This window comes from Phytophthora ramorum, assembly GCF_020800215.1.
Source record: "Phytophthora ramorum isolate Pr-102 chromosome Unknown Phyram_PR-102_s0001, whole genome shotgun sequence".
NCBI lineage: Eukaryota > Oomycota > Peronosporomycetes > Peronosporales > Peronosporaceae > Phytophthora > Phytophthora ramorum.
This window is the reverse complement of record NW_027150647.1, coordinates 1,153,887-1,423,574: the sequence shown is the minus strand read 5'-3', so window position 1 is coordinate 1,423,574 and position 269,688 is coordinate 1,153,887. Positions and strand designations below refer to the sequence as shown.

The window sequence follows — 269,688 nt, the reverse complement described above, 5'->3', positions numbered from 1 at the left end:
AACCCGCGCACGTAGCACTGCACCTCGCCCGCCGTCGTCTCTCGGTAGAGTGAGCAGATGGACCGGTTGCCGCGTTCCACGCCGTGCGACTCGGAGAAGCTCTGTAGTTGCGAGAACGCCACCGAGTGCGACAGGTGGAAGCCCACGCGCTCACCGCGTAGTGTGTGGGTCGTCCCTGTAGCCTCGACACAGACGTAGTCGTGCGGTTCCGAGTCGGCGTAGAGCGACCAGTTGATGCTCACGTGGCGGAACGGAGCGTCGACAGTCGGTCGCACGATCTCGTGCAGCACCTTGCGGTCGATCACCCCGTCGTTGGTGCAGTTGGACTTGATCTTCATGGCTTGCTCGGTGGGGGTCACGATAGCGTACATGACGTCGTCGAGGTTGCCTTGTACAGTTCCGAGCAGCAGGAGTGATGGTGTGGAGGGCATGGATTTGGATTGGGGACGCTCCTTGTAGACTCGGATGCTGTCTTTGCGTCGCAGTTCCTTCCAGGCTCTGGAATCGGCGTGGCCGTCTTTGGTCATGAGCACGGTGCTGCACTGCGCGATGTTGTGCTGCGTGAGCGTTTCCGTGAGGTCGACCAGCATGCTGCCTTCTTGGACGGAGATGTCCAATTGGGGGAGCAGCCCGGCGATGGCATTCAGAGATGGCATCTTGTGGGTCGGATGTCTTGGAGTGAGCAAATTGGATACTGCTGGGATAACGCGCAGCGGAGACTTGCTAAAGGTTCGTTAAACGACAAAACATGGCGCAAACTTGACACTGGGCGAGCGCAAAGAGCAGCACGAGATGCCAGCCGTGTGGGGCCAGTCGAGCAGGCTGAACACACAACTGACAGAGATGGACGTTGGCGCTCCGACTTATTCCGGTGCGGCCCGGTCTTGCAAAGGTGAGCGAGCGCAGCGCAGCCGCGTCATTTGCCCGCGGGGCTCGCGCCTGAGCCCAATCACGTCGGAGGAACGCGGTTGTTCATGCACGGCGCGCACCAATCCCCCTACGCAGGTTGTCCGTGTCCGCAGTACGTTTCGACGCCCTGAAAGGATGTAATGCGAGCCGGAGCTAACGCTACTGGGAGCTTTGTATCCTGTAGAATGCATGTGGACTGAGGGCGAAGCCGGACAATGCAGACTCACTAGTTGATCGTACTGCAACACCAACCGAAGAAGCCAACGCCCGTCAACACGCTCCATTTTGTGTAGCGCCGTCGGACCACTGCCTTGCAAACAGCTGAGCACTTCCTCATACATGTAACCTAGGAGTGCAACGTCAACACATCCTGTTAGCTCAAATCCATATCCAACTGCAGCGCCGTCGGATAGCGACGCCGTTTTGGGAATCAGTAAGAGCACTGCAAGTCCACCAAACGCTGGCCCGCCAGCGTGTTCATGCATCAATTGCGTAGTTAAGTCGTGCTGGAAGTGTAGGTGCATTAGACTGCTGTTGGGCCGTGGCACGAGCCCCGCATACGCGGTGAGCCTACGCTCCAAAATGCTGCAGTTCAGCTCAGCTCAGCAGGGCAAGACTGTTACAAGGGAGTCCACCGAGCTGGTCTAGAAGAAGCAAGTGCGCCGGACGTACATTTTTCGGATGGTTCCCTCCTAGCCATTCGTCTGCACAGCAGCAGCGGCTACGGGTGTCAACAATGACTTGGATTAGTTGATGCTGACAAGCAGGCACGCGCCTACGGTGCTTCCTGATAATCATGCCATCGAGAGCGATCGACGGGCTGTTTTTCATCATTTTGTGCTGCGTTTGGGCCGCGATCGATGCCTTGGAGCCTGTTGTGCAGTTGGGTGGACACATCTCGGGCGACATACAACGCAGACGAGGTGAATTCTCTCGAAGAAGTGGTAATGAATCGACATGTCGATTAGACCGAACTGTCCGCTGTTCGAGCAAGCTAGCCAATGCAACTGGTTTACACGTCCTTCATTGCAGTGTGTTGGTGTCGGTAATGCCTCTTGAGACGAGTCGCTGTCCTCGCGGATCCTTGGGCCTTGCTGGCCATGCAGCGTTCAAATCGCTACAGAGTCTCGACAAGCCGGAAAACGCGTGCTCTAAGCGAATCAAAACATGAATTTTAGTCCGCTTCAACCCCCCCTTTGGTCGCTAATCGATGGGTACGGCACGCGTTTTAGTGATTAATATCTGAAACAAGATTTACGAGCACAACGGTCTTTGCACTCATTAACGTACGTCGATCGGTGGTGGACAAAGCTCGTTTACGCCAACAGAAGCGTCAAATAGACAAAATGAACACAACGTCAATCTCCCATGGCATGTCGGCGGCGCTCAGAGCAAGCTTTCGCGCCCTTGGTACGCTCCTGTCCCACCGGGACTCGGGACACGATGAACACTGGTTTAAGGTCACTCGCTTGAACAGACTCCCCCCCCCCCCACTTTAAAAACACTCGCACTTCATTGTCTCTTTTGAGCTGAACGAGGGGCCCGCATTGGCCAAAATAACACGATCTTTTGGCTAGTAATCAAATAGTACCAATAGTACTCATCGACTTTTCCTAGTTCTATAGTAGCAGTAGGTTTGGTCTGGCAAAAATACTATTGTAGCAAATATGGAACCATACTATTAAAGTGATACTAGCTACTACCACAACTTACTATCAAACATGACTGTCTGCTGAGGTGATCGAGTTATCAGCGCAGCGTGGTCATGAGCGACTGGCTGATTTAGCGGGAATGGCTACAACGGACATGCCTTCAAATGGTGCTGCATACATGGTTTGAACAGTGGAGCGCAAAGCGGATGCACCGCCCACAGAAGATGACGGTTTGGTCCAGCTCGGACTTCTTGTACGGAAGGAGAGACGACACGGCCCGCGACGAAGCTAAGAACAGCTGCGTCGGCGAGGCGACGTACCGGACGGGTGGCAGACCGTCGTAGAGAGCCCAAGGAGGACTGTGAAGAGGCCAGAGAGGAGGCGCGCCCTCGGCGCTACGTGAGTGTTGTAGGATGAGGGGGGGGGGGGGGGGGTCGCGCTCAAGGAGTTGGGTGGCGAGGCGCCGCCACCCCTCTTTTGCTTTTCAGTCGTATATTTTCCCGGTATAAAACGCTACGGGAATTGTTAACAAAGGAAACTCTTTATTCTTGTTGTATTAGCGTTCCTACAGTGCCATCCTATAGCCAAGGCAAACCGTCTTCCGTCTACAGCTACCTCGATCCCATCTACTTTGGGAGGGTGCGCGACACTCGGCTAACTTTTGTGCTCATTTTCCTGTTGTCCACCAGTCAAGTGCCATCAAGCGAATCTCTGGTCCACGTTAGTATTAGTAAGTAGTTTAGTAATAGATATATAGTATTCCAGCTGACGACCTAGTTCAGTAGTAGCCTTGTTGGCATTAATACTAGTTCGTTTAGTAGTTTGAAAGAAAAATGTTCTGACGATTCTAGTCTCGTTAGATCAGCTATTTTCATCTGTCTTTTTTGTTGTTGTTGTTGTATTATACGGATTATTGTGCTACATGCTTTCGCAGAACTCTAATAACCATGCGCGACTGGCCATTCCTTCCTGTCACGTGCATCACCTCTTCACACTCCGTCGCCTCTCCTCCTTCTTATAGCCCTAGCTATTTTCATCTGTCAGCATGCGCTATCGATGCACATCGCGGATAACATGAACTAGTTTACCCCCGAGTTCGATACTGACCTCCTATCACCGATTGACCCCACACACCAGTAGCAAAACCGACAACCTGGCCCATCAATACGATGCTTATGACCAAGAACAGCCACGCCGATTCTGGAGCCAGGAAGGAACTGCAGCGCAATGATAAAAACCGAGAGTACATGGAAACCCGTACTGATGATCTAACGACAACTTTGTATAAATAAATGGCTCCATCGAGTATTGCACGCAGATCTACGGTCGTAGAATATTTTTCATAGTATCCTTTTCGTTTTTCAGTGAGGTACACTGCTATTTCAAAGAAGCTTCTAACGTTATTGTTGGTTCATATTGCTGCCCACAAAACATATTTCCCCACTTCACAAAAAACGGCTGTGCTAATTGGAAAAAGGTAGGCTTCCCCCACAGTTCATTCTCTTCTGACAAACTGGCACTCGGGTGTGACCATAGCGTTCTCGAACGCGCAAGAAACATCCTCTAGACTTCCTAACAGCTTGAGCATGGGACTCAACATGTCGGCCCGAGTCTGTAATCTCACCACTCGATCACTGGAATCGTCCCAGCCGAAAGTGAACCAGCCGCGCACCAGCAGCTTCTGCTCGAGCATCCTGGCAGCGAGGGGCGACCACACACCTCCTTGAGCTCCGCCATTTCCATCGCTGTTCAGGTGTGGGAATGCGTAGCGCAGGGTGCTGCTGGTGATAGTGACGGTAGTGCTTGTACTCGCAACGAGTGTATCTGGAGTTGGCGAGCTCATACCTTTCAGCTCCAGGTCGGCATCAGCAAAGTAGAGTGCAAACAGCTTCCAGTTCTCGATCTGCGCTGCCACACCGAACGACGAAGCACCAACCACGTCTGGCGCCAACATTCCGCGAAGGAAGTCTGTTGTCGTGGTTTGTAGCGATGTTGGAGTCGACAAAAAGTGATGCAAGTGACGGAAGTACTCAGCTGCAAGAACCCAACTCGTTGGCGTCGTCGGAAGGTGAAATGGGTCTTGGCCTCGTAATTCGAGCTCCTTAATCTCAGCATGGAGTGTCACGATTTCGTCTTGAATATCATTCTCGGTCTTCAGCTGTCTCTGCCTGTAGTTAGCCTGGCGTTCTCTGCGCCGAACCCTCTTCTTCAAGGCTTCCGTGACGATTGCAGCTTGGAGCTCAACACTGATCGGATACTTCGAAGTTTGAATACTTGAAATGATCCGCTTAGCTGCCTTCAGGTCCGATCGACGGACAGACTCACGCGTACGGCCCGTTGGCGAACTCGTTTGCTCCATCGAATTCATTACCGACGTCAACGCTGGATGGGATGGAGTTACGTTGTCACTTGCGTTTGAGCACTTCCCGGGAGCGGTTGTCGGAAGTCGAGCCTTGGATCTCATGTAGGGTGCTTGGCGGTATGTGTGGCGCTGTGCTTGTTGCTTGTAGAGTGGCATTTCTCCGACGTGTTCCTTCCTGCTGCGAACCGCCCAGGTACATTGAGCGACGCTGCCTATCACGTTGTCACTCAAGGTTGCGCTGTTGGGCGGGCTGAGCGCGTAAAAGTCCATGGGAGACTGGGCTGAGTTGTAACGGAGGTGATTGCGAAGTGACAAGAGTCAGATGATGTAGCAAAACGTTGCCGGTCTATTTGAGTTAGCGCCTGTCGTTATTGGCCAGGTTGTACCAGCTGCCTCGGTTTATGCGTGAGGGGGGGACTAGGAAAGCAGTAAACAACGAAGCACGTGGAATCCACGGCGGATACCTACAGTACATGCATTTAATTAGTAGTAAATCACAACACATGTAATTGTACAAGCGGCTGTCCTATGCTTCGCGAGCATTGATGACCAACATAGCACCCACGGATTTCCATGGCATACGATACTGGATTAGTCACTTCTCATGGTTAATGGTTGTAAGATGGCCTTCTATTTGATGTTTATGTTATTATGTTATTTCCAATAGAGGTCTTTTTCGGATTCGTCACTTCTGTATAACCAAGGGTGCAGCATTGTGTGTGGAGAGAAGTACGCGATGCCATATTGGGAGTTGCAGCGAGTGCCACAAAACTAGATATGGCTTCATTGGCAGACACAGACTAGAAGACGCAGCTCAGAGCAGCAAGAACATGTAGTTACCGTACCTGTTACCATCTCTAACGTCTCCACTCGTCGTTGGCCATGACCCAGACAGATAGCGCAGCGTGACTGTTGGTTTTGGCTACCCACCGCCTACCATCGAAAACAGATCATATCCACCCACTTCCCAACAAATGGCGGTGCTAATTGGAAAAAGGTAGGCTTCCCCCACAGTTCATTCTCTTCTGACAAACTGGCACTCGGGTGTGATCATAGCGTTCTCGAACGCGCAAGAAACATCCTCTAGACTTCCTAACAGCTTGAGCATGGGACTCAATACGTCGGCCCGAGTCTGTAATCTCACCACTCGATCACTGGAATCGTCCCAGCCGAAAGTGAACCAGCCGCGCACCAGCAGCTTCTGCTCGAGCATCCTGGCAGCGAGGGGCGACCACACACCTCCTTGAGCTCCGCCATTTCCATCGCTGTTCAGGTGTGGGAATGCGTAGCGCAGGGTGTTGCTGGTGATAGTGACGGTAGTGCTTGTACTCGCAACGAGTGTATCTGGAGTTGGCGAGCTCATACCTTTCAGCTCCAGGTCGGCATCAGCAAAGTAGAGTGCAAACAGCTTCCAGTTCTCGATCTGCGCTGCCACACCGAACGACGAAGCACCAACCACGTCTGGCGCCAACATTCCGCGAAGGAAGTCTGTTGTCGTGGTTTGTAGCGATGTTGGAGTCGACAAGAAGTGACGCAAGTGACGGAAGTACTCAGCTGCAAGAACCCAACTCGTTGGCGTCGTCGGAAGGTGAAATGGGTCTTGGCCTCGTAATTCGAGCTCCTTAATCTCAGCATGGAGAGTCACGATTTCGTCTTGAATGTCATTCTCGGTCTTCAGCTGCCTCTGCCTGTAGCTCGCCTGGTTCACACGACAGCGTTCTCGGTGGCGAATCCTCTTCTTCAAGGCTTCCGTGACGATTGCAGCTTGGAGCTCAACACTGATCGGATACTTCGAAGTTTGAATACTTGAAATGATCCGCTTAGCTGCCTTCAGGTCCGATCGACGGACAGACTCACGCGTACGGCCCGTTGGCGAACTCGTTTGCTCCATCGAATTCATTACCGACGTCAACGCTGGATGGGATGGAGTTACGTTGTCACTTGCGTTTGAGCACTTCCCGGGAGCGGTTGTCGGAAGTCGAGCCTTGGATCTCATGTAGGGTGCTTGGCGGTATGTGTGGCGCTGTGCTTGTTGCTTGTAGAGTGGCATTTCTCCGACGTGTTCCTTCCTGCTGCGAACCGCCCAGGTACATTGAGCGACGCTGCCTATCACGTTGTCACTCAAGGTTGCGCTGTTGGGCTGGCTGAGCGCGTAAAAGTCCATGGGAGACTGGGCTGAGTTGTAACGGAGGTGATTGCGAAATGACAAGAGTCAGATGATGTAGCAAAACGTTGCCGGTCTATTTGAGTTAGCGCCTGTCGTTATTGGCCAGGTTGTACCAGCTGCCTCGGTTTATGCGTGAGGGGGGGACTAGGAAAGCAGTAAACAACGAAGCACGTGGAATCCACGGCGGATACCTACAGTACATGCATTTAATTAGTAGTAAATCACAACACATGTAATTGTACAAGCGGCTGTCCTATGCTTCGCGAGCATTGATGACCAACATAGCACCCACGGATTTCCATGGCATACGATACTGGATTAGTCACTTCTCATGGTTAATGGTTGTAAGATGGCCTTCTATTTGATGTTTATGTTATTATGTTATTTCCAATAGAGGTCTTTTTCGGATTCGTCACTTCTGTATAACCAAGGGTGCAGCATTGTGTGTGGAGAGAAGTACGCGATGCCATATTGGGAGTTGCAGCGAGTGCCACAAAACTAGATATGGCTTCATTGGCAGACACAGACTAGAAGACGCAGCTCAGAGCAGCAAGAACATGTAGTTACCGTACCTGTTACCATCTCTAACGTCTCCACTCGTCGTTGGCCACGCCCCAGACAGATAGCGCAGCGTGACTGTTGGTTTTGGCTACCCACCGCCTACCATCGAAAACAGATTATATCCACCCACTTCCCAACAAATGGCTGTGCTAATTGGAAAAAGGTAGGCTTCCCCCACAGTTCATTCTCTTCTGACAAACTGGCACTCGGGTGTGATCATAGCGTTCTCGAACGCGCAAGAAACATCCTCTAGACTTCCTAACAGCTTGAGCATGGGACTCAATACGTCGGCCCGAGTCTGTAATCTCACCACTCGATCACTGGAATCGTCCCAGCCGAAAGTGAACCAGCCGCGCACCAGCAGCTTCTGCTCGAGCATCCTGGCAGCGAGGGGCGACCACACACCTCCTTGAGCTCCGCCATTTCCATCGCTGTTCAGGTGTGGGAATGCGTAGCGCAGGGTGCTGCTGGTGATAGTGACGGTAGTGCTTGTACTCGCAACGAGTGTATCTGGAGTTGGCGAGCTCATACCTTTCAGCTCCAGGTCGGCATCAGCAAAGTAGAGTGCAAACAGCTTCCAGTTCTCGATCTGCGCTGCCACACCGAACGACGAAGCACCAACCACGTCTGGCGCCAACATTCCGCGAAGGAAGTCTGTTGTCGTGGTTTGTAGCGATGTTGGAGTCGACAAGAAGTGACGCAAGTGACGGAAGTACTCAGCTGCAAGAACCCAACTCGTTGGCGTCGTCGGAAGGTGAAATGGGTCTTGGCCTCGTAATTCGAGCTCCTTAATCTCAGCATGGAGTGTCACGATTTCGTCTTGAATATCATTCTCGGTCTTCAGCTGTCTCTGCCTGTAGTTAGCCTGGCGTTCTCTGCGCCGAACCCTCTTCTTCAAGGCTTCCGTGACGATTGCAGCTTGGAGCTCAACACTGATCGGATACTTCGAAGTTTGAATACTTGAAATGATCCGCTTAGCTGCCTTCAGGTCCGATCGACGGACAGACTCACGCGTACGGCCCGTTGGCGAACTCGTTTGCTCCATCGAATTCATTACCGACGTCAACGCTGGATGGGATGGAGTTACGTTGTCACTTGCGTTTGAGCACTTCCCGGGAGCGGTTGTCGGAAGTCGAGCCTTGGATCTCATGTAGGGTGCTTGGCGGTATGTGTGGCGCTGTGCTTGTTGCTTGTAGAGTGGCATTTCTCCGACGTGTTCCTTCCTGCTGCGAACCGCCCAGGTACATTGAGCGACGCTGCCTATCACGTTGTCACTCAAGGTTGCGCTGTTGGGCTGGCTGAGCGCGTAAAAGTCCATGGGAGACTGGGCTGAGTTGTAACGGAGGTGATTGCGAAATGACAAGAGTCAGATGATGTAGCAAAACGTTGCCGGTCTATTTGAGTTAGCGCCTGTCGTTATTGGCCAGGTTGTACCAGCTGCCTCGGTTTATGCGTGAGGGGGGGACTAGGAAAGCAGTAAACAACGAAGCACGTGGAATCCACGGCGGATACCTACAGTACATGCATTTAATTAGTAGTAAATCACAACACATGTAATTGTACAAGCGGCTGTCCTATGCTTCGCGAGCATTGATGACCAACATAGCACCCACGGATTTCCATTGCATACGATACTGGATTAGTCACTTCTCATGGTTAATGGTTGTAAGATGGCCTTCTATTTGATGTTTATGTTATTATGTTATTTCCAATAGAGGTCTTTTTCGGATTCGTCACTTCTGTATAACCAAGGGTGCAGCATTGTGTGTGGAGAGAAGTACGCGATGCCATATTGGGAGTTGCAGCGAGTGCCACAAAGGGTGGTTTTGCACTCGGAGGTGGCAAAGGCTGTTTTTCAGAGGGCTGGAGGCAAAACTCTGGTCGGCTATCTAACAATCTCGCGGGATTCATCGTCACGTCGGCAAGATTGGGTGGTGGTCAGCGCCTCAGGTGCCCAAGCGGGTTGGCCCAACTCGCTCCCATTCTCAATTCTACTGACCGAAGAACGCACAGCAACTCAATTTTTCCGGCAAGTCTGGTATGCCGTCTCAAGTCTTTCTAATTAGGCCAGAAGATGCGTCCGACCAGGCTCAAGCAGCGCTAGACTATCCCGAGTATGCTGAACTGGTGGATGACACGGTCCCGGACAGGGTGCGAGTTCGTATTCTGCACACCTCATCTGCCGGAACCGCCAGTGACGATACCGCTGGTCGACCGGCTGAAGCATTTGTGTGGTTGGCTCGGCGGACGGCGGATCGCTGCAGAATGTGGGCAGGAGAACTCGAGCATGGTGCCCCAGGTCGCCTGCTGCGCCGTCCGGTGTTTGCTCTGGTCGATAACCAGACCCTGTACGGGCAGGTGGTGGCGTCCGAGGATCAGCACGTGGTGCTCCGCCACCACGGAGGACGTACTCGCATTGCAGCGACTCTAGTGGAAGAGTTGGCCCCGGTCATCGTCTTTCTCCTGTTTACGACCCCTCTCCTGCGACGTATCAACACCCCCGATCGTATTGCCGAAGCTCACGCTACAATTTTGGATCGGCTCTTAGGCACCCGAGACGTCACAGCGACACGTCAGGTCCGTCAGCTCCTCGACGGAATTGCCCCTGTGGCGACGCATCGGACCGAATCATCTGGTTGGATCCCCGTTTGGGCCACGACGTACATTGCAGCGTACGCCACGTGATTGACTTTGGGTATTACCGCGATGGCACTCAAACCAGCTCGGGTATCGTGTTGGGAGATTACTACTGGGACGGCCCGTCCGTGACAAACGTTCCGGGCGAGCCTCGTCTGCCGGTTTCTGCAGCGGCTGCAGACGACGGTGCACCGGAACCGGTGATTTCAAATGCTGGCGACACCTCTGATGGACGTTCGCCAGCGATTGCATCTCGTCTCATTGAGCCGACGGCGGCTTCAAGTAACCGGGAACCAGTGCCCCACGCCCGGTTTGTGGACTTCATGGATTCGCTGGAGAATCCGCACACAGGGCAGCCGCCGAACCCGACGGAGATAGAACATGGCGAACTTCTCCTGGACGCACCGGGGCCCCCGGTTTCTGGAAAGCGAACCCGGGGTGGTGACGAACCCAGCGACTCGATCGATGCCATGCGGGTTATGGCGGCGCTAGCTGACCACCCGGATCTCTTACAGATCTATGCGCGACAGTTCCAGTCGCGGGGTTCAGCTCGTCAGAGGCCCCGGTACAGCGGTGTGTCCGATCTGATCCCTGCCGTCGACTCAAGCGCCCCAGAACGCCACCACAGCTTTCGTCCCTCGGTCAGACAGCAGGAAGTCCATGATCTTATCTGCGCGGACGATCACAGAGGTAAGCCCCCCGCTGTATTTGTTGAATACTCGAGGTCTTCACGCTCCACCAAGTTCATCCCGCACCCGGCCATCCTCAGCCGGCTTTTCGACTTCTCTTTCGGAGTATGTGGTCTCTCCGTGCTTCACTTCCGGCGCTTTGATCTCTCGGCGCAGCTGGACTACGCTGGTTCAACCCAGCTCAGCGCGCGTAATTTCTCCGTGAAGGTAGAACTCCCTACCGTGCCTGCCGAGGCAAGCTATGCAGATCTGACGTCGGCTCTCGGTATTCTCGGTGTCTACTGTGATGAATTTTTGGACAGCCGCACCCGTCGCTTGGTGTCCGCGGCGAAGGCGTTTGCCGAAGAACTCGGCGATTTTGAGCCCTGGTCATTAGTTGAGGTCAAAACGCTCGCGTTTTGGTTCAGCAACGTATTCTCGGCGTACAGGCTGGCGTGCGAGCATGATATCGACCAACAAACCACCACCCGCGCCACCATTCGCGAGCGCCTGACACTACATGACGCGGAGCTCAGCGGATTACTCTTCAAGATGTCATGCAACCGAGCGCAAGGGCGGCCGACCGCGCTGCCCCGCGCTGAAGCTCATCGCCGCGAGCCTGCGACGGGACAGCCCACGGCGAGGCCAGGTCGAGTACCTTCCAAGGCGCAGACACGACGTCCAGTACCCACCGAAGTCGGCTTGGCAGCGCCTCGTCAAGGTGGTAAGCAGCTCTGCTTGCGCTTCATCTCCGCTCAAGGGTGCCCTTCCCAATCGCCCGACCGCTGTTCGCTTCCATTTCTGGGCCATTTCATCCCGACGACCCAGCTTGACCCTATCGTCAAGGCCCATGTGAACGAAAAGTTGGGGGGGGGGGGGGGGGGGGGGGGGGGGGCTGCGCTCCGATCTGTTGCATTTATGAAGAGCGGAACCAGCTAACGTCCCTGCGCGCTTAACGCTTGAGACTGCCTCGTTCGTCCGCTCCAAGCTGGAACAACAACTGCGCGTCGCTGAGCATGAAGTATTGCGGGGTCGTCAAGCTGCGTTTGTTGCTGCGGGTATAGTTCCGTTGGAGTCAGGTCCAACATGCGTCCAGGGCCCTCGGTACCAGCTCGATGCACCAATGCAGCGCGAGCTCTCTGAATTAGTCAACCGCAACAACCTCTCGCTGAAGGCCACTATTCGCTTATGGAGAGGTCAAACACCCGCCGACCCTCGACCGAATAAAGCTCTCTCTTTGGATCACTTGGACTGGCTATGTTCTGCAGACTCTCGTGCTAACCACTATTCGAGACGGCGTCAGGCATTCCTTTAAAGAATACGCTGGTAGTTCGAGTACCCGCCAGGCCAAAGCAAATCACAAGTCCGCGCAGTCGATGGAGAATGCGCTAATCCGGAGCATCCGCGAGGGTCAAGATAACGGGACTTACATGGTGGTGGACGAGACCACAGCACGGCGTTGGGAAGCTGTTCAGGTCAGCCCTTTTGGGTGTGTCCCGAAAAATGACGCAGATCCTCGATTTGAGGCCCGAGTTATCCACGATTTATCGCACCCTCACGGTCAGTCGGTGAACGATCAGTCAGATCCCAGTGATCTCCCTCCGCTATCGTTCGAGCCGATCAGCACCCTGGCCCGCCACATCGAAGCCATCAAGGCCAAGAACCCCCAGGCAACCGTGAAGATCAAACGTGGCGACGTCAAATCTGCCTTCCGCAATGTTTTTGGTCACGCCAGTGTGTGCGCCAAATTTGCGGGCCGGTTAGAGCGACACGATGCGGTAGTGATCGATCTCGCCCTACCGTTTGGCTGGACGGATTCTCTCGCCCACTACCAAACATTTGGAGGTGCCATCACCTTCCTCGTACGGCGTGAAAGCCCTGCCAGCATGTCCCGACAGGAAGGTGACCACGAATCATTCTTCTGCTATACGTGGGTGGACGACCACGTCCTAGTTGAAGAAGACAGGCAGAATCGTCTCGAGCTATGCGAGACTGCCCTTCGCCTTGCCATGCTTGCGGTGCTTGGCTCGCGTGCAATCAATGAAAAGAAATTCACGTCGTGGACAACGCAGGACCGGGCTCTCGGACTCGATTGGAATACAACTACGCGAACAGTTTCAATGCCGCCTGAGAAACTTGCCAAGGCGTTGCGGCGGGTGCGGCTGATGATCGCAACTGATCGGATTTCACGCACCAGCCTCAGCGAGTTGTTGGGGTCTCTCCGTCACGTCTGCGCCTGTATCCGACCAGCTCGACCGTTCTTCCAGCGGCTAGCCGCTTTACATCGGGGTTTCCCGTATCGAGGACATATCCCTCTCTCCCACGAGGCTCGAATTGATCTCTTGTGGTTCGAGCATATTTTGATGTACGGCCATCTTCAAGGTATTCCACTAAGTATGTTTGACGCCACCCCCGAGCCCGACGTCCATATCTACATGGACGCGAGCAATACGGGACTCTGTGTTCTGCACCCAGCTACACGCCAATTCCTTCGGGTCCAGTTCGATGATGAGGAACGTGAGAAGATAGCCGGTCAACAATTCTCAATCAACGTGCGTGAACAGCTATCGGCGGTCTTTGCGCTCCTATGCTGGGGAGCATCGTGGATACCCGACGGGCCGAACAAACTGACCCACGTCCGCTTCTGGATAGATAATAAGTCTGCCGTCTCATGGTGCAATTCGCTGCACAGCCGGGAACCTCTAGCTCAAGAGTTGAACCGGGTGATTGGAGCGGTCGAAGTTCGCTGGCGGATTCGTGTGTCCGCAGAGCATCTACCAGGTGCCTGTAACTACTTGGCTGATCTTGGGTCACGGGGATGGACTGGTGAGCGTGCAAAAGTGTGGCAGGAACTAACGACGTCGTGGAGCCAGGTACCGGTCCCGAAATCTGTCCGCAAGATTTACTCGAGATCCTTTTCTCCCTTCAGCGCCGGTCCCTCGCGGAGTCCTCGTTGCTCCAGTATCGTACCACATGGAATCAATGGCGCACGTTTTGCTCAAAACTCGGCATCTCCGCGTGGCTACCAGCCAACCAGCCCCAGCGACAATCCTTACTCCTGGCTCTCTTCGGCATTCACTGCTGGACCGGCGGACTTCCGGCCGGCAGGGTCTCTGCGGGTTCCGTTCGATCCAAGATTAGCCACGTGCGATGGTATCATCACGCCTACGCCAACTTTGACCCCCACCTCTCGCCTGGCCATAGCCTCGCGTTCAAAGGCATGCAACGGACTCACGGTCAGCCGCAGCAACGAGAACCTGTCACGTTTGCAATGCTCCAGTGGCTCCTCGAGCACCTCGACCCATGCAACGCCCAACACCGCGTCATTGGTGGGGCTGCGCTGTTGGGCTACTTCTTTTTACTGAGAAGTGCGGAGTATTTGGAAGTAAAAGGAGAGCGCCGAATCTACACTCTTCAAGTTCGAGATGTCATTGTGCGGGATCAAAATGGCACGGTGACGACTTCTGCGGGCCGAGCCAGAATCGTGGAAATTACTCTGAGAGGAAGCAAGAATGATCAGGTGGGTACTGGCGTAACAAGGCAACTGGAGAGATCAGGACACCCGACGGTATGTCCTGTCCGTGCTGCCCTGGTACTGCATCACCAAGCTGCAACAATGGGCTCGGCACACGACAGCCCCATCTGCCTCGTCTCTCCATCGAGCTTGCTGTCAGCAACTGGTATGGCCAAGGCGCTGCGCTGCGCAGCAAAAGCAACAGGAGCGGACCCATCCAAGTTCTCTTGTCATTCGTTGAGAAGTGGCGGAGCTACGGCGCTGCTGTCAGCCGGGTTGACAGTACGATTGTGATGCTTCACGGTCGATGGAAATCAGACGTCTTCCAACGTTACACACGTCACAATCAAGACACCGCGAGGCAACTTGCAACGCGAATGGCAAGCGGCCAACCAAGTCACGAAATCGACCGATGAGCAGCTGATTACTAGGGTTCACGTCCTATGGCCGTGATCAGCAGCTTTATCATTGCAAAAGTCGAATACATTCCTACTGGTTTGCCCCAATATCGCTGTTGACTCAATTGCATGCACTCACAAGATTGTTTAACGAGAGCTCGAGCTGAAAAGGGTGGTTTTGCACTCGGAGGTGGCAAAGGCTGTTTTTCGGAGGGCTGGAGGCAAAACTCTGGTCGGCTATCTAACAATCTCGCGGGATTCATCGTCACGTCGGCAAGATTGGGTGGTGGTCAGCGCCTCAGGTGCCCAAGCGGGTTGGCCCAACTCGCTACCATTCTCAATTCTACTGACCGAAGAACGCACAGCAACTCAACCCACCTCGCCTCACCCAGGGTTCACGCCCTATGGCCGTGATCAGCAGCTCTATCATTGCAAAAGTCGAATACATTCCTACTGGTTTGCCCCAATATCGCTGTTGACTCAATTGCATGCACTCACAAGATTGTTTAACGAGAGCTCGAACTAAAATACTAGATATGGCTTCATTGGCAGACACAGACTAGAAGACGCAGCTCAGAGCAGCAAGAACATGTAGTTACCGTGCCTGTTACCATCTCTAACGTCTCCACTCGTCGTTGGCCACGCCCCAGACAGATAGCGCAGCGTGACTGTTGGTTTTGGCTACCCACCGCCTACCATCGAAAACAGATCATATCCACCCACTTCACAACAAATGGCTGTGCTAATTGGAAAAATGTAGGCTTCCACAGTTCATTCTCTTCTGACAAACTGGCACTCGGGTGTGATCATAGCGTTCTCGAACGCGCAAGAAACATCCTCTAGACTTCCTAACAGCTTGAGCATGGGACTCAATACGTCGGCCCGAGTCTGTAATCTCACCACTCGATCACTGGAATCGTCCCAGCCGAAAGTGAACCAGCCGCGCACCAGCAGCTTCTGCTCGAGCATCCTGGCAGCGAGGGGCGACCACACACCTCCTTGAGCTCCGCCATTTCCATCGCTGTTCAGGTGTGGGAATGCGTAGCGCAGGGTGCTGCTGGTGATAGTGACGGTAGTGCTTGTACTCGCAACGAGTGTATCTGGAGTTGGCGAGCTCATACCTTTCAGCTCCAGGTCGGCATCAGCAAAGTAGAGTGCAAACAGCTTCCAGTTCTCGATCTGCGCTGCCACACCGAATGATGAAGCATTTGTTGTGGGTGTTGTTATTTCTCGAAGCATCCGTATTTGAGGACATCCCAGGATGCGATGGCGCAGTTCAGGTTTAGACCACGGTAATGCTAACTAGACGAGGGAGAAGGCAGAGCTCATTCGCCTTTTCACTTTACCTCGATAAAGTCGACCAACCAAGACCCCCCCCCCCCCCCCCCGACTCGATCGAGTCGGACGGTGAAGACATACAAGTGGTGCAACACATGCATCGCCCGATCGCTAAGCGACGACGAATTGAACGTCCTGACACGTCGTCTCAATCCGACTCCAATTCAAGTGACAGATTAAATACAAGGACATCAGAAACCGCGGGGTGGCATTTTACCCATCACCGACCGATAGGCACGCTCACAACACTGTAGTTTGACGACAACAGGCAGTGCTTTGTGGAGCATATTCCTTCGGATTCGGCGTCGACCTCTCTATCATGCAGTTCCGGCGCGCTGTGACTAAGGATGAGGTCATAACAACGGAAGGTGGCGTCAACATGTGGGACTTCTCGGCCAAGAACAGTCTATCTGCACCCCCCGGGGCCAGCAGTTTCGAAGATCTCATCGGCGCCCTTTCGTCCTTTCACAAGTTTGCCAAGTACTTCTACAACAAGAAGATCATGCGATTTATTGGTGCTGAGCGAGATTTCGTTATCGCTTACGCTGACAATGTTGCCCCGGACCCCGTAATGGCTTGCCTCCTTACCCACTGGATAAATTACAAACTCAGCAAGTTTCGCAGTAGATTGAATACAAAGGGCCTCCGTGCTGCCCTTCGCGTTCGGAAGGAACTCACACGCAACGACGAGCAATTGATTTCCCTAAAGGAATCTTCCCCGTCTTGGAAGACGTCAAATTCCAGCTCCAACGACCAGCGAGGTAGTGGAGCCGATAGTACCATGCGCAACCCCAGGCAACAGGAAACCCGTCGGCCGACCAAAACCAAAATCTCTGTGACTGTCATCTCCTCCCTTCCGAAAGGAGACGGCGGCCGTCAGCTTTGTATGAGGCATGTCTCGGCCGTTGGATGCAACAGAGACGACTATCAACGCGCGCATTTTTGAACTGACACAGTGGCCAACAAAACCAAAGAGGTAATCACCCGGCGCTGGAAAGGCTTATCTTTAGAATGCAAGGACTTATCAAGACATTTTCATGAGGTGGCGCTCGTTGTCGCACCAATGTTACTCCAACACGCGCAGCATGAGTAGGTTGAGCAACTACGACACGATCGGTTTATGCATACACTCGGGAAGACTTATCGTTTAAATGACACCGCGGTCAAGGATCATTGGACAGTGATAGCAGCACTGTCCAAGTTGACACCACCCCCAGTCGACGCCGTCCAAGTCGATGGCGTCGTCTACAATCGCGTTCGGCTATGGTTGTCGTAGGCGTCACATACGAATCTCTCCTTGTCCGACACAGTGCGAATCTCTCGCGGGCAAACAACTACTGATCCACGGCCAAACACATATTTATTTGAAGTGCAGCGCTCGGCACATCCAGATATCACCGGTACTATCACCGCATGGAACAGCATTGTACGCGATGGTGTAATTCCCCGTTGGCTACTGTCAAGCCGCAACGTCAAACATGTCGACCATCTAATCACCAAAATGCCGCCAAACATGCTCCTAGTATCCGCCAGCATTTACGGAAAGGTCAACTCGAGGGCCGGTACTTGATTGTGGAGACTCATCTTCTCAATCAATGGCCCGAAATATTTACCAGCCCGCTTGCTATCGTTGACAATTCCAGTGTTTCCCAACAAGACACACGTCTTATCAAGGACTATTCATTCCCGCCCAAGGCATCGGTGAACGATTACACAGATAGGTGTGATCATCCTCCTATCTTGTACAATTCACTTCGCGCCAGCGCACGGCGGATTTACGAACTCAAGCAGTTAAGTCACGCTGCACCCGTCCTGCTAATGCTGGGTCATGTGACTGGAGCATTTCACCACATCCCGATCCAAGCAGACTCAGTACACATGTTCACTCTACGAAGACGTTCTCGTCATCGATCTGTCGTGCGGCTTCGGCTGGTGCGGATTTCCAGCTACTACGCCGTAGTGGGAAAGATGGTTAACCACCTCTACGAGTTCGGAAACAGGTTGACCCGCCAATTTACATGCAACGTATGGTGCGATGATCACACGTGTGTCGGGATTGACAAATGTTTGCGGTGCTTTAATGCTAATCTTGCTCTGCGACAGGCCATGGCTACGGTCCTCGGTCCTTCGGCACAAATTCACAAAATGGTCGACGAAGATCAAAGCACTTCGTCTACTATGGGACACCGAGACCGGTCGCGTGTCAATACCAGCTGACAAGATTCTGAAAGCTCTCGATCGCACCAACCAACTAGTTGCGTTCCGAACAGCAGCAAAATCGACGCTGCCGAAGGCACTGGGAAGTCTCCGACATGTGGCAACGTGTGCACGTTCTGTTCGCGCGTTCCTTTAGAGATTGCAGGCCAACGCTAATGGATTGCCCTGTTTCGGATCAAGTGCACTCTCAGTCGAAGCATACGATGATCTGCTCCGGCTAGTTGCGGTCCTTCAACAGCCCAAGCGATTCAATTCCCGTAGTTCTCTTTGCAGATGTTTCAGAATCTGGTGGGCACGTCTTCATGGACGCAAGCGGTAAGGGCCTCTGTTGTTTGGAACCCTCCCGGCCGCGATTCATCCGACAGAAGTTCTCGAGCGAAGAAGCAAGGCGACTACCAATCAATGTGAGAGATCTTCGCAGTGCTGTGTTAGCTATACTGCACTAGGGGCCTCTATGGCAGAATCCGGCAAGAATGTCTCCACTACACGATCTGTTCATGTAGACAATACCACAGCCGTTACATGGGCAAATCGACGGTCCAACAAACACCCCACGGCACAGCTTTACTATGGTTTTTATCGCTGGCAGAATTCCAGTACAACCTCGTATGCTTAGCATCACACATTTCAGGGAAGCTGAATGTCATGGCGGATGCCGGCTCAACGGCATGGAGTAGCACCCATCAACTATCAACATTATGGACTAATTTATCAGCTTCATGGACACTGGATAGGGTCCAATCTCCGTTCTACAATCTATGTATCGTGTGGGCACATGCTGCGCCGCCACGCCATGGCGAGCTCTACCAATACCAAATATCGAGCGCACTGGCGTCAATAGTGCCGATTCACGTGAGAAATGGGCTGGACACGCTGGTTGACGCCAACAAACGCATCCCGCTGACTAGGAAATGTTGCCACTCTCTGCTGAACTCAAGGTGCTAACAAGGGCAACAAAGGGAATCAATATAGTACGATAATGCTGACGAGCGCTAGCATCAAATGGCTTCACCGATACTATCGCGATCTGCTGTTACCAACGGCTCCGAGGTTCACTCTCCTCCCCCAAGGCATCAAACGTCTATCTTTCCCTAGACAAAAGAAACAACCGATTATCACGCCATTTTTGTGCTTTCTCCGCCGCGACCTCGATTTTTCTCGGCCACGTCAGCGACTACTGTGGGGCAGCGTACTCATGTGACTTTCACTAATGGTACTGAGGAGACTCACGCGTTGGGAGTACAAACAATACATACCTAAAAGCGTCCTAAGCCTACGAATCTGTCCTACCCAATTTGTCCTAGCGTCGTCCTAATAACAGGGGACTCCGACATGAATGTATCTGTCCTAAAGCCTAATAAATGTTGGTTTCAACATGTGCCTTCAACATGGGACTGCCCAAAATTTCATATAACTGTTTAAGGAGGTAGTACCGCACAATCGACTATAACAAATATTCGTTTTAGAAGGTTCAATCCATGTAAATAGTTAGATAAACTATTTCAGTTATCGAATAATGAACGGAGAAGTGTATATAACAGATTTAATTCTATACTGTTGGACACGGGAATAAAGACCACAACGTTAGCGATAATAGATAAGCATAAGAAGTACGCCTCCCATTATCACAACGATCATGATCGTATGTAGGAGACCCTCGGACGTAACTCTGCGCTTTCTTACTTTTTATTTCGCAAAATGATCTACGACGGGTATTCCTTCCACGTCAAACGGACTGTAGTAGACCAAGATAACATCAAGAAACAGCACCTCGCTTGTTCCAACCATCTGCCCTTGTCGCCTCATCGTATCAGCGGGATCTCCAACAATCGTTACGAGCGAGCACACATGTGACAAACCTGCCAAGCTCGCTATCAATGCAGTCGAAGAGATGAAGCAGCTACTTGATGAAACAAGTCAGGCAGATCTCTCAATAGTGCCCGGGTAAGTATGGGATGACGTGTACGAGATTCTCCAGATCAAGTATCGAGATCAGTCTTGTGACATTCGCAGTCGCAAAAAGGGCATTCGCCACTTTCAATACGTCCACGAGGTGATGAATGGAGGCGATTTCATTCGCACCATGGAGACAGAGCCTCACTGCATATTGTCCAAAGTTGATGAGCGCTTTTTCCTGCTTTTCAACTCAACGTTCGTCGTAAAGAACGGGCTGCAGATGATTTGCGGATTCGATCATTCTAAATTGATCACGATTGTCAAGCACCCAGGCCTGGCTCTATTCATTGACGGACCTTCAAGATCTGCCCGAAGCCGTTTTATCAGGTTATCATAATCATGGTGTATGATGCCTCCATCCATGTTTATGTGCTATCGCTTTCGTGTTGGAAACATCTAAGAGCGAAGCTACGTGTGCAAAGCACTCTACCAGTTGCAAGCAGCAATCAACTTCAAGTTGAAGCCACGCACTGTCGCATGCGACTTTCAGTTCGCTCTGGTTAAAGCTGTCAAAAAGGCGTTTTCGACGGCAGCTGTGGTGGGTTGTCTCTTTCACTGGAAGCTGACCATTAGAAGGAAGCTCATTGATCTAAGTATTTCAAAGGAGGTGGTGTCTGCTGCAATGAGATGCGAGATAATTGACGTGTTGACCGTCATCCTAATCAACGACATAATGTCGATGGACATCCAGTACGTGCGTTCGAAGATCGATGAGAAAGATCCAAGAAGGCATTGACCATCTATTGGACCTATTTCGCACACACGTGGATGACATAGTACGACACTACCTGATGGAACGTGAACGACATGATGTTGAGTCCTGATGATATTAAAAATCGGACGAATAATCCAGTGGAGTGATACAACTTTCACTACCAAAAGTACTTCAAAACGGCCCATCCATATCCGTGCGTTTGGCTGCAGGTTACCAAAACCGAGGCTCTGCGCATAATGGAGATGGTGAAGCAAGTGCGTTTTTGCGTTCGCGACCCTCCTGCGCATTCTGACTGCAGCGAACGAACGATTCCTGATTACCGTCTGGCGTAGGGAATGTGTGTACTGATTACGTTTTTTTAGCTCTATTAAAAACACAATTCGTTTTATATGGATCTTTGTATTGATTGTTTTTTTTGCCCTATTCCTAATTTATCTGCATTTTTACTTCTAAAACGTCCTAACCTTCGTGTGTCGCACACAAAATAGTGCCTGATTATTAGGACAGATTCGTAGGCTTAGGACGCATTTAGGTACGCATTTTTCTATTTTCACGCGTGGCATTCGCCTACGGACTTCCCTGCTTCACTCGGGGCAGGGGGAGCGACTCATCGCGTCGTTTCCCACCCCCTTATTTCTTACGCTAACTTCTCGGCTTCGGCCAGGCGCGGTGTCTAGGACAAAAACACCTCATCGCAGCTCTCGAGTTCGCTCACTCGCTAAAATATCCCTATCTACTCGGCGGGTGTTGACAATCCGTGCATGTGCTAAGCGAGGTTCGCGCTGGCATCCGCTCATCCTTGCCCTAGTGTCCCTCATGGTATATGAAGCTGTCCTAACCAGGTCATAAAAACAGTGTATTTTACACCAAACATATGCAGCATGTTAGGACAATTCGTTAGGATTAGGACGCTTTCACGTACGCGCTGTATTCTCCCGTTTACCAACACTGCCAAAATGCCGCTTTCAGGGTAAGACGAACAGCTTTCTTTGTTTGCGAGAATTAGAGCATTGCAGAGCGGCTAATATAATTTACAGAGTGGTATCCCCCGGGGACAACCTGCTGGCCGAGTCAACTGCCAAAATCGCATGTCTCGAGCTTCCATTTGTCATTTGCTCTACTAAAGCGAATTGTTGCGATGACTCATTTCGTGTTCAGTATTGAATATTTGCCACATTACCTCCACCAGCTCTCCAGTTCGTAAACAATTTTATCCATTCATTGCCTGAGCTAGTCCAACTTTTGTAGGCGTAGTGAAAAATCGCTTTGAGGTGCTGACTAAGCGCGATCTTGTTCTAATGCTAAGCATACAACCAGCTTCGGAGAGAGCTCGCTGTACTGGGGAACCCGGTCGACTCGAACATCCGGTTACAGGTGTTTAGCACGCGTATTCCCAATTCATCGTGCGTGCGAGTTACCTGTGCAAGCTGGTACAGCAATCGACTTTTCACGTATCCAGAACTGTGTGCAATGGAAGCGTACGGGGCTACAGCATTGGGCTTCGCTCTGTGAGAGTTTCCCAGCAACACTGCAAGTACACTAGCAGTTCTGTACAGGTATCGCCAAAATGTTCAATTTCATCAAAGGAAATGAGGAGATCTTCTTGACGTTGTCATTTGTCATGCATTTGTCATAACTACTTGAATGCTTGCCTAACTTTTCCAGTGCTGTATTCACTTCGTCTGGTCATTTCCTCACTATACTCTTGGCAAACGACTCGTCGACGCCAAACTTCGCTTCGATTCCGAAACGTAGCATGACACGAATCCCAACGAGACCAGTTCCGCGATGATATCACCAGCATCATCCCCCTTCACATCCACTCTTTTTAGATCATGAACGTGCCAGTCAGGGCACTCCTTCCTCAGAGTGTTTAGCACAATATCATCAACGAATTGCCTCATAGTTACGTTCCCTACTTCTGACATTTGAATTCGTTCTCTTTTTGGCTAATTAAACTGTAAAGAATGATACGAAGTGGTGGTCCGTCAGGTCGTTTTTGATCTACTGATAAGTTTGAGCTATGGATTTGTGGTGAAGTGGATGTTGGAAATTTCGTGATGGACTAACGATGGGGTAGGATCGGACGGGACACGACGTACGATCGGAGGTTGATGAAGACCGACTTTGGAGGGATTAGATTGGACCTGAGGGGTAGGGGTATGGAGACCCGATGGGTACAGTGGCGCCATCAGTTATTGGTGTATACTGGTATGCGGTATGGTGCGATCATTTCGATATGCGATCGTGGTCACAACTGCGATCGCGATCCCGATCACAGATGACGATCGTGGCGTGCCATTTTGGTGATACACCCGCAATCATTCCGTAGGGAGGGTCCGTGGAAGGTACCTTGGGAGATGGGTGAAAGAATCCAGTAACGGGAGGGAGGATAGGAAACTGAGATCATTGTTTAATTTGTTAAGAAGAAGTTTTCCCTTGCAACACCAGTGGCGTTCGTTGATTCCAGGCTGGGAAGTATATTGGCCCTCCTGACGACTTCGGACTCCCCTCGTCGCGCACGGTAATTACACGGAAGCCCCTGGATCGCTTGGCCAGGTGCGTAACCACCTAATTCACCCCAGAAGACCCCGCCACAGGAGGCGGCAAGCACGTAAAAGAACACACCCAAGGACCCCCCCCCTCCCCACTCCGATCAATCCCCACAAGGCCCCGATCGGCAGACCACCGACGACCGCGTGAAGGATACCCGCGTGGCCGTCACCACCCATTCCCCGGAAGGAGCAGTCCAGCCCGTCTTGATCACCACCGACGCCTTCAGTGAACACCGGAAGAGCGTAACCCGCCCCGCCGTCTGGTACACAAGGTGAATACAAGGTTCCGATCACGCCTGATCAACGGAGTACCCCCTCCGATACGCCAGGGATCGCGACAGCAAATTTCGTGATCCCGCTTCGCCACCGTTGCAAATATTGCGGGTGAGGTGGTGTTCAAGCTACTTGTGTTCTCTACTCATGGTGATGTTTAGGATGACGCAAAAAATAGAAGTAAAAAACGTAACGAACTCAAACTCGTTTAGTATATCGTTTGTCAGTAAATCATTACTTGTAGAGAGTTACGATACTGTTTCACCGGCAGCAAAGGAAACAAATCTTGCAATGAAGGAAACGCTGATTCGGGTGGGACTTTTCGGTGCTACATGTAGAGTGGTTAATCCTAAGATGCAAGAAAGTCTCCACATTGAATTTCGAGACAGATTTTCTTGACAACGCGGGTGATGTACTGAACAGTATTTGTTATTTTGGTGGAACGTTCATGAAGCTTCTCAGTAGGATTAGCGTACTGTATCCGGTTCATTATTTTTATTGCCGCATTAAAAAACTGGTGGTACAACAAGTGATCAGCGTCGAAGACATTAATGAGTTGATTGCTCGCATTGCGTTGCTTTTGTCGATGGTTACGAGCATCGTCCAACTCGAAAGCACACAATCCAGAAACGCTCATGAGCTAATGAACAGATTTGGATTTGTTCTTGAAAGGTATGGGCGGGATAAAGCCACCGCTCTCGCCGTCAAGATGTTGTCCTCAACGTGATTCAGAGATTCAAAAAGATTTGAGGAGTGGCAGGCACGGTGGACTGTCTAGATGCTCGAATTCTCCCAATTAACGAGTTGGAGCTGGAGCCCACGGATGCCACATTGTGGTTCTTAGTCGCCCGTCGGGCTGCTGGGGTATTTGCTCGCAACAAATTTGAAGTTGATCTAATGATCCCTATATTTTGCTTGGTCAGAAGTATCAAAGATCCTCGTTTCAGTGATGGGTGACAAAGGCTTCCCCAGAACTGTTGTTGTGGTGAAGTGCCTTCCAGAAAATGCGATCGGAAATGAAATGCAGAGGTCACAGTCCCGAGACAATAACAGTTGGACGGATCTGGACTAAGATGGCGATGCTGTCGAGAAAGGGACCAGAAAGGACGAGGCGAGTGATGGGTCCCGCCATGGGTGCCAGATCCGGCGCATGATCCAGGCGCGCAGCTGTACCAAGATCAAGATCAAGATCTAAGTATACTGGAGGTATACCGCGGTTCATGGAACCATCGTTAAGGAAAGCGATGCCAGGTCAAAGGGGGCGATGTGCAGATTGAGGAAGTCGCCGAGATGGGGAAGCCTTGGGGACCGAAGCTGGTCAGATCGGGATCTGGCCCCACAGTAAAGTTCGCCCGGATCACGTTCTGGCTCGACAATAAGGCAGAGGCGGATCCCCGATCTTGATCTCGGGTTCCGCCTAATAGTGGATCATGGGATGGTGAGGTGTCGCAATCAGGTGATTACATCAAGGTACCCCGTACAGAGGACGACGGAAAGGATGGGGAGATGGTAGAAAAGAAGCATAGTCGGTCGTACACCGTGGATGAGTGGATGCAGGATAGGATCAAGGATGTGATAGGACTTAACCATAAATCAGAATCGAATTTGCCCTGAACTACAAGAGTGCTTCGCCTCCGCCAAGAAACGGGAATTACATTGACCCTACAAGGTGTTGACAAGACAAGGAGTAGCTGACCTAGTGGTTGTGTAAGTCTGGATAATATATTGGCCAGATCTTACCTACTCTAGTGATCTACTATCAACTGCAGATCCCAGATCCGACGGAGTTATTACTTGGCCCGAAGATCTCTCGATTTCTAAAAACCCCAGAGCCCCCGCTATAGGAAGCGGCAAGTAACGCAAAAGGAAGGAGACATCCACACCCCAAAGGCAACCCCGGCCCCGGATCAAGTCCAGGCCGCCAGATCAGAGCTTGATTGAATCGCTCTGGATCTGGATCCATAACCGGCAGCAGAGCGAAGACTTCCGCGCTGCTCCACCCCATCCCCGCGTCCCGCCAGGACGGTCAAGAAACACACAACTGCATCTCTTCGGGGCGCCGAGAGAGCAGATCCAGCCCACCAACGGGTACACAAGGTGAGAAGTTCAGCAGATCACGGACCCCCTCCGTTAGTTGGTATCTGGGCGCTGTTGGAAAGCCGGATCCAGTCTTAACCAGATTTTGACGGATCCCGCTACACCACATTGTTAAGAAGCTCCGAGGGCAAATGCATTCTTCCTGTGTAACAGGGGAAGCTTGCTTCTTGAAAGAAAATTGAAAAGTGAATTAGCCGTAGTTAACTGTCTGAGGTACTCTAGCTTACGCAACGCTGTTGTGGCCATCCGTTTCTGCATAATCTTGAAGGCCTCATTCTGGCAGTAAACAAAACAGTAAACATCCTTGACCAGAACGTGTTCATGAACACGTATGCCGCTGCTAGACCTAAACGGAGCCGGACTCCGTTACACCCTGCTTCTTTTTTTTATAACCAATTGAGTTGGAAGTCTACATCAGAAATTAATTAACATTTGTATGAGCCAGGACGTGACGCAAAACCCACCAAGCTGTGATCCTGGCCAGGTTTTCGCTTATGAGCAATCAAGAAAAGCGACAACATTCTACAGTACCGATAAACTCCGAGATATTTCGCTCCAACAAGACTGCGCATTAAAGTTCGATTTGCTCACGGCTTTTTGTCACGAGATTCTCATGAAGTCTCGTGAGGTATCGAGCACAGATGATGATCCGGTGCAAGCACATAGCTCAATAGACCTCAGCCAAAACGTGGGGTTTGACCAACGGCAGCAATTTCAACAATTATCGAGACAGTAGTGAACCCATGTAGCAGAGAGTATTGGTACGAACCTGAGTAGTGGAGCTCATTCCGGAATCTAAAGAAAAGGAATAAAGTCAACTCCTGCTCTGGCCAAACAGACGTGGGCCAACGTGTTTGGTGGCCTCGAGTTCTTTCTCGGACACCTTAACCACAATCTTCCGAGTGCTTTCAAGACGTGATCTCGGGCACCTCGACACACAAAACCAAGACTGCCTTTGCCTAAGTGCTACCGACTCCAATCTTCCAGCTCACTACCTGTGAGTTGGAAGATTGCGACACTTTCTGTTGAGCAGTGATGCATACGGAGAGGTTCAACACGGATCCCTGTGTAGTGACATTTTCAGACGACGTTCATGATGTTGTTGGGGGCGTGCCGACGACGGCACAATGGTAAACTCTGCATTGTAGCACCTCCGTTGCCAGGGTGTGGCGTGGAGGTTATCTCAATAATTGCTGTGAGGTAGAGTTGGAAATCATTTTGGCCGCCATTGTCGATGTTAGTCGCCAGTCAATTCTTGTGTAGCGCTCCACCGAATCAGAGCACCAACGCCCAAACAACTTGACCGCCAAATTGTCGATCCCTGCGTTGAATAGTGCCGTGGCACCTCCACTCCGGAAAGAATGAGAGCCGTACCGATGGAGATCGTCGCCTGTGTGTTTGGCCGCCACCTTGAGAATGTCCACGACGTCACTTACATGGTCTTGTCCACTCGACACAACGTGGTATTTTCCGCTACACCGAGCGACCGATCGAAAAGTGGTGCTGCACCAGATACTATGCAGCTCGAACAGGTCACCAATGTGCGACTGCAACCTTCTCCGAATTGAACAGACTTGCTGCCCCGGAAGGTTATCGTCACCGTATCGGCCATAGCTAAAGAAGTAGTAGGTTTGCCGTCGTATTTGTCGGAGAAGCAGACGTCGCCTCGTTGAATGGCGTAAGCTTGAACTTTTCTGCCATGAGCTAAATATTCCGATCGTCGGAGAAGAAAGTAGAAGCCCAGCACCGAAGCCCCCCCAAATGGCTCGGTGCTGGGTTGATTTAAAGTCGAGATCGATGTGCATTTGACGGAGAATCGCCGTGGTGACTGGAGCCTTTGGGTTTCTGGGCAGGTCAGATCTTCGCATTCTTGTGATCGCCAACTTGTGTCCGGGCAGCAATTCAACTCCATAGCCGAATGTTTTCCTATGATACCACGAGATATGAGAGATCTTGGAGACGACGGTCGAAGTAGAATTGCCTGCTTGCTGTCGACCCAGCCGAATTTCCAGCAGTATGTGGCAAACAGAGCGAGCCGGTAGGAGTGCTTCTGTGGCGTGACAGGCAACCATTTTGAAAAGTTGAGCCAGCGGCACCATAGACTCCACTGTGATCAAGTGTTAGTGTACTGGGCCGACGACGACTTTGCCAATGACTTGGATTGAAGCGACTCGCTAATCCCGTGTAGAGATTCCTGTAAGTTGTTGCTACTTCCGCCTGTTTCCATGAAGCCGCAAAATTAGTCCAGATGGATAAATGGGGTTCGGTCCATGCTCGCGAAGCTGCATCGGCCATCCAGGTTGCTGATCCAGGTAAATGATCGGCTGACACCCGAATGTTGAAGAAGACTTCAGCCAAACCGATCGTACGATTTATTTCTTGACTGAGCATACTGCCAGCCTGCAGTCGGTTTCACCAAGACACGACTGTACTATTGTCGCTCCAACATTTCACATGCACCATCTTCCCTCCGGTCTGTTCGAGCCAGGTCGGGCCCCACGTCCAGAGCGCAAGTGCGATGCAGAGCTGTTCTCTCACGTTGATTGAAAATTTGGATCCACCAGAATCGCCTTCGTGCATCATCAACAATTCTTCTTCATCAAATTTGACCTGATTGAAAGAGTCCGTGGCGGGATCTAACACCGCAAGACCTGTGTCGGACGCGTCCACGAAGAGTTCCACATCCACCGCTGGAAGCTCACCAAACAATTTCACCGAGAGCTGCGCCAAGCATCCATAGTCGAGAATATGCTTGAACCACTGCAAGCTCCGCGCGACAATTTGGTGCTGCCAAATCGCGGAACGGCCGTACACTGTGTCTGCAGCCGCTGGTAAAATAGTTTCGCTGCCCGTAGACATGTAGCAACGTGGGGGAGAGAGCCCAGCACTCTCTAAAATTCAGTTTTCGTTGCCTTGCCGCGTTTCAGCATCCTCATCACTCGATTCCTGGCCTTTTCGACTTTCTTGTTAGGAATAGAAACCGTTCGCCGTTCGGTTTTCCAGCGAAGGCCCTTCTTCACTAGATCTTCGATCCTCGCCACGATCGTGGCGACGGACTTATAGTAGACTCCGCCACAAATGCGCCGTTGAGAGAGCCTTCGCTCGGGAACGATAAATCGTGGATTGTGCAGACTTCGACGGCTGGATCTGTATCTTTCTTCTCCACAGCGCCGAGGGGACTACATATCCCGGTTGGCCATATCTCCAGAATGCTAGCATCGACCACTATGTATTGAACCCGCATCTTGACCTTCTCGAAGACTTCTAGTTACCGCTCGAATATACCGCCGACGAGAACCGTGATTTTTGGCAGGAGGTCTCTTTGGTGCAGGGCCATCTCTCCACAATGCTTTGATACGAATCTTTGCCATGTGTTCAATCCGGTGGGCGTGCACGTACCGGCAGTACTTGACGAAGCCGACGTGGATCAAGAGCCTTGTCCGGCCTGCTGTCGAGACTGTTTTCTCTCCTGAAAAACCAAGTAGCTTGTCCGATGGTCATGCTCCATTTACGAATGACCTCGTATAACGAGCTGCATCCACTCAAGTCAAGCTTGTACGCGTCTAACGATGAAGATGGTCCGCGTATGAAGCCTTCCTGGCGGTGAGCTTGTGAGAGTGTGCATTCGCCCCGCAGCAACTCTGTTTCCAGCGCCACTCGAATTACTTCTGCGGATGTAAGGGATAAGTTGATCAGCCGAGTACTCTGTCTGGAAACGAGAGTGCCCAACTTTTCTTTTGCGAGTTGTATATCTCGTCTTGCATCCGCTGATGTAGTTGATGCCCTTCGCATCGTTAGCTTGCCCTGTGTGTCGACCACAGAATGTTCGGAGAATAAACGCCCACCGCCTGCACAGCCGTCAATGGCCACTTCCCGTGCCAACGATGACTCGTTACACCGGACTGGCTTTTGGGGAGAGGCTCCCGGGGTACTTTTACTCGCGGTTACTGTCCGACAACCACCCGCATGGCCCACAGCTATCCCTACTCTCGATACCGATTTCTCGGCATACCGAACTGATCGCTGGGGAAAGGTTCCAGTGTCGGACGACTTGCTCACGCTCGGCTTGTTGTTGTAACCCTTGCCACCATCATCGTGGCCACAATCTTCGACGTAACCTAGTGGGGTCGAGGGCCAAAGATTCAGAGAATATTCTTGTTCAGGACGTCGAGGGTTAGGAGATGCCTCGTGTTTCGGGAGTCACACTTGATTGTACTTCTTCTTCAGCCCTCCAAAACGCTTTTTGAACTCTGATGCTACACAGTCGGGTAGCTGCTTAGGGACGAAATGAGCACGACCACTTGTGCACTTTGTCGTCATCACCAGTGTTGCACCCTTCATTGGATAGGAATCTCATGCCCAGCGACTGTGATTCACCGGTATCTGGGTCAGAACGCGAAGGCAGCCGCTGAATTACACGTGACGGATTGCGTCCAACGTTCTTTTTGCCTTCTCGTGTATTCGACGATCGGGTTGACTCGAGCGTGGCTGTGTGGTTGACTCCTTGCATTTCTGACTTCCTCTCCTGCTGTAGCCCTTCGAGTTGACGCTGAAGTTTCTCGTAGAGCAAGTCGCGCAGCAGTGAGTCGTCTATAGAACATCGCTTGCGCACCGTAGCGAGCGATGGAATTTCATCATTACCCGCAGACCGTACGTCTTCCAACACGTCATTTACCCAGTAAACCAATCCAGGTAGTTCACTTTTGCCCCACGCTGGTCGCATCAATTTACCTTCAACAAAGACTATTAGAGCCTCCACTAGATCGACCACGCTATGTGAGCAATATTCGCGGCAGAATACAAGTAGGACTCGCAAGGCTTGAACAACCTCGCTTACCTCACAAGCCAAGTCTGCAACCGCAAACTCCGCTGACGCTGACAGGTTGTTGAAATTTGAACCTCCTCCTGCAAACCAGGCGGCCCGACAATTGCGAGAGAGCTCTACGAAGTCCATCACCGACAATCCTCGCGAACCTAATTGGAAGTCGTAGAGATGAGTAAGAAACCCTGGAAGTGGCTTAAACTTCACGACCTTGGACCAAACAAGTTCTTGAATAAATTTAACAGGCTGCTTACCTTTGTGCTTGTCCGATGTTAGGCGCTCGTGAACCATCTGCTGGTCTGACCTCGGGATGAATGCGTACTTGGATTTGCACGCAGTCCTCCGCGGTGGCGAAGCCCGGTTGGGAAGGTCACCCTCAACTGTCGCTCCCGTCGTGTCCATTTGTCTGACACTCAGGAACCGATCCAACAGCGCAGGGTGGTTCCGTAATTTGTCTACAATGAGGCTGTCTGTGTCCACAGCAGTTTCTACCTCACGACGTGGACATTGGTGACGGGTGAGATTGTCAGATTCAGATCGCATGTCGTCATGCGATCTTTTGGTACCAGGAGCTGGATTTCTGGGTTCAACCTCGCGCTCCGATGATTCGTGGGGTACGTCGTCGTCGTCCACAAATGGATTAAACAACTCGTGAGCTTCGCCGGCTGCCTGGCTCCCGCCCCCGCCCCCGCCCCTCAGTCCGGTTCAGTGCCGCTGACCACCCGCCATCTGCAGTGTTGGTGGACGGCAAAACGTCTCGCCAATGCTCGCTGGTGCCGGCGTGACTCCCCCATCGACGTGATACGCGAAAGACACCGCATGCTGCAGTGAAAAAGTAGTTGGCTCGACTGTGCGGGGGTCTACCCAGTGACACTCCCGGTCCGGCTTTGGAAACTGGTCGGGACTCAGGAGACCGTTCAATATCTCGGCAACTTCCTTGGTAGCTTGGACGTGATCTGTTCCAAGCACTCGGCTTAAAATAGTATTGTGAAGAGCAACAATATCCTCCAGATCCCAATCGGACTCCTCAAATTGCGGCTACTCCAGCAGCAGAGCAAAACCAGAAGCGACCGGTACGACTTCGGCGATGGAGGTGGTGACACAGAGACTATCCGACTTTACCGACACAACCGCTCCATCGATCGCCGTAACTTGACCGTGAATTAATTCAGAAGCCACTTTGGCACACACCGGCCGGCGTAGTAACGACTCATTGTCACTCTTCCGGACCTCGAGTGCCGCGACCACGTGTCGGCCAGCGATATCCCGTGGCACACTACCTTCACTTCCTTGAAGGGAGCAATATGCTATCCTCTCTTGGCAGAATTGGACGACTCTTGCGTAGATTGGATACTCGAACTCTTGCTCGACGGCTTCGGGCATCAAGTGCAGATAGGAGTGCGCAGTGGGTCGGACCATGGTACCCGAGTGCAGGACCTTTGAGGTGGTTGAGGCGAGAAAGGTGTGGCGTGGAGGGTTAATCTCGAACAGGAAAGTTGAAAACTGACTACTTCGTTCGGACTGCTCCGTTGGTTTCACAACTTCCTTACATCGTCTCAAAACCTATTTTCCACGCATCCGTTGAGAATATCCCCATTACTGAGGATTGGATTCGTACGATGCCAATATTCTATCTAGTACCTCGGCTGTAGTGACCTACTTACGCGTATGGAGGTCATTAGCATTGGGGGCCATACAGAAGGCCTCCCTGTGTTAGGAAGTTCGGTGGTTCGAGCTGTCCGTGCTTTCTATAGCACTGGTCGTGCCATGCTTTGCCCAAGTCGTATTGAAGGACGTTGCGATGAGATTGACAGTTACAATGGCATGCAATTAGGCTCGCGACCTGTGCCATCAATATACGATTTCGTGCAACCAGCGGCTGCTGCGATACGCAGCATTATCTGACTTTTCATCGCAGGCTCTGATTCACGTGTTAACTTTTAGAAGTACATATAGTGATGAAGGCGATGACGAAATTTCCATGGTCGTATAGATGTAAATTGGTTTTCTTCGAGAATCAACCGTACATGTATGTAAATGGTAGTTATTATAATAGCATCTTCGAAAATATCCGTCCGGAGGATAGATTTGATATTATCAAAACATTCTTGATCAGCAGCACTGTATTCATTGACACGAAGTCGGATGTTTGGCAAATATATTCTGAGATTGCACATGAAAGCTTTGCCTTCAACAAATACCATGAGCTCTGCGGACTGTGTGGTGGGCCACCACTGGTGGCGTGTACGAAAGATTAGCACGCACGAAAAACCATTCTTCACGAATATACAGCATCAAGATAAGCACTTCCTCCGGTCGGGAATGATGACCTGTAAAGCAGATGGAAAGTCTGGAAAAGTCTGTTTGTTTCTGTGCCCCTTGCGGTGAGCTTTCTAACAGTCTTTTGAGCGCCTGAAAATGATGAAGATTTGGCCAACAGTTATGAAGAACGACCATGCCTGCCGAGACAAAAGAGAACCTAATTACAGTTGCGTCAACGCCCGCCGACTAAATGACCCCGCTGAGAGGATGCTGAAGCCTACGGAAAGGCCATTGTGGCAATCATTTCCTCCCGGAGGAAGTACACTCGCATTGAAAACACGTGGCTAATACATGTACAATACCTGTCATCCAACAGCTGTAAATTTTCACCGGGTGCTAAGCATATCAAATAACAAGCCATACAGTCCCAGAGAAGTTTCCATACAAAACCTTAGGACATGTACATGTAGAGTGCTGTCGTTGAATCGAGCAAATCCCTGTTGTCATAACGGTACATGTAGGTGATTGCGAAGCCAATCCAGTCGTTGAAGATGTGTAAAACGAACCAACACGACCACAATAAACTAACATCAGGTAATGGTAACTAAACATCAAACGTGCAGCACCTTGCTAGTTACCCCACAGCAAGTTGAGTTTCGCAACCACCACTTGTGAATTTCCACTACAGACCCCAAGCTCCACCTCGAAGACCAACGATGCTCGTCGGTGCCGCTCTCTCCTCTGCCATCGCCCTACTAGCGTTCGCCACACGTGCTGAAGCGCATGGCCACCTCAACCAGCCTCAACCGACTTTCCAAGATGGCGCGTCTACTGTGAATTGGGTTGTCCAGATTGACAACTACTGGGATATTGGCTCTGGTGGAGATCAAGTGGGCAAGTACAAGACGATGGCTGCCGAAAAGGGCGTGAGCGTCCGAGACGTCGTGCTGGACATGGTCGGAGCTGACAAGAAGTGCGGCTTCACGCGTACGGACGTGGACCCGCAGCCAGTGCCCACCAACGGCAAGGCTGTTTGGCTGGGTAATGATGGCGGAGGCTATACACACGTCGGTCCTTGTGAGCTGTACATCGACGACAAAATGGTTCTCCACAGCGACAACTGCCAGGGCGACTACCCGGGAGGACCGAACGATTCTGGTATCATGTCGGAGATGCCGGTGGACTACTCGTCTTGCAACGGAGACTGCACCTTCAGTATTTACTGGCTGGGCTTCCAGAACGCGCAGTGGCAAGCTTACAGTACGTCAATGTGTTTTTATTTCACGGTGATTGTTTTGGTGTTGATGGCTAATGCACGTGTATGCTACCTACTTCGCTTCGTATAGTCAACTGCGTGCCGCTGTCGGGAACTGGAGAAACGACACAGACGCAGGCGAGCGGGTCGCGGTCTGCGTCAGTCGAAGTCGGTTCGACTGGGAACCAAACTACCCCTTCTACGGCGACTCCAACACCAACTCCAGTTTACGTGTTTTAAACGTCAACAAAAGCGGGTTTGACAAATATCCTTTATGGATAATACTGTAGAGCTGCCAGCCATCGTGACCCATCATCTTCTAGCAAGAAGAATACATGCAAGTTGTTTCCAATCAAAAATCAAGTATTGACTGTTTTCTGGTGATGCAATGATTAAATTCTACAACTTGAATAATGATGAATTAATGGATGGACCTGAACGAGGGTCACGTTCGATCCTCCATTAATAATTTCATACAACGTGCTTGACGTGTGAGCAGTTCAACGGAGTTAGCAGCTTGTATGTTGGTCCCTTTGCCAGTGGATACGGTCGAGTCCCGACGTTGAAGAAGTAGTTTGGTTCCCAGTCAATGGCACTTACCCATTTACATAAGCGCATCACCAATTCAAAATCAATTACAATGGAAATGGTATTGTGAAATCAGTGCACTGAGAAATTCTACAAGAGGAATTTCCACTGGTTCTTGCTTTGTGGAATTGAACTGGTGCATCGTGTTTCATTCAAAAACGCCATAATCGTGGCAAATGTGGTGGAAACCTCGCAGTTTAAATTAACAAGCGAGAAAGTCTCCAATGGGTCGATCGTAGTTTCGAGTGATTGTGTCGCGTTCCTGCCAAGCACTGATCCGATACGTAAAGGAACAACGCTGCAAACATGTATTCAAATCAAATGCGTACTACATATCGATCAAGTGCTGTGAAAACTGACGCACTATGGACGTCAAGCACCCGAAAGCTCATCCTCATCTTTGACGTCCAAGCCTGGACACCACATTTGCCTTCGCGGCGATATTCTTCAATCTGTTCACTTTTTCATCACTGAACATGTCATGCGGAAAGATGATGTACGGCTTCCCGTTGCTTCTCGTGGGAACTTTCCCGTCGTAGATACGACGCGTTGTAAACTGGTTGAGATTCTTGAGTGCTTTCCACTCCTCCATGCTAAAGTAACCTGACAACGCGATATCCGTCAATAGCTTGCCTTTCTTCATTCGGAACATCCGCGCACGCCTTTTAACGGCGTGAAGAACATCGCCCATGGTCAGAACTTCATCGAGGAAGTAGAAGTCAAAATCGTACAGGACGGCGTGTTGCCGTACCACCGCATCCAAGAATTCAATGCACGAAGCCTTAGAGCCCAATCCCCTGTGCCGGCGCTGCCTCTTGATTGACGCTGGTTGTCGTTGTGTCGGGAGTTCCACCAAGACATGAATCTCCTTTCTCCGGGCTCGAAAGTCGGTCCAAGCAACTCATCGTCGCAGAGTCTCCACGACGGGTGAATTTCCTTCTACTGCTTGTCGACCATGGAATTCTTCACATTGTCGTTGACCTTCAGCCAGTTGCTTTCGTCGTCCTCGCCTTCCTTCTCCCGCGCCAGGGACATTGTCACGAGTCTTGGCAGATCTGTGTGTTTCTCGGTGCTCACGACGTCAGCAATATATGCATTTGTGATGGATGCAAGGATTGGTTTACTCGTCATCGCCATTATCACTACTACTGGAATCCGGATACGAAATATACTCGTCATTGGCATCGTCACTGCTACTGGAACCGGGACACGAAGGACTTGCGAGGCCATCTGGTCGCGTTCGTTGCGTGATCAGCGCTTGGGACGCAGAGAGGGATAATTCTTCGTCTGGCATCACTTTCGATAACTGGGCTACAAAGGCACAGCCGGCATATTTCAACTCTTTCGCACGACGGCGACATAGGTCGATTGCTACCAGCCCAGTAGGGTCCCACCTCGCCGACGTCAAGTCTGCCAGTCCTATCTCCACTCCTTTCGATACAACTGGATACGTGACGCCGCCGACCTGGATATGCCACGCGTGTCCGACGAAGCAAACACACAGCACTGTAGTGTTTCCCGGGTTGTAGCACCAACTTGTAACACACGACGATGCGGGAGCCACCCCGCACGGAACTAAGCCGAGTGTATTGAGCTAGTAGCTAGATGGAAGATTGAGAAGTGAGGTCCAGGTCTGATGGTAACCAGCCCTTCGCTCTGGTCTACTTCGGTCAGCTTGATCCAAGGGCGTCCCCATGGAGCTGACAGAGTAAGAGCCGGAATGTAGTGGACAGGGTCCTAGATGCAACATGCACTTCGACATACTAAGTTCCTCATGTAGACCGGGTCAGGCACTGAAAGCCAGACCGGTTTGAAATATCTAAAACATGGCGACCCATTGTCTGAGGCTGGCGGCCGTCAGACACATCTGGGTTAGCTGTGATGTCTGTGATCACATACTGGCGTAGCTCGTCCGCAGGCGTGGTGACACCAAGGTGAAATCCCTGGCATCCACTACAGCGCCCTCGAAGCTTGGTTTCACCACCACTGCATCACTTCCACGTCTCGCAGAGTCACCATCTCGATTTAATTATCGGATGGTGCTGGAGGTGAACTTGTGCCGCTACAGTTGGTGTGAAGGTCGCAACAGCGCTCGGTCACCGACGAATACCAGGTGCTCATTGGAGTAATCTGGCCATTGGGCAGTCAGACTTAATCACGCTGGACGCGGTTCTTGCGGCGTTTGCTGGACCGTTGAGATCGAAGCTGACGGCGGGCACACGGAGACGAAAGAGTAGGCGCTTGGTCCGTTGCTCTTTGAATCGTGGCGGCTTTAGTCATCGATCGAGTACGTCGACCTAGAGGCAGCTGAAAGTCGTGACCTTCGGCACTTTTGTGCTCCTGGCTGTCCTCATCCGGGGTTCGTCGCACTGAGAGCTGCTCGTGCGGAAGTAGGACTTCCGTGGCACGACCAACTGAGGCATCGCGCTGAGATACATCACTGGGGTGTTCTCCTGTAGCGCGATGTCGTCTCTTCCTGCTGCGCTGATGGCCCCGAGGCTCATGTTGCGCCGAAACAGGAGGCGTAGGTGTGGAATTTGCAGGCAGTTGCGGCTGTGGAGTGCTGTTCTCCATCCCGCTAATCTTCTGCCAATGTCCACGGAGCTGCTGGTCGTCAGCGAGTTCCACGTAGTTGTTCACCAACACTCGGATCTCCTTGGCTAGGGCTTGTAGGGGTTCGTACGAGTCTTCAATCGACTGTAGGCCCTTCCACTCTACCAGGATCTCGTAGTCGCTGATGTCCGGATTCCACCGGTGCTCCTTGAGCTCGTTGACGGCGAGTATGATACCCTGCGACGCCACATGCTCCAAGAGTTCGTCCGTTACGTTCAGGCTGCTGTCTGCGTAGAACTTGAGCCTGGATGCGTGCACATCGAGTTCATCTTCAGTCACGAGATGCTGCACTCGGAAAGAATGGGAGTCGGCACGGATCACTCGATAGGGACCAATCCAGGTCACTTGGAGTTTGTTTCCGTTCTTCTCGTCGACTCGGGAACGTAAGACAAAGTCACCCACTGCAAAATTTACGAGGTTCTCGCCTCGTTCTCGTTTCTTGTTTAGCAGTCGCTGTTTGAGGCGCTGGTCCTCGACCTTACAGTGCATCTCATGCAGACTGTTTCGGAGGTCGGTCAGGTAGCTGTCGATCTGCTGACTGGGTGGAACTTGCTGTAGCTCATTGCTGTTAGGCAAGTAAAATTCGGAGAGAGGCGTGGGGCACTGCAGACCAGTAAACAGTTCCACAGGTGCTCGATTGCCTAAGGAGGGCACGGCCGTATGATTCAGGTTGGACTGGATGATCGGCACCAGATATACCCAATCCTTGTAGCTGATCTTGTAGGACAAAATCATTGCTCTCACCACTTGTAGGATATCGCGATTCACTCGTTCAATCGACCCGTTCACCCACGGGCTGTACGCAGGCGTGAACGTTTGCTGGGTGCGTAGGCGGCGACTCAGCTCGGCGACCACTTCATTCTTGAAATGGGTGCCGTTGTCGGAGACCCATACTGGTGGGATTCCGAACCGGGAATGCCAGGCCAGTAAAGCTTCGACCACCACTGTGCTGTCGGCTGTGTCGGCCACAACCAGCTCGCAGTAATGGCTCACGTGGTCTTTCAAAACGAGAAGGTACTTGCTGTTTCCGTAGCTGTCGCCCATGTATAAGTAGTCGTAATGCAAAACACCATTGCGCGTGCTGCACTCAATTACTTCACTCCACGGTCTGGGGATAATTTCCCCCCCTCGAGAATGCAGATACAGCAGGCATCCTTTGACGAAGTTCGACACGATGGTGGAGATGTGTTCGATGGAGAAAAGTCGCTTGAGGTGGGCAATCATTGCATGCTGACCGCGGTGGCCTTGAGCACCACAATGCGCCACGACGCACAAGCGTTGGATCAGGTCCGTAGCCGCGGCGGGTACCCAAATCCGTTGGTTAAGTAAAAGTAGTCCGTCAGCAGTCCGATCAACAGGGGCCGGAGGCTGATGGCGAGATTGTTCGTCCGATAGTTCGTCGAGCGTCGGCCAAACGAAATGGTCGTCATCCAAAGGCCGCAACGCAGACACGGTTGGCAAAACTACCGCAGTTTGGCTGCGGAAAGTTTTCAATCGGTGAGAAAGTATGGTAGGTGTATGATTTCCTGCCCAACGAGAAATCATGTCGGCCCATACGTTGTCTGGTCCAGGAACGTGTTCGATCACGTAACGATAGTTCATCAGCTTCATGGCCCAACGGAGCAGCTTTCCCCGCACATGCTTCTTCACACTCTCATGAGGTGCGAAGACATGGATCAGGTTGCGGTGGTCACAGTACATTCGAAATGGCTGAGGCCGTAGGAGTAGGTAGTCGAGCTTATCACATGCGATGACAATTGGGAAAGCTTCTTTCTCAATGACGGTCCAGTTGAGTTGACTGCCTGAGAAAGTCCCGCTCATGCAGTTGAGAAGTCGGTGTTGCTGCTCGGTGGCGGGCTTCTTCGGATCGAAGTCCTTCACCTGGGTCACAATTATAGCCCAGCCCACATCGGACGCATCTGTAAATAGACACGTAGTGGCCTGGTCGTCAGGAAAATCGAGAGTGGCCGACGAGGCAATCATATCTTTGACTTGATCGAAAGCCGCACGTTCTTCCTGATCGAGCTCGATGTCGATCCCTGCTGCAGCCCGGCGAGTTCGCTTGGTGCTGGCCAGAGCGGCGTCGAGTTTTTTCTGCAGAGGAGCGACGTGGCGGGCATAGTCGACGACGGATTCGCGCATCCAGTTAACGGCACATACGAATTGTTGTAATTCACCTGCTGTATGGGGGTATGGCATTGACCGTAACGTGTTGATACGTTTTGGGTCATGTCGAACTCCTTGACCATCGATCACCCGACCGCACCATGTGACTTGGGTCTGGTACAAACTGGATTTCTTCACACTCAATTTGAGCCCAAATTCGTTGAGTAGCGAGAAAAGGTCAGCCAGCTTGGCGAGGTAAGTGTTGATGTCTTTCGCATATAGAAGCAGGTCGTCTATCCAGATCAGGAGGTGTTCGTAGAGAAGGCTAGCGAAACATGTCTCCATTGTTTTCTGGAAGTAGATTGCAGCATCGCTGCAACCTTGAGGTACACGGCGAGGAGTGAAAATCTTCTCGTCCGTCATGTACGAAAGGTATTCCTGACAAAGTTCAGCGAGTGGCAACTGCCAGAAACCCTTGAGAAAATCGAAAAGTCCAAAATGATTCATTCCACGTGCATGTTCCATGACCAACGATAATATCGGCATTACCGCAGCCATAACTTCAGTCCGCTCGTTGAGAGCACGATAATCCGTTGTTTGACGAAGGTCCATCAGGTCCGTCGACTTCTTTACCGGAAGGACGGGGCTCGACCAACGACTGTCAGGGTTCTCATAGACCAATCCTAATTCCACAAGACGAGTGTTAAATTCTCGGAGGAATTGGCGAATGTGCGGCGGATATTTGCGGGGCTTACACTTGGTTGGGCGAGCCCCATCCTGCAGACGCACTTCGAGTGGTGGAACTTTAGCTGGCGGGTCCGCTCGTAATTCCAGTCGCCACACATCATAGGCGTGAGCAATGGTGCGGAGTTGTTCGACCTTATCGGCAGGGAACCCATTCTCCACAGCACGGGCAATCAGGCATTCCACCGCAGTAAAAATGTCATCATCACTTGGTTGCGTGGCCGTCGACACCGGTGGGTCATCAGCTTCGAGTTCGATCGGGTCGCCACATGTTTCGTCGTCACCTCGATCAGCGAGTTGCTCGAGTTGTCGGTCCACGTCAATTCCAAGTGTCATTAGTAAGTCATTCCCTATAATAAACTCATCATCATCCACGTCAACAATCAAAACATCCACAGCGTTCATCGGTTCAACGGGTCCCGCTGCGGTGTGAATCAACAGGTGGAGTCTTGCCTTCTTGTCGGCAGTCACTTGCACGGAACCGAAAGTCTGGTTCCGTACAGGGATGTCAAGTTCTTCGGGTTGGACGCTTGGGTCCAAAGCTTGGAGCTGTTCCCAGTGAGAGCGGCCAATCACTGTGTGATCTGAGCCACTGTCAGCACAGTATGGGAGCTCCAAAGCTCCATTCAGCGTCACCAGACGTTCGGTGTCAGGTAGCAATTCGCCGAGTCGCTTAATACGGGCCTTTTTCGCGGCGAAGGCCTCTCGCATGCGTTCACGTAGCTCAGCTTTCTCTTTCTCCGTCGCCTTGGTGCATTCACGAAGCCAATGCATTTCCTTGCACTTGGGGCACGGACTGGGTGGTGGCCTACTCGAGATCGACTGCGGCCTATGATCAGCCTGTGCAGTCGGAGCACCGGTCTTGGACTTGTTCTCCGCCACCGTAGCCATCGCACGTTTGTTGGTCCAAGTCCGCTTCTTGTCCTTGGGCTTCGATGTCTTCTGGGTGTCGTTGTCACGTCCAGAAGTAGTGTCGCGCTTCCTGGTTCGTTGGAACTGGCGCTCATGTTCTTTCGCCTTGTCGACGATCAGCTCGAACAACAGCCTTGGATTGGATGCTGCCGGCTTGTGGGTGTAGCGTAGACATTGCTTCACCTCAGATTTCAAAGTCGCCGGATGGAGAGAGGCAGCTAGGCGCTTGCACTTCTCCCTGGTCCCGTCATTGCCCTCAAAACAGTTCATCAAGCCATTCTCGCGCATGATGATGCCGAAATGGTTGAAGTAGTCGAGAACGCGTGCATCGACATCGCTCTCCGTCATGTTCATCCGTAGTTGGCTTCTAAAGAGAGCCTTGATGTCGGGCAACGTGTCGTTCTTCACGTTTGAAATGATGTTGCTGATCTCGGCGATCAGCATGCCTTCAGTCACATCCACCGATGCCAGGTTGAGCCGAAGTTCGCAAAACGTGTCTAGCAGGTCGGGGTCAAATGACTCGATGATAGGCAGAACCACAGCCTCGTACACTTCGCCACTCACGCGGCAACGTGCGCGCAGCTTGGCCTCGTACTCGCGTCGCTCCTTTTTCCACAGTGTGAGCGCCTCGTGGGAGATGCTCTTGATCTCTGGCGGTACGATAGGCGTAAACAGTGGGGTCGAACCAGATGAAATCGCCATCGTGATTCGTTGAGCTCGGAGTTGGAGAGTTGTCTTCTAGTCGTAGTTGTCCTCTTGGCGCAGAGAGTTGGACTTGCACCGAAGAGTGGCAATTCTTCTACTAAAGAATTCTTTGTAGTGTTTCCCGGGTTGTAGCACCAACTTGTAACACACGACGATGCGGGAGCCACCCCGCACGGAACTAAGCCGAGTGTATTGAGCTAGTAGCTAGATGGAAGATTGAGAAGTGAGGTCCAGGTCTGATGGTAACCAGCCCTTCGCTCTGGTCTACTTCGGTCAGCTTGATCCAAGGGCGTCCCCATGGAGCTGACAGAGTAAGAGCCGGAATGTAGTGGACAGGGTCCTAGATGCAACATGCACTTCGACATACTAAGTTCCTCATGTAGACCGGGTCAGGCACTGAAAGCCAGACCGGTTTGAAATATCTAAAACATGGCGACCCATTGTCTGAGGCTGGCGGCCGTCAGACACATCTGGGTTAGCTGTGATGTCTGTGATCACATACTGGCGTAGCTCGTCCGCAGGCGTGGTGACACCAAGGTGAAATCCCTGGCATCCACTACAAGCACGAACGAACCGTCTGATGGGTAGGTAGCCGCTCCACTGCTCTCAGGTGCGTTTGAGGCCAGGTCCCTCGGCCCACACTCTTCAAAGACGTAAAACCGATCAGGATCACTACTGTGAGCTGTCTGCTCTTTGCCAAAAGACATGACGATTCGAATATTGGGGGGCATACAGAGGGTCTCCCTGTGTAAGGAAGCTCCCTGTCCGAAATATATATGTGCCCAATTTGCTTTCTGTAGCACTGGTCGTGCCATGCTTTGCCCAAGTCGTATTGGAGGACGTTGCGATGAGATTGACAGTTACAATGGCATGCAATTAGGCTCGCGACTTGTGCCTTCAATATACGATTTCGTGCAACCAGCGGCTGCTGCGATTCGCAGCATGATCTGACTTTTCGTCGCAGGCTCTGATTCACGTGTTAAATTTTAGTAGTACATATAGTGATGAAAGCGATGACGAAATTTCCATGATCGTATAGATGTAAATTGGTTTTCTTCGAGAATCAGCCGTACATGTATGTAAATGGTAGTTGTTATAATAGCATCTTCGAAAATATCCGTCCGGAGGATAGTTTTGATATTATCAAAACATTCTTGATCAGCAGCACTGCATTCATTGACACGAAGTCGGATGTTTGGCAAATATATTCTGAGATTGCACATGAAAGCTTTGCCTTCAACAAATACCATGAGCTCTGCGGACTGTGTGGTGGGCCACCGCTGGTGGCGTGTACGAAAGATTAGCACGCACGAAAAACCATTCTTCACGAATATACAGCATCAAGATAAGCACTTCCTCCGGTCGGGAATGATGACCTGTAAAGCAGATGGAAAGTCTGGAAAAGTCTGTTTGTTTCTGTGCCCCTTGCGTTGAGCTTTCTAACAGTCTTTTGAGCGCCTGAAAATGATGAAGATTTGGCCAACAGTTATGAAGAACGACCATGCCTGCCGAGACAAAAGAGAACCTAATTACAGTTGCGTCAACGCCCGCCGACTAAATGACCCCGTTGAGAGGATGCTGACGCCTATGGAAAGGCCATCGTGGCAATCATTTCCGCCCGGCGAAAGTACACTCGCATTGAAAGCACGTGGCTAATACATGTATTGTGCCTTTCTGCCAAAACGCCCTCCGTTTTAAGGTCCTACGTAGGAGGAGGGGTCTTACGAAAGCTCTCCTAACTGACCTGGTGGTAGCCACTAAAAATTGCCTTAACCCTAATTTGAAAAGCAGGACTGTTCATTACGTGCACACGCACTCCAACCGCTTGTGTGTCGTGGGTGTGGCGGCCTCCCACCCGCTCAGTGGTAAAATATGACCTAAAACAAATTGAAATTTAAGATTGCAGACTGGGTTACTGGCTTGTACACTCTTGCTTAGCCCGACGGAAGCCAAATTGTCGTCGACATTTCCTGTCGTCTTTAAAATCAGGTACCAACGGCGAAGACTTCGGGCGGAAACTCCTGGTACCTCAGTCACAACAGTAGTTTCAATGTTGTAAGTACTGTAAAACCATGCCGATCCAGCGGATATCGGTTGGGTAGCCCATAGACGCTTGGATAACGCTAGGAGAGACCTTACGTAGGACGAAATGGCCGGTGGATTGTGGCCAATCGGTCCTTAGTTTGTAAAAAGGTACTCTTTAGCTCAAATCGGAAGTCCTTCGTAAGACTTGCTTTTCCTACATTCATTGGATAATACTCATGAAACTACTGTGATTTGATTGGGTGAATATGTATTTTGTCTTGCCTCCTGTCATTATGGCAACTTGGCAAATCCTACCTATACACCTAACCCCTCTTGCTTAGGACCTACCTTTTGGGGTCAGATTGGCCAAAAGTCGAGAAAGGCACAATACAATGCCTGCCATCCAGCAGCTGTAAATTTTCACCGGGTGCTAAGCGTGTCAAACAGCAAGTCCCTGTGTGTTCAAGTGGTTATGGAAACAGTCCCATACAATTCTTCATACAAAAGCTTAGTAGACTGCTGTCGTTGAATCGAGCAAATTCCTGTTGTCATAACGGTACATGTAGGTGATTGCGAAGCCAATCCAGTCGTTGAAGATGTGTAAAACGAACCAACACGACCACAATAAACTAACATCAGGTAATGGTAACTAAACATCAAACGTGCAGCACCTTGCTAGTTACCCCACAGCAAGTTGAGTTTCGCAACCTCCACTTGTGAATTTCCACTACAGACCCCAAGCTCCACCTCGAAGACCAACGATGCTCGTCGGTGCCGCTCTCTCCTCTGCCATCGCCCTACTAGCGTTCGCCACACGTGCTGAAGCGCATGGCCACCTCAACCAGCCTCAACCGACTTTCCAAGATGGCGCGTCTACTGTGAATTGGGTTGTCCAGATTGACAACTACTGGGATATTGGCTCTGGTGGAGATCAAGTGGGCAAGTACAAGACGATGGCTGCCGAAAAGGGCGTGAGCGTCCGAGACGTCGTGCTGGACATGGTCGGAGCTGACAAGAAGTGCGGCTTCACGCGTACGGACGTGGACCCGCAGCCGGTGCCCACCAACGGCAAGGCTGTTTGGCTGGGTAATGATGGCGGAGGCTATACACACGTCGGTCCTTGTGAGCTGTACATCGACGACAAAATGGTTCTCCACAGCGACAACTGCCAGGGCGACTACCCGGGAGGACCGAACGATTCTGGTATCATGTCGGAGATGCCGGTGGACTACTCGTCTTGCAACGGAGACTGCACCTTCAGTATTTACTGGCTGGGCTTCCAGAACGCGCAGTGGCAAGCTTACAGTACGTCAATGTGTTTTTATTTCACGGTGATTGTTTTGGTGTTGATGGCTAATGCACGTGTATGCTACCTACTTCGCTTCGTATAGTCAACTGCGTGCCGCTGTCGGGAACTGGAGAAACGACACAGACGCAGGCGAGCGGGTCGCGGTCTGCGTCAGTCGAAGTCGGTTCGACTGGGAACCAAACTACCCCTTCTACGGCGACTCCAACACCAACTCCAGTTTACGTGTTTTAAACGTCAACAAAAGCGGGTTTGACAAATATCCTTTATGGATAATACTGTAGAGCTGCCAGCCATCGTGACCCGTCATCTTCTAGCAAGAAGAATCCATGCAAGTTGTTTTCAATCAAAAATCAAGTATTGACTGTTTTCTGGTGATGCAATGATTAAATTCTACAACTTGAATAATGATGAATTGATGGATGAACCTGAACGAGGGTCACGTTCGATCCTCCATTAATAATTTCATAGAACGTGCTTGACGTGTGAGCAGTTCAAAGGAGTTAGCAGCTTGTATGTTGGTCCCTTTGCCAGTGGATACGGTCGAGTCCCGACGTTGAAGAAGTAGTTTGGTTCCCAGTCAATGGCACTTACCCATTTACATAAGCGCATCACCAATTCAAAATCAATTACAATGGAAATGGTATTGTGAAATCAGTGCACTGAGAAATTCTACAAGAGGAATTTCCACTGGTTCTTGCTTTGTGGAATTGAACTGGTGCATCGTGTTTCATTCAAAAACGCCATAATCGTGGCAAATGTGGTGGAAACCTCGCAGTTTAAATTAACAAGCGAGAAAGTCTCCAATGGGTCGATCGTAGTTTCGAGTGATTGTGTCGCGTTCCTGCCAAGCACTGATCCGATACGTAAAGGAACAACGCTGCAAACATGTATTCAAATCAATTGCGTACTACATATCGATCAAACTCTGTGAAAACTGACGCACTATGGACGTCAAGCACCCGAAAGCTCATCCTCATCTTTGACGTCCAAGTCTGGACACCACATTTGCCTTCGCGGCGATATTCTTCAATCTGTTCACTTTTTCATCACTGAACATGTCATGCGGAAGGATGATGTACGGCTTCCCGTTGCTTCTCGTGGGAACGTTCCCGTCGTAGATACGACGCGTTGTAAACTGGTTGAGATTCTTGAGTGCTTTCAACTCCTCCATGCTAAAGTAACCTGACAACGTAATGTGGCTAGCCTTTCTTCATTCGGAACATCCGCGCACGCCTTTTAACGGCGTGAAGAACATCGCCCATGGTCGGGACTTCATCAAGGAAGTAGAAGTCAAAATCGTACAAGACGGCGTGTTGCCGTACCACCGCATCCAAGAATTCAATGCACGAAGCCTTAGAGCCCAATCCCCTGTGTCGGCGCTGCCTCTTGATTGACGCTGGTTGTCGTTGTGTCGGGAGTTCCACCAAGACATGAATCTCCTTTCTCCGGGCTCGAAAGTCGGTCCAAGCAACTCATCGTCGCAGAGTCTCCACGACGGGTGAATTTCCTTCTACTGCTTGTCGACCATGGAATTCTTCACATTGTCGTTGACCTTCAGCCAGTTGCTTTCGTCGTCCTCGCCTTCCTTCTCCCGCGCCAGGGACATTGTCACGAGTCTTGGCAGATCTGTGTGTTTCTCGGTGCTCACGACGTCAGCAATATATGTATTTGTGATGGATGCAAGGATTGGTTTACTCGTCATCGCCATTATCACTACTACTGGAATCCGGATACGAAATATACTCGTCATTGGCATCGTCACTGCTACTGGAACCGGGACACGAAGGACTTGCGAAGCCATCTGGTCGCGTTCGTTGCGTGATCAGCGCTTGGGACGCAGAGAGGGATAATTCTTCGTCTGGCATCACTTTCGATAACTGGGCTACAAAGGCACAGCCGGCATATTTCAGCTCTTTCGCACGACGGCGACATAGGTCGATTGCTACCAGCCCAGTAGGGTCCCACCTCGCCGACGTCAAGTCTGCCAGTCCTATCTCCACTCCTTTCGATACAACTGGATACGTGACGCCGCCGACCTGGATATAGAGAGAGGCAGGTTGATCTATTTAGTTGTTAGTACTTCTAGATGCCTGATTGATCCTTAGCCTGGTTAGCAACGCCGGTTCCTCATTCGAGTGCGGTGGTTGTACGGGGCTTGTCCTTCTTGTAGACTGCTCTCGTGGTGGTTCTTCAAAAGCTGCACAGCATAGAAGCAACCTGGTCCCTTCTAGTATCATGTCTGGGCGTCGGCGTTCCCGCTTAGCCAATGCTTTCACTTGTCGAAGCCCTGTTGCCCAGAATTCTTGTGTGCTCTGCTCCAGTTTGATCTCTTCGTGCTGAAAGATGACTCGGTTCCTCTGCATCCATAGCATGGTGATGCAGACGCTGCTCATGATGCGCCATAGCCGTTTCCATTGTGTGACTATCTCTTCTTCCGTGTCTGGATATTCTTTTCTGAGTCTCACCGCTGTCACTGCTGACATTGATGGTGCTTTCCTGTTGGCACAGTTTGCCATCACGAGCTCCAGCTGCTTCCCACTCCATTTTTCCTCCATCCAGTGTCCGATGAGTTTCTGCCAACAGGCTTGTGCCGCTGGGCAGCTCCAAAAGATATGCTCTATCGTTTCTTTGATTCCGTTGCAGCACTGTAGCTTTCTGCAACTGTTGTCTCTTGCGCGATCTTCGTGATAGAGGTTCAACTGCCTAGTAGCCACGCGATATCCTACCCACACTTGGTATGCTGTGAGCTCATGACTGTGCTGCCAGACTTGAGTTGGTGTCTGCTGCATCATTGCTTCCTGCCACTTGCTGTTCTGTACCGTTTGAGCAAGCCTCTCCAACTGTCCTTTTAGACTAGGTCCATCGCCACAGTACTTCTTGAAAGGTTGCTTCTTCAGTGCCTTGCAGACATGTTTGTTAGCGATCGAGTCTGGGACCTTCCATGGAAACCCATGTAGCAGCGGATGCGCATAGAATACAATGCTTCCTTCCTCGGCATGCCGGTGTAGATGTTGTATGTCCCGACAAGTTCGTTCATCATCCTCCTGGCCTTCGTCCACTTTCCAGTGTATCCCGTCTGGCTGTTGGACTAGCTCAATCTTGTGATGATCTCCGGTCGCGTGATTTGTACTGATCCCTACTGCATGTCCTGATGTAGTCGCTTCCCACTGGTAAATTGCCTCCAGTTTGGTGGGGTGCCGCATCTGAAGCTTGCTCTGAATAGCCAGTCCGTCGCCTATCTCCATCACCGGGGAGCTAAGCAAGATTGCTAGCCCCCATTTTCTCATCTTGTCTTGCCGATGCATCTTGCCTGCCATGGTCGGTATGTTCATCGTATATCTGTTGACTGCGGTTCGGCGCATTTGCAGCTCCTCTAGCCTACATGGTCGAATCCTGGTGAACTTGTTCCGCTTAAGCATATTACCAGTGGCGTCGCGAATCCAGGGGTTGCCTTCCCAGCTATAAGTTGGCCAGAAAGCTGCCTGTTCCTTGTCCTGCTGCCGCGGCTTCCACGTCTGCTGACTGGGCAGCTCAATAATCCACTCATCCTCTGTAGCCCAACTGACCGATCCTTTCTCTAAGCTTTTGAGCGTCTTCATCATAGACTCTGACGTCCCTTCATCCGCTGTTGGTGGAGCTATCCACTCCCCCAATAATTGATGTATCTTGCCTCCCGCTGACTTATTGCTGCTTCCTCTCTGCCCTCGTCTCGACAACCTAGGTGTCAGCCCTGTGAACTGTCCTGTGGTCTCTCCTCGCCATGTCCACGCCTTCCACGCCAGGAAATAGGTGTCTTTGCGTTGGATCAGCCATTGCATGCTTTGTTTTACTCTCTGCGTTTTGCACGCCACGTCCACCGATGCTAGGCCCACTCCTCCCGCTTGTTTGGGGGTGTATAACAGACCTGGGTTGACTTTATGTCTGGACGCGTCCGTCGTGATGGCATGGTGCCACAAGAATTGCTTTTGGATGTTACGCAACTGAATGCCTGCCCAGCGTGGCATGTTGAAGACCGTTGCTGTGAATAGTACTGCTGGCAGCATTATCACGTTGAGTATCTGCACTCTGTTCTCCAGGCTTGTCGCTAACTGCGCTGCTGTTGCTAGTCTTCGCTGGATGCTCCGTATTCTCGTCGCCCAATTGATGTCCGTGAGTGCTCCAGTTCCTACTGCGTGCCCCAAGTATCTGACTGTGTCGTTGTGCTGCAGCACTGGAATGCTTCGATACTCCACTTCTTTGACTGCTGTGTTGAGAAATATTACGTGGCTCTTGGTCGGTTGAACGTGTAAGCCAGATAACTTTCCAAATCTTTCAACCACCTCCATTACCCTCGGCAATTGATCCGCCTCGTTGAGGAAGACAGTTGAGTCATCAACAAAGGCTGAAAATACGTGCCGCTCTCCATTGCCTCCCGGGATTGGGATTCCCACTATCCGTTTGTCTTGCTGTATTGCGAGCGCCAATACTTCAGCCGCCAGAATGAATAGTAATGGCGCTAGCGGGCAACCTTGCCTAATTCCTGACTCCACTTCCTGTATCTGTGAGAGCTCACCATTCACCAGAAATCTCGCTGTCGTACCGTAATGCAATCTCCGTATCATATCTACAAACTCTTGCGAGAATCCAAACTTCAGGAGTGCTAAGAATAAAAATTCTCTTGCCACCGTGTCGTACGCCTTCCGAAAGTCCAGTAGGAGAATGACTTGACTGAGAGCTGCCGCGATGTCTGGTCGTTCAGTAGCAGTTGCCAGCATAGCTAACATCATCATGACCGTCTTCATCATTTGTCGCCCATGAACAAATCCTTGCTGAGAATCTCCAATAGGTGTCCCCATTACTTTTTGTGCTCTCCGTGCCAGCACCTTGGTAAACACTTTATACGCCGTTTGTAAGAGCGAGATGGGCCGAAAGTTCATGGCATCCGCTGAGTCTCCTTTTTTTCGAAGAGGTAGAATGACTGATTCCAGAAATGACGCCGGAGGTTCTCCACCTTTAATCAGTTCATTTCCGATGGTTACCATCGCTGGCATCAGGAGAGCTTGGTGATCCTTTATGAAGTCATTATTGAGCCCATCTCCCCCTGCCGCTTTGTGGCGATTGAGTGCTGCTATTGCGAGGATCACCTCCTCTGAATTGATTTCCTGCATCAGCATCTCGTTCTGTGCTGGTGAGAGCCGCCTGGCCTGGGGAATCCGAACAAACTTGTCAAACTCACGTTCCAGCGCTGCACCTTTGAAAGCATTGTGAATCTCCCCGAAAATTGGTTTCCACTCCGATGCAAAACAGTCCGCTATGGTCATCTCACGCCTGAATTGTTCTCCGTGGATCTGCTTTATTTCTGCGATCGATTGATCCTTTTCCCAATTGGATATCCTCTTGAAGTTCCACCTGAGCTGGTCTGTAGACCGTTCGAGCCTCTGTCCCATCCTAATTAAGTGCTCCTCCTGCACGTCTAATGCTGTGGCTTCCAGCAGCTCTTTTCTGGTGAATAGATGAGCTCGGTTTTGTGCGTTGAGTCGATGATGCGCTGCATACCGGCGCTTCGTTTCTCGCTTCTCTATTCGCACTATGCACTCAATGCAGAGCTTGGCTGTGGCATCCCACGTCTGCGCTGACACGTCCTTTCCGGCCTTCACGTCCGCTAACTCTGACTGCATCTCTGCCTGTAGTCTGTCAGGCTGTGTCGTTCGGATAGGGTATTGTACTACCCTCTTTCTGTGCCGGCTCAGTCTTACTGACCCAGGTTCGCAAAAGTGCATCCGCACTCGCTGATGATCTGATGTCGCCGCTGGTTCGGCGACTTCAATCCAGTGCACCATTCTCGTCCAGTTTTTCGGGATGTAGAACCTATCTATTCGACTGGCCGATTCAGGTCCCCAGTAGGTGTACGTTTCAAGCGGGCCAATCTCTTCCTCATCCTCATCTGCGGGTGCTGTTAAAATGAACGCATCTTCCAAATGCAGCTCTTCAGTCAGCTGCTTCAGAGCTGCACTCTCAGGTCTCCCGCTCCGCTGCCCTCCTAACCGATCTAGCGCTGGACTTTGGACACAATTAAAATCCCCTGCTAATATTACATCCCCTGCCGGCCACTCCATTCGAGTCATCCCTGCGAAAAGTTCCTCACGTGCCGGTCTGTCATTTGGAGCGTAGACATTGATCATGAGAAAGTTGGAGAACTGAAGACCCATGACTCTGTTTGTCCACTTTTCCGGTTTCCATGGGGTGGCGGGACCAATGCCATTGGGGTTTAGCAGAATCGCGACCCCTCCTCTTTTGGACGCATCCATACTCCAGTACGATAGTTCCTGATCAGGATGCTGATACTGCTTGCCCCACATTCTTCTCCACTCTGCTTGCACTTTGACTACTTCCTCCTTCGATCCAACATGTGTTTCCTGGATCATCCATGCGATCGGCCGCTCCTTCACCGGCGTCCGTCTCCATGCTGACATCCATCTGCCTCTACTTTCTTCCTTAAATCCCCGTACGTTTTGTATTTCAATTCGCCGTGACTTCTCTCGTATTCTTCTGTCCTGCTTTTTCGTCATTCTCGTCGCCCCTCCATTTAGCCGCACTTCCCGCCCGTAGGCGTCAGTGTCTGCCCCTACTGCCAGCGACAGTGGGGTCTCTCCACCCACGTTATTGACGTCCCTCAGTGTGATTGGTTCTTCCCTGCTCACCTTGCTCAAAGGCAGTGTTGAAGTAGGCTGCCACCGCTCTCCAATCCACTGTGTGCGGCAGCTTCCGGTACGCCTCACTGTATTCTGCCACCGTTTTCAATGCTAGCAGGTGCCTCGCGAGGCGCGTCTGTGCTCCGTTTTCACATTCCTGCTCCAGTCCCGTGAGTGCCTTTAGTTCCTTTTCATACAGGAGTGCACAAATGGTGTGTTGCGCGAACTGATACTTATTGCCCACATCACATAGTTCGAGGATCTCATCCTCTCCATAGTTACGGGTGCTCATTCTTTGCCAGTCATCGCTGTTATCAATAAGCGGGGGTAGATTACCTTGCGGTTGTCTCGTGAACTTTGCTTTCCACCCATCGAGCCATTTACGAGTTGGTAAGTCCAATGATGCACTTCTGAGCGCCACTAACCTGCCATACAAGCATTCTGTACGCCATACCGCAGTCCATGCTTCGAACACCTTGACACTGAGCTTCATCAATAACTCTTCTGGGTAAGTAAACCTTTGCACGATCCGAAGTAGCCAGATTGGTTCTTTCTGCGCCGTGTTAACCCACACTTCCATTGCACTGTTGGCGAGCGGGAAGGCGGTTTTCGCTGTGAGTGGCCAAATTGGGTTTAGTTTACGCCATAGTTCTGGCCATCTGGTACGGTCCTCCAGCCGCATCCCCTGTGACCTGTCATCCGCCATCTCCGACGGAGCACTTGTTGCTTTGACCACCTGTACGGCCCCCGATTGAGATCTCATGACCCGCCGAATCATCTCCCCTTCAATTGGCGTGAGTGTGTGCGATCGCTTGGGCTGATCCTGCTGGTTGATTTGATGGCTACGCTGTCTCCCAGTGAAATCGCTCACTGTTACTTGAGAGTCTGAGGGACTGCTATTCTGTGATGGCTCGTAGTCCGATTCAGTGTGTGACGCTACGACAACTTCTTGTTGTTGCGTTTGTTCTTTTTCTTCAGCCTCCATCCGCGCTACCTCTTGTTGCCATTGTCGTAGGACTTCCAGCGATATCTGATATCGTTGGAGTATCACCTTGACCTCTGCAGAGCTGTCATCTTGAAGATCCATCACCAATATCTGCTCCCGTTGCGGTTGACTTAGCTGCGATGCAGTATTTACTAGAAATGCTAATAGCTTCGCGTACCTCTGAGGCTCTGCTTGCTCTAGGATGAGATGGATTTCACGTTGCAGTTCATGCGGAATTGTAAGTCCCATCAACCGTTTGCGAAGTTCATCAATGTTTCCGTCCCAGCTTCCATGGTCCCATGGCTCTTGCGATCTGACTTGCTGCGACTCCTCCATAGCTCCATCCGTGTTAGGCTTAGACTGGTTGTCCGTTCCTTCTGCGTTCATGTTTACCTCCCTGGTAGTGTTGTTTTCTCGCTCTTGACTTGTCAATGGCGCTATTTCGTGCATTAAGGTGTGCACATACGCCGAATAATGCTCCCCCCAATAGCGAACCACAAGGGGCATGTCCTTGCCCGCAGCTTTCTCTGTCTGAACTTCCACCATCCATCTCCCCAGTAAGAGCGGTACTTGTATTCCCTTCTCGAAAACCTTCCGCCCTTTCGAGCCAGATCCTGGCTTGTACATGCAGCACTGCCATTGCTTCTTGTGGTCGACATCATATGCTACAACAAAGATCTTTCGTTGTAGAAAACTCGCTGCCAACGCCATGACCTCGCTGCTTCCCCAATTGTACCTCGGCACGAATACTTCTGGATCAGAGGACGAAGTCGCATATTCATGCAGATACCAGCGGAATTGTTTACTTGATTCGTGTGCATCCATTTCCTCCCATCCACGCTCGACATTGATCAATGTTGTCTTTCGTGTAAAATGGTTGAACTGATCCAGGAAGTTTAGCTGTCCAGACCACCCAACTCCTCTTTTGATGATGGCTGTAATATTCTCCAGCTTCCCAGGAAGTGCTGCAAGATCCAAGTCTGTTACTGCCTGTGCTAACGCCATGGCCATGCAGTTGCCAGACGCAGGGGTTACCACCGGCCGAAGTCCTAACCTACTTTCGAGATCCTTCGTCGTCATCACTTCTTCCAAGGGCTGGTTCGTTTGCGAGACAAGCCGTCCTCGGAATTGCTTGAGCTGAGTTATTTCCTTTGCCAGCGCAGTTCGCTCCCTCTGCTTGAGTGCAACCAGCTGCGGTGTCGGCGTCAACTGTTGAGGTTTCGCCGTCACCAAATGAAGTCTGGTCTTCTCTTCTTCCGTGATTCGTGATGGTCGTTCTGTCTCGCGTTCTTCTCCTGACGAAATCTCTATAGTTTCCGAAACCGGCGGTTTGTCGTCCGATTTTTCCTTCTGTTCTTCTTCTGCTTCATTGTCATCATCCAATTCCGCATAGCGCGATGGTTCCATGGAGAAACGCTGCCGCAGAGTGTCCACGTGGGCGTGCGTCTTTGTCCCATTTCTTTTCAACAATGCTACCCATGGCCTCTTGGGTTCCGGTGAAATTTGCTGCTCGGATTGCGCACTAGCATGATTCCGCGTCGAAGCCCCTTTCTCCGTAGCCTGCCTGAGGTGCCCGTCTACAAGCTGACTCGTCCCTTGCTGTTGGTCTGGTAGTACGGCTACATCCGCTTTGCGCGCTGCTGCTGCTTGTATCATGAGCCGCTTTTGCGCAGTGACTTGCATATCTGCGAAGCTTAACGCCGACCTGGATATGCCACGCGTGTCCGACGAAGCAAACACACAGCACGAACGAACCGTCTGATGGGTAGGTAGCCGCTCCACTGCTCTCAGGTGCGTTTGAGGCCAGGTCCCTCGGCCCACACTCTTCAAAGACGTAAAACCGATCAGGATCACTACTGTGAGCTGTCTGCTCTTTGCCAAAAGACATGACGATTCGAATTGTTTCGACGGGAGACTTTGTTTTCAGTGGATTCCCCTCAGTAAATACTGATGAAGAGTGCATTTGCACCAGATCGTCCTCGAAGGATTCACTGTGACGCTCTCTGGTGCCCTCAATCCGGACAAGTATCATTGACACCTCCGAGACGCAAAACATTGGTATTACCAGATCGACTTGATCGTGATCACGAGGAAACACGCCCGCGGCCCGTCGTCCTAGCAGATACCAGAGTGTGTCTTCCGTTGGCTCCCGAGAGAGGTGTATAAAGTGGGTGAATCCAAGTTTCCAGGCTGACCAGTGCGATCTCCACTGCTCGAAACTTGTCTTCAGCTCCTTGTCAGTGGTTGGGCTTTGCGTGGAACCCATGGGTGGGGCATCCACTCCTCCCAGAGCTTTCATGAACAGCCCAACGCTCACAAAAGCACCCGTGAAGATGCATTCGCTGTGTTTCTCCGCTCTCGACTCGACCACCTCACACGTATCCACTGCCAAAAGAAGCAGAATACACGCTGCCAACTCGTTTGAACTGACCACATCAAGCTCTCCTTGCGCTAGCAACCTCTTGAATTCAGGTAGGATAAACTCCGACAAGACAGTCGTCCTGGAATACCACAATCGGGTCGCACCCAAGGCAAGCACTGGCTCCGACGAATGCACGACCAATTGGCCATCTCGCTTTGGATGCAAGTAAGCAAGTGTCGCCATCAAGTGTGCGACAGCTCTAGGAGCTTGGGCAGCTGTGAAGCGGAAGCGAAGTCCCAGTCGACACAATAGCGACGAGACACCACCAAACATGGTAGACTCCTTGTAATTTTCCTTAGGACCCGGAACCAACCCGACCAACAACTTGTGTGCCGCCAAAATAATAGCACGATCTGTTGAATACGCGTCGCTCATAAAAATGCTAGCCCACAGTGGCCGCCCCATTAGTATCAGCGACTCAAAAGCTTGTACGGGATCACTCTGCGTCACAGCAAACTTGTACGCAGAGATTTCATCCATGCCCAGTTTGTCACAGTGACACTTCCAAAATGCGTTTATGTTGTGGGTGAGAACGAATGGCGGGAAGACGCACTTTTCCCATCCATCCGAGCCTGGAGATGTGAAGCCCGCAAGTTTCGGGTCTCTATCGGCCAGAACCGCAAATATCCCTCCCGACGGATGGTACTTGCGGATCCTCTCGTTGGCGTCAATGAGCGCTCGACGGAAAACGTTCGTATAGTCGGGTCCTCCAAAATCCAGCGTCAACACCCCACTAGCAGAGTCCAGAGCCAAAATCACTCATTTGCCAAGCTCAGCCGTCTCCTTCCCTTGCGTCGACGACTCAGCTTTCTCCACATTAAATCCGGTGAAATTGCCTTCAGTGTAGCGCAACTGCTCTTCCACGATTCTCGCCGCACTCGTATCTGTGAACAGATTAATCCACTCACCACCGACGCTGGACCAGTTTTCGTATGCGTGGCGATAAATGGCCTCCAATCGGAGACTCATCTTGTCCGAAGTAGACTGGAACAACCAGGCTGTGAGTTGGCTTGTGGCTGCCGGATAGCCCGAGGACCGATGGATGCGCGTACATAGGTACAAGACTCTCATTTGCAGCTCGTCTCGTGTTTGGGTTTCACGCGCAAGTTCGAAGAGCAATCGGCTTTTTCCGAAGCCAGAGCTCTGAAGAACAGCCGAGCACGGGACAATCTTGTAGTTACGGATTTTTTGGTAGGCAGTCCAGCATCGCTGCAAGTAGGCGACGAACTCATCGCAGCCATCTCCTATGTAATCGAGCTCCGTGAAGGAAACCTCAGCTGGGCTTCCAGTTCGTTGTCCCACATTGCGCTGATCGGTGCACCGAGAGGGAGTTCGCGAATGAGGTCGGCCAAAATGCCCAGATTCGTGTTCCTCGTTCAATTCCATCCACCAAGTCGTCTGTAGACAATACTTGACTTTTGAGTGGAATAAACTCACATCAATCTGCCAAATCCCCGTTTTTTTATTGGTATGTTACCAATTTCGCTTTGTATAGTCAACTGCGTGCCGCTATCGGGAACTGGAGAAACGACACAGACGCAGGCGACCACGCTAATAGGACGACAGCAGAGGTGAGAGCGATAACGATGAGCGTCGTTTGTCTTCGAGGTGGAGCTTGTGGGCCTGGAGTAGGAGTTTCACAAATGGAGGTTGTTAAAGTTTACATGCCATGGGGAATGCTGCACGTTCGACGCATTTTGATAGGAGACTGCTATTACTCCAGCAGTATTAGTGAACATGGCCTCTATTGGTTCCTTTTACACATCTTTCAAGCTGGGTTGGCATGGCAATGAAGCACGATTCCCGTAGTTGTTGCCCCTATTCACCCATTTGACTGTAGACAAATAATAAAAGAGTACCAATTGTGATTGTCTATTGGGATCTCACCACAAGCAAGTCTTCCACAGTCCTTGTACGAACACGGTCTGAAGCAGTATTGTTAGCAGAGCTAGCTCCTCGAACTAAGGTGAAACAGGCGCTCTGAGAACAGAAGACAGCGACCTCACTGTCTACCTCAGCACTGAGATCGTGTTTTAATTGATGAGCCTCACTAGGAACCCTTTAGTTCTTGCCAACTAAACACTCATGCGATTCGACCCACTCCACGATGAGAGTATTGCACTACTGGCGTGGGAGTTTGGAGCTCACACTTCCCAGCGGAGCAGCCGATCGGTTACTACCAGAACCTGGAAGTCGCGTGTCTGTGGAGTCAATGGCCTCTTTCTCTTCGCCATCGTCGACGGGACCACTAATCGGTTGGCCAACTTCACGGATCACCTCGATCTCCTTGCTGTGGCCTGGTGCGTGGGCAAGGACTCGAGATGCAATCTCCCTTGAACTCTTCGTCCGGCATCACTACCGATAGAGCAGCTTCGTTCTCCTCCTCCCCCCACGCCAGCTCCGCTTCATTGCGATGCTCCAAACCGCCATCAACACTTGCCATGGGGTCCCATCGAGACGTCAGCAGACCTGCCAATTGAGTGGCAACGCCTTCCTCTAGAAATGGGTACGTCACACAGCTCACTGAGTGGAAACACAACGCAAACGCGTCCTCAGACGTCGCGGTTGTCTTGGTATCAGCCGTTGACCCACTCACACCTGGCTGAACTCTCGCAATAGACAAACCGAAAGTGGGTCCTTGCTTCCTCTCGTACATTCATGTACATGCGAATAATCTCGGACCTGCCGTCTGATCTCACGACCGACAGCTTCTCCGTTGCAGACTCGCAGTCGCGTGGGGATCTGCTTGTCAATTGTATCAAAATCACCCCCACTTTAGCCTCCGAGTCAATGGGAGAATTCACCTTGGCTTCTGCAGTCGAGTCCTTCTTCTTAAAAGTCGGGATCAACAAATTCGCTCCTTTCTGGCTGCGAGGCAGCACTCCTGCAGCTCGACGTCCCAGCAAGACCCAAAGCGTTTCTTCGTTCGGTTCGCCCTCCAGCTGCACGAAGTGAGTGAACCCCATGTGCCAGCCTTCCCACTGCGATCGCCACTCGTTGAATGCCGTCTTCGTAGCTTCACTTGCGGCCGTCATTCCCTTGCACTTGATCGGCAGGTCAGCAACGCCCAACACGTCCATGAAGGTCTGCACAGGAATGAATTGGCCCACGAACTCGCACTCTGAAGGCTTCGTGTCCCCCACCACGCACTTGTCCATCGCGAGAAGCAGCAACAGTCGAGCGACCACTTGGCCCTTGTCGCCTATCTCCAGCGATTCGTCCAACAGCATTCGCTTCAGCTGAGGCAGGAGATACCTCGACAGCGCTGCGTCCACGGCATACCACACTCTCGTGGCGCCCAGCGTTAGCACTGGGTCCGACGCGTACGTGCTCAGACAGCCGTCTTTCTCGAAGTTCACGTACGCGAGAACGGCCATCAAGTCGACGACGGAGCGAGACGCCAGAGCCAAGCTGCAATGCGGACGCAGGCCCAGTCGACACAGCAGAGACGCAACACCGGACAGGGTGAGCTCGTTGTAGCTGCCTCTCACTACTGTGCATCCCAGCAACAGCTTCTGTGCTGCAAGGTTGATCACGTCGCCTCTTGTGGTTGGTCTTTCGACGCCGTTCTCTTCCATCGGCGAATTCAAGACACTCGACCACAGCGGACGACCCATTCGCGTCAACGCCTCCAACGCCGCACTCTCGCTTCCAGTCACCGCAGTCTTGTACGCAACAACCTGCGTTTTCACCTTTCCACCATCAATCGTGCCACCACCGCCAATACCATCGTCCTCATCGCCTACACCTTCTTTACCAACAGGCTGCTGGTAGACTCCCGTGCAGTGCTTCTGCCAGTGTACATCCACCGTTCGGCTGAGCACAAATGGTGGGAACGACGCCAGGTCAGGGTCCTGGAATGGGTTCGGCGGCTCCAGTCCCAGCTTCGTCGACACTGGTAGATTCACGTCTGCAATCGCTGGGTCAGCATCCAGGAGCACCCCACAAAGGCCTCCACTAGTGTGGAGATCGTCAGTCACCAACCCGAGAGCGTCCTGCAGCAGGTGGACATAATTGGTCTTGTCATAGCCCAAACCAAGCAGGCTCCTGGCTTCGTCGACGACTACAACCACGATTGGCTCATCGGCGTCCTTCTCTCTCGATAGACTGCGAGGTTTCTCAGTCTCCGATTCGTCCGTGAACTTCTGTAGCTTCTCCCTCACAGCCGCGTCAGCGTCAGAATCAGTAAAGAGGTTAGTCCAATCCCGCTGAACATCGTCCCAATGCGCTTCTGCATAGCGATAAATCGCCATCAGCCGAGCACAAATCTTCGTCCCGCGGTAGTCGTTCTTCACAAACAGCCAATCTCGCAGTTTCGGCGTTGCCTTCGGAAACCCCGTTGACTCTCGAGAGCGAGCGCAGATGTACAGAACTTTCATCCTGGAATCGCCCTGTTCCGCTCTGCGTGCCAGCTCGAATGGCATTCGACTCTTGCCCAAGCCGGAGGACTGCACGACTGCCACACACGGCGACTTGTACCGTCCCCCCGATCGTACATACTGCCGTTCGTGGCGGTCGTACAGTCCTCGGGGGTTGTACACATACCAGCAACTCCACAAGTACTTTTCAAAGTTGTCGCTCGCATCACCAACGTTTTCGGTCGCCATGAACGCAACCTCGAGCCGTTTGAGCTCTTCATCCGTCAGAGCGACTGGAGAACCACCGAAGCGAACGTTGACTTCATTTGCCACCAGATCTGCCACCTTTGAGGCAATATCGTGAGAAATGACTTTGCGATACAGTATGGAGATACAACCACCAAGAAAGTGGTTCAGCTGGTGGGAGATACTCCTGTAGTATGCCATATCCCTCGCGTCATTAAGTATCGCTTTTCGTTTCAGCGCTTTTGGATCGGCCACGAGCTTCTGTAAATGGGTAAATACAGAGCCATTCACCAGTTCTGCAATGTCATGCTCCACGTTGACCGTGGCCGAATCCTGTTGCAATACAACAAATATTTAGCGTTATCACGTGAAATAGTAGTAGCTTTGAGTACCAGCTGAAGATTGCATACCTGATTCGGGCTGTTAACAGCGCTCTCCATTGAGATATTGTCGGTCATAGGGCTGGTTTCGAAGTCTGGTTAACGTTGGACGTAGAATTTTCCTGTGCGAGCATGAATGGAAGCAGAACGCTTGGGCTCGTTCATTCAATCATCTCATCAATACCTTTCCATCAACCTGCAAGTCAAAAACTGTCAAGGTGTTCTGACAACGAGCGAGTATACCAGCAAAATCGTGGGCATCAACAGCAACGTTCGCTACACAATGAACTCGTCTAATTAGTAGTAATGCATCTTCGTTGATTGTCTAAAATCTACTCAAAACCTTGTACGCGTTACGTACCACTTGATCCCGTCCAATTCTCCTCAATACCACCCAGGAGCTCAGTCGGCACCACCTAAAACGCCCACTGCGAGGTGAGGAAAATCAGCGGCGTGAAGGAAACCCAGAAAAGCACGTCAAGGTATCCCCAGCCGGTGACGAGACCGCGCGCGCGTCGGGACATTGGTTGGTGTGGGGTGTTTCGGAAGAAGAGCAGCATCCAGACGGAAAACATGACCACGAATGCCAAGATCGGGTACATCACAAGAGGCGGCGGAGGTTGCGTGAACAGCACGCCGTTTGCAGAAAACTTGACCCACACCAAGATCTCAAACATCGCGATCGACAAGATCATCCACGCGTTCTGTCCTAGCCGCCAGCATTCAGGGTTCGAAATGAACTCGTAGTACTGTAGCCAAGAAACGTAGCATCATGTTAGCACCAAATACTATGAAATAAATACACGCTACACCCACCTCTGCCGCAGCGGGGATGCCAATGAGGAACACGAGCATCAGTCGGTACGAGTTGAAATTGCTCTCCTTAGGGATACTCAGCGTCGTGAGCATGAAAAAGGCGTTCAGCTCCGTGATGAGACACAGTAGCATAGCGAACACAATCTCTCCGAAGCGCTTGAAGCTCGAAAACACTTCCCAGTGGTACTGCTCCCAGCTGAAAGGTGTGAACTGGTTGAGCGCCAAGCGGAAGTAGCCCATCTTCTTACCGCGACGCCCCGACCAGTCGTACTCCTTGGACTCCAGCAACCACAGCGTCACGCGACCGAGGCACATGCCCAGCAAGTTCGCTCCCAGCAAGTCCAGCAACAGCGAGTCCCACCTGATAAAACAAATGTCAGGACCAGTTCCTGCAAAAAAAGAAAGCAAAATACTCAACGCACCAGCACTCTTGGAAGTCGGGGATGACGAATTGGAAGGCCAGTTCGAGGATCTCAAAGGCGATGCTGAGCACCCAGCAGAACCTCCAGTCTCGGAACATGCACATCTTACCCCACCAGCCCGTGACATGAGCCACGAACCAGATGCTCGTGACTCCTCTCGTGAGCGACTCGGTGTTGATCTCGCACTGCAGCTGCGCCGGCGCGAGTGTCTTGGGGCGACTGCCCACCTCGGGGAACAAAAACTGCATGGCCCTCATGGCGCCCTCCCGGTTCTGCACGAGCATGGCCGCCAGCAGCAGCAGATACACCACCGAGCAGCCGTGAACGACCCTCCAGACGCCTGGATGCGGGCGCATCATGAGCCCGTCCCGCGTCTGCAGGAAGCAGTAGACCAGGAACACCAGAATGGCCGCGAACAGCGCGTTACGCACGTTCTGCACTGTGCTCTGCGAGTCGTGCGTGAACGAGTAGTACGAGAATCCGGCGACCACAAGGAGCAGCACGAAGATCTGGCGCGGTTGCTCCGGGAAGAGCAAAAGCCCTTCCACCTCGCTTGCTCGGAACGTGTTGTAGGACCAACTGTCGGGGCGCGGACTGGAGCGCGGCGAGCTCGGGGACTTGCTCACGGGGCCGGAGATGGGCGAGTCTTGGTGCTGCGTGTCCAAGGCGGGCATGGCCGTGGTCTTGCGCTGCCGCAGGGAGCTCTTGGGGTCCTCCGTCGCCATGGGAGATTATGACACTTTGCCGAGTGTCCGTTAGTGAAGCATAGATGTGGTACGTCAGGTGCCACAGGATTGGATGAAATTACGGACGACCAATGAGATAAAGGAAGGGATGTGATTGGTGAACTGGATTACGGCAACTTCGAGGAAGGGCATGTTGAAGTGAACAAGGCGGCAAACGATTAATTACAGACGCAGGAGCTGCAACGACATATTACGATGAAGGGGCTGGCTCGTCCTTGATGAAGACTTGCTGGAGTCCGTTGGTGGTGCTGGCCTTGCTGGAGACTTCCTTGACGGGCGTGTCCTGGTTGGCTGCCTCATCCTTGATGGAGATGACCTCGTTTTTGATTGGGATGAGTTTCTTGCTTTTCTTGCTGGCGGTCTTCTTCTTGGACTTGCGCTTGCTCGAAGTGCCTCGCGGACTGCAAAGCGTCAGCAGATCGTATGCCGCTTGTAGTGATTCACCGTCGAGTCTAACCGGTTCGCTGTCGGAGTCGGAATCCTTGGACGGCGTCGACGGTTCGCTGCTGCTGCTGTACGCGTAGTGCTTGAGCTTCTTGGACAAGTTTAAATAAATGATAGGGAAGACCTTTTGCTTCTTGGCTCGGGGCGTTGACGACGGGGTTCGTCCCCTGGCAGGACTGGGGGGAGACGACACCGAGTCCTCGTCGTCTGCATCCCGCCTCTTGGCGACATTGCGTGTGGTCGACAGCGTGAGGAACGAAGGCTTCTCCATACGAGCCTCGTTCCACATGGCTTCAGTGAGTCTCTCGAGCTCTGTAATCCTGCACTCGGCCTCTTCGCAGTCCCATAGAGGTTTCTTGCGAAGCTTAAATTTCTTCTGGCCGTAGTTTTTCGGCACCGGTTTGCCGTCGATGGTTCCTGCACAGAGCTTCTTGGAGACTCGCATGGGGTCGCACTGCAGCTGTACCGCTAAGTAGCCTCTGAGACGGATACCTGTGTAGATAGGCAGGTATCCATCTTCAAAGGCTTCAATCAGGAGACCAGCCAACTTCTCCTCTGTGCTGGTCCACTGCCCTTTCCGCAGAAACTCGCTGCTGCCTTTGCGCTTCGTGGGAGTGGGGCCTATGAACGACGAGAGGTCGTCATCCATATCCAGTCTCTTCCTCTTGCTCGTCGAGAACCTAGGCGACGGGGTCTCCTTAAGCTGCATCGTGTCCTTATCGTGTTTTTTATCCTCTTTGGCCTTGGGAGTGCTGTATCCGTCGTTTTTGGAAGTTGTAGGTATCGCTGGAGACTGTAAAGTAGCTGAGGGAGAAGGAGCGATGGTGTTGGTCTTAATGGGGCTGGTTTCGGGCTCTGAGACGATCGTGACGGTCGAGTTTCCCTTTGGTTTTGACACTAGCGCTGCTTGTTGCTGTTTGCTTGGTGCTGGGCACTCGCTGAATGCCAGCGACTGCGCCTTGAAGTACAGATTGCTGAGTGCGGACGGCGCGTCCATGATGCACGGAGACGTCGACGTGGGGTGGGGGCACTGGGGACTTCAAGGAGGCGGGAGCTTTCGGCGCGAAGAAGGGGGAATGAAGTGGAACTTCGAACAGGAGCAGCACAGCACTCCCTGTGGGAATCGATGGTTTGCGCGACTACGGATTAATAGCGATTGGCCCGTGATACAACCTGTGGGAATTGATTTTTGACACTGCAACTTCTGCACCATCACTCTCGATCTCGACTTCACTCCTTCCTCAGATTAGAATGATTCAATGAAATGACTGCTGCATATCACTGTTCATAGGGATACATACATTTATTTGTTCAATTATGTTGTAGGATATCCCTTTGTAGATAGATGTGTATAACTATGTGGGGGACTCCCGCCCCTCGTACCTAAGCTGCGGTACCAGGTACCAGCCACCAATTTCAATCTGTACCAATCTGCTGCATACAAAGCGCCATATACAAATCTGCGCTAAAGTCGCCAACCTCATCGTCGTCTCTGCACTCCATGACGGACAAGGCTGTCGGCGCAGCGGGCTCCCCCACGTCGTCGTCTTCCTTTTCCACCCCCGTGATGCGCACATCTCCTTCCGACGTGCCTTCCGAAGATGTCGACGCGATCTCATCCCCCATTGCTTCGTGCGGCCAGCAGCAGACGCCGAAAACAACGGGTTCTCGCAAGCGCGTCTTCACCTTCCAGAAGAGATGGCTACACTCGCTGCCGATCGTCGAGCGCTCGCTGCCGGACGCGGAGATGGACGGCCGAGTTGTCAAGGCGGTGCGCACGACCAGTGGGGCCTCTGCAGCTGCTGCTGACAAACACAAGGACGTGATCGTGTGCATGCTGTGCGACGACCCGGCGTCCAAGCGCGAGTTGACCAAGGTCTGGAGTCGACTCAATTGCCGCCGCGGACGCATCGAGAACCATTTGATGAGTAAACACCCGGAGTTCATGCGGCTGCTCAAGCACAAGCGCGAGGCCGAAGGAGATTTGGCGGTGCAGATTTTCCTGCAGAACTTGCGTGAAGGCCGCTGCAATGCTCGTACCGAGATTAATAACGGGCTGTACAGTCAGTTGCAGACTCTTGGCAGTCGTTCCAGCCCGGCAGCTGACCACAGCGAGCTCCAGAAACGAGCGCTTGGCGACTATATCAATGTGCGCGACGACTTGGAAGGCGACAGGAAGCGTGCAAAGCTTGAGACCTCCCCCGTGAGCGCGAAGGATTCCGCATCGATGGCTGCGTCCGTGTACTCGGCTGGTGGCATGATGCTGCTGCGCAATGGAGCGCTCCCTCACGCTGTCCCAGATGCTGCTGATGGTGTCGACGGCTTGACTTCGAATGTCTTGTATCAAGATACTTTGGCCACGCAATGGCAATCAGTCTTTTTCAACAAATTGGTGCGTGCAAGCACGGGGGTGAAAGATAGCTGAGGTCTATCTAAGCGAAATGTTTGCTGCGGTTTGCCTGTAGGTGGTGATTACTGGTGGTGACAACAGGGCAATGGCGGCTGTGGCGACACAGCTGTGGCTCTCGGGAGCGAATGTGCTCTTAGCTTTCAAGTATGGGTTTACGTTGGCATGGAAAATGTTCGGCGTTTAACTGTTTTGACTCGTGTGTACCTTATGCAGGAGTATGTCCGCGCTGGACGAGTTCAACGCCACGCATATTGGGCGTTTTCCGGATCCGTCCGAGAGCGAGGACACGCCTCGTGGTGTCATGCTACCTGTGTTGGAGTCGTTCCGAACACAAAAAGATATCGCTGAGTGGTGCGGCTCAATTGCCTCCAAGTACCAACGTGTGGATTTCCTCATCAACTACGCGGGGTCCGAGGCGGTGGAAGCGACAGCATGTACAGACAAGCATCCTAGCGAAGACCCCGTGAAGAGCGATCCTATCGTCTCCAGCGCGTACGAGCTGTAGCGAGATGCATTGGTTGTGGTCGATACTATCCAAAGTTGCTAACTTTGTGTGCTCACTCTGTCTGTGTTCATTTTAGAGCCCTCATCGAAGCTCTCAGCGGATCGATGTCGTCGACCTGCTTCCCGGGCGCCGTCACGAGCGAAGAAGGCTGGTTGACGCCTAGCAACGGGACGATCGTGAACGTCGCACCTGCTCGGGACGATGCTGACATCGCGCCGCTGATCAAGTCGTTAGCTGCAAAGCTTCAGCCGCGTAACGTGCAAGTGAACTGCGTGCTGCTCCCGCCCCGACAGCCCGACGACGTTGAAGACACCCCAGACGACGTGGCAGCGTTGTCGCACTCGATCTTGTTTTTGCTATCGCCATCGAGCAGGCTACTATCGGGTAGCGTGCTGCGCCTGCATCCGGATAAGTCACCGGCAGCGTCAGCAGACCGGAGAGCGGACGCGCCAGCGTCCGAGGCGGTCATTAACTCCCATTCAATTTAAACGGAGCTTGCGTGTTGTGCTCTCCATCCATCAATTCCCTTGACGACTTCGTTCGTCAGCTCATACCGCCCGATCGCGTTGCCCGCCCGAAAGTCTCTCGGAAAGTTGCGCAGTGGTGGGTCCCACGGCCTCGTGCGTGCTAAGCAACGCGCTTGATTGTCAAGTTGACACGGTTGTACGCTTGCTGATCCCCCTGCCTTAAGTTGAGGATCTCAAGCAAAGTTGAAGCGCCTGATAATGACGATCACCACGTCGGCCAAATAGATCCCTCGAGCGTCAGCCGTTAAGCGATTGCGTACCGATTACCCGTGTACATCAGTTTACGTAACATTGGTGTAGGACCTGAGACATGACCGCGAAACGGCTGCACAAACAAAGAGCGCCGGACGATTGCTCAAATAACGTGTCTCCATCTCGCGCGACGCCACCTCCTGCTGCGTGCAGGCGCCATCTCGTGATCTACGCCACACTACCTCGTTCGTATATATATCGTGTATCTGTACATGCAACTCGTGTCTCCCATCGCGCTCTAGAACCCACACAACCGCCAATAACATGAAGGCGATACCGTCCGCTCTGCGTCGATCGACGCGTGCGCGCCCTGATGTCACCGGTAGCAACCGCCGTCACCTCCTGTCAGTTCCAGACCAACACCCGCCTCAGCAACAGGCCGATGCCGCCGTGACGCCTGGGGCCTCGGCGTTCGTGAATAACCACAGCCTAGTGTCGGCGTCAAGAAAACCGCTTGGACTGAACTACGGCAGCGTCCGTAAGAACTGGAGAGGATACATGGACAAGTTGGCGGCATTCCCAAAGCTGCAGCAAGTGGCGCTTGAAGCCGCGAGTTTCTTTACGAAGCCGGAGGAGCTGGAGTTTAACTTGCCAAGGAATTTCTGTGCCAAGTACACATTAGGGGAGAAGCTGGGAGAAGGAGCATTTGGAGAAGTCTATTGTGCGTTGCCAACACAGAAGGAGACGCGTGGAAGTGAGTTGCAGCTGGATTTGGCAGTGAAGGTCGTGCCGAAGGCTCGTGTCGTGAGCCGCAAGGACTACGCAGCGCTGAAACAGGAGGGGCGCATGATGGTGCTGCTTGGCGGGACGCTGAATGTCGTGCATTTCTTCGGTGCGTACGAGGACGATGCGAACGTCTACCTGGTGATGGAGCGCTGTGTGGGTGGAGATGCATCGGTGAGATTGTCGGGTGAAGAGGAGCTGGATCTCGTTGCGAATCCGAAACAGGAGGAGCGCGCGAAGATGTACATGAGGGACATTCTGCACGTGGTCTGGCAGTGTCATTTGCTGCGTATTTTACACAGAGATCTGAAGCTCGAGAACTTTTTGTTTGCTGATACCAAAGATGACAGCCCGCTCAAGCTGACAGATTTCGGTGGAGCAGCTTTCTTGGATGATGGCGAGTTCCTGCACGATGTCCACGGCACGCCGCTATATACGGCACCAGAGGTGCTCGAGCACAAGTACGCCTTCCCGTCGGACCTCTGGAGTTGTGGAGTGATCTTGTATCGTCTACTTAGTGGGCGCTTTCCATTCGAGTCTGGGGCGCTACTGGATGAACGCATTCAGCACGAAGAGGTCGACCTGGAGAGCCCACCATGGACTGGCATCTCGGACGAAGCCAAGGATCTGGTGCGTCAACTGCTGGAACGTGATGTGTCCAAGCGTCTCACAGCAGAGCAGGCTCTGAAGCACTCGTGGCTTGCTCCAAGTGCTCCACTTTCACCGAGTGCATCCACGACAGCCTCCGCCGCTGCTAAAGAGGCTACAAAGGGTATTGCAGGCCCTGCACTGAGCGGTACGCTTGTGCAAAGGTTACAACTCTATCGATCACTCAACAGTCTGCAGCATGCTGTGCTGAACGAGGTTACTCGACTACTGCCTCTCGAGTTGAAGCAAGATGTGATGGTGCTCTTTAGCGAAGTTTCTCGTGACGGCAGTGAAAATGTGGGGCTTGAAGAGTTCGCTGCGTACGTGGCAGCAGGCGGATATCGACTCACAAAAGGCGAGGCAAAGGGCTTCTTGCGCAATTTGGACTTGGACGGAGACGGTTTGCTGTCCCTCGACGAGTTCTGCGCTGCTTTAATCGACTGGCCGCAGCTCCAAAGTCAGCACCATGACGAATTCGCCAAGTGTGCTGCTGAAGTCTTTAACATGGTGGACCAGGGCCAGGACGGGTTGCTGAAGCTGGAGGACGTGGCGGAGCTGACTCCGTTCAAGGAGAGTGGAAAACACTTGGACTCGTTCCGAAACGACTTGGACCGCTGCTTCCAGTACACTGATCGCTCAGGGCGAGGCAGCATCGACAGAGAAGACTTCCAAAACATGCTGCGCCTCCCTGCAGGCGCTTACGCCGCGTTCCCCAGAAGACTGAGGCTGTAGCAGTATAATACACACGCTGTAGTATGCTAGAACACATGGACAATTGAGTTGTGTATTTTTTCGTTCATGACATAAATACATAGATCATTTTCTGTGTGTAAGGGGGCGTACTTCCAAATGGCTCGCCGTCTTGTGCTGTTTCTCCGTCTATCAGGACGTGTAACTTGGACATGTGGTTGAAGGAGGACATCTACACGACGATGCTTTGGCCGACTGCCACGTGTAGGCCTGCCTGCCGCACGGGGCGGTTCAGCAGCTGGTTGACGCGATCCAGCGCCACCTGCAGCCTCGAGACTTTGCGCTTCTTGGACGTGTTGTTCTCGGACGGGGCGCTGTAGAATGCTGGCGCTGAGGCCGTGGACTTGTCGCTGTCGCTGTCCTCTGCATTGTCCTTCTTGAGTTCCTGCATGTCCAAACTCGTGCTGCGTCGCAGGCTTACAGTTGAGAGCGTCGTGGACGCCAGCGACCGGTCGGCCGCGGAGGACGCGTTCGAGAGCTTCCGCTCAACCGGGAGCTCCTCCACGTCGACGTTGCCGAGCACCACGTCATCTGCGTTAACGAATACGAGACTCACGGGCTTGGGGGCCAGCAGCATGACCTTCTTGACGTCTTGCAGCGTGAGGCGGTTCACGGGGAAGCCCCCCACGAGCTTGAGCTCGCTGCCCACTTTGAGCGTCGTAGCCACCTGGGTATCGCGCGTCACGGTGCTCACGAGGATGGCGCCAGTGCGCTTGCGCTTGAGCGTGAAGCCGGGCGCGGTGCGGCCGCCCCACATGATCTCGACGGTGCGCGGCGCCGAGGCCAGTGGCAACGACGACTCGGAGGACGAAGAAGAGGACGACGAGGAATTGTGCAGCGTCCGTCGACTGCGTCGATTTTTGCTCTTGGTCCTGGACGGAGACGCGAGCGCGGACTCGAGCTCTGAGCTGCGTTGCGGGCGCTTGAGACTCATACCTGTGCGGACTAACTGGCGCTCGGCGACGGCGAAATGGATAATGACAGTCGGCGGGACTGCTCGAGCCTGGGAAGAGCAGGCTCAAGCGCACGACGGCGCAGACGGGCGGTTCTGGCTTTTCTATGGAAGTCAGACCGCCAAAACCCTGCGAGATCGGATGCACCTGCGAGAATAAGTAGATTCATACAGGGAAGATGGCGTTGTGGACATACAAAGACTACCTGCAATACTGAAACCCTATCCGCTGAGGCTGATTAGAACGAACCAGGAAACGGTGCGAACCGTTACACAGTACACAGTACACACAGTACTCGGCCACCTCGAAACAAATTCACTTCGCCGAAGTGCTGGGCACGCAAGGCCGATATGGAGCATGGCGACGCATGGCTTGCTGGTGGCGGTGGTGACTCGCTTCCCTCCCGCGGATCTTCGCAGTCTTTTCTCTGATTTGCGAGCTGCAAACGGTGGTGCATTGCACTTGCGACTTGGGCACGCGGGGCAAGATGTGTCGGCGCCGCCCAGGCCAGCCGCTGGCTGTAAGAACTTCAAGACGCACAGCAAAGAGTTGGCAGAAATACGCATGGGGCGATTTGCTCGGTGCTCTCGGCGGTGGGCTCTGCTCGGGTCCAAGTGGCTCTCGATGGTACCGAGTCGGCGCGATTGTTCTTGCTACGCGGCGGTAGTGCGAAAGCGTCGGCAATAGCCCACCGTTCGCTTGAACTATTTCTTGAAGTACCTCTTGGCCCGCCAAAGATCGCGATAGGCCGAGAGCTCTTGTGTAGGTCGCTATGATTTTTTCGCTGGTTGCGCCGATTTCGCTAATGGCTTTCGACACAAGTGCAGCAATTGTCTTCTGTGGATAGCTCCATAGCATAGCTGTACAAAGCATAGCTATACAGCCATTCGATCGCCGGCGATTGTCGATGTAAATCTACTGCTGGACAGTTCAGGGCCCACAGGCCACCAACGCCACTTGTTGCCGGGGAAGTGTCAGTACTCCGAGGCACCCGGACCCAATCCTCCGTGCGAGGCCATCCTTATTAATATGTGACGACGGCCGCCGACAGCTGAACTGAGGTGTCGCCGCGAATGGATTTTCCAATAGAAGCAGAAACGCGAGAACTTGTATACTAAACCAGCGCTTTACAATGAGCTCCTTGGCGTAATGCGGTCTTCGAGCCGAGCGCATCGAGGCAAGCAGTTTCCTTACCAAACTTTTGCGAATATCGAGCCCTACTGCAACCGACGCCGGAAAATTCATCCCCAGCGCCTCTGCCATCGGAATGGTAGACCATTCTGGAACGGGGCTGCTCTCCCAAGCCAGCACTGGTGGTGTGGCCCTAATTAAATCCATCGCGAATGTGATACCCACTTAATGGCAGCAGCATTTGTGGCTCGCGAGACCTCGCTGGTGCTTGGGTCACAACCATCTTGATTGAAACTGTGGTTCGCTTTAATGCTGTGTGTCGCCACATCAGCGCGCTAGTATTATCCAAGTACAGGGCGGCTACAACGAGCTCGATGGTGACACACATATTGGCTCGAGCTCTCCTAGATGCCCAGCCGCTGTCCATATGGCAGTGACTTTCTATGACGGTCGGTCAGCGATGTCTTGATTCCTAACTGTCTGAACGGACCAGCAAATCCAGCTCGGCGCTAGCTTTGGGGCAACACGTGACGCCGAATTGCTGGCGGCGTTGGCGTCTCAGTTTAACCAAACTACAGCAGCCCCCTGGTTAGTGAACCACGCGACCACGGGCTATGGTAACGCTACGTGGCGCTTGCTGAAGAGAGACACCCGGATTCCGGCGCTCAAAGGTTGAAGTTGCCTCGCACTTAGTGTGCTCTCTCACGGTAGTTGTACCGTTGCAGGGTCGGATGCCATACCGACACCATAGCGCCACTCCAAGCAATGCACTTCACGCTCCACAAATGAGCATGGATGGACGCGTGTTGGTAGCAAATACATACGAATACGCGTACGTCCATGTTCATTTGTCGCCTTCACGCCATAGTACCGTCAGGTAAATGCTGAGAGGCTTCTCGCCCTTTCGGTACAAACACCGGTATCATATTTTGTGTCCACCACACCAGACCACAGTTTTTCTTTGTGCCGGTCGACTCGCCGATTAGCCAGACCCCGTAACGAAGTCAAGCAGCGCGAGCCGCTTCCCCCGCCGTCCGCCGCGCTTCCCCTGGCCTCCCGTGAGCATGAGCGACATCCCCATCCAGCTGGGCCACTACCGTCTGGGCAAGACACTTGGCATCGGCTCCTTCGGCAAGGTCAAGCGTACGTATTGTTTTCCAACTTTCACCCCTATATAGGAGTTCACATGGACCTCACCCGACTGCGTATTAACAGTGGCCGAGCACGATATCACCGGCCACAAGGTCGCCATCAAGATCCTCAACCGCCACAAGATCCGCAGCCTCGACATGAGCGAGAAGGTGCGCCGCGAGATCACGCTGCTGCGCAAGATGCGCCACCCGCACATTATCCGGCTGTAGGTCCTTTGGATAAAAAGGAGCGCCAGATCGGATAATAACTGGGTTTTATCTGGGCTTATTAGGTACGAGGTCATCGACACGCCCACGGACATTTTCATGGTGCTCGAGTACATTGCGGGCGGAGAACTCTTCGACTACATTGTGTCCAAGGGCCGGGTAGGGAAGGAGGATTTTTGTATTTTGTGTGGTTTTGCTGATTTTTTTTTTTTTGTGGGGTTCTAGTTGGCTCCGGAGGAAGCTCGTCACTTTTTTCACCAGATCATCTCGGGGGTGGAATACTGCCACTTTCATCGCATTGTGCACCGAGACTTGAAGCCGGAGAACTTGCTGCTGGACGCTGACAACAACATCAAGATCGCAGACTTTGGGCTGTCCAACAGCATGGAGGACGGAGACTTTTTGCGCACGTCGTGTGGCTCTCCGAACTACGCTGCACCTGAGGTGATCTCTGGCAGTTTGTATGCTGGGCCCGAGGTGGACGTCTGGTCCTGTGGCGTTATTTTGTACGCGCTGCTGTGTGGCAGCCTGCCATTCGATGACGAGAGCATCCCCAACCTCTTCAAGAAGATCCGTGGTGGTATGTACTCGCTGCCCAGCCACCTGTCCGAGATGGCGCGCGACCTCATCCCGCGCATGCTCGTGGTGGACCCCATGAAGCGTATCACGATCCCGGAGATCAGGCAGCACCCGTGGTTCCAGATTGACCTGCCGCCGTACTTGCAGCATCCGCCGGAGATTGTAGAGAACGAGGTTCGCGAGAATTGTTGCAGGACTTGAGTTGTGGTATTCTGACAAGTGTGTTTTTTATTTCTTGTGCTGCAGACGTTCAAGATTGATGACGAGTGCCTGTCTCAGTGCTTGGCGTTGACTTACGCGGCAAATGTCGGACACGATCAGCTCGTAGGTCTCCTCATGAGGCGAGAGAGCCACCCGCTTCGCGTGGCATACGAGCTCATCCTTGATCACAAAAATGCCAAGATTCGCATTGATGGTACGTTACCAGTTGCTCATGAACCTGAGATTCTTCGTCGACATTGTCGTCGTGCATATCGAGTACTGTACCGTTGCTAACGATGTTTTGGTAGAACTGCGCGATGTGAGAACTGTGAATAACAAGCCCAAGACGTTCTCAACACCTGAGCCCAGCACACTGTTGCTTCCGGGGCGAGGACCTCTCCCGATGGCGGCATCACCCTTGATTACCCCCTCCTCCGCGCTATCGGACCCACGGAATTTCGGCGGACGAGGTGTAAACATTCCCGGACAGGTGCCGCGGATGTCAGTCTCGGGAGGCAACGGCATGGTTGGCTTTGATGACGGGCATGGCAATGGGGCACCTACACCCAAGCGGCGACGATGGTACCTAGGTATTCAGTCGAAGAAGGAACCGGCACACGTGATGTCGGAGGTGTACAAGGCGCTGTTCGTGCTTCACTTCGAATGGAAGGTGGTGGCGCCGTACCGTGTAAAGTGCAGGTGGCAATCTCCCACTGGAGATCCGAACAACCAGAATGGTGGCGCCATGATGAGTCCGGAGGACGCCAAGTTGCAGCAGCAGATGCAGCGCATTAAGATTGGTCTCCAGCTGTACAAGGTGCAGCAGCACATTTACCTACTGGACTTCCAGCGCCTGGACGGGAATGCCTTCACGTACATGAACCTCTGCGCCCGCATCATCACGGAGCTGAAGACGCTTTCGGGCATTCGACCGCTCGCTAGTGGCCACGACCCGCGCTTCGGCGGCGATGGCGGCGGCAACATGAACTCTGTGCATTTGCACCCGCACAACCCGCACGCCCAGGGAGCCCAGTAAGCTTGGAGTTTCCAGGGAGCGTACGGACATTCATGCGGGTGCTCGCGCCAGCGAGCTAGTAATACGTTGCCACCTTTTGGAGCGTTCGTTCTGCATGTTTGTAGCTGTCAGGAACGAAGGCGGAGCACATTAAAGACAAGTAAACAGTTCATATCACTACATGGTACCCCTACGCTTGGCATTCCGAGAGCGCTCGCGGCTCGATGTTAACAGCAAGTAAATCCCGACGCGCGCACTTGGCCTGGCGAAATAAACACTCGTTGCCGTACAACTGGCCGTTTGACGCACACACAGGACTGTAAGTTTGCGTGCACGTGGCTGGGCAGAGCGGCGCCACGTTCGAGTCTTCACAGGACCCCGTCCGAATCACTGTCAACGTCGTCTGCCTGCAGCGCTGCTCCCGGTTGAAATAGCATAGATTGCGCATGGTACCCGCTGTCGTACACACCGGGTCCAGGACGTCCGAGCAAATGGTGGCAGCCAAACAATTCTCGTTGGTGCTGGAGCTTGACGGCGCTGGTGGCGGGTTATACTCTGCATTGACGTCCTTTTCGCTTTTGCAAAGCCCGCGCGAGGCAACGTTAAGATTTGGATTCGCTGTAGTGCATCGCGCCTCCTTGAGAAAGCACGAGTTGGCATACGACACGCCATCCGAGCCGCAGACTGGAGAACTCACGAGCTGACAATTCAACTTGCACGCCGACGAAGTTATGGAGTTGTCCACGCTGACCATGGACGTTTGCCGAGGCTCACACACAGCTTCAGGCAAGCAGGGCTCGCTTATGCAGGGCGCGACACCGCGCAAAATGCACGCCTCCTTCTCATCATCGCACCGACCAGGAGCACACAACGGCGCGCAGTACTCGGCGTCCTTGTACACGAAGCACTGTCCAAAACTTCCACAGGCACGGCTGCATGTAGACGTCAAGATGGCTGCTGCAGCTGGGCACACCAAACGCAGCAGGATACACTCGAGAAGCAGGAGACAGCTCTTCATGGCGCCACCAAGATGGCTTGTCGACTGCGAACCGACGTGTGTGGATCCCAAAAGGGCGGCGACGGCTTTACTCCTCAGTGTTGGTGCTCTCGATATTTTGCTGACTTCCAGTTGGGATGGACAGCACGTTATTGGACGCACAGAGTTGTTTCAGCATCTCGAGCTGCTGGCGCTGCATTTCTTCCAACCGCTGGTTGGACTGCATGATGGCGTCGAGCTTCCGCACGTTTTCATCTTTTTCACTCTGTCGCCGCTCTGGCAAGATGGCGCCTCGACGAACACTGCTTGTCTTTTCTTCCGTCCTTTGTTTCTTCGCCATCGTAGCAGAATTTTCAGTTGTAGTCACAGCGGGATCAGAGCGCTTCAGTTGATCACCAAGCCTTTCAGAAGCTGGCATCAATTCTTGCTGTCCATCGGGCGACTGCGTGCTACTTGCCAGCTCGCCGTCCCCACTGAGCAATTCCTTCTTCTCCTCAGTGCCCAAACCTTCTTTTTCCTCGAGGCGTTCCTTGCCTGGTGCACGGCCCGACAGCACTGGATGTCTCTCCTTGAATCTGCGTAGCCAGCCTTCCTTCAGTCTATCTTCCCCACCCACTCCTCCATTCAGCGCTCGATACTTCTCGTTCGCTCTTGCGAGGATGTCGTGCTTAGTCACGCGCGTCCCTCGACTCTGCATGTCCAAAATCCACGCCACCAACTCTTGCTCCGGTTCCCCCTCCAGCAACGGCCTCGGTCCTCGTCTCCGATCTACTTCTCCTCGCTGGACACGCAGTACCCGACGGCGAATGGTGCGTTGATGCAGCAACGGGAAGCGTTGCGTGACCTCACTCATCGGCCTCCCGGCCAAGTACATCTCCACGGCCGCCTCCATGTGTTTCCTATTGTATTTTCTGGTCTTCACAAGCTCCGCAGCTTCTTCCACTTCTCCACCTTCATTTTCCTTTAGATCTACCTGGTTCACCACCTCGGGGCTCTTGAAACTTGCTTTTGCTTGGTCGTTCACCGCTGCATCCGGCAGCATGTCGTCACTTACTGGAATATTTAGTATTTCCTCGTTACTTGATGGGTTGCCTTTCTTGACATTTGTGAGACTTCCCGAGCGTAAGTTGAGCTCGGGATGCCGTGCCACGAAGCGATTGCACCAGCCCATTCCCACACTTTTGGCCTCTTCTTGGGTTTCTTCTTTACGCAACATTTCTTGGGCCTGCGTGATGACGTCGTCACGTGAGACTCGTAGGCCGGAGCTCTGCCGCGCTAAGGCCCACTGCGTCAGCTGCGTCTCCAGCTCCGCAGACAGCAGCGGCTTGGGCCCGCGGCGCCGCGCGGCGCTGTTAGAGGCGTCCATCGCAGAGGACTTGCGAGGCATTGTTAAATTAACTGCTATTGCGAATTTTGACTAGTTTTCGCGAAATTATAAATCGGTAGTAAAACATTGGCTCAAGTGGCAAAGTTCTCTTGATGTTTTTACGACAATACAAGTGGAGGATCTACGGTGTGAGCTGAAGAGCTCATCAGTATCCTTAAACGCAGCGGAGGAAGCATCATGACAATACTTAGAAGTTGTAGTTGGCCTTCTTGTTCTCAAGCACGCGGCGCAACATCCAGCCGTCTGTGTCGCGAACGTAGGCAGAGGTGAGCCCATCCATGAGGCAAGGCTTGAAGTTGGCAGGCTTGGGTTCCTGGTAGAAGTCTGGCAGTCCGAAGCCGTGGCCCATTTCGTGCGAGACGATCTCGAGCTCCTGGTCGTCGAGGTGCTCCAACATGTTGTCGAGGTTCACTTGCTGTCCCCAGTAAGTGCCCCAGCCACCACCAAGACCCTGCTTCGGCCAGAGAGAGATGTCGAAGGGCTCGCCCTTGCAGCCACTGGATTCCGACCAGCCGTCGGTGGCTCCGTCGTTGTAGGAACGGTAGCAGTTGGTGGGACACTGCGGCGAGCCATCCTTGTCGAGGTCGCCGGCGTAGATCGTCCCGAGCGAGTCATCGCTCCAACCCAAGAGCGACTTGTCCTTGGCGGCGAAACCCACGATGTTGACCTTGATCTCGTCGTAAGGCCAGCAGTTGTAGCCGATGAGCCAGTGGTTCCACGCAGCATACTGACGGGTGAGCATGTCTTGGAACTTGGAGGCGGTTTCCTTGGCCAGCTTTTGGTCACTATCCCAGCGAACGCAGTAGTTGATTGATCCCTTGTTAGCGACGAGGTGGTCCAGGATCCAGTTGTTGTACGACGTGACCTCCGCCTTCATGCGGTTCTCCCAAATCCACTCGAGGTCCTCCGGACTGAGGTACGTGTCGGGGTCGCCAACGACGCACTTGTCAGACCCCGACGTGATAGTTCCGAACGTAGCATGTTCCCTGCTGCCGGTACTGTTCGTCGATGCTTGGGCTGTCGTTGAGTCTACTTGCTCACCAGTTCCACTCGTAGTAGTTGCAGGTGGCGAAGAGATCTGCGATGAATCCTGCTGGTCTCCGATTCCGCTGGACGTCGTAGAGCCCACACTGCTCGACAAAGATGAAGTTGTGGTGGGCGTTGAGTTTTCGTATTCTCCAGAAGCCATCGACGTGGGGGTGTTCGACGAAGAGGCCATTGACGACGGTGGCTGATCGCTGTTTCCACTGGCGGTGGCTGTCGTCGTTGGGGTGATGCTCGAGGAGCCCGCTGTCGAAGTCGACATAGACGGCGTAGAGCTCGTCTGGGGGGGGTCTTCATTTTCAGCAGAAGCGGCCGTGCTAGACGAAGACGCCGGCGACGAAGGCTGCTCATCGGCCCCACTGGAAGTCGTAGGGGCTGTCGTCGTCGTGGGAGTGGAGTTGGAGGAGCCTGCCACTGAGGTCGCCACGGACAGCGTTTCCTCGTCCGATCCGCTGCACTCGAGACTCACTTCGCCACCCGGAGACCAGCCACCTTCGCTTGATCCACTGCAGTCCACAGTTAAACTTTGATCGTCGTACCCGCTTGACTCCCCACTTGAAGGCGTCCAAGCTGTAGAAGATGCCGTGGACGTCCAGCCTTGGCCTTCTGCTCCATTACCCTCCCCACTTGAAGGCGTCCAGCCGGAAGGAGAGTCCGTCGAAATCGGCTGTGACCAGCCTTGGCTGCCGCTTCCGCTGGTCTGACCGCTCGTCGGTGTCCACACTGATGGAGAGTCCGTCGTGGGGGACGCCCAGCCTTGACCGCTCCCACTCGACTGGCCGCTTCCTCCCGACCAAACCGTTGGCGTGTCCGTTGTCGTGGGCTGCGACCAGCCTCCACTTCCGCTTGAGGCAACGACAGGGGGATTCGTAGGCGCATTGTTCGAGGACGATGCCGTCCACTGCGTTGGAGAGTCAAAGTTCCCAAAGCCGTTCGCTCCACTAGCAGTGGTCGAGGCTGGCATCTCGCCACCAGGGGCGACAGTGCCTGCAGTCTGGGTAACGTCATTTTCACTGCCGAATTCGATGGCGGAGACCGTCGCCGCCAGTGTGGCGGTCAACAGCACTGCGGGCGCACGCGGAAATCGACTCGGAGACATCGCAGGCAAACGAACAATGAAAGACAACCGACCACGAAGGATTAATTAACATCAAAGTTTGTAACGCTCGGACAATCATCAACCTCAGTGATCACCATTCGAATGACCCCTGCTATTCGCGCTGTACAGTATTGGTCTCCTTTACGAGACCTCCTTGGGATGGGATTCACGGTCAAACCAGACTTTAAACCGATTTTAAATAATACTTTTTTTGCCAAACGGATGCAAAGCACAATACATGTAGGTAGGTAGTTGTACAAATGATTGATCCGACCAACGTATCACGAACATTGATGACCAGCATAGAAACCACGAATTTCCATTCCATACGGACCGTACCGGTACTGGAATGAAACTCCTTAATCTCTTCTCAGCAAATGTAAAGCGTCCTTCGCTGTTGTGCAGATACTAGTATAATAAATATGTCCTTTGTTGTGGGTACCCCTAGCGATAAATATCCCCCTCTTGCCGGCACTGCTCTTGAAATCGACATCGTTCCTTTGAGAGAAAATCTGTTGAAGTGGAACTCTTTTCGGACGTGCCAACGTAAACCGGAAGTTCCGATTACCATTTTTGGGGAGTCCACGTAAAAAACAACCGAAATGGACATCGAGGATCTACGTGCTCGCGCTGGATGCGAGCTGAAAGCCGTAGCGGCCGAAGACATCGTACACTGGATACGACCACAAGTACAGGCAACGTCTACTCACTACAAGTGTCTTAGAAGTTGTAGTGAGATTTGATGTGGATAACGGCATTGGGGTTGGCGTGGTCGCCGCTGTTTCCTGACGCCGTCGTCGCGTCCGAAACTCTCTGTGTCGCTGAAGAAGCCGGGTTGGATGACGAGGCCGTCGAAGTTGTCGTATTGGAGGAGGAAGCCGTCGACTGGGCCGTGTTCGAGGACGACGCTGTTGCTGACAAAGACTCCGTCGAGGTTTGCGCTCCCTGAGATCAGCCCTGATCAGCCGTTCCACTTGCGGCTGTCGAGGTCGCGGCGCCAGACGACGACTACGTGGATTTCGTCTCGGGTGCGTCTTCGTACTAGACGAAGGCTGAGTCTGCTCATCGGTTCCATCGTCATTGGGGTGATGTTCGAGGAGCCCACTGTTGAAGTCGTCACGGACGGCGTTTCCACGTCCGATCCACTGCGGTCCAGCGACGTTTCTCCTTGAGCTCAGAATCCGCTCGATTCACCGCTTATCATCGTCCAAGTCCCAGAAGACCGAGGGGGAGTCCAGCCTCTTTGCTGCGACGATCGTTGGTCTTCCACTCGCTGCTGCCCACACCGAAGGAGAATCCGTTGTTGCAGGCTGCGACCAACCTTGATAGCTCGAGCTATGACAGGAACACCGCTCACGGAAATGCTGTCTGAGTCCAATGGTTTTCAAAACCATCAGCCCCCGAAGCGGTGGTCGTCACGTTGCCAGGGGCTACAGTCCCAGCAGTTTGGAGATGTCAGGTCAATGGCAGACGACGTTATGACTAACGAGAAGCGTAGCAGGAGTGCGCAGAAATCGACTCGGTGACATCTTTCTCGAAGAACAGCAAATATGCAGCGCAATCGTCGACAATCGTGAATCGTGTTCTCGTTCTCAGTATTAGGATACGTACACACAGTGATGCAGCTCTCGTCTTGGCAATCTGGGGACTTTCGTTTCGTTTTTCATGAATTTATGTCCTACATCCGTGTACAAGGACGCAAGTTATTAATAGTTGAAGCACCGTCACGCATTATGCGATGACCGCCCCACCTGCTGTTGATACGTTAGCGATGTGCACGGACTGCAGTTAAAATGGTCAAAAAGGTGTTTAAACGTTATAAAATCGCCACTCCAACGGTTCACTGTACCAATCTTTCCTGCGACTGTAATATTTCTCCCATCGGTTCATAGGCAACCCGGAGCCGCCGCTACGGGAGTGGACGCAGGTCGATAACAAAGAAAGAGTAAGTCTAGAGTTGTATATGGCTGAATATGACAATCTATCCGACTTTACGTTGAGTTTGTATTGAGCATAAAGGCCAATAGAATCCAAGGTGAACAATTTAATCCAATCATTGTACAACAGAGTCAGTATTTTGGCCAATAGCATGACATATATCAGGCAAGTCCTGTAGACCAGCCATTCCGACGTGTTTGGTCGGAAACAGTCGTAAAATATGTGTATCACCTCTCAAAAGGCAAGTCAAACGCATATCACTCGCACATTTGCCATCGTCCGACTAGCAGGATGGGTTTAGAGGAGATAGCCCCTGGAAATACGAAGCGTGCCAAGCCAACTGTCGTGTCAGCATTCATGAGACTTTTGAAGTCTGAGGGTGTGACAGAGGAGTATATACGTGTGTGTATTTAGTGTGGCGAGAGTGGGAAGTTCATTGTGTCCGTAATAGACAAGTTTGGTATACATATTGCATTCATAGAGGGTAAGAAAGGCAAGCCAGTATCACGGAACACTTACTGCGTGCAAGATCTTATGCTTTAACTACTGTGGGCCGTCAACGACCCCACGCTCTGGAAGTCCAAGGCAATTGAAAGTGCATGTACAGCGTGCCGCAAAACCCTCGTAGACAAGCCAGCGAGCTTTGTCAATGACTTTCGGAAGTGTGTCATCTGGCCATTGTCATTAGTAGCGCTCAAAGAGTGCTTGGACTGGTATGGGAGTGGCGGCGTCAAGGGAACGATGAATATAGCGGAGTGGTTGGCACATCGCGAAGCGGTCATTGAAGAGGTGCGCAAAATGATTCTACCACTTCCTCCTGTTGCTGTAGCCACCAAAGAAAGAGAACGCTCCACTGTGGACGTTGGAGGGAGGCTCGTGACGAAAGAGCGGCTGATGGCAGGTGCATACGTGTAGGTAATTTAGACCGTGGCACTAATTGGTCCAGTTAAACCAACTCTGTAATACTCCACTGCCTTTCGTCCATCGTATCTTTTACATTTTGGATGTCCTCAACCCTACAAAATATCCCTGGATAGATCTATTCTATGTATTTGTCACTGTGCGTACGAAGAAATTTTCTTGTAACAGAAATTGTGCTCGAGTGCAGACATGCGATTCCTCTTTATCGCGGCGGGCACGCTCCTCTATCTCCAACTTCTTCACTTTAGCGTAGCTAGTATCCAGCAAGTCGTCGTCTTCGCCGTGGACGCGCTTGCACCCGATGGTGTTACGCAACTCAGTCAAGTCGATATCTCCAAGTCGGTTAGAGGCGCTGCTAAGCTTTGGGTAGCGCTGCGCTTCCACTTGGCCACGCGACTGACCGGTAAATGGTTTTCCAGATAGAACTGAAGGTTCAGTTGCATCATCCGTCAGCGTGGTTGCAGCAAGCTTTTGAAGCCGGCCAGTGCGGACCAGCCGCTACTTCGACCGCGTCCCCGTCGGTGATGGACGCGAGGTGCCCGAAAAAGCCACCAGCCATTCGCGGATTGTACCCCAGCCCAGCAGCCCGACAACTCACCGCCGCCCTCGCCTATCTCGGTGGCTGTTGATTCAGCGTCGAGGTCTCCCTGCAACTGATGCATCTCGTCGTGGGGTCCCAATACGGGTGTTGTTGGCACTTGCAGCAACGTCTCCATCTGGGTAGGGGTTGATGGAAGGTATGGATCTTGACACCGTGAAGCTTGACGGAGCGGAGGGAGGGCAGCACTCTGGGCGAGACCGGAGCGGAGACTGGAAACCACTTGAGGGGTAGAACGAAGATTCGAAAGTGATTGATTGAGGTCTTTAGCTCGCTAGCCTTCTCGCTACTCTAGACCTACTGGATACACACTACTTGATTCTTTACTGGATACTGAGTTACTTCAGCCAATGAGAGAGCGCCACGTCGAAGCCCATCTTGTACCTACAATCTTGTACCCACAGGTGGCGTAATCGGCGTGGGTTCGGATTGGACCGGTTCGGGTTAACCGGTTCACGGTCAACAACCGATACCAAACCGGTAACCCTCCATACCCTCAATAGGGGTCAAGGCGAAACCCCTCGCCACCGTCAAAATCGAGGCATAGGTCGAAAGGCTCTCCGTTCTCTTCTTTCTCCTCTTCGTCTGCTTCATCGTCAATTTCCACGACGTTGGCTTTCCCATCGACGGCGTGTTTCGGAAGTTTGGCCTCTTTGATGTGTGGTGGCACCACAGAGATGCCGGTGGGGTTGCTGGTCCTGTAGGTCATCTTGAATTACGCAGACTTTGCAGTCGCGTTCAACCACGCCGTGATCACGACAGTCCGTGGTGATTTCTTCGCCCTCGCGCACGTAGTACGTAGTGGCGACCACGATAGTCGTTCACCGGCCGTTTGCCACTTCACGGAAGCCGGCCACGGGTGCGCACGAGTGGTTTACGCATCTCATGAGGCTGCCCAAATGCTGCGCGTTGATAGCCACGCGGATAGAGTGATTGGGTGTCTCCAGCCTCTGCGTCATGACCGAGCGGTAGTCTTTGTTACGCGAGCGGTTCACGTGCGATACGCTCACATGTTCCAGCAAGAGGAGGCACAGGAGCTGTGAGAGGAGCTAGATAAAGTGTCGAAGATTTGACAGCACGTTCTGGGGATGACATGGCCCTTGTTTGGGTCTTAATGTGAGCAATTGCTACACCAGTGTTTAGCGGTTCCATGATCTTCGTCGCAAGGGTCTATATGCCAAAGGAACGATACGAGTAAACAGATAACACTTCCCAAGTCACATCATCCTCCACAGAGATGATTGCGTGCGCGGCAATCACCGCCAGGCTGTCTCCACGGGTCAAAGCATGATTACAGTTTTGTGGTGCGATGGAAATGTGGTGAATATGGTGACGAATGCAAACGTGTCAACCACCACTACCGTGACCCGTTTGATTTGGAAGGGAGAGTCAAGCTTTCTCAGCTCTTGTTTGTGTTGCGCAATACAACACGAGCCTGCAAGGGGTGGATAGACTCGATCAAATTCGAGGGCGGTTCTCTATTGCAGATGGACATTCCTAAGACCCTGACTTAAAACACTCCCCTTAGCGATTATAGATGTTGCAAGATCCAATGCATACCTGACGCGGCGGTAGGCAAAGTTCAATCCTACTCCAGGCGACCGCCATCGAGCGTTCGTCATCGATTTGGTGGTCAAGCTCATCAACGGTCAGTAGGCGGAAGCGCCCAGCGAAGGTCGTATACTGTACAGAAGAGGTGGTGACGCTGGAGGGAGGAGAGGTACAGCTGTTCACGTACGCCTAGCCATGCGACCTGAGTCGGATAGCAGATTGGCAGTGACTTGGTGTGCCTCCATGTCCAAACAGAAATACGCTGAGAAGAACAGGAAACGCTGACGCTGCATTATTTGCCGATGGGAGGGGCTGTACCCAACAGAGGTTACTAACTACTATGTGACACACGGTGTGTGTCTATGCCGAGTAGTGCACGTACAAGCTGCGAAGCCGCAGATATGTCCGCAAATTGAATTGACGTGCTACGAACCTCAAAACTTGTTTACAGACAAGGGCAATATCCGGTGACACTCTCAGCTTATCAAACTACGACAAAATGCTTCCGAAACTGGGACTCCAATCACTGCGAAGACATGTGCAGCTCGATAAATCCATCTGCAACGGTTATTTCTGCTTGACTTGGCGTCGGCGCCATGCTGCCGCTGTTGCTGGGCTTTGCAACTTGGGAGCCTTGCCGGCCACACAGCCTAGAGGAATTGCATGCTGTGTGAAGCTAAGGCTTTCTTATTGTATATATAAATTGGGTGAAGAGACAACTTCCAACTACATGACGCCTCTACTTCACGCACTAGCGACCAGTGAGTACAAAATATTTCCGAGCAGGGAGCACCGTGTCTGGGGCAAAAGCGAGGATCTGCTGCTATTACTCGTGCGTTCGGCATCACAGTGAGTTCCTGCGCGACGACCAGTGTAGCATCTTCCTCAAAGAGGAAGAGGTTTGCAAATATGATCGTTGCCTCGCATATGGAAGCCTGTGATGACAGGACAGCATCTCTCACGTCTGAGACCTTTAAACACAGCTTGCAAAGCTGAGGTAGCGCGCTCAATGCGCGCTTGGCCAAGTAAGCACATATCGGCACAGCGCTCGACTCCAACATAGATGCAGACGCTTGTCATAAGCGCGACTTGGGCGACAACATTGCCTTTCCTGCTCTAATTGAGGAACACGTCACGGGCACCAATAGTTCCTACAGCCTCCATGATGGTGAAGACACGGGGGGGGGGCTTCTGTATTGTCATGCCACCGACCTGCTGGCTGCCGTATATCTTCAGCACTGATTCTCCCAAAAAGGGAGGCCATTACTTCGGTTGGCGTGAGCAGGGAGTACGGATGTGGAGGACAGGAAATCAGAGCCTGATCTGACTTCGCAGATATTTGAAGAACAAGGGGGTGGGTCTGCTGCTCGCGTTCGACGCGCTGGTAATGGAGGGGGAACTCCTGGTACTGCTGGCGATAGGTGTCCCCGTGTGACACCGGAAAGGAAGCACGGCGGGAAGTCTATGATCTACCTCCCGTACGGTGCGCCTGAGGTTAGCTAGTCTCAAGCTGAGCTGCTGCACAGTCCGCTCCTTCTTAAATCGGCGTACCGCGTAGTTTCATGTAATGCGGGTTCCTTCACGCTCAAACTGAAATACAATATGCACGAGTGCTTTATCATCCCAGTCCTCGAAGAGCGCGCGTGCATGTTCAAACGATTGAAGAAGAGTGTATGAATCTGTTTTTGTATAGTGAAAACGACTGGAAGGAAGAGGGGCGGGGAGGAGGAGGAGGAGGGGGGTATGTATTCATCAGGGCTAGAACCAGCACGCGTGTGCCTAGTAGTTTTAAAAATAAAAATACATTTATTCCCAGCTAAGTCAAAGACGATCTAATATATTCAAAATTTGCTGCTGTGATTGAGTATTTAACAACCAATCAAGTCTGTGGGAAGCTGTGATAATGAACCGTCTTAGTTCAAGACATCTGCTGTTAGCACATTGGTATTTGTACGTGTGTACCTAGACACGAGCTCGTTGCACCTGCAGCAACCGTCACGCATTGCCGGATTTACCGTACGATGACCACCCTGCTGTTATTAGATAAGACCTGTATACACGGGGTGCGTACCGGTAGCTTCCTCAGGTCCTATGCAGACGAATTAATAATTCATAGCGTTGTGTTGTAAGCAGCTCAACAACATAAGCCAAGACTGAAAGCAGGTGGCATGAACTCACGCTGCATAGATCGTATCACTCACGTAGGCGTCACCCTTAGTGTGTAGTGCCCAGTAACTGCTCACTTTTAATTTGTCCAAGATGTCACCAAGTCTTCTTTCGACCATCTCTATCGCGCTCCTGGCCACCACCCTGGCTGCCTCGCCTTCTGCAGCATCAACGGCTGCAAACAGCACGGCGCACGCTACGTTCGGAACCATCACGTCGGGGTCTGACAAGTGCGTCGTTGGTGACCCCGACACGTACCTCAGTCCGGAGGACCTCGAGTGGATTTGGGAGAACCGCATGAAGGCGGAGGTCGCACCGTACAACAACTGGATCCTGGACCACCTCGTCGCTAACAAGGGATCAATCAACTACTGCGTTCGCTGGGATAGCGACCAGAAGCTGACCAAGGAAATCGCCTCCAAGCTCCAAGACATGCTCACCCGTCAGCATGCTGCGTGGAACCACTGGCTCATCGGCTACAACTGCTGGCCTTACGACGAGATCAAGGTCAACATCGTGGGTTTCGCCGCCAAGGACAAGTCGCTCTTGGGTTGGAGCGATGACTCGCTCGGGACGATCTACGCCGGCGACCTCGACAAGGATGGCTCGCCGCAGTGTCCCACCAACTGCTACCGTTCGTACGACGTCGGAGCCACCGACGGCTGGTCGGAATCCAGTGGCTGCAAGGGCGAGCCCTTCGATATCTCGCTCTGGCCGAAGCAGGGTCTTGGTGGTGGCTGGGGCACTTACTGGGGACAGCAAGTGAACCTCGACAACATGTTGGAGCACCTCGACGACCAGGAGCTCGAGATCGTCTCGCACGAAATGGGTCACGGCTTCGGACTGCCGGACTTCTACCAGGAACCCAAGCCTGCCAACTTCAAGCCTTGCCTCATGGATGGGCTCACCTCTGCCTACGTTCGCGACACAGACGGCTGGATGTTGCGCCGCGTGCTTGAGAACAAGAAGGCCAACTACAATTTCTAAGTGTTCGTTCGTTCGTGGAAGCTGAAAGTCGTTCACATGTAGATCCTCTAGATCCCCTGTCTGTCAAATAAAACACACTCGATGTTTATTCATTGCATTCTCAATCGTCAACACCACGCAAAGCTACTGCTGCTGACGCGGTAATTGTTCGAAGCGGATAGGTTCAGCTTAACTATGTAGCTGTTGTGCGCACAGCGTGTTGACTGGCAGTCTGTCGCATGGTGGTCACTTCGACGGTATCCAAAAAGGTTGTTCATGACTCATGCACCGTCTTCACCATCAAACATGTCAGCTCTGTGAGTCAACGCCAATACACTCGATACGCAAGCCCACCACGTACGTGGTCGCTTCCTGTCTCGCTGGAGTGGAGGCCATTTCCTCACTTTTCAAAATCCTTCCTGGAGCACAAGCGCCTTCCAAGCAAGCAGCAATCTCGCTCAAGCTCGACCGCCATGGCTTCCGCCAGCAACACCGTGACCACGCTCTTTTCACATGTGACCCTCGGCGGCACGAAGAATCCCGTGCAGCTCAAACACCGCGTGGTCATGGCGCCACTCACTCGAGTACGCTCCGGGGACTCGGGCGTGCCGACGGATTTGGTGCGGGAGTACTACTCGCAGCGAGCTACGGATGGGGGGCTGCTCATTACCGAGGCCACGAACATCAGCGCAACGGCTCGCGGATACTTCGGTGCTCCCGGACTCTTTCACGAGGAACAAGTCGAGGGCTGGAAAGCCGTAACCAAGGCCGTCCACGCCAAAGGGGGCAAGATCTTCGCTCAGCTATGGCACACGGGCCGCGTGAGTCACCCGCTCAACCAACCTGACGGTCAGTTGCCTGTGTCGTCGAGCGCCACCAGTATGGACAACGTTAAAAGCCATGCCGTGACACGTGAAGGTCGAAAAGACTACGTGACTCCGCGTGCGCTGGACATTTCGGAGATCCCAGGGATCATCGCCGACTACAAACAAGCGGCGGAGAATGCTCTCACCGCGGGCTTTGACGGTGTCGAGGTCCACGCAGCCAACGGATACCTACTGGAGCAATTCCTCTGCGATGGAGTGAACACGCGCTCGGACGCGTATGGCGGCAGCATCGAGAACCGCGCACGGGTCATTTTCGAAGTGGTGGAAGCGGTTCTTTCAAGCGTGCCGTCGAGCCAGGTGGGCATTCGGCTGTCTCCCTTCGGCGACACTTTCGGCTGCAAGGATTCGACGCCGCGCGAGACGTACGGCTACGTCGTGAAGAAGCTGAATGACTACGATCTGGCCTATATGCACGTGATCGAGCGCCGCGGTAGACACGCCGATGGCGTCGATGTTCCGACAGGAGGCGTGGCTCACCACTTCCGGAACACCTACAAGAATGTGCTAATTTCGGCCGCGGGGTACGATCGCGACGACGCAAAGCGAGTCGTCGAAGGCGGGGTGGCCGACCTCGTGGCTTTCGGCCGCTACTTCATTTCCAACCCGGACCTCGTGGAGCGACTGCGCGTGGGCGCAGTGCTGACTCCGTTTGACTCTGACACATTCTACGCGCAGCCGGACATGCCGGACGAGGCAGGATACACGGACTACCCGTTCTTGGGCGAGGAGGACAGTGGCATTCGCTCTGCCGGGTACGCCAGCAACCTGTAGGAAGAGGAGCGCTCGTGGTGTTAGGATTGAAGGACTGAAGCCATGCTCTTGAGACGGAGCAGGCAAACTTCAACATCAGAAACCGACGGCTACTGTTGTTGCAGTTGTTGCTGGTGTCGAGCTGCGTTCGACAACTGATCGTGCTTACACCGCCAAAGTGCAATGGTTCTCTTCTTAACAGGTTGCGTCACAGCAGGATGCAAGGATTAAGCGAATGAACGATAGTGATGCATTGCGATGGTGAACGAGTTCCTGGCCACAAAGTTGATACATGCAAACGGCAAAGACTCAAAGTTTTGCTGTTCTAGAGCGATAGACGATCGTCCCGGTGCGGCCGCCACGGGTTCACTTCCAGATGCTGCCATCTCGCGATTTGACTTTAATCACGGCCAGGAACGTGTGTGCGGCGCGCACACACGTTTCCTGTTAATCGCACTGTGTTCAAAGGGCAATTCTCTCCAAAGAGGCCACGCAGACACACCATGCCGGTCTCCAAGTCTTTCGTGCTGAACGCCGCATGCGTAGTTGCGTCCTGTGTCGCTGTAGCGAGCGCCGAACTGCCAACGGTTAAGCTCACGCACCCGTCGGGATCGAACGCCGAGGTGTTCCTCTTTGGAGCGCACGTCAAGTCGTTCCATGCGGCGCAGGACCCCACGCGCGATGTGATCTTCATGTCCAACCACTCGTACCTGGACGGCGTGAACCCGATCATGGGCGGCATTCCTGTTGTGTTCCCCAACTTCGGCAGCGCTACGGGCCTCCCTGGCCACGGCTTCGCGCGCGTCACGAACTGGACGCTTGCTGGTGTGACGGAGGCCGCCGACGCCGCTAGCTCTACTGTCGCTACGTTTACCATGGCGGCTAGCGACTCGACCCGCAAGATGTGGCCCGTTGAGTTCGAGCTCGAGTACGAGGTCAAGATCTCCGCGGAGACCCTCGAGACGGCGCTGCACGTACACAACACGAACGCGGACGAGATCGCGTTCCACGCGCTGCTGCACAACTACATCTACGTCGACGACGTGCGCAACGGCAACACGAACGTGACGGGTCTGGCCGGCCTCGAGTACCTCGACAAGGTGGCCAAGGAGAACAAGACCGAGAGCCGTCCGGAGCTCAGCATCGCGGCCGAGACCGACAGCGTGTACTACAACGCCCCGTCGCCCCTCGTCGTGTCCTCCAAGGGCGTAAACGCCGCCGACCGCGTCGTGACGATCGACAAGTCCGGCATCGTTGGCAACGGAGCACACCAGAAGACGGTCGCCACCGACGCCGTGATCTGGAACCCGTGGGTTGAGCGCTCCAAGACGTTCAAGGACTTTGGCGCCGAGGAGTACATCAACATGCTCGCCGTCGAGCCCGGCCGCGTCTCCGAGAAGCAGACGCTGCCCGCCGGCCAGACGTACACGCTCCACCAGACGATCACCGTCACGGAGAAGTAGCTTAAATGCCCTTACATGTAGATGCTTGGATTCTAAGTGATGACTCGATGTTGAAGTTGACCTACGCGTTGCCTCCGCCCAATCAGGGGCTGGATCGGTTAGAGGTGCACAACCCACCAGGTCATTTGGGAATTTGCCACGAAGAAGAACAGTGTCCGCCATGTCCCTGTTCTATAGCCTTCCGCTGCCTCTGCTCTTAGTGCTGTTGGTGGCCTCAGCCATCGGGGGCGAAATCTACAGCGCTGCTACGACGTCACTCGTCCCTGAACCGACAACTGACGAAGCCGACAGTGGTCCCATCGCGATGCTGCACGCCAAGCACGCACGGATGCTGGTCCACGAGAATGTGTGGGGCGTCATGGCCACCACGTCCGTCTCGTTCCTGGGCACAGCGTACGCCAACGTCGTGTCGTATAGTGGTGAGAAGGGGATATCCCACCGACGTCCCTAGAGAGATCTTCTCTGACTAGAGTTTCTATAGATGGGGTCGGCTTCGCGAAGGAAGATTCGACGGGCACCATGTTCTTCTACCTGTCCGTTGAGGACTTGACAGGTGACTGTAATGCTGTTGCTCGGTTGCTCAAGGCTTGTTGAGCTGAAAACTGTGGATATGTAGCGGTGGATTTAAAGGCGAAGGCCAACGCGACGATGGCGCTGTCGAAGGCGCAGGGAGGCCCCAATGCGTGCTTCATGGACCCAGAAGACCCGACGTGCTGGCGGCTCTCACTCACGGGTAAAGTCGTTCCGGTGGACAAAGGGCAGCGCAGCTACGCCGAGCGCGTGGTCTTTTCCAAGTACGACATGGATATCACCTAGAGTAGGAAGACGTTCGGCGCCAGCTCACGAGTGTGCTGTTGTATTACTGGTAGACACCCGCAGATGAAGCACTGGCCGAAGAACCACGGCTTTAGGCTGTACGTGCTGGAGATCGAGCAGTTGGTGTTTCTGGATTTCTATGGCGCCGCCAAACACATTGCGGTCAATGACTACTACAAGGTCAAGCTGTAGACCAGAGGGCATCAGCCCCAAAGACAGCTGCGCGACAGCAAGTTGCACACTAGTTGATTAGTATGAGTGTCGATTGGACATCTGTACTGCCTTTTAGCCACGCATAGTCACGCATGCTCGTTGTCGAGCGCTTCGGCTGTCCAGGGTTTCCCCGCAACATAAGCACAGGGAGCTGAAGCAATGAATGAAGCAATGCTCACATTTTCCATACGATGGATACTGCGGATTGGGTGACGGAAATGCTGTGCCCGGACAGATTGGAAATTTAACTGTATCAAACAGCAGGCCCCGATCCCATCTGCGACTCCGCGGATGTCAAGTTGACAGGTCAACCACAGCCTACAGTAATAGTCCGTTATTATAGTACAGTGTACATTCGGTACACCACCGATGAGTATGGATGTCACCAAACAGCCCATCATGGGATTGAGAGTTTTGAAAAAGCGACGAAGTAATTCACAAGGTCGTGTTGTTGGAGTGCTTGATAACAGATACCGTGCTGTAAACAGCATTTTGTTGGCCAACATGCTTCCATGCATCTGACTGTTGCGTGTCTTCCTGGTTCCGTGTGCCATACACGCTGCGCAAGTCAAGGTTCTGGAGACACGACTGCTAACAGCTAGCAGACAGGTGACATCGGAGAACCTGCCCGTGCCTACAGCCATCTCGCCTCAAAAGGGTTCCGCTACAATTCTTTACGCCGAACCCTGAGGACCACAGCCTGTGGTCGACGTGAGTCAGGAGCACAGACTCTGGTAGGTGATCACCGTTTCTACAACCTGGAAAGAGTTCCTCGCCACCAAGGCCTTCAACTTTTGCTGTACGAAGACACGGCGCTTCACCCTGCTGGTATCGTAGAATACATGTATTGTCAGGACACGAATCGCGTGCAATCGCGTTCAAACAGCAAGAGCGGTTCCTCATCGTATCCTGATACCCTTGACCGTTTGTAAAGGAGACCGCACAAAAATGGTCAGGACCCTGAACATGCTGGTGCTGTGGCAAGCCAAAGGGCTCGGTCTCTTCAGCTGAGAGTCGACTTCTCCTGCTCGACTACTCAGTCCTTCATTGTATATTCTTCCAAGATGGCACCAAGTCGATTCCAGCGCACCTCCGCAGTGCTCCTTGCAGCCACCTTGGCGGCCACGTCGTCCGCTGTCGAGTTTGGTGGCGAGAACGACGTCACGCAGTCTGCCGGAACGGTATCCCCCGGAGGAGAGACGCAGACCTCGACTGCTGCTTCTAGCTTCGGAAACACCGATCAGTGGACGCAGACGGCGTCTTCCTCGAACAATGTGCCTACGATGGCTCCTAGCGTCGCTTCAAGTGGGAGCCAGGGCTGGACGCAGCTCACGCCGGCGGACACTCCTTCTGTGTGGACGTCGTCAAGTGGCCAGGCCAGTGGAACCGGTGATCATTGGGGCACGTTGCTTGAGTGCAGCGGCTCGGACGATGCTTCAAAGCCCAACAACGACGTCAGTCTAGAGTGCAGCGGGTCGAGCGAGGAAACGCCGTCCGTGGCGACTTCAACGGCAGGCTCCTCAAACTTCACCCCCACGACGACCACAGCTCCTACGACTTCCAGTGGAATCGGTCAGACCCAGCCTCCGTCGACGGCGTCTTCATCCAACACGGCCTCCTCTGGCAAAAACGAAGACGCGGTCCAAATGAGCTCCACGCAGTCGTCGTTGGACGCCACGACCTCGACAGCCGCAAGCGGAACGGCTGATCAGGGATCGTCTCAGGCGACGCAGACCTCGACCGAGTCTTCGTCAACCACAGAGTCGTCCTCGAACACGGCCCAGTCGACGGCTTCCTCCTCCAACACCGCAACCTCGACGGCCTCGTCGTCCAACACGGCTTCTTCGGCAACGCAAGGAGGCTCGGACGCGACGCAGGGAGGCTCGGACGCGACACAGACGTCAGGAAACAGCACCAGCAGCGGCAACCACGCCACGTTCGGAACCGTGACGTCGAAGTCGGGCGAATGCGTCATTGGCAACCCGAACGCGTACGTCAGCACGGCGGACATCGACTGGATCTGGGAGAACCGTATCGGGCCTGACGCGCCGACGCGTGATGCGAACTGGAACGTCGCGGACAACAAGAACTGGATCATGGACCACATTGTGCACAACAAGGGGTCGCTCAACTACTGCGTCCGATGGGATAGCACGAAGAAGCTCTCGAAGACGGTGGCGTCCAAGTTCAAAGCCATGCTGGAGCGCCAGTATGCGGCGTGGAACGAGTGGCTCATCGGCTATGGCTGCTGGCCGTACGACGAGATCAAGGTGAACCTCGTCGGCTTCGCCGTGAAGGACGCGTCACTGTTGGACTGGACCGATGACTCACTCGGCACGATCACGGTCGGTGACCTCGACTCGGAAGGTGTGCCGCAGTGCGACCAGAGCTGCTACCGGTTCTACGACGTCGGTCTGCAGACTTGGACCGACACTAGCTCGTGCAAGGGTGAACCGTTCGACCTCTCGCTCTGGCCCAAGCAGGGTCTGGAGGGGGGCTTCGGCTACGACTGGGGCCAGGAGGTGAACCTAGAGAACATGCTCTCGACCGTGGACGAGGACCAACTTGTGATTGTCGCCCACGAGATCGGCCACGGCTTCGGCCTCCCCGACTTCTACGAGGACGCAGACAAGCCCAACGCCCAGTGGCCCAACTGCATCATGATGGCCGGTAGCTCCATGACCGTCACGCCCAGTGATGGCTGGATGCTTCGCCGCGTCCTGGAGCACATCAAGTCTCGCTACAACTTTTAAACGACACTTGTAGTGAGTAGACGCTGTCTGTTCCTGTGGTCGTATGGAGCGTGCGATGTCTTCGTCCGCTACGGCTTTCAGCTGGCATCCGGCACAAGTATGTAGATCCTCCGTGTAATGTGTTAAACCATTGATGTCCATTTCGTCGGAATATTGCTTTTCGGTTACTGTACCAACAAATATGGTAATCGACAATCCGGTTCACTCATCTTAAACAGATGTTTCCTCGAAGGATTCCATGAGTGATTGTTGTGCCCGACTGGATTTCATGTATGACTGTACACACTCGTATACATGTATACTTTGAAGTATGACCCGCCAAGCGAGCGAAGTTCCCGGTGGAATCGATCCCTGCGCGAAGGTTCGGTACGATCCCTCGCTTAGACATGTGATAGCGACTATAGTACTTGCTTATCCAAATAACAAGAAAATATACCCAAAAAATAGATCGGGTGCAGTAATATACTAATCCACTCGTGCAGCATCATATGGTGTCACGAGCCACAAGGGAGTGATCCCATCCAAGGAGGTTTCGTAAAGGAGACCTATACTGTACAGCGCGAATAGCAGGGATCATTCGAGTGGTTATCAATGCGATTGATGATTGTCCGTGCGTTCGTACGGCGAGTTACAAACGTCAAGGTTAATCCTACGTGCTTGTGGGTTGTCTCCCCCAAGCATTCATTGTTCGTTTGTCCGCGATGGCAACGAGTCGATTTCCGCGTGCGTCCGCTGTGCTGCTGACCGCCACACTGGCGGCGACGGTCTCCGCCATCGAATTCGGCAGTGAAAATGACGTTACCCAGACTGCAGGCACCGTCGCCCCTGGTGGAGAGATGCCAGCCTCGACCGCTGCTAGTGGAGCGAACGGCTTTGGGAACTTTGACTCTCCAACGCAGTGGACGGCATCGTCCTCGAACAATGCGCCTACGAACTCCCCTGTCGTTGCCTCAAGTGGAAGTGGAGGCTGGTCGCAGCCCACGACAACGGACACGCCAACGGTTTGGTCGGGAGGAAGCGGCCAGTCGAGTGGAAGCGGTCAAGGCTGGGCGTCCCCCACGACGGACTCTCCATCAGTGTGGGCACCGACGAGCGGTCAGGCCAGCGGAAGCGGCAACCAAGGCTGGTCACAGCCGATTTCGACGGACTCTCCTTCCGGCTGGACGCCTTCAAGTGGAGAGGGTAGTGGAGCAGGAGGCCAAGGCTGGACGTCCACGGCATCTTCTACAGCTTGGACGCCTTCAAGTGGGGAGGGTAGTGGAACAGGAGGCCAAGGCTGGACGTCCACGGCATCTTCTACAGCTTGGACGCCTTCAAGTGGGGAGTCAAGCGGGTACGACGATCAAAGTTTAACTGTGGACTGCAGTGGATCAAGCGAAGGTGGCTGGTCTCCGGGTGGCGAACTGAGTCTCGAATGCAGCGGCTCGGACGACGCGCAGACCCCGGATACTGGCCTGAGTCTCGAATGCAGCGGCTCAGACGATACTTCCAGCCCCGGGAACGACTTCAGTCTCGAGTGCAGTGGGTCGAGCGAGGAAACGCCGTCCGTGGCGACTTCAACGGCAGGCTCGTCCAACTTCACCCCCACGACGACCACAGCTCCTACGACTTCCAGTGGGGCCGATGAGCAGCCTTCGCCGACGGCGTCTTCGTCCAGCACGGCAGCTTCTGCTGAATATGGAGATACTCCCCAGACGAGCTCTACACAGTCGTCGTCGGACGCCACGACCTCGACAGCCGCAAGCGGAACGGCTGATCAGGGATCGTCTCAGGCGACGCAGACCTCGACCGAGTCTTCGTCAACCACAGAGTCGTCCTCGAACACGGCCCAGTCGACGGCTTCCTCCTCCAACACCGCAACCTCGACGGCCTCGTCGTCCAACACGGCTTCTTCGGCAACGCAAGGAGGCTCGGACGCGACGCAGGGAGGCTCGGACGCGACACAGACGTCAGGAAACAGCACCAGCAGCGGCAACCACGCCACGTTCGGAACCGTGACGTCGAAGTCGGGCGAATGCGTCATTGGCAACCCGAACGCGTACGTCAGCACGGCGGACATCGACTGGATCTGGGAGAACCGTATCGGGCCTGACGCGCCGACGCGTGATGCGAACTGGAACGTCGCGGACAACAAGAACTGGATCATGGACCACATTGTGCACAACAAGGGGTCGCTCAACTACTGCGTCCGATGGGATAGCACGAAGAAGCTCTCGAAGACGGTGGCGTCCAAGTTCAAAGCCATGCTGGAGCGCCAGTATGCGGCGTGGAACGAGTGGCTCATCGGCTATGGCTGCTGGCCGTACGACGAGATCAAGGTGAACCTCGTCGGCTTCGCCGTGAAGGACGCGTCACTGTTGGACTGGACCGATGACTCACTCGGCACGATCACGGTCGGTGACCTCGACTCGGAAGGTGTGCCGCAGTGCGACCAGAGCTGCTACCGGTTCTACGACGTCGGTCTGCAGACTTGGACCGACACTAGCTCGTGCAAGGGTGAACCGTTCGACCTCTCGCTCTGGCCCAAGCAGGGTCTGGAGGGGGGCTTCGGCTACGACTGGGGCCAGGAGGTGAACCTAGAGAACATGCTCTCGACCGTGGACGAGGACCAACTTGTGATTGTCGCCCACGAGATCGGCCACGGCTTCGGCCTCCCCGACTTCTACGAGGACGCAGACAAGCCCAACGCCCAGTGGCCCAGCTGCATCATGATGGCCGGCAGCTCCATGACCGTCACGCCCAGTGATGGCTGGATGCTTCGTCGCGTCCTGGAGCACATCAAGTCTCGCTACAACTTTTAAACGACACTTGTAGTGAGTAGACGCTGTCTGTTCCTGTGGTCGTATGGAGCGTGCGATGTCTTCGTCCGCTACGGCTTTCAGCTGGCATCCGGCACAAGTATGTAGATCCTCCGTGTAATGCGTTAAACCATTGATGTCCATGGAAATTTGCTGCTTCACCCTCACCAGTGGCATTGCTATTGAACCGGAAGTGATCTTGGAGACGCCTACAGTGCAGACTCCACCGTACCCTACGGTGCAGTAGCATGTACACATTTTCGCCATTCCATAGGTACACTCAGCCTGAGTCTCGATTCATACATGTTATTACTTCGCCAGATGCTGGTATCGCAAGGTCACGACGCGGCTTCAAGAAATGCCTTCCAGCAGATCCCAAGGAACGTCGTAAAGGAGACCACGGACATAATACACTGTACATGTAGGTTATTCCAAATGGTGGACACGTCGAAATACATCGTATGCAGCGTGAACGTATTAACCGGTGGATTAACTAAAGCATGTTGACGGGGTTACCTTCCTACCTACGTGTACATCGTGCTACTGGTAGGCGGTTGCCTGCTCCAAGCATTCATTGTTCGTTTGTCCGCGATGGCAACGAGTCGATTTCCGCGTGCGTCCGCTGTGCTGCTGACCGCCACACTGGCGGCGACGGCCTCTGCCGTCGAATTCGGCAGTGAAAATGACGTTACCCAGACTGCAGGCACCGTCGCCCCTGGTGGAGAGATGCCAGCCTCGACCGCTGCTAGTGGAGCGAACGGCTTTGGGAACTTTGACTCTCCAACGCAGTGGACGGCATCGTCCTCGAACAATGCGCCTACGAACTCCCCTGTCGTTGCCTCAAGTGGAAGTGGAGGCTGGTCGCAGCCCACGACAACGGACACGCCAACGGTTTGGTCGGGAGGAAGCGGTCAGTCGAGTGGAAGCGGTCAAGGCTGGGCGTCCCCCACGACGGACTCTCCATCAGTGTGGACACCGACGAGCGGTCAGACCAGCGGAAGCGGCAACCAAGGCTGGTCACAGCCGATTTCGACGGACTCTCCTTCCGGCTGGACGCCTTCAAGTGGGGAGGGTAATGGAGCAGAAGGCCAAGGCTGGACGTCCACGGCATCTTCTACAGCTTGGACGCCTTCAAGTGGGGAGTCAAGCGGGTACGACGATCAAAGTTTAACTGTGGACTGCAGTGGATCAAGCGAAGGTGGCTGGTCTCCGGGTGGCGAAGTGAGTCTCGAATGCAGCGGCTCAGACGATACTTCCAGCCCCGGCAACGACTTCAGTCTCGAGTGCAGCGGATCGGACGAGGAAACGCCGTCCGTGTCGACTTCAACGGCAGGCTCGTCCAACTTCACCCCCACGACGACCACAGCTCCTACGACTTCCAGCGGAATGGACGAGCAGGCCCCGCCCTCATCGGACACGGCTACCTCGGCAGCTTCCAGCGAGAATGAAAGCACGACCCCGACGGAGTCTTCATCGAACACTCCGACAATGGCCAGCGGACCCGGTGAGCAGGGAGGATCACAGGCGACGCAAACGACGTCTTCGTCGAACACGGCGCAGTCCACTGCTTCGTCCTCTGATACCGCGTCATCGGCAACGCAAGGAGGCTCGGACGCAACACAGGGGGGTTCGGATGCGACGCAGACATCTCCGAGCAGCGGTGAGCACGCCTCGTTTGGCGACGTCACGTCCAAGGCTGGTGAATGTGTCGTGGGCAACCCGGACAAGTACATCAGCACGGCAGATGTGGACTGGGTGTACGAGAACCGCATGGGCGAGAACGTCACGGGCAACCACAATTGGATCTTCGACCACATCGTGACCAACAAAGGCTCACTCAACTACTGTGTGCGCTGGGACAGCACGGAGAAGCTCTCGAAGACGGTGGCGTCCAAATTCCAGACCATGCTGGAACGCCAGTACGCGGTCTGGAACCGGTGGCTGATCGGGTATGGCTGCTGGCCATACAGCGAGATCAAGGTCAACATGGTTGGTTTTGCCGTCAAGGAGGCTTCGCTTCTGGATTGGACGGACGACTCGCTTGGTACGATCTATGCTGGAGACCTTGACGCCGAAGGAGTGCCGCGGTGTCCTCAAGCCTGCTACCGCTTCTTCGACAATGCTCCAAGTGTTAAGGCTTGGGCGGACACGAGCGCCTGCAAAGGTGAGCCCTTTGATCTGTCGCTATGGCCCAAGCAAGGCCTGGAAGGTGGGTTCGGCTCTGACTGGGGCCAGGAGATCAACCTCGAGAACATGCTGCAAACCATTGACCAGGAGGAGCTCACGATCGTCTCCCACGAAATCGGCCACGGATTTGGGCTTCAAGACTTTTACGAGGAGGCAGATAAGCCCAACAAGGACTTCCCTCCTGCCATCATGATGGCCGGTAGTTCGATGTCCGTCACGGATAGCGACGGCTGGATGCTGCGTCGCGCGTACGAGCACATCATGTCTCGCTACAACTTCAAGTAGACCGCCACGTACCCAGTTTTCCTGCTCGCAATCGGCACGAGCTCGTAGAGTCAAAGAATCATTTGGTGTTCATTCTTCGGAGAGCAGTTTGGACGATTTTGTTAACAATGTTACGTAAAAGTAGTAAAAATCTTGTCCAACTCATAAGGTCTCCGTTCTTTCATGAGCTGTTCAATCTACGAGTCCCCCTCCATCGTGAACTCGAACGACGACCCTGCGATGCTGCGTGTCTGCGATTCGAAGGCGCGGTTCATGGCTAGCTCAAAGTGAGCGTGTTTAATGCTCGTATCTCCATGACGCACGGCCAATAAAGCTGCTTCGTTAACAAGACTTGCTAGCTGCGCACCCGATCGCTGGCCCAGCTGACCGCACTCTTCAGCAACTACTGACAGGTCCACCTCGCTGTCAAGCCGCACGTTGCGGCAGTGCACCTCCAAAATCTCCTCCCGCCCTTTTGTATCGGGTAGACCCACGTAGACGTGGCGATCGAAGCGTCCAGGGCGACACAACGCCGGGTCCAGCACTTCCGGGCGATTCGTAGCAGCAATGACGATAACTCCATTGGCATTTCCCTCAAATCCATCCATCTCCGTCAGCAACTGGTTGAGCGTCTGCTCCCGCTCGTCATTTGAGTTAAAGCCACCGCGTGCCTTTGCCAATGCATCGATCTCGTCGATAAAAATGATGCACTGCGGGTACTGCGACGCCTGCGTGAAGAGGTCTCGCACGCGGGCAGCTCCTCGGCCCACAAGCATCTCCACAAAGTCCGAAGCGGAGCAAAACAAGAAGGCCACCCCGGCTTCCGAGGCCACAGCTCTAGCCAGCAGCGTCTTGCCCGTCCCCGAAGGTCCACACAGCAGCACTCCCTTCGGGACCTTGGCGCCGATGGCCTGGTACCTGGCCGGGTGCCTCAAGAAGTCCACGACCTCCTCGAGCTCCTTCCTGGCCACGTCGATCCCTGCCACGTCGTCGAACGAGATGCGCTGCATCTGCTGCTGCTTGCGCACCTTCTTGGTGCCGTCCTTGCCCACCGTCCCCGCGTCCGTGCCGAACATCCCGCGCATCATCTTGTACGTGAGTCCCAAGTACAGGAACGGCATGAGCGCCAGAGCGATTGGCACCAGTCTGCTGGACGCGGAGGGCGTGGCCGAGCCGAACTCCACCCCGGACTGCACTAAGGCGTCCAATATGTAGGTATTCTCGGTCCGCGGCGGCACCAGGACCCTGAGAACAAGCACATGATACACCACGGATTGTCAAAATGTATACCCAATGCTATCTCCTCTTGCAGAGCTCCAATCGGCCTCGAACCACCGTGGATCCATGCGGTTCTGCTTACTTGTACGTTTCCACACCGTCTTTGGCCTGCACGACGCAGTGGTCCCCGGCCATCAGCACTTTGCCGACGCGGCGGTCCCGCAGATCGCCCAGGAAGGAGCTGAACAGTCTCCAGGTCGGCGTCGCGGGCGTGCCAGCCGCCGTGAGTGCACGCAGCCGCGTCAGCATGGAAACTACGAACAGCCGCAGCTTCTGGGAGCCCTTGCCCACCAGCAGCAGCACGCAGAGCGCCGTGACGAGGCGCCGCGCACTCGGCACCCGCATGATCAAGTTAGAAAGTGATGCGTCAACTTAATAAATTACGGAAGGACTGTTAAAATTGGTACCAAATATGCAAAACCTATGGTAATTTCGAAACGGTGTTATGTCGAAAATTAGAAACCTGTTATTTCTGTGCGATGTCGTATCCGTTAACTTTGTGTACCACACTTCAAGCGGCATTCGCGAAGAAGCATTTGACTCGCGTTCGCTGGGTTCAGAATCCCCTGGTCTGGCGGCCAATCCAAGGTAGTTCACGACCTTGTCCTCGGCGTCGGCGTCTCAAGAATGTCAGGTCTCCTCCTCCACTGACGCGACGTTTCGTGCCCTGGCGGCTGGGCACGTGCCCTACATTACAGGTGGTGGTAGAAGAGTCGGCTGACAAACTTGCTCGACCGGTGCCACGACGCCATACCTGGGCTGTAAACTGACACCGATGCCGAAGACAAGGTCGTGCACTACATTGGACTGGCCGCCAGATCAGGAGGTTCGCTGGACATCTGCAACATGTTCATAACGAACGATCACATTGGGGAGCCTATTCTGAAGGCGCATGCAGAAGGCTGCATCACTCGCATGATCGTCGACGAGCAATGTGCGCTCCAAAAGAAAAACATGACTTGGTTACACAAGTTCAAAGACGCGGGGATCCCTGTCAAGACTGGACGCGTGCCCACCTTTATGATCCACAATAAGTGGACCGTCGTGAACGGTGAGTTCATTTTACAAGGCACGGGCAACTACAGCGCGGTTGCGTTCAATGGAGCCCGCCATGCAGAGTCATTTGAGACGCGCACGGCTTAGGCGCACCTTGATTCGACCAAGCGCGAGTTCGAGCTGCTCTGGGAAGAAGGACGGGTGCTTCAATGGGCCTCGAAGAATTCTGCTTGCTTCATGTACTTGGGGGACGACGAGGACGAAACGATGTACCCCCCCCCCCCCCCCCCCCCCCCAACGGACTCGTCCTCTCCCGGGGGGGAGGGGTACATCGTTTCTTCCTCGTCGTCCCCCAAGTACATGAAGCAGTCCGTTGTTCATGTGTAGGATGCGGTTGTATGTTTCTCGCTTTCGCTTGCACTAATAAAAAACGACAAAGCGCTCTTTGTTCCCCCCGCCGACCAATTTGGCAGGTATCCCGTCACCACGTGCACCACCATCGCCCCAGTCGCCGTAGCAGTAGAACGCACCGCGTTTCCCGCACCCCGCAAGCTGCTCCGGTATCCACAGGAGCTCTCCTGGCTCTACTTGCGACGATGTGCGGCGTCCAAGTGTACTCCAGGCTCTTTTGAGAGCGCAGACTTTGTTGCAAGACACTTTGAGACCTCATGGAGCCAGGTGAAACGCGGTCGCGCCTACACGGTAGTCACCTCGACGCTGTACACTCCAGTGGCGGGTGCTGCGCTACTGAACGTCGTGTGGCTCGCGATCGCGTGTGTCGAGCGGTGGGCAACGCCCTGTTCCTGTCGCTGTTTATCGGCAGTGGGACGCTCGCCAATGTGGTCTCCGTGACGTCCGAGGGTGAGCTGAGGGACGACCCAGTGTTCCCCAAGTCACAACTGCCTGTATCAACGACTCTCTTTCCTGCACAGAAGCATTGATCATTTTGGAACTTACCTAGATCCATCCTAACGATGTCAACCGCTCCGAAAACCGTGAATGCCTACGCTACCTTCGAGCCGTCCGGCAAAATTGTACCATTCGAGTACGAATCTCGCCCTCTTGGTGCCGACGAGGTCGAGGTCCAGATTTCTCACTGCGGTATCTGCGGATCGGACATCCATCACCTTGACAGTGGCTGGAAGCCCACGATGTATCAGTGCGTGTTCGGCCATGAAATCATTGGCGAAGTGGCTGTTGCTGGGGCCAACGTGAAGCATCTTGCTGTGGACGACCGTGTTGGTGTTGGCGCGCAAGTGTGGGCGTGCCTCAATACGGCCCCCAAGAGGCCTTGTGAGGAGTGTGCCGACGGTGAAAATGCAACCGCTCAGCGGTCGCGTACGACGCCAAGCACGAGAACGGATCGATGGCATACGGCGGGATGCCGGCTACGTACGAGTCGACAGCAATTTTGCTTTCAAGATCCCGGACAACATCCCATCCGCTTCAGCGGCGCCGTTGCTGTGCGCTGGTGTGACCGTCTACACGCCGTTGAAGCACAATGTCAAGCCTGGTGACCGTGCTGGAGTCATTGGTATCGGTGGACTGGGCCATGCCGTACAACACGTACCTGTCGCTTGTGAAGAAGCGCGGCACGTTCATCATGGTGGGCGTGCCCAACGACGAGAATCCATGTTCGACGCGCGCGACTAGGCTGCTGCTGTTGCTGCACTGTGGTGGTAGTGGCGCGTCGCTGTGCGTACTCAAGTGGTAGCTGCAGATTGCGTGGGGGTAGTCGCTAGCGCTCGTTCCGAGTTTCATCGGTGGGACTTTACAAAGTTGGTGTTTGCCTCGTCATGGCGTCTGCAGTTCGATGGAAAATGGTAAAGTTAACATAAAAACACTTGTCGAGCTATCCACTGAGCTAGCTGGTTGCGCCGTCATTGATTGCCATGGGTCGATGGAGGAAGTGGCAGCAAATGGAGGTGTCGGTAGGCCGCCATGAAGAGATATGCCTCGCTAGAGTGACAGTGAAGTGCAATCAATATTCCCTCTCTGGAATGACATTGACGATCTTTTATAGTCGCTGATGGTAGCCGTAGCGTTTGCCGACTTGGTGGCGCTTGTCCACTTGTCCCTGTCGCCATTTCTGCCGCCCCAAGACGCGTTGAGCCTGCTGCTGAGCTGCTCCGACGTCCTCAAACAAGACATTCGCGACTCCATCGCCACAAAAGCACTGTTGTTGTACTACAAACGGGATAGTGTCCACTTCGGGAAGAAATGTGCAGGAGATGTCCACCAGTTGATTCCAGCATACGTACGAGGAGCTCGTGGTCCCTGCGCGTGTAATTGGGACTCGATGATAGGTGCAGATGTCATCCCGTCGGACTTGCCGCTGCCCAAGATTCTTGACGCTCGCACTCACCTACTGGAGACGATGCTGTTGATGTACAAAGGCATTCGCCCGCACTGCTCCAAGGTGCTGCAGATGTTCCGTGGATTCATGTTCTCTACAGCTACAATGCAACCGGTTGTGTTTTCACTCGCTGAAGCACTCGAGAAGCAGCGCAGTGAACGCGGTGAAGTTGCAAGTGGAACTGACACGATTGACACAGACGACGTTGAGCAACTTGCACGACTCATGAACATTGCCCAGCCAGGATTTGGGTCGATATTTTTCAGCACGAACAATCAAGACGACGTGGTTGCTAATGTCGTGGAAGCTCATTTGAGAGGGATCGAGGTAGAGCAGGTCAGCGCTGCGGTTACGTGTCAGTTCTGTCAACAATATGAGCAGAGCTCGCTCTTTATCAGGGAGCCCGAAGCTCTGCCTGAAGAAAATGACGCCATGATGCAAGCTCACTGTTCGGCTGTTTATCAGCCTTTGAAGAAATTTATGCTGACGCATCTGAAGCACGTCCGCTACGTCCGAGCTGTTCCTGAATGGAGCCTCGAATCCAGCAGCGGTTTGAAGATCAACGGACTGTTTGCAGGGTTCACCCCGACGGGTGTGTTCTGCGGCGTGTACGTGACGAATATTGGGATTCCGCCGCGTTGGATCGAAGATCGTTTAGCTCCTGGTCATTTTACAGGAGAAGAAGAGCCGTGATCAAAACAGGCACGATTAAGTCGCAGTTTGTGATGCACCTCCACTGCATGTTGAAGAAAAATACGCTAAACCATTATGGCGATCGAAGTCGGACAAGGTTTTGTAGCATCGCATTTGGAGAGCTTGCGGCTTTCAAGATGGTAAGAGCGACGAAGTTTCACTGCTCGACAATTGGGCTCGTCAATAATACCGGGAATCTACGTGTCTGAGGGCCTCCAGTTGGCTACCAGGGACGCATGCCGTCGGTCCGTTCCTTGAGACCCGTACCTTTCGTATAACCTGGAGCTCGCGGCCAAAAGTCACGGTATCGCCACCGTGGCTCACGTCTCGTCGTTCTTGGGAAGCCTCGGTAACGAGAACGAAGCCAGCTTTGACGTGACTTGCATCTACGCCAGCTCCGAGGCTGCACTCAACATTCGGTCTGTGCGACATTGGTATACCCCCCTGAGACTCGGAGGTGAGGCGGGCATTCTGTAGATGAAGGACATGGATAAGTTCTAGTACGGCGTGGACGCACAATTCGTTGCCTTTTGATTGCAAAGATGAAGCTGCGGGGGGCATTTATCTTGAAGCACTCTACGTGCTCATTGCTTGTTAGGCGAGTAGAGGGTTGTTAGGAGTTTCCTCTTTGCAAACAACACCAAAAAGTGGTCGAAACGAATATAAAGCCGATGGAGATCAGTAAAATGTTGCCGAATTGTCTTGTGAGATTACGGAGGTCATCTTGGTGGATGAGAATCCATTGTGCAACATTCCTTGCCCAGAACACCTTTGCTCGATGAGTGCGATTGGGGATTCAAAAACCACTCCACCTGTTCTGACAAATATGATGAAGCACGAGATTCGGCTGATAACAATAGGAGCTTTGCACTGTATCGATAGTAATGAGAGGATACTGTGCCGGAGCAAGACAACTTCGTCTCTGCAATACTGCACATGAGCACTCGACGAGGAGGAAAACCACGACGGCAATTTTCAAGCTCAATATGTGACCTGTTCCTAAGCTCGTGCACATGTATTAGACCAAGAGTCTTTCTTGTAGGGCTGGATACTTGTCAGCCCGCCTTGCAAGATTGCGGCCATTGCCAGCCATGATGCGCTAGCGATTCCGTCGATGCATATGTGTTGCGAAATACAACAACTGTTTAACTGGCGTGCCTGTATTAATGCTTTGGTGGTCGTTCGTGTTGTAAGAGCATTGTTGATTAATTAGTTTTCGTTACCTTCAACGTGCGCCTTGGCCGGCGAAAAGCTGCGAGCAGAGAGCCGCTTTGATGAGTCAAACAAGGCGGACATGTACCGGCGGCGTCTGCATTGTGCATGCTTTCCAGTGCAGCACGCGCTTCCGCCACCACGTCTTCTCCCAGCTGTCGTGCATACACGCTATCCGCGGATCTTGCTCGCTGCAGTAAATAGAGGTGGCGACGTTACCGTTATCTCTCTAACACGGGAAATAACGTTATTTGGGTTAAGTTATCTTTTTAGCGTTACTTTAACACTGTATGACATTTGCAATAATATGAACATGCTGTAGCTATTTTTGTGTTTTTGGCATTGTAGACGCCATATTTTTGCAAATCCCGCTAAAGTCATTCTTGGCATCTTGTGCCACACTCTACGACTGATCTGAGCTTCTTTCTGGAGGTACGCTGTCGACTCTGTCTGGCGATTGATCTGCGTCCTGTGTCCGAGCCGGAGGTGGTCACTGGTTCCACAGCTGAAGACTAGTCATTGTGGACAACGAGACGACCGACCTAATACGGCATCTGCCACGCCGGGACGCTTGCCGCTACGCAGAAGGCGATCCCCAGTGCGCCGTGACGCCCACCGGCGTGACATCCCAAACCATGGACCTCAAGGCTCTGCTGACGGCGCCACCGTCTCGATCAACTCGTACGGCCGTCACTCGAGTGACTCGTATCGTGACCTGAACGCTGCTTATTTCCACATCGCCGCTGCGATCCTACTGGGCAGCCTGAATTCGATCTTCATCGTTGACGTCACGGCCAGTTCAGAGGTTTTAAGGTGTGCCGTGTTCCTGGAAGAGGATGCCCAGACGGCCTGGTACTTCCCGAAGACCAAGCTTGCCGCCGATACGTCGACCAGCATCGGTCGAGCTACACTGACGCGTCCATGCTGGCCTGCTTGGGTTCGTCGTCGGGCTAGGAGGCTGTCGGGTCGTCCTCTGCTTCAGATCGTTGTTCTCGTGAACCATTCCTTATCATCATAAAGTGGTTTTACGACGGAACTGGATACAGCGAGTATATCGCTTCTACGCGTCCTACTCCAATACATTTTCAATCAACACTACAAATTCTGATCTTTGACAGGGTGCTTTCGGGTTTCCCTTACTGTTATAATAATGTGATTCACGATGAGCAAAGGATACATCCAAGAATGTGAAAGACTATCAAGTTTATTAGGAAGTGAGCAAGTGAGTAAACTGCCGAATGAAAGCCGATGAAAACTATGCATGCACGTGAGCTGGGCTCAATGTAAAATGCAGAATTATGCCGAAACGTAGCCTAATGATACTCAATAAGGCTTGCCATCGCGGAAGTCGAGCTCAAGAAGGTTGATTCTCCGCCGTGAATACAATGTCGCGCAGTAAGAGCACTACGCCGCTTGGTGACCGTGTTTCCTGCTGCGGAAAATGCTCTCTCGGAAGGAATTGATGTCGCGATGCACCCAAGCCACTTCCGAGCTAATGAAGCGATATGCGGAAACGTCTTGGCATTGCCACGCCATCAGTCGAGTGACGACGGTTGCTCCTGTTCTTCCACTCGTTGTGCTGATAACGTCCGCAAGTAGTTCTAGAGCTCCCAGTCACACTCCTTGCCGAGCGACCTAGCGTCAGAAGCAGTTCTGCGTAATGTCAATCGTCTTCTATACATGACTCTCTGAAAGGTGGCCGGCTTGAACGCCTCTCTCCGTCGGTCGAGTCCGATCAGCGTGAATGCTTCCTCCGACCAGCCGTCCGCTGAATCAGCGTTGCTTATGGCAGTACCATACAGCTTATATGTGGTCTTTCCCATTTTTAATAATTCTGGTTCGGTGATTGGCTTGATCTTGGCCAATGAACAAGCCAGTGATTTGTGTGTTATTCTGAGCTAAACAACTAACTTGGACACATTTTAACTGTTAAAAATATAACGTTAATTAACGTTAAAAAAAGTAACGTCGCCACCCCTAGCAGTAAACCGCCAGTCTATCGCCGATAGTCCCTGCTGGCGATCGGACAACTCGTCGAGGGCTCCCACCCCTACATACCGTATACGTTTTCTCCCGATGGTAGATCCCATGATCGGCGTTTACGCTTTGTCACAGAACGGCTCCGCGCCGGCAATTGATGCTGTCTTGTACCGACAGGCTGCGGGGTTTCTTACTAACGTTAGCTCATTCGTAAATTCATCTCCTCAGGAGCAAGTTCGACTCGACACCTCCCCACCTTCGCCATGGTTAACGCCTTCATCTTCAAGACCGCCGCCCTAGTGTCCACTCTGCTGGCGTCGCTCGGTGCCGCCAACGCGGAACTGGAGACCGTCAAGCTCACGCACCCGTACGGCTCGAGCGCCGAGGTGTTCCTCTTCGGTGCCCACGTCAAGTCGTTCCGTGCCGCTATGGACCCGAAGCTTGACATTCTGTTCATGTCGAACGAGTCGTACATGGACGGTGTGAACCCGATCCGCGGCGGTATTCCTGTTGTGTTCCCGAACTTCGGCAGCGCTACGGGGTTCCCGAGCCACGGTTTCGCCCGCATCACGAACTGGACCCTGGCCAGCCACGAGGAAGCTGCTGACAAGAACAGCCCCAGCGTCGCCACGTTCACCATGGCTGCCAGCAACTCGACCCGCGAGATGTGGCCCGTCGAGTTCGAGCTGGAGTACGAGGTGAAGCTGTACGCCAACCAGCTGGAGACGGCTCTCCACGTGCACAACTCGAACGAGAAGTCGATCGAGTTCCACGCGCTGCTGCACAACTACCTGTGGGTGGACGACGCCCGCAACAAGGGCGTGCAGGTGTCCGGCCTGAAGGGCGTCGACTACTACGACAAGGTCGCCAAGGCCAACAAGACGGAGACCCGCGAGTACATTGACTTTGCCGCGCAGACCGACAACGTGTACAGCAACGCCCCGAACACGCTGGCTGCTGTTATCAAGGGCGTCAACGCCGTGGACCGCACCGTGACGGTCGAGAAGGCGGGCTTCATCAGCGGCTCGGCCAGCCAGAACAACGTCGAGACGGAGACCGACGCCGTCGTGTGGAACCCGTGGGCCGACCGCGCCAAGACCATGGACGACTTCGGTCCCGAGGAGTACAAGCACATGGTGGCTGTCGAGCCCGGTCGCGTGAGCGTTAAGCAGGCCCTCCCGGCCGGCCAGACGTACACGCTGCAGGAGACCATCTCGGTCACCACGCTGTAAGATGTGATGACAATCCAAGATGTAGTTGAGCTTAAATTTGATGGAAAAGAGAAGTAGCCGTGTTAGACCGTCGTGGTAGTGCCGAGATCACCACCACTACCATCGATATACAGACACACGAAAATGAAAACATAAACCCCAATTTTCCTATTGCTGAGTTTGAACTTTGCTGAACTCTACACAAATCTTACACAGTCGTCACATAAACTACACCCAGCCCATCCCTTTTTATCAGCCAATGAGAGCGCTTTATTCCACACTTGGCGTTTGTATTGCGCGCTGCAAATTTCGAGTCACTTTTGGGCCATCACTTGTCATGGCGGCGCTGCCCGTGGGGATGCAGCTCGTGAGCGCACTGGACGACGCCGCGCCGTCGCCCGCCTCCGACGACGTGCGGCGCGCGCTGCTGCTACCGCTGGAAAGCGCCGCGATGGACGTGGACATGGACATCGACGTGGACGTTTTCCGCCCTAGCGCCATGCTGGACGCCGACGGCGAGTTATTTTTTGGCTCGACCTTCCAACCTGGTAAGTAAAATACATATATATATATAAATTGGTACCTGCTCAAATAAGAAACTTGATTTTAACTTTACGTATTTTTCTTTAGCAGGTTTGGGCGAGGCCGGGGAAGATATCGAACAGTTGCTGCTATGCGGCTCCGAGGAGGCGGCGCTGCAGTCGCACCACCAGCACGACACGGCGCCTGGGCAGGGCTGTCAGTGCCGCAACTTTGCGATTCGAGCCAATCGCGTGCAGGCTCAGCAGGAGCGAGTGGCTGCAGCATTGGCGGCCAAGGACGAGAAGAGGGTGCTACGCCACACTTTTGGCAAGAGGTTGCAGGGCTTTGGCTTCGGAGAGGGGGCAGTGAGGGACCAGACGCAGCAGCAGGACGTGGACGAATGTTCTTTGGAGATGGACGTGAAGCAGGGTTTGGCAGCGGAGATAAAGCAGACGGCTTCCGAGCCTTTTGGGGAGATTAAGACGGAGGCGCCGGCCACACCGCAGCGCGTGTTGCATAAATCGCGTTCTGTAGAGGAAGACGAGATGTTTAGCAGTCCGTTGCATCGGAGTCAGTCCTTCTCGGCTGTGTCGAGTCCGTTGAGCACGAGTTTCGTGTCGCTGGAGAGTCTGATGGCCACGCCGCTGTCCATGACGTCGCGGACGACACACCCTGAGAAGCCTGCTATGATGCGCTCGCTGTCTCCGGCTGATGAGTTGGACAAGATGGCGGCGAGTGGCTCCAAGACTTCGATGCCGAAGATGAACATGCTCAGGGGGAACTTTCAGGTTTCGCCGGGCCATGATACGGTGCCGTTGGTGAAGCCCACGGCGATGCTGCCACCACCCTATTTCCGCGGAGCTCTCGACTCCCCCGAGAAGCGCCGCGCACACTCCAAGACTTTCAACTCGTTTGCTCAGTCGTTGTCGTTTTCATTTCCAAACGACTCGTTGACGGACAGGTGAAGAGGCAAAGTACACCCATGACCGGGGAAACATCAAGGTAGTCGAGACCATTCAGGAAAAGAGCTCTGAAGCGCAGGCAAGCAGCATTCCACGTCGCTGTTCACCAGATTCAAGACGAGAAACCTCGAGAAAAAGACGCAAACGCGCAGACCAACACGCGGGAAAACACCGCATTCAGTATTAGTAGGAACAATCAGCAAAAGGTACGAAAAACATGGGTGTATTGCAATAGGCACGTGAGAGAACCGAGTTTGCCACGCCCAAGACCTCGTTCTTTGCATCCGTAGGTTATTCTTGGTCGCTGCTAGAGACAACAACCGCCGGCGCAGTGGGTTTCGTCGGAACGTGTTTTGACCCTATGAGCTCCGAACAGGATGGATCGGCTCGTGTCGTAGGCACCACCAGCGTCTTCTTGCGGCCTCTTCGTTACATGTTCGATGTCGAGACGGACGTGACAGTGGAGAGCGAAGAGGAGTCTGCAGTTTTACCTTTTGACTCGGTGCACGTTCATATTCGTGCTGCTACACGACCCCCATTGATGGAGCGTGATCAACTCTTGCGTGGATTTTTGCGAGCCGAGACCCAAATCCATAGCAATGGGGGATCGAACTATCAGAGGATGCCTTCAATCGATATGGACAAGTACAAACTCGATAAGGATTCGAAAGAGGAGACCGACGAAGATGAATGTGGAGAAGGAGGAAGAGTGCTCAGTTCTCTACGAGGCACTTATGTGTGGCTCCTTGTCCGTCTGCAGCCTTTAGCAAAAGGCACAACCAAGCCGTTCTCACCCACTAGACCATATGCAGAAGATGAAAAGGGGGCATTACGGGTGCAGTACCAAATTTCTCCTTCGAGCGAGAGCTATTGCCTTCCTATCGATCACACCAACGTACGTGCTCACATATCGTTGATTAAGTTGCCACTACAGGGGTCTTACAAAATGTACTGCGTGGTGCAGGTTGTAAAACTTGTAGTGACAGATGAATTGATCACCCAAGTCGACGCGAAGATGCTGCAGTTTACCCTTCTATTCGTTCCGCATGTTGTACCCAAGTCCTCGGAGGCCAAGCCTGCCGAGACCAAGACTGCTGTCGCTGCAATCACGAGTGTCAATTATAATGACGCTGCATTAGCTGCCAGAGAAGCCACTGCGGCTGAGGAAGCTCGATGTCGACAACGAGCAGAAGCCGAACTAGCGGAAGCAAAGTTGGCCGCTCAAGCAAAAGACCGCGAGCGTTTGGATGCACAGCTCCAATCCAAACAGGATGCTCAGCGTGCACAGGAGCTTGAATTGGCCCGAACCGAACAAGCTTTCGCACGATCCTTGCTCGAGCGAGAGCTGGCGACTCGCGATCAGCAAAATCAGGAGCTGAAGCAAACGCGCAAACAACTGGAGGATCAGCTCCAAGTCTCAAACGAGAATGCCCAGCGCTTCCAGATCAACATCACGTCAACCGATCAAGCTCTTGAGGTATTCTTGCTGGGTTTTGTTATTTGATGGCCCCCAATTAATAAGCTGAAACAATTTGCTTTCTGAAGATGCTGAAACAGCGCGCCGCGAGCGATGCCAAAGAGCGCGAAGAGCTTCAGCGGCGACTACGCGTCCTGGAAGAGGAGAAACTAGCCTTACAGAATAAAAGTCGTGCATGCACGATTCAATAATTTATGCCGATATCGGGTCTGTTGAATCTTCACGCGGATGCCGAGTTGACAATGCCAACTACAGTACAGGAATTGCTCCAAGAGGTGGCTGCTACAAGGGTTGATTTCGACGACGGCGTTTTTTGCAGACCGCTTGCAGTCGGCAACGATGACACCTGTTGTTGCGCTTGAAGATACAGATTGTTCTCCGTTCGGTACGCAAAATCTGAACGAAGATTGTCATGTATAGGCTTTGTGAATTGGTTTGAATGGGTTACTGTTTTGTTGAGACGGAGTACAGGACTCGTGCAACACAAGCTCCGTACTAGGGCACAAATTGTTGATTGCAGATGTGTTCGATCACTACTTTGTGTGCGCGAAGTACAAAACACGCTAATCAACGGGTAGCAGGTTTCATACATGTAGGACATTTCCCTATTTGCGCGACAACCGGCAAGATGGCTGTCCTGCAACTGCTACTCGCCGTCTTGCTGCCTCCACTAGCATTGGCTTCACCACCCACCACTCAGAAATGACGTCTGCATCGACGAATCTTCACTGCCCGCCGTCTCAACGAAAACTCGGCCTTGACAAGCTCAACCAGCTCCAACGACAAGAAACACCTCCCGGTCTTCTTCTTCCACGAAATGACGGGCAACCGCGGGCACCCAGCCAATATCGAGGCCAACCTCACGGTGGAAGGACGCCCGTTTGTTGCACTCTCGTTCTGTGAGAACGAATGCTCCACCAAAGCACGGAGTCCTCAGACCATTGCCGCCGTTCGTGACGTTGTGGCCCGTGACGAGCGATTCGCCAACGGATACATCTTCATCGCTCACTCCCAAGGCGGCATGATCGCCCGTGCCGTCATCGAGCAGATGGACGAACCACAAAGTGCACACCTTCGTGAGCCTCGCGGGTGTGCAGAATGGCGTTTTCTACGGACCCCAGGACGACGACCGCGACACCGTCCAGGTTCTGACACCGGGCTTCGGCGCTGCCACTTTACCGCCCACGCTATTCGATTTCAGTTTCTACTCGGGAGAAGCGTCACGGGGCCAGATGCAGCACGACTGGACCCGTCGGTCCATGGACCGCGAGCTGCAAACCACTTACTCCATGGTCAACTTGGATCGAACTCATGTGCGCGACGTCTTCTTAGACACCAATTGGTGGTTGCCCATGGTCAGCAATGTCAACAAGTGCTGGTGGTTCGACTTCCGTTGCCACATGGAGAAGATCCCGCGCAAGAAACTTCCTCAAGCTGAAGGACGCGCACTTCTTCGCGTCAACGGTCGAGTTCAAGCAAGACACCTTGGTGAAAGGTTGTTCCGCTACTCTCCGGAAAACGTTCATCATGATTGTTGGATATTCGACTTCCAGTATCCAAGCGGCCAAGGCAAGTGCGAGTTCCGAGCTGTCTACGACAAATACGTGTACAAAGCGATCTCGTAGATACTAGCCCACAAGTTGCACTTTTGAACAAATGTAGCCATCTCACTACTATTTGGATACCTCTTGCATTATTATGAACTAGTGTCTGCTACTTCTCCTGAGCTTCTGCACTGGGTTTCTTCTTCCTGGTGATAGCTGTGAGCAGCGCGGGGTCCTGTTGCAGGACTCGGTACACGTGCAAGGCGTCACGTCCCTCCGTCAAGTGCGTCTGGATGCGCGCGGCATTGCGCTCGTGCTGTCTCAGTCGCAGCAGCTCCCGCGCGTTGTACTGCAGCTTGCGGCCCATGCTGCGCTCCGGGAACTCCCTCGCCACGCGCAGCACGTCTCGGTAGAGCGCCAGCACCTCGCGCCTCAGGCCAATACCCGCCATGTTCGGCTCTGCGTGCGTCGGATTGGCGGAAAAAGCGATATAAGCCGCTGGGATTGGTGCAAAGTGACTAGAGTGGGACGTTCGACTCATCACTTCTATCAAGAAGGGAGCTCTTCAACGGTCTCCACTATTGAACGCGACGTCTGAAGCTCAAGATGAAGATTGCTTGCCAGTTTATTGCGGTGTTCCTGGTTCTGCTGGGGTTTATGCGTCTGGAATGTCACGTTGAAGCTCGTCGCGCGGTGGGAATCTTCCGGGCGGACACGTTCCGCCTTGCAGAGAACGAAGATCTGTGAGTTTTTTTTAAGGATGTTGCATCATTTGTTGGTATAGTGCTAATGTATCGTGAGTTTGTGTAGCTACTGGAGTGCAAGTTCGGCGCAACATGCGCGTCAATTGGTGCACGACAATGTGTGGGCCACGCTGTCCACAATCTCGGTGCAGTTCAATGGGATCCCTTACGGCAGCACGGTGTCCTACAGCGGTAGGTGTCAGTTGGGTGGAGTGGGGTAGTGTGACGGGATATTGACACTTTTGGTTAGATGGTGTTGGGTACGCGAAGGAGGACTCTACGGGCAAGCTCTTCTTCTACCTCACGCCGATGGATGCCACGGGTACGGCTGGAAGACTGAGGAGGAGATGGAAAAGTGTACTGAATTGTATTTTGTGGCTGTGAAGGAGCGGATTTGAGTGTCAACTCGACTGCGTCGGTGGCGATCACGATGGCGCAGGGCGGTGAACGTGCTTGCAAGATGGACGCGGAAGACCCCACCTGCTGGAAACTCACACTGACCGGGAAGGTGGTGCCCGTGCCCGTCGATCAGCGCCACTACGCCGAAAAGGCGTTGTTTTCCAAGTACGTTATGCTTTCTTTGCTGCCGGTATCTTCATTTAGTAGCTCTGACAGTGTTCTAACTTGTGTTGTTGGGCTCCTCCTAGGCACCCGCAGATGGAGTACTGGCCGGAGAAGCATGGATTCCTTCCGTACGTGTTGGAAATTGAAAACGTCATTCTGCTCGACTTTTACGGCGGCGCCAAGCACGTTCCAGTCAAAGAGTACTACCAGATCAAACTCTGAAGGTCTGCAGTGCTCTAATCAAGCCACCGAAAATTGGTACTTGAGCTTGGGCATGGGTAATAGTAGCTATGCTGGACGCAAGCTCCAAATTTCAGCGTGTGTGTGGTGAAAAAAATATGAAACGAATTGAGTACGACGCCATTGCGAGTGTTTGTGAATGTCGTACGTATGGTTACCGTAGACAGTCTACGAAGAATATGCAGCAATAGCTGCAAGTGTAGTTTTACAATGCGCTCCTCCTCGCTCACGCATGACCCAGAGAAAACTACACTTGGATGAGCGCAAATTGAACAACAGAAGAAAACTAGATTTGCTGCTGCGCGTAGTAAAGCTCCGGTCCAAAGCCCTGAGGAGGCCGAGGCTGTTTCTGCTAGCACGGCGATGTTCGAATACGTTTTGTTACTCCTGAATTTGTAAACGTCCGCCAAGGCTGAAGTGCGACACTTGTGCTTATCTGTCACCAATTTACAACTGAAGACTGCTTGGTCCAATGCAGCCTTTGCACGTCGCTGCTGGCGACGAAGCGGCTGTCGTGGCGTACGGGTCCTGCAGCCACGTGCAAGGGGCAGGCAAGTACTGCCGGCCTACCTGGGACCTAGGGCTGTCAACGTTTAGCGCTAAACTGACACAAACTGAAACTAAACTGACAACGTTGTCAGTTTAGTTTTTGCACGCGAAAACTGACACAGACTGACACTAAACTATCCAATGCTTTGTTTCATACATTTCTGATCGTGCTTGTCTTTCCCTTCCGGCGGGAAGCTCCCGCCATCCCGACCCCAGCATTTTCAAGATGGAGGTCATGGAAGCGACCGTGCACGCTAGTGACGATGAAGATGTCATTGATGCACAGCCCCATGCGCGCCTGCCACAGAAAAGCTCTCAGTGCCCGCCTGCAGAAACGTAAGAGTTCTACGAAGAACCATCCATGCTGAGGCCACAGCAGGAACAAGGAGCATCGACGCCACTCTCGCAGATTGAGCAGCAGCAGCTTTCAAAGTCTCAGGCCACTCCGCCACGGTATTCCCAGCAGCAGCAGTATTCCGCGCTCCAGGGGCGGCAAATGAACAGCAGCTGCTTTCACCACAACAAGGGTATATCGTCAGGTAAGTGCGAAACAGCTGGTGATAGCTGAATAGTTTAGCGTCCGTTTGTGTCAGTTTAGGCTAAACTGACAACTGCACAAAACGTTTTCTGTCAGTTGTCAGTCTACGCAAAACGTTGACAGCTCTACTGGGACCAACGGAATGACTGCTGAAGTGCGTTTGCATGTTTAGTTGTTGTTGTCGATGACGTGAACAGCGTCAATGTCACATGATTTGCGATCTGAGCTTTTTAAAGCTAAAAATGGCCGTCATCGGGACTACGCAAGGCGGTTGGTTGTCTTCTAGAAGATTGAGCGATATCCGATGCATGACCTCATTCTTCGATTCACGCTCCAAGCAACAAGTCAATCTCCAAGTCGCCATGGTCTCTGCAATCGTCCCGAAGCTCTTCACGCCGCTCAAGCTGGGAGGCAAGAAGAACCCCATCGAGCTCGCGCACCGCATCACCATGGCCCCACTGACGCGTCTGCGTACGGGCGAGAGTGGTGTCCCCACCGCACTCGTGGCCGAATACTACGCGCAGCGTGCAACGGACGGCGGTCTCCTCATCGCCGAGGCCACCAACATCAGCGCCACCGCTCGCGGATACTTTGGAGCTCCTGGTGTCTTCACCCAAGAGCAGGTGGACGGGTGGAAGCTCGCGACCAGCGCCGTGCACGCCAAGGGCGGCAAGTTCGTTCTGCAGCTCTGGCACACGGGACGCGTGAGCCATCCACTTAACCAACCCAACGGAGAACTGCCCGTGTCGTCGAGCGCGACCAGCGTGGACGGTATCCGCAGCCACGCGGTGACGCGCGAGGGCCGCAGAGACCACGTGACCCCACGCGCTGTGGACATTGAGGAGATCCCGAGCATTGTCGCGGACTACAAACGCGCTGCAGAGAACGCCATCGCCGCGGGCTTTGACGGCGTCGAGATCCACGCTGCCAACGGGTACTTCCTAGAGCAGTTCTTATGTGACGGCGTGAACAAGCGTACGGATAAGTATGGAGGCAGCATTGAAAACCGTGCACGTCTCATCTTTGAGGTGGTGGAGGCCGTCTTGTCGAGTCTCCCGTCGAGTCAGGTGGGGATCCGGTTGTCTCCGTTCGGGGACACGTTCGACTGCAAGGACTCGACGCCACGTGAGACGTACGGCTACGTCGTGGACAAGTTGAACGACTATGATCTGGCCTATGTGCATGTGATTGAGCGTCGCGGTATGCACGCGGCCAACGTTCAGGTGCCGGAGGTCGGGGTCGCTCGCCACTTCCGTGACGCGTACAAAGGCGTGTTGATCTCTGCGGCGGGCTACGACCGCGAAGACGCTGTTAAGACGGTTGAGGAAGGCGCGGCGGACCTCATCGCCTTCGGAGGCGACTTCATCGCCACTCCGGATCTCGTGGAGAGGCTGCGGATCGGCGCGGAGCTCAACACGCCAAACATGAAGACGTTTTACCCGCAGCCAGATGTGCCGCTCGAGGCCGGCTACACGGACTACCCGTTTCTGGCGCAGAAGGAGTAAATGACAGCGTAGGGACATGTATACTCGATGATATTAGCTTTACTTTACCAAAGCACCTTGTACACGTACTCGTCGTAAAGAGGATGGAACTCACACAGGCCTTCAGTGTGAAACGTTGGGAAATCGTACAGCCAGCAGCAGTGGGGGACGCCCGGCGCCGTATAGCGGAACAGGGCCCCGCGCTCGTCCAGTGTGCGCAACCCGTACGTGTCCTCCTTGTACTCGACGGTATCACGCATCTCCACTATCGTCAGGCTTTCAAACGTGGACTCGATCTCTTCCAAGGAGTCAACTTCGCTGTAGTGTCCAAGTAAACTTCCTTGCCACGGAGAAGCCACTCCATCCTCAGGCGAAGCGAAGAAGTGGACTTCTTTCAGCTTGAGAAAATTGGTTTTGCGGCGGATCTTCTCCATGTGGCAGTGGAAATCAAACCATGCGCACGCGTTCACGTTGTTGATCATCGGCAGGAACTCGTTCGTCGCCAGCCACACGTCGCGCACTGGAGTTCGCCCCAAGTTCGTGATGGAGTACGCAGCTTGAAGCTTGGGATCCATCGATCGGCGGGCCAGGTCGGCCTGCATTTGTCCCCGATATCCCTCAGCCGAGTAACCCGTGAAGTCAAACAGACTCTGAGGCAGTACAGCAGCACCGAAACCCGCGCCCAAGTCGTGGATCGAGTTGCGATCGGCCTCCTGCGGGCCGTAGAAAATGCCGTTCACTCCTCCCGCTAGACTCACGAACGTGTGGACCTTGTGGCCGTCCATTTCTTCAATCACTGCACGAGCCATCATAGCTCCTTGAGAGTGACCGATGAAGATGTATCCGCCCGCAAAGCGCTCGTCGTTCGCCACCACCTCCCGCACCGCTGCAATGGCCATCGGCACTTGCATATTCATCGCTGTCAATGAGCACTCCCTCTCACAAAAAGCCAAAGGGACGAAGACACGCCCCTCCGCCGTCAGATTGGCCTGGTAGTTGAAGCCTTCCGTGCTGTTGCCCGTGAGTCCGTGGAAGAAGAAGACCGGGAGGTTCTTCTTCTCGCTCCAAGTGGCTGATCCGGCCATGGGCGTGCTGCCATCCAGGTTGCTGGCCACGGACAGGATCGATGGTTCATCGAGGCAAACGTCATTCCCCTTCGGAGGAACGGTCGTGACGGGCGAGGCCGATGCCTGCATATGCGCTGCCAGCGGGAGCAGGGACGCCACAAGAAGGCTGAGCACTCGCATGTTATTATCTAGTCGACTTGAGCTTGACGCGGAGACTTTGCAAGTGAATCAGGTACTGACAGGCTGTCAGAGGGCCGTTACAAAAACCCAAGCAGAAACTGAAGTTCAAGGACGATCACGACATTGCTCGACTAACGATCCGACGGGCTCGGTGAGTGAGAGTGGTGTAAAGTAGAGAATGCATTGCAATGCTGTGATAGTGCTAAAAGGTCTACGAGATTCCTCCGCAGGCTGTCGAATCCGATTGATGTGTCTTTATTGGGGCCTCACCATGGTTGGTGGCGCGAATTCACTGTCGCCAACGTGAGAGCCGTCCTTTGGGAACAGAGACCCACTGCCTTCGTTCAGCAGGAGTTTGCCGCTCGGTTCGGTGCCAGCCTCGTGCTCATGCTCACGCTTGGTAGAAGGAGGATTGCCATCACTCCCTGCGTGTGAGAAACGACCGTTGAAGCTTCCACTTCCGTACTGTGATTTGGTAGCCTCCTTGTGACCCCCCTGCGGCTTACCACCCTTTGGATCACCGCCATGCACAGCAGAGGGAGGTTGCTCGTCCGCTCTTGTGCTCACTGGAGGACGCTGGTTTTCATCAGGCTTTCCCAATGGCTTGCCACGACGGTCACCGTGTTTTGGTGGCATACGTTCGCCGTCAAAAGAGCCTGGTGGAGGGGGAAGCATGAGAGCTTCATTGTCGTAAGGGAACTCGTGTCCTTCCTCACCCACGTCTGTCGGAGGAGGAAAACGTCCTTCAGTACTCCCACTACCATTCCACGAGTCAACGCCACTGCTGTGGGGTAGCATTCCTCCATCCGGGCGATGGACGTCATGCTTTCCATTACTGGGTGGGGGAGGGCTTTGCTTGTTAGGCTTGCCATTTCCAAAGTCCTTGGGGTCCTTCTGGAATGGACCGCGATCCGGAATCGAGGGCATTTCAGCCTTGCCAGCATCCGAAATGTGGTCGTCAAAGCTTCCACTACCACGCCCACGTCTTGGATCTGCGTCGCTTCCACCGAAAGGCATGTTCGTGTTTCCTGTTGCTGGAGGCGGATGACGGTGCCCACTGCGGAGCTTGCCACCGCGCTTGCGATCCTTTGGTGGTGGGGACAACTCGCGATCATAGTCGTGGGGGGGAGGCACATCGGTGTCGCTGTCTGAAGGACTTAGACCCATACTATTGCTGCCCGATCTTCCATCGCGCAAGAATTGCGAGTGTGGACTCAACGGGGACCCCGGGTCGGACGAGCCTTCGACGAGAACTGCAGCTGCAGCCACCGCAGCGGCGATGGTGATCGTGAGCTTGACCATGGAGCTGAAAGGGAAGGTAGTCTAGGTTCTTGGTTTGCTTGTAGTGTGGTGCTGCTTGTCGCGCAACTTGCAGAATGAGAAAGCAAGAAGCGCTAAATCCACGGTAACATGGGCATTGCCCTGTGGCAGTTGAGGTGCGTTGACCAGAGCAGGGCGAAGGAATGCAACGACTCGCACGGTTTCGAACGGCGGAAACACGTCCATAGGCAGCATAAGGGAGCCAGGACGAAGGCGGCGTGCTGGTTTGACTCGTGTTTGGGCATGGGAAGTGCGGAGGTTTGTCCACCGAGTTGGAAGTGGTGTCCTACGACCCTAGCTTATAATAGCGAGCGAAAGAGAACCCGAGAGATAGTTGACGGCAGTGAGAGACTTGCTATCGTGCCGAGAGAGAACGCGTTGTCGGTGGAAGTACAACAGGCGTCTAAGGGACATACACCCGACTGCACCGCTTACCAGCTGCTGAAGTGACGATCGCTGTCTGCTTGGGGTTTCGTACACCGAAACGCCTTCTCTCAAAAGTGGCAGGTCCTTTCGTTTAGTAGCGCTCAAAGTGAACATCAGCTATCTGCGGTCGGCGCTGCTCTCCAAAACTTGCCACGCTACACGTCATCTCGCTGTCACCACTACTTCATTGGAGGCAACAGCAGCGTCTAGATTTTCGTCGCCGTTGAGTGTCCGGTCGGATCTCTACAGCGCCTGTGAAAGCCTGTGTACGCGGTTTACAAGCAGGTCAATTCCAAGCTGGGTGTCGTCGTCCACATCGCCCTCGCTCTCCGCTCCCACTTCGTCCTCAATTAAGACAAGAGACAACGTTCAGTGAGTTAGCTTCAGAGATAAAGTCACAACGGGTGATTCACACGCGGCGTTGGTCTATCGGGGCCGTCGCAAGCATCTCCGCAGTGGCTTCTGGTTTCTTGTTTCTCTGGCCGTCGTCCTGGCATTTCGTCACCAGCGTCCGAGGAAACGATAGGGCTCCTGCGTCTCACCTTGGCAGCGAAAACGAACGGTTCGCGATGCCAAGGCAAGCCGGCTCTCATGTAGGCACACCGAAAGCCACCAGCATATCCACCAGCGTATCCAGCGCTGGATGAAATCCTGGATGGGGCAAGGCCGCTTGACGTTTCCACACAGACTGGACCAGAGCAGTTGCACAGCACCGGACACTGGACTTTGCCCGTCTCAGAGACCCACAGACGTCCGACAACTGCACCGACCCAGGGCGATGGCACCCAGCCGAACCCTGGAATGGATAACATCAGCGAAAGTCGCGAGTGTCGGGGCTCTGTCCGTTACCGCCCGTCCTGCCGCGCCAGGCATGGCGCCATCGCATTCGTCCCATGTTTGTTGACTCGGCGATCGGCCGCCAAATCCCTGCGGGAGAAGCTGCAGCTGGGCTGAGCAGGTCGTTGCAACCCACGACTTGATGCTCTGGGCCGTGCGGGTCGAATCGGATCGCTGCGGATAACAGCTACCAGAGCACGGATATCGCAGACTCCCGAGATATCGTGTCAAATACAGTCAAACACCGACAAGTAACGCGGCAGATGCCGCCAGAGTGGAGCCATTTGGCCATCGGATTAGCAGCCCATGCTCACCAGGATTTTCGGCCAAAAAGCAGCCATCATGCCGAATTTTCTCACTTTCCGGCATTTCGGCCAATGGCCGGGCGGAAAGTAGACCAATCCTGAAGTTTTAGATGGAACGGCGACAAGTCCAACGCTGAACGGGCAGCGCTGCGCAATTGCAAGCGGACGTCCGACTAGCGGCTATCGCCGGCGAAGCTGACGCCGCTATCTGCGCCTTTGGAGCGCAAGCACAGATGGCGGTCTCAGCAGGGCGGAAAAACCGCTGTGTGTGGCTTGTCTCGTTCTGCCGCGGCTCCCATTGGCCAAAAATGAGTCAGCCCGTCTCTTGCCGCGCGCGCTGAATATTTACGGGGGCCGTTTCCATACTAGAATCAAGTCAAGTCGCTGGGCCCCCTATCCGGCCGTTCTCCCTCTATCGCACGCACTGCGGCCTTCGTCAGTTCGGGAAAACCCCCAGCAGAGCGAAGGAAAGAAGGAAGACTGCAGTTAGGAGTCGACCCCCTGTCGCTTCTCGACCCCGCGCTTCATCGCCGGACAGGTGCCCCAGTCGCGAAAGCCGAAAACAAGAAGAGGGACCCGAAAATAAGCACATGGCGCAGCGCGGACCTTCCGGCCACGGCGAGATGGACCGCCGCCGGCGCGCGAGCTCCAACTACTTCGAGCTGGACGCGGACCGGCGCCGCAACAAGTCGGAGCGCAAGGAGCGCTTCAGCTCGCGGCTCAACACGATGGACGTGACGAGCGCCAAGGGCGACGACGAGGCGGCCATCGACTACTGCTGCGAGTTCCTCAAGGCCAAGTTCGGGTTCCAGGAGGGCTCTGTAAGCAATCAGCGCGAGCACGTGCTGCTGCTGCTGGCCAACGGCAAGGCGCGGTGTCTGCCCAGTGACGCGCCCGACGAGCACCTCGTGCGCTTGGCCAATAAGCTCTTCAGCAACTACCGGGCGTGGTGCAAGTTTATCCACACGCAGCCGGCCACGTACACTGGGGACGGCATCCCGCAGGCCTCGGGCAGCGACAAGTTACACATGGACGTGATGCTCTACTTTCTGATATGGGGCGAGGCCGCCAACGTGCGACACATGCCCGAGTGCGTGTGCTACCTCTTCCACCAGATGCTGACCATGGTGAACGCCGACCCGCAGGGCCGCGAGCGGCAACCGGAAGGCTGGTACCTGGCGCAGGTCGTGCGCCCCATCTGGCGCGAGGCCAGCAACATGAAGCGCCGCAACGCGCTGGGGAAACCCCTGGAGCACGTCAAGATCCGCAACTACGACGACATCAACGAGTACTTCTGGAAGCAGCACTGCCTCAGCATCCCCGTGGCGCAGGTGGGCCAGGAGCTGACGCAGAACCACGGCAAGACGTTCTACGAACACCGAAGCCTGTTCACCATGGTGCTGAATTACTACCGCATCTTCCAGTTCAACATGATGTTCATGGTGCTGCTGACGGTGCTGGCCTTCGCCGTCACCATCTCGCCCGATGGCGGCAAGAGCGGCTGGGTCCAGTTCGGCCGCATTGGAGACGTCGTGGAGCCCTACTCAACCAGAGACTTGAAGGTCGCAGTCGTGGCCATCCCCTTCAGCTTGAGTCTCATGGCCTTTCTCAAGTGTGTGATGGAGGTGTGTCACGGGTGGCACCTGCTGACGTCCAAGGAGTCATCGGCGTCGAGCTCGCGCTCGTTCTCGTACGGGTCGGCGCTGGCCACGCGGATCATCTGGAACGGCGGCTTCGCGGTGCTTTTTGGGGTCATGATTTATGTGCCGCTGAACCAGGATAAGGACACGACGTTGCTGGATAATTTGTACCCGTTGTGCGGCGCCTACATTCTTCCTGGGTTGCTGGTGCTGCTGACGCAGGCCTTTGCACCTCAGTTGATTAGCGGCACTTTTGCGGCGAAATTCGTCCGCGAAGGAGAGAGCTGCTATGTCGGACAGGACATGACGCCCCCGTTCTCGTACCAGATCAAGTATATTATCTTCTGGATCATCCTGTGGATCGTGGAGGCGATCACGTCGTACTTTATTCTGGTCCGGCCGTTGATCTTACCGACGCTGAGCATCTACGACATGACGCTGGACTACCAGAACTCGCTGGTGTCGTTCCACAATATCGGCATTATTATCGCCTTGTGGCTGCCCGTGGTGTTCATTTTCAACTACGCCACGCAGATTTACTTTACGATCTTCCAGGCGCTGCTTGGAGGCTTCCAGGGCATTCTGATGAAGACTGGCGAGATCCGAGGCGCCAAGGAGATGACCAAGGCGTTCCGCGTCGCGCCGCAGCTGTTCGACCAGAAGGTCGTGACGTTGCTCGCCCGCTCGAGCGACGCGACTGCTAGCGGCTCGGACTCGACCCGAGCGAGCGCCCTGGCGGCTGCGTACGAGTCGCAGATGATGCTGCGCTTCGTGGTGGTGTGGAATGAGATCGTCAACTCGTTCCGCGAGGGCGACCTTCTGGACGACAAGGAGGCTGCGATTCTGCAGTACGACATCCGCAGCACTGGCGAGGTGTTTGAGCCTGTTTTCCTGTCGGCGGGCAAGCTGACGGAGGCGATGGGACTAGCGATCAAGATGGCCAAGGACGGCAAGGGCGAGTCCCAGCTGCGCGTGACGCTCGTGGAGAACGACTGCCTCTCGGCCATCCGCTCGTTCTTTACGGCCAGCATGTACGTCATTAGCGCCCTGTTCGGCAACGACGACGCTGATGTGATTGACGGCTTCCGCCAGCTCGAGGAAGTTGCCGCGGCTGGAGGGTTCCTCAAGTCCTTCAACGTGCGGGAGCTCGCGAGTCTGCGCGTGGCTGCGGTGGACCTCCTTGAGGAGATTTTGGACCTGCCGGACCCGGACGTGCAGTCGCAGCACATCCCGAACGCGCGCGTGCACTCGATGGGTGTGATTCGCAACTTCGTGGCCAAGATGGAAGCGTTCCTGAACGGTGTGCAGTCGTTCTGTGTGGACCCTGCTCTGCAGCGCAAGTTCGCCAACTCGAAGTTCTGCTCGAGTGCCAACGGGTACATGTATGCCTCGCGCGGACTCGTGAACCTGTTCTGCAGTGACACGGCTATGGGCGCTGCTACGCGTGCTTGCCTGCTGCTGTCGCTGGACCGCTCGGAGGCCATGCCACGCACGACGGAGGCTCAGCGTCGTCTTGGTTTCTTCATGAAGTCGCTGGTGATGGACATCCCCCAGCTGCGTTCCATCAAGGAGATGCGCAGTTTCTCGGTCGTGACTCCGTTCTACGCCGAAACGGTGCTGTTCTCGCTCAAGGACCTGAACGACCCGCTTGTGAACCACCCGATCTTCCAGAAGGTGGAGGAGGACGGCAAGAACCTGACGATTCTGAAGTACCTGACGAAGATCCACCAGGAAGAATGGGACAACTTCTTGGAGCGAGTTGACGTGAGCTCCGCCGAGGAGGCTCAGAAGAACCACCCCGAGGAGATCCGTCTGTGGGCGTCGTACCGTGGCCAGACTCTGGCGCGTACGGTGCAGGGCATGATGATGTACGAGGATGCGATTAAGATTCTGCACTGGCTGGAGATCGGCTCGAGCCCTGGCAAGTCGGCGGAGCAGAAGCAGAACCAGCTGCAGGATATGGTGCGTCTGAAATTCTCGTACATTTGTGCGTGTCAGGTGTACGGTAAGCACCGCATGGAAGGGAAGACGCAGGCTGCCGATATCGACTACCTGCTGCGCGAGTACCCGAACCTGCGTGTGGCCTACGTGGACACTGTGGACCACGAGGACGGCGAGAAGTCGTTCGATACGGTGCTGATCAAGAGTGAGTCCGATGAGATCGTGGAAGTGTACCGCTACTCGCTGCCTGGTGACCCGATCCTGGGCGAGGGTAAGCCGGAGAACCAGAACAACGCTGTCCCGTTCACGCGCGGCGAGTTCGTGCAGACGATTGATATGAACCAGCAGCACTACTTCGAGGAGTGTCTGAAAATGCCGCAGCTTCTGTGTACCGCGGACCTGCACCCGTCCAAGAAGCCGGTGTCGATCATTGGCATGCGTGAGCACATTTTCACGGGTAACGCCAGCTCGCTTGCCAAGTTCAAGACGTGGCAGGAGCTGGTGTTCGTGACGCTATCGCAGCGTGTGCTGGCTGACCCTCTGTACGTGCGTATGCACTACGGCCACCCGGATGTTTTCGACAAGGTGTTGGCTATTACGCGCGGTGGAGTGTCCAAGTCCAGTAAGGGTATCAACCTGTCGGAAGATGTGTTCGCTGGGTTCAACACGACGCTGCGTGGCGGAGTCGTGACCCACGTGGAGTTCATGCAGTGTGGCAAGGGGCGCGATGTGGCTCTCTCCCAGATTTCCATGTTCGAGGGTAAGCTGGCCAACGGTGCCGGCGAAACTTCGCTTGCGCGTGAGGCCCACCGCATGGGCCAGTTCATGGACTTCTTCCGCCTCAACTCGATGTACTACTCGCACACGGGTTTCTACTACGCGACGTGGATGACGATTGTCACGACGTTCGTGTACATGTACTGCAAGGTCTACATCGCTCTTTCGGGCGTGCAGACGCAGATTGTGTACAACATGAACACTACGGAAGTGATCATGGCCAACTCGTACAACTACGGCTTCGACGACCGTGTGTACAGCGACATGGACTCGGTGTACAACACGCAGTACTACATCCAGGCCGGTCTGTTCCTGTCGCTGCCGCTGATTTGTGTGTACTTCGCTGAAATGGGTCTGCGCCGCGGACTGGTGCAGTTTTTGGAGATGGTGTTCACCGCTGGTCCGGCGTTCTTCATCTTCCAGCTGGGTACGACTATGCACTTCTTTGACAACAACTTGCTCCACGGTGAGGCTCAGTACAAGGCTACGGGCCGTGGGTTCAAGATTACGCGTGAGACCTTTGTGCTGCTGTACAAGGCGTACGCCCCGAGTCACTACCGCAAGGCTATGGAGCTCGTTGGCTTGTGCTTGGTCTACTTGGCGTTCGGCAAGTTCGACATTTGTGACACGTCTGTCGCTGGCGAAACGAACTCGTTCGCCTTCGACTACTGTGAGACGTCGCAGAGCTTCGGCGTGCAGACGTTTGCCATTTGGGTTATCGCGGTGGTGTGGCTGGTGTCCCCGTACATTTTCAACACGGACGGACTCGACTGGGAGAAGACCAAGGCTGATGTGACTGCGTGGGCCAAGTGGATGTACGCCCCCGAGGACTACCAGGACGTGGACTCTGTCATGGTCGGCGGTTGGATCGGCTGGTGGAAGGGGGAGCTCAAGCTGTACCACAACACGAGGCCGATTGCTCGATTCACAGTCATTCTGCGTGAATGCCGTCACTTCCTGCTCATGTGGTACGTGGTGGCACTCGAGTGGGAGCTCATCTCGGTGGGCTTGGTGTTTGCTGCGTCCGTGATCACCGTCTTGGCCATGGGTCTCTTTGGCGCTGCTGGCAGCTGCTTCCGCGGCGTGAACACGTCGATTCGTGCGATCACGTATCTGTTCGTGGTGGTGCTCGCGCTCATCGTGTTCTTCGTCCTCACGATTGCTATCTTCGACGTCAGCTTCACCAGGACGATCTCACTGTTCTTCGGCTACCTGGCGGCCCTGTACGGCATCAACGAGATGGCGCGTATGTACAGTTTCGCCAACTCGTCGATCGCTACCGTGGGCATGTTCCAGCAGTTGGCGTTCTTCTTCGACTTCATCTTCTCGGTGACTATGATCATTCCGCTTCTCGTCATGTCGGCCATCCCGTTCCTGAACATCATCCAGACGCGTATGATGTACAACAAGGGCTTCTCGGAGGTCGTGTCTGCGTCGTCGCAGTACGCGTTCTCGCTGGCGGCCTTCATGGGCGTGCTTGGCGGCATGGGCTGCGGCTGGCTGTTCCACCTCTTCACGACACTGGAGAGCACGGCTGGTTTCTTGAGTTACGTAACGACCTACGATCTGCTGGACGGCAACGTCGGTGACGGCTCGGTCACGTACGCGTTCTACTTTGCCTGCATGGTTGGCGTGTTCGTGGCTGGCTTCATCAACTACTTCATTGGCCGTCGCCTGTCAATCGTCTTCGGCGGGCTGCTTACTGTGGTCGGCATGCTTGGCGTGAGCGCGGTGCAGTCGGGTGGCGAAGGCTTCCTGATGCCTGGCATTTGCTTGCTCGGCGGCTCTGTGGGCGTGCTGCTGCCTACTTTGGCTGTGTACATCTACGAGATCTCCACTCGCGACATGCGTGGCAAGGCTCTGCTGCTTCTGGGCAGTGGCTTCATTCTTGGCATCTTGTTCGCGGCTTGGTTCTCTTCGTCTTCGAACGAGGTGGGCTGGGTGTGGCAGGTGTTCATTGCGACCATTATTCTGTCGATCATGACCCCGGCGGTGTACATCTTCCCGGAAAGCCCGTACTGGGTGTACATGCGCGAGGGCATGGAGTCTTGCGAGCGCTGCCTGGCCGTGCTGCGTCGTAAGGAGGGGGTGTCTGAGGAGCTGCGCATGATCCGCGACGAAGAGGCCGGCAGCGACGACGCGAGTGCCAACAGCGGAACCTCGTTCCTCAAGTTCATGATGGGCCTGTTCCTGATGCTGGTCTCCAGTATCTTCCTGGGCTGCGTCAACATGTACCTGTCGGACGCGTTCCGCAGCATTGAAGACGCGACGTACATGTTCGTGAACTGCATGGCGCTTCAGTTCCTGGGTGCGCTCTTCTCGTTCTTCTTCATGGACCGCATTGACCACAAGCGCATCATGTTCTGCACGCTGCTGCCGATCGCCGCGCTGGTGTTCGTCCTGGGCCTGAACGCCAAGTCGGAGTTTGTGACGGGCGACAACGAGTACTTGATGCTGCAGATCGTGGGCCTGCTCCTGTACTTCTTCGCGGGTCTGGGGCTCACTTCAGTCCCCTGGGTGTCGTGCGTCGGTCTGTTCACCACTAAGCAGCGCGCGGTGTACGTGACCGTCTACTTCATGGTGTTCTTCCTGTTGCCTGTGTGCGCCACCTACATCCGTTCCAACGAGTCGATGAGCGGCAACGAGTACTTGTACCTGTTCGCGCTGGCTGGCTGCTGCGTGGTGGCGACGGGTCTGTTGTTCACGGTGGGCACCCTCAAGAACGGCATGGTGTGCACCAAGGGCGAGATGGAGGCCGAGCGCGCACGTCTGCGCCGCATCCGGGCGTCTCGGCGCAGCGCGCGCACACCAGGCAGCGCGCGCTCAAGGAACTTCAGCCGCTCGCGTGCCAAGTCGCACTCGAACTATCAGATGTACGAGTCGCCTGCTGGCAGCGCGCCGTAGACGGTGCCGCGCAGAGGCTTGGCGAGGTGACGGATTGTACTCTATCCGAGTAGTAGTGCGCCCACCACAGGCAGGCGCGTCTTGTTTTACCTGCAGCATCTTGCTCTTTACATATTGATAATACGAAAGTTTTTCATACCCTTTTGCTTCTCGTACGGAAGTCCATCGTCGCTCCAGAGTAGAGAGGAAGAGAAGTTCCGATGTGCCGTCGTTCGGACGTCCTGCTCGTCTTGTTGTCCTCCAAGTCGCCAACGTTCAACTCGCTTTCCGGCCTCAACATCAACTCGACGTCAGCTCTTTCACTGCACAACTCGTCCAAAACTTACATCGCTTCATTTGCACTCGCTTATCCGTGCTTGCCGCAGTGGCGTGAGCTACGTATCCTAGTTAAATTATGAAGTACTCTCTACAACATACCCGCCGACCAAAACATCCAACTTCCCACCCGCACGAAGCCGGAAGTCTACTCGCCACCGTTCGGTCGAGCCACAAAGTCTTCTGGGCCTGGTTTGCGTCTGGAAAAAGCCCCATCACTTCCAGCCGGTGATCTGGGGCCTCACTATTTCCTGCTTCTTGACCGAACGCGAAAAGTTGTCACGAATCTGCAAAATCATCCGCAAATTTCTGTCTTCAGCGCTGAGTTTTGCACTTGGTCTCGATTTTCCCTGACAGTCTGGAGACGAGAACTTCAATCTGAATTGGCGAGTTCTGTACGTCGGAGCTCCTCACGGACTCGACCCGCATCCGTCTCGATCTCGATCGAATCCTCGTTGCAAGCATCCGGGATAATCTCCGGCGGCTGGCCGCAAAAGTGCACCCTTTTCGGCTCGCCCTGCTGTTCGTCCGTCGGATCATCCAGATAAACGCTAAGATCCGCTGTGCTGCCGCTTTGGTCGGATGATCCGGACGCCTGCGAGTTCCCTGATTGGCCGCGCGACCGCTTCCTGACTGGCCCAAAACCCGCCAATCCCAGCAACTGGAGGCCGTCGCCGCTTCCTCTTCGGTCGCACTCCAACATGAGCGCGTCCTGGTCTGAATGCACCTGAGGCTCCAGTTGCAGCTCCGGAGCCTGCGAAACTGGAGCCATGGGGAACATTGGCGGCATACTGCGACGCGTGGGCGACAGCTCCAATCGGTGCGAAATTTGCGAGTTGAGCATGGTATTCTGCTGCAATTGCAGCTCTTCGCGCGGGAGGTTCACTCGGTTGCGCAAAATCTGCGCAATTTGTTCGCGCGAATCGAACGACTGCAAAACAGTGCAAACACAACACTTTAGACAAAGAAATTTGCGCTGCCAAAACTGCAAACACGTACTTTGAACGTGTACGAGCGCGACGAAACCCCGAAGGTCAGCACGGCGCCGTGCACCACGAGCGTCGGCTGCAAAGCGGTTAGCCGCAACCCGTCCACGAAAGTCCCGTGGGCCGATCCCAGGTCCACCAAGTACGTGGCGCCCTTCTCGTGGTGCACGATCGTTGCATGAAGCCTTGAGATGGAGCAGTGGCTTAGCACGATGTCACACACAGCGGCGTTCCTACCAACGAGGTAGAAGGCCTTCTGGTCCACAGTATGCTGCGCAAAACAATACACTCACATTAGCAAAGCATTAGCGCAAATTTGCACTGCAAAACGCACCGTTGCAATTAGCACGTGCTCCTTGTACACGTCCAGCAGCGAAATTGCGCGTGGGGGTTTGTGCAGACACCTATGAAGCAAGTGCAAAACGAGTTAGCGGACCAAATTTGCGGGGGAGAGAGAAGGAGGAAGTTGCGCACCACGTCGGCGGGGGGAACGGCACCGTGGGCGGCGCGATGGGCGCCAGGAACTTGGGCTGCGCCACGAATGTGTCCAGGTGGAGCCGCGGCAGCTGCAGGGCCTGCTCCATGATGGTCGCTCTTTTGCGCGAAAGTGGCAGTGGCTTGCGAACGAAAGTCGAAGTCTGCGTGCTGTCGTTGCGCAATTGCAACTGCAGCGCACGACACTCCGAGTCGCGCGCAACAAGCGGACGAGCTGAAGAAGTGCTCGGGACGACCGGACGCAACTGCGAAAGAGAGGCCAACGACGTGACGCAATTGGTCCGGACGCTTCGAGCCAGACCAAAGTCCCCGCATGCCGAATGATAGGTCGCAAAAGCGAGCGACTTGCTATGTAGAGCTGAGGAGAGAACACATGCTTCCCGACAGGTTTTCGTCGCGTCGTGGCGTTTCAGCCAATCCGAGACGTTATTGCGTCGCAACGTCCGTCGATTGGCCCAAACGTTTCACTTGAGTTAATAGGCGACAGTGGATCTACAGCGAGGAGCTCCGGTCGAGGATGGAAGAGTACGTTGCGCTGCAACTCGTCGCAATGTCGCGACTGTGCCAATGTAGTTGACCGATTCGGTGCCTGCTTTTCGCGGTTGAAGGACGCACGCCGACCGCCAGCGGCAGGACGAGCAGGTCAAGGCCCGGATCAGTGAGCGCCTCGTGCAAAGCGGTGAGAAGGAGCGACTGAAGGAGCTTCTGCGGCTCAAGCTGGTCGAGTGCGGCTGGCGCGACGAGATGAAGTTGCACTGCAAAGGTTCTTAGCAGTAGCAGCTACTAGGGAACAGATTGCACAGGTTGACTGGTTGCTGTGCAGAGGTGATCCGGAATAAGGGCATCGACCAAGTGACCGTGGAGGACCTGGTCGAGGAGATCACCCCCAAAGGAAGAGGTAGGCGGCTGGTCGACTGGTAGAGGTATCTTGTGTTTGGATACTGAACGGAGCATGCGAGCTGTGGTCAATAGCGACGGTGCCTGAGGACGTCAAGAACGACCTGCTGGAGAAGATCAAAGCTTTTATTGAAGAAGAGGCCCAGGTGAAATGAAGAGCGACAGCTGAAGCCATAGGCCCACGCACGAACGAAATTCACAGACGCCAGCTAGCGACCTAACACCTACAGCAGGCAGGAAAATCCACCATGAGATTCGTTCGCAGCTTGTTATTTTTCTTCTTCTTGCGAGCATTTGTCAATATTCGACTTCCGCCTCCTCATTGGCCGAAAGTGCGCCCCTTTGTGCGGCCAGCGTCCCGCCACTCACTCAAGCACAAGACCCTCGGACGCATCATGGTGGTGAGACTGCGCCTCGCCCGCTGGGGACGTAAGGACCTGCCCTTCTACCGCATCGTGGCCGCGGACGCGCGCGCCCCGCGCGACGGCAAGCACCTCGAGATCGTACGTGTTGCAATTTCCACTTTTTGCGCAAATTAATGTCAGCTAACCTTTTGCGCAACTTTTTCACCAGCTCGGCACGTTCAACCCGATCGCCGCCAGCGACGGCGTCAAGGAGCTGCGCGTCAACAACCAGCGCGTGCGCTACTGGATGTCGGTGGGCGCACAGCCCTCGGACCGCGTGGCGCACCTGCTGGGTCTGGCCAACGTGCTGCCCCTGCCGCCCACGCGCCAATACACCAAGAAGTGCGTGCCCAAGAAGGACCGCGAATAGAGCAGAGCAGAGATGATTCAACACTTTCGCACAAAAACTCCTTTGCGCTTTTGCGCTGTCGCGCAAAACGAGACTTGCATGAAAAAGGCAACTTGTATTTGCTAATGCAACTGCAAATTTGCAGTCTACTTCTTGGGCATTCGCGCACGGGGCGCAGGACCCCGCGCGGAGCCGCCGCCCTTGAGCATGTTGCCGCCTTTGCGCACCTGCTGGTTGAACGTGGCGTTCTGCTCCTCGAGCCAGCGTCGCACCTCCTTCTGCTTCTCCTCCTTGGCCGCGAGTCGCGCCTCCTCCTCCTGCTGCTTCTCGCGGTGGATGAACTCGGCGTCGCGCCGCAATTCGCGCGCCGCACCCTTGCGCGCGCGCTTGACTTGGCGCTGCAACTGCTTGAGCTGCGCCGTGTCCTTGGGCAGCGTCTTGTCCTTGCGCACCGTGTAGTTCTCGTCGAAGTGCGGCGCAAAAGTCGGCAGCGTCGTTGGCGCAAAACTTTGCAGGCGCAACGGCCGCCGCGCCGTCCAGCAGCACTCGAGCCGGGTGTGCAACTTTGCGATGATCACGTTCACGTGCGAAATCGTGACGTTATCCAGCTGACGCACCAACGCGTGCAACAGCAGGTAGAGCGGGTAGAACAGCTCGTCGAACGACGGTAGGGCGGCGTACTGGGTCGACGCAGCCTCCAGTAGAACCAACAGCCCTCCAAGCACCTGAGCTCCACTGCACGACGAACTACCTGCCAGTTGCAGACGCGGTAGAGCGAGCACCTTCTCATGGCCGTTGGTTGCTACCCACTCCAGTAGCTCACGACGCAGCCAGTGGACCGACGACTTGTCCTTTGATTCGTCACCCGACGTCACGAAGGCGCGCAGAAGACGCGTGAGGAAGCTCACGACCTCCGGCATGAAGCGCTGCTTCGAGCGCGTCATGTCGAGTGACAGCGACGCGGCGAACAGCGCCTGGGCAGCCTCCTGCGGAGAGTCCACTGCGCCACGAGCCAAGCTCTCTCCTAGCAGCGTCTCCATGGGAGACACGACGTTGTGCCGCAAGTCGGAGGTGGGGAAAATGGACGTCAACGCCTTGAACAGCAGCAGCTCCGGCAGCGTCGGCCACGCGGACGTCGACGCGCGCTTGTGCAGCCGCTTGAAGAGCTGCGCCAGCAGCTCACGCGCCACGATCCCCGCAGTGTCGCCCATCTGCTGAGCCAGCGTGTACATGCTCGTTGTGAGCGAGTCGAGCTGCAGCAAAGCGAATACAAGTCAGCATTAGAAGCCACGCCAATGGGAGGAGGTTGAGGGGACACGTACGTCTTGCTTGTGGGCCGCGTAGCGCGCTGCGAAGACGAGGAACTGGCGCACCAACACCGCGAAGAAGCGCTTCATCAGCTTCTGGTTCTCCGCGCTCAGGCGCGGGTTGTAGTACGCCACGAGGCGCTCCAAGATGAGGCCACGCTTCTCGGGCGAGTTGCGCGCGTGCTTCTTGAAGAGCGCTCCCAGCTCCTCCGGGGACTCGGGGCACTCGAACACAAACGGCAGCTCGGCGGCCGCATCCTCAGCATCCTGCAATTTCTTCTGCTTCTCGGCGTCTTCATCGTCAGCGTCTTCCTCCTCCTCCTTCTCCTCTTCCTTCTCCTTGGCCTCATCTTCATCGTCCGAGTCCGCCTCCGAGTCCGCTTCCGAGTCTTCCTCGTCGTCGCTGTCCTCCTGCTCTTCGTCTTCATCTCCAACGTCGACATCCGCCTCGGCTTCTTCCTCTGCATCTTCCGCGAACCGGGAGTCAACCGCGTAGCCGTCCGTCAGGTCGTCGTCCGTGGGGGGCATGATGATGAGCTTGGGCGCTTTGTCCTTCTTGGCTTTCTTCTTGCCCTTCCTGCCCTTGCGCTTTCCGTCATCGTCACTGTCACTGTCCTCGTCCGCGCCGTGCATGCGGGCCACGCGCTTCTTCTCCAGCTCAGCAAGACGGTCGTGCTCTTTGGCCGCCGCCTCCTCGGGCGACATGCGGCGCTCCGTGGCCTTGGCCTTGGCCTCAAAGGCGAACTCGCGCGTGAGCTTGTCGAAGTCGTCCATGGGCTGCTTGGGCAGCACTTCCTTGCCGTTCGCGCGCGTCGGGCGGAAGTCGAGCAGGCCGAGCAGGTCCGCGAAGCCCTCGTCCAGCTTGTCCGTGGCGTCCTCCTGCGACGACTTGTTCTTCTGGCGCTCGGCCTTGTACAGCTTGGCCTTCATCATGACCTCCTGCATCACTTCCTTGTGCGTCTTCCTCTTGCCCTCTTCGTCCTTCTCGGGCGCGGCAGCGTCTCCCTTGCCGCCTCCGAAGTGGAGTTTGTCCACAATGTCCCTGTCCATCTTCCTGCCTTCCTCCGAGTCGTCCTCTTCGTCCAGCGGGCCGTCCACATTGAGCCTATCATAGTCGTCGTCCGTGATCTTGGAGCCTTGGTGCGTCAGGAAGAGCGCGTCGTCGTCGCCTTCCTGCTCTGAGTCCGAGTCGTGCAGCGCAAAGGCCGACGCGTTGCGCAGCTTGCGCTTGCGCTCCGTCTGGAAGCGCGCCATCATCTTGTCCTCCATGGACAGGGTCGGGTCCTGCTCGCCGAGCCGCTTGTCCTTGAACACGTTGCTCTTGTTGCGCGCGCGGAACTCGGCGCCGAGCGTTTTGCGGCGCTTGCGTTCGGCCTCGGCGCGCGCGGCCGCCACGTTGCGCCCCGCGCCCTTGACACGCCGTCCGATCACCGCGTGCTTCTGCTTGGCCGCATTGCCGCGGACGTCGAACGGATTGGCACCGCGCGCGCTGCTGGCGTGCACGAAGCCGTGCTTCTGCTTTTTGGTGGAGGAGACCTTCTTCGCGCCGCCCCTTTTGAAGACCATGGCAGGAGAATTGACGTGTGAAATGGGGTGCGATGCAGAGCGCAGATGAAGGCGCAGACGATGGGACTGTTGGCGTGTGCTGGAGAGACCTACAGGCAGCAGGAGCGAGCGACGTAGGTGCAGGTCGAAGCTGCTGAAATAGTGCTGGCCAACCACCAGTCAAACGTTGTTTCGATCACGATTTGCAGAAATGTTTTTACGGTTTTACGTATATATGGGTTAATAAGGCTATAAAAACATATTTAAAAAGTGGCGCTACAATGTATTTTACTGGCAAACAAGCATTGAAGTATATCCCAAGGTATTTTAGCGAGATCGCCTTACCTCTAGCGGCGACTTCAGCCACGCTTTGTGTCCTGCGCTATCAACTGTTGTGACGTCACAGGTATTTATCGTGCAGGGCGTCTGCTGGATCAACCTCCAAAACCAAAGGGAAAACTCAGGGAGTTAACTGCTCAACTGACCCAGCAATTTGCAACCAAGTATCTTTGATATCGGCCCCAAGGGCGTCCTATAAGGACAGGTCAGACTTCCCGAGGATCCCTTGGTGAAGTTTTTGAGTAAGGCCCCTCGATGCAACAGACGCGACTTCACTGTCGCATCCACGGACTTGTAACTCGTGAGTTCTGGTCTACGATAGATATCTTCGTCGTTGTTGTTAAAAATGACAATTTGTTTTCAGGTAGCGATTCCACAGCATTGTCAAAGGCTCCCAATCCTCTGTGCTTGTAGACTGTACTGTGATGCAAATACAATGTATTTCACGGGAATCGAATGGCATTCTCAAAGGCATAGTGTGGAATGTCCCCTCGGCATGCCTGTATGTAGCGCAGCAATGTCGACAGAATGGCATGAAGGGCATCCACGATGTCGTCTCCAAGTGTTGATAACAACGAGAGCGATGGAGCGAAGATAAAGGGAATAGTAGTGAATTCGCAGACGTATTTTATCACGTAGTCTATGCTAGAGTAGTCTTGTAGTCTTGGTAGTCTGTACTTCTGTATCGTCATGGCAAAAAATCTAGTTGATACTCGCTCAGGCGGCGGTGGACGAGTGGAGTTCGTGCTCCAGCTCGCGCAGGAACAGGGCGAGGTAGTCTTGGTCCACTCGCCGCATGGTGAGTTTCTGCTGCAGGGACACGTAGCCAGCGAGCTTGAGCAGCTTGATAATGCTGGGGGTGGCCTTGAGCATCTTCGAGTAGCGAATGTCGTCGTGCTGCAGCGTGCGGAACTTGGAGCGCACGCCCTCGCGGTGCAGCGAGCGGAGCACCTTGAAGATGGAAGTCAGTTTGCGCGCGCGCTCCGTGTCGGACGGGCACTCGCAGCGGCAGCTGGCGAGGCAGGCACGGATCTCGCGCACAGCTTCCTCCACTTGGTGGGCCGTTGGGATGCGATCGGGGGCGTCATCGCTCCACGACGGCTTCCCGTAGTCCTGCAGTGGCTCACCCGACGAAGCTCCACCCATCTGGCCCGACTGGAACGGCAGCGACGAGCTGCGAGGACGGACAAGACCCGCCATCAGCTCTCGGAGCTCGTCGCGCTCGTCCCTCCCGACAGCAGGCGCAGGAGGCAACGGCGAAGTTGGGGATGCCGCGGGGTCAATGGAGGGCGACGTTCCTTTCCGCTTCTTCAGGAGAGCGCCCAGGTCCTCCTCCACAAAGAACGCATCAGGACCCTGGTACTTCTTGAACTGGGGCTCGCGGAAATCATCGCTGCTGAGCAGTGACAGGTCGTCCGATGAGTCGTCGTAGCTCTCCTCGTCAGAGGACGAAGCGTAGTCGTCGTCGTATCTGGTGCCGCCTGTGGTTCCCAGACCCTGCAAGTAGGACCCCTCGCTAGGCGTGACAGAAGGTCGATTCGGTCCTGGTGTTCGTCGGTGTTGGTTCTTCTGGGTACTCCCGTGGCTGTCGTTCAGACCGCCATTTGAAGAGCCGGCCTTCGACGTCGTAGGTTTGCTCACTGAGGGCCCAACCTTGTGATTCGAGGGGACCAGTTTCTTGCCAGAAGCAAGAGGCGGAGATGCCGGAGGTGGAGGAGGAGGACTGATGGGAGCCTTTGCAGGCAGTGGAGGGGACGCAGATCTCAACATGGACTTCCGTGAGCCGCCACTAGTCCTCACGGGGGTCTCACTGGACGCCATGACGCCCCGAAGCTCCAACACAAGGTCTTGAGTCGTCAAGCGGCTCCCTCCCATGGCGTCAGAAGGTAGTGACATTGCTCGAGGACCGGACGAGACAGAAGACGCTGCGTCGGCGTTAGTCTCCTCACGCGTCCCAAAAATCTCGAAGACGCTTTCAATTTCAACCTGCGCCGAGCGCTCCTGCACGGCATCGAGGCGCCGCGACCTCGCTTCCGGCTCGGGCTCGTCGCTGTCGATAACCGACAGCTTCCGTTGCGCGTCCTCTAGACTGCGCTGCAGGTCGCGGATTTTCTTCTCCAGTTCATGGATTTCGGTCGCGCGGCGCACGGAAGTGGGGAACTTGTGCGTTTCCTCTTCCTGTTCAGACTCGTCGTGCTCCGGCTCATACGTGGCCATGAGTTTCTCGTAATTCGACGCAGAGTACGGGTCGGGGCTTTGCGCCAAACTGTCGTCGCTGTCATAAATCGTCGGGTAACTCGCCACCGAATTTTCGTCATTTTCGCGCAAAAGCTCCGGGCCGGTATCCGAAAACGTCGAGAGGAAGGCCTGCCCGGCTTGGCTCGTGGCTCGTGCAGCTGCGAACGTGATTCGCGCCACTGAGATGAACTGGTCCGGCGTCATGTCGTCCTGCTCGCTGTGCAGCGAGTTCTGACTGCGGTCGCTTGGTCCGGAATAATACATGGCAGGTGCCGCATTGGTCGTATTTGCCAGTGCAGCGTCAAAATTTGAGACTGAACTCTCCAGTGCTTCGCGAATACTCGTGATTTCGCTGTACATATCGTTAAATTCCTCCTCGCCACTGTCATTTTCTGCATAGGCAGCCTCGGACATAGTGAGGTTGATGGTCTCCCTAACCTCGCGAATGTGAGTCACCACATCTGTGAGCGCCTGCAACTTGTCCTGATTGCGCAAATTCGGGCTTTTGCACTTTTGCGCAACAGGTTTGAGCTCGGTGTCGGATGACTCCAAAACATCCATTGCCAAATCGCTCTGGCGCCGGTCGCGGTCGCGCGATTCGCGCATGTGGAAGACCATGTCTTCGTACGAATTGTGCTGCGGACTGCGCAAGCCGCGAATGTACGACTCCGTGTCATTGGACGACGACACGGGCTCATCTCCTGTTGCGCTGAGCGCCGAAAGCTGCTGCCGCGCACCCGCGCTCGTCATGCACGCGGAGCACACGCGCAAACGCGAAATGTCGAAAATCGGCTCCTCCAATTCGCGCAGCAGCGCGCAACTCGAGCACACCACCTCTCCGCATGTTCGGCAGTGGTGTTTGCGGCGGAAGTAAAAGCCGCGCAAACAAACCGCGCAGGCTTTGCGGTCCGAGTTGGGCACCCATTGCCACTGCTCCACGAAGCGCAAGCTGCTCACCCTCTGCCGCGCCACAAGACCCGGAATTTGCGCAACTGCGCAAACCGTCTGCTTCATGAGCTCTTCTAGCACGTTTCGCACAATAGGGTTTAGGTCGCCGTCGATTTGGCAAATGGATGTCACGCGAAACGTGTTCGGTTGGTGCGTTTGCGACACAATGAGCCCCATGCGCGACAAATACCCGCGCGCAACGCCGAAATTCTCGAGCGTGGGCACTTCGCGGTCCCGGGAGATGGACTCTTGCACGCAAAAGGCCACGACATTGGACCCGGGGTGGGGTTTCTTCTTGCCGGCGTACTCCAAGTAGCAAAAATCCAGGATTTTTTGCTCTTCGCCGTGGCGCGGGCGTTGTGTCTTAAACGCGTGCCATTTAATGGCGCGATACGAAGATTTCGCGCGACTGTGCGACGTTTCGCTGCCTGTTGCAGCGCTGGAAGTGGGGAACGTGAAGAGCGTGCGGCCGTCCACGAACGCGTCGCCGTGCATGTAGCGCAGCGTTTTGCGCAAATCCTTGGTTTTGACTTTTGCGATGGCGCGCAAAATCTCGTCCACGCGCGTGTCCGAGAGTTGCACGCTGGCCTTGAGCAGCGTAGATGCGTGCGCCGCCTTGTTGGCCGGCTGGAAGTCGAGGAAGTTGGCGCGCTGGCACGTGACGCCGCTCTTGGGCTCGAGGCGCAGCCGCCGCGAGCTGGAGGACGAGGCATTGGTCCATTTGTACGCGCAGTCGGCGTCCTCGATGATTCGCACGAGCTGCGCAACGCGCTCCTTGCCCAGGCGCTTGTAGTACTTGACCTCCTCTCGGCTTAGCGCGATTTGCGGGAAAAAGCCGTCGTGCAAGGGGAACTCGAGCATCTTGAAGCGCGAATCGCGCGAATGGTTAGGTGTGTGTGCAGCTGGCGGCGGAGAGGTTGAGGGCAGTCGAATGGCGAAATGGCGCGAATTCGGATTATCTTCTCGCGCCGGATGGAGGAATCGCAGAGTGACTCGACCGGCTCGAGCTTTGGCGCCAAGAGCGGCTTCTGGTGAGGAGCCTCCGTCGTGCAGTTGTGGCGCCGTGGAAGGCGGCCGATTGGTCGAAAAGCGTCCAGAAAGGGCGTAACCGCTTGGCGAGCAGCAACCAAGGCTGCGACATGGATACACTTGCCTTTTTGCCGCTGTTGCTGATGGAGAGGGCGAATGCAAATGCTGCTCGTCCGTGCTGCTACACTGGTGGTATAGCGCAAATGCATGTATACTAGTTGCGTCCAGCTTGTATCGCTCGTCTTTAGGTGGCGAGAGCGTTTCCAGGACGGTTGGGGACTGGAGGGGTGCGGTACGACCGTCACGATGGACGATGGCGACTGCCGTTCGGAACGCCAAGATACGCTTACGCGAGGAGCGGTGATGGCTCATGTGGCTGGTAGATATTGCCATACTATAGTCAGGGCGCCACGTAGCGCATGGGGGTTCTGCCTTTCCGAGCCCATTGCAAAACGGTTCGGTGTTTGGGAGCGACATACACCTGTTTCCCAGTTGAAGCGGACGGGCTCCGATAAGCAAGCACGGACTCAGAACGGTGCGCTAAGTTGCAGGTTTGCGGCGGGACCAGCACGCAATTGCACACGAAGGGGCATGTGCGTCATGAAGTCAGGGGCGCGGATTGCCGAAGCTAGGGTACGAGAGTGAAGTCGGACATTCGGTAGTGACTCAACCATTTGTCTGCTACTACTGCGTAGTACATCGTAATCTGTGATGGTCATCTTCTTGCTCAAATTGCTGCTAAACCATGCCGAAGAGTTCCGTCTTCGCCTCACTGCTGCCATTGGTTGGGCTGGGCTAGACTTTGCCAGTGTCGTCGTGCAGCATTCCATTACTCCTCCATCCCAGCTCCGTAAACGCACCCATGAGTTGCTGCTGCAGCTTTCTCTTTCGCCATCACCCTCAACTACCACACAACAGCAAATTCCTTCTTGGTCTTGTATGCCGACAAGGTGGCTAAAACCGTGGCGACGGCAGCGGGCACAGAACAGCGCCTAGTTCGTGAACCAACAACGAATTGACGTCGAAGCAGGCTAAGGGATACAAATAATAATCAATAAACTTACACAGTAGTACTTCTATGTATTATCGAGCAGTGTCAAATTGCAATTGAAGTAGTACTGCGAAGTAGTATTTATTATTGAGCGTTGCCAAGTTGCATTCTTCATTATTGCACTCCGCTGAGAGAATTCACTGTATGTAGGCGACCTGCTTTTCACTTGAATCAACATCAGCGACACCTTCGCCTCCACCGCCTTATCATCTGTCTCCATCTCCGACTCGCCCACGGACTTTTTCCAAAATATCGGGATCAACAGATCGGCTCCGTTCTGGTTGCGGGGGAAAATACCCGCTGCCCGACGCCCCAGCAAATACCACAACGTATCCTCGTTCGGCTCAAATCGCAACTGCACAAAATGAGTAAACCCCATTTCCCAACCACCCCACCGCGATCGCCATTCCGTAAAAGCTGGCTTTCCGTCATCTGCACAGCTTGCTATAGATGGAAACCCCATCACCTCCAAGCTCATTCAAGAATGCCGCAACAGACACAAATTGGCCCGTGAACGTGCGCTCAGAGAAGGGTTTGTCCTCCATCGCGCACTTGTCCATCGCGAGAAGCAGCACAATACGAGCGACTATCTCACCGACCCCGCCTGTGTCCAGCGCTTCATCCAAAATCAATTTCTTCAACTGGGGCAGAATATACGTCGGCAAGGCAGCGTCCAGCGCATACCACACATTCATTGCCCCTAAAGCTAGCACCGGGTCCGACGCGTAGCTGCTCAGGTAGCCCTCTTTCTCGTAATTCACATATGCGAGAATCGCCGTGAAGTCTGCGACGGCCCGAGATGCCAATGTCGACGTCGAATACGGACGCACACCCAGACGACAAAGCATGGACGCAACACCAAACATAGTATTCTTGTTGTGCGTGTCCGCCCCTGGAGATTGCCCCAGCAGCAGTTTATTTGCTGCGAGACTGATTACTTTTCGGTCAGACTTCTGTGGGGCTAAGTCGGTGAAAGTGTTCCACCACATCGGACGACCCATGCGCTTCAACGCGTCCCAGGCCTTGCTCGCCACCCCGGTTACAAGTGACTTGTACACGGCTACCTCAGCTCTCATTTTATTCTGCTTTTGTTCGCCCTGCTTCACTTCCTTGCAGTACTCCCGCCAATTTACGTTCATGGTGTGAGTCAGCACAAAAGGTGGGAACGATTTTGCCCTCGAAATTCCGAGAAGGCGGGTCTAATGAGAACGGTGGTGTCAGATCCGAGATCTTTGGCGTGCTGATAGATACAAACTCAAAGATGCCCCCTTCCGTGCTTTGATCATTTGCTGAAGAAAGAGCCTGACGCAGTATCCGGAAGTTGTTGATACTGCTTTTCCCCTCAGCAAGGAGCGTCCTCGCTTCGTCAACCACCACCACCACCATTTCCCCGTCTGGATTCTTCATGGCTCCCGATTTTTCGCTTTTGGCGGCACCTCTGCCTTTATCAAATGTGTGAATACAGCTGCGGGGTCTGTGAACAGCTCGATCCACTCATTCTCCCAATTCATTTCTGCGTAACGATGTATCATTATCAAACGAGAAGCCATATCGCTTGCAGTCGTGGCCCCAGTCGGAAACAGCCAGTCCCGAGGGTTGGTGTCATCTCAGGATACCCCGTGGACTTGTGCAAGCGGACACACGTATACAGAACTTTCATGTTGTTGATGGGGCGTGAGGCATCTTTGGTTGCCTTGCACGCGAGCTCGAATAGCATCCGGCTCTTGCCGAAGCCGGAGCTCTGCACGATTGCCACGTACAGTGCCTTGTACCTCTCAGAATTATACTCACCCCAGCACCGCCACAGATACTCCTCGAACATGACTAGCGCATCGCCGACGTACGCGGTCCTCGTGAATGTTTTTTCAAGCCGTTCAAGTAAGCCCGCTGGCAAAACCACAACATTCGTCTTCTCACCATATTTCCCCTTTGTCTTGTTCGACACACTCTCCGCCACGTCTTCGACAACTTTCACCCATGACTCCTCGGACACGGAGCATTTCTTGCCTAATCCCAAATCCAAGACCGGAATGAAGATTGGCGACAGAGGCAACGGGGGAGTTGCTGTCAGCAACGGTATCGAACTCGACGTACTGGCAGAGGTTGCTGTACGCGGCCAATTAAACAACCATTCCGCGGGGCAGCTAAGAAATCTTAAGTGCTCGACTAACGAAAGGACCGTAGGAATTTTACCAACAAACGAACAGATTTTGAAACGCTAGACCTCTATCCTCATGACGGCAGCGTTACTGGTGTCTATGACTTGGCCACCTCCGCACCAAAGCGTGTCCGGCTGTCTATCGGCTTCGGTTGCCAATCAACACACCTTCCAAACAGCACAACACCAGCTAAAAGTCAAATTTCTCGGTGGGTGGAGCACCGGTGGACTGGCCGCTCGAGCAGCGGCTGCGAAGTGGGGCCTTGGCCAGTCCCTCCATGAGCTCGCGCAGCTCTCCGCTCTCGTCGCGGGCCCTTGCTCGTCGATTGGCACTAGAGGCTGCTACAGGTGGCAATGCCGCACTCCGCGCTTGTCCTTGCTCTTCGTCCGAGGAGGACAAGTCGTGGGTACCGGTACCAGCATCTGCGTCGTCGAGGCCTTCACCTTGACCCGAGGTGTCGTTGGTATCTGCATCGACCAGTTCCGAAGGACGACGGTCAAGACTGCGTCGCTGAACGCGCTGGAACCGATCCTCGGGGTCATACACGTAGATCGTTGTACCTTGCACGGGGGTCGGAGCAGCACCCGTCGCACTAGGTCTCGCCGAGCTGAGTGGCGGGAGCAAAGGAGGGGCTACTGGCGGCGGCGGTGGCGGTGCTCTCCTGGATGACGCAGAGGAAGGAAACGGCATCGACGGTGCGCTGTTGGACGGTGTCTCTGGCGGGGACGGAGACGGTGCGATGCTGCTTGCACCGGACCGTCGGCGTGGAGGCGCATGCGTCAGCTCGCTCGAATTCATGACGCCACGGAGACTTGCCACAAGGTCAGGCGGGGCGCGAGACGGCTCCGAAAGCCGAGAACCAGGTGCGTTCGACGAGGAAATCACTGGATCCGCGGCAATAGCCACGTGCTTCTCCTTTGGGGGCTGTGGGGAAGGCCCCCGAGGCTGCTTCAGCGCAGGCACTGGAGCAGATGATTGTCTTCGGTGGAAGGTAGGCCGCTGTTCCGGCTCCGGTTCGCCATCCGTGTTTTCATCTATAACCGATGGTGCATCAAAAGGGACTGGCACCATAGGGGCTGCTACAGCAGGAGTCGGGCCGCTGCTCGTGGCCTCAGATCCACGCTGTGAAGCCTCAAGACGCTCGTGAAGGCGCCCAATTTTCTGCGCAAGTCGCTCGATCCCGCGGTTCTTACTCACGCTCACAACTGGTGTCGGTGTAGATCCCGACATGGGTGCGGGTTCCGGCTCAGCTTGTTCTACTGGTTCGTCAGCCTTGACAGGCGTCACTGCTGCTGAAGAAGGACGACCAGCGTGCAAGCTTGCGGTAGGCTCCGATTGACGGACCCACTGCATGGCTTCCTCGAGAGCACGCGCTTCCTCGACGGCGCTTTCCTCTTCTGGAGTCGGTGACGGCAGTGGTTCACCAGCATCTTGGTGGCCCAGTGACTGCACGGATGTTGATAATAAGGACGAACGTGACGAGAGAAACTCTACACTCTCGCTGTGGTGTTCACTACCCGCGCCTTCACTGTAACTGAAGGCCAACTCACTGTCTAGCCGGCCTGAGCTCGTTTCTGACGGATGCACGGGGTCATTGTGGCCAATAGATTCGAGAACCGCGTCAAAGTCGGAACTGGACACGTCCAGCGTCTCACGGATACTCATGATACGGTCATAAATCTCATCGTATCGCTCTGCTCCAGCGTCCGGGTCTCCGTGGCCGCTCTCAAGCAGCATGCTGTGGCGTTCTTCCTCCTCCTCAGCTTCCGAAATAGCCATGTTGAGCGTGTCGCGAATTTGCCGAACGTGTTCAACGAGCTTATCTAGAGCCTCTTTTTTTGATTGGGAAGACACGGAGGTTGCCGACAGCTCTGAATGGCGCAATACGCTTGAGCGTCGCTCGTGCCTCGCCGACTCGGACGCTGCTCGCGGGTGGTGGTCGCTACCGTAGCCACCATAATCCAATTCGTTGCTTTGAGCACTATTCCGACTGGACAGGGGGCGATGCTGTTGCCGGAACGGTGGGAGCGGTGAGCGCGCGGGGGTCGCCTGCGATGACGACCCTTTGAAGGATTCTTCTATGCCTCCTCTCCGCAGTCCGCGGTGCTTGGGATACCGCAGCCCACTGACGTAGGTCTCTGTGCCAACGTTCGTCGTCGTGGTCGTCGTCTCGAGCATTCCGTCCTCGCTCTCAGTCTCCCCCGACCTGAAACTGCTCTGGCGTTGACTGCCCGCTTGTGCCATACACACTGAGCACACGCGCATACTGTGCGTGTGTTCATCTAGCGGCTCGTCCAGCTCGCGCAGTGGGGCGCAATTCGAGCAGACCACCTCTCCACACGTGGCACAGTGGTGCTTCCGATGGAAGTAGAAGCCCCGCAGACAAACTGCACACGCCTTGCGCTCCTTCGTGGACACCCAGTCCCACTCGTCCAGATACTGCAACCTGCCCATCCGCTGGCGCTCCAGCAGCCCCTTGACACGGTGCACGGACGCCACAAAGTCCAGCATGATCTCCTCCATCGTCAGCCTCACTGCAGCCGGCACCAAGGCTCCGTCCACCTGTGCCACTGCCGTGATCTTTAGAATGTTGGACTGGTGCGTCTTGGTCACGAGGATGCCCGTGCGCACAAACTGTCCGCGCAGAATGTCGTACCTCTCAAGCGTTGGCACCTCTCGGTCCCTGGCAATAGACTCCTGTACACAGAAGCCCACGACGCTGCTCGCCGCCGCGTGTGGCTTCCTCTTGCCGGCGTACTCCAAGTAGCAAAAGTCGAGGCTCTTCTGGCCTTCTCGACGTCGCGCCTTGAGCAGCGCCCACTTGATGGCTCGGTACGAATAGCTGGGCGTCTTGTGCTCCGCCGCCGTGGGGAACGTCAGCAGCGTCTGCGTGTCCACGAACTCGTCGGCGTGCAAGTAGCTCATTGCGCGTCTGGCGTCGCGCGTCTTGACCTTGGCCACGGCCTGCAGAATTTCCTCTGGCTGCACGTCCACAATGTGGACGCTGCACTTGAAGAGCGTGGACGGCTGTTGTGTGGCCGGCTGCTTGGAGGCTGGCTGGATGTCCAGGAATTGCGCCTTTTGCACGGCTCGACCGTTGCGCGCCTTGACGTCCGTCCAGCGGTAGACGCAGTCGGCGTCCTCCATGATGCGCACGAGCTGCGCCACGCGCTCCTTGCCGAAGCGCCGGTAGTGCATGAGCTCCTCCACGGTCAGCACCATCTGCGGGAAGAAGCCCGAGTACAGCGGGAACGGCAGCTCCGACGCCATGACGAGACCTCGCTTGGTCTCCGCTTGGAGAATTTCAGACTGAATGACTGCGAAGTGACGCTTTTTGACGGATCCACGATACGGAATACCCTGTCAATACCGATTAATCGATTTTTCAAATGGAATTGCTCCTACAGAGTTGCGAGCTTGAGTGTCCTGTACAGGTAGCAAAAATTCGTTGAATAGAAGAAGGAGGTGCTGAGATTGAAGGCGATTTCGAGGCGTCGAGATATCGAAGTGGCTTCGGAGCTTGCATTAACAGTGGCGCATGACGTTCAACACCACACCTGCAATATGGTATATCCTGAAGAAGAAGATATAGATACCCAGAGTGGAAACACGAAAATTCGGCCGTTATATTACTGACTCTTGTGGGGCACTTCAACAACGGTGTGGGAAGAGTAGTTGGCTGCCACTCGTTTGCCGAGTTATTGGCGACTTGGGACTGGCAGGTGTATGTCGCTTGCTGCACTGCTGTGACGAAAGGCTGGAGCTTTGGCAGAGAGAGCTGCTGGTCTGGCGGTGACCGATTCTGGAAGAACGCCGCCTGCATAGAGCCATCAGTGCGGACAGAATCTTCGAGCAGCGTTCTGAAACGGGGTGCTCGAAAGTGTCTGATTGATAGTGGTGGCGACTTTGCTATGGTTGTGGTGGCGGGGCGCCTTGTGCGGTCTGACTCGACCTTTGCATTGAGTTGGTGCATTTTTCCCGCTTACAACTTGAACAGAAGTTTGCTTTTCACTTCTCAGTATGATATTATTGAGAAGCGTACCATGACCACCACCACGAGTATCTTATCCGATGGGTGCCTAAGAAACGGCTTGGGGCTCTTCTGTCCCCAGTTACTCAAGTCACGTCGACGAGCAGTGCGAGAATGAATGGCGCGAAAGGATTCATGAGATTTTTCGTATTCGGGTTTTATTTTTATATGATTTTCTCTGGAACACGAAGATCCAGGTACCTGGTAGTGGCAACATTGGGTGCAAATCTGCATCACAAACTGAACAGTTTGGGTTCTGCTGCGTGTATGACATGGCGTTAGCATTGTACTCACGACCTGAGCGCTCCAGCATAATAGCGTTTGCAGCATAAAGATTTTAGACGGAATGGTTGTGCACACTTTCGAGCACCTTTGCTTAATCTACGTCGTTTTTAAGTAGAGCTGATCGCAAGAAATGGTGGGCACAAGAAAATAATGGACAGTACCAACGGGTCAACGCGCCAACACACGAGGGCAACCAAGCAAGATTAAATTATCGGCAGGACTCCAACACGTAGGCAGATATGATTCAAAACAAAACCGCCCAGCTATTTAGGTCTAGACCACTAATGTCAATACAACTGTAGCTCTGCATGGGGAAGTTCATGCCAAAACCATGTAAAGAAGCTCGCGAGGTAGGTCATTCTCTAAGCTCCATTAGGACTTCAATGAACTGTAAATCGACTACGCAGCTCGGCTGCAGAGGATTCGTAGCATGGCGATTGTGCTAGAAAGAGTCTTCGAGTAGCATTCTGAAACGGGATACTATTTACCTGTTGAAGGCGCTGTGCTATGGTTGCTGGACAGAGCGTATTTTGCTTCGTTTGCGTTGGTGTTTAGCTTTTAATGAGCAGCGTTGCGATGTGGTATTTCTATTTTGCAGCTCTCTCTATCGCTGGTAATGAACATGCTCTCGCTTTTGCTGTGGATCCAATGTTACAGACTGGCACCGACGGCGGCGCGGCACTCTGGACAGCTTGGGTTGTGACGTAGCCACGACATGATGCAGTTCTCATGGTAGATGTGAGCGCACGGCAACTTGACCGAGAAGTTGGTACTGCCAGCGTCGCCATCGGGTGATGACACTTCATCACTGATGCTGCCATCGCTCCCACTATTGTTATTATCCCGGTCGCTTTCAAAGCCCTTCGTGTCATCCGAGACCAATAGCTCGAGGCAAATACTGCACGAGTGCTCGGAGTACGTGGGCAGTACGTCCTCGAGACTGAGGATGGCATTGGCGTACGTACAATTGGCGTCCAGCACGTTTTCGGGGAGTGACAGGAACTCGCGCATCAGCAGGTAGATGCACAGCACCTCACGGCCCAGTGGAGCTGGCAGATACGGCTCCACCACAAGCGCCGGAACGATTACTTCCAGGGCCCTCCAGCAGTCTAGCAGAAACCCTTCAAGTTCCACTTTACTAGTGTTCATGGTGTTGGCGTCTGCTTGGATGGAAAAGGCCGCGTACTGCAGATGCTCGTACCGCTGGAACACTTCCATGAGGATTCGTAAGAACACGTCAAAAGGTTTCCATTCGACAACGTCCTGGTCTTGTTGTTGCTGTTGGATACCTGTCGGTACGAGGTGCTGAACCACGATCGGATGGTGCAGGATGGCGTTCACCTGCTTGTAAAATCCACAAAGCTTGGTCTGACTCATGGCAATGACCCACGCCGATTGTGTCGTGTGTCCGTTGCTCGATGTCGTCGAGCCGTTCGCCGTTCCCGACGCGCAGGTGCTTGTGATTGCCAACGAGAGCGACACCCGGTACACGACCGACATGCCCACGCAGAGCAGACGCGCTTGCACCAAGAAGCTGAAGCTGGACGGCTGGAACTCCTCACTCATTTTGCGCAGTCGCCGCTGAATGGGGCCGCTGTCGGCGTTAATGGCGGTATTGTGCACCAGTTTGACGCGTTTGGTCTCGCGTTCCCCGTCCATGACTTGCTTTGTCATTGCAACGTTGTGCTCGCGAAAAGGTAGAATGCAGAATGACGACGAAAAGCGAGTTTGGAGTTGAGTTTGCGTGGCGTTGAGCAGCGCTGAACCGAACCCGGACTTTGTCGGCCGGGAGTTTGCGCGATGGTACACTCCATGGAAGAGTGGAAACTTCCTCCGCTCGCGCCAAGGGCTCCGACTTGCTTGAGGACTGCCAACACTAGGCACAGCGACTCTTCTGCTGCCGACTACAACAAGCAAGATACGCGTATGCTGCAGAGCAAGCCGAAACGCTGAGAATATTCGAGCTCGTCGCATGAACGGATGATTTGAGCTGAGGTGCCCAGGCCGAGCTGGATGGTTGGGGACACGCAAGCGGGACAGCCTTCCCTGTTGGGTGGTAAACACTACTATTACCATGGAGCATTCGCGTGCTGTGCTCTCTTTGCCGACTGAAAACCCGAGGACAAGCGTTCTGGTTGACTCTCGTTGCACCATGCACTCACACCATGTTCAACACGTTCATTTTCCAGCGAATGACAAAACGACGTCTTTCACTGTAGTTTTTGCCTCCAGCGATTGGAGGCCAGTCTAGCATTTTCTGCAAGCGAACTCAGAGTATGATAACTCGACAGACGCCGGACGTGCGTAATGGATTCGATGAGCGCCACGTAGCGCTCGTTCCTCAGATCAGGGCTTTCCGCTTTGGCGAATGTCCCGCGACCACCAAACGAATATGTCGCGTTGCAGTAGGCACCGTTTCAAAACGTAGGTGCACTTCGTCTCCAGGTTTGGATCGCGTTCCAGCTGGGGCCTCAACTGGCCGGGCATTTTCATGCAGCGGAGGTTACTCTCCGACTAGCGGGCGTTGGCATGAATGGTGCGTGTTCAGCCTTGCCGCAAGACAGCACTTGATTCAATATGCCACGTCACACAGTAATGCTTGGTATGTATGGCCGATTTCGCTAGGCTAGATTCGTTTTCTGGATACGGCGAGCTATATCTGGTCGCCAATAATTTTCGCACTAAAATTCTCTTCCGTCTAGAACTTTTCGGTTGTGTGCAACTCGCTGCGCGTACACCGTGCTTGGATGGTCGCCGAGGTGCTAACATGTCTCGTTCCTGCCGTCTTGCTCACATACTGGTGTCTGCTGAAAAGAAAACGTGTCGCTATTACCAGGTGTTTAGTTACCTACTTCGAAGTACTATTATACGTAGTATTATAGTAGTAACCATGAAGAAAATCAATGACTAGGCATTTTCAACGCGTATCGGAGGTCGTTATCGGCGAAGCAGCTGAAGAAGTTTTCGAAGCAGCCTTGAAATGAGCGAACCGCACACAGGCCACTCGGATTCACCTCGTAATACATGATCTCCGCGGTTGCTTAGCCATCAACCCCTCACGGAAGAAGATCATCACCGCGTGCACGTTTGCGGGAAGACTGTTAAGCTAGCGGACACCCGGCAGCACGACCGATGCTCCCTGAGGGCAATGCGTGTCTTCTGAACGGTCTAACGCGTCGCGTGCTATGTAGTCCATTGGATTCCAAAGCGACTCAGCCAGGCCATTCAGCTGCTTAGCCACCGACGCTGATCCCGGCGAATGAGTCGATATCCCACTGAATGACGGCCAATTTTCCACTGATCGAATGCAAAACGTAAATGATGGCAGCGCCGTTGCATCCTGGTTTGTTTCCATTTCCGAGTTTGACCTGTTGCCATTTGACGGAGTACCTTGGTTACCATTTCCGTCCGATTCCCGAGCCTGTACTAATTCTGCTGTTGGATTGCATTTCAGCATGGCGGTGCTTGTATCTAGCTTCGGACTGTGTGCAGGAGATTTGGGGTTGGCTTTTCGTTTCTTGGTTGGTGGCTGCAAGTCGCTCGTTTGGCCGTCGTCCTGCCAGCGATCTTTAGAGTCCTCAGCCTGGGCATCCAGCCGCTGGCCTTGTCGTCTGGTGCTTCCCTGTAGATTTGTCTTCTTCAGTTCCTCTTCCTCCTCCACTTTGACTCTCCACGTGTCATTTGCATACGAGCAAACGAAGTGGCTGATGTCAAATTCCCTCTCGCAGACTGAGGTGGCCACGGATCATGTCGGCTGGAGACCTGCTTCTCAGCGTATTTCCGTTCGAAAACACAAACTTCGGGTTCAGTTCTTCCCCTGCTGACTTGTAATGCTGATGATACTTGCGGCTCGACCGCCTTCACGGTCTTCACCCCCGCTTTAGGCGCTGAGGACTGAGGCTCAGCGGACGCGAGAAATGTAGGGATCACCAGGTCAGCTCCTTCGTGGTTGCGTGGCAACACACCAGCTGCTCGTCGTGCAAGCAACAACCACAGGGCGTCCTCCGTAGGCTCCTTTTCCAACTGAGTAAACTGGCAAAAGCCCATTTTCTATGGTGTCCACTTCTCTTTCCACTTTTGAAAAGCTGGCACGCTCTCCGGTGCTTTGGGGGCCTTAGTTTTCATCACAGTCGGGTTGGTACTGACCAGAAATTTCAGGAAACTCGGCACAGCCACGAATTGACCCGTGATTTGAAAAGTACGTCGAAGTATTGTACATCTTCATAGTCGCGTGTTTATCTTCACTCTCCACTACCACCGCTGAGCCCGTCACCATTATTCTGGTAGTTCACGTACAACAGAATTGCCATGAAGTCCGCCACAACCCGAGATGCCAGTGCTGACGAAGGATACGGGTGCATCCCAAGTCGACACAAGATTGACGCGACACCGTACAGTGTGTCCTCGCAATAGCTAGGTCTGTCATATCGACCTCCTTTCACTAGCAGCTTGTCCGCTGCAAGATCCAACACAGCCTCAATTGCATTGAGGCGGGATCTTTTAGCTGGGACAACACTGTCGTAACCCCCAGTGCTGCACGAAAAGTGCTGGCCCACACTGGACGACCCATCACAACAACGAGTGTTCTACAACTTTTGCTCATTTCCCCTACACTTGTATCGGCCTGGCTGTCTGTGAACAGCCAAGCCCATTCCTCACCAACCGTACCCCAGTTGCGTTTTGCGTACCAATACATCGCCACTAAGTTTTCAGTCATCTTTGTTACGGTTCGCTGTGGAGGAAATAGCCAGTGCTCAAGTTTTGTGGTTTGGCGAGGGAAGGTGGACGATGATTCTTCGCGCATGCACATGTACAAAACACGCATCTCTAAATTGTCTCCATGCGTCTTGCTCGTATTCAGTGCCAGCTTATGGAGCATTCGGCTCTCCCCAAAGCCAGAATTCTGCACAACCGCTGTATATAGCGCCACGTAGGACTTCGGAGTTGCTTTGTACGCCTTCCAGCACTCCTCCACGTGCTCGACAAACAACTTATCAGCCCCTCCACGATAATCCAGCCGGGTGAACGCGCCCAGAAACTGCTGCCTCAATTTTCCTTTCGCCTACACTGCATTTTCAACTGGTAACCCCTCCATTTCCTCTTTCACACCAAAGTTCTCCTTGGTCTTAGTCGCCACACTCTCTGACACGTTTCGGGTGACGACGACAGACACGGAGCATTTTCGGTACAATGCTTTGATAGCGACTTCAAGACACGAACTGAGATTGGCGAGCCGCTCGTCCCTGTGAAGTTTGGCTCCAGCCTCATTCAACACACCCTTAAACTTCGTCGGGGCTTTAACGTCCGTCTGTGGGTCGCCACTCTTCGTCGTCAACTGCTCGAAGACCCCCCCCCCCCGGTTCAGGAAGTCGGCGATCCCCTTCGGCGTGACCTGCGTTGGCTCAAACCGAGACATTGTTTCTTCTAGAGCAGATCGACGTTTCGCTCAACTTCAAAGCACATCGTTGCTCACGGTTTACCGAAATGAAGAGGCCTCGGTTGCCAGCTTGTTTCCACATCCACCATCTCAGAGATTCCTCCTCTGTCCCCTCCGTACTCAATCTTGGCAATCAAACTTGAAGAAACCCCATAACTTTCCGGCTTCAAGACGTATTTGGGTGGCAATCTCCGTTCAAACGGCGGTAAAACAAACGCAGTAAACCACAACGCGTCTTGCTTTCCAAGTATCCGACCTAGCGCATGACGCACTGACGCTACCGAAACCGAAGGTCGTATCCAGCCCCCTTCCCGCTGCATGAACTCAATGGTACTCTGCTCCGTGAGCACCAAGTAAACGTGCCACCCCCAATACCCACAAACCACGACGCCCACGACACTCGTCGCCATGAACGAGAACAGCACTTTAAACCGATCCAGCACGACGTGATCGCGCCCCGCAGCTTCGTCATCCTCACTGCTCGTAGTGAACGTTGCGACGAACAGCCCAGCGGACAACGCGGCCACGTAGAGGCAGCTCACCCAGATGTACATCAACAAAAGCCAGAAGTGTCCTGCACCACAAACGCATTAATAACGTAGCAAATAGGCTCATATCCTCTGAACGTACTGTAGTTGTAGTACCCGACGCAGTTGTTGATCCACGGGCAGTGGTGGTCCATCTCGTAGACGCATCGTCGACACTCGCGACAGTGGTGCGCCCTGTGAGGCTTGACCGCCTCGCACAACCGGCAGATTCGCAGGTCTCTGCAGTGGACCAGATGCTCAGGCTCCACGAAGCCAGGGTCACTCCAGATGGCCAGCGAGTACTGCAGCAGCAGCTCCGAGGCCAAAAAGATGCTTGAAATCCAATGCACCGGACTGTTCGTCGGCAGGAATTTGGTAAAGTGCACGAAAGCGATGCCCGCAATGAGTCCATAGCCCACGGCCACGAATAGCGGTCCCACCACAGCCAAGTGCCGCATAACGTCTGAAGAGAGATAGCTCGTCCAGGTGTATGTCGCCAAGTCGCATGTGGTATCAGCTTCCAGAGGGGACGCATAGGTCCCGCCCACCGCTCCCGACTAAATGCGATCCATAAACAGTGACCAACGCTCTCCTATTAATTCTCGCAGGCGCGAACAAGTCAGTCCCTCATGTTTTGCTGGCCGGAGCGCTCTATTCGGGTGTCTTTTAGCAGTCGAGCATGCGGTCTCGCAGGTCCGCTTCCCGCCCACCCAAGGCGCTGGCCCCCCACTGATAAAGAGCGCGCCAGCCAGTCTTCTTGCGCTGCGTACCTGCGCCCTCCGCCCCGGGACGCGCTCGGAAAAGCTCGAGAAAGGGGAACAAGACGCCATCAATCAGACACACACAAGCAAAGGTGCGTTACGATGGATGGAAGCCGAGACGAGAGTGTTGGTACCTCCGCATTTGGTTCCGCATTTCCCGATTCCTCTGGTGGTGGAGAGGACCTCGTCCTAACGGAGACATTCCGTTCTTGTTTGCTGACTGGTGATTGGGTGAAAAAGCAGGTGGATGACGATGGAGAAGGACAGCAGCAGCTTCGAGTCGTCGACGCTCTTCCACTACTTCGCGCCCATGAAGTACAGCGAGGACGACGCGTCGTCGCCCACGGGCAGCGCCGACAAGAAGGTGGCGAGCGAAGCGGACGCCGGAGCGAATAACGCGCCGCCGTCCAACCAAGTCAGCCACGAGGACGCCGGAGAGGAGACGATCGCCATTAAAGTGCGCAAGACGCAGAGGGACATGCGCTCCTCTAGCCGCCGCAAAAACAGCATCGAGATGTTCTTGTCGCAGTCGCCAAGTCAGGCGCTGGGCGGGGACTTCCTGAAGCTGAGTCTGGACGACCGCCAGATGAGTCTGCAAGCCAACGAGCGCCCCGCCAATGGCGTTGCAAGCGCGTCCAGTGCGGCGGGGAGCGGCGGCGCGTACGCGTCGGGCCAGTTCCAGCTCAACGCGGTGCCAGAGTCGCCCAACGAGTACGCGCGCTATCGCCACCAACAGCCGGCGTCGGCCACGCCGCAGCAGGAACGCTACCGATCTGGTGGACGGGAGGCTCCGCAGCATCTGCCGACGTCGCTGTCGCTCACTCGTTCGAGCACGGTGCCAGGCACGAGCACTGCGCCTGCTGGCTCGTACAGCGGAGCGTACACGCTGAGCCCGCGCATGTCGTCGGAAGATTCCTGGTCGGGCAGCCAAGAGGGGGACAATAACGCCATGTACCAAGAGCAAATGCACGACTACTACGGGAACAACCAAATGCCGGCTTCGTATGCCCTCGAGCAGCAACAGTATCGTCAGCAGCAGCAGCAGCAGCAGCAGTACCGCTCGCCGCAGACTGCTAACGGGTCGTACGGCTACGGTGGAACGCCGTCTCGATCGCAGATGAATTCAGGCCAGTGGAACCCGATGGTTGTGGGGCCGCACCCTCCTGCTGCCATGTACGACGTTGGTGGAAACAACATGTACATGAACCCGCGCTCGAGTCCGATGAGGCACCCGCACGCTCAGATGGGGTATGCTTCCCAGCAGCAGGCTCAGATGGGAATGCGTGGCGGAGGCCACTCGAATAGCCGCTCGTCGAGCCGCAACATGTACTCGCGAATGACGCCGCCTCTTCCGGAGTCATCCCCCCCGCACTCACCTCGGAAGGGCATGGGAATGGGCGGAGGCATGCAGATGGGAATGAAGCAGTGCAAGTTTTTCCTGCAAGGACACTGTCGAATGGGTAGCAAGTGCAAGTTTGTTCACCAGGCGGGAGCCCCAACTCCGGAGCACATGGGCGGCGGTCACAGCTCAAACCGCCAGAACTCTTCGATGATGTACCAGCAAAGCCGGATGATGATGTCGCCTCCCCCGTCGCACATGATGCAGCAGCAGCGCCATCAGATGAGCGGCGATGACATGGGGCACCAGCTCAATGGAGCGTTTGGAGGACGGCAGCAGTCTCGGATGAGTTACCGCTCGGAAAGCTCTGGCGTTAGTGGCATGGGCTTGGGCTCGATGAATGGCGGCAGTATGAGCTCGCCGATGATGGGCGGCTCTGCTAACGACCCGTCGAGCTTGAGTGCCGCACTGAGCGTGGAAGATATCCAGAACCGTGTGTTCGCGATGTCGAAGGATCAGAATGGCTGTCGGCTGCTGCAGGAACAACTTGACTACGAGGACCGTGCCGACCTGTGCGAGGTGATCTACCAGGAGTCGCTGGAGCACCTGGCTGAGATGATGGTTGACCCGTTCGGCAACTATCTATTCCAGAAGTTGTTGGAACGTGTGAACGAGAAGCAGCGCCTTGTGATCATTCGTCGCGTTAGCTCAAACCTTGTGGCTGCTGCTCTTAACCTGCACGGTACACGATCTGTGCAAAAGGTGGTGGAGGTGTGCGCTACGTCTGCCGACGTTATTGAAGAAGACTACGATGAGGAGGACGGTGACGACTATGGCTATGCGAATGATCGTGAGGATCGCCCAGAAGGTGGAGAACGTCGCCGCACGACGAGTCTGCCGGACATTATTGTGGAGGCGCTCAAGGACGACGCCGTGCGTCTGTGTATTGACTCGAACGGCAATCACGTGATCCAGCGTGCACTGCAGTTTATGAAGCCCGAGTACAACCAGTTTGTGTTTGACGCTGTGTGTAAGGAGTGCACGACTGTTGGAACTCACCGCCACGGATGCTGCGTCCTGCAACGTTGCTTGGACGCGGCCAACAAGGCGCAAAAGGCGGAGGTGATTGAGCAGGTGGAGCGCCAAGCGATGAAGCTGATGCAGGACCCGTACGGCAACTACGTGGTGCAGTATGTGCTTGACTCGTGTACGGCTGAGGAGGCCTTCGGTGTCATTATGAAGCCGCTGGGCCACATCTACGAGCTTTCGGTGCAAAAGTTTAGCTCGAATGTGATTGAGAAATGCCTCGAGAAGGCCCCCGAGCGTGTGCGCCAAAAGTACATTTCTGAGATCACGAGTTGCCCGAAGATGAACAAGATGCTGCAGGACCAGTTCGCCAACTACGTGGTGCAGCGTGCGCTGTGCGTTTGTGCTGAGGAGCAGTGCCTGCTGCTCGTGAAGGCTATTCGCCCGCACTTGGCTGCGATGAAGAACACGTCGGGCGGTCGTCGCATCACCGCGCGTATCCTCAAGCGCTTCCCGAATATGGACATTAGCATGGACATGGGCATGTCGCCGAGCGCTGACAACCTGTTCGACAACGGTGCCAGCGGAATGATGATGGGCCACTTGCCATCGTCTTCTATGGGCGGTGGCTACATGCACCAGCAGCAACTGCACCCGAACCAGATGTACGGAATGCAGGGCGGTCACATGGGTGCTTCGCACCACTTCCAGGGAGGCGGCCGTGGCAACCGCATGCCGCAGATGCATGGAAATGACGGCAGCATGATGATGCTGAACGATGTGGGCGGCATGGGCATGAACGCCACGAGTCGTGCGTAAGGGAGAGCCCAACCAGCCAGCGAGGTGGTGGGCAAAAAGTATGAACCAGCAGTTAGGGAAAGAGCGTGTGGTGTATGAACGACGAAGCAAGGAAGACCCGGTACCGCTGGAGACGCGGAGCAGGTGTGAAGTGTGGAGTGTTGGATAAACCTGCCACCAGCGAGGGGGGCGTGTGGGGTATGACGACGACAGGGCGAGGAGGCCGCCAAGCAGTGACAAGAAGCAGGAAAAGGAGGATCCAAAAGTTTTGCGCGTTTGTAGATAAGACAGATACAAAAAGAGGATAATGCATGTTTAGGACTTGTATCAAAGCAAAGAACAAGGACGATGAAGAGCCCCGCAAAAGCGGCGATGGTGAGCGGCGCCAGAGTGGCGGAGTGGATGTGTGAAGGCGAGACGCGACAGTATGCTGTATCAATAAGCCGCCACTCCGCTGCCAAGGTGAAGACGAGGACCGCGGCGAAGATGGAAGCTGGAAGCTGTTTGGCGTGCCGCTCACACATCCATCCAGCCTCGTGCTCTGGCTGCGACACAAAGGCAATAGGGAAAAATGACCATAAGACAATGAACGAAGCTTTTGAAGGAAGAGCAACGCGTCTATCAATTCGGTTGACTTCATTAGAACTTGTAGCGGTGGATGGACTCCAGGTGCCGCACGGAACGCGGGCTTTTCGGGCGGGTGTCATCGAGGCGACCCGATTTGCACGCGTAGATCATCAGCACGAGGCTCAGCAGCGCCTTGAACGCTGCAAGGCAGAGGAAGAACGCCACAGTCACTAGCATTCCCATGGACGACGTCAGCTCAATCGGAGCATCGACCAAGGCCTTCGATACCATGCGCAGCACGACACAAGCCAAAGGCAGCGACATCAGACCCAATCGCTTGGACACGTGGTGCGTGTGGTCCAAAATCGTGTCTTCGCTCTTCCAGCCTGTCAGGTCGCGGCACAGGATCGTGATGAACTTGGAATACATCGTCGGTGGGATCTGATTAAACTTGGTGATGAACGCGTGCTTGAGCCAGTCGATCAGCATCTCGGCCACCCAAACCATCGACTGCGCGAACGCAACAAAAAATGCAGTTACAACGTCAGCACATCATCTGAGTGAGAGAAGAACAATTCGTACCGTTCCCCAGGCAACATCCCCTGCGGACGATTGCAGTAAGATGAGTGAGATGATTGTAAGAAGCTTGAAGCGCTCGACAATATCGCTGCAACTGATCTGGAAGAGGTTCTGCTCCTCAAACTTCTTGAACACCGAGCTCTTCAGCTCAGCGAAATTGTTGGAAATCAACAGTGTGAGTAGCGACGTGTTGCTCGAGTTGACAGCCACGTTGAGAGTCACGACTTGAGTGAAAAGTAGCAGAGAGTGGAGCACCACGTAGATGATGGCAACAGCAAAGTCCAGGAACATGCGCGTGACACGACGTGGCTGATACTTGGCCGTGTAGTAGAGCGAGTCCAGCACATCTTGTCCGAGCGATGAAAACAATCGATCGAAGATCTCGATCATGGTGAACAACACGTACAGTTTGATCATCGCCTGACCTCGAATCGCGTGGTACACCCTCGACATGTCCACATACCACAGCACCGTCGTCCCCACTGCCATAATGACAGCCACCATCAAGTCATAAAAGTGAGTCCTCCGGAACACTCTGGTATGGAAACCCGACGTCACAGCACAGCCGCACGCGAACAGAATCCGCAGCGGCAAGTACGTGAACGCGTACAGAAAACTATCGAGCGCGAGCAGCACTCCAAACAGGAACAGCTGCTCGGTATTTAACGGCACAGCAAAGAAGTTCTGCACCCGTTCCTGGTGCATACCATCGGTAGGTTTAATGTCGTGAACGCCAAAAATCTCCTTGTAGAAGAAGTCCGAGAGTCGGAATGGGTGAGGCGCCGGAGGTTTAGTAGCACCTCCCAACCTGGGGGAAGGTGCCTTGGGTTCTGTATCTGCGCCTCTAGCTGTCAAAGGGTACGGGGAACTCCTGGCTAGAGGCGCCACGGGCGAGAAATTCGACGGCGAATAAGTGGCCGAGAAGTCTGTCTGCACATGGAGATTTGGCTTGAGACGTCCGTTCTGCGTCGGCGAAGGCTTCGCTACTTGGTCTACTGGGAAACCATCTCTCTGGACATTGTTTAGAGCAATTGGGGAGCCTATAAGTACGCTGGGGGGCTCTGGAATCGACTTTTTCTGCTTAACGGAGCTGCTCGGGACGCCTGCGTGCTTGTGCGCTTTCCGGCGAATAACGCGCTTGCGATGGAATAAAGTTGCAGAGACATCTAGATGAGATGCTTGCCTTGGATGATCGGTGGTGGAGAACGCCGGGGGATTGGCAGGGAGCTCCATGGAGGGCGGCGAAGGCGTTGGAGCGCAAGCCGACGCCATGGTGACAAATGGGTTGTGATGTCATAACGTATATTGTGTTTTTTAACTCCTGTTAACTGTAGCCATTTCCTAGTTGAAGTGGTGTGTCGCTTCGTGTGCACAACGATAACGGACGGTGAAGTTGGAGCCTATGGTGTCGTGGATGAAGTCGTCTCCATTGGACCCTCGGGTGCTGGCGAATGTGGTTCGATCGTATGAGGGGGACACGCTGCAGGTGGTGGAGTGCGATGTGCCGGTGTACCATGGGAAGGGGCGACTGGAATTCAAGACGGGCTTCACGTACGTAGGGGACTTCGTTCATGGACGTATGCATGGCCCAGGACGCATCGAGTGGCATGATAGCGGTGTGGTGTATGAGGGAGAATTCACACACAATGAGATCACGGGACGAGGGACGTACTGGTGGCCGAACGGCAGCTCGTACGTCGGAGATGTCAAGAACGGTAAGCGACATGGTCGTGGCGTGTTCGTGACTGGGGACCGCGGAGTTCTGCTGCAGCAGTCAAACAGTGAAGAAGCTCATGAGCAGGAGGCAGGCGAAACAGGAGGAGAAACGCCAAAGCCATTACTGTTTGCCTACCGCTCCACTACTGATAACCCAAATGTCATGGAGCACGATGCAGAAGAAGATGGAGCCGTCCATGATGACAACAAAGGGGATGTCGGGTTGGATACTGGTCTTGTACTGGCTCAGAGTAATGCTCGCTATGATGGGGAGTGGGAGAATGGACTTCCACACGGGTATGGCGAGCTGGTGTTCGACGCTGCGCGCAACATTCGCTACGAGGGGCAATTTGTAGGGGGCAAGCGCGAGGGCAATGGACACATGCACTACGCGGATGGCAGTGTCTACACAGGAGACTGGCAAGCTGACGTCAAGTGTGGACGAGGTGTGATGACGTGGATGGCTCCACCAGGCGTGGACGAGCTCTCGAATCCTGAGGATGCCATGCCGCTGGAGAGATACGACGGCGAGTGGGTAAACGACTGCCAGCATGGTTTTGGGCGACATGTTTGGCTAGTGAGTCCACTCAGCTCGTTATCGACGGTGTCTCCCACTAGAATGAGATCGTCCATCTCTAGTCCGCACGACAAGAACTGGTACGAAGGGGAGTTCCACGAAGGGCTTCGCCATGGACGTGGTGTTTTCTTCTATGCCAACGGCGCGAGGTATGAAGGCGAGTGGAAGGCCAACGTCAAAGACGGTTATGGGCTCTTCTTCTACGAGGACGGTCGCGTATTCGTAGGACAGTTCCGCCAGGATCGCAGCCTCGAAGGTTCCTACGCAACTGCAGCGACTGCAGGACTTCATGCACCTGCTTCGCCCGCGCCTTTTGTGGCACCGACAGCCCCAACAGCCCCAGCGACAGCATTGTCACCTTCCCAGTCACCTTCGTCGTCTTCGAGTGTCGCGGGTATCGCTCTGTTTGTCAACGATCTGCTACCGATAGTGGACGCCCCAAAGCGTGAAAACGCTCGGAAGGCTGTGGAGCACGCAGCGCTGCGCATTAATACTGAGTTGCGCTCGCTTTATCGCGGGTGCATTAAGGAGTCTCGGCGGGCTTCAGCCTCTGCTGCCAATGATCCAGATGATACCGGGACATTGCTCGAGGTCTTCGAGTGTCAGCAACTACTCTCTCAATGCGGCTTTTACTTTCCTAGTGGACGGCTCGAGAGTTTGATGCAGGACGTCCGAAGAGCTCAGCGAGCAAGTGCTTTGGCCTGCGCAGCGTCGATGAACATGGCCGAGCATTTCCTGGATGACCTGCCGCATGAACATCGTTCCAGACACCCGATAGATCCAACTCGGCTTGAAGTCGTACCTTGGGACGAATTGCTGCTCTTCCGAGAATTTGTTGAGCTGCTTGTTCGCATTGCACATTCGTGGGTGATGACAGCAGAGGCCGAAGGTGTGATCGATCTCGCTACAAGTAGCGACAGCACGGCGTTCCTAGCGGACGTTTTCTCCGACCTGTACGATCAAATGATGCGCGAGCGTCAAGAAACATTGAGCCAGAGCCCGCCGACATGGTTAGCGCTTCTGCGCGCCGAGTTGATGGGGAAGAAGCTGCACAGCATCTTTACAAAACACCACGACCGCCTTCAAGACTTGTACTGCAGCTGCGCAGCGCCTTCAGTTCTTCGCCAGCACGAAGACGTATCAGAGCACGAGCATGGAGAGCAGGAACCCCAATTGCCGTTGAATACGCACGTAGAAGAGGTATCCATTCGATCGGTGCTTGTCATGCTCCGGAACGATGCTTCCCCGGAAGCGCCTATCTTCACTGCGGACTTTCAAATCCGCGATGCGCTGTCAGCGCTAAACCGAGCTTTCACATCCTCTTCCCCACCGCTCAAGCCCGGCTTACTCCGCAGTATCGTTGGATCCAACTCGAGCGAAAGCAACGACGATGGCGAACCAGACGCTTTCTTTGTGGGCACGACACTGGTGTTCTCGGAGTTCTTGGATGCTGTTGCCGTCGTGCTCTTCACGAAGCAGCACCTGGCGCTAGAGTCTTCAAAGAAGGAGACTAAACAATTGACACCTCAAGATCTGCCTCTGCACGTGCTAGTGGACAAATTCATGCAGTCAGTGAGGTTGGAAACTCATCCATCAGTATGAACATTCCAAAATAATCCACGACACGGAGTCTCTAACGCGAATGTACCCACTCCTCTATGTCACGTAGTCTAGTACACACTCCCGACGGGGCCCATTATCTGGGCGTACCGAGACGGCAAACTAACCACTTGGTCGTCATCGAACGTAGCTTCAAACACCTGGTCATCGTACGCATAGCGCACATAGCTGCAGCATAGCAAAAACAACGTAAGACATTAGTCAGCTGCAACGGAGTGCAGACCCAGAAACATAAAAAAAATACTTACAGCAACGGCTTAACGGCGGAGCTTGATGATGATCGAGCGTCGGCAATGGTTTGGTCTTCACCAATGCACGGATTGTAAAATCCGAGGAGGCCAGCCTTCGATGACGAAGTCAGCGCAAGTTCTCCGTCCTGGATGTCATAGTGTGAACACAACTAAGTTAGAAAAACCCTCCTCGATATTGCAACACCTCCAGACTTCCGTACCTTGACAAAGAACTGAAGAGGAATCGTAACATCGACCCACTTCTGCTCCAGCAACTCGGCGTCTGCTTCCTGCTGAATGGCACTGTCAGCGCTGCCAGATTCGGTATCGTTGCTATCCTCGCGATTCAAGTCCCGCTCTCGCATTGCCCGCAACGCTACACCCAGGTCATCTTCTCGGGACTCACGCGAGTCGGGACTCGTCGGGTTGTTGCCGTATCGACCCAGCAAAATCACCAATCCCTTTGCATCTTCCCGCTGCTGCTCCTGCTCCATCTTCTCCTTTGCGCAACGCAGCATCAGCTTTTGTTGCTCCAGTGCGCCCTGTCGAGCCGCAGCAAGATACTGCACACGCACGTCATGTCGGTGCTCCAACTCCAGACGTCGCTGGCGCTCTTGTGCAGGCCTCACGAGCTGCGTAACGACGGCAGCTACCACGAACGGCGAAGTGGCGGCACAGAACGTAGAGAAAGCCGATTGTGCGGAGAACGGCGACAGGAAAATGGGCATTACGAAGCGTACGCTGCCACGAGTGAAACCCAGACGCAGAGTAACACCTGCGCGTGCCAACAAGACACCCAGACCCAACCGGGTCCGGTTGGAAATTTCTCGACTAGCTCCCGCAACGAACGACAAGCCCGTGGCAAGACTGGCACGCAGCGACAGTTTAGCCGTCGTGGCCATCAGAACGCGGCGGAACTGGAACGACACGTTGGGGCCTCCGCCATTCACGGCGACGGCTGCCGTGGCGTTGTACGTTGCAGTATCCTGGCTCAGCGACCCGGAAAGACCGTCCCGCGTGCTCCACATCATGGCGCCGTGAAGCTGCGGCGTCAGCAACTGGTTGGCGCCCAGCGAGATGTCCAGGCCGTTGTCATCGACCTCCGGGATGAGCATGAAGACCGTGTGGGGCGACACCGGCTGGCTGATCTGGCAGTGCAGCTTCGGCGCCCAGCCCATCTCACTCGTAAGCGTGAACGACGGCACGCTCGGGTCGAACGACGTGTGCGCCAACTGCGCCGTGAAGCTGCCCATGCCCAGCCCCATCTTGTCGTACATGTAGCCTCCCAGTGTCAGCGTCGTACTGCGCGAGAGCGGGAACGCTGTCCGCTGGTGAATCGTCATCTCCGTGCGGTCCACGAACCTCGCGCCACTGTGGAACAAGCTGCGCAACCCCTGCATGGGCGCCTGCACCAAGTCGGACGCGTCCACGTGCATGGACATCTCACTATAGGACGAGAACTGCGCCTCCAGATTCTGCTGGTTCATGCGGCGCATGATCTGCTCCACGCAGCGCTGCACCTCGTCTGACGTCTTGAGGTGCGCCCCCACAACCTGCTGCCGCGCAGCTCCATCCTGTTCCAGCGCGTGCACTCCCTATAGAAAAGTACCAGCCTCAGTCATAAGTGCACTCTTGGTTCATTTAGACGGGTCGTACCTTCTCGCCGTAGACGTCGTACACGCGGCGCTTCACCGGATCGAAGAGCACCTTGTAGGCTCGGTCCAGCACCGCGTACTGCGCGTTGGCGGCCGCCACGAGCGCCGCGTTGCCGTGGCGCCGCGGGTGGCGGTCCGGGTGGAACTCGCGCGAGAGCGACAAGAAGCGGCTGCGGATATCGTCGTTCGACGCGTCGCGCGGGACGCCCAGCAGCGCGTAGTAGTCGCGCTCGAACTGGCGCCAGTACGCGGCGTCCTCCTTCCGAGCCTCCGCCATTGGTAAATGAAAAGGTCAAGTTTGGTGTATACACGGTGTATAATACACCAAACAAAAATCCCACAGCTCGACATGGGACGAAGTCGGGCAAGAGCGACGCGCGCCAAACGGAGACTTCAAGGCCGTCTGGAAGAGCCGGGCGGTCTTGTCCGTGGTCCAGAGATTGAATACGCGAGCTTCAGGCATCGATGGACATTTCCAACATGTCCATCACGATCGATCGGATCGGCGAGGCCATTTTGGAGACGCTCGCGAAAGGTTGCACGATCCGCATGTTAGTCGACGAAAAGAGTGCACAGCAGAAGAAGAACCGGATGTGGGTCGCACGTTTAAGGACGCGGGGATCCCTGTCAAGACTGGACGCGTGGCCACTATCGATCCACAACAAACTGGACGATCGTGTTTTGTTTTGCAACGGTACGGGCAATTACAGCGCGCAACATTCTCGCTACACAGCATGGAATCATTTAAAACTCATCCGGACCGGGCACACTGATTTGAACTTTCGTACAACCGCAATGCTAACTTTTACAAGAGCAATTCAGGGACTTCTTAAGACGTTTAAGATGTGATTTCCCTACGTAAGAAATTTCCTAGAGTAGACGAAAGCTGCGAGTAGACCGCAACAACATCACTACTACCACTGCGCGAAACGCGGGTTCTCTCGAGTGGCCAGCGTGAATATCCCACACAACTGGTTCTCAGGCTGCGAATCGCAGCAATAGTGAGTGCACTTGTTCGCAAGGATTTCGAGTAGTATGATGGGACTTAAATACGCATCGTTCTTGGTATACTACGTAGTACTACTGAAATGTTTTTCAAATGTGCAGTATTTTCCTCACAGAGATAGTATTTGATCGTTTTGCAGTGAGAGGATTAATATTCTACCGCACACGAACATATATTCTTTGGCAACGTCGCAATGGACAGCAAACACGCACATGTACGCCACCCGCAGGTCGGCACTAAGAGCTCCAGTGTGCACGTGGTAACTGTGTCTCGGTTTGTGCAAACGCAGGTCGCGCCGATGGACATCGCCGAGTTCGTGAACCGGGAGGTCATCGAGGGCTCTAAAGATCGCCAGCAGCACGACGGCCAAACAAACGATCACCCAAGAAACGAAAAGCCAGCCCCAAATCTCCTGCATCCAGGAGCGAGATACAAGCATCGACATGCTGACGTGCAATCCAACAGCAGCATTAGTACAGGCCCGGGAGTCGGACGGAAATGGTAACCAAGGTACTCCGTCAAATGGCAACAGATCAAACTCGGAAATGGAAACGGATCAGGATGCAACGGCGCTGCCATCATTTACGTTTTGCATTCGATCGGTGGAAAATTGGCCGTCATTCAGTGGGATATTGACCCATTCGCCGGTGTCGGCGTCGGTGGCTAAGCAGCTGAATGACCTGGCTGAGTCGCTTTGGAATCCAATGGACTACATAGCACGCGACGTGGTAGACCGTTCAGAAGACACGCATTGCCCTCAGGGAACATCGGTTGTCCTGCCGGTAGAAGAGGCTCAAATTGCCGCACGTCTGGGGGATGACAAGCTCTGACAGTGCTAGTAACAAGCAGAAAATGCATCATCTCCGACGGATGGGCCTACTCGAAGCGAGCGCAATGAGAAGCTTGCATACCTAGCAAAGTCAATGGCAGTAGTGGACGCCTCCACTTTGAGGCAGCGCGAAAGCAGCAAGTTGGGCAAGAAGATGGATGCAATTAGCAGCAATCGTAGTATACATGTAATAGCCGCTGAAGTACAATTTGAAATCGAACATACTTCAACTTGTCACTATCCCTCTTCCACTCCCCCTCCGCAGTGACCACTTCTCGTCGATCCATTCACGAAAAACATCCAACCCAGCAAGTCACCGCAGTCACCATGAGCGTACGTAGCGACCCCCTTCCAGCTCCCAGCAGCCTCCACCACATGCATCGCCCCCCTTACCTAGATTCTACATCGTCTTCTCTCTCGAAGAAGATGTCTGTCGCCTCCAACCGCGCAGAATTCGCGTGCTAATTGAGCTCTTTGCGTGTGTAGGAACCGACGGCCGCGCAGCCACAAATGTCCATGGAGCAGATGCAGCAGCAACAGATGAAGCAGCAGTGAGTGATGGCTTCCCCTTGGTGCCGCAGGTTGTTGTTGCACCGGCTGAAACGAAGTGTGTGTCGCTGTCCAGGGAACAGGAGCAGATGCGCCAGTCCATGATGCAGCAGGTTATGCTGCCTGACGCCCGCGAGCGCCGTACGTGCCATTGAGAGAGCAGCTTTGAGAGCGGATAGGGGGAAGCTGACGGTGGCTGGTGCTGTTCAGTGGCCAGAATAGCGATCGTCAAGCCCGAGAAGGCGCGCGCCATCGAGGAGATGGTGATCCAGATGGCGCAGCGCGGCCAACTCGCGGCCAAGATCGACGAGGACAAGCTCATCGACCTGCTGAGCCAGGTGGGCGTCACGGAGGAGAAGCAACGCACGAAAGTCACGGTACGAAGGCTGGGTGGGTCGTCATTGGGGGACACCTGGACTCACTTTTTCTTGGTGCAGATGAAGCGGCGGACGTATTTCAGTGACGAGGAGGACGACGACGATGATGACGACTTTTAAGCTTGATCGATGCAGTCGGCAGCTTCGTAGCTGATGCGCGAGTCAAGTGGCTGAGGGTTGCAACGTGTGACTTTCAAGGGCTAGCTGCAGAGATGAGGACGGCGTCCATTCCCCGTGCATATTAGTTGGTTCACTTGAAACGTAGGCTTGTCTTCCTCTTCCAGTCTCAATTGGCAACTTTTCTTACTTTCTGCTAGCTGGGGAAGCTTCGACAGTGATAGCGTGCATTGCGTGGAGCTTTATTTATTATTCAGACTAGCTAACTGCGAGTCCAGCGATGTAAAGGCAGCAAAAGTGGGCGGGCGGTGAGGGAGCTGTTGCAACAGCTCAAGTGCTTATAGATGCGCCCTTGTCGTTTATGCGGTGGTCTTGGTGTCCTTGAGGCCGACCGTGTCGATATAAGCGACAATGATGGTGGTGTCGTCGATGACCTGCTCTTCCTTCATCCAGCGGCGGTTGGCCTCCATAATAAGCAGATCCACGGCAAGCTTCGGGTCCTGTTGGCCCATGGCAATCTCCATGCACTCCTCGTTGGACATGAATTCCCAGAGACCATCCGTGGCGACAATGAGGCATCGGTCGTGTTCGTCCAGCCACCGAGTGGAGAACTCGGGCTCCGACAGCACGCCAGCAGTGTGAGCAACCGCATCGCCCAGCGAGCGCGACATGGCGAGACCAGGGACGTCCATGTGGCCAAGCCAGACACGCGGGGGCCCATCGATGCCGTCGTCGTACTCGACAGCGAACACACGGCCGCCACTAGAGATAATGCGGGCCTTCTCGTCGGGTCGGTCAGGCTTGTGGTCGATGGACAGCTCTTGGCTGCCGAGCGTCTCCGGGCCCGACGGGCTCAGCAGCTTCACGAAGCCGCGAGTAATGCGCGAGTCGCCGACGTTGCCAACCACGACGAGGTTGTCTCGCACGACCGTCACGACGGCTGTGGTTCCACTGAACTCGGTGTCGATGCTGGGGTCACGCAGCACCGCCTGCTCCACCGACCGCAGCGTGTCTGCAATGGCCGTGCGCAAGCTCTCGGCGTCCTGCTGGAGATCCCCTGAGCGCTCAAACTTGGCGTGGGCCAGAAGGTCCGCCGCGAAGCGCTCGCGGATGGCGCCCGACACTCCGTCGCCAGCCTCTCCGTGTCCGTCAAACACGCACAGCAGCAGCGTCTGCGTGTTGTTGTCGTACTTGATCACCATGGCGTCCTGGTTCTTCTTGCGCGGGTTGTACGGCGCGTAGCCCTTCTTGGACAGGCCCGCGAAGGCCACCACTGCGCAGGTCCCGTCGGCCAGCGCCTGCGCGCTGCTGTCCACATCTTCGATCGTGGCCGCCGCCATGCCGTCCACGAGCTTATTGTCGCTCACGACCGAGAGCCGACGCCGTTGCAGCCCGAGCGAGTGGTCGCCTCCCGTCTGCGCGGCCGGGAGCTTGCCCGGCGTCTTGATGGAGATGCCCTTGGGCGACGCCACATTGGGCGCCGCAGCCTCCTGCTGGCGGAGCTTGGCGATCGATCCAGTCTTCTGAATGGGTCGGGCGGCCATGGCGGAAGATGTTCAGAGAGACGAGGGCCGGACTGGGACGCTGCAAATGCCAGAGTGACCTCGACGTTGCCTGGCCGGCACGTCCTTTCAAGTAATTATAGCCGAGGCAAAAACAGCGCGAGGTGAACCGGCGTGAAGCAAATGGGGCCAGTGACCAGAAAGGATCGACAGGCCTATCACGAGCGGTCGATGAGCGTGCGAGGCTAAGAAAAGCTTCAGCCAGGGACAGAGGCAGCTAGCTGAGCGGATAAGCCACGAGAGCTTGGCACAGTATCGGCGGACGCTTCCTGTGGGGGGCGAGACACGGATCCGGTGTTGCAGACTCAAGATACCAACTGCAACCTCAATGTAGCCATGTGACGTGCAAAAAACGTAGCTTGACGCGTTAATCGCTATCGCTATCGTCCTCCGAGGACGACGAGAGGCTGAGCGAGATGGTGTTCGGAGCCTCTTCGTCGCTGTCGCTGGAGTCGCTGGAGCTGTCGCTCTCGGCGGTGCCCTCGTCCGCCTTGTCGCCCTCGTCCAGCTTGCGCTTCTTGCGCAGACTCTCCACGTCGTCCACGACCTCGTCGTCGTACAAAGGCGCGCGTTTCTCGGGCAGCTTGAACTTCTTGCGCAGGATCTCCATCGCGTCTGGAGGCAGCGGGTCGCCCGTTTTCCATGACTCGGGCAGTGTGATGCCGTGCTCCGTGAAGAAGCTCCGGCCCATGTAGTGCAGCAGCGCGTCGAGCGGCAAGTCCACGGGGTCCCCTGGCTTCCATCCAGGTGGCATCTGCTTGCGGATCTGCGCGTCGCTCGCACCCAACCCAATCGGAATGTTGAGCTTCTCGATAGCGTCGCTGCCCTCGCCTTCCTGCTTGACCCGCGCCGCAGTGGACGTGTACTTCTCCGGGCCCTGCGTCACGATCTCCGCGACGATGCCACGGCTGAGCACACCCGCTCGCATCATGTGCTCCTGCGGCGCTGGCGGCATAAAGCCAAACATCGGGAGCTACATGTATACAACAACCCGACAGAAAAGCGCATGAGCAAGGTCAACCCCCCTCGCCACCTTCAAAACTCCACGAAAACGTACGCCAGGCTGCCACTCTTTCGGTGCCGACGTCGTGCCGGCAATGCGGTGTGCATATGCAACGATATCGCGAGGGTCCAGCACCACTAGAACCACAAAAACCACCGTTAATCCACTGCTAAAACAACAAGAAGAAAGCCAAGTGGCACCTTTGGACTGGTGCTTGGCGTTCTGTAGCACCACTCGGTGCTTCCTCAGCACGTTCGCAATGTCCTCCTGGGACCTTCTCAGCTGTGCCGCGTACTGCACGACCTTGTGCTTCTTGCTCTCGATCTCCGCCTCCACGCGCAGCAATTCCTTCTGCGCCAGCTGATGCCTGGCCACTAAAACAACGACGTGAGTCTCTAAATCGTCTCCTCTGCTGCCTAGTTCCTCGCCAACTCACGCTTCTTCACGGCCAACAGCAGCTCACGGTCCTTCTCCAGCACCTTGTGGAACGTCTCGTTCACTGTGCGCAGCCTCGTGGCCGTGATCGTGGACGGCGGGCTGCAGGTTTAAGCATCATTTGAAGCGTCCAGAACGTGAGAATTACGCCGTAAAAACGTGTGCAAACGGTAGTTGGATACATACAGAGACGCCGTGTTGAGCGACTCCAGCAGCTTGGTCACCAGGAAGCGGTGCTCGTGCAGCGCCACCTCCACCTCCTCGCGGATGCTCCCGCCCATGTGCGGCATTTTTGGCTCCTGACTTGGTGCTACAAATTAACCTTAACCGTTATTGAACACATTTCAGTTACATTTGTATTACAATCGTATCCATCACTTCCACTTCGGACAAGAGCTCGGCATGACGCAGCGAGTGGGCGGCGGCCTGGCGCAGCTGCTAGTGCTGGGCGTGTTCTTCCACGCGCTGTACGTGCTCAGCATCTTCGACATCTACTTCACGTCCCCCGTGGTGCATCACATCGAGAGCGTGGGCTACACGGACGCGCCGCCGGCCAAGCGTGTGGTGGTGTTCGTGGCCGACGGTTGTCGAGCAGACAAGTTCTTCGAGGCCGAGCGCGTGTCGTTCCTGCGCGACGTGATGCAGAAACGCGGAAGCTGGGGCGTCTCACACACGCGCGTACCCACGGAGAGCCGCCCAGGCCACGTGGCGCTCTTCGCCGGCATGTATGAGGACGTGAGCGCCGTCACCAAGGGCTGGGCGGACAACCCCGTGGACTTTGACTCGGTGTTCAACCAGAGCAGCCGTGCCTTCCTGTTCGGCAGCCCCGACATCGTGCCCATGTTCGCTCGGCATGTGCCACAAGCACTTGAAGAGCACTACTCGCATGCCGAAGAAGACTTTGCCAAGGGAGACGCGTCCGAACTGGACGTTTGGGTGTTTCGACGTCTGCAGAAGCTGCTCAATGAAGCGACGGAAGGCAGCGATCGGTTCGAGCAGTTGCACGCGGAAGGGGTCGTGGTGTTCTGTCATTATTTGGGCATTGACTCCAATGGCCATGCGCATCGCCCCAACTCGAAAGACTATCTGAACAATATTGCGCTGGTGGACGAACTGGTGGACAAGACGCACAGGATGGTGGAGGACTTTTATGGCTACGATGGACGCACGGCGTACGTGTTCACTGCGGATCACGGGATGGGGCTGAAAGGAGCGCACGGGGACGGAGACCCGGCGAACACACGGACGCCGCTGGTTGTCTGGGGGGCAGGTGTCCAGGGCCCTATGAAAGCGGAGGAGAATGGGAACTTTGAGATTGATCTGCCGACGCAGTCTCGAGCGCAGGTTCGAGCTCAGCTGCAGGCACAGGAGGAACAAGAGCGAGCGGCAGTGGGCGAATGGGGCGCGCTGGGCAACTTGGTGCGGAGGGACGTGATGCAGGCTGATGTGGCACCACTCATCAGTGCGCTGCTGGGACTGCCGTACCCGAGAAACTCTGTCGGAGTGCTGCCGTTTTCGTACTTGGCCAAGGGAGCCTACCGGGCTAATGCTGTGCGCTCGAACGCACAGCAATTGTACTTGCATGCACTGCGAAAGGAGCAGGAGAAGCGGTCGAGGACATTGCTACGCTTTGTGCCGTACGGACCGTTCCGCGACCGTGTGCCTGAGCTCTCGAAACTGCTTGCTGAAGCATACGATGCCAGTATCCAGAGCGGCAACGACTCGGAGGCCTACGAGCGTGTGGAGGAGCTGAGCCAGGAACTGATTGAGATCTGTTTGGCGACTCTGGAATACTTTCAGAGGTACGACTGGTTTTTCCTGCTTAGCGTCGTCGTGCTGGGCTACGTGGGGTGGATGCTTGTGGTGGGGGTGGCCTACTTACACCCGCGAGACTTCAGTTTAAAGTGGTTGCTTGGAGTGGGTGGCAAACAGCTTGACATCAAGCTGAGCATTGTGCTGTTTGCATCTTTTGTATACCTGGCTCTTGAAGGTTCGCCAACTACGTACTACCTGTACGTGCTGTTCCCCCTTCTGTTTGGGGTTTTCACGTGGAACCATGCTGATCTAATTCAGCAAGCCTGGGCGTCAGGTGTGAGTGAGAGCAAATCGAAGACCAGCTGGAAACGATGGGCAGAGTGCGCTCTCATTTTGCTATGTCTAGAGCTGGTGGTGTTTGGGTACGAGCGCCGCGAGATCTTTGGTGTGCTCTTTTCATTGCTTGCACTGTGGCCATATGTGGGAACTTCCGCAGATGAAGGTGACGGTCAAGAATGTGGATGCGGCTGGACTGGAGGCTTCCCATCACCGAGTCGCTGCTGGACAATTAGCTGTTTACTCATTTCAGTCTTCCCATATTTGCCAAGTGAGTACGGCGAGCACACCGCGTTGGTGAATATTGGCAGTCTCCTGACAGTTTTCTTTACCGGTGCCGTGCTGACCGCCTTCGGGTCTAGCTGGACGAACTCGTTGTTTATCTTGAATGCCTCGCCGTTGGTGCTCTCGCTACTCACGCTACATGCCACAATGCAGTATCTGGATGGTGAACGAAGCAAGCCGCCATTATCGCTCACAGTAGCTAACTGGCTGTTGTCTGGAGTTCCCATCGTGGTGTTGCTTGCGAGATTGCAACAGACCAAGAGCATTATATCTCAAGGGCTGGAAATTGGCGGCAATCGTCAGCGATTGCTGCAAGCCGAAGTCGGGCGATATGTGAGACGACTCATTCAGGTGATGCTTGCATTCGCACCTTCATTTATTCTTTTGAGTATCGCCTACGAGGTGCTGTTCTACGTGGTGCTCTGTGGGGTTCTCGTGAGCTGGCTGCTATTGGAGGCTCAAGCTTCCTTAGCTTCTTCGTCTTCAATGTGGCGCGAAGTTCAGCGCGCGTTTGTGTTCTTGCTTCTGGTCAACATCGCGTTCTTTGGTACGGGCAACGTGGCGAGCATGAGCAGCTTTGAGATCTCGTCTACCTACCGCTTCGTCACGGTTTTCGCGCCCTTCACTATGGGAGCGCTGTTGGTGGGCAAGATCCTCATTCCGTTCATGGTGGTGGCCTGCACCTTCCATCTGATTTTACTTCTCCCCTCAGCTACATCGCCAACAGATGCGCGGAAAGCACGACTGCCTGCCACGCGCTACTTCCTCCTGGTGGTGGCAATGTCGGACGTGCTGGCGCTGCATTTCCTCTTCATGGTCAAAAACGAAGGCAGCTGGAAGGAGATCGGAAACTCCATCTCGATGTTTGGTATCGTGAACGCCCAGATTGTATTCATTCCACTACTTTTCCTGTTAGCGCGTGCCTTCGTCCGCGACCTGACACCTGCTTCCGACATGGCTAGCCATGACAAGAAGCGCCAGTAGCTTGGAAGAACCTAGATGATAGATCAACGATGTGGGGAACGGAGAATTAAGCTCACTTCTCATTTAGCTTATGCATCGATGCTACATGTATCAGTGTTTGTCAACTACGTGGCACTGTTCAACACGGCATCACCGGGGACTGCAACTTGCGTCAAGAGGTCCGTAGTGATCTTGGTAACTTACCAATGGTGAGAACACCACATGCTAACCATCCGGAATTCACAATAATTCAAAGCCATTCCTCGATGTGCGTCTAAATCATATTTAGACTCGCATCTTGCCTTATTTTCGAGAATGTAGTCCATTTCAACGATCATCCAATGCATCCAAACTACTATTGTATTACTGTTTAAGCCACCAGCTTACGCAAAGAGTGCGTGCAGAGCTGCCTGCTGAGGTGCAGGAAGGGAGGCCCAGGCCTGACCCATAATCGGTTCGGGGACTGTGGCTCGGAGGCCAGCCAGCGTTGCAGCGAGCTCTTGCCGCAGTGCCAAGGCCTCTTTTTCGCCAACTGCCTTGCTCGTCTTGCGCAAAAACTTTTCTTCTGCCACTGCGGCCAGAACCGCCACTACCTTTGCCAGGTGCCGGTAGTCCGGCGCGCCCAGCACAAGCGGATGCCGGTCGTTCACGTATCTGCACAAACGGCGCGAGACGGCCACCGACTCCTCTAGGTCTCCACGCAGCGGCAGCAGCTCCAGCCACTGCGGGAATAGCGTCGCGGCGTCCACGGCGCCTGCCTGGAACTCGCAAAACTTGCCCAGCGCCGCCACGGCGTTGTCCGTCGCGTTGCGCTGCTCCAAGCTGTGCGCGCGAGGGTGCGCCACCACGTTGTGCAGCAGCTGCAGGCTCTGCTCCGCATGAGGCGCAAACGTCTCCCCTCCTTGCGAGGCGCACACGCCCAGGCCGAACGCCGCGGCCTGCACGAGTCCGGGCTCGCCCACCTCGCGCAAGGCGCTCTGCAACACAGGCAGGAACACGTCCAGCCGCTGCAGCGCAGGCCTCCCGCAGTGCTCCAGCACGTCATCCACGACAAACAGAGCGAGCCGTCGGTCCTCCACAAGGCATCCAGGTGCGGCCAACGCGGCCACCTTCTCCCACAGCAGCGTCATAAAGACCGGGAAAAAGGCCCCGCCGTGCGTCTTCGCTAGCGTGCCAATGCACTCGGCAAGCACAAACTGCAGCTCCTGCTCGGCCGCCTGGCTCTCACTAGACTGAGAGGCATCTTCCTCGTCCTCGTCCTCCTCGCCGGCCTCCATATCATCGCTGCCGCCTCCACCTCTTCGCATCGCACGGCGCTGGAAGCTGTCGCCCAGCACCACGAGCAATCCGTGCACCAGTTCACGCAGCTGGGCCTCGTTCAGCTCCAGCGTGGGGTGCAGAGCTCGCGCGTCGCTCAGGCAGCTCGTCATGCTTTGCATGATGCTTACAACCAAATCCACCTCGGGCTCAGACGTCAGCGCATTCACCAAGCGACCGAGCGCAAAGTCGACCATCTGCTTGATAGCAGCCTCGCCGTGGTCCTTGGAGCCCGGAGCCGCAGTTGAAATAGCGACGCACTTGACGAGCGCAGGCATCGCACGGATAGCGGACGCACGAATGTCCGAATGCACCGACTCGGTCAGCAGCGGGGCCAGTACCTGCGTCACCTGCTCCGCGTAGGGAAAGAATGCGTCCTCCAGGTCCGTCACCATACCAGCCAAAAGCTGGCAGGCCGTCGCCTTCTCCTCAAGGATGGACGTGCGGATACTTAGGCACTTGTCATTAACCTGTGCGAGCTGGATGTCCTCGCTGTCTGTGGAGCCACCGCTTTCATCATCGTCGTCATCACTGGAAAGCGTACTGGGATCCACTTCGAACTCAGCCTGCTGTGTGGCAGCCTCGAGGAGCGTAGGCATCACGAGCGGCAAATACGGCGCGAAATCTTGGCCGAGACACGTGCAACAACGAGCCCACGCCTGCAGCAGATACGTGCGGATCAACTCGTTCCCCACGATAGACGGAGTCGCCTGCATCTCCGCCATCACCTTAAGGATGACAGGAGCGTCCTGCGAAAACACTTCCTTACCTACAGCCTGGCCAATGAGGCTGAGGCACTCGAGCGTGATACCACCAAGCGTAAAAGAGCTGGGGGCATTAGACTGCGGCTTAAGCACTGCCGGCGATACAACCGCAGCACGCATACTCTCCTGAAGACAAGCCATCAGAATCTGCTGCAGAGGTGGCATAACAGCAGCGTAATAATTGCTGAAAGATGCGCCGGCCACCGTCGCCACAGAAGAAATAGCAGTAATAGCCTGCTCTTGGACAACGCGCGTGGCGATGAAAGCCTGCGTAGGCGTCTGATTCGCGTCTGGGACCATCGACTGCCCGTGCTGCAGTAACGCGAATAGCTGGTGGAGCATCTTTTCCAGGTACGGCGAGAGCAGCTCAGACGGGCACATGTCAATAAACTGGCGCAGAGCTGTAGCAGAGTGCGCCTGGAGGCGCGGCTTGCTGAAGTCTTCCAGGTAGTGAGCCAGCACAGTCAGAGCCTGGGCGTGGTAGGCCTCTTGGAACTGCGGAGCCTGGTCCACAGACAGCTGGCCGATGACATCAACCGCCGTGCAACACACACGCGGATGAGGGTCATTGGCCTGAGCCAGCAAGTGGCGCACAATCGCATCGAGATTGTCGTTATCGAGAACATCGAGAATCTGGCACAGACCCACCAAGGCGGCATGACGGCTCACCCAGTTGTCGGAACGGGCTGCATACTCCTGAATCAATGCAAAGCACGTAGGCAGCGACCGCTTTGCGCCCAGCGCGCCCACCAACCTCTCCAGGGCTTCCGAGCCCACGTCAAAGTTAGAAATCTCCTGATCAATACCTTGGCCGCCAGCTGACTGCTCATCCTCGCAGTTCCCAACGTCCCATGTGTCCAGGTCCTGCAGCTCCAGCATCATCTTGAACGCCACAGGGTACACGGTCTCCACAAACATATTCTTTGGCAGGCGCCGACACCTCGACGGCGCTTGCTCTGCCAAGGACACCAGGAACTCCATGGCCAGTTGTCTACATCCATCAGGCATCTCATTTTCGTCGTTCTCATCCCGCGGGGCGTCCGCGATCTGCACCATCGTCTCGACGAACTCGCGCAGACACGGCTTAAAGAAGGCCGCGTGGGGCTCGGCCACTTCAATCAGCACTTCCAGTGCCTCCATCACTTCGTCAAACTGGCGCGTCACCAGCAGCGAGTGCAGTGCAGCCAGCACTAGTGGCACAGCACTGGCCAGCAGTTCCGGCCGGGGTACTTGGTCCAGTGTGTCCAAGTTCAGCAGCAGCATGCCCAGCGCGCGCAGGCCATTAAGGGCTACGCGTCCCTCTCTGTCGGCCAGGCCCTTGGCCATGGTCTGCAGCACCGTGACGTCCAATGTCGAGTTCTCGGACGTCTCGGCGCCCACATCGTGCGTCATCTGAGTGGCCAGGAAGATGGCCACCATCTCCAGCACGCGGAGCGAGGCTTCGCGCAGCGTGGCCATGGGCGCGTTGCTCCACTGCAGCAGCGTGGGCAGTAGGCCGTCCCACTGGCCATCTTCCAGGATGCTGCTGGCCAGCTCGCCCACCGTGTCGCACACCTTGCGGCGGATACCGCGGTTCTTCTCGCCAGCCTCGAGCACAGCCAGCAGCTCGCTCTTGACGGTGGCTCGGGCCGCATCTGTAGCGCGCGGCCACAGCGACACCGCGTCGCGCAGCAGCACGCGGCGCAGCAGCACGGCTGCCAGCGCGCGCACGTCGTCCGGGCTGCCCGAGTGCACCACGCGCACCAGGCCAAGCAGCAGCTCGTCGCTGCAGGCGGCCTGCTTGAGCGCGGCGAACTGCGCCTCGGCCGCGTTGCGGGCCGTGTTGTCCACGGCCAGCAGGCTCCAGAGCAGCGCGTCCCACGAGCCCGACGCCTCCATACTTCAATACAATACGTAAAATGCAAGAATGCCAGAGCCATCAGATGAGCGGCCGACGGCCATTGGCTATAAATCAGCGGAGACCAGTGGAAATGACGTCGGGATCCCCACACACGTCACAGGAAAAAAACTGTAGCCATCCCGACTGATGATACGTGGAATGTACTTTGTTTGAATCTGTACTACAGATCTGTAGAGGTAGAGGAGCAATGCCTCAATTACCATTTGATGTGGTGGCGCCTAGAGTTGGTGCAGCTGGAACTCGCTGCTTCTCCAGAAGCGGGGCGGGCGAATCGCGCGACATTCCTCGAGCTTCTTGGACGAGATGGAATCGATGGCGAAGGAAAGCCATCTCCAACTCGCCGCGCAGCATTTCAGCCGGGTAGTCTTCGTGGACCGTAGCCCACGTACCTACCAGTGCCATGAAAATCCGTGAATCTAGGAAGTCTGGGACTACGACACTCCGCATATGGTCGTGGCACTCGTTTTCGACTTCATCAAACGTCGTTCGGCACGCCGCCTCTAGTTGCGCCTCTACACGCTTTCGCAGTGACGGAGCCAGCGGAATCGGCGATCGGGGATTGTTTGGATTGAGGTATTTGTCGTAGATCTTCTTGGCCGAGCGCAGCACAATCTGGTAGCTCGGCAGCCTTCGGTAATGCTCAATTTCCTCCCAGAGCATGAGATTCTCCGAGCAATGCTGGAAATCCAAGAATTTGCGGAATGCCTGCATGCACCCCGGGTAAGTTAGAAACACGTCCAAGTGGCAAAGCTCCAGTTTGCCGGCCTTCGCAGCTTGGTCCACCGTGGCAAGGTGGGCGTCCGCAGGTGTTGCCTTGCTATTCCGACGCAGCTCCTTATAGTAATTTGACTTGACGAAGCGCGGCAGCGAGTCTTGCAGCATGCCGTGCCGTACGCGGTTTGCAATCTTCTTGAACATGTCCACGCTCGGGTTTGAAAGGCGCACATAAATCTCATCCCGCATGGTTGTGCTCATATCGACCTGTAGCCGCGCACTAGGCATCATGTACTTGCGATAGATCTTCTTGGCTGAGTGTTGCAGGAATTCGATGCCGGGCAGCAGCTTGAAGTCTTCGACTTCTTCACAAAACGCAAGCAGGGATTCCACGCCTCGTCGAGTCATGAACATCTTGAAGTACTTTTTGGCAAATGGATCACCGAGCAGCAAACTCAGAAGCTGGTGCGGACTGAGGTTATGTTCCTCCTCCAACTTTTGAATGGACTTGCTTCCCGGTATTCCTCGAATCGATTCAGGAAATGAAATTTGAATGAGCTTCTCAACGGGGTAATGCATAGCGGTGTCAATAAGCTGGAATTCTGCCAACGCGTCCAGCTTTTGATGGATTGCCTCGCTCTCTTCAAATCGATTCCCACGCCGCATAAGCTGCTTCGTGTCAGGCTTGACCTCTTTTGAGTGATCCAGGTACTCCTGCGAACGGCAGAATCCTGGCCAGAGTTCGTCGCTAATGCGAGTGAAGACATCGACTTGTACTTCGTAGAAAAGCTTGGGCACGAGTGCACCCTTGTTGTCCACGACCTCATGAATCTCGTTCAAAGCTCCGTTGTCTCCCAAGCCCGTGATAAAGTTTCTTGACGTTGGCGAGCAGTACCGATCATAGATTTTTCGTGTCTTGTTCACAACGAACGAAAGGTTAGGCAAGCGCTTGCAGTCTTCAACTTCCAGGTAGAAAAGCAGGTTCTCCAACGCGAGAGCTTCCATGCAAAACGTCTTGAGAAACCGCAGCTTAGCAGGGTGAGATAGAATGCCCACGAGAGAGTAGTCTTCTGCTTCCTCCGTGCCTTCAGTGATGTTGGCCGCGACAGTACCTGTAGCCGACGCAGCTTCTAGAGTTGGTGGGCCGTTGTTTGTGGTGCCAGCACTCGACGATGACCCACCGTGAGGGACAATCGGAGCACAGAAATCCTGCATTTTTCTGAACAACTTGTTATCTCGGAAGCGCGGGTACACGGATTTCTCGAGTGCCACAAAACAAACTTGTTGTGCGGCAGAATAAATGCCTGCAGAGATGTTGTCTCCTTCTAACGCGTGTTGGATATCTTGCAGCATTTGCATGGTAACACACACTGGCGAAGGTGCATCTGGGGAGAGGAACTTGTCGTAAATCTTACGAAGGCGGCGGTGCGTGTACGAGTGGGACGGCAGATGCTGTAGCTCGTCGATCTCGACCCAGAATCGCAGCATGTCGACTCCGTTGGGCACCTTGTTGACTTCTGAGTACTTGAGTATCATCTTGAGCGTGGCCGGATCGGTCAATACGTCTGTCGTGAACACAGGTGCAAGGTTTTGAACTAAATCAAGTGCAGCACGGGAAGAACCGACAGCTCGACCGAAGCCTTTCTCACCCATAGCTGAAAGAATACCACTTGCAGTCTTGTCGTCCACGTGGGCATTCGCGTAATGAGCAGCGTCCTGCAAAGTGTCATGGTGAGCGTCTTCATCGGACAAAGCCTTGGGGGGGAGGATAGTCGCCTCAACCGGCTCCTCTTTGTTGGCAGCGAAGGTAGTCACAGCGGCCAATGTCGCTGCGTCTAACAGTGAACTGGAGCGTGCATGCGGGTTTGCTGCCTCCAACTAAAATCATAAAAGCAATCACAGCGGTAAGTATGAGTTCAAACTCCCGGCAGATGCACCATGCATACTTCACGGTGAGTCTCGTCCGTGCTTTCCACTTGGGACTCGCCATTCATAGGATGCGCTTCAGGTGTTGGATTTACTGCCTCCGGTGCTGGTTTCGGAGGTGACTGGGCGAGACGTTGAGCCACAATATTCCGTAGACTGCAGAATATCTGCTCCTCCGAGTCTCCAGCAGCTATCCGACGGTCATACTCGTCTTTTGTCTGACAAGAAGGCACAAATGTTAGTACCGAGTTGCACTGCAGTCCCCGTTCAAAACAAACCTCTCTGAAGATCACCGACGTGCCCGGGTCGTCCACGGACGCTGCTGCCCCCATAGCAAACTGGTGGCAATCCGATACCGATCGCTCCAGACAGTCTCCAAAGCACCGATTCCTGCCCACAGAGCCAACGTGTCGTGCTTGTCGTCGAGCGCTTTGCTGCGAAAAAGTGCAAGCTTGGGCCAGGTGCTCAAGCCGAGGCTGAAACACTCGAGACCGGCTAATTGCGTCGCGACAAGACTGGGAATGTACCAGGCAACCGCTATTGATAGGGGGGGCCCAACCACCGTAGAACCGCCCGCTATAAATGGTGGCACCTATAAATTCTCTAACACCAATTCCTGTTTTTAGTTTACCTAGTTAGATCTCTTCGCGCTTGGAGAACGTGGTGCAAAGCAGAACGAGCCATTGTGACTGTCTCGTCCTCTTCTGGTACTTCTCAGAAAATTGTTCTTATCAGTTGAGGCCGTATCGTTTGGCGTAGGCCGTCACGTAGTCGCCATAAAGCAGCCTGTTTGGAGACTTCGCTGCTGCCTTATCCACGTGCCACAGAAAGTAGACTTCTGTGGGGTCTCTTTTTGCCACAAGCCAACGATTGGACTGCTCCTTCTGCAATGCTGTGGCCGCGGCCTTCGTACTTGGGACCTTCTCCGCCGCTATGAGTACCCTGGACAGATTGGACTCGCCGTAGACCTTCGTCAGCGTTGCAAGCAGATCCACTTTCGAGTTGGGCACCACCTTGTTGAAGTAGGTGATGTAGTTCGTCCAAACCGTGTAAAGCGGGCTTTCAAGCAACTTTAGCTTTGTGTTCGGAAGGTTGAGCAGCCTGAAAACCCCCAATGGAGACTTTGCAGCGAAATACCATTCCCGCAACAGCTCCGCCTCCAATCGCCTAGCGAGGTCCGACGTACTCGAAAACTTGCCTGCTGCCAGAATCATGTTTGTCAGAATGTCGTCTTTGTAGTAGTTCCTCATCGTCCCCATCGTGGTGAACTCTGTCCCCGGGTTAATCTTGCGGAAATCTGCAGTGTACTTCGCCCAAGCGCCGAATAAAGGGTTGCTCAAAAGCGTATCGCCTGCTCTGTGAAGCTTTAGCATTACGAAAATGTCGGCCGGGTTTTGGTTCGCGCGCAACCAAAACCGTGTCTGTTCGTATTGCAATCGCAGCGCAAGACTGTTTGTACTCGGGACCTTCTTCGCCGCGATCATCATCTGCACCAGAGTTGGTTCGTTGTAGCGAGTAGACAAGGCTGAGAGCAAAGTCGTCTTTCTCTCCGGCTTCGCCATGTTGAATTCGTCCATGTACTTCACCCACGCGTTCAGCTGGGGCTGGGCAAAGAGCCTAGTCCCCTCCTTGTTAAGCTTCAATAGCACGAAAATGTCGTCCGGAACTTTTCCAGCCGCCAACCAGTGCTGGATCTGCTCTGCTTGCACTTGCTTGGCAATGGCCGCAGATGTTGGGACCTTCTTGGCTGCTTCAACCATCGTGGCCACGGCTTCGTCTCCGAATCGAGCAGTGAGTGTAGCGATTATACTCATTTTCTCTGCGGGGTTCTCCTTGTTGAAAAGCTTGATGTAACTGACCCACGCATTCAATAGTGAGCCAGTCAATAGGTCATCAGCGGCGTTGCCAAGCGTTAGCAGTCTGAAGGTGTCTTCAGTGATTTTGTCCTTCTTGAGCCAGCCTTCGAGCATGTCCATCTTAAATCTGGGGTCCACCGTGTTGAATAACTGGATGTAGTTCTTCCAAACAGTGAAAAGTGGACTTTCAGACGCCTTTAGGCCAGCCTTGTGAAGATTAAGCAGCCTGAGAATGTCCGTTGGAGACTTCATCGAGTTAAACCATTCTCGGAGCAGCTCCGTTTCCAATCGTTTTGCAGTGTCGGAAGTACTCGATGTCTTGCGCACCGTAGCAATCATTTTGGCCAGAACGTCGTCGGCGTAGTACTTCTTCAATATCGCGATTGAAGTGAGTTGTGTTCCTGGGTTCACCGTGTTGAATTCGTCCATGTACTTCACCCACGTGGTCAGCTGAGGCTGGTAAAAAAGCCTTGTCCCCTCATTCTTAAGCTTCAACAGTGCGAAGACGTCGGTAGGCGTCTTTCCAGTCACCAGCCACTGCTGAATCTGCTCTGCTTGCACTTGCTTGGCAATGATCGCAGTTTTCGGGACCTTCTTGGCTGCTTCCACCATCGTGGCCACGGCTTCGTCTCCGAATCGAGCCGTAAGTGTCGCGACCATACTCATTTTCTCTCCGGGGTTTTCCTTGTTGAAAAGCTTGATGTAACTGACCCACGCGTTCAATAGTGAGCCAGTCAGTAGGTCATCAGCGGCTTTGCCAAGTGTCAGCAGTCCAGCGATGTCGTCAGTGATCATGCCCTTCTTGAGCCAACCCTGGACCAGCTCAATGCTGGGACCACTGATCCCCCTCTCCTCGTTATTCACGGACTGGTGAATCCTCAAGAGCCTTGTGGTGGAGTAGCTATTCACTCCTGAGGGTGACAAAACCTGAGTGCTCGGTACGACCATGTAGGATTCCGCTGCGGTCGAGACACCATCGAAATATACCAGGGCGGCGGCAGCCAGCAGCATGGTGCAAGGGTGACGCATGGCTGCACTCGGTAACCTTTATTCGAGCTTGAGCTGCAACCGTGGGAGAGTGAATGGCGAGCTGACGCCGAGACTACCCCATGTACAGGTACGGTTTGCCTCTTTCTGAATGTCACGATATGTAGGATAAAATACTTGATGGGGAAACGGTACTGTACAAACAAACAAACAAACAAACAAACAGTGGTGCTCCGCAATAATCATCATTTATCAATAATAGTAATCTTCAAGTTGATAATACATGTTAAAAGGGATTAGAGCCTCATGTATTAATAATTATAATCCTTTCTCGGAGCTTAGGCACTTAGCTTTCATAGATTTGACGTTGTGTGGACATACGCTGGCTGGTCGTCGCATTTGTGAAATTTCCTTCCCGCTTCAGTGGCAGCTTTATCTATCGAGCGGCAGTGCTGTGGAGGTCTTTCAGAGCCGTCGACTTGAATTGTGAACGCTGTGCGCGCGACCCCTTGGTTATTAAATGCTCACTCGGTCCAGGTCACTAATACATGTACTACTTACTAACTGCAGACCTGCCTTTAACCCCCCATTCCCCGATGCCAGAGGGTACAACAGATCAAATCCAGAGGCGATACGTCGGCATGTAATGAGCTTTCGTGTTTCACAAAGTGTAAACCACTACATGCAGCGAGGGGAGCTGGCCTTGCTCTCGAGGAATTCTTGCCGTCGTGTATTGATCAAATCAAAAGCGAGAGCTGCTGCCCAGTTCAGACATGGTCTGTCCGTGCAGCTCTCTCAAGGCTAACCGAAAGCTCTGCACTACCTGTCATATTGTACACCACCGACGCAATTGCAACATGTACGCACTTCAACATTGTTCTCGTGAGCCCAGCATTCGCAGAAGGTGTTCTCGAAGGTGTTGTTGGGTACTCTCCTAGACTTCCCTGGCAGCGCTTCACTGGTCCAGCCAGCTCTCACTTTTCATTTCGCTCCGTCAAGCGCACTCGTCCAGTCTCCAAGCTCCAGCGTCACGCAAGCGCCGTCCTCCGCGGAGGCGACGATGAAGAGGAGGAATAAGAAGATCGCTGAAGGAGTCCTGACAGTGCGTTGTTCGTTGCTGAAGAGCTACCCGCCACATCTAAGAATGCTATCCTTGGCGGACCTCCCAGCGCGGACGTAAGGCTCGAGGAGAATGCTACGTCGACTCGAGAGCTGCTCAACGGATGTCACGTCACGCGACCTGCATGACGAGACGTAAGCAGAAACGTTTTCTTCTGTCGCCGTGCGTCTATTTGGAGGTGGGGAGGGTTGATAGCCGCCTCAGGCATTAGCCCTTTCGGACTCTGTAGGCTACGTACCTAGAGGACGCCCTCGGGGAATAATGGGTTTCCGCTCCTGTGCGCTCGTCTCCCTTTGGGTGTTGCCCCGTGGCCATCAAGTGGCAGCGAAGTCGTTGGTTGAGCACTAACACAAGCTTCAGCTGCTCCCATTTAGTTTGCTTACCTACACCACTTATGAATTTCCTCAAGGTTCATCGTGCAGTATTCATAAATGAGTTGCATCTTAACCCAGTGCATACGCCCTGATGTATTCAACATAGAGTAACCTGTTCGGGGAATTCACTGCTGCTTTCTCTACGCGCAGAAGCTCATAGACATCCAAAGGGTTTCTTTCAGCCGCCAGCCAAAGTTTGAGCTGCTCCTTCAGTAATTTCGTGGCGATATCCTTCGTACTTGGGACCTTCTCCGCTGCTATTAGTACCCTGGACAGCTTTTTCTCGCCGAGCTCCTTCGTCAGCATTGTAAGCAGATTTACCTTGAATTCAGGGTCTACCTTGTTGAAAAAGGCGATGTAGTTCGTCCAAATAGTGTAAAGTGGGTTTGCAAACAACTTCAACCCCGTTGTCTGAAGGTTGAGCATCTTGAAAACGTACATCGGGGGCTTTACGGCCATATACCATTCCCGCAACAGCTCCGTTTCCAATCGTGTAGCAAGGCTCGCTGTTTGCGGGTAGGTGCTCGCCATTCCATCTACAAGCACCTTCGCCAAATTATAGTCATCGTAGTACTTCCTCAATGTCGCAATCGTTGTCAGCTTCGTTCCGTAGTGAATCTTGCGGAAATCGTCCGTGTACTTCACCCAAGCACTGAACAACGGACTGTTCAAAAGCGTCAGACCAACTTCGTCCAGTCCTAGCAGTTTGAAGACATCAAGTGGCTCCTTCCTCTCTGTCAGCCAAAGCTTCGTCTGCTCCGCTTGAACTCGCGTCGCGATACCTTTCGTGCTCGGGACCTTCTCCGCCGCGATAAGCATCTGCACCAGAGTTGCCTCCTCATCCTTGTAGCGTTTCTTGAGTGCTGAGAACAAGGTCGTCTTACTCTCCGGGTTCGCCATGTTGAAATCGTCCATGTATTTGGCCCACGTGACCACTTGAGGCTGCGCAAAGAGGCCAGCGCCCGCCTCGTCGAGCTTCAGTAGCGCGAACACTTTGTCCGGCGTTTCCCCAGCCACAAGCCACCGCTGGACCAGCTCAGTCTGCACTCGCTTGGCGAAACCCGCCGTTGTCGGCACCTTCTTCGCCGCTTCAATCATCTTGGCCAGAGCTTCGTCTCCGTAATGGGCCGTGAGTGTCGCGATCAAACTTGCCTTATTGGTAGGGTTCTTGCTGTTGAAGCGCTTCATGTAGCTGATCCAAGCGTTCAACTGCGGACTGCCGAGAATATCGTCGGCTGCATTGTCAAGTGCTAACAACTTGAAGACGCCATCGGTGGACGTCCCTTTCTGGAGCAAGTCGTCGAGTTTATCGGCCTTGGGGATGCTGACCCCCCTCTCCTCGTCATGTTTGTTGTTCGCGGCCTTGTGAATCCACAAGCGCCTTTTGGTAGGATTATCCTGCCAGCCATCTATGAGAGAACGAGTGGGGGCTTGGGTGTCTGGCGTGGCCATGTTTGCTTCTGTGGGTGTCGAGGCAGCATCACTGTTTTCAAGGAGTACGGCGACAGCCAGGAGAATGACACAGGTGAGGCGCATGTTGGCACTTGGTGGACGTTTGCGAACTGGGCCATCGACAGTTGATGACGAAGTGGTGCCTAGACCACGACTTCGATGAAGCGAATTGTGGGAGCCTGTGAAAACGATGCTCTGCGTCGGTGGGATAAATGAGTTGATGGGAAGAGGTACAAGCGATGTTCTACTATAATAACAACGTGCCCAGCAATCGACAGCCATCCGTGTACTGTACCGCCAACAAAAATAGATCATGCGCTGAAAGGCAATTTCTGTTGAATACATATGCACCTTTGTCAGTGTTGCCAATATTAAGGAGAGTGCTTTTAAGCTTGAACAGCACATTGGTTTGCTCGACAATATTCCATGGGTATACTCAGGCCTCTTACAAGTAGGCATTCTGCCTGAAATGCCAAGTTTAGGCTCGGGGTCGAACGTCAAATCGACACCTCAAACAGCACACAATGGAAATCCGACTGAACGGCAAATTAGGCAGATGGATTAATGTTGTTTTAGTATGAACGGATTTTGCACGATTGTGAAGCCTAACTGACAGCTCGATTTTACTAATGCGAAATGACTGCGCTGGCGAGAGGAACTACGCAAAATAACTGCCTCGCTTGAAGCTGGCCCTCCAGTGCATACTTGCTCAATGAGCCTCGGTGGGAGCTTTTCACCCCTTTGAGGGTACTGAAATCACCTTCAACAGTGTGTGTGCCGGGAGGAATCGAAACCAAGCCGAGCACCGCGTTGGAAAACCTGACAGCAAGGCGAAGACGCTTGACAAACTGGATGCCCAGGTGGTACAGGCCGCTGATACCCCCGATGCCGACGCGATCGCCGAGCTTGATGTCCAACTCCTTGAACGGCGTGCACGGTGGTGCCGGCGCACAACAGCGGTGCGACCACGTCCGACAAAATGTTATCAGGGATCTTGAAGGTGTACATATGCATGACGCGGATGCAGTCGGCGTAGCCTCCGTACGCGATGGTGCCGTCCGTATTGCAGTACCTGGGGTTATATGTGCCCACACGGTGGAGGCAGTAGATGTCCGTGCCATTAGTGTACTCCTTGCAGGGATCGTCCTGGAACTAATTGAGGAACACCCACGTCGATGGCCACGCGATCGCCCACCTTTAGTTCCTTGCCCTGCTCGCCGGCCATCGTCGTCTCGCCGACAATCTCCTGACCCATCACTCACAGATACATGGGATACCCACAGCCACGCTTTCGATAGATGAAGCCATGCTTCCCAAAACTTACAACATTATAAAGCACCGTTAATATCGTTAGTTCAATCGAAACACAAAGATATGTCCAGTTGTGCGCACCTCACCGCGTCGTGGAACATTATGCCCAAGAAGCGGGTATACGAGCGAAACTCCGCGCACACATTCTGCGAGGCGACCACGCATTCGTCGCTCGTCTTCTGCGGTTTTGAGTAGCTCCAGTATCGCCCGATGCATGTATTAATACTTCTTTTTAACAAGGCACCTTTGAAATCACCAATTAGGTGTTTGGTACTTTCTTGTAGCACAATGCCTAGTTGTAAGAGGCCTGGGTATACTGCTACAGTCGTCGGACAGCTGAACACGTTGTCTATCTTTTTGGTGGAGACGTTTACCCGTTCACTGGATGGGGAGAAGCTCCGTATACATGCACACGTACCAACGCTGAGCATCATGTTCCGCAGGCACACCTAGGAAATAGCGCGAAGGATTTTGCGGTGCCTACCGGCCACGCAGCTCAAGCGGTAAGCCTCGAGCTTTTTCGGAGTGCAGTTGCGGGAGTTCCATGATTCAGGTTGTTGTACTGTAGTACAAACTGCTACTACGTGTACTATAGTACTATAAAATACCAATAATGTATATATTAATAGTTTTTTTAGCATAGGGTTGAAGCCCTCAAATGGACGCTATCAGAGCTTATTCCTAGCTGGGGCTCTGCTAAGACGGTAGAAAGCTGCACTATAGCTCTTGTACAGTAGCATGCTCAAATCATCCGCCGCTGCCCCCTCCGCACCGAGCCAATAGAAGACCTCTACTGGGTCTTCCTTTGCTGATAGCCAACGGCGGAGTCGGGCACTCTGTAGGTCCGAAGCAAGCCTCTTGGTGCGCGGAACATTCCACGCCGCAACGAGGAGCTTTGACAGCTCTCGCTTATCGTAGACATTCGCCAATTCCGTTAGCAGTGTTACATCCTTCTTGGGGTTCAGATCGCTAAAGTAGACCATGAACCGAGCCCAAGTGTTGAAAAGTGGACTTGTCAGCAGCTTATCCCCCGTCTGGGCAAGCCTCAGCAGCTTAAAGACATGTTCTGGAGCAAATTTCCTGATGTACCACTCCCGCACGAACTCCGTTTCCAATCGTGTCGACATGTCCAATGTACTCGAAGACTTGCCAGCCGCAACAATCATATTTGCAAGAACATCATCTCTGTAGTACTTCCTCAATGTCGCAATCGTTGTCAGCTTCGTTCCGTAGTGAATCTTGCGGAAATCGTCCGTGTACTTCACCCAAGCACTGAACAACGGACTGTTCAAAAGCGTCAGACCAACTTCGTCCAGTCCTAGCAGTTTGAAGACATCAAGTGGCTCCTTTCCCTCTGTCAGCCAAAGCTTCGTCTGCTCCGCTTGAACTCGCGTCGCGATACCTTTCGTGCTCGGGACCTTCTCCGCCGCGATAAGCATCTGCACCAGAGTTGCCTCCTCATCCTTGTAGCGTTTCTTGAGTGCTGAGAACAAGGTCGTCTTACTCTCCGGGTTCGCCATGTTGAAATCGTCCATGTATTTGGCCCACGTGACCACTTGAGGCTGCGCAAAGAGGCCAGCGCCCGCCTCGTCGAGCTTCAGTAGCGCGAACACTTTGTCCGGCGTTTCCCCAGCCACAAGCCACCGCTGGACCAGCTCAGTCTGCACTCGCTTGGCGAAACCCGCCGTTGTCGGCACCTTCTTCGCCGCTTCAATCATCTTGGCCAGAGCTTCGTCTCCGTAATGGGCCGTGAGTGTCGCGATCAAACTTGCCTTATTGGTAGGGTTCTTGCTGTTGAAGCGCTTCATGTAGCTGATCCAAGCGTTCAACTGCGGACTGCCGAGAATATCGTCGGCTGCATTGTCAAGTGCTAACAACTTGAAGACGCCATCGGTGGACGTCCCTTTCTGGAGCAAGTCGTCGAGTTTATCGGCCTTGGGGATGCTGACCCCCCTCTCCTCGTCATGTTTGTTGTTCGCGGCCTTGTGAATCCACAAGCGCCTTTTGGTAGGATTATCCTGCCAGCCATCTATGAGAGAACGAGTGGGGGCTTGGGTGTCTGGCGTGGCCATGTTTGCTTCTGTGGGTGTCGAGGCAGCATCACTGTTTTCAAGGAGTACGGCGACAGCCAGGAGAATGACACAGGTGAGGCGCATGTTGGCACTTGGTGGACGTTTGCGAACTGGGCCATCGACAGTTGATGACGAAGTGGTGCCTAGACCACGACTTCGATGAAGCGAATTGTGGGAGCCTGTGAAAACGATGCTCTGCGTCGGTGGGATAAATGAGTTGATGGGAAGAGGTACAAGCGATGTTCTACTATAATAACAACGTGCCCAGCAATCGACAGCCATCCGTGTACTGTACCGCCAACAAAAATAGATCATGCGCTGAAAGGCAATTTCTGTTGAATACATATGCACCTTTGTCAGTGTTGCCAATATTAAGGAGAGTGCTTTTAAGCTTGAACAGCACATTGGTTTGCTCGACAATATTCCATGGGTATACTCAGGCCTCTTACAAGTAGGCATTCTGCCTGAAATGCCAAGTTTAGGCTCGGGGTCGAACGTCAAATCGACACCTCAAACAGCACACAATGGAAATCCGACTGAACGGCAAATTAGGCAGATGGATTAATGTTGTTTTAGTATGAACGGATTTTGCACGATTGTGAAGCCTAACTGACAGCTCGATTTTACTAATGCGAAATGACTGCGCTGGCGAGAGGAACTACGCAAAATAACTGCCTCGCTTGAAGCTGGCCCTCCAGTGCATACTTGCTCAATGAGCCTCGGTGGGAGCTTTTCACCCCTTTGAGGGTACAGAAATCACCTTCAACAGTGTGTGTGCCGGGAGGAATCGAAACCAAGCCGAGCACCGCGTTGGAAAACCTGACAGCAAGGCGAAGACGCTTGACAAACTGGATGCCCAGGTGGTACAGGCCGCTGATACCCCCGATGCCGACGCGATCGCCGAGCTTGATGTCCAACTCCTTGAACGGCGTGCACGGTGGTGCCGGCGCACAACAGCGGTGCGACCACGTCCGACAAAATGTTATCAGGGATCTTGAAGGTGTACATATGCATGACGCGGATGCAGTCGGCGTAGCCTCCGTACGCGATGGTGCCGTCCGTATTGCAGTACCTGGGGTTATATGTGCCCACACGGTGGAGGCAGTAGATGTCCGTGCCATTAGTGTACTCCTTGCAGGGATCGTCCTGGAACTAATTGAGGAACACCCACGTCGATGGCCACGCGATCGCCCACCTTTAGTTCCTTGCCCTGCTCGCCGGCCATCGTCGTCTCGCCGACAATCTCCTGACCCATCACTCACAGATACATGGGATACCCACAGCCACGCTTTCGATAGATGAAGCCATGCTTCCCAAAACTTACAACATTATAAAGCACCGTTAATATCGTTAGTTCAATCGAAACACAAAGATATGTCCAGTTGTGCGCACCTCACCGCGTCGTGGAACATTATGCCCAAGAAGCGGGTATACGAGCGAAACTCCGCGCACACATTCTGCGAGGCGACCACGCATTCGTCGCTCGTCTTCTGCGGTTTTGAGTAGCTCCAGTATCGCCCGATGCATGTATTAATACTTCTTTTTAACAAGGCACCTTTGAAATCACCAATTAGGTGTTTGGTACTTTCTTGTAGCACAATGCCTAGTTGTAAGAGGCCTGGGTATACTGCTACAGTCGTCGGACAGCTGAACACGTTGTCTATCTTTTTGGTGGAGACGTTTACCCGTTCACTGGATGGGGAGAAGCTCCGTATACATGCACACGTACCAACGCTGAGCATCATGTTCCGCAGGCACACCTAGGAAATAGCGCGAAGGATTTTGCGGTGCCTACCGGCCACGCAGCTCAAGCGGTAAGCCTCGAGCTTTTTCGGAGTGCAGTTGCGGGAGTTCCATGATTCAGGTTGTTGTACTGTAGTACAAACTGCTACTACGTGTACTATAGTACTATAAAATACCAATAATGTATATATTAATAGTTTTTTTAGCATAGGGTTGAAGCCCTCAAATGGACGCTATCAGAGCTTATTCCTAGCTGGGGCTCTGCTAAGACGGTAGAAAGCTGCACTATAGCTCTTGTACAGTAGCATGCTCAAATCATCCGCCGCTGCCCCCTCCGCACCGAGCCAATAGAAGACCTCTACTGGGTCTTCCTTTGCTGATAGCCAACGGCGGAGTCGGGCACTCTGTAGGTCCGAAGCAAGCCTCTTGGTGCGCGGAACATTCCACGCCGCAACGAGGAGCTTTGACAGCTCTCGCTTATCGTAGACATTCGCCAATTCCGTTAGCAGTGTTACATCCTTCTTGGGGTTCAGATCGCTAAAGTAGACCATGAACCGAGCCCAAGTGTTGAAAAGTGGACTTGTCAGCAGCTTATCCCCCGTCTGGGCAAGCCTCAGCAGCTTAAAGACATGTTCTGGAGCAAATTTCCTGATGTACCACTCCCGCACGAACTCCGTTTCCAATCGTGTCGACATGTCCAATGTACTCGAAGACTTGCCAGCCGCAACAATCATATTTGCAAGAACATCATCTCTGTAGTACTTCCTCAATGTCGCAATCGTTGTCAGCTTCGTTCCGTAGTGAATCTTGCGGAAATCGTCCGTGTACTTCACCCAAGCACTGAACAACGGACTGTTCAAAAGCGTCAGACCAACTTCGTCCAGTCCTAGCAGTTTGAAGACATCAAGTGGCTCCTTCCTCTCTGTCAGCCAAAGCTTCGTCTGCTCCGCTTGAACTCGCGTCGCGATACCTTTCGTGCTCGGGACCTTCTCCGCCGCGATAAGCATCTGCACCAGAGTTGCCTCCTCATCCTTGTAGCGTTTCTTGAGTGCTGAGAACAAGGTCGTCTTACTCTCCGGGTTCGCCATGTTGAAATCGTCCATGTATTTGGCCCACGTGACCACTTGAGGCTGCGCAAAGAGGCCAGCGCCCGCCTCGTCGAGCTTCAGTAGCGCGAACACTTTGTCCGGCGTTTCCCCAGCCACAAGCCACCGCTGGACCAGCTCAGTCTGCACTCGCTTGGCGAAACCCGCCGTTGTCGGCACCTTCTTCGCCGCTTCAATCATCTTGGCCAGAGCTTCGTCTCCGTAATGGGCCGTGAGTGTCGCGATCAAACTTGCCTTATTGGTAGGGTTCTTGCTGTTGAAGCGCTTCATGTAGCTGATCCAAGCGTTCAACTGCGGACTGCCGAGAATATCGTCGGCTGCATTGTCAAGTGCTAACAACTTGAAGACGCCATCGGTGGACGTCCCTTTCTGGAGCAAGTCGTCGAGTTTATCGGCCTTGGGGATGCTGACCCCCCTCTCCTCGTCATGTTTGTTGTTCGCGGCCTTGTGAATCCACAAGCGCCTTTTGGTAGGATTATCCTGCCAGCCATCTATGAGAGAACGAGTGGGGGCTTGGGTGTCTGGCGTGGCCATGTTTGCTTCTGTGGGTGTCGAGGCAGCATCACTGTTTTCAAGGAGTACGGCGACAGCCAGGAGAATGACACAGGTGAGGCGCATACAGGCGCCTGACGCCGTTGGAGCGCTGTGGGGTGGGAAACAAACAAGGAACTGATCCTATCGTAGAAATCGGTTTACGAACGTCACAGTCAGCTGCTGGGCCTGGTATCACTGGATGGTGATGCTACCGTATGTAAACGTCGACTGCACTGCACAAGTATTCTTTTTAAATTAAAATTAATAACGCTTACTCAGAAAAAACTTGGCAATCGGGTCTGCAATCATTACTCAGAGAGTGAAGACTCCAGCGGGCAGGTTAACAAAGCTTTCGTCGGCAATGTTACCAAATTGTGAGAGTATTTCCTAGCCAAAATGCCCAACAAACTGACAAACCTCTCGGTAGTGATATACCGTTTTTATTCCTGTATAAGGGTATTCCCATCGCTGAGTTTGTGCATGAGTTAAAGCTTGACCGGGACTCTCAAGTATGAAAATCTCAATGAATTTCCACTTACTCAAGTATTAAAAACTCAATAACTCTCCACTTACTCAGCAGCGAAAGATTCCCTCAGCCTGTTGGCTGCAACAATTTTGAGCGAGCAAACGCTCCAAACATGTCCAGCCAGACTGAGGTGCGAAGGTTCACATGCAGCATCATGCCGGAGGAGGTGCTGTCAACCATCTCCAACATCTGACTGCTGACCAGCGTTGACGCTATCCACTACATACCATTATTAATAAGTAGAGCGTGCACATATTTGGCTGAGTGCAATACCTCTTATAGCGGGGGGGGGGGGGGGGGGGGGGGTTCGTTAGTCATTGCTAACTATAGCCTCTTGTATCGCTTGGAGGGTCGAAGCCCGAGATCGCTGGGGGCATTTAAAGCCCGGGAAATATTTGTCTAGGCCGGGTGATTCGGCATGGCACGCATGGAAGCACGAGGGTCACCAAGTCCTCTCACCGCGGTGGAGAACAGGTACACAGGAGGGCCACTAAGTCCTCTGTGCTTTGGTGCTTGAACGGAAACGCGAGGCTGTCTGTGCCTTGGCAGCGATATCTTGAGCGCGAAGGGTCGTCGCGCCTTGGTGTTGATCTTGAAAACGCGCAGGGGTCACCAGGCCAAACACGCCTAGGCTGATTCTTGTGTGGCAAACGCCAGGCAGGTAGCCGACACCGCGCCCGGCGCACAGAGCTCTCCCTGAACTTGTGCCCCTTGGCGCTAATTGCGAATCTTATAGCCTGGAGACAGGCTGCAATAATATGTACCTGGGCAATTATTGTCCAGAAACGACCAGCAGAATGATTTTGACGAAGTCGCTGTAATCACTCCAAGAAGTGGGTTTCGCCTCGCAGATCGTGACCTACACTTTTTTGCTGGTGCCGCTGCATGTAGCCCAAGCAGTGCTTGAAGCACCACGTCGGTCACTTGAGCCACCAGAGAGAGAGAGAGAGAGAGAGAGAGAGAGCGCCACGATGATCTTGAAGTTGACATGGCTACAATCTTTTCAATCGAAACTGAAGCAGTCGTGGCGTCGTAAAATGGGGGAAAAGACGGATCTCGGTCTTCTTCTCGCCTTGCACCACATCGGCCCGCACTCCAACTGCAATGCCAACAGCAAAGCGTTTGCTTACCTTACCGCCACGGCTTGGATCCGTACGATCCAACGACCCCGCGCAAACCGATGCGCGCCACACCATCCTCACTCTACGCTAAACTGCAACACACGGTTCTCCTTTTCTTTCCCTCTGCGAGTCAGGTCAGGCCCAGTTCAGCTTTGCGTCGCCACAGGACAAGACTGGCACAGGACAAGACTGGCACAGGACGAGCAGGACCCAAGACAGCACAAAAGCGCTTTTAGTCCTCCGCCAGAACCTAAAAAGTCGACACAAACACGGTAGCCCTCCTCCAAGTTGCGCGTTGCGTGCGTCGTGCAGATTACGCGCCCAAATACGAGACAGTGAGTCATGATGTACTCGCCGGAGCTGTCGATGGCGCTGGCCCACCGCCAGCGCCGTCGAGCCAGCACGAGCGCCCGGAAGCGCTCGCTCACGGACGGAGCCCCCCACGGGGTCAGCAGCGGCCCCAGCGCCAGCGGCTCCGGTCGACAGAGCATCTCCCGCAAGAGCAGCGGCTTCGACAATGAGTTCGTGGAGGAGCCGCAGCTACCCCCGGCCGTCAAGTACCTGGAGCAGGTGGCGCTCGAGCTGTCGGTGACCAAGAAGCACGCAGACGTGCGGTACGTCATGACGGTGCGGCACAGCGAGCTCAACGCGGCGTGGCGGCTCGCGCGGTCCTTCGACGAGTACCGCAAGCTGCAGCAGCGGCTGCTCAAGCGGCTGCAGCACGGTCACTTCTGCGACGCCGACTGTCCGTGGCTCTACGGCTTCCTCAAGAGCTACTTCCCCAAGAAGCTTGTGTTCACCTTCTCGAGCGCGCGCGTCGTGGAACAGCGCAAGCAGACGCTCGAGCGGTTCTTCGCGGCCCTGTACGGCTTCCTCACGGACCGCAAGAACTTCTGCTGCTCGGTCGTCATGACGGTCTTCGCGGACGAGCTGGTCGAGTTCATCTACGGAGACGCGCTGAAGCAGTACGGACTCGAGAACCCGGTGAAGTCGACGCAGCTCGAGCCTGAAGAGAGGATGGCGCTGCTGAGAATGAGCGGCGGGTACAGCTCCAAGTGGGACGACCCGGCGACGCCGCACAAGCTGGAGCTTATTGAACAGGAGCCGGCGCCGCAGTATAGCAGACATTCTTCGCTCACCAACTCGTTCAGGAGCTCCATGACGGACGACGACATCGTCAACGACCTCAATAGCGGTAACTGCGGGATCTGCGGCTCGTCGCTGTGTGGCGTTGCGTACGGTAGCTCGACGTCGTCGACGCTTACGCCTTCGAGCTCGTCGGAGGAAGACAGCAACCGCTCGGTGAACAGTTCGGCCTCCAGTACAGGAGCTGCCGGACTACCGCTTTCTCGAAGCAGCAGCCACAACGACAGCGCCGTATTCACTCCTCCCTGGCTGGGAACCCGCAAAACTTCCGGCAATTCAGGCAGTGCCAACAGCTTTGGCGGCGCTAGACGCAGCAGCAGCAGTGCGAGCCGCCGACGAGCTTCGACGTACTACTTATCGACGCTGACCTGCGGCCACCAGTTCCACGACGAGTGCATCGTGCCTAAACTGAACGAGTCACTCCATTGCCCGACCTGTGGACGTCTCCAAACCAACGACTAAGTCGTATGCCAAGTATGAGCCACGTAAATCGGGACAACGGGTGACGGAGCCAGCGACCATGTCCATAGCCGTATATTAGACCCCGTTAGCAATGCGTACAGATCTTTTGCCCTCTCGGTGTTCATTTCGGGGTGCGAGGCTTTCGAGCTCACTTCCTGCGGTGCAGGTACCACGTAGCGTCGCCCCAAGCTTCCTGCGTGACTGTGAGCTGCCTCAGCTCGACGAAGTTTTGCGTGTCCGGCAGCTTGTGGGTAGCCGTGATGACGATAGCGCCAGCCTTGCAGCACTGCGCGAGTTTCCTCGCCAACGCGTACATCAATCGCTCCCCAAAGCACGTCGAGTTGAGGAACACGAGGTCGATGTTCGCCGGCCAGTCCACAGCCAAGGCGTCTCCCTGTGTGAATGAAATCCGCGTTCGTTTCTTCTGCAGCGACAGGGAAAAGTTTGGCTTGATGATACTTTCCCATCGTTGCAGCACTTCGTGGGAGATGGCGTGGAGCCCTTCGAGCACCTCGATGCCGTAGCAAGCGTCGAAGTCGTGCAAAAGTGCTGCGGCGAAGACGGCTTTACCGCTGCCAGACCCAATGTCCAGGAAGACGCCTCCGGGCTTGATCAACACGTGGTGCCAACGCTTTAGCACGTCGACCACCACTTTGAACGGCACGAAGGCAATCTCCCCGTACACGAGGCTCATGGAGATAAACTCTCGCTCGCGACGTTCCTCTCGAGAAGTTTTCTTGGCAACTTGAAGTGGGTGCTCTTGGTACAGCGTCTCGAAGATCTGAGTCAGGGAGGCCATCGTCTCCTCTGACAATGCCGACACTACGACCGAAGGACTCGACGGCGCCGATGGGCCGTCATCGTCTTCGAAGTCGCTATCACTTCGCTCTTCGACACGGTCTTCAGGCGCCAAATGGTGCGTGTCGCTCTTCTCTGAAATACTCAAGTCGATATCGCTGACGTCCTGCATCGGAGCTGTTTGCAATGCTGGAAGATCCAAACTGCGACGCTTGACGAGAGTCGACAGCAGTGAACGGCCCGGGCAACGCGCGACAAGACAAGGCTGAAGGCAGGTGGGTTGACTCTCAACTTGTCACCATTGCCGTGGCTGATCGAGCACAAGCAGAGGGTCTATCCTTACGGGATGTGAAAACCTTCGTGGGGTGACGTGGTCCGTTTCAATGGTGAAAGCACAGCTTTATTTTTGCGTCGTGTCGATACTTGTTGGGGCCCCGTCGTAGGTTTCAGAGGTTCCACTGAGGGATGCAGCCTACTCGAACGCTACACCTGGCCGGAAGTATTATCGCACTAAATGGAGAGTCGAGGCTCGCTCCGTCAACTGCACCAGCAGCTCGGGGACTTCTCCTTGCCTGCATCCACAAGAACGACCAGCGGAGGAGGCAATAAAACTCATGGTCTGAGCTGGCATCTACCGGACAAGCGTGCTCCTCCGCCGTTACCGTCACTTCCACCGTGGGCAACAAGCTCGAACCAGTCAATGGTACACCGAGCTAACAGTCGTGAGGAGAGCGTAGACTACGATCAAGGAACGCTGCAAAGTGTACCCCCACCGGGAGGCTGGAGAAAACCTCGCTCGTACTTCATGGCGATGAAGCAACTTCCCCCCAAGTTGGTCGATGCCGACCAGCACCAACGATACCAAGAGAACGATGACCCTACGCAGGAACCTCTGCAACGCGAGATGGAAAACCAGCAATTGGAACCCGAGCTTGCATCGCCTAGAAACCCCAATCCGAGTCAAAACGCTAGCGTGAAGAAGGCCGCAAGCCTACAATTGGAGATTAGCGCTTCAATTGATACTGCACAGAAGGCAAGCTTGCACGAAGAAGACGATGACCCGACAAGCAGTGGAAGCGGTAGTGAAACGAACCAGCAAGAAGAGCGGTCTCCTCTTCACCGATCTCCACTTCGTGGTCAATTCTTTCGGCCGTGGAAGAAGGGCTCAAAGATGCAAGGTGGCCATGACGATGACAGTATTAGCTCTGGGGGTTGGTCGCCACCAGCATCGAACAAGTGGAAGGAGCGTGCGATCATGGACCCATTTGCTAAGCGACGAGCAAGAGTTACGAGTGTCCAGCCCCCGCCTAAGGTCCAATCCCCTCCGGACCCTCCTCCGCGTGAGTTAACCAGGGCTCAGTCACCTCCAGATCGTGTGAGGAGTCCTCCTACACCTGCTGCCTCAACATCACCACGAATGAAAGCTCCCGAGCACCCTCAGTTGAACCCTTTACGTTTGTCGTCAGCAGATATAAGACGAGCTGCTGCACGTCACCACCCCGTGACGCCTGTATCAACCCCAAGTTCTCCACCGCCTCTTCCTTTGCATTCTGCTCGAGGGAGGATATCTCGAGACACATCTCGCGAAAGTTTGGGTCATTCTGGAGGCTTACAAAACGATCCGGAACCTGCTGGGCTTGCTGCGCTTCGTCGTGTGCGGCATGCGAAGGAGACTGGGTCAGCGCATAATGGTAAAAAGCACCCGAAGCGGTCGACGGTTGACGCATTGAACGATATTAAGCGCAAACGAGAAGCCCGTCGTGCGCTTCAAGCCGAAGAAAAGCGTCGCGTGCAAAAGGAGCTGCGTGAGCATGGCGATGACGCAGGTTACAAGTTCCGGCGTCTGATTCAACAGTACCGGGACGCTCTTCCGCTCAACCAGCAGCAACAGCAGCCTCAGCAATTGCCTCCACTCTCTTTGAGTTCATCGATTCGGCCACCACCAACTCCAACGATACTGGTGAATGCTGCAGACGCGCCGAGGCTCTCGGTATTTATTCGCAAGCGTCCTTTAGCCAAGAAAGAACTCAAAGCAAAGGGGTATGACATCATCTCTTGCCTGTTTGCCTCGGAAGATCAAGACAGCAAGAGCGACGAGAACTCGTTATTCCGCCGCGAACTGGTATGCCACGAGCCGAAGCTCCGCGTAGACTGTTCCGAGACTCTGGAGAACCACGAGTTCCGTTTTGACGGCGTTTTCGACGAGTGGCAGGAGAATAGCAAGGTCTACGATGCCACCGTGGGGCCCATGGTGCCGTATTTGGTCTCCGAAGCCACAGCTACGGGCGACACAACCAGTCTCACCGTATTTGCGTACGGTCAAACTGGTTCAGGCAAGACGTACACGATGAAGTCCATTTATCGCCAAGCTGCGCTGGATCTGTTTCAGCAGCTTGATGAGATGAGGGAGTCTGCAAGTCGTCGCAGTCTGCGAATAACAGTGGGCGTGAGCTTCTACGAGATCTACATGAACAGCGTGAACGACCTGCTCAACGGACGGTCGCGCGTGCAGCTTATGGAGGACGGGGACGGCGCCGTACAGCTGCCTGGTCTCAAGGAGTTGCCTGCTAGTAGCGCCGATGAGCTGCTTGAACTCGTCCAGCTTGGAGAACAAGCGCGAGCAACCAGTGCCAACGCTGTGCATGACGATTCATCTCGTTCGCACGCGTTGCTGCGGGTCACATTGTATGCTGAAGGCAAGACCAACGGGCCTGCGTTGGCAAGGCTCTCCATGGTTGATCTCGCAGGCAGCGAGCGCGCAAGCGATACCCAGAGCGACAAAAAGAGCACGCGGATGGAAGGCGCAGAGATCAACAAAAGTCTACTGGCCCTCAAGGAATGCATTCGTGCACTGGATCGTGGTGCAACGCATATTCCGTTCCGACAAAGCAAGCTCACGCAGCTTCTCCGTGATAGCTTCCTCTCGCAGAACTCGAAGACCATCATGATCGCTACAGTCTCGCCTTGTTCAGATAGCTGCAACCACACACTCAACACGCTGCGGTACGCTGATCGCCTCAAGGAAATTGGTGCAGCTAGTTAAATTGACAATTTGGTAACTTGTAGTCTTCGTAAATGTCACCAAAAAAACTTAAAACAGTTCATCAGCCACCAAAATAGTTCTTGATATTCTGGTCCTTTTCGGCTTGCTCGCCGGCGTCCATGCTTCAATGCCTTCACCATCAGCACTAGGCAATGCAGGAAACACCGGCAACACCAACAAGTCGACCGCTCGAGGAGCACGACTGAATCCCCTTCCATCCATTCCAGTGCAATGTTTGACTCCAATCGAAGGCAAATTATCCACGGTTAGATTTTAGACTGCGCCTATGGCCAGGAGTGCCTTAACTTACCATTATTCTGCTTGGATGTGTCAGGATGCCGATTTGTCTGCTCGAAATGTGACGCATCGACTACCCGAAGCGTTTGAGGAGATCGTTGGTAAGTCCACGCAGATCTTGAAGAAAAAGGTATCTGCTCAAGCCAGCTACAGTGCACTCGGTGGCTGGAATTTATCAGCAGACGCGCAGGTGGGAGGCGGGGGCTCCGTTTCCAGCGCACAGCATTCCATGTCCACGCAGTACAATCGAGGGTATGCGCTGTATCGATTGCAGCAGTACGCACAAGCGGCCGAGGACTTTTTGGCGTGTTCCCGTAGTGATCCGGACCGAGCGGCTCCAGCATTTTACAATCGAGGTTGCGCCTTGTACAAACTGGGTAGACACGCTGAAGCCGTCCGGGCCTTGACGAAAGCACTGAAGTTAGACTCGAAAAACCCTCTCTTTGTTGAAAGTCGGGCGCGAGTACTCAAGGAAATGGGCAAGTTTGAAGAAGCCATTCACGACTACACCTGGCTCGACACCCTACGCCACCACCCAACAGCTTCGTTGTCCAACGACCCGAGTCAATCAATGCTGCTGGAGGTTGTGTGCACCCCGCAACAATCCACAAATCTCAATACAACTTCGTCAGCGGCTTCCTTGGCATATGAAGCCCAAGAGAGCAGTGCCAAGGCTTGGCTCGAGGAATTTCTCAAACAGGACCCAGGAAGAACGCGCAGCACTCCGGATGTGATCGAGGCAGCACGATTAGCTCGTTGCTGGAACTTCTTCCGGGGTATGCGAGTCGCGATGATCGAACGATGCATGCGTGACGCCACGTACTACCGTTTTGAAAGTGACCTGGTCGTCGTAGAGCAAGGCAAGGCCTCGGCGAGTTTTCATGTGGTACTGGATGCCGTGGCATCGCTAGTGAAGGCCGTCACGTTTCAGGGATCGAGTTCGCGCGAGCTTAGCACGCTTTACCAAGGCGATACCATTGGCCTTGAGCCGTCGAGTGCTACAAACGTTGATGGTCAGCTGGTTATACTTCGGCACCGAGCACAACGGCAGCTCATGCTGCGTTCTCGGACTGGGTCAACGACTTCTCCACTCCTCGCTTCGATTCGATCTCTGGGAGGATTTCAAGCGAACAGCTTCAATGCAGTCGGAGCTGTCGCTCGAGCTGCTCGAGGCACGCTTCGTCCAAAAGAAACAGCAACGTTCTCGTGCTTGGGCGAAGTCAGCTGCATGCTGCTGGACGTGGACGTGTACTTGAACATTTTGCGCGAGGATGAAGAACGCTTGCTGGAAGAGCGACTGCAATTCCTGCACCGTTGCCACGCTTTCGGCACTTGCTCCGACAAAACGCTGGCAGCTCTAGCCGCCGTGTCTGGATCGAAGTTGGTCGACCCGGACAAGGACGCGCTGAAAACGGGTGAGGTGGTCAAGCAGCTCTACGTCATCAAGAAGGGCGTCTGCCACGTGATGAAGACCATCACCGTCCCACATTCATCGCACGCAAAGTCTCATCGGGCTTCGGCACTTGCATCAAGTAAACTCACGGGCAGCAAGTCGGAAGACGCGCTCACGTCTCAGTCCGCTGATGGCTCCTGGGTGCTGGATAACGGCTGGATGCTCACGAACCCTCGTCTCGTCAGCAACGCGCAGGCCTTAGCTGCTGCGAGGCTGCAGCATTCGGAAGAAGTGACGGTGGCGGTTCTAGCCAGCGGCCAGCTCTTCGGCGAGTTGAGTGTGCTCCAACCCGGTCAGCATTCTCCAGTCACCGTGCGGACACAAACCCTCGTGGAACTGCTGGTGTTCGAGGAGGAAGACTTGAGCCAACTCCGCGTGCAGTACATGAGCGGCACCATGAACGCGTTGCAGGAGTCGTTGCTGTTCCACAACCCGCCGCAGCAGAAGCTCGCCCAGTTGCGCTGCGATTTGACACTTTGGAGTCGCGAGAAGCGCAGCGTTCTCGAAGAGCTCTTCCCTCCAGGGTCTCCAGTGACAAAGTCCCCGCCCAAGAAGACGGTAAAGACAAAAAAACCAGTCAAACCAGAGCTGCCAGCTACAGCATCAACCCCAGCGCTGTCGACACCCGAGACGGTGCAACGACCTCTTACGTCCCCCACAAACAGGAAACGCAGTGCACAGAAGGCTGAAGTGAAAAATACTCGACGGAGCATGATTTATTGACAATAGTTTTGGATGGCTTTCTCTCAGTGATTGCAAGTTGACAACATGGTTGTTCAGGTCTCAAAGATTAATATCAGTTGATCATTGAGAAAGCCTTTGCTGGCTACACATGTATTCCTACTGCTTCGTTTGTGATTTGGTTCCCAGTCAACAAGAAAATCGTCCACAGTATCGGCCCGAGCACCGCGCTCCCGAAAGAGCTCGATGACCCCCCAGGCCTAATTAACGGATCTCAAACTTTAATTAATCATAGGGAAACACGTGGGGCAAAACATCCACTTGACAACTCGAAGAACTTTGCTGCTGCTTGGCCAATGGCGAACTGAGCTCTTCATCAAATGGCTCGAATTTTGGCTGGAGCAGCGATGTCGAACTTCTTACGCTTTCTTACGGGTCTTTTTACGTAAAATATGTGCGAGATTATGCCACCGATATTCATGTAATATTTGTATTGCAGGGAATATGCCACCGAATATCCATGTTTGATTTGTGTGCCGCCTGGATCATCGGAATGTTGTCTAAATATCAAATGCCTCCTACAAACGTCAAGTGATCGACAAATTCGCTAAATATCGACAAACGAGCGGCTCGCATGAGCCGCAGCCCCCACGTTTGTGAGACCTCAGGACGACACACAGCACCTCCTTCAGCACCATGATCTCCACCATCGCCAAGGGCTTCGCTGCACAGGCCAAGCGCTCCATGAGCACCGTCCGCTACGCGGAGTTCGGCCACCCGCTCAGCGTCCTCAAGTAGGTTCTGGTCGTCGCATAATTGCAGCTACAAGCGACTCTAACGGTCTTTCTGATGGTGCAGGACGGAGGCCGACGACAAGGAGGCGGCGCCCGCCAAGGGCCAGGTGGCGCTCAAGTTCCTGGCCGCGCCTATCAACGTGGCCGACCTGTCGCAGATTCAGGGAGCCTACGCGCTCAAGCCCAAGTTCCCGGCAGTGGCCGGCAACGAGGGCGTGGCCGTCGTCACGGCCGTGGGCGCTGGCGTCACCAACATCAAGGTGAACGACCGCGTGATCCCCACGGCCCCGGGCTTCGGTGCGTGCTGCACGCAGTGAATTGCCGACCTTTAAAGTTACTAAAGGGTGGTGGATATTGTTGTTTTTCTTTTGCAGGCACGTGGCGTAGCAAGGCGGTGGCCGACAGCGCCGACGTGATGAAGATTTCGGAAAAGATCAAGGTTGAGGACGCGGCCACACTGGCCGTGAACCCGGCCACGGCCTACCGCATGCTGGCCGACTTCACGACGCTCAGCAAGGGCGACGTGGTGATCCAGAACGGTGCCAACAGCGCCGTGGGCCAGGCCGTGATTCAGCTGGCCGCTCTGCGCGGTATCAAGACCATCAACATCATCCGCGACGACGGCGACTACGACGATACCTTGGAGCACCTCAAGAGCCTCGGCGCCACTATCGTGTGCACGGCTGACTACGTGGGCTCGGCCAAGTTCAAGGAGCTGATCTCGGACCTGCCGGCACCCAAGCTCTCCCTCAACTGCGTGGGCGGCAGGACGAGCCTCGAGATGGCCAAGGTGCTCGCTAAGAAGGGCGTGCAGGTCACGTACGGCGGCATGGGTAAGGAACCCGTGGCCGTGGGCACGGGCGCACTTGTCTTCCATGACATTACGCTCAAGGGCTTCTGGCTCAGCCAGTGGGTCCAGGACTCGACGGTCGAGGAGCGTGCCGCCATGCTGACGGAGCTCGCGGGTCTCGTAGAGGCCGGCAAGCTGCGCACCTGGATTCAGACATATAAGTTCGCGGACTTCGACGACGCCCTGCTCGCCGCCGTCAACCGCACGACGAAGCGCAAGATCGTCATGCTCATGGAGTAAATCGAGCACCGCTAGTTGCTTGTTTGGTGTCGTACGTCGGGGACAGGAAAGTTAGCTGGAAGCGACTGCGGACATAAAGAGAGGAAGACGCACGAGGGAAGCCCACAATCAAAACAATGAATGGCAGACCTGAACACGAGAAAACCAATGCGGGAAATGGATAAATGTGCAGTCCGTTTTAACGTCCGCTGCTGTCAAAAGCCGACACATACACTACTTGCATCGCCTCCATCTAATTTCTATCCTGTCTACTGGTAGAGCAGCGTGAAATGGTCATCCGACGTGGCCGAGCCTGCTTTCTCCTTGGCCAGCAGCCGCGGCAGATCATGTTGCACTTCCTGCGCGTCCACCATCACCTTGTCCTTCGTGAAGAGCTGCAGTGCTCGACTCAGCGCGTCGACGGCCTCGTACATTCCAACCAAGTCTCGGCCGGGCTTGTACCCCTTGGCCAGCAGCAGGTGAGTGTGTGGCCACTGCTCCACCTTGATCAAGTGCAGCAGCGCGGCCAGCCACGGATCTTTAACCTCCCAGGCCGGGTCAGCCACGACCAGTTTGGCCACATCCACTTGCTCGTCGGCCGCTGAGTCTCCGTTCAGGCCACTGTAGAATACGTTGAGGCCGCCGTCCTTAGCGTACGGTAAATGCAGGGCCGCCACGATCGTGAGCGTCTGGACGTTGGCCCGACTGATAGCGGAGACCAGCGCGTCGGCCACCTCCCAGCGCTGTGTGACCGTCAGCTCGGCCGTGTTCACAGTAATCAGCGCCGCCTGTCCGTCCGGATAGCGGTGAATCTGCACGAAGCGGCCACATTCGGCCGAAAGCAGAGTATCAACTGTGGCCTGGGGCTCTGGAGCCGCTCGGACGCCGTCGATTTTCGCGAAGTGCAGTGCATCTGAGCGGGAAAAAAGGGTATGAGTGGAAAGAGGAGGGAGGGGTCGACACGATGCAGTTGGAGAGAGGGGGGAACGCACGCTTGCCGGCGCGGGAGAAGTCGTCGAAGGCCAGGAACACGCGGCCAGAGAGGAGATGATCGGCCATCGTGACCGAAAACGAGTTTTGATTTGCGTCGTACTTTACTGGGGGAGAGCAGTTGAAGTGCCAGTCGAGTGAGTTCTTCACTGTGCTTTCAATGGTCGGACGAATCTTCTTCCAGTGACGCAACGAGTGGATCAAAAACTGGCAATGCCAACGGTGGCGATGATATCAACACAATACACAACTTCAAACTCGACAGGCAGCGAGTCGAGCGAATCGAAATTGAGCATCGTGAATATTGGGAGGGGCTGTCCTGAATTCCAGATCGCGCTCGACGGCACAGCATCTGGAAGCACCACCCTGCTCCGATCGTTCATGCTCATGAAAGACATCGGGTATGCCTACGTGGAGCTCCACTTAGTAGAATTTGGCTGCCCGCCCGCCCGAAGTCTATGTGAAGGATGGCATGCTAAACCTCTCTTCAAACTATCCCAGTCGACGGAGTTATGACGGCGTTATGACGGGCCCAGTTCTTTTGCATCGAGTTTTACCGCAATGAAGGAACCCGTACCACCAGAGACGTCGATCTCACTGTGGAGACCTTTTATGCCACGAAACTTGTCCACGCAAGCGAAATATTGGACTATGTTTTGCTCATGCTACCGTCCAATGGAGCACAGCTCGCCCAGACTTGCGGCTATTGAGATTGAAAACGCGCGCTGGTGTAGTGGGCGAGCAAGTGTATATCCCTCGGCGCCCGCTCGGAAACAGCAAGCGATTGTAGACGACTACCCTAGCAACGCTGCGTTGATAAGTCTCAGTTCCAGCTCATGTGGAACAACAGATTACTCCTACAACGGTGACACACAAAGTGGACCCCCCAGCTCTCCTGTTTTTCGTACTCGGACCACGAGTTGTGGCACTGCATCACTGCGGCAATATGTGTGCTGGTATCAACTTTTGACGGTATTGAAGATGGTTCGAGCCCGACAGCCAATGCCCGTCATGCTCGCCCGGTGTTACCTCGAACATCTTGTTTGAAGCTAATCACTTTAGCCTCTGGCTTTGTTAGCAATGCTAACTTACCACCGACAAGGTAGATTTCACACTGAAATACCGGCTTTTGACTTGTTTTCTGTCAATCGTAGGTAATGACGACGTGCAAAAGGAATGTTTGACTTGGCATTTCGTTACGGTAATTCATTGTACGCACTATAATCTAACTAACTAATCAAGTTCTCCCACTGGAACAACAGTAGATAGAAACCGCCTCGATCAAGACGAGTCCGAAGACGTCATAGAGAAGTCGCTGCCAGAGCGATACAAGGCTTGCCTCTTCGGAATCATCGTTTGGTTCCGAGCAACTTGCAACGCACTCACGTCGAGCGCGTCCTTGATGCAGACCGGGCAGAACGTGACCTTGCGCTTCTCGTACTTGAGATCGGGCTCCATAAAGGTCAGCAGTTTGCGCACACGACACGATCGACACACAGCATTGAAGCACAGCTTGCACGATCCACGAGTCGTGCTGAGCTTGCCGATTCGACTGTTGCTAACCGGAACTGAGCAACTCACGCACTTGTCGTCGTTGCGCTTGGTTCCCATCTGCTTCTTCTGGGCGTTGCGGTGCTGCATGATCCACGCCAGCTTCTTCATTTCGCCGCAATGCGCGTAGTCCGTGCATGACAAGAGCATCGAGGCAACCGGGTGCAACAGCAGCGACTTGAGCACTGGGCCACCCGGGTCGCACGCCCCAGTCGCGTACATCCCAACCGCGAGGTCTCGGTCCTGACGGAAGAATGCACACAGGTGGCAGTTGCCACGGACGAGGCTAGGCAATTCAGGGGCTTGCGGTAGTGCAATCGAGTGCTGAATGTGGTAACCAATCTGCTCTCCGTCCTTCATCCGAAGAATGCCCGTGGCCTCCATGTAGACGAAATCGCGGTTCTTGACCAGGTTCGTCGAGCGTAGCGGCAAATCGAGCTGCATCCACTTGAGCACGATCGACTGCAGCGGGTCCTCGGCTGTCGGCTTGACGATGGTATCCAGCACCGAGGCACTGCTAATGTCATCGATGTAGGACGCCTTCAGCCGCATGAGCTCCAGCGTGGGGCTAATCACGCCGAACATGACGTCCTCCAATTTGCCGGGGATGGAGCCCTCGCAGAGAACGATCGGCATGTTGGACGCTTCCTGTTCCGCGCCTCGAGCCACCTTTGCGGACTGCCGGTCGCTTTTTTCCTTGGTATCCCTCTCCGAGTACAGACGCACATCGTCCTTGGTCTTGAAGAGTTTCCATCGGCTCGAGTCCACCTGACGGTTTTCGTTGGCGGTGTAGTCTCGGTAGCGCGGAAGGTGTTCGTCGATGAAGGTCGTCACGAGAGACTGGAGCTCCGCCTTGTCGGCCACCGACAATTCCAAGTTGGGGAAGAGGTTTGGGACGAACCGGTCTTTCGCCATCGCTAATCGAGTTGAGTTGAGCTCCGACTGCAAATGTGAAAGTGAACTATGAAAAGGGTAGTCGAACTGTTTGGTCAGGCCACGGCCACACAAGCGCCAGGTCAGGCTTCCGCCAATCCAATGCTCTAAGTGCGTACAAGTGCAGTCGCAGGCTCGGGATTGTGCTTGGATTTGAGATCGCAGGCTGCAAGCATCTGTACGATGCAAACCATCACCGTCGGAAGGCGTAGGAAATACAATGATTTCGTGATTGATGAGTCCACAAGGGCCTCCACACAGCGCTGACTCGCTCTTTCAACGCAGGTCCCCCATTTACAACTGTACTTGGTGGTTCTGGTTCCCCGTACGATGCCAGTACAAGTCGCGCGTTGGCTGTTGCGTCGAGATTTTCGGTCTGTTGTTTCTGCTGATTCTTGTCCAAGATCGAGCTGGCTTTCAGTGCATCGCGCTTGAGCTGGTGGCGTGCGAGCTCGAGATGGTGAAAAACGATGCAGTGGTTTCTCCGGATTGGGAAATGCCAGCTCTCTGGCGCCGCAGATTGCTTACATCTTTGCGCAGATTAGTCAGTGGTAAACACGGTATTGTACACTTGCGTCGCAGCAAGCTGAAGGCTATCTATATTCCAGCGTGTGGCTCTAAATCGCCGGTAGACGACACAGTCACGTCAATGAAAGTTTGACTCTGATCTCTGCTGTTTAGTGTCCAAGCAGCTGAAATATGGAAATCCTGGATTTTTTAACATCTCAATCCCGTGTTGAGCGGCGTTGCATTGCGCACTGACACCGACGTACGGCGTTTACGCGGCAAACTATAATAGTGCGTACACAGGGTGCATGTAGGCCGCGTCGTTTCGAGCCGTCAATAGGAGCTGCGCAACGCCAACAATCCCGATCTGGTAAAGGTTCGACTAGTTACAGAGCTGTCAGTGTCAGTTTTCTGGGAGGCGGGTATTTTTACAGGACTCCATGAGTCTCGCTCGGGGATGTGTTGCTTTGAGCATTACTCCATTCGAAGATCTTTTGCATTTCTCGAAATGCTGTTCTGGTCAATGTACCAAGACTTCAAAGCAAGTTCAATTCTGTTACTGTACTCGTTCCAGAGGAATCGCAAAGATCAACACCATCGCCATGCTATCATGTTTGTTGTACAGCATACACAATTCTCAACTGTGAAGCAAGATCGACCTTCCTCTGAACTCCCACATTTGAGTATGTTGATCTGTTATTTTGCTTCCTTTTGCAGTTAGAATATGTTTGGTATCGAATCTGTCTGATGGAAGCACAACCGGTGTTGCAGGTTTTCCAAGAAGCCCCAAGACATCAAATAGTTGTTTGTGTTTTGCGTGGGTGCTTATGCGTGCCAGGTGTCTGGAATATAATGATATCGCGTCTACAGACTTGCAGTTCTTTGGTGCTGATGATGAACCTCATTGTCGCTTGCCAAATGACGATTCGGAATGTCCCACCTCGTGAAAGCATCGAGTGTAGGTGTGTTTCAATCAACCAGCCTCGAAGGGAAGAATACCGTCGGATGCGAGAAAGTCGCGTTTATCGAGACGCTTGTAGCTTTTGCTGGGATGCCAGTACGAAGCAGTCGGTATCAAAACGTGACAGTGAAGCAGGCTGTTCTCGCACAGGCGGTCATTATTTAATAACCCCAAGTCGAGCTGCGAATTCAGTTCACGAGTGGCAAGCACAATGAAGCAAGATAAACATACTTCGAAGGGGGTCATCCCAGGTTCAACTCAGTTGCAACTGCTTCCACTTAGCACCTTCAAATTCATATTGAGTTTATTACCGTAACATCTTCACTTTGGGGGCGCAGCACATAGCCGCTTGAAATCCCAATGACGTATTTGTCTGCAATTCATAACCTTGTTCCTCCCTCGCAAATCCAAGTTGGATAGTAAATAATTGACGACTTCGTAAGACGTCAGGGCAGGAGATTCAGGTAGCGCTTGGAGTCTAATGATCCCCACTCATCGTCGCGGTCGGAGCTCGATGGTGAGCTTACTCCCGTCGAGCCACTGCTCCATGGCGTCGGTTCATACAGCCTGGTGTCCGTATGCTCCCCGCACGCGACAACGCGCGAGCTCGTTCGTGCTGCTTCGTCCAGACAGTAGGTGCAAAACCACAGCTTCTTGGGGACTAAACCACCAACTCGAGACACGAACCCCAGCTCGATCTTCAACCTGCACTTTGTGCACAGTCCGCGTTTGCAGAGAGAGCAAGCTCCGATCCCGTTGGCAAATATCCCGGGCCGTTGTCCACACCCGATACACTTGGGGTCTCCGCGGATGAACGTGGAGTTGGGGCCCGTGTCGCGAGTCCTCAATAACCACGCAAGCTTCTTCAGACGAGCGCAGTGGACCTGTTTCCTAGAAGAAATGAGCGCCGTTGCACAGTACTTCGTGGCAATAGCTCGAGAGATGTGCCCTCCCGAATTCACCGACGCTCGTGCAAAAACGTCAACCAGGCTGTGGTTGCGCTGCCTGTACAGCGCGCAAACCGACATGGTCCCGCGAACATTGTCGCCAACCTTGGGCGTCTGCGGGAAATGCACCGAGTGGAGGAGATGGTAGCCGACCAATTCGCCGTCGCTCAATTTAGTGAAACCCGTCGCCTCCATGTAAACGAAGTCGCGTTTGTGCATGATGGAGCGAATGATGGGGGGCTGGTAGCCTTCGACCCACTTGACAGTGAGGGACTGGAACGGGGCGGTCGCTGAAGGACTTTCAATCGTCGCCAGCACAGCTCCGTTGGCCAGTTGATCTCCTGCGTAGAAGTACTTGAGGCGCATCGCATCGACCGTCAGGGCCATGAGGCCGTACATGGCGTCGTCCAGCGAGCCTTCCATGTGGCCCACCGCTAGAAGTGCGGGCAGGTCGGCCATATCGGGAGGCTCCTGTTGGTTGACGAAGCCTGGGTCGTCAACGGGGTTTGACCCTTTAGCTCCCGCTTGCTCCGAGAAGACCTTCACATTGTCGCGCTGCAGAGTGAGTTTCCAGCGCTTGTTGTCGATGTGCTCGTGGTCTTCATGCAGGTATCGCTCGTAGCTCTCGACCTGGTGCTGAACGAAAACGTGAACGAGCTCCTTCAAGTACGCGGCGTCTCCATGTGACAACGAGAGCGGGCGGAAGGGACTCGCCCCACTTGCCATCGTGATGACCGACCCGCGCTCGATCCGTCCGAAGCTGGTGTGTGTCGAACGAACGCGGATAGCTGGCGAGTGTGTTGCTCCATGCACCGCAGCCGTGTCACCATTTTCCATGGAGATTGGGAGCAGCAATGCCCGCGCGGAATCATGGTCTCACCAGCAGATCCCGTGGAGACTGCGCGGTTCCCGTCGGGAACCTCGAGTCGGTTCAAGCTTGAGGCAAACGCCTTGATCCTTTGCTCGAAAGCAACTGGGCCCCAACGCCGCTGCTCTGCTTGTCATGCGTACACCGTACATGGATATCCACCTTCATGCGTGCTCTCCTAGCCTTGCAGGACGCGCATATCGCAGCGGGTGATCTTGAAGTCCTCACTTTTACTCAGACGGAGGGACCAATACAGCTCACAACGTCACGGAGTGACTTGTTTACCGATGGTTCCCGTCTTGCCAGTATCCCAACGTAACATCCATTTCAAAGAATTTTAGGTGGCTACGCTTCAAAGCGCCTTGCAAAGTTTCACGAGCTCAAGGCGCTTGGACGAAGCTGTACGACGTTCGGGTCGGACGCAGTTAATCCCTCGAGGTGTGCGGTCAGACGGTGCCGGCGGGTTGGGCGGCGCTCTTCGATGACTCCGAATTCTTCGCAAGCAAGAGCACGGGCGTCCAGATTCATGGCGGCGGCGGCGCAGGGCTGGCAGAAGCGCATCTTGTGCTTGGCCAAGCCACCAGTCCACGAAATAAAGCGCAGCGATTTCTTGACCTTACAGGCAGGACACATCGGCCGCGAACAGAGCGCACACGAGTCGCTTCTGCTCAGTAGAGAAGTGCTCTCACCGCAGGTGGAGCAGACGCCGCGCAATTGTCGGCTACCGGAGCTTGAACTGCTGCTGCTGCATGTACTGGTCGTTGAAGTGGAGCGCGCTCGGCCAGACACCGTCCACGCGAGCTTCTTCGCGAGCGCACAGTCCACCAGGTTCTGCGCGGATATCAGCGCCGTGGCGCCGTACTTGACAGCAATCGCCGGCGCAACATGACCGCCGGGGTTCGCTGTCGTCTTGGTGAACACCTCCACCACGCCGTCACTCTGCTGCTTGTAGAACGCGCACACCGCCATGTGCGCCCTTATATTCCCGTTCATCGCTTTCGCACCTGGGAACGTTACCGAGTGCATGACATGATAGCCCACTCGCTCACCGCCTGCGAGCTCTATGCTCCCCGTAGCCTCCATGAACACAAAGTCTCGGTTCTTGACAATCGGCCGGAAGATGTACGGGTGGTCACCTTCGAACCACTTGAGCGTATGCGAGCGAAACGGGTCGATCGGCGTCGGCCTCTCTAGCGTCGCTAGCACTGCACAACCTGCGAACTTGTCGCCTACGTACGAGGACTTCAGGCGCATGGAGTCCGCGGTCGGGTTCAAGACCCCATACATGACGTCGTTCAGCGAGCCTTTGATCGATCCGACGAGCAGCAGTGTCGGCATCTCGGCCAATGCGGCGCGCACCTCTGTGTCTCTGCCGGACGTGAACAAGTTCCGTCTTGACCCTCGTTCGCCTGCACTGCTGTTCTTCCTCCGCAGCGTCGGCTGTTGGGAAAAGACCTGCAAGTTGTCGCGCTGCGTGTTCAACTTCCATTGTGTCGGATCCAGGCGTCGCTCGTCTTGATGAACGAACGTCTCGTACTCGAGTGCGTGCTCATGAACCAACAGCCTCACGAGTTCCTGCAGCCACATCGTATCATTGCACGACAAATGCAGCGGCCCAAACGGACTGGATGGTGTCGCCATGGTCGCAGATGCAGGAGTCGAGATCGCGACGACGGAAGTTGAGAAATGGAGACATCAACTCACGCCCCGATACACGAATGCAAAGGATGTGAGAGCGTTCGTCTGCTTTGGGTCCATTTCCGCGGTGAATCCTAGCGCACCGCGTGCTTTCACGCATCGGCCAACTGTGTCCGATTTTCGCACGTGATCAGCCAGCGGATGAGCACGTCCTGAAGAAGGACTTCTTTAGTCCCTGGACAACGGTGCACTGCAGCAATACCAAGCGCTTGGCATCGTGGTGAGCTGGTACATGTAGTGATCCCACAGCTGGGATGCCAGGATACTGCATGTTGCTCGCGCTGCCGATCTTCCACCAGGGTTCACTTCAACAAGGAAGCCGATCTACTGCCTTCAAGTAAAGCGGAATGCATCTGCTTCTGCCTTGGAGTCACCTTCTGCGAAAACTCCATTCTGATCGGCCATGGCGGCTCAGCTTGGTACACATGTATCTGCTCGTGCATGTATCCATCTGAGTCTCGGTGCGACACGAACTGGTCCCGACCACGTTTCGGTGAAGCAAGGAGCACCCACGAACAAGTTTTTATCAGGCATATCCTACTATAATACTCGCCCCCGTCGCCATAATGCTCTTTGTGTCAAAGGCTTACGACGTGTTGGTGCGTTTTGTATTTTGTGCATGTCGATGCGTCTCTTTCAATCAACACACAAAACGGCTCAAGTCTTAAAGCGGAGCTTATCCAAAGCAGCTATGAGGCAGGATAAGACGCCTTGAAGCAAAAGGTAACGGATCACGAGCCACTCGCGCTGGAGGCTTGCAGTGACTTCAATTCCGAATGCAGGAAGGCTTGCAGCATGCAGGCAACGGTCATTTGGAGGGTTTGAAAATAGTCGAGAGGTGCTTCGTGCTTCGTCCTCGCCACCACGTCTATCTTGTCCCTCCTATTGATAGGGGGATGAACACGACGTGCCAGTGACTTTGATGCTCGAATTAAAGCTTCAATGGTGGTGCCCTAGATCATGCAGCTGGCCAACCGAGATTAAGCTGACGCTGATGGTCGCCAACAAAACCCGCCGCGCACAATCGGCCACCAAGTCACTTGTCAAAACCCCGCGCCTCCACCAAGCAGCCGACAACAACAACCGACTGAAGGATGCACGACGTGATAGTGGCGACAACGCACCATCGCCTGGAGACTGAACCTTCAAGCGATGGTAGTGAACGCCGTCATCGTGCGCTGGGTCTTACGGGCTTGATCGCGGTGCTGCTGATGGCGACCATTACTGTCAGCCCACTGGGTGAAGACAGCAATCTGCGCAGTGCAACCTTCACGACCATGCAAACGGACGACTTGGCAGGTTCTACAACAAATGGAGTGTACATTGACGACTCGGGGGCGATCACAGCTTCCAACACGACGAGTGAGTCCAGGCTGCGCACCGTGAACATTGGCATGGGCTGCCCCGAGTTCCAGATTGCATTCGACAGCGCAACCCCCGGAAGCCCCACGCCATTTCGCTCCTTCACACTAACGAAGGGTACCGGATATGCCCATGTCGCTTTGCACCTGAGCAAGCTCTGGATGCCTCGTGGTGTCTCGGTAGTTCTGCGCGCAGTGGAAGGCTTTGATACTCCCGACCGCACGCTGAACCTCTCTACGAGCTACCCGAGCGGTCGGGTGTATGACAACGTCCTTGCATCGCCCGTCCTCTCGAAGGAGTTCCGCCTCGAATTCTACCGCGACCAAGGAAGTCTCAACACCACTACAGCCGACCCCGACCTCATCGCAGACACATTCAGCGTGACAGACTCGGACTTGAAATGCTTCGGCTTCGTCGTAGACTCGTACTACTACGTCCTCCTGGACAACGACAACCCGATTGTTGCCACCGACGAGTCCATCTGTGCCGCTGACAACACGAAAGAAGCCATTTGCTACTACGCCGACGAGACTACTCGCACCGCGTACTTGGCTGCCCGGTCGGTTGCTCGACTGCTCATCCCGAAAGGTTCCGGTGCGTCAGCAGGGTGCACGGGCTGGTTACTGGGAAACCAAGGGCACATCATGACCAATTACCACTGCGTGTCCACGGACGACGAGGCAAGCGCCACCACGGTCGAGTTCATGGCGGAAGCGAGCGCGTGCAGTGATAGTGTTTCGTGCGAATCGTGGGGGGCTTGCCCGGGCAACACTGTGTCAGTGAGTGTCGAGCTCGTGCACGCGGACGAGGAGCTGGACTACGCACTGCTGAAGCTGCCGTCGGATGGAGAACAGATCGCTGGAACGTACGGATATCTGCGCTTGAAGACTCGCGCCGGCGTGGTGGGCGAGCAGGTTTACATTCCTCAGCACCCGCTGTATGAGGGCAAGCGAATGGCGGTAGTGGACGACTACGCGAATAACGTGGCGTTGACAAGTCTGACCGCCAGCTCCTGTGGCGCGATGGGATACTCGTACAGCGGAGATACACAGAGCGGGTCTTCGGGGTCGCCAGTGCTCTCCTTCTCCGATCATGGAGTCGTGGCGCTGCACCACTGCGGCGAAATGTGCGCAAACACGGGCATTCCGGCGATGAACATTATTGCCGACTTGAAGGCAAACGGCATCGACATATCCGAGTTCGACGCTGTTGACGATGGATCGAACCCCACGGCCAACGCGGATCGCTTCCCGGCGTACACTCCGCCCGCACCCGAGGCTGTGCTTCCTCTGACGTCGCGCTTGACCTTCGACGGCGCCATTATCCTCGCTTCGGGCTACGTCAGCATCGACACTGTGATGTTCACGCTTAACAGTGACAGTGACGTGTCCTTCGACGTGCTCTCTGTTGAGATCGCGGATAACGACACCTTTTACGACCTGAACGGTGACTGCCGCGCTTCATACCTCGATTCCATGATCTTCCTGTTCCCTCAAGGAGACTCGAGCCCTGTCTTCACCGTTGACGACAGTCCCACGGATGTAGGCACCATCGATGGGTCTGTAAGCTACCGAGACCCATACAAGCACACCTTCCTCAAGCAGGGCTCGTACAAACTTGTCATTGCTCCGACTGGCGCAAGTGAGGATGATGCCCTCGCCGGCAAAACCAAGGCCGACTACCCCCCAGAGCTCTATACATGCCGCACCCGCGGCTCGTACGGATCCTACAGGCTACAGATCTCAAGCACCATCGGCATCGACCCGTTCGCCTTTACGAGTCTGCCAGCCGTAGTAGCCATCAATCCGGCATTGTGTCAGAAGACAGCCGACGCGATCTGCTCGAGCTGAGCACGAGGGGCACAAGACACGCAAAGTCATTTAGATATCTCAATTACCAGTCCACCAGAATTTATGAGGACATGCAATTCAAGTACGGAAACAATAGATATTACCTTACTTGCGCCAGGATCTGCTCTTCACATGCCCATACTGCCGCCACCGCGTCCGCTCGTCTCGCCCGACTGCGGACTCAAACTCTGGTAAAATTCAGCAAACAGGTCCTCAGATGCCAACTCCTCACTTGCAATGGTCAATGTGTCGGCCGCTCTAGCATGGTCTACACAGCGTCCACAAAAGCGTAGATGGCGCTTTTGAAGCTCACCCTGGGGTCGGATAAAGGTCAGTCGGTGCTTCACCCGACAGGACGAGCAGACAAATTTGTAGCAGAGTTTGCAGCGATCTCGATCGTCGCGCTTGTCGAACGTATTCACGAGTCTACCGGACGGGCTCCTTTGAATTGAGCGCTTTTGACACGACGTGCACTTTTCCAGTGAGCCCAAGGCGGTCGGTGCTGGGACGGGAGTTTCTGGGATGCCAGGGAGGGGAACACTCGGTCGAGTGGTGGCGGAGCTGGACGTCGTGCTGGTCACGTTCGACTGAGTACCAGGCGAGTTGATCCTGTTGGCTTCCAAGACAGCAGCCACCGCGTTCTGCATGGACCGTTGCCGCCGAGTTTCGCGGGAAGTCTTGGCTAACCACGCCAACTTCTTCTTCTGCGCACACTCTGCAATCTCCGTCACGGAGATGATGGCGTCCGCTACAGACCTCACCACCAGCGAGCGGATAATGCCCCCGCTGGGGTTCAGGATCGCGCGAACGTACACATCCACGAGTCCTTCGCGTTCTTGACGGTACAAAGCTCCCACAGACAAGTTGGCTCGCACGCGGCCGTCCAGCTCAGGCGTCTGTGGGAAATGCACCGAGTGCAACAAGTGATATCCCACCTGCTCCCCTGTGCCCAGCTCCGCCAGCCCAGTCACCTCCAAATACACAAAGTCTCGGTTCTTGACCACGGGTTTGAGCACCTGCAGCTGCTCGTTCTCCATCCACTTCACTGTGAGCGAGTGGTACGGGTCACTCGCGGACGGCTCCACAATGGTGGCCAGCACCGCGCCGTCCGCCATATTGTCCCCCACATAGGACGACTTGACCCTCATGGCATCGAGCGTCGAGTTCACCGCCCCGTACATTGCATCGTCCAAGGTGCCGGCGATGGTCCCCACCGCCAGCAGCAGCGGTAGGTCGGCAAGCGACGCGGCGGCTGCAGCCGTGACCTTGTCCGTGGACCGCAGCAAGTGGTGGCGGTACTCCCTCTCCAGCTCGTCCTGCGTGGCGGCGCCCACTTTGCGTCGCTCCTTGAGCGGCTGCTCCACGAACACCTGCACGCCGCCCCGCTGCTTGGTGGGCTTCCAGCGGCGCTCGTCCAGCCGCCGTTGGTCCTCGAAAAGATACCTTTCGTAGCTGCGCATGTGGTCCTGCACGAAGGTGCGCGCGATCTGGCCCAGCTTGGACGCGTCCTCCACCGAGAGCTGTAGCGGCCCGAACGGACTGGGACCCCACGCCGGCATCTTGGGGCTCCGAGGCGACTATCGTGTTGGATTGGAATTGGACTCGGCTATCAACTGGGAACTTGCTGCTTCGTGCGGAGCTCAGGGCCGCGTGGGAGCCGGAAGGCGCAGTGCCGTACCTGGGAACCAAGACGTTGGTAATGCCCCAGTGTCGCGCGCAGCAAGACAAAGCCACCACTAGACAGTACCAGTATTTGGGTACATTGAATCGGGTCGCTGTTGGCGTCCTCTCCTCGACAGGATAACCACGGCTCCTGCCCCCGTACACATAGGTGGGCCTCGTGTGCTGGCCGTGTTCTAATGGAGCTTAGTGCGGTTGTACAGGCGGCGTGAGCCTGCGCTGCCGCCTCGGAGGCCTCAACTTGGTCAAAACTCAACCTTTGACGGATATATTACCACTCGAGAAAGACGACGACACTCGACGACAACGACAATTGTACATGAGGAGTTGGTGTTATTTGAAAGGGCCTACACGTTACGTTCTGAGTCGGAGGAGGACGCGAACGAGTAGTCCGTGCCCGAGTTGAAGGCGTACTGCGAGGTGGAGCCCGAGATTTGTGCGCGCGCGGCGTCTGGTGTGTTGATGTCGAAGGCCTCCTTGATGCACAGGGGGCAGAAGGACGTCTTCCGCTCCTCGAACGTCATCTCGAGCGTCACGAAGTTCAGGCGCTTCTTGACGCGGCACGTGCCACACACGAGGCGGTGGCAGAGCTTGCACGAGTCGCGAGACCGGCCGAACTTGCCGAAGATCTTGGAGCTGATGGGGATGCCGCAGTTCACGCAGTCGCCCTCGCCGATGGGGGCGCCGCGCTGCTTGTCCATGGCGTAGCGGCGGTGCATGAGCCACGTGAGCTTCTTCATCTCGCCGCAGTGGGCGAACTTCATTGACGTGAAGAACTTCATGGCCGACGCCGTGACCAGGAACGAGTCGATGCTGGAACTGGTGGCGACGACCCCGGAAGCGTACATCTCAATGCACTGGTCGTGCTCCTGGCGATACAGGAAGAACACGTTGAGCCTGGCGCGCACGCGGTTCGGCAGCTCGGGTGTCTGCGGGAAGTCGATCGAGTACATCAGGCGGTAGCCGACGCGCTCGCCGTTCGCGAGGTGCGTGAAGCCTGTGGCCTCCATGAAGACGAAGTCGCGCTTGTTCGAGTGCAGTGGCAGGTCCAGCTCCTGCCACTTCAGAGCCAGCGTCTGCAGCGGCTCCTCGATCGTGGGCTCCACAACGGTGGCCAGCACCGCAGCACCCGAAAGATCATCCACGTACGTCGCGTTGAAGCACATGTCCTCGGACGTCGTGCTCACGGTGCCGAAAACAACGTCGTCTAGGTTGCCCTGCATCGTACCGACGCAAAGGGACACTGGCGTCGCAGCCTGCTCGGACGACTCATTCATCATTGAGTAGTTTCCATCGGTTGTTGTGCGAACCTCCCGCTCAAGATACAGCCGCATGTTGTCCCTCGTCTTCAGCGGCTTCCAGCGGCGCTCGTCCACCTGACGTTCGCTGTCCTTGAGGTACGTCTCGTACGACTGCATACATTCACCAAGTAACGAGTCCGCCGTCTTCTGCAGCTGTACCTTGTCTCCAGACGACAGATCCATCGACGGGAACGGGTTCATCACGAAGCGCTTCTTACCTACCATGGCCAATTACTTTGAAGCCCCGACCGACCGAGTACTGCTGCTTCTTGCTGCGAGCGCAGATTTTTAAATGGCTGGGGTGAGTCTCCCGCTTCCTGCCTCTCTCCGCGTTCGGATTGACGACGGCCCGGCCGGGACACTTAGTTTGCATCAAGACGACTGGCATTCTCATCGCAGGCAAGGCGCGTCGTGCATAGCACGCTCCGGCGACACGAGTCGTGTCGCGGGAGGGACAGGCGACGTTGGAAGATGCAGCGTTGTTGCGTCGGTGCACAGTGCAGTGACGAGAAGGCCAGTGATTCATGTCGAGACGGGTCGCCTCCCCCCTTTCCAGACACGGAGCTGCAAGCAGCGGTGACAGGTGCAAGTGCCGTCCACGCTCTGGAGGCGGTGCACATGTAACGAGGTGCTTTTCGACAAGTAACTTCGCACACATGTCCTGATGACAGAGCAAAGAGAGGACAGACGGGCACGGTGGCAAGCGGGCGGCTTGCGAGCAACACGTCAGAGGCCACGCACGCCTCATTGTCGAGCTTCGTGTTTCTTGCAAACGATCGCCGCAAGCCGCGAGACAGCAACATTGGAGCGCTGTCACTTCGGTGGAGCCGATGTCTCAATCATGTAAAGCCTGTCCGACAGACTGACAGTCTGACTGTCGCCCAATGAGCATGGTGATCCCGTCAAGTCGAGGCGCGCGGCTCGGACACGCTGGCGTACAGGACGAGAGACTTGCCGCCTTATCCACGCGATTGGCAAACGGCGACCACGCTGACATGGTGACAGGTTGGAGCCTTTTCCGGTCACAGATTTGCCTCACCGAGGCGACCCCCACAAACGCTAGAGTCAATTTCGAGTCGCGCTACCGGTTGCCATCACGACGATTAGTGCGCCAACCTGTTCACATGTGTGTATCCCACCGTCACCCCGTGACGATCTTGATAGTTGAACTGCCGGTTTTCCTGATTGGCATGGTTGCTGCTTGGAGAAGATCCGCGTTCTTGCCCAGCACGCCTTGGTTTGCGGGCGACCAAGTACGTGCGTGCAGCACTACATGTATTACAGTATAGCAGCGGCTCGTACGAACGACTCCGACGAGTGTTGAAAATATTTGGGCTCGCACCGATTTGAAGGTGGTGGCGCGGACGCGCAGAGGATAGAGTAGAGGAACTTGACACTTTTCGATCACCTTCTCGGTGAGTCGCAGGTACCCCGTGGCTCACTGCTCACCGTGAGCACGGACCGTGGACAGCGCTTCTAAGCTGCTGACGACAGCGGCGTGCAGACGATCTCTGAAGGAAGCGCTCGATGAGTGCGCTGGTCATGCTGGACAGACAGCCCAGCAACCACTTCAACAACTAGGCAGACGGTCCACGAGCAATGCGCGCAAAGCTCCCTGGAAAGCCTCTCGCAAAGAAACTCCGCATACACCGACACAGCTCCGGTCCGCGATACTCTGGCACCGGAGCCGGAGGCTGCCAGAGTATCCGGCCCGGAGCACGTGAATGTTTGGCAGACCCTATATCCGATATACTACCGTCGACACTCCCAATCGTGTTCTACGGCTGGACTGGAGTTTGCCAGCGAGCGAGAAAGACCGCGCACATGTGGAAATGACAAATGAATGCCAACCTTGACGGCCAAGCCGAAGCCGGATAAGCTGTTCAGTGAGTGAGTGCGACGTCAACGTTGTCGAACATTAAATCAGCGCGTCTTGGTGTGATCGCGCTCCATACTGAGTCCCGAAACATGTCATTGCCATGAGCTGCAGTTCTCGCCTGTGGTAACTACATGTACATACCTCTGATAACGTGGTTGTAAGCTCTACATCGTAACTGGGGGTACAGTACTGTATGTAGGCTTTCACAGCGCGGTCACTTACTCTGTTGACCCTCCCGTCTCCTGTTTCGGTACACGTAGTACGTGGGCCTGCAGTGCACCTCGTATTAACCGCTCGCACAGACGGCGAAAAACTCGTTCACTTCACTGCAGCGGGCTTACTGAGTTATGTGAAGCACACTAAGTTGGACTACTATTTACTACCGGTAGTACTTTTTTGTTTTGGTCGATCAAGCTTTTTAAAAAAATCGCACGTAAAATTCAATGTTGTGTGCACCACACCATTTGCGTCGTAAACTCCCGCGCTTTTCCAAACCACAATCCAAAACGCCTGGAGATAATGCAAGCCGGGGATAACTCCAGTGGCGTCGGCGCCAAGCGCGGCCGCGGTGGTGGTCCGGCGCTCAACCCTTCGGCGGCGCCCGTAGAACTGCTCGTGGACTCGACGGCGGAGGCTGTCAAGACGCGCTTCCTGCAGTTCCTATGTGGGTACGGACAGCAGGATGAGCAGGACGAGGCTATGGATGAGAATGCGGCAGCCAAGATCAACTACAGCCAACAGGCCGAGGTGATGCGCAACACGGAGACGTCGTCGCTGTTCGTGGACTTCTCGCACGTCCTGGAGTTCGATCCGGACCTGGCGCAGGCCCTGCAGGCCCAATATTACAGGTGGGAACCGTATTTGCGCCGCAGTGTCTTCGAATTTATTAGGCTCGAAGACGTGGCCTATACGGTTAATGAAGACGCCAACAAGACCCAGCGAGAGTTCTTCGTCAACTTCTACAACTTCCAACATGTGTCACAGTATGTGTATATATTTTAGTATAGGATAGGATGTTGACTAATTATGATTTTTGCATGACAGTATTCGAGACCTGAGGACCAGGAGCATTGGAGAGCTGCTGTCGTTTTCGGGAACGGTGACTAGGACGTCGGAAGTGCGGCCGGAGTTGCTGTTTGGAGCTTTCACTTGTGCAGAATGTGGCGGAGACACGACGGGCGTGGAGCAGCAGTTCCGATACAGTGAACCGGTCAAGTGTCAGAACCCGTACTGCGTCAACACGGGCACGTGGGAACTTAATACCGAGAAGTCGGTGTTCGTGGACTGGCAACGCGTCAAGGTACAGGAAAACAGTGACGAGATTCCGGCGGGCAGTATGCCACGATCGATCGACGTCATTTTGCGGCACGAAAATGTCGAGCAGGCTAAGGCTGGTGACCGAGTTGTCTTTACGGGAACGCTCATTGTGGTGCCCGATGTGTCCAAATTTGCACGAGCTGGAGGCGAGACTGCGGTGGCTACCCGGAACAATGCGCAGCGACCTCGACGTGGAGGAGAGAGTAGCACACATGGAATGGAGGGTGAAGGTGTGCGTGGTCTGAAGGCGCTTGGTGTGCGTGAGCTGACGTACAAAACCTGCTTCCTCGCTTGCAGTGTGCAAACTATGGAGCAACGCTTCAACAGCATTTCTATCCGCAGTGAATTCAACGAAGACGCGGAGGGAGAAGATGCTGGAGAGGCAGCATTACAGGAGTTCAGCGATGAAGAACTGGCATCTATCCGTGATATGCAGCAAGACCCGGACCGCTACTCGAAAATGGCCAAGTCTATTTGCCCATCAGTGTACGGCCACGACGAGATTCGCAAAGGCATCCTACTCATGCTTTTCGGTGGTGTCCATAAGAAGACGCTGGAGGGTATCAAGCTGCGTGGCGATATCAACGTCTGTATTGTCGGTGATCCGTCCACAGCAAAATCGCAGTTCCTGAAGTATATTGTCGGATTCTTGCCGCGCGCTATCTACGCGTCAGGAAAGGTCAGTTCGGCAGCAGGTCTTACGGCATCGGTGACGCGAGACGCTGACAGCGGAGACTACTGCGTGGAGGCCGGTGCGCTCATGCTGGCAGATAACGGCATTTGTTGTATCGATGAGTTCGACAAGATGGACCCCATGGACCAAGTCGCTATTCACGAGGCCATGGAGCAGCAGACGATCTCGATCACGAAGGCTGGAATTCAGGCCACGCTGAACGCCCGCACGAGTATTTTGGCTGCCGCGAACCCGTATAATGGTCGGTACGACAAGACCAAAACGCTCAAGTACAACGTAAACATCTCGGCGCCCATTATGTCGCGTTTCGACCTGTTCTTCGTTATCCTGGACGACGGCGACGAAGTCACAGACCAGAAGATTGCAGAGCATATTGTGAATATTCACATGCCAAGCGAGCTGCAGGTGGAAGCGACCGAAAACGGCGCCTACAGTGAAGAAGATCTCAAGCGCTACATCAAGTTCGCACGTACTCTGAACCCAGTGATCACGCCTGAAGCGAAGCGTATGATGGTGGCGTGCTACCGAAGCCTGCGCGAGAACGATGTGGTTAGCAACGGCCAGACCAATATCGCGTATCGTATTACCGTGCGCCAGCTAGAGTCTATGATCCGCTTGTCAGAGGGCTTGGCAAGACTCGACCTCACGGACACCGTGCTGGTTTCCCACGTGCAAGAGGCGTATCGACTGCTGAGCAAGTCGATCATCCACGTCGACACGCAGAACGTGGAGCTGGAGATGCCCGTTCCCGTAGCAGTTGCGGGCGAGGATGGCGAAGACGATCACAGCGAAGATGGAGGAAGTGGCGGCGGCGGTGATGGTGGCGATGGAGATGACGGGGATGATGGAAGTGGTGGTGGAGGTAGCGGCCAGAATGGCACTGCTAACGGCGAATCTTCCAGCGCGACAGATCATTCGGCGACTACGAACGGCACGCCGTCCAAGCCGAAGCAGGGGTCGACAGCTTCATCTTCGCTCTCGTTCGAGCGGTTTGCTAGAATCCAAAAGGCTATCGGTCGCTTCATCCGTGAGAAAGAAGAGGAGGCAATGAGCGCCAAACTCGCGCGCGATGCGATTCGTGCGCAGACGGCAGCAAGTGGAAAAGGCGAGCAAAAGGAAGAGGAGGACGAGTTCGACGAAGAGGAGGCGACTGGCGTGCTGCAGGGCGAACTCGTGACGTGGTATCTGTCCTCGCAGGACATCACGTCGGAGGCGCAGCTCTCGCGCGAGAAGCAGATGATCTGCTCCGTCATCGACAAGCTGCTGCAGGACAAAATCCTGTCTGTCGTGGACATGGAGGACGAGGAGGAGGACGGGGACGAGACCATGCAGTCCAGTCAAGGCGACGACAAGGACAAGAAGCGCTCGAAGAAGCTGTCTCCCGAGGAGGAGGACGTCAAGAAGCAGCAGCGGTATTTAACAGTGCACCCCAACTACGCCTTCGAGTAGAGGGGTCGCCAATCCCGGCCAAGTAGATAGTCAATACAGCCAGCGATTTCGACAGAAGTGTCCGATCTTAGAGGGGCGCGAGTCTCCTCAGTGCACCAAAGTCTCAGAGTCTCAGAGTAGCAGAATGCTGAGCGTGTACGCGCCGCCGCCTTCGGCGCAGCTTCCAGGGGGCAGCACCACGGAGGAAACCTTCCTCCAGGCCGAGCACTTCGTGGCCGTGGTGCTCTCTCGTCTGGAAAAGGACCCCATGTCCGTGTCGCCGCGCCTCTGGGCTTTCCAGCAGCAGTCCACGGGGAACCGTCTGTGGGCCTTCAAGCAGCAGGCGCTCGTGGGCTCGTGCGATGCCTCGCGCGGCTCCAAGAAGTACGAGGAGTTCAACCCCAAGAGAAACGCCACGGGGGTCCTGGGTCTCGCCTGCTGCCAGTTCGTCGCCGGAGAGGACTCGAGACTGTAAGAGAGACTGTGAATGCCTTTGACTGCCTTGGTACTGAGGTCTCGTGTGTGTGAGCAGGAAGCTCTGGCAGAAGCTTGGTGACATGTCGGCGGAGGAAGCTCAGCGCGAGTACATCCGCGTCGTGGAAGACGTTCTGCCGCAATGGCAGTCGCCTCCAAGTTGGGACGGAGCTTTGCTGGTGCGTTATTAGCGAAGATGAGCAACCTGTAGGGGGGGGGAGCTCTCACTCTATTTGTCTGTTCGTTGCAGCGAACGTGGACGCCCGACGACTGCAGCGATAGCTGCTCCGTGTGTCACGAGGCTTTCACGTTCCTCAATCGGCGCCACCATGTGAGTCTCTAGCTGATACTTTCCAGGTCTAACCGTTGCTAACGCGCCCTGTGCTAGTGTCGACGCTGTCTGAGCCTCGTGTGCGCCGTGTGTTCGCCTCACACGGTGCCGCTGCGTGTGTTCTCGGAGCCGACAGGTAGACGTCAGCGGGTGTGTGCCACGTGCTTCGACGAGATCGGCGAGGCGGCTCGACGCAGCTCATTAAGCAGCAGCAGCGACCAGGTGCGTGAGGCCACGGTGCCCGTTCCTGCCGACAGGGAGAGTGAGGAGCCGACGGACCAGGAGACGGACAATGGCGAGGCATCGTCCGAGTCTGCGCTCCTGTCGTCGGCCGCCATCCACTTGGGCTCGCTCGAGTTCCTGCAGGGCGCGTACGGCCAAGGCTCGAAAGTCTACCGCAAGACGTGGCACTCGTTCTTCTTCGTGCTGCTGGTGCGCAAGGGCTCGCTGGGCATGTTCGCGTCCCAGGCCGAGCACCTCGCGGGCAGTGAGCCGCCGGCCGCCGTGTTCAAGCTCAGCGGGTATACGCTTCGCATCCGCTCGCAGCCCAAGCGTCCGCATCAGTTCCGCCTCACGCACAGCGGCAAAGGCGGCGGCAGCCCCAAGAAGCCTCTACACTTCGCCGCTGCCAGCCTCGAGGAGATGAACGGCTGGATCGCCGCGCTGATCAAAGCCATCGCTGTGGCAGATGAACTCGAGCGCGTCGCCGCTGAGGAGCGTCTTAGCGGGCAACAGCAGACCGAGAGCGAGACCGCCACACAGGAGTAGGGGGACAATATGTTGTTCATATTCATCAGTGGCAATCATAGTACTATATACTTGGTAGTTCTACAACAAAATGCGGAGGCCTCGCGGTTCTGGGAGGTTGCTAGATAGGTTCGTAGATACACGCGACGATCACACGTACGCACACACGCACACGAGGGGGGCGAGCACACAACTCTGGCTGGGTGGGGCGCGGCGCTTGACTTTGGGTTTTTTTAGGGGCTTTGACTACTTGCGACTCCTTCTTCATCTTCATCTCTTGTACAGTAGGGGCTCAACGCGCCTTCATAATGGTACACTTCATGGCGGTTGAGCTCCCCAGGGGAAGGAGGGTAGGTAATAAAATAAAAATCTCTTGGAACACCCGCAGCAGGCGACACAGCTTTGGCACAGAAGAGGGGGCACAGCACAACTCGTGCGAGTGAGGGACGGGTGACTCACCCAGACTCGCTCGTCCTCGGCACGTTGTTTTACTCCTGCACCATCATACACCGCGAGAGCGGCGCGTTTACTGCGCACGAGAAGAACTCGATGGTCTGGTTACCGGCCGTGACCATGACTCTACCGGACGGAGTCTTGCCCATCTCGTACTTGCTGAGCTTGCCGGGCGTGGGGACCGTCGGGATTGTGGTCATGTCCGCGCTGGCGAGGCCCATGGTGTAGTCGTCCAGTTCGTCCAGTTCATCGGAGTAGAACGGGCCTTCCTGCGACGAGGACGAGGCCGTGGACGCCCCCGAGTGGTAGTACTCCTGCTGCTGCTGCTGGTTGTAGTACGTGGGGCTGCTGGGCGACGTGTAGTAGTAGCTGGACGCCTTGACGGGCGACGAGTAGCCGTCGTACGCGCTGTACTTGGACGGGGCCGGCGACGCGTACTGCGACTGCTGGTGCTGGCCATACTTGGACGGAGAGGCTGTGTACTGCGTGTGGTAGCTGCTGCTGCCGCCGTGGTGTCGGGAATAGCGGGGGCTGGCGTACATGGTTGCACTGAGATGGAGCTTGGGTTGCGCTTGGCTTTTTCGGGAATGGCAGGCACGCAGCAAGCTTTTGCGGCGCAGAGGCCGAGCGTATTGTATTTAAATTTCGAAAGGTTTTTTTTTTTTGAACCCCGGTCAGACCCGTTTCTGGTCGGTCTCTTGGGGTCTGTATGGACGGTCAGAGAAAGCCAGTGCGAGAGGGAATTTAACGCCGGCGAGAATAGATTTCCAACGGCGCTTTTTGTATCGATTACTGCACTACTTCTGCGAAAGGAGCTGCGTAACGGCTGGGCCCACCTGATGCCTGGCGCGTTGTCCGGTTGCAGCAGCAGGTCGGAAGAGCCCGACGCCGGCGGCGCGTGGATTCTCGTGCCGCAGTGCAACCACATGCATGCATTTGACTAGCAAGTGGCGGCGGCGATCCTCCATGGCGCCGACGGCGGCGCAGCGGAGGCCGCCCGCTTTTATTTCGCTCCTCCCCGTTGTCGATTCTGCACGGTTGTTGAAACGCGGACCCTCGAGAGTCGCGACCTGAGTTTTCAAAGCGGAAGAGGTTTCTCCATGCGTTTCTTATCCTCTGCAGCACCGAGAGAGCGCGCTCGGCGAGCCCAGACACAGCAAAGCGGAGTCGAGCGGAGCGTGCGGCGCCGCCCACAGCGCTGGCGGAAGCACGGCACAGCTGCCGATCACCGTAGAGGCAAGCGGAGCAGCAAGTTGCTGCTGGGCCTGCAAGCGCATCATGGAGCGCGGACTGCCTCATCACCAGCTGAAGCGACGCGGGCCAATCCGCGCGCAGGACCATCCCACCGTCTGTCACCGAAGGGATGGGTGGAACGCATACAAAAAGCAAGTCATTCGCCACCCATTATTTGCCAGGATTCCTACTGTATGCCTGCTGCACGCCGACACCAGCGCTGACCACCGCGATAGCAACTACATGTAATGCACGTACAGGATGCAGTCTCCGACGCCATGCGCTGCGCAGCAGCAGCGAGGCCTGAGTTCCTGAGTTCCTGAGTTCGCTGGTGCGAGGTCCTCCGCTTGAGTGGTACCCACTGCGTGGACCCCATACGAAGTATCTGTCTCACTCGGCAAAAATACGCGGCGGCAACTTCAATTTCCATGCGTCGTTCGCTCGCGATTCTCATGCTGCTTGCCATCGTGGTCTCGCTGATCGACAGCGCTCGCCTGCCTTGCTTGCTCTGCTCCGCGGCACTAACGCGACTTCAAGACGGCTGGCAAGACTAGGGCTCGAGCGGCAAGCTGCTTGTGGCGGGCGTTAGCGCAGCCGACAAGCAGTAACGCTTCTTTGTTGCTAGCAACACCGAGAGACCGAGCATATTGCGCGTGCAGCAGCAGCTACTCACTCACCTTAGCGCTCAGTTGACCAGCGGCGTGGCAAACTTTCGGCGAGGCAGGCGGTGGTAACTCTGGCGGTTGTCGTCATGAGAAAAGCGATTGCATGTGACAGTCTTGACGACCGTACAAGAAATGGCTACAGCAAGCAACACTGCAACGTGAGACAACTAGCAAAACGTTATTAGATCGCTGTATCTGTCCTCCTCGTTGCCGGTTCACGCTCCGCTACCATCACCTCGCTCTGCTGAGCTCGCCCTTTTAGTGCGCGTCTTGGCTCCACTGGATCGTGTTCGGGTCGATGCCCTCCTGCACCATTTCCCACAACGGGCTCATCTCGCGCAGACGCGTCACGTGCTTCACGCACAGGTCCACGGCGTAGTCGATCTCCTCCTCGGTCGTGAAGCGGCCGATGCCGAAGCGGATGGACGTATGCGCCAGATCCTCGCCCACACCGATAGCGCGCAGCACGTAGGACGGCTCCAGCGACGCGCTCGTGCACGCGCTGCCCGAGGACACGGCGATGTTCTTGAGCGCCATGAGCAGACTCTCGCCCTCCACGTACGCGAACGACAGGTTCAGGTTGCCCGGGTAGCGCTGCTCCAGGTCGCCGTTCAGCACGACGTGCTCGATGCGGTCCGTGATGCCGTGGTAGAGCTTGTCCGACAGGTAGCTCACCCATCGGTGGTCGTTCTCCATCTCATGTGTGGCGATCTCGCAGGCCTTGCCGAAGCCCACGACGAGCGGCGCTGCCAGGGTGCCACTGCGCAGGCCGCGCTCCTGGCCGCCGCCGGAAATGATAGGCTCGAGACGGACCCGCGGGCGACGACGCACGTACATGGCGCCGATGCCCTTGGGGCCGTAGACCTTGTGGCCAGACATAGACATGACGTCGATGTTCATCTCGTTGACGTCGATCGGGAGCTTGCCCAGCATCTGCGCCGCGTCCGTGTGGAAGAAGACCTTGTGCTCGCGGCAGATGCGGCCGATCTCCTTGAGCGGCTGCAGCACGCCGATCTCGTTGTGCACGGCGATGATGGACACGAGCGCCGTGTCCGGGCGGATGGCTTGCTTGAGCTGCTCCAGGTCCACGAGTCCGTTCGTGCCCACGGGCAGGTACGTGACGTCGAAGCCCTCGGTCTCGAGCACGCGGCACGAGTCCAACACGCACTTGTGCTCGATCTGCGTCGTGATAATGTGCTTCTTCTTGGCCTTGGTAAAGTGCGCAATGCCCTTCAAGATGGCGTTATTGCTCTCGGTGGCGCCCGATGTAAAGATAATCTCCTTGGCGTTGGCGCCGATGAGCTGCGCCACGCTCTCGCGCCCGTGCTCGACGGCCTTATCAGCATCCCAGCCAAACTCGTGCGTCGTCGAGTGCGGGTTGCCGTACGCGTAGGTCATGTAGGGCAGCATGGCGTCCAGCACACGCGGGTCCGTGGGCGACGTGGCCTGCACATCCAGGTACGCAGGCTTGGCGCCCGTGACGGGCGCGTGTTCGCCGCGCACAGCGAAGCCTGGCGAGAAGATCGTCTCCGAGTTGATGTTCTGCAGCACGCTGGCGGGCACCTCGTTCACGGGCGTGTAGCGCTTGTCCGTGGCGAAGCAGCGCGTGGACGAGGCCGCCTGCGCGCGCATGCGCAGGCCGCGTGTGGAGCTCGTCAGAGTGGAGCGCAGCGCCTGCATTATGAGTGTCAAGTGATGCTCCGAGCGGCTTCTTCTGTGAGCCACAGGGGAGCATCGGTGTAAGTTACAGAGATCGGTCCGTAGTATACGTTTTAATTACGTATTTAACGAATATGCACGTGTCAGACGAACTGCGATTGGCTGGTTTTGTTAAACGAATAGGGCTATGAATGATGGTGATTACACGTTGATGATGAGTGATGTAGCGGATTTAAGAGGGTGCTTGCCTTTTTGGTCTCCGCAATGCACTTCAACGAGCATTTGGATACTTATCTACAGATCCTTGGCGGCCTGGGGGTCGTAGGCTAGTGCCCACCCTGCAATTGCTGACGCGGAGGTAGACATTCGTCGGAAAAGCGTCTTGGGTCGCTGCGTGACGGCGTAGACCCGGTTGGCACCAGCCGCTGCTTGCGACGATGAAGCAGAGCGAGAGTGGCCGCGCTCCAGGTCGCTCGGGAAGTCGCTGTCTTCTTCATCGTCGTAGTCATCTTCCACCCTCACGTTCGCCACCGCATCAAGATTGTCCTTGCTCTTGTCGCCCTTGCCGCGCGTCTGCGGCATGAGGATCACCAGATCTTCGTCCCGAGGCGTGGTTGGCTTGTTGCGCGTCGAGAGCAACGGCACTCGCCTTGACTCCTGCCGTCCTAATTGACGCGTTGGCAGGTTCGAAGGGCCTGGAGGCGACAGCGTTGAAGCAACAGGGATGGATGGCTCGGATGAGGAAGCCACACTCTCGATATTGTAGTCCTTCAGCACACGGAATGCCCGCTTACGCTGCAGCCTCTCCTCCTCGCGGCGTTCCAGTCGCTGTGCAGGGGTGTCAAACACCCACATGGTCTCGCCATCACTACTGCTCGAGCCGCTGGTGCTTTGGCGAGCAGTGAGAGTGGATCTATGTTCGACTTGATTGTCTTCATGTTCGGCGTGTTCGTGCGTACTGTGCTCATGCTGTTCGTGCTTTCGACGCTTCGTGACGGAGTGCGCGAGTGCGTGGAAGACATCCGAGATGTTGGAGTCGTAGTGCTTCTCGAACTCGTCCAGCTTAATCTTGCTGTTCAATGCCAGGATCTTCTTCTCGCGAAGGTTGCACATGTGCAACTCATCGGCCGAGTCCTCTGCATGATCACTCGTGCTGTCCTCATCGGAGAGCTTACGATCTTTCGTGGTATCACCGTCACCGCTTTTTCCATTCTCAAAATCCGGATAAACTGCTTGGGTAGTGCCATGGAACGAAATGAAGCTCGTGAAACTGCGGCGAATGCGGTCGTGGCGCAGCGCATCTTGGCGTTTCTTCTCCTGGTAAGCACGAAGCTTCTCGACCTCCTCCATGTGTTTCTCGGCACGCTCTACGATGACATCCCAGCGTTCGCGTAATTGCTCGGCCGTATAGAGCTCGAACTGTGCTGCGTAGTGATTCTGCTTCGCAAGTTGCCCATCGAGAACTCGAATAAGCTCCCACTTCGGCCCCACATGTTGAACGGCTAGCACCAGCACCTCGTCATTGAAGCAATCGCAGTGCTTGATGCGCTCCGTGCAGTAAGGACACAAGTCCTTCCAGCCCCACGTCTTGATAATGAGGTACCATCCGAAGTCTTGAACAAGCCCCATAAGGGACATGCGCGCGATCGCTGCTAGCGCACCGTAGTAAATAAATTGCTTGAGGAAGAGACAACTGCGGTACGCCCAAATGTAGAAGATCGGTGCCTGCGCCAAGGTGAGCAGCACAACCACGAACACCTGCAAAATGAACGCCAACCGGAAAGAAAATCCACTGAGATCGCCACCGGCAGCCTTCGCGCGAAAGTACTTCCGTCGCTGTCGAAAAATGAGCTTGAAGAGCTCCTTGAAAATCGCCTTGCCGGCGGACGGCAAGATAGACACCAAGATAGCGTACAGCACCACTGACGTGAAGATCGTGATGTCTGCACCCCAGGAGTCTCGCAGCATAACAATGATGAACAGCACGTAAAACGTGATGTAGAGAGAACACACGACGATCAAAGCCCGCTCGCCGCGCGAGAGCCGTTCATTCCGGTACGGGCAAAAGACCCACGTGAAGTAGTTCTCGTGACGCCACCACGTGTAGAACGGCTCGAATGGCCGACGGCACTTCTTCCAGCAGCATGGTCCGCACAGTCTGGTCTTCGGCACTTTTCGATCCCATGGCATTGGCTGCCAGTAGTCCACCTCATTCTCGGGCACGTCCAGTTCACGAGCGTAAATGCGCTCGATGTTCTTCTGGAAGCTTTCGCAGTGACGAATCATCTGAAAAATGCGTAGCCCGAAAAGTGTGATCAGTAGATATGGCAGGAAGAGCAACAGATATGCGCCACCAACTATTCCAGACGAGCTGCAGGCGACTGGCATCGGGTTCACCGAAATATACGTCACGTTGAAGTGCTGCCACACGGCTTTCTCGCTCATCGTATCCTCTTTATCCAGGTCATAGATTTTTTCGTCGGAGTTCACATTTGATGGCAGTTGCGAGGTCTGGCAATAATCGGCTGTAGGGTTTCGCTCGAGATAACATGGCTGTATGACAAAGTACATTTCTTCCTTGATGGTGTTGTCGATGTAAGTGCGCGGTAAATAAGCGTAGGTTGTCCGCAGCGTCGATCCCTCTTCCACGTACTCGAAAGGTTCACCTTCCACATAGTGTTCGTATTCGTTCTCGTTGAGCAACAGCGCGTTAAAGTACGAAGAGTTTGGGTTCGCGTTGGTACCTGGATTCGGCGTCTGGATCGTGTACGTGAGGTGGAAGTCAACCTCTTCCAGGAAATGCAGGTACGTATAGTCCTGCGTGACCTGGACGTTCTGGACGGTGAAGGCGTCCAAGTGCAGCACCTCGTTGAGATGCAACGACGAGAGCGAGATACCCAACCAGAGCACGATGCCCACGCCAATAAGCAGCCACGTCCAGAACTGTACGCAACCTCGTCGCCTGCTGTATCTGGTCCCTATAAAATCAGTCCAAAAGTGGTTGTGTTCCGGTAGAGCCGCTCGCCCGGCAACAGACGCCGCTACGTCGCTGCTTGGTCCACCTTGTACTGCTTCTTCTGTGTCAGCTAAGGCGGCCTCCATGCTAATCTTAATGTTGGGTTCGTGGCCGATAGACTTGCAGTAAGCAAGGTAGGCTTCCAGCAGCTCCGTGTCCAGGGCCGCCTCACTTCCCTCTTTATCGTCACTGGCCCTCACCGCTTCTTTTTCTTCATCCAAGTCCCCAACACCTACCACGACGTCACTATTGCTTCTGACTCGGCTGTTGCGCCGCGTCGAGCTCTGGCGGAACGTGTCAAACGTCACGGGCTCGTTCTTGTCGGCCAGACGCGTCAAGTCTTCGAACAGCGCGCAGTTCTCTTTCGTTCTCGGGTCCTTCCCATTGCCCGAGTCTGGAGCGACCGATTCCGAGGCTGCTCGGCGGCGGAACTCGCCGCTAGAGAGCGTCTCCGGTTCTGCGCTCGTGTCTCGACGTCGTCTGCGTCGTCGACTGCCTCGGTCGCTGGTTGGGATGCCTCCGAGACTGCGCTGACTCACTGGCAGCTCGTCAAACGCGTCAGCCTCGAGGAATCGCGGCGGGGGCGTCGCCATGACGAGCAAAATTGGAAATGACGACTGACTGCAAGTGCTGTTCGGATGGGGTGCCGATACAGTAAACAAAGAACGTATCAGCCAATCAGATACTTCGTTTGATCTTTTAGCCAATAGTAGGACATCAAGAATGATTATGCGCCGAATTGATTGAAACGCGTCGACAAGGTGCAGGTCGCACAGTTCAAGTGGGCTCTGCAGGGCGACGAGCTCCGCTGCCACAGCAGTGAAAAGCTTCATGGCAGCATGGCACTTCCGTTTAATAATGGCCCCCAGCGATGGATGTTTGCGGCGGTGCACCACCATATGATGCGAGGAGCAATGCGACAATTCCCACACGGCGTGAACGGCACACGCGGTTTGGATGGGTTCGCCTTGCACGGAAGCAATATCCACCGCTGGTTCACACGTCACCGAGGACATCAGTGGATGCTGCTTGGATTGGATTAAAGAAGGAGAGCGTGAATTCCTGCGCTCCAATTTTGGGTATCTATCCAACAACTGCCTTCATCCCTCCTCCATACACGCAGACTGCCTACTTCCTACATGGTCGGCATAATTACAAGATCCGAAGTTGGGAGATGGTGGTTAATTATTTTAATCAAGAGTGGCCCTGGACACGTGGGGTTGGAGTGATAACAGAAGGATTATGTGGTTACAACGAGTTATCAAGCGATAGTGATAACCCCTCAGCTTATCGGAGAAGGAGGGTCATATGAGCGCTAAACTCTTCCACGTTTACATCATAGCTATGGTGCGAGATCCGTAGGGAGCAGACATGCCGATCTTCACGTCGGTGGTGATGTATACATTATTGAATAATGTACGCCATCGCGACGTCTATTCTCCCTTCCGCTGGTAAAGCTGTATTCAAAGAGCTGTTCAAGCTGATTTTCCGACCACGACGCAAGCTCTTTTGTGCGAAAGTTGGAGGAGGAGGAGCTTTGCTTCTTTTTCCGTCTTGCATTTTTTGCCACGGGTCCTTGTTGTGTTGCAGCTTACATTGGCACAAACACCGATCTTCTTCATCTGGGTGAGACGATGTTGTCATTTTCTGAAGAATTCATTTTACTACGGGTGTCACTTCACCGGATTTTGCATGTGTCAACTCTGCACGGAGCGAATCAAGCCCTGCGATTGTTTCAACGATGAGCTGTTAGTTAGCTCTTACAGTTGAACGCCTGGGACCAACTTATTCGAGAACTTGGCCTCATGGAAGTAGAATAACTTCGCTTGGATGTTATTGTGGAGCGCGCTGGGAAGCACATGGGGAAGATCAATAAACTCAGAAAAAGCGTCTGGACGAAGTGCATCGCGATCGTCGTCACCGCAACATAACTACACTGCTATCACATCGCGGTGCAGCCCAAGTTCACGCGAAGAACAATGCTGATCCGAACCAGACAATATCTTCAGACAACACGGATAACAGCCAACGCGATGCACGTTGGTCCGTCTCTACTTGGTTGCGGATACGAACCTCGCTGGCGCAGCACCACCGGACCTAATAACTCGATCGTCCGTCGGCGACACTACGTTTCTCCGTTCTCGCTGCACGAAATGGGCACCTCAGGTGTATATCTCCTTACCGCTCGGAATGAAGTGGTGGCGGCGCCACGAAGCGATGCCGCGCGCGCACGAACGCTCCGTTGCAGGTCTATTCCGAGTCGGAGACACATGCATTGATATCCTGGAACCAAGCACGCTCGCATGGAGGCTCCAGGATGGAAGCACAACGGCATAGGATAAGAAGCAGCCTCCTTCTGCTCAAACGTGAGCTGCTTGCCGCGTCGCTGCACTCAATGTATCCTTGGATCTCAGGCGAATGTATCCGATCATGTATCCGTCCCCCCAGCTGCAGACTTGCTCTGCCGAGGGAGGACACGAACGAAAGGCAACAATTCAGCAAAATTCAGTTTTCGCGACTGCAAAACATCAGCGAAGCACAACAAGTGCCTCTTGGGCGATTGGTGAAAAAGCGAGCGGGTCTCATGCTGAGCGAGCGAGATTGGCAACGCGTCCGCAATCGAAGAGGGTGGCGGCTCCAAGCACTAGGCCGAGCAAAGCGCCGCGCGGGGGAGACTCGCAGCGAGACTCTCGTTGAGCACTGCAGGCGAGTCACAACTCCCTGTCGCACGCTAGGCGCAATCCGACCCCGTGGAAAAGTGACCTGCACACGGTCGTCAACCAAAACTGCGTTCGCAATCAGCGTTCGCAATCAACGCATATCCTGCCCGGTAGCAATGGCTGGCCGGCAGCAATGAAAACAAGCGCCACGGTGGCGGCCACCGTCAGCAGCAACTCGCCAAGGAGTTCGTGTTGGTGCAAAAAAGCAATTGTCACCAACAGCAGGGCACTGACGGAAGCAACTTGCCGTAATCGACGTTGAATACAAACGCCAAGACGTTTGGCCGTCGTAATCGCTCGGTTCCGAAATGGATCTGATTGGCGCGTTTGAGACGATACTGTGATTTTTCGGTATCCGACCTTTCTCTGTCCTTCACATACTGAATCCAAGTCAAAAAGAGCGACAAGGCGGCAGAGAGGAGCGACACCTAACCAACGGTACTTGCCGCGATTACGCGCTTCACTTTCCAATATTAGCCGGGGCGAGCGCATTGCCCGTCACTCCCATGGCAGCGCGCGCACGACCCCCGCCGTCCGCGGACGCAATCGCTGCCGCGAATGCAGCGGCGGCAACCTCGGCGCGGCCTGCGCCGGCGTCTTCCGCATCGAACGAGCCGTCCGCCGCTTTCCAGCGCGCTGTGGACGCCCCGCAAAGCTCCGAGTGCGACGACATGTGGAGCGCGCGCAGCAACCCAAGCGTCAGCAGCTACAACAGCAGCACGCGCGAGATGAACCACCGCGCAATCGCCAGCGCCTTCTTCGGACCCGTTTCCACAGCCGCGGAGCCCATTGCGGAGACTGACGAGGGCCCCGAGCCGCCTGTGAGTCAGCGTAGTATTGGCAGCACAATGAGCATCGACCGAGGCAATCGACGACGACGGAGACGCAGAGGCACCAGCTCCAATGGGGACGGACTGCTGAGAAGGGTTTTTAGACCGCGGACGGCGTCCGAATCGGCGCTGATGACAGATGCAGATGAGGAGGAAGAGGAGGAGGGGGGCGAGGAAATGCAGCATGAGCAGAAGAGAAATCTGAGGAAGCAATTGTCACTGCCGCTCGACTCGCCCAACAGAGAGGAGGAAACACCGGAAGAGCGAGAGAGACGCAGGGAGAATCGAGCGCTGTTTGAGGAACTGGTGCACTTGGCCAACACGCACCAACCGGTGCAGTTCGACACGTTCCGACAGCGGTCGTTGAGGAAGAATAGCAGGGCGAAGAGTAACAGAGGCACTGCGCAATTGCGGCGTTCAGGGTCGGCAGATGCACACGATGTCGAGGGCGTCAGCTCGTCGGAGGAGGAGAGCAGTGACGGCGACGCTGATATGGACGACGAGGTGATCAACACCGAGCTGCTGGAGGTGTACATTGCCTACTCCAAGTCCATCGGGCACGAACCCAACATCCAGCTCAACCCGGCCATGATCCCTCTTGGGGTAGATCGCAAACCTCGAGACAGTTATGTTGACCAGGACAACAGCGATGAAGACCACGACGAAAGCTACGACCACCGCGCTTCCTACATTCAAGAGCGACCTGTGGTGCATGAACACGAGCACTTTTGGACTGGATTCTTGGGCACTCGGTACAGCAAGCGTCGAGGTTGTGTGCAGTTCTGGATATGGCTGCTCGTTGGCGTGGGGGTACTTCTATGGTTGGGTATCTCGCTTTCTTCGTTACAGCTCAACGAGGTGCTGCACCTAGACGCCTTCACGGCCCAGGACGTCCAGATCACGGAAGACTATACGTACCTCCACTTCCTGGAGGAAGTTGACTTTCACCTCACGTACACCATTGAGACGCCCAACCCCGAGGCGTTGAGCGCGAACTCCAATTCGTCCTACTTCAATGCCCTCCTGCTAAACGAGTACGAGTTCGAACACTACATTGATGGCGAGCCCTTCAAGTACATCGAGGCGGGCTCCACGCTGCGTACCACGTATGCGTACTTGCCGCACACGTACATCGACAACACCATCAAGGAGACCATGTACTTTGTTATGCAGCCGTGCTACCTCGAGCGAAATCCAACCGCAGACTACTGCCAAACTGGACAATTGCCCACAAGTGTGTACTCCAGCGAGAAAATCTACAACCTGGATCAAAAGAAAAAAATGGCGAAGAAAGGTGCATGGGAACACTTCAACGTCACCTACGTGTCAGTGAACCCGATGCCGGTCGCGTGCAGCTCGTCGGGTTGGCTCGGTGGGAGTTATTTGCTGCTGTTTTTACCGTACGTGATTATCACACTGTTTGGACTTCGTGTCTTCCAAATGGTGATTCATTGCGAGAGTTGGCAGAAGAACTTGGAGCGCATTTACTCGCGTGAGTTGAACGTGCCCGAGAACGAGGTGGACTACTGGCAGCCAATGCCATGGGACCGAAAAGTACCCAAAACGAAGTTGTGTGGACCATGCTGCTGGAGGAAGTTCCGCCGCCCGTTCGAGCCGTTCTACACGTGGTGGCGCCACGAGAACTACTTCACGTGGATCTTTTGTCCGTACCGGAATGAACGACTCTCACGAGGCGAGCGGGCTTTGATCGTCGTGTGTTCTCTCTACATCACGTTTTACGTGCTGTTCATCATCGTGATGCTGCGAGACTCCTGGGGTGCAGACATCACGATCTTCACGTCAGTGGTGCTGTATGCGATCCTGATCTCCATCCTTCCACCGGCAGGCAAAGCTGTTTTCAAGGAGCTCTTCAAGCTCATTTTCCGACAACGACGCAAGTACTTCAGAGCAAAATCTGCTGGCGGTAACCTCAAGGGTTTCTCTTTTCGGCTGGCTTTCCTGTTGCAGTTTCTCGTCGTGGTGCTGCTAACGCTGGCTCAGGCGCCGATCTTCTACATCTGGGCGTTCCGCAGTTGTTTGTTCCTGAAGAAGTTCATGTGGTTCGGCTTGCTGGCTGCAATAATGCGGATGTCTCTGATGGGACTTGTTCAGGATTTGTTGTGGTACGTGATCATCAAGACGTGGGGCTGGAAGGACCTGTGTCCGTATTGCACGGAGCGAATCAAGCACTGCGACTGCTTCAACGATGAATTGCTGGTGCTCGCCGTGGAGCGTGTCGGGCCCAAGTGGGAACTCATTCGGTTGATGGACGATCTAATGGCCAAGCAGCACCATTATGACCAGCAGTTCGAGCTCTACACATCTGAACAGCTTCGGGAGCGTTGGGAGGTTCTCGTAGAGCGAGCAGAGATGCACATGGAGAAAATCGAGAAACTCCGTGCGTTTCAGGAGAAGAAACGTCTCGATGCTATGCGGAATGACCGCGTTCGTCGCAGCTTAACGAGCTTCTTGTCGTTCCGTGGCACATCCGACCAACCTGAATCTGGAAAACACGTTGAAGGTGATGATGATGTTGCAACACACCGCAAGTCCTCAGATGCAGACAGCATGACTAGCAGCACGGACACCCGCAACCGCGATTCGGATATTGATATCCATGTCTGCAGCCTTCGTGAGAAGAAGATTCTCGAGCTCAACAACAAGATCAAGTTGGACACGTTTGAAAAGCACTACGATTCGAACATTTCGGAGGTCTTCCATGCGCTCACTCACTCGGTGCAGAAGCTTCGTCATCACGGCAAGCACAAGCGCAAAACCAAATCCAAGTCTAAGGGCGCAGGCCTCGAGCAAATTCCTGAAGAGGGTGCTCACAGCGACAGCGAACACGAAGGATCCAGGTCTAAGACGCAAGTGGGGAGCAGTGGTTCTCGTAGCAGCGACGGAGAGACCATGTGGGTGTTTGATACTCCAGCACAACGTCTCGAGCGCCGCGAGGAGGAAAAGCTGCAGCGCAAGCGAGCCTTCCGAGTCTTGAATGACTACAAGATCGAGAGCGTGGACGCAACACTGGAGCCGAGCACTCCCGCTGCTCCGATGTTGTCTCCTGTGCTGTCACGTCAAGGTTCGACGTCTGCTATCTCTGGAGCTGCACCTCTATCGACCAGCCGTGTAAGCCAACAAGACCCGAAGAAGAGGCCGTTGCTGTCGACGCGCAACCGACCGACCACGCCACGAAGTGAGGACCTGGTGATCCTAATGCCGGAAGCACAGGACAAGCACAGCAAGGACAAGGACAAGGTCAACCTTGATGAGATGGCGTCTGGCTGCGTCGAGGACGACTACAACGACGACGACGAGGATGAGTATCCGAGTGACCTCGAGCGTGGAACACGTCCACCACGCTCCGACTTCACAGATCAACCGCCACCAAGCAGGAGCCGTGTGTATTCTGTCACGGAGCGGCCGCAAACTCTCTTCCGACGAGTGTCTGCGTCGGCCTCCGCCTTCGCCGCATGGGCACTCAACTACGACCCAAACGTAAAGTATTAAGGCACGCCTAGAGATTGCCCCTAAATTATGGCAGACGAAGGATATCACTATCCAGATTCTACATCAACAATAGACAAGTTCACAAAAGTATCCTTCCGGGCACGATAACAAGTTCCCAGTACCTCCATTGCAATTGACCTGCAAACGTGAGCCAGCAATTCTGACGAGAAACGAAACAATTCAACGTAATTTTCCTCTTCATCCATCCCAGCGGATGCGCTTTTCTTCCATTTCAATTAACCCAGCTACGAGAAACCACGTCAACCTTCCTGGTCGTCCTGCTTCATCTTGAAGGAACGGACCCCGAAGAAAACTGCTGTTGCTGCTGATTCGGTTGCACGTGTCACCCGTTCAAGCATCATAGGCCTCATTCCGGTCGATTCCCCTTCGGGTCATCGACAGTCTGTGGCGAGATGCTTATCTGGCGCGCTGACGCATTTTTCGGCGCTTGCGACGAAGACGACGCATACGTTTCTTGCGCCACTTGGCGCGCATGCCGCCGTTCACAGACAGCAGCATCTTGAGCGTGTCGCACTCGCCGACCGCGTAGTCAGCGAGCGAGCCGCTCGACAGCTGCTTGCCGGCGCAGACCAGGCGGAAGTTCTGGATGTACTCCACGTCCTCCACGGCCTGCATGACCGACGCAACCGAGGCGTCCGCCGCCACGCTAAGCGTGAGCGGGGAGCCCGACAGGGTCTCCACGAAGAGCTGCATTCTTCCCTCCTGGATGCTCAGATGCTAGCGACACCGAACGAACATAAGAGGTAAGCATTGCGTCATCTTGAGAGATTTAGCGCTAATTGGGAGGCAGCGGCGCGGCGTACCTCGAAACGATGTTCCAAGCAGAGCAGTCAGCAGAAAGTGAGACTTGGGCGTCAGCCACCACAAGCACTGCGAGTGATAGTTGGTGCTGAGCTTGTCTATAAATCCTGACTTGGTTTTGGTATGCCCGTAATTCGGCATATGGAAGGCTGTAAGGTACAAAGACGAGGAGGATTGCGCAGGCAATCGCTATGATTGGCTGCGCGGCTGCGCGGACTACTGGCCAACCAAATTGTCGTAGAGTGGTGCACACTATATTGATGTACGGAACACAGCGCAACTTCAACATGGGCAACATGTTATGGATTTATCGGGATGGCGCGCAGATGCAGCGTCTCGTTCGGCACGGTGGTCTCCACAGTCGCGTCGGTGCTGCCGCTCTTGCTGATATGCACAAACGGCAGTGGGAGCTGCCCCAGGAACAGGTACTTTAGGGTCAAGTGCGCGGTCACTGCACCAGTAGCCGGGTCCTCCAATGTCGTTAGCACCGACTCCACGGTCGCCACGTTCGACAGTGCAGCACGATACATCTCGGTCAGCATCGCGTTCAGTTGCGTTGTCACGTCAGTGGCATTGGCAGAAAAGTCCTCGACGAACTCGTACGTGGTCGAGTCGTCCTCGTCCGTGTCCAACATGAAGCTCAGACTGGCGAACCCACTGGCAAGCTCAAATGTTAGGACCTGTTCCCCGTGTTGGTAGTCCAGCACGAGTTGTTTGCCCACTGAGACGCTATATGCCAGAGGGCAGTGGTTTCCCAACAGACACGTGTAGCTCGAGAGAAGCATCTCGCGCACGGTACTCGACCACACAGTGCCATCGGAAGGACTCAGACAGTCTCTCAACAGCCAGGAAGCATCGACACTTATCACCGTTGCGTCAGTCTGCAGCATCGTTGAAATCAGAGTCAAATCGGCATCGAGGAGAACGCTGGCGCAGGCCGAAAACGCTCGGCACTCAAGAATGGAGTTGCAGTCCGTCATAGCCGTTGTGCAGTCCCTGCAAGATGGTGCTACATCGTTCAGCAGAGACACTGAGTACAACCCTCCCAGGCGTGGCTTTTGCAAGTCCATCGTTATATGAACACTAGTCTGAGTTCCATCTCCCACCAGCTCTGGGGGCTCGGCGGTAATAAATGCTGGCGCGGGCTGGCCAATGGTCGACACCACGGCTAGATCGCCAAATTGCCGACGTCGCACAACGGGCGATACTGCTACATCCTCGGCATTAAATTCCAGATCGAGCGTAAAGGGGGTTGTGGCGCTCAAATCTTGCATGGTATCTACTGCGGCAAAGGTGAGGCGAATGCTATACGTCTTGGCATCTGGGGATGCGCCGACCTGGAGCGCCCACGAAGTTTTTTCATCAACAGTCTGCTCCCCTACCAGCACCCATGGGGCTGGGTAACTGGTACTTGAATCGGCAGCGTCCAACGCAGCATGCTGAGGCGGAAGACTGATCGTGGAAGATTCAATCGGGCGAAGACTGTGCAGTGTGCGAAGATATATCGGTGCCACCTGAAAACTACCCGTGAAATGAAGTTTGATACACAGCGCAGAGGTATTGATAGATGTCGTTGACGGACACAAGCCCGTAGCATCTGCCAATATACCCGACGCTATATTCGGTTGGGGGTCGCTAAAATCGTAGGTGAAACTTTCCTGGTGCCCCAGCTGCGACGCTGACGAAGTAGTAAAGCCATCACTAGTGCTGTTAGCTGTTGGTGCGGCGACAAGAAGACCAGGCAAATATTTTGGCCAAACTGGCGATCCATCAGCATGCAAATCGATTTCTCGCTCGACTAGCTCCAACGTGCTGCCTGAGTAGTGTGAAATCGTGGCCGCTAATCGGTGCGAGAAGATGACAGAGCGGATGCCACGACGTTGGCTTTCGTCAGAAATGGTTGCTCGATACTTGAAAAATAGTAGCCGGTGCCATGTGTGCCCGGTCTTATCCAGTTTAACTGTCGGCAGATCTACAGCGTTCGCCGAGATGAGAGCGACTTGGTTATCTGCAATTGCAACTTGCTGCAGCAATAGCACTAAGGCACACCTGACGTAGTGAAGTTGAAAAAAGTTAGGGGATTCCAAGATGATCCCAGAAGCGCCAAGCGGCTCGAGTTGAATTGTGAGCGTGAACGATACGAACGGCTCCACTGAATCTGCATTAGCCCACCCTGGATCGACCCAATCAATAGCACCTTTGAACGTTGTGCTTCTAAAATTTGAGCTATCTGCCGTGAAGCCCAAAGCATGTTGGAATCCCATTTCGACAAAAGTCTGCGTGTCAGTGATATGACTAGCAAGATCTGCGCTGTCCGAGTTCTCGCTCTCGACTAGAAAGTTTAGCGTCCAGTTGATGGCGTTGATAGGATCGAATATCGAGCCGGCATCACTACCGTCATTGTGGATGTCAAGGTTTGACAACGCGTACGAAGATGGAGGAAACACAATGTGGCCAAACCTTACGCGTCCAGAAGTGATTTGAGCTGCTTCTATTCGTATAAAGTCGAGAACAGACCACTTCGTTCGTTCCAACTGCGCCATGGAAATATTTCGCATCTCAAACGCCAGCTCGCTCACGAAACCAGAATCGCCATTGTCTGTAGCTAGCGACGTGCTTGATCCACCTGCTGGAGAAAACAACTCGCCAGCTACTGTGTCAACATCCATCGCTATGAGCTGCCACTGCGATTCCATCTCATTGAAAGTAGCTGCAAGATTGTTGCTTGCAGTCGCGTTGGGTGTGCTGCCATCATCTATTAGAATTGATTCGACTACATCAGCATATTGGATGTCGTGCACGTGAATCTCAATCTCTAGGACACCAGCATCCGCGTGAAAGATATCAAACGGCAGCAAAGCCACTGGTGAATGAACTATGATGTCAGAAACTCCGACTTGTACCGACCGCAGCCGACGGGCCAACAGAAATCGCAAGCGTAGGTCTTGAAATGCATTGCGGTCGGTCGTGTAGTGATCTCCATCACTGGTGCTGACGCCTGTCGTCTCTGACGTTGTCGAAGCAATTACGAGCTGAACACCGACCCACGGCTTCAAGTAAACCTGCGTTAATGCTTCTCCATCCAACGTAATGTCAACCAAACTCATTTGGCCACCAAAAAGCGAAAGACTGTCGATAGTCACGTTTCCCGACGCCAAAATGCTCCCATACCTTACTTTTTCGACAATCCGTTCACGTTCAATCTCAATAGTAGGCAGCACCAACGATGAATCCGTTGAAGCGTACGAATTTCCGCTGCTTCCAAGCGGTGGAGGAAGAGCGGAAATACCCAACGCCACGTAATACGTTCCTTGTTCATCTTCCGAGGGCACATCGGTCTGTAAATATTCCAGCTGCACTCGATCAATGGTCTCAACTTCTACAATACCCCTGATCTGTTCGCGAAAAATGGCTTCCCCGGCTTCCAGCTCACTCACCGAGATCTGCGTCGATACCATTATCTTTGCTCGCACCCGTGGCCCTGTGCTGTATATTCTGCGAGGTGCGCTAGCGTCAGTAGCAATACGCGTGTACATCTCGCCCCACTCGCTCCATGTCAAAGATCCATAGTCGATCGATGAAGCACTTGTAGCTGCAAGTATCGGCGCAGCAAAAACTGCGAGCAATAGCAACAGAAACTGCATGGCATTGTGTAAACGATACCTGCCCGCTTGGCGCGATTGAACTCGAGCCACATCATCGAGCGAACGCCTGCTATCGGATCTATAGCAGGCAGATTGTAGTCTTCGATGCTTGTGCATGTTTGCACAGTATTGCCATCCCCCGCCTGCCATGGCACTCGAGCAAACTTGGCAGTGACAAGCGAGATTATCGACCGTCTCGGGATCGCGCCGCTTCAAAACTCGTAGCAAACGTCGCTCGTCCGTCCACAGAAACCATTCATTACGACGCTGCAGCGCTTGCATTGAGCAGTCGGTCGAACTTTGCTTCGAGCTGCTGCTCTGGGGAGAGGATGCCTTGTCGTTGCAGCTCCTGTTGTCGCGCCCTCTCCTTGGCGTTTAAAGATGCGATGCGGCGCTTGTTACGAGTGCTCAGATCCTCGCGCACTATGCGCTTCATGCGCTGGAACAGCTCTGGCACTGAGTGACTGTGGAGGAAGCGCAGTGGGTCGTTCGTCGGGGCGTAGTGCTCTCCCAAAACGTTGCGTCCTAGCACATCAAGACACGACCACAATAAAATGGTTAGCTCGACCTTATAACGTAGCGAGGCGAGGTGGACGTACCCCACACTTGAGCAAGGCCGTGGGTATCACGACGGAATTCTAATGGGTCCTCTTCGACTGCAGTGATCTGGAGGTGCTTGGGGAGCAAGACGCCCGTAAGCTCCCGGATCTGAGCAAGTCTCAGATCCTCCAATTGCTCCTCCAGTCTCCTTCGCGTCTCCAATCGAGACGTTGAGTGCAGCAGCCTCTCCAGATCATATTGCACGTGTACTGAGCTCATTCGAGGCACCAAATTCCCCTCCTCGTCTTCTTGTTGCACCTTCAGCTCTCTCTTCTTCAGCTTGAACTTGTTCCTCTGTAAGCTGCACTCGTCGGCCGCCTGCAGCACTCGCTCAAACGGATCGACGTCTCTCTCGGCTGAATAAATTGCCATGACGTCTGTACCGTCGCTTCTTGGTGGCCAGGTGATCGCATTCGCTCTCTCCACCGCTACAACGATGCACAGCAACGTGTACGGAGCTTCTCGCACCGCGCCATCGCTCCGAATCGCGGCATCCAACAACTGCGGGGTCGCCATCTCGCAGCGCAGCAAACTTGGAGCAATACCGAGCGGATTGTAACGGACCCGCTCGCTTTGAGTTCAGGAAATAGCCAAAGGTCAATCTGTGTCGATGTGGTTTCTCTGGGCTGAAGTTGACGACATCTTCAACTGGACGTTCGTCTACCGAAATGAACCGAATTACATCGCTGACGTGCCTCAAAGTGTCCGTTGATAGGTAAACAAGAATCAAGGTGGAGCAGATCGATTGAATAGTACTAAAATGCCACAGCACATATATTTCGTAATGCAACACGTTGACGAGTCTTGGCGTTCTTGACTCGGGTGGATGGGGAGGCGTATAGATACTTTTACGGTCCATGGCGGGATGCATGTGGCCCCCCTCGCTCAGCTCCGAGCCACCCACTCATCGAGCAGCTTCTTTCACTTCTCATTCATCTTGAAACGCAACCGAGTTTACACCCGCTTGGGTCTGCGGCTCCCATTGGCCTGCTGCTCCTTCTTGAGTCGCACCTGCTCGAAGCGCTTCTCCAGGTTGCTCATGGACTGGCCGAGCGAGTCGAGCTGGTTCGAGTGTTCGCCCAATGTCTCGAACATGACGCCCTGCTGTGCTGCGAGCTGTTGCTGCGTCTCGGTCGTGCGCGCAAGCAGGTTCATGAGCATGGAGCCCATGTTGCCCAGTCCTCCCTGTCCCTGTGCCTCAATGGCCGTACTAGAGGCCGCGGCCGCCTGTGCCGCCTGCACGATGGCGCCGCTCTCAGCGCTCGTGGCGTCCGGGTTGGGCAGCACCGGCGCGACAGGCTCGGGCTTGACCGGGGCCGGAGGTGGCTGCTGCTCTCTAAGTGCAGTTTCTCCCGCTGGTTGCTCAGTGCTACCCTGTGATGTCGGCGGAGAGACTGTTTTCCGTTTGGGCGGCACCGAATCGGACCGCGACGACGCCGTGGGTGTGGGCACGGGCTCCGGCAGCGCGCCGCCGTTGGCCGCGGCCATGTTCTTGAGCCGCTCGTCCATGTATTTCAACACCTTGGCGGCGATCTTGTGCAGGATCTTGGCGTCCACGTTGTGGTGGCTCTTGACGTCGAACACGAAGACCGAGCCGATGCAGAAGCCGCTGGGCGTCGTGATGGGCACGCCCGCGTAGAAGCGCACGGCCGAGGCGCGCGTGACGAGCGGGTTGTGCTGGAAGCGCTCGTCCAGCGACGTGTCCTCCACCACGAGCGCGCGCTTGGCGTGCATGATGGTGTGCGCGCAGAGCGCCACGTCGCGCGGGATTTGTCGCTGCGTGAGGCCGCTGTTGGCCTTGAACCACTGCTTCTGCTTGTCGATGAAGCTCACGGCCGCGATGGGGCACTTCATCTCCTTGCACGCGATGCGGCAGAGCTTGTCGAACTTCTCGTCGGGCTCCGAGTCCAGGATGCGGTAGCGGCTCAGCTCGGCCAGTCGCTCATCCTCGTTCTTGGGCGTGGGCGCGCGCGGCCACGGGTGCTTCCAGTCGAAGTTGAGCGGGTAGCCGTACTTGCCCTTGCTGCTGCTATTGGCCGCCATGCTGCTTTTGTGCTGTATGAGCTGACTGGCGGGTGGTACGCACTGAGCTACGCGCAAGTGTAGACGGCGGTGGGGACTTTGGAATGTGAAGCACCCGCGCCCGAGGACGCGCGCGGTGACTGAAGGCGAGCCCGACCCACAACCACGCGGAGGGAAAGCGCTTCAGCACGACGGGACGACTGGTCTGGACTTTGCCGGGTGGCGATGAAAAGGGGGATGAGCACCTCGAGGCGCAGCCAATGGGCGAATTTAGCCGGTTTCGCCACCCAATCGCCGCGCGCGAAAGGCATTCAGTTCGAGGCCGGTTCATCGGCAGGGCGCCTTCAACACGGCCATGGAGTGCCTTCGCCTTTGGACAGCCCAGCGAAGGCGTCTTCGCTGCAGCATACTGGGCGCGAGTCAAAGCCCGGCGACGCGACGCTCGTGGCGCCCAGCGATTGTCGAATGCAAAGATACGCATCCCTCAATGGTCAACAAGAAGCCGCAGAGGGGGGAATATCCACCCTGCCTAATGCGGCACTGCTACATGTAGCTGGCCACCACAACGCAGGCTGCTACGCCCACATGCTGCTCTGATCCCAGCTGCCTCCACGCTGCCGTCGATCTGATGAAGGCGTCGGTGAGTAACCCGCGTCCACTTGTTTGCCAGCGCGAGCATCACCCGAAAGGACGCCGATACTTGGCCATGGTCGTCGCGAGCCAACCTCAAGATGGGGGCGGGAGGCTGACCTTCGCGGCATCGTGCGGCTCGTTGGTCGTGTCAAACATTCAAAGATTCGGCGTCCCGCCTATCCTGAAACAGCAGCGTGGCGCTTCTTGTACCGGTAGTCGCCACTGCCACCCCGAACCGTGTCAAGCGGCAACCTCGCATTAGCGTAACGGTCTCGTCGTCAAAACCATGTGGGTCGATGGCCTGCAGCTGAGCTTGCCAGCGTCTAGCCGCCTCGCACACTCGAAGTTGCCGGGGAGTTGACCACCTGGAGCCACCACAACACGCAAAACAGCCTGCCCGTAAGCGCCGAAAGTGGCTGCAGCTTCAAGCTCCGCGGTTTCCGAGGCTTAACTCATGCCACTAAAAGATACCAAGCTCCATCCCTCCAGCTGGACGCTGCTGATTCGCCATCTGCGCCAAGTGCGCGCATCCGGCAAACATTACCAGCCTGCACCTCCAAAGGAACTTCAAAGTTGCCTTTGTGTGCCGCACACCAATAATATATCAGCGTAAGCACGTGGAAGCGATTGCGCGCTCAAGCCATCAGTCAGACTGAGACCGAGAGCCGCACACTCGGGAATTCATGGGGAACGTCAACGCTCGCCTGCCGCCGCGCCGCTCGAGCCTCGTGCTGCTTGTGGTGCTGATCTACGTCACTCGGAAGACCCTCGGACGCTCCGTCCTGTCGATCCTCATGCGCTGGCACTTCTTGCGTGCGGCCGAGACCCCGCGACTCGTGTACCGGGCCACGGACGACAACAAGAAGCTGCTTTCGCACTGCCCGACCATCAGTGAGCGCAATGGTTCTCTGCGAGTTTAAACTATTGACTAACTAAGTGGTCTCTGTGTGGATGCTATGCTCAGCGAAAAATAAGTACTACCCTCCGTGGCGTTTGTTTAACGGACACCTTCAGACCGTTCGCTTCGCCTACGATGAGCGCGGGCCAAAGGTCAATTACAGACGCCAATTGCTGACGTTGCCTGATGGCGGCGTAGTGTCACTAGATTGGGCACTTTTGTCGGATCAGGAGGCAGAAGCAGCCAAAAGGGAACCAACGTCGACGTGGCTGCAGGATGTGGAGTCTACGCGACGTACAGTGATTTTGCTGCCTGGACTTACAGGCGGCAGCCCCGAGAATTACATCCGCAGTACAATTGCTCGACTGCAAGAGTTTGGCTGGCAGTGTGTGGTGCTGAACGCCAGAGGATGTGCCAACACCCCAGTTACTACCGCTCAACTCTTTTGCAGCGCGTACACTGGGGATCTCCGCTTCGTGTTGCAACAATTGAATGAGAAATACGAATTTGCGCGAGAGGCATTCATCGGTGTGGGGTTCTCGATGGGATCCAACGTGCTGGTCAAGTATCTGGGCGAAGATGGCGACCAAACGCCATTGACTGGAGCGATCTCGGTGGGGAACCCGTTCGATTTGGTGAAGTGCTCGTCCAGCTTCGGTGGATCGCTATTTAATCGGCTGACGTATGACAAGGCGCTCAACAACAACCTGCGTGAGCTCTTCTTCAATAAGGTGAGTTATCCGTGATTCTAGCGCAGTCCAGGTTGGAATCGCTAACTTCCGTCTTGTTGCCAGTGCAATGCAGCGGAGCAGTTTAGGGATTACCCAGGCGTCGATTTGGAGGCTATCAAGGCTACTCGTACTGTGCGAGACTTTGACGACATGCTCACCAAGTATGTGTTTCACTACGACACTGTGGACGACTACTACAGCGACGCTGGGTCGGTGAAAAGGCTGCCTGGTGTGCGTGTCCCGTTGCTCTGCATCAATGCCGAGGATGACCCGATCAGTATCAGCTCAGCTTTGCCAACGGACAACGAGGTGAAAGCCAACCCGAATGTGATCCTGTGTACGACCAAGTCGGGTGGCCACTTGGCTTTCTACGAGAGTTCTCTGAAGGCCGAGACCGAGCAAGAATATGGCGAAACCGAAAGCAAACGGGAGTCCAACATGTGGACCGTCAACCCCATCGCCGAGTTCGCGGAGGCCGTGCGCTTGAGCAAGATGGGAACGGCATAGAATTCCTCCTGCAGCTTGAATGGTTTGCTGCTTCGAAACGCTCGACTCGCCCAGCACCACATCAACTAACTGTCCTACGCGGCAACAACTAAACACGATTCGAAAGTGACTGCATTCGTATCGTGCCGGAAGGTTTTGGTTGTTGAAATTCTTGCAGAGAAAATGGCAACACCAACAAGGAACTGCATGTGAAGGACATGGCTGTGGACGTCATGACATCGGACATGAAGACCGATATCGGTCAAGCGTTTCGTTCGCTGCTGATTTTATTCGCGTTGGCTCGCATTGTCTATCATGGACGTGGGCGACAGAAACTGCAAGGCGTTCGATTGGCTGCGCTCACTTAAAAGTGCGATGCTTGGCTTGTCTGGCACCCACCGAGACGCGTTCACTCTCGCACTTGCAGCGAGGATGACACCCAAGATTTCGCTGGCCCTCGGTTTCCAGGGGCACCACGAAAAGCAGATCCACAAGAACCCGTCGATCCTCGCGGGAGATGAAGATCACTTCGACGACGAAGAATGGGAGGAACATGTCAAGCCACGTCGGCGAACTTCGAGTGTGGAGGCATTGAGTTCGTGCCTCACAACGCTGTCGTCCAGTCTGAACGATGCGCGGGCTGCTCTGACGACGCACACCAAGAAGCTATACCCCAGAGGCTCAACCCGCCGGGACAATCAGCTGCGCAACTCCATGGTCGAAGTCTCTTCGTCTCAAGCGCAACATTCACTTGCAAGAGCGAACTCCATGCCGGCTACGCATTGGTCCAGCGAGTCCGACCTGGACCTCTTCGCCGGCGTTGAGGACGACGAACTCGACGATGAGGATGCTGCCAAAGCTCGCCTGTCGAAAATCGACGCGCCTCCGCGGGGATCGACACCCTGTCGCAGTATGCTTTCAAAACTGCTGCCTACGCGGTCCTGGACGCAAGGCTCGAAGAAGTGAGCTCTATGTGTAAAGTAGATGAATAACACGTATCCGTTTTTGGGTCAAGTTGAAGTCGATGAGAATGTTGGTCATGGCGTTTGTGTTTGTGTTGCCCTGAAGGCCTCCTTCATCAGCACTATTGTACCAGCCACTCAGCTGCACCCACAGGCTGGCATTACCGAATAGCTACGGGTGCAAGGCACTCTTTCTCAACGTCAAGGTGGCAGCATCGACACAGACACACGTCGACGCTGGTCAACGCCGCACCTGAGCACTCAGCAAGCTACAGCTGCCAGTGCCCATCCCTCGAGTGGGCAAAGCACAGTTGCAATTTGCAGCCATTGCGTCGTGGTTTCCATGTCTGACACAGCTGTCAGACAAGCGCTAGGCATGTCAAGTGACCCCTTCGTCGCAACTTGCACGTGCTTCTTTGCCAGATATACTTTGAATCCCTCCTTCCTTGGTCACTCTGATCAGATGCACTCGCCTCGTGTAGACGAGTGCCCAGCCAACGGCAGTCTGCTTGCAGCTTCGATGCTGCTGCAGGTTCAAGACTACGGCAGTCATGACTTGATGGTCCCACCCTGAGGCAGCAATCTGGGTTAGTTTTGTTATTAGATACCCAATAATTGACTGTATTTGTGATATATGAAAAACCCGACGGACATTCAAACTGTGACTAGGCTGTAATTTGCGTCATGCCATCACTGTAATGACACCTTACATGCGGATAGCCTAGGCGTAACCCATACTTTTTCGGTGTACTTGCTACGCGACATCCACTTTCAGCAGGTGTATCAAGTCTCAAAGTATACCACACGTCATTTTTCACTCATAACGCCGACTTTCATTAAATCCGTTACTCACAGTTATTAGATTACACAGGTTTCATACGCCGTGTCCATCTGCCCGCATGTCACTGTGGTCACTCACTGCAGTCTGGCTCCTTCCTTCCACCACTACCGAGAGCTCCTCGTTGCCGCCTCCTGCCATTGCTCGCCATGGCCGAGGCCGGGGACCTCCTGGTGCACGTGCGCCAGCGGCTGGACGCGCTCACGCACGACGACCCGTCGCCGCTCCTGCTCAGCTCGTTGCAGGCCTCGCCCTTCGTCTCTCGTCGCCGCCAGTCGCTGCTAAGCTCGTGGCTGCGGTGCGCAGGACTCACTCCTTTCTACGTGCGACTGGTGCTGCTGCTGGGCACGGGTTGGCTGCTGGCCATGGTCGGTATCTTCACGTTCCTGTACGCGCTGCCGGCCGCCCAGGAGGACATCGTGCTCACCAGCACGGCCCAAGTGATCTTACTACTAGGCGTGTACTTCCTGGGTGGTGCGGCTGGCTGTTTGAGCTTCGGAGCGTGCGCCGACCACTTTGGTAGACGCCCCGTGCTGCTGAGTGCCATGAGCTTCTGGCTCGTGGTGAACGCGCTCACTGCTGGCGCGTGGAATTACGCGTCCTTTGTGACGCTGCGGCTATTGGCGGGCGCGGGCATTGGAGGACAATTGGCTCTGCTCGCCACTATGGCGCTTGAGTACGCACCGACGAGGACGCGAGGCAAACTCACGGTGCTAACGGTGTCAATAGCCGGACTTGGCGTGTTTGGAGGCGTGGGATATGGTCAACTGGCTGGTGCGGCGATGGGGGAAGGAGGACTCGGGTGGCGAGCCACGTACGGAGTCCTCAGCGCCTTCGCGTTGTTGTTTGTCGCTGTACTGTACTTGGCGCTGGAGGAGTCGCCCAAGTACTTGGCCAGTGTGGGGCGCATGGAGCAAGCGCTGCACGTGCTGGAGAAGATCGAGACGGCTCACGGGATCAACCGCCAGGCCAGAGTGACCGTCCCCACGAGTCTGTACGAGCCGCCGTCGCAGCGGCCACAAGTGAGCTATGAACAGTATTTAGAAAGCAGCTCCGACTCGGAGTCCGACTTCGACTTGGAACTACGACAGGGAGCTCGGAGCGGACAGGACGAGGAGCTTCAGAGAGAAATACGAGCGCACAGCACGCCCAGTTACAACTATGCAGGGCCGGGAGCAGCCAAGGCGCGAAGTCAGAGCCAACGTGCTTCTGCGAGGAGAGTCCAGAGCCAACACCAGTTCCAAGTATGCACGCCAAGCTCCGGAGACCCGGGAACCCCGTCGGACACGCTAGCCCCGACTGCAGATGTATCCTTCCTTCGAGGACTCGCGCGTCGCGTGGCGGTCCTCTTTTCAAGGCCGCTAGCAGGACGGACAGCACTCATTTTACTCTTCTGGTTCGTGGAGTTCACGTGCTTGAGTGCATCGATTGTGACGACCTTGATGATGGCTGGAACGTTTATCAAAGTGAACGCGATCGGGACAGGGTTCGGAGTTGGAGACCAGCTCTTTTGGTCTGCGATGACGTTTCCTGGCTTGCTGCTTGCTGCCATGATGATAGAAACCGTGGGTCGCCGCGGAACGTTGGCGGTCTTTGTATTTTGCGGTGGTGCTGCCATGGTGGTATCGGGTTTGCTGCTGGAGGAGGACGGAGAGTGGTCTGGATTGTCACTGGCGCTGGGCGTGATGGTGTTGACGACAGGCGGAACAATTGGTGCGATGATTCCCTTCACTGGCGAGCAGTTCCCTCTGCTCACTCGAGCTCTGGGTCTCTCGTGTGCTGCGGGCTGGGGGCATCTTGGTATGTTCGCTGGCGTTTACCTCGTACTTCGACGGGTGATGGGCGACGAAGCATGGTCGTGGCACGACGAGCGTATGATGCTCGCTATCTGCGGCGGGGTATCCATTATTTTGATTCCCATCATTTTCTTCATGGGGCCAGAAACCTGCGGTCGAGACATTGATGCTTCATGGTTCGAAGACAACAAGGCGTTGCAGGACCGTGCAAGTGGTGTGCTTTCTGTGGCCCCTGGTGGCCGCCCGGAGCAGCCAGCAACGAGATTTCGTGGGGTGAGCAAAGCTAGCATCGGCCAAGGCCGCAAAAACTTGGATAAAGTAGCCGAATCTTCAGACGGCGACGACCGGGGGCGGCCCGAATCTCCATTCAGCAGCGGCACCCTGAATGGAATGACGATGGCGGCCCCGGTAATTTATTCTCCAAATTCTGCTGCTCTCGCGACGGTACATTCTCCTGGAAATTACTCGTCGTCTTCGTGCTCGTCTTCGTCGTCCTCGGGCTTTTGGCCGACGCATTCAGTTCGGCACTTGAGCCAGAAAGTGAAGCGTGCAGCACGAGCCATTGCACGCCCATCAGAGGATAAGCACGTCGACGCCAAGCTGCGAGCGCGCAGTACAAGCGGCGCGAAACGAACGAGAGGCGGCATCGTGAACATTGATGACCGTTGTGACACACTGCCGATCGACGACCTTGACCAATTGGAAACAATAGTGACGGAGCACGAGTACCGCCAGCACCGCTTAAGCGTTGACCGCCCCGAGGACAGCCAACCGCGGCGCCAGTCCGTGCTGGAGATGCTGGAGCCCGTGCTTTTGGAGTGGCGCCGATCTCTTTCAAGTTCGCTGTCAGGTTCTGCGCGCGATCTCAGCAGCAGCAGCAAGGCCAGTAAGGTCAGCAAGCAGGAGCATAGCGCTTCTATGTCAACGGATATGGAGTCCGCCATCGACGTGCGTTCTAGCGACACGGGGCGCTACACGATTGACCTCGACATGTTCGACACGTTCACGTACATTTCAACGCCGGTGCTGGGCGGCGACAACTACTCCGATCGTGAGCCCAGCAACCTGTCATCCGCTAGTAGTGGCGAGGTAAAGCAAGCGAGCGGCTGATCTCTTCCGCCATGAGGAAGCGCAGAGTACAGCATCGCTCGCTTGCTGTATATATTGAGCTTCTTAGGAGCTGAGCTGTAAAGAGCGTAGGTAAGTTACGATAATCTAATGTGGGTTTTGTCCGTTCGTGGGGTGTCCCCCAGCGTCCCCCTCCAAGCGTCTGCATGGCACCGCTTCACAAGATCCCGCGACGGTTCCAGTGCAGATCCCACTCAGACTCGCAGTGTGTCAAGATGGCGAGCGTATTGACGTCGACGTTGTGGTTCTTGTCCCTTGCAGCTTTGGTCTCGCAGCATGACGCTTTTGCAGCAGACCCGTGGCTCCATGCTTCGCCGGCGTTCATGCAGCTCCGCTGGCCGAATGCAAGTCTGCTGCAGCTCTCGTTGACGGAGCCAGCTCTCGTTAACGGAACCAAGACATTTTTCACGACGGGGGCTGTCACTGTGCTGAACGTTCGCAATGCAAGCCAAGTGGACAGCGCCAGCCGAGCGACGTATGAAGTGCTTTTCTTGATCGGAGACCCGAACCTGGCTTTCAATACAACCGTGTCGCCAGCAGCTCTCAACACGACGGGACTTGCAGCGGCGTTAGGAACGAACTTGGAGGTTGCTGTCCTCGATGCCGCTGGGGTCAAGAATCAATCGGAGCCGCTATGGCAGGTTGCCACTGTATTTCAAAGCAGTGGTGTGACTTGTCAGTCACTCTCCAGTGCTGAGGTCCTCACGCTTTACAAGTCAGCGCCAAACTTCCCCGCGATTCGATCGACGGCGGCACCAACAAACGCGTCATTTCTGACGTTCAGCGTGTTCTTCCGGAACGTCAACGACCCCGCGAAGCTCGCGCAGAGTGTTGTGTTTCAAGTGCGACGCGGTGTGGCCGAGTTCCTGGGTGGAGCTTTCAATATGAGCTATGTCACAGCAAGTGGCCCAGCAAGCGTTGCATCGGACTCGACTCTGCAAGTGAACCAGACATTCTTCTTGCGCTTGCCACCTACAGCGGACACCTCGATGTTGGGGCGCGAGGCTGTAGCTAATCTCTTGCTGTTCGGAGATCTTACGCGCCTTGTGGCTGGTGACACCGCTGGTACGACTCGGCCAGCCATGCTTCTGGATTATATCTTTGCTTCAACGGAGCTCTCAGCGGCACTAGCCTCCCTGCCACTAGCAGCGTCAGCATCGTTCGCCGCGACGCTGATTCCGTACGTGTTTCGCTATATGAATGTTGACACCTTTCCCGTTGGCAACCCAGCGCTACCTGGAGCGGTAGCTGATACCACGACGTTGCTGGCTGCTGTTTCTGAAGACGCGTTGAACGCACTTCGTCGTAAGAAACAGCGCTTCCAGTACGACCCCGATCGATATGCCGCCGCACTACCACAGGACGTGACATACCCATCGAGCGTCACACTCAGCAGCATGGATCTCACTGGAGTGTTCACGACGACGGTTTTCTGGGGGAACACCTTAAGTCAGGAGTTTTGGTTGGAGAGTGCCGAGTCCACAGCCGCAGTGTCATGGAACCTCTTCCCGTCCACCTCATTCTTCGTGGATGACTCGGCGTCGTCTTCCTTGCCAGCTGCACCCATCGTACGACTAGGAAATTCGTCTACACCGCTTTGGACGCTCCAAGGCGTCACCCCAGAGCGCCTCGACATGGCTCTCAACTTCCGAAGCACGGATGATAATGCTACGCTCGTGAAGGTAGAGGTTGCAGTCAGGCTTCACACGTCCGGTGATGCGGCGTCTACGGTCACGAGTATCGCTAGACCTGCTAGTGTTTCAAGTAGCGCGACGAGCGCTTTGAATGTCGTTGTACGCCATCAAAGCCGCTTGCTGCGCAATGGAGCCACGGATAAGGTCAGCAAGTTGCTGCTGTATCTCGAGTTTGGTATCGCGGACGTCACGGAGAAAAGCGCGGATGGCTGTGCGCATTGCCAGCAGCTCCTGGACTGGTGTACGAACGAATCAGGGTGTGCAGCCCTCAAGACTTGTGTGCTCTCAGCAGTTCAGAGCCCGGTGTCACAGTTGGTAAATGCTACATCAACGGCAAGTGAGACGGAGGACCTACATTCGCTGTTCAGCGGGTGTCTGACCGGACCTGCAGCAGCTCCCGTGGACGTGAATGCTCTCATGCTGTTTACAAGTGCCATTCGATGCCAGCTGCAGCGTCTGTGTGGGATGCAGTCACCGAGCACGAGCATCGTGATTCCGTCGGGAATTAAACTGGTGTGGGGAAGCGGGAAGGGCCAACACCGCGTGCAACCACTGTCTGGGGCCGGGACCTTCCCCAATCCGACTAGCACTCCAGTGAATATTTCTGTGGCTATTGGAACTCGTGTGGTTTGCTACGTACCTTTGTGGAATAACGCCACCGCGGCATCGGTGAAGACGACTATCTCACGTTCTTGCACTTTTGCGAAGTATTTGGGCACTGTGACGGCTGTTGTGAACGCCAACACTACTGGTGCTTTGTCCGTCGATCTCTACTATGACGGTCTTGTGGGCCCGATGCCCACTTTGACAGTCGTGGCTGGCGACGCGCAGACACAAGCGGTTGGAGCCACGATAACGACAGTCACAACTCCAACTGTACGCGTTCGATATGTATCTGCTAGTGGTCCAGTTCCCTATGCGGCTACCACAGATCCCACGCCAACTGAAACGTGCGCCGAGTGCAAGCGACTAGCACTGGATGTCTGTCTCCGCGATGCCAAGTGCGCCGCCATGGCTGACTGCGTTATGCAGTACCAAACGTCCACAACGGTCACTGTTGCCACGGATTCTTCGACATCATCGACACCGCTGGCCGACGCCATTCTTAAACTGGCTCGAGGTGACGAGGTAGGCACCAAACTTTCGCTCGAAGCTGGCGTGAATTCGTGTCTTCCAGCAGCTATTGCCAATGGTACGTCTAGTGTGGATGTGAACGGTGCGTCCTGGCGCAAGCTCGTGAACGCGAGCGCGTGTTACAGCCGCAGTGCGTGCCCGCTCGCACTTGCCCCCGTTCTGTCTTCATCGTGGTCTTCGTTGGCTTCGACATACACTGCCGTCGGCAAGTGGAGTATTACTCCCGTGCAAAAGCTTCAGAGACTCATTTTCACGGGATCGACGTCAAGTTTAAGCGATCTACAAGTTCCGCTGGCCCTGACACGCGATGGAGTCGCAGTCTCTGCAGCCAGTAAAGCGGATCCAGCTTCGTTGACGGCAGCCCTTCGTGAGCTCATCCAGTACGACGACATTCAAGTGGCTCAAGTAACAGTCGACAGCACGACAGCTTTTGCGTGGACGATTTCGTACGGCCACTGGGCTGGTTCATTGCCCTTCTTCATAGCGTCTGGCAACAAGGAGTGGACGCTTGTCTCGTTCCCGACCATTTCAGCTGGCGTCGGTGTTCCGAATGACAGCATTCTGGAGCTGGTTCCTCGAGGATCAACTAGCACTACCAGTTCTACGGCGCCGAGCAGCAACACGACCACGTTGTAGCTAACAGAAACAATAACGTACCAAGAGCATGGTTGTGCAATACAATGCATTCTTGCTGCATTTGACGGCTTTCCTCGATGTTTCCTGCTCTTCAGTAAACTTCCTGCAGCTCTGATGAAGGCCTTCCTTCCGCAGACGCTTAGAGCTGGCCGCTGAAGTTGGCCGCGTCACCCGGGTTGATCGCCGTGCTCCACTTGGAGGTGATCTTGCGCCGTGTGGAGAAAAACTCGACGCAGCCGTCGCCAGTGATGTCCATGTCGCCAAACTTACTCTTCGTGCCGTACATGCCGCCGAAGCTGAACGGCTCGCGCGGCACGGGGATGCCGATGTTGACTCCGATCATGCCGGCGCGGAAACGCGACTGGAAGTATTCAGCGTAGGCACCATTCGACGTGTAAATGGCGGCAGCGTTTCCATAGTCGTTGCCGTTCTCGATCTGCAGCGCCTCGTCGAACGAACTCACGTGGTATACAGAGAGGACAGGGCCGAAGATCTCGTCCTTCATGGCAGCATCGTCCTGGTTCGTGTGCAGCAGCACGGTTGGCCCCACCCACGACCCCTTCGACTCCTTGGCCCATGATCGACCGTCCACCAACACCTTCACACCAGCAGCCTCCGCTTCGTTGATGTACTTCAGCACTCGCGTTTTCGATCCGTCATCGATGAGAGCACCAACTTGGCCAGCTTCGGTTCCACGAGTCAATTCTTGTGACTTCTCGACGATCTTATCAAGCAGCGCCGAGCAGTCTCCCACCAGCAAGAGCACCGACGCAGCCATGCAGCGCTGTCCAGCGCAGCCTGCGTAAGAAGCGACGATATCCTTGGAAGCGACTTCACCGTCTGCGTCCGGAAGAGCCACCAAATGGTTCTTCGCTCCGCCCAGCGCTAGCACTCGCTTATCGAGAGCCCGGCATCTACGTGCAACGAGCTGTGCCACGCGGCTTGAGCCAACGAACGTGACAGCGGCAACACCAGGGTGATCACACAAGCTGTTCACCGGGTCCACCGTGCCGTTGATGATCTGGCCACCAATCACTCAAATCGTTAGCATAAACCACCAACCCCATGCAAAAGCAAGCTCACCTGGAAGACACCCTTGGGGACTCCAGCTTCCAGCAGCAGCTCGGCCACACGTGCCATTGTCAGCGGCACCTGCACTCAAATCCACCATTAGCTCAGCATCCACCAAAGCTTGCCACTTGACTTCTGCTTTACCTTCTCCGAGGGCTTCAAGATGACACAATTGCCCATGGTCAAGGCGATGGGGATCGTCCACATGGGGACCATAATAGGGAAATTGAAGGGCACAATGCACGCCACAACCCCAAGCGGGTCGCGCACTTCTTGGCACGTGATACCGCGCGAGACCTGCAGCGTACGGCCCTGCACCAGCTGCGGCAGGCTGCACGCGTACTCCACCGTTTCGTTGCCCTTGAGGACGCTGGCGAGCGCCTCCGTGCGGTTCTTGCCGTTCTCCTGCACCACAATGTCCGCCAGCTCGTCTACCGGCAGCACAAAAATGAGCAATTAACGTCCTACTTTTGCTAGTTACCGTCCTCCTCACCTTGATGCTGCATCATGAGAGCGTGGAACTTGAGCATCACAGCCGCGCGCGTCTTGACGGTCGTCTGACGCCACTCGATGAAGGCTTCTTGGGCCTTGGCCACCGCCAGCTGCACGTCATCGTCCGTGGACAGCGCGCACCTGCCGATCACGAGGCCGGAGGACGGACTGATGACGTTCAGGTACTTGTCCCCCTTGGGGGCCACGAAGGACCCATCGATCAGGTTGTGCGCTGTCCGCAGACTGTCCACTTTCTGCTTCTTGCTCGGAGACTCGGGCATGGCTGGCTTGGCGTCGCCTCGGGTGATTTGCTAGTGACGGGAGTATGGATCTTGATACTGCACCAGCTTCAACTTTAAATATAGGGTGGGACACATTAGTTTGAGTATAACACACTAGTTTAGGTATTTATCCTGGATGATCTTTCTGCTCGGTTAATCCACGATTGTCGCTGTTTCGTGGCCGACATCTACTTGTATGGGATCGTAGGAAAATGCGCCACTGTTTTTACTATCATTTGCAATGAGAGCGGGTCGATAATCTTCACGTTTGTATAGCGGCATGTGTTGTGGAAAATGAGCCCGGCTTCGTAGCCTCCAAATCCGACGTTTATAATGCATTCCTATAAATCCACTTGCCAAGTCCCCTCCAGACTCGCACATTGCTCAACGATGCCCACAGCGCCGCCCAAGAGCAAGATCATTGCAGCGCCAAGCAGCAGTGGCGGCTCGGTGGTCTGCAGCACCAGCGACTCGCCCGCGATCAAGAACAGCGCCACTTCCGTGACCAAGGCGGCGGGTCGGTGGCCAGCAGCACCAGCGACTTGCTTACGGACACGGCCGTGGTCATTACCAGCGGCACGATGGTGCCCCGTCGTGCTGGTGCGACAACGGCGGAAGCATTAGAGGTCACTGCAAAGGACGTTCGAGATGCCTGCATATCAAAGCGAACGCAGCAGGCTTACGCTGGCAGCCTTCGTGCGATATCTCGGTGGATTGTGGAGACCAAAAAGAATGAATCGCACAAATATTTCGAGAAGGGTGGTCAAATAGATCTCCAGCAGTTCACGACATATGACTTCGAGGCATTCTTGCTTGAAAAGCGCAAGACAGTTGGTGTCAGCACGTTGAATGGTTTCCGCAGTGCCATCAAGGATCTCTATCGCCGTCAAGAACTATCACTCCCTTCCTCGTACGAAAAGAGCATGTCGACTTTCTTCTCAGGATTGAAGCGGCTGGAGGCCTCTAAATATCAGTCTGGAGTGCCAACCGAGTCTGGCAAGGATCCACTGCCATACTCGCTGTACCAAGAGCTTTATAAGTCAACATTGGTCCGTCAAGACGCTGGGTTTGCTCATTTTTTTCTTACTACTCAGTGGAACTTGATGTGCCGATCGGAATCTGTCCAGACCATTTGTACCGAGCACCTGAGCGCGCATGATGATAGCGTCGGGTGCGTTTTGCACAAGTCCAAGACGAACCAGGAGGGGAATGGGCCGAAAGATCCACGGCACATCTACGCGAACCCGTTAAGCCCCTTAACGTGCTGGGTCACTGCACTGGCAATTGACTTGGCTAGCCGACCAACACAACAACCTGGGCCTATGTTTACTGGATCACAACAAAAGTCTCGATTTGGTACAGCGTTAAGACAACTTATCGGCGAGAAGACTGGTCTCAACCATTACGGTACTCACTCCATTCGCAAGGGTGTCGCTACATTTTCCTGTAGTGGCACAACTGGTGGACCCTCAATTGCTAGCGTATGTTTGAGGGTGGGCTGGTCTTTAGGTGGCGTACAAGACCGCTATATTCGCTACGAATCTGCGGGAGACCAATACCTGGGACGCGTTGTGGCTGGCTTATCATTAAATCGTGCGGAGTTTGCCATTCTTCCACCCCATTTTGCCAATAATGACGACACCAGTGTGAGTGCCTGCATCAAGGAGATGTTCCCTGCGCTAACAAACGCAAGCACGCTTCAAGGCATCCTCAGGTTTTGCATCGCATCTCTCGTCTACCATGCTGATTATCTTCGGGAGACGCTTCCAGCATCACACCCGCTGCTGTCTACGTACCTGTTCAGAGACAACCAAATACTAGACGAGATGCGCTCTACTTTAGTGACCGCAAGTGATTTGTCACCGCGGATGAAGCCGACAGGCATACCCCCTCATGTTGAGCTCTACAAGCAGCTTCTGGCGATGCAAAATTCTATCGACAATTTACCGCCGGTGTTGCTAGCGGGCTTTAGCAACCTAATCGAAGAAAAAGGAGTGACGGCAGGAAACATTACGAAGGAGCAACTGGAGTCAACTATTGAAAAACTGCTGGAACGTGCTGGACTATCACAGGCGCAAGAACGTACGCCACAACATCCCGACAGCCGGCTAGATGGCCAAATGGCTCACTACTACGATGGAAAATTCCATCTTCTCCCGAAATCGTTTGTGTTCCCACGAGTGGGCCCGTTTGGGGCGTGGCAACTTTGGTGGTTTGGCGACAAACAAAAAGGCCACCCGCCGCTGAAAAGGGTGCACAGTCATGACTTACCCAGCCGTGCCATGAACAAAACCTTTTCTGACTGGGCTGTGATGATACGACACATATCCAGGGGGTTGCATTGGCAGAGTCGACGATACCAGCCAACATGAATGAACAACAGTCAGCTGAGCTATTTCGTACTGGGATGGAACATTTCACGCTATCACCATCAACGCGGAAGAGGAGGTTAGACGAGCTCTCTGTCACTACTGTGTTGCGCCTTACCCGAGAAGCACAACCTAGCAGCCTTCAACCTGCTGACAAACGGCGTCGGATCGCATAATTTTAACCAATATCAATCTGCAACACGAATTTCCTACGTTGTTGTCAGATAAGTGAATGATCGAGATTGAACCTAAATTTTGGCATTGGCAAGTGAATCAATAGTGTGATACGATCAATACAAGGCAAAATACATTCTATTAAATTGGAATACAGTAGTCGTAGCATCATGGTGCTCAAAATGTATGCATCGTTATCAGGAGGATGCAAATGCAACATAAAACAAGGGTTTGGAACATAAAATAGACCATTCTGTAGCATTTTGAGATAAACATCCAATCAGCTCATCGATCAGTACCTTAAATTTGTCCTTGAAAGCGGAAAAGACTGCGACATCTTGTGGCTGCAACAGATGCGTGCCATTCGCAGGCAGGCATACCAACAGAATCTGCTGACGCTCGGCAGCATCTATCATATCGATCGACAAGTGCGAAGAGCAGTCGTTCATTAGCAGCATCAACGGCCGTTTCACAGGGATCGGAACGGCGCTCGAAAGAAATTGGAGCCATTCAGAAAAGGTTCTAGCAGTAGTCATGAAAGCTTTTTCAGTTGTGGTCACTGCAGCCCCAGGAATGTTGTATCCGTCCAAAATATCATTCTCAACACGCTCACCTGGCTAAATGGAAAGAGTCGGCACGACGAAGCCGGACGCGCTACTACACGCAACAATTGAGAAATGAAAACTTGTTGTTGGGTCACTGTGCCACACATTCCTAGACCCCCTAAGCACTAAAACTCGTGTTGTTATCCGTGCGCTTTCGAATTCCGTCTCGTCGACGTTGAAGACGCGGGATCCATGCATCTTGTTCTCTATGATAGCTTTTGCTAACGAACCAAAGAGCATGTGCACGTCAGAATCGGTCACCATATTGCGAACTATGGCCACAGACTGTGAGGTTCTCGTAGTAAGTTGAGGGTAACGTTCTACATATCTGTGATACCACCCTTCTCCAACTGTAGAGCCACAGACGAGCTGTGAGATCTCAGGGCTTTACGAATGATGTCCTGCCGATTCACCGGAGCCCCCACCAACTGTCGACCGATAACCCACTCGTAAATACTGTCCTCTGCATCACGAGAGAGCAGCCGTTTTGGTCCCCGCCGTCTATCGAATTGCAAAGACTCACTATTGCCGGCTGTAGCCGGCTCTTTATCAGCAGCAACCCACTTGCGCACATTCCTGTCTGGTATCTTCATTGACGCTGATACCTCCTTGACAGTTGCTCCGCTGCGTACTGCCTCAACCGCATCAATCTTCTGCTTGCTCGGTTAAGACCATCTCAGTATTGTAGCGGTTGCTGTCACGTGCTCTGATACAGAGCGACTTGAACGTGAGTCTTTTGGGGCACTTGAGGGGAAAGTTGGAAAGAAGAAGACTTATTGATTGTTTGTTTAGAGTTGCTGCGAGCCGATCGCGGTATCTATATTAAGTGCAAGGGCAGGATCGCTGAAACCGACGGAAATTGCAATCGATCAGATCTCCGTCGAGGAAAGAGTTGCAACCTCCGAGGTCGTTGGGTCACGAGTTGCGACGGCGTCTTGGCGGTACACGGGATTGTACCCGTGACAATTGCTGGTGCGACGACGAGTGAGATAAAAAAATGGAAGGGAAAGGTGGAAACACGTGACGATCTAAATATAGCCAACGATACGACTCTAATTTTATTCTGCCACTTTCATTGGGTAAACCATTGTTGGCCTTAAACTAGATCTGCGGTCTTAAACCGACCGTTTACCTTATACCGAGTTCTGCCACTTCTACTCGGCGAATCGCCTCAGCATGCACGACGCCTGCTGCAGCGCGGTCAACCGCTACTTCTACGGCTTCTCCAGTGTTGATCTCTTGCGGCTGCTACTAGGCCATAGGTGCATTGACGCGTAGTGCTCGTACCACCATCGTCCTGTCTCGAAGCTGTTGCCCAGCTAATTCCGCCAAATCCCGCTTTGCTATTCGTACTACTGGGTGTGACTCTGATAGCTGCACCTCTTCTGTTGTACAAGAGCTGGTTTCATCACTCGCTGTCACTGTGCTTATTGTACTGTCATCTGTACTCGCACGCTCACTTGCTGCAACTGTCATTACCAAACCGCTCGACTCACAGTATCCGTGTTGTCGTACGCGTTCGTGAATGCCTACCCTGTGCTCGTCTTGCTGCTGTACTCGTACGGACAGTTCTACAACTGTCATCTACTGCTGTCGCCGTATGGCTGACTCGTCACCGGTTTCAATATCGTGTTCTGCTCCTACCATGTTCTTGCATACAACGGTGGGACCTCTGGACAGTACATCTGCCACGCAATTCTCCCTACCAGGCCGATATACAATATCGAAATTGTAATCTAGAAGCGTCTAGGCCCACCTATGCAGACGTCCTGCCGTTTTTTTTGCGGTCATAATCCACTTCAATGCCACGTGGTGGGTGACAATCGTAAATCTGCGTCCATAAATCTGCGGTCTAAACAGTCTTACTGCTCATACGACTGCCAAACACTCCAGTTCGGAAAAGATGTACTTCTTGTCCGTCGGGTTGTTCACCTAGGATGCATAAGTAACTGACAGATCCCCATGTCTTTGATCCTGCAATAGCACTGCGCCTAATCCTGTTTTTGAAGCATCCGTAGTCAGCTTGAACGGCAAGCTATAATCGGGGTATACCAGCACTGGCTTAGTACTCAACCAGACGTTGGCCCATGCAAACACTTCTGCTTGCTCTGCTCTCCACTCCCATGTACTTGTCTTTCGTAGCAAACGCGTTAATGGCGATAACTTCGCGCCAAACTCCGGTACAAACATTTTATAATAGCCTGCCAACGCAACAAATCTCCAAACTTGCGCATCGCCTGTAGGCGTAGGAAGTCCACAATGGCCTTCACCAATATATTAGTTGGCTGTATGCCCGCAGCTGTAAGTTCGTGACCCAAATATTCCATTCTTGTCGACGCAAAGGAACACTTGACCGCTTTCAAGCTAAGGCCTGCTTCTGTGAATCGTTCCAGCACTACGACAAGCTCCACGACATGTCTAGCGATCAAGCCCTTTGAAAAGATCCCAGCACCGAGAGTTGTGAGGAAGCGTGAGCAGGATGCGGACCCGACAGCCGATCCAAGGATGACAATACACACACGTAGTGTCCATGAGAAGACGGAGCCCATGTATTGACCAATGCCAAAGCTAGATGTTGTGTTTGGCGAAACAGATGGAACCAAAGTGCTTTTCGTTCTTGACTAGTTCCGAGGCTATGGACAGCAGCATTTCCATCCAGACTCTCAGGAGTTTACTCATTCGTGACGTACCATGGTATTTACACCCCAGCGCGAGTTTCGATGGGAGCTACTGGTGCAGTGGCTTAGTGCCAGGGCATGGCGGAAGAGATTTTCAGGGACTTGCTCGTTGAAGGGATACTCGCGTGGCTGGATGGTGTCCTGGGCATGCAAAGGATGAGCAGGCTCTGATGGATGTGTTAGACAAGGTTTTCGCTGTGAGGCGTTTGGACTGAAACTGCAAATCAAGACGTGCCAGTTCTTCAGGGTTGGAGCGAAGTGGCGTGTCAGCGGCAGGGGTGAAGCTTCGCCCCGAGAGAGTGCAGAGTCGTGTTGACATGCAGTTGCCTCAGGCGTCTGCCGACTTGCAGCAGTATCTGTGTACCGCTAATTGGATGCGACAGAGCATACCAGAATACACTCGCATTACGGTCATCCTGTATCATGTTCTCGAATGCGCTGTCAAGGCAACATGTACCAGAAAAAAGAAGATGCTTCCCAAGATCATGCTCAAGAACGCCGACTGGAGTGCCAAGGAGGTCGCTGGGATCGAGGACGTGCGCAAAACCTTGCTGAGCATGGCGCCACTAGCGCACCCGAGCCCGACAGCTGAAGAATGTCTCTACACTGACGCGAGCCAAACTTTTTTGGGGCGCCGTTGTAAGTCAGCTGGACACACACGAAGTGCAATTTCCATTTGGAAGAGCAGCAACACCGACCACTAGCCTTCCTGAGTGGGCGTTTTGTTGGAGCAGCTGCGCGTTGGCCTACCATTGAGAAGGAGGCGCTCGCCATTATTGAGGCTACGCGTAGGCTGGAGTACTTGCTGCTGCTACCTAAAGGGTTCCGGTTGTACACTAATCATCGCAACCTGGACTACATATTCGATCCGTGCGCAACGGATGGTGCCATGACGAGGTATCAGGCGGAAAAGCTGCAGAGGTGGGCGATATCGTTGCTGGCGTTTCGCTACGTGTTTAAGCACGTGGAGCGACCTTCTGAGCCGCTGGGGTGTTGGTGCTACACCAAATGACGAGTACAGCTCCGGACACGTCGCTCGACTTGCATTCGTGGAGCGTGTTTCCCCATTGGAGGAACCTGAGTTTGTCTGGCCTACGGCGGACGAGATTCGTGCGCTGCAGCGGGATGCGCGTAGCATGGACAGTGAAGAGCAAGATGATCAGTGGAGTGAAGAAAGACATATTTGGGTAACAAACGCTAGGCAGGTGTAGATCCCTGCCGATATTGCTGAGGTAAAGCAGCGACTCTGTGTTGTCGCGCATGCAGGTGCCAGTTGTTCTCGGACATTCGCTAATGCTCTCGAAATCTGGCGTTAAGCCCTACTACACTGCCCGCACGGCCACGTTTGCCACGCCAGAGCTCTGAGGGTAGGTGTTTTTCTTCAGCACCACACTAACCTCCAAGAGGTGGGGGAGGGGGGAAGTGATCCATTCGGGTACAGTTTGTACTATACATAAACAGTTTGGACAGTGCCAACGGGAACTCCGACGGCGAGCCTGGACCGCGTGGCTGTAGCTAAGGACACTGTGCCTCTGGCCTGTCCAGTTGTAAGAAACCTGAAAGACATAAAAAAAAAAAAACAATGCCAGTTTGGAATTAGCCCGGTAGAGATCTAAGCGGCCTGGCAGAGGGCTGCGGGGAGATCAGTCACCTTCTGTAGCGGGGCTACACATTCGGTTCACCTCCTACCTTAGTGCAACATGCACTAAGGCATACATTCAGGTGACCACCACAGGGTGGTCCACATTCATAGCAAAAGGCATATGACTGGTAGAAAGTAACACCTTTCTACCAATGAGAGTCATTCAATAGATAGGGGTTCTGCCAGCCATCCAATGGCAGAACCTCTCATTAGAAATATCAGTTTTAGGAGGAAACCCCATTTACAATCAATACAGTTCTCATTTACCACCAAAGCTTTCGTTTGGTTCATTTATCTAGGTTTAAGTATACTTGTGGATACAAGTATACTGAACTTAAGTAAATTACTCCTACGCTTCCTCATACACGTGCGCACACGTGTAAGCTTAAGTAGTGGGTCTAAGCAGACCCATTACACCTGGTAGCACTTTGTAGTCCGTCCAACGACCGACTAACACGTTCGTATGGAATACGAACGCGGGGCTGAGAACCTGCCCTCGGACAGTAACATGTCCGTGGGTAGCCCAAACACGTCTGCAACGCATGTTGCGCGTGCAGACTGCCCCCACCTGTCGGAACCAGAGTGGGAGGCCCTCCAACGACTGTCAACAGTCATTGGGGAAGCGGCGGTAGCAACGATGTTGCGAACGCTATCACCGACGGAGCAACACGGTGTTGCTCTGGGTTTCATCGTGAAGGAACAGCGTGAAACCGCTGCTCGAACTTCGGTGTCGCCATCGGCCACACCGCGCGTGGAGTCATTGAAACTCCACGTAAGCAGCTACGTTGGAAGAGAGGGGGAGCCTCTCCTCCGTTGGCTTGTCGAGGTCGACACTGCCATTACGGCTCGACGTATCGTCGACCCGTTGTCGAAGGTTGCGTTCGCCATGTCATGTCTTGGCGGACGAGCAAGGAGTTGGGCGTACGGACGCCGACTCACAGATCCTACGTGCTTTAGCACGTACGAGGATTTCAAGGAGGAGCTCAAACTAGCGTTTGAGCCCCCGCAGAACGAGTTCCGATCGAGGGCGGAGTTCCTCGATCTGCAACAGGGCAAGCATGACGTGCATGCTTACGCCCAAAGAGCACGGTACTTGGTCTCGAATATCGTGACCAACCCGATCGACGAGGCGACAAAGGTCGTCACGTTCATGAAGGGCCTTAGAGATGGGCCTGTGAAGACCTATCTCTTCCGAGAGTATCCAAATACTCTCGAGGCTGCAATTGCGCTTGCAATGCAAGAAGAGTTTAGCCTGCGGCAGGCTAAACTGCATGTGAACGCCCCACGGCTAATGCCACGACCGGTGGCAAGGCCGTCGGGAGGTCCCGAACCAATGGACCTCTCGAGTGCGACCGCTGCTGGGAACCAGCAGCGTCGTGGATCAACGAATGTGCGTTGTTTCCGCTGCGGAAACATCGGTCACTACGCCCGCGAGTGCACAGCACCTGTGCACGCGGCGAGGAGCCGTCGTGGCGATACTGGGTATCGCCACGGGCAATCAAAAAACTAAAGGGACCAGCAGGCGCGGGGCGCCCTGCTGGTGATGCGATCGAGCGTGTCGACATCGGACACGCTGCAATGGAGATCGCTGCCCCCAGTGAGAGTCAATCTCACTGCAAGAAGCAAGATGACAAGCCGAACCTTGTCATCCTGAAGGTAAGCTCGAAGAGAGAGAAGTCTCTTCGTGCTCTAGTGGACTGTGGTGCGTCGAACAACTTTGTTCGACTGCAGAGCCTTCCAAGGCTTGACTTCGAGGAGGTGAAAACACCTCGAAGTCTATTGGAAGTGAGACTAGCAACGGGTGTCGTTGTTAGAACCGAGAAGCGTATCGTACGCGTACGCTTCTCTTATCAAGAGAAGGAGTTCGTCGACGAGCTTATCGTCCTGGAACTGGACGATAAGTTCGATATGGTGTTGGGCATGCCGTGGCTTGCACGGCATGATCCGGTGATCGACTGGATGAAGCGCACGATCGTGCGCTTCGGGAGCAGCAGCAGCGCGACAGAGAGCGATGGCCCTGTCGGCGCAGCACATGCACCGCGTGGTGCATGCGGCCCTCCACTAGAGACAGCGCGGAATGCGGCTGTCTCCGGTCACCCCAAGCGAACGCCAACGACTGCGAGAGTCGTTGGGAGAAGATGTGAACCGAATCAGCAGGGCCTGATTCCATCGGATTCGAGAGGGTCTCGAAGCGTCCGGGGCGACGCGGTCGTGTCGACAGATAATGTCGACACACAATTTGTCGAAAGACACTCCGCCGTTAGGCGTAGAGGTAAAGAAGGCGCGTCGGCTCTGGGAGCCGACGCTGCAAGCAGTGCGAACGGTTGCAAACGTCCCGCACCAGAAATGATTGCGAGTTCGCGTGCAGCCGGGCTTGAACGCGTGCGCCCGCGGGTAAAACCCGCCGGCGAATACAAGGAACAACTGTCCACGGCCGGGCCTGGACAAGAAGAAACTCGCGGAGCCGGGCTCCGCACGAGAAGTGAACGGCGCAAGCGAGAAAAGCTGCGCAAGTCTCGGTCAGGGACCGAGACGCTACAAGCAGTGTCTGCCGGGCAGACACAGGAGTTGGAGACGACCGTCGAGACATTGAGTGTCTTGACGCGTACAAGTATTGGTCTCCAATACAAGAAGATGAGGCTGGATAATCCTCCGACGTTAGCGTTGGAGTTGATGTCGCTCTCAGTCACAAGCTGGAAGCGTTTCGCTCGGGAACTGCACGATGGACGCATCGAGCAGATCTGCATCCTCTCGGACGTCGAGAGGATGACGTGTGAAGCAGAAGAGCTGAATCAGCTCATCTCTGAGGGCGCGGACGCCCTCAGCGCGAAGTCGAAGAAGGAACGCTTCGACGAGCAAGGCTGGGACTCGCTCAAGGCGAGCCCCTTTTACAAGGTCCTGCGTGAGTACAAGGATGTACTCCCGGACGACATTCCTGCGGAGTTACCGCAGGACAAGGGTGTTCAGCACGAGATTGATCTCGTGCCGAGAACGAAGTATTGCGTTACGCGACAGTGGCCACTGCCGCGCGACCAAGTCAAGGCAATCGACACTTCTTTGAAAGTCGTCGCAATGCAGGACAAGTGCGGGAATCGAAGTCCCCGCACAGCGCGCCTACGTTCTGTGTCAAGAAGCCACAGGGCGGGTAGCGCATCGTTCATGCGTACAACAAGCTGAACGATGCGACGGTACCGGCGCAGACGCCGATACCTCGAAAAGATGTGATCATCGATTCGATGACCTCGAGTACTATCTTCAGTACTCTGGATCTGAGAGACGGGTTCTATCAGATCCTCATGCGTGAGAGCGA

General features: G+C 54.7%; 78 protein-coding genes across 79 annotated transcripts in view; 37 read left to right on the top strand and 41 right to left on the bottom strand.

Moving 5' to 3' along the window:
• The window catches only part of KRP23_258 (uncharacterized protein), a gene marked incomplete at both ends in the record, with an annotated part of 1,221 nt that extends 565 nt beyond the window's left edge, over positions 1-656 (bottom strand). The window contains one exon of the mRNA XM_067887097.1: positions 1-656. This exon is cut by the window's left edge and continues 565 nt beyond it. Within this exon, the coding sequence (XP_067750814.1) occupies positions 1-656 (656 nt within the window).
• Positions 657-9,691: 9,035 nt separating this feature from the next.
• On the top strand, positions 9,692-11,895 carry KRP23_257 (uncharacterized protein; the record flags this gene model as incomplete). The annotated part of the gene is made up of 2 exons (XM_067887086.1): positions 9,692-10,323; positions 10,374-11,895. 2 exons carry the CDS (start codon positions 9,692-9,694, stop codon positions 11,893-11,895), a joined length of 2,154 nt encoding a protein of 717 aa, XP_067750813.1.
• Positions 11,896-57,704: 45,809 nt separating this feature from the next.
• KRP23_256 (uncharacterized protein) lies at positions 57,705-60,500 on the bottom strand (the record flags this gene model as incomplete). Its single annotated transcript, XM_067887074.1, has 3 exons — positions 57,705-58,040; positions 58,093-60,375; positions 60,453-60,500. 3 exons carry the CDS (start codon positions 60,498-60,500, stop codon positions 57,705-57,707), a joined length of 2,667 nt encoding a protein of 888 aa, XP_067750812.1.
• Positions 60,501-60,838: 338 nt separating this feature from the next.
• On the bottom strand, positions 60,839-62,385 carry KRP23_255 (CDP-diacylglycerol--serine O-phosphatidyltransferase 2; the record flags this gene model as incomplete). The annotated part of the gene is made up of 3 exons (XM_067887063.1): positions 60,839-61,171; positions 61,239-61,599; positions 61,661-62,385. The coding sequence occupies 3 exons, from the start codon at positions 62,383-62,385 to the stop codon at positions 60,839-60,841; spliced, it is 1,419 nt and encodes a 472-aa protein (XP_067750811.1).
• A 211-nt stretch (positions 62,386-62,596) lies between these two features.
• Positions 62,597-63,847, bottom strand: KRP23_254 (uncharacterized protein; the record flags this gene model as incomplete). Its single annotated transcript, XM_067887052.1, has 1 exon — positions 62,597-63,847. One exon carries the CDS (start codon positions 63,845-63,847, stop codon positions 62,597-62,599), a length of 1,251 nt encoding a protein of 416 aa, XP_067750810.1.
• Positions 63,848-64,351: 504 nt separating this feature from the next.
• KRP23_253 (uncharacterized protein) lies at positions 64,352-66,253 on the top strand (the record flags this gene model as incomplete). Its single annotated transcript, XM_067887041.1, has 4 exons — positions 64,352-65,242; positions 65,316-65,404; positions 65,474-65,752; positions 65,842-66,253. 4 exons carry the CDS (start codon positions 64,352-64,354, stop codon positions 66,251-66,253), a joined length of 1,671 nt encoding a protein of 556 aa, XP_067750809.1.
• A 555-nt stretch (positions 66,254-66,808) lies between these two features.
• KRP23_252 (Calcium-dependent protein kinase 2) lies at positions 66,809-68,647 on the top strand (the record flags this gene model as incomplete). The annotated part of the gene is made up of 1 exon (XM_067887030.1): positions 66,809-68,647. One exon carries the CDS (start codon positions 66,809-66,811, stop codon positions 68,645-68,647), a length of 1,839 nt encoding a protein of 612 aa, XP_067750808.1.
• Positions 68,648-68,837: 190 nt separating this feature from the next.
• On the bottom strand, positions 68,838-69,599 carry KRP23_251 (uncharacterized protein; the record flags this gene model as incomplete). The annotated part of the gene is made up of 1 exon (XM_067887019.1): positions 68,838-69,599. The coding sequence occupies one exon, from the start codon at positions 69,597-69,599 to the stop codon at positions 68,838-68,840; it is 762 nt and encodes a 253-aa protein (XP_067750807.1).
• A 2,214-nt stretch (positions 69,600-71,813) lies between these two features.
• On the top strand, positions 71,814-73,923 carry KRP23_250 (Serine/threonine protein kinase OSK1; the record flags this gene model as incomplete). Its single annotated transcript, XM_067887008.1, has 7 exons — positions 71,814-71,892; positions 71,965-72,106; positions 72,173-72,266; positions 72,333-72,568; positions 72,635-72,860; positions 72,933-73,101; positions 73,196-73,923. The coding sequence occupies 7 exons, from the start codon at positions 71,814-71,816 to the stop codon at positions 73,921-73,923; spliced, it is 1,674 nt and encodes a 557-aa protein (XP_067750806.1).
• A 169-nt stretch (positions 73,924-74,092) lies between these two features.
• KRP23_249 (Extracellular protease inhibitor 10) lies at positions 74,093-74,920 on the bottom strand (the record flags this gene model as incomplete). The annotated part of the gene is made up of 1 exon (XM_067886996.1): positions 74,093-74,920. One exon carries the CDS (start codon positions 74,918-74,920, stop codon positions 74,093-74,095), a length of 828 nt encoding a protein of 275 aa, XP_067750805.1.
• Positions 74,921-74,987: 67 nt separating this feature from the next.
• On the bottom strand, positions 74,988-76,286 carry KRP23_248 (uncharacterized protein; the record flags this gene model as incomplete). The annotated part of the gene is made up of 1 exon (XM_067886985.1): positions 74,988-76,286. The coding sequence occupies one exon, from the start codon at positions 76,284-76,286 to the stop codon at positions 74,988-74,990; it is 1,299 nt and encodes a 432-aa protein (XP_067750804.1).
• A 187-nt stretch (positions 76,287-76,473) lies between these two features.
• On the bottom strand, positions 76,474-78,429 carry KRP23_247 (uncharacterized protein; the record flags this gene model as incomplete). Its single annotated transcript, XM_067886972.1, has 1 exon — positions 76,474-78,429. One exon carries the CDS (start codon positions 78,427-78,429, stop codon positions 76,474-76,476), a length of 1,956 nt encoding a protein of 651 aa, XP_067750803.1.
• Positions 78,430-85,696: 7,267 nt separating this feature from the next.
• On the top strand, positions 85,697-86,590 carry KRP23_246 (uncharacterized protein; the record flags this gene model as incomplete). The annotated part of the gene is made up of 1 exon (XM_067886960.1): positions 85,697-86,590. The coding sequence occupies one exon, from the start codon at positions 85,697-85,699 to the stop codon at positions 86,588-86,590; it is 894 nt and encodes a 297-aa protein (XP_067750802.1).
• A 452-nt stretch (positions 86,591-87,042) lies between these two features.
• On the top strand, positions 87,043-88,227 carry KRP23_245 (putative 12-oxophytodienoate reductase 4; the record flags this gene model as incomplete). The annotated part of the gene is made up of 1 exon (XM_067886949.1): positions 87,043-88,227. The coding sequence occupies one exon, from the start codon at positions 87,043-87,045 to the stop codon at positions 88,225-88,227; it is 1,185 nt and encodes a 394-aa protein (XP_067750801.1).
• A 482-nt stretch (positions 88,228-88,709) lies between these two features.
• Positions 88,710-89,669, top strand: KRP23_244 (Glucose-6-phosphate 1-epimerase; the record flags this gene model as incomplete). The annotated part of the gene is made up of 1 exon (XM_067886938.1): positions 88,710-89,669. One exon carries the CDS (start codon positions 88,710-88,712, stop codon positions 89,667-89,669), a length of 960 nt encoding a protein of 319 aa, XP_067750800.1.
• Positions 89,670-89,829: 160 nt separating this feature from the next.
• Positions 89,830-90,677, top strand: KRP23_243 (Protein CREG2; the record flags this gene model as incomplete). The annotated part of the gene is made up of 4 exons (XM_067886927.1): positions 89,830-90,088; positions 90,151-90,222; positions 90,286-90,463; positions 90,539-90,677. The coding sequence occupies 4 exons, from the start codon at positions 89,830-89,832 to the stop codon at positions 90,675-90,677; spliced, it is 648 nt and encodes a 215-aa protein (XP_067750799.1).
• Positions 90,678-91,762: 1,085 nt separating this feature from the next.
• KRP23_242 (uncharacterized protein) lies at positions 91,763-93,451 on the top strand (the record flags this gene model as incomplete). Its single annotated transcript, XM_067886916.1, has 1 exon — positions 91,763-93,451. The coding sequence occupies one exon, from the start codon at positions 91,763-91,765 to the stop codon at positions 93,449-93,451; it is 1,689 nt and encodes a 562-aa protein (XP_067750798.1).
• Positions 93,452-94,152: 701 nt separating this feature from the next.
• On the top strand, positions 94,153-96,252 carry KRP23_241 (uncharacterized protein; the record flags this gene model as incomplete). The annotated part of the gene is made up of 1 exon (XM_067886904.1): positions 94,153-96,252. The coding sequence occupies one exon, from the start codon at positions 94,153-94,155 to the stop codon at positions 96,250-96,252; it is 2,100 nt and encodes a 699-aa protein (XP_067750797.1).
• Positions 96,253-96,840: 588 nt separating this feature from the next.
• KRP23_240 (uncharacterized protein) lies at positions 96,841-98,721 on the top strand (the record flags this gene model as incomplete). Its single annotated transcript, XM_067886892.1, has 1 exon — positions 96,841-98,721. The coding sequence occupies one exon, from the start codon at positions 96,841-96,843 to the stop codon at positions 98,719-98,721; it is 1,881 nt and encodes a 626-aa protein (XP_067750796.1).
• A 176-nt stretch (positions 98,722-98,897) lies between these two features.
• Positions 98,898-100,323, bottom strand: KRP23_239 (ATP-dependent zinc metalloprotease FtsH; the record flags this gene model as incomplete). Its single annotated transcript, XM_067886881.1, has 2 exons — positions 98,898-99,945; positions 100,061-100,323. The coding sequence occupies 2 exons, from the start codon at positions 100,321-100,323 to the stop codon at positions 98,898-98,900; spliced, it is 1,311 nt and encodes a 436-aa protein (XP_067750795.1).
• A 2,680-nt stretch (positions 100,324-103,003) lies between these two features.
• On the top strand, positions 103,004-104,023 carry KRP23_238 (uncharacterized protein; the record flags this gene model as incomplete). The annotated part of the gene is made up of 1 exon (XM_067886868.1): positions 103,004-104,023. One exon carries the CDS (start codon positions 103,004-103,006, stop codon positions 104,021-104,023), a length of 1,020 nt encoding a protein of 339 aa, XP_067750794.1.
• Positions 104,024-107,478: 3,455 nt separating this feature from the next.
• Positions 107,479-108,447, top strand: KRP23_237 (Glucose-6-phosphate 1-epimerase; the record flags this gene model as incomplete). The annotated part of the gene is made up of 1 exon (XM_067886857.1): positions 107,479-108,447. The coding sequence occupies one exon, from the start codon at positions 107,479-107,481 to the stop codon at positions 108,445-108,447; it is 969 nt and encodes a 322-aa protein (XP_067750793.1).
• A 316-nt stretch (positions 108,448-108,763) lies between these two features.
• KRP23_236 (uncharacterized protein) lies at positions 108,764-109,913 on the top strand (the record flags this gene model as incomplete). 2 transcript variants are annotated; one of them, XM_067886845.1, is made up of 2 exons in its annotated part: positions 108,764-108,974; positions 109,060-109,913. In XM_067886845.1, the coding sequence occupies 2 exons, from the start codon at positions 108,764-108,766 to the stop codon at positions 109,911-109,913; spliced, it is 1,065 nt and encodes a 354-aa protein (XP_067750792.1). The 2 variants fall into 2 exon arrangements, with proteins under 2 accessions (XP_067750792.1, XP_067750791.1); XM_067886844.1 differs by having other exon boundaries at positions 109,057-109,913.
• Positions 109,914-110,271: 358 nt separating this feature from the next.
• KRP23_235 (uncharacterized protein) lies at positions 110,272-111,578 on the top strand (the record flags this gene model as incomplete). Its single annotated transcript, XM_067886833.1, has 3 exons — positions 110,272-110,805; positions 110,875-111,387; positions 111,456-111,578. The coding sequence occupies 3 exons, from the start codon at positions 110,272-110,274 to the stop codon at positions 111,576-111,578; spliced, it is 1,170 nt and encodes a 389-aa protein (XP_067750790.1).
• Positions 111,579-113,100: 1,522 nt separating this feature from the next.
• KRP23_234 (uncharacterized protein) lies at positions 113,101-113,472 on the bottom strand (the record flags this gene model as incomplete). The annotated part of the gene is made up of 1 exon (XM_067886822.1): positions 113,101-113,472. The coding sequence occupies one exon, from the start codon at positions 113,470-113,472 to the stop codon at positions 113,101-113,103; it is 372 nt and encodes a 123-aa protein (XP_067750789.1).
• Positions 113,473-113,537: 65 nt separating this feature from the next.
• KRP23_233 (Protein CREG2) lies at positions 113,538-114,460 on the top strand (the record flags this gene model as incomplete). Its single annotated transcript, XM_067886810.1, has 5 exons — positions 113,538-113,674; positions 113,742-113,866; positions 113,925-113,996; positions 114,061-114,238; positions 114,322-114,460. 5 exons carry the CDS (start codon positions 113,538-113,540, stop codon positions 114,458-114,460), a joined length of 651 nt encoding a protein of 216 aa, XP_067750788.1.
• A 1,467-nt stretch (positions 114,461-115,927) lies between these two features.
• KRP23_232 (putative 12-oxophytodienoate reductase 5) lies at positions 115,928-117,070 on the top strand (the record flags this gene model as incomplete). Its single annotated transcript, XM_067886799.1, has 1 exon — positions 115,928-117,070. One exon carries the CDS (start codon positions 115,928-115,930, stop codon positions 117,068-117,070), a length of 1,143 nt encoding a protein of 380 aa, XP_067750787.1.
• A 1,481-nt stretch (positions 117,071-118,551) lies between these two features.
• KRP23_231 (uncharacterized protein) lies at positions 118,552-119,598 on the bottom strand (the record flags this gene model as incomplete). The annotated part of the gene is made up of 1 exon (XM_067886788.1): positions 118,552-119,598. One exon carries the CDS (start codon positions 119,596-119,598, stop codon positions 118,552-118,554), a length of 1,047 nt encoding a protein of 348 aa, XP_067750786.1.
• Positions 119,599-121,774: 2,176 nt separating this feature from the next.
• Positions 121,775-128,446, top strand: KRP23_230 (Callose synthase 1; the record flags this gene model as incomplete). The annotated part of the gene is made up of 1 exon (XM_067886777.1): positions 121,775-128,446. The coding sequence occupies one exon, from the start codon at positions 121,775-121,777 to the stop codon at positions 128,444-128,446; it is 6,672 nt and encodes a 2,223-aa protein (XP_067750785.1).
• A 688-nt stretch (positions 128,447-129,134) lies between these two features.
• On the bottom strand, positions 129,135-130,331 carry KRP23_229 (Nuclear inhibitor of protein phosphatase 1; the record flags this gene model as incomplete). Its single annotated transcript, XM_067886766.1, has 4 exons — positions 129,135-129,692; positions 129,761-130,018; positions 130,082-130,151; positions 130,222-130,331. 4 exons carry the CDS (start codon positions 130,329-130,331, stop codon positions 129,135-129,137), a joined length of 996 nt encoding a protein of 331 aa, XP_067750784.1.
• Positions 130,332-130,759: 428 nt separating this feature from the next.
• Positions 130,760-131,294, top strand: KRP23_228 (Transcription and mRNA export factor ENY2; the record flags this gene model as incomplete). Its single annotated transcript, XM_067886755.1, has 4 exons — positions 130,760-130,767; positions 130,851-131,005; positions 131,066-131,140; positions 131,215-131,294. The coding sequence occupies 4 exons, from the start codon at positions 130,760-130,762 to the stop codon at positions 131,292-131,294; spliced, it is 318 nt and encodes a 105-aa protein (XP_067750783.1).
• A 240-nt stretch (positions 131,295-131,534) lies between these two features.
• On the top strand, positions 131,535-131,913 carry KRP23_227 (30S ribosomal protein S16-2, chloroplastic/mitochondrial; the record flags this gene model as incomplete). The annotated part of the gene is made up of 2 exons (XM_067886744.1): positions 131,535-131,642; positions 131,713-131,913. 2 exons carry the CDS (start codon positions 131,535-131,537, stop codon positions 131,911-131,913), a joined length of 309 nt encoding a protein of 102 aa, XP_067750782.1.
• A 125-nt stretch (positions 131,914-132,038) lies between these two features.
• KRP23_226 (Nucleolar protein 14) lies at positions 132,039-134,765 on the bottom strand (the record flags this gene model as incomplete). Its single annotated transcript, XM_067886731.1, has 2 exons — positions 132,039-133,145; positions 133,215-134,765. 2 exons carry the CDS (start codon positions 134,763-134,765, stop codon positions 132,039-132,041), a joined length of 2,658 nt encoding a protein of 885 aa, XP_067750781.1.
• Positions 134,766-135,800: 1,035 nt separating this feature from the next.
• Positions 135,801-139,130, bottom strand: KRP23_225 (1-phosphatidylinositol 3-phosphate 5-kinase FAB1; the record flags this gene model as incomplete). Its single annotated transcript, XM_067886720.1, has 1 exon — positions 135,801-139,130. The coding sequence occupies one exon, from the start codon at positions 139,128-139,130 to the stop codon at positions 135,801-135,803; it is 3,330 nt and encodes a 1,109-aa protein (XP_067750780.1).
• Positions 139,131-140,777: 1,647 nt separating this feature from the next.
• KRP23_224 (uncharacterized protein) lies at positions 140,778-141,488 on the bottom strand (the record flags this gene model as incomplete). Its single annotated transcript, XM_067886709.1, has 1 exon — positions 140,778-141,488. The coding sequence occupies one exon, from the start codon at positions 141,486-141,488 to the stop codon at positions 140,778-140,780; it is 711 nt and encodes a 236-aa protein (XP_067750779.1).
• Positions 141,489-142,697: 1,209 nt separating this feature from the next.
• Positions 142,698-145,778, bottom strand: KRP23_223 (uncharacterized protein; the record flags this gene model as incomplete). Its single annotated transcript, XM_067886698.1, has 1 exon — positions 142,698-145,778. The coding sequence occupies one exon, from the start codon at positions 145,776-145,778 to the stop codon at positions 142,698-142,700; it is 3,081 nt and encodes a 1,026-aa protein (XP_067750778.1).
• Positions 145,779-147,474: 1,696 nt separating this feature from the next.
• KRP23_222 (uncharacterized protein) lies at positions 147,475-148,497 on the bottom strand (the record flags this gene model as incomplete). Its single annotated transcript, XM_067886687.1, has 1 exon — positions 147,475-148,497. One exon carries the CDS (start codon positions 148,495-148,497, stop codon positions 147,475-147,477), a length of 1,023 nt encoding a protein of 340 aa, XP_067750777.1.
• A 3,388-nt stretch (positions 148,498-151,885) lies between these two features.
• On the bottom strand, positions 151,886-153,245 carry KRP23_221 (putative ZDHHC-type palmitoyltransferase 4; the record flags this gene model as incomplete). Its single annotated transcript, XM_067886676.1, has 3 exons — positions 151,886-152,215; positions 152,533-152,834; positions 152,891-153,245. 3 exons carry the CDS (start codon positions 153,243-153,245, stop codon positions 151,886-151,888), a joined length of 987 nt encoding a protein of 328 aa, XP_067750776.1.
• Positions 153,246-153,416: 171 nt separating this feature from the next.
• On the top strand, positions 153,417-156,732 carry KRP23_220 (Pumilio domain-containing protein C6G9.14; the record flags this gene model as incomplete). The annotated part of the gene is made up of 2 exons (XM_067886665.1): positions 153,417-153,640; positions 153,792-156,732. The coding sequence occupies 2 exons, from the start codon at positions 153,417-153,419 to the stop codon at positions 156,730-156,732; spliced, it is 3,165 nt and encodes a 1,054-aa protein (XP_067750775.1).
• Positions 156,733-157,350: 618 nt separating this feature from the next.
• On the bottom strand, positions 157,351-159,129 carry KRP23_219 (Transmembrane anterior posterior transformation protein 1-like protein; the record flags this gene model as incomplete). Its single annotated transcript, XM_067886654.1, has 2 exons — positions 157,351-157,788; positions 157,861-159,129. 2 exons carry the CDS (start codon positions 159,127-159,129, stop codon positions 157,351-157,353), a joined length of 1,707 nt encoding a protein of 568 aa, XP_067750774.1.
• A 130-nt stretch (positions 159,130-159,259) lies between these two features.
• KRP23_218 (Radial spoke head 10-like protein B) lies at positions 159,260-161,752 on the top strand (the record flags this gene model as incomplete). Its single annotated transcript, XM_067886641.1, has 1 exon — positions 159,260-161,752. The coding sequence occupies one exon, from the start codon at positions 159,260-159,262 to the stop codon at positions 161,750-161,752; it is 2,493 nt and encodes an 830-aa protein (XP_067750773.1).
• Positions 161,753-161,820: 68 nt separating this feature from the next.
• KRP23_217 (DnaJ-like protein subfamily C member 11) lies at positions 161,821-163,932 on the bottom strand (the record flags this gene model as incomplete). The annotated part of the gene is made up of 4 exons (XM_067886630.1): positions 161,821-161,938; positions 162,019-162,146; positions 162,222-163,595; positions 163,657-163,932. 4 exons carry the CDS (start codon positions 163,930-163,932, stop codon positions 161,821-161,823), a joined length of 1,896 nt encoding a protein of 631 aa, XP_067750772.1.
• A 922-nt stretch (positions 163,933-164,854) lies between these two features.
• On the top strand, positions 164,855-165,166 carry KRP23_216 (uncharacterized protein; the record flags this gene model as incomplete). The annotated part of the gene is made up of 2 exons (XM_067886618.1): positions 164,855-164,875; positions 164,951-165,166. The coding sequence occupies 2 exons, from the start codon at positions 164,855-164,857 to the stop codon at positions 165,164-165,166; spliced, it is 237 nt and encodes a 78-aa protein (XP_067750771.1).
• A 651-nt stretch (positions 165,167-165,817) lies between these two features.
• KRP23_215 (Programmed cell death protein 5) lies at positions 165,818-166,536 on the top strand (the record flags this gene model as incomplete). Its single annotated transcript, XM_067886607.1, has 5 exons — positions 165,818-165,823; positions 165,977-166,041; positions 166,116-166,180; positions 166,250-166,416; positions 166,477-166,536. 5 exons carry the CDS (start codon positions 165,818-165,820, stop codon positions 166,534-166,536), a joined length of 363 nt encoding a protein of 120 aa, XP_067750770.1.
• Positions 166,537-166,892: 356 nt separating this feature from the next.
• On the bottom strand, positions 166,893-168,077 carry KRP23_214 (Protein phosphatase 2C and cyclic nucleotide-binding/kinase domain-containing protein; the record flags this gene model as incomplete). Its single annotated transcript, XM_067886596.1, has 1 exon — positions 166,893-168,077. The coding sequence occupies one exon, from the start codon at positions 168,075-168,077 to the stop codon at positions 166,893-166,895; it is 1,185 nt and encodes a 394-aa protein (XP_067750769.1).
• Positions 168,078-168,462: 385 nt separating this feature from the next.
• On the bottom strand, positions 168,463-169,823 carry KRP23_213 (putative mediator of RNA polymerase II transcription subunit 4; the record flags this gene model as incomplete). The annotated part of the gene is made up of 5 exons (XM_067886584.1): positions 168,463-169,068; positions 169,153-169,235; positions 169,299-169,472; positions 169,535-169,635; positions 169,720-169,823. The coding sequence occupies 5 exons, from the start codon at positions 169,821-169,823 to the stop codon at positions 168,463-168,465; spliced, it is 1,068 nt and encodes a 355-aa protein (XP_067750768.1).
• A 112-nt stretch (positions 169,824-169,935) lies between these two features.
• KRP23_212 (GPI ethanolamine phosphate transferase 1) lies at positions 169,936-172,893 on the top strand (the record flags this gene model as incomplete). The annotated part of the gene is made up of 1 exon (XM_067886573.1): positions 169,936-172,893. One exon carries the CDS (start codon positions 169,936-169,938, stop codon positions 172,891-172,893), a length of 2,958 nt encoding a protein of 985 aa, XP_067750767.1.
• Positions 172,894-173,255: 362 nt separating this feature from the next.
• Positions 173,256-176,831, bottom strand: KRP23_211 (Importin-5; the record flags this gene model as incomplete). The annotated part of the gene is made up of 1 exon (XM_067886562.1): positions 173,256-176,831. One exon carries the CDS (start codon positions 176,829-176,831, stop codon positions 173,256-173,258), a length of 3,576 nt encoding a protein of 1,191 aa, XP_067750766.1.
• Positions 176,832-177,045: 214 nt separating this feature from the next.
• Positions 177,046-179,825, bottom strand: KRP23_210 (Regulator of G-protein signaling 13; the record flags this gene model as incomplete). The annotated part of the gene is made up of 4 exons (XM_067886551.1): positions 177,046-179,132; positions 179,217-179,445; positions 179,514-179,711; positions 179,772-179,825. 4 exons carry the CDS (start codon positions 179,823-179,825, stop codon positions 177,046-177,048), a joined length of 2,568 nt encoding a protein of 855 aa, XP_067750765.1.
• Positions 179,826-180,224: 399 nt separating this feature from the next.
• Positions 180,225-182,378, bottom strand: KRP23_209 (RxLR effector protein PSR2; the record flags this gene model as incomplete). Its single annotated transcript, XM_067896014.1, has 1 exon — positions 180,225-182,378. One exon carries the CDS (start codon positions 182,376-182,378, stop codon positions 180,225-180,227), a length of 2,154 nt encoding a protein of 717 aa, XP_067750764.1.
• A 1,521-nt stretch (positions 182,379-183,899) lies between these two features.
• Positions 183,900-185,741, bottom strand: KRP23_208 (RxLR effector protein PSR2; the record flags this gene model as incomplete). The annotated part of the gene is made up of 1 exon (XM_067896013.1): positions 183,900-185,741. The coding sequence occupies one exon, from the start codon at positions 185,739-185,741 to the stop codon at positions 183,900-183,902; it is 1,842 nt and encodes a 613-aa protein (XP_067750763.1).
• A 1,520-nt stretch (positions 185,742-187,261) lies between these two features.
• KRP23_207 (RxLR effector protein PSR2) lies at positions 187,262-189,124 on the bottom strand (the record flags this gene model as incomplete). The annotated part of the gene is made up of 1 exon (XM_067896012.1): positions 187,262-189,124. The coding sequence occupies one exon, from the start codon at positions 189,122-189,124 to the stop codon at positions 187,262-187,264; it is 1,863 nt and encodes a 620-aa protein (XP_067750762.1).
• Positions 189,125-190,644: 1,520 nt separating this feature from the next.
• Positions 190,645-192,132, bottom strand: KRP23_206 (RxLR effector protein PSR2; the record flags this gene model as incomplete). The annotated part of the gene is made up of 1 exon (XM_067896009.1): positions 190,645-192,132. The coding sequence occupies one exon, from the start codon at positions 192,130-192,132 to the stop codon at positions 190,645-190,647; it is 1,488 nt and encodes a 495-aa protein (XP_067750761.1).
• Positions 192,133-194,037: 1,905 nt separating this feature from the next.
• Positions 194,038-195,303, top strand: KRP23_205 (uncharacterized protein; the record flags this gene model as incomplete). Its single annotated transcript, XM_067886540.1, has 1 exon — positions 194,038-195,303. One exon carries the CDS (start codon positions 194,038-194,040, stop codon positions 195,301-195,303), a length of 1,266 nt encoding a protein of 421 aa, XP_067750760.1.
• A 148-nt stretch (positions 195,304-195,451) lies between these two features.
• Positions 195,452-196,273, bottom strand: KRP23_204 (Histone-lysine N-methyltransferase, H3 lysine-79 specific; the record flags this gene model as incomplete). The annotated part of the gene is made up of 1 exon (XM_067886529.1): positions 195,452-196,273. The coding sequence occupies one exon, from the start codon at positions 196,271-196,273 to the stop codon at positions 195,452-195,454; it is 822 nt and encodes a 273-aa protein (XP_067750759.1).
• A 528-nt stretch (positions 196,274-196,801) lies between these two features.
• Positions 196,802-199,144, top strand: KRP23_203 (Kinesin-like protein KIF2C; the record flags this gene model as incomplete). Its single annotated transcript, XM_067886518.1, has 1 exon — positions 196,802-199,144. One exon carries the CDS (start codon positions 196,802-196,804, stop codon positions 199,142-199,144), a length of 2,343 nt encoding a protein of 780 aa, XP_067750758.1.
• A 127-nt stretch (positions 199,145-199,271) lies between these two features.
• On the top strand, positions 199,272-201,617 carry KRP23_202 (uncharacterized protein; the record flags this gene model as incomplete). Its single annotated transcript, XM_067886507.1, has 2 exons — positions 199,272-199,409; positions 199,479-201,617. The coding sequence occupies 2 exons, from the start codon at positions 199,272-199,274 to the stop codon at positions 201,615-201,617; spliced, it is 2,277 nt and encodes a 758-aa protein (XP_067750757.1).
• A 654-nt stretch (positions 201,618-202,271) lies between these two features.
• On the top strand, positions 202,272-203,459 carry KRP23_201 (Enoyl-[acyl-carrier-protein] reductase, mitochondrial; the record flags this gene model as incomplete). Its single annotated transcript, XM_067886496.1, has 3 exons — positions 202,272-202,369; positions 202,434-202,666; positions 202,744-203,459. The coding sequence occupies 3 exons, from the start codon at positions 202,272-202,274 to the stop codon at positions 203,457-203,459; spliced, it is 1,047 nt and encodes a 348-aa protein (XP_067750756.1).
• A 248-nt stretch (positions 203,460-203,707) lies between these two features.
• On the bottom strand, positions 203,708-204,497 carry KRP23_200 (uncharacterized protein; the record flags this gene model as incomplete). The annotated part of the gene is made up of 2 exons (XM_067886485.1): positions 203,708-204,351; positions 204,431-204,497. The coding sequence occupies 2 exons, from the start codon at positions 204,495-204,497 to the stop codon at positions 203,708-203,710; spliced, it is 711 nt and encodes a 236-aa protein (XP_067750755.1).
• A 6,070-nt stretch (positions 204,498-210,567) lies between these two features.
• Positions 210,568-211,188, bottom strand: KRP23_199 (uncharacterized protein; the record flags this gene model as incomplete). Its single annotated transcript, XM_067886472.1, has 1 exon — positions 210,568-211,188. The coding sequence occupies one exon, from the start codon at positions 211,186-211,188 to the stop codon at positions 210,568-210,570; it is 621 nt and encodes a 206-aa protein (XP_067750754.1).
• Positions 211,189-212,987: 1,799 nt separating this feature from the next.
• On the top strand, positions 212,988-215,105 carry KRP23_198 (Secreted RxLR effector protein 73; the record flags this gene model as incomplete). The annotated part of the gene is made up of 1 exon (XM_067886461.1): positions 212,988-215,105. The coding sequence occupies one exon, from the start codon at positions 212,988-212,990 to the stop codon at positions 215,103-215,105; it is 2,118 nt and encodes a 705-aa protein (XP_067750753.1).
• Positions 215,106-215,233: 128 nt separating this feature from the next.
• KRP23_197 (uncharacterized protein) lies at positions 215,234-216,664 on the bottom strand (the record flags this gene model as incomplete). Its single annotated transcript, XM_067886450.1, has 2 exons — positions 215,234-215,419; positions 216,371-216,664. 2 exons carry the CDS (start codon positions 216,662-216,664, stop codon positions 215,234-215,236), a joined length of 480 nt encoding a protein of 159 aa, XP_067750752.1.
• Positions 216,665-217,132: 468 nt separating this feature from the next.
• KRP23_196 (uncharacterized protein) lies at positions 217,133-218,311 on the bottom strand (the record flags this gene model as incomplete). The annotated part of the gene is made up of 1 exon (XM_067886439.1): positions 217,133-218,311. The coding sequence occupies one exon, from the start codon at positions 218,309-218,311 to the stop codon at positions 217,133-217,135; it is 1,179 nt and encodes a 392-aa protein (XP_067750751.1).
• A 2,173-nt stretch (positions 218,312-220,484) lies between these two features.
• Positions 220,485-223,425, top strand: KRP23_195 (DNA replication licensing factor MCM6; the record flags this gene model as incomplete). The annotated part of the gene is made up of 2 exons (XM_067886428.1): positions 220,485-220,948; positions 221,010-223,425. 2 exons carry the CDS (start codon positions 220,485-220,487, stop codon positions 223,423-223,425), a joined length of 2,880 nt encoding a protein of 959 aa, XP_067750750.1.
• Positions 223,426-223,549: 124 nt separating this feature from the next.
• KRP23_194 (Vacuolar protein sorting-associated protein 27) lies at positions 223,550-224,977 on the top strand (the record flags this gene model as incomplete). The annotated part of the gene is made up of 4 exons (XM_067886417.1): positions 223,550-223,875; positions 223,937-224,057; positions 224,129-224,209; positions 224,267-224,977. 4 exons carry the CDS (start codon positions 223,550-223,552, stop codon positions 224,975-224,977), a joined length of 1,239 nt encoding a protein of 412 aa, XP_067750749.1.
• A 467-nt stretch (positions 224,978-225,444) lies between these two features.
• Positions 225,445-225,951, bottom strand: KRP23_193 (uncharacterized protein; the record flags this gene model as incomplete). The annotated part of the gene is made up of 1 exon (XM_067886409.1): positions 225,445-225,951. One exon carries the CDS (start codon positions 225,949-225,951, stop codon positions 225,445-225,447), a length of 507 nt encoding a protein of 168 aa, XP_067750748.1.
• A 1,614-nt stretch (positions 225,952-227,565) lies between these two features.
• On the bottom strand, positions 227,566-228,987 carry KRP23_192 (Cysteine desulfurase, mitochondrial; the record flags this gene model as incomplete). The annotated part of the gene is made up of 1 exon (XM_067886399.1): positions 227,566-228,987. One exon carries the CDS (start codon positions 228,985-228,987, stop codon positions 227,566-227,568), a length of 1,422 nt encoding a protein of 473 aa, XP_067750747.1.
• A 273-nt stretch (positions 228,988-229,260) lies between these two features.
• Positions 229,261-232,575, bottom strand: KRP23_191 (uncharacterized protein; the record flags this gene model as incomplete). Its single annotated transcript, XM_067886388.1, has 1 exon — positions 229,261-232,575. The coding sequence occupies one exon, from the start codon at positions 232,573-232,575 to the stop codon at positions 229,261-229,263; it is 3,315 nt and encodes a 1,104-aa protein (XP_067750746.1).
• A 2,798-nt stretch (positions 232,576-235,373) lies between these two features.
• Positions 235,374-239,042, top strand: KRP23_190 (uncharacterized protein; the record flags this gene model as incomplete). Its single annotated transcript, XM_067886377.1, has 1 exon — positions 235,374-239,042. The coding sequence occupies one exon, from the start codon at positions 235,374-235,376 to the stop codon at positions 239,040-239,042; it is 3,669 nt and encodes a 1,222-aa protein (XP_067750745.1).
• Positions 239,043-239,459: 417 nt separating this feature from the next.
• Positions 239,460-240,005, bottom strand: KRP23_189 (uncharacterized protein; the record flags this gene model as incomplete). The annotated part of the gene is made up of 3 exons (XM_067886366.1): positions 239,460-239,672; positions 239,734-239,780; positions 239,867-240,005. The coding sequence occupies 3 exons, from the start codon at positions 240,003-240,005 to the stop codon at positions 239,460-239,462; spliced, it is 399 nt and encodes a 132-aa protein (XP_067750744.1).
• A 158-nt stretch (positions 240,006-240,163) lies between these two features.
• Positions 240,164-243,322, bottom strand: KRP23_188 (uncharacterized protein; the record flags this gene model as incomplete). Its single annotated transcript, XM_067886355.1, has 1 exon — positions 240,164-243,322. One exon carries the CDS (start codon positions 243,320-243,322, stop codon positions 240,164-240,166), a length of 3,159 nt encoding a protein of 1,052 aa, XP_067750743.1.
• A 445-nt stretch (positions 243,323-243,767) lies between these two features.
• Positions 243,768-244,624, bottom strand: KRP23_187 (uncharacterized protein; the record flags this gene model as incomplete). Its single annotated transcript, XM_067886344.1, has 2 exons — positions 243,768-244,033; positions 244,108-244,624. The coding sequence occupies 2 exons, from the start codon at positions 244,622-244,624 to the stop codon at positions 243,768-243,770; spliced, it is 783 nt and encodes a 260-aa protein (XP_067750742.1).
• Positions 244,625-245,062: 438 nt separating this feature from the next.
• Positions 245,063-246,151, bottom strand: KRP23_186 (uncharacterized protein; the record flags this gene model as incomplete). Its single annotated transcript, XM_067886333.1, has 1 exon — positions 245,063-246,151. One exon carries the CDS (start codon positions 246,149-246,151, stop codon positions 245,063-245,065), a length of 1,089 nt encoding a protein of 362 aa, XP_067750741.1.
• A 1,295-nt stretch (positions 246,152-247,446) lies between these two features.
• On the top strand, positions 247,447-248,899 carry KRP23_185 (Embryogenesis-associated protein EMB8; the record flags this gene model as incomplete). The annotated part of the gene is made up of 3 exons (XM_067886322.1): positions 247,447-247,654; positions 247,728-248,392; positions 248,456-248,899. 3 exons carry the CDS (start codon positions 247,447-247,449, stop codon positions 248,897-248,899), a joined length of 1,317 nt encoding a protein of 438 aa, XP_067750740.1.
• Positions 248,900-249,310: 411 nt separating this feature from the next.
• KRP23_184 (uncharacterized protein) lies at positions 249,311-249,844 on the top strand (the record flags this gene model as incomplete). The annotated part of the gene is made up of 1 exon (XM_067886311.1): positions 249,311-249,844. The coding sequence occupies one exon, from the start codon at positions 249,311-249,313 to the stop codon at positions 249,842-249,844; it is 534 nt and encodes a 177-aa protein (XP_067750739.1).
• A 1,379-nt stretch (positions 249,845-251,223) lies between these two features.
• On the top strand, positions 251,224-253,584 carry KRP23_183 (Monosaccharide-sensing protein 1; the record flags this gene model as incomplete). The annotated part of the gene is made up of 1 exon (XM_067886300.1): positions 251,224-253,584. One exon carries the CDS (start codon positions 251,224-251,226, stop codon positions 253,582-253,584), a length of 2,361 nt encoding a protein of 786 aa, XP_067750738.1.
• A 164-nt stretch (positions 253,585-253,748) lies between these two features.
• On the top strand, positions 253,749-257,066 carry KRP23_182 (uncharacterized protein; the record flags this gene model as incomplete). Its single annotated transcript, XM_067886288.1, has 1 exon — positions 253,749-257,066. The coding sequence occupies one exon, from the start codon at positions 253,749-253,751 to the stop codon at positions 257,064-257,066; it is 3,318 nt and encodes a 1,105-aa protein (XP_067750737.1).
• A 139-nt stretch (positions 257,067-257,205) lies between these two features.
• KRP23_181 (Malonate-semialdehyde dehydrogenase 1) lies at positions 257,206-258,910 on the bottom strand (the record flags this gene model as incomplete). The annotated part of the gene is made up of 4 exons (XM_067886277.1): positions 257,206-258,087; positions 258,150-258,218; positions 258,282-258,568; positions 258,631-258,910. The coding sequence occupies 4 exons, from the start codon at positions 258,908-258,910 to the stop codon at positions 257,206-257,208; spliced, it is 1,518 nt and encodes a 505-aa protein (XP_067750736.1).
• Positions 258,911-269,688: the final 10,778 nt, after the last annotated feature.